The 282237-nt window shown below is 42.8% G+C and overlaps 15 protein-coding genes and 1 long non-coding RNA gene across 18 annotated transcripts; 6 read left to right on the top strand and 10 right to left on the bottom strand.

The window, feature by feature from the left end:
• The first annotated feature begins 2998 nt into the window (after positions 1 to 2998).
• Positions 2999 to 21143, top strand: nckap5l (NCK-associated protein 5-like). 3 transcript variants are annotated; one of them, XM_070839645.1, is made up of 12 exons: positions 2999 to 3039; positions 9699 to 9839; positions 10847 to 10915; positions 11011 to 11049; positions 11159 to 11278; positions 12220 to 12312; positions 12591 to 15523; positions 16525 to 16654; positions 16888 to 16960; positions 17856 to 18134; positions 19208 to 19359; positions 19912 to 21143. In XM_070839645.1, the coding sequence occupies exons 2-12, from the start codon at positions 9699 to 9701 to the stop codon at positions 20170 to 20172; spliced, it is 4290 nt and encodes a 1429-aa protein (XP_070695746.1). In that variant the 5' UTR covers positions 2999 to 3039; the 3' UTR covers positions 20173 to 21143. The 3 variants fall into 3 exon arrangements, with proteins under 3 accessions (XP_070695746.1, XP_070695745.1, XP_070695744.1); XM_070839644.1 differs by lacking the exon at positions 2999 to 3039 and adding an exon at positions 8393 to 8533; XM_070839643.1 differs by lacking the exon at positions 2999 to 3039 and adding an exon at positions 8393 to 8529.
• A 136-nt stretch (positions 21144 to 21279) lies between these two features.
• tegt (testis enhanced gene transcript (BAX inhibitor 1)) lies at positions 21280 to 28258 on the bottom strand. Its single transcript, XM_070839649.1, has 10 exons — positions 28177 to 28258; positions 27138 to 27246; positions 26928 to 27036; positions 25791 to 25911; positions 25612 to 25660; positions 25336 to 25433; positions 24919 to 24998; positions 24716 to 24816; positions 24532 to 24607; positions 21280 to 22210 (listed from the first exon to the last, which is right to left on the bottom strand). Exons 2-10 carry the CDS (start codon positions 27191 to 27193, stop codon positions 22187 to 22189), a joined length of 714 nt encoding a protein of 237 aa, XP_070695750.1. The 5' UTR covers positions 27194 to 27246; positions 28177 to 28258; the 3' UTR covers positions 21280 to 22186.
• Positions 28259 to 29224: 966 nt separating this feature from the next.
• ctdsp2 (CTD (carboxy-terminal domain, RNA polymerase II, polypeptide A) small phosphatase 2) lies at positions 29225 to 38831 on the bottom strand. Its single transcript, XM_070839647.1, has 7 exons — positions 38164 to 38831; positions 35418 to 35581; positions 34058 to 34159; positions 33560 to 33616; positions 32839 to 32931; positions 31730 to 31915; positions 29225 to 31045 (listed from the first exon to the last, which is right to left on the bottom strand). Exons 1-7 carry the CDS (start codon positions 38222 to 38224, stop codon positions 30920 to 30922), a joined length of 789 nt encoding a protein of 262 aa, XP_070695748.1. The 5' UTR covers positions 38225 to 38831; the 3' UTR covers positions 29225 to 30919.
• A 2652-nt stretch (positions 38832 to 41483) lies between these two features.
• On the bottom strand, positions 41484 to 56094 carry LOC139209386 (natural resistance-associated macrophage protein 2-like). The gene is made up of 16 exons (XM_070839068.1): positions 56068 to 56094; positions 54276 to 54365; positions 53774 to 53916; positions 52832 to 52954; positions 49828 to 49947; positions 48236 to 48342; positions 48044 to 48114; positions 47874 to 47941; positions 46748 to 46903; positions 46504 to 46662; positions 46321 to 46407; positions 45365 to 45484; positions 44994 to 45143; positions 44102 to 44175; positions 43554 to 43707; positions 41484 to 42917 (listed from the first exon to the last, which is right to left on the bottom strand). The coding sequence occupies exons 1-16, from the start codon at positions 56087 to 56089 to the stop codon at positions 42810 to 42812; spliced, it is 1752 nt and encodes a 583-aa protein (XP_070695169.1). The 5' UTR covers positions 56090 to 56094; the 3' UTR covers positions 41484 to 42809.
• Positions 56095 to 61275: 5181 nt separating this feature from the next.
• Positions 61276 to 72462, bottom strand: marchf9 (membrane-associated ring finger (C3HC4) 9). The gene is made up of 4 exons (XM_070840229.1): positions 72130 to 72462; positions 63598 to 63753; positions 62119 to 62311; positions 61276 to 61607 (listed from the first exon to the last, which is right to left on the bottom strand). The coding sequence occupies exons 1-4, from the start codon at positions 72460 to 72462 to the stop codon at positions 61276 to 61278; spliced, it is 1014 nt and encodes a 337-aa protein (XP_070696330.1).
• Positions 72463 to 85414: 12952 nt separating this feature from the next.
• tspan31 (tetraspanin 31) lies at positions 85415 to 90316 on the bottom strand. Its single transcript, XM_070840153.1, has 6 exons — positions 90185 to 90316; positions 88090 to 88257; positions 87336 to 87416; positions 87047 to 87187; positions 86562 to 86672; positions 85415 to 86067 (listed from the first exon to the last, which is right to left on the bottom strand). Exons 1-6 carry the CDS (start codon positions 90245 to 90247, stop codon positions 85993 to 85995), a joined length of 639 nt encoding a protein of 212 aa, XP_070696254.1. The 5' UTR covers positions 90248 to 90316; the 3' UTR covers positions 85415 to 85992.
• A 2697-nt stretch (positions 90317 to 93013) lies between these two features.
• On the top strand, positions 93014 to 119769 carry agap2 (ArfGAP with GTPase domain, ankyrin repeat and PH domain 2). Its single transcript, XM_070839530.1, has 18 exons — positions 93014 to 93282; positions 104311 to 104369; positions 105726 to 105813; positions 106031 to 106116; positions 106225 to 106360; positions 107468 to 107602; positions 107706 to 107824; positions 109174 to 109326; positions 109638 to 109712; positions 110080 to 110184; positions 111823 to 112003; positions 113524 to 113649; positions 113748 to 113882; positions 114674 to 114825; positions 115846 to 115936; positions 116052 to 116274; positions 116752 to 117031; positions 118429 to 119769. The coding sequence occupies exons 1-18, from the start codon at positions 93120 to 93122 to the stop codon at positions 118633 to 118635; spliced, it is 2514 nt and encodes an 837-aa protein (XP_070695631.1). The 5' UTR covers positions 93014 to 93119; the 3' UTR covers positions 118636 to 119769.
• Positions 119770 to 122794: 3025 nt separating this feature from the next.
• On the top strand, positions 122795 to 127205 carry LOC139209710 (zinc finger and BTB domain-containing protein 39). The gene is made up of 3 exons (XM_070839529.1): positions 122795 to 124112; positions 124196 to 124555; positions 125201 to 127205. The coding sequence occupies exons 1-3, from the start codon at positions 122826 to 122828 to the stop codon at positions 126185 to 126187; spliced, it is 2634 nt and encodes an 877-aa protein (XP_070695630.1). The 5' UTR covers positions 122795 to 122825; the 3' UTR covers positions 126188 to 127205.
• A 493-nt stretch (positions 127206 to 127698) lies between these two features.
• Positions 127699 to 130148, bottom strand: gpr182 (G protein-coupled receptor 182). The gene is made up of 2 exons (XM_070839842.1): positions 130057 to 130148; positions 127699 to 129397 (listed from the first exon to the last, which is right to left on the bottom strand). Exon 2 carries the CDS (start codon positions 129392 to 129394, stop codon positions 128303 to 128305), a length of 1092 nt encoding a protein of 363 aa, XP_070695943.1. The 5' UTR covers positions 129395 to 129397; positions 130057 to 130148; the 3' UTR covers positions 127699 to 128302.
• A 3107-nt stretch (positions 130149 to 133255) lies between these two features.
• On the bottom strand, positions 133256 to 144323 carry pip4k2ca (phosphatidylinositol-5-phosphate 4-kinase, type II, gamma a). Its single transcript, XM_070839912.1, has 10 exons — positions 143861 to 144323; positions 142683 to 142780; positions 142331 to 142427; positions 142050 to 142199; positions 137760 to 137906; positions 137260 to 137298; positions 137058 to 137171; positions 136037 to 136301; positions 135397 to 135500; positions 133256 to 135212 (listed from the first exon to the last, which is right to left on the bottom strand). Exons 1-10 carry the CDS (start codon positions 144017 to 144019, stop codon positions 135132 to 135134), a joined length of 1254 nt encoding a protein of 417 aa, XP_070696013.1. The 5' UTR covers positions 144020 to 144323; the 3' UTR covers positions 133256 to 135131.
• Positions 144324 to 151152: 6829 nt separating this feature from the next.
• igfbp6b (insulin-like growth factor binding protein 6b) lies at positions 151153 to 153934 on the bottom strand. The gene is made up of 4 exons (XM_070839718.1): positions 153434 to 153934; positions 152508 to 152542; positions 151631 to 151750; positions 151153 to 151266 (listed from the first exon to the last, which is right to left on the bottom strand). Exons 1-4 carry the CDS (start codon positions 153768 to 153770, stop codon positions 151153 to 151155), a joined length of 606 nt encoding a protein of 201 aa, XP_070695819.1. The 5' UTR covers positions 153771 to 153934.
• Positions 153935 to 156485: 2551 nt separating this feature from the next.
• Positions 156486 to 199765, top strand: spryd3 (SPRY domain containing 3). The gene is made up of 11 exons (XM_070839853.1): positions 156486 to 156544; positions 157561 to 157688; positions 158793 to 158868; positions 162022 to 162146; positions 162909 to 163044; positions 163166 to 163354; positions 177789 to 177938; positions 188778 to 188835; positions 195355 to 195474; positions 196026 to 196165; positions 198842 to 199765. Exons 2-11 carry the CDS (start codon positions 157561 to 157563, stop codon positions 198974 to 198976), a joined length of 1257 nt encoding a protein of 418 aa, XP_070695954.1. The 5' UTR covers positions 156486 to 156544; the 3' UTR covers positions 198977 to 199765.
• Positions 199766 to 203489: 3724 nt separating this feature from the next.
• Positions 203490 to 222018, bottom strand: lima1a (LIM domain and actin binding 1a). Its single transcript, XM_070840197.1, has 11 exons — positions 221961 to 222018; positions 219915 to 220102; positions 218377 to 218422; positions 214281 to 214751; positions 209344 to 209410; positions 207932 to 208026; positions 206456 to 206521; positions 206219 to 206270; positions 205762 to 205826; positions 205529 to 205662; positions 203490 to 205204 (listed from the first exon to the last, which is right to left on the bottom strand). Exons 2-11 carry the CDS (start codon positions 220037 to 220039, stop codon positions 204121 to 204123), a joined length of 2205 nt encoding a protein of 734 aa, XP_070696298.1. The 5' UTR covers positions 220040 to 220102; positions 221961 to 222018; the 3' UTR covers positions 203490 to 204120.
• Positions 222019 to 256133: 34115 nt separating this feature from the next.
• Positions 256134 to 265272, top strand: LOC139209544 (monocarboxylate transporter 1-like). The gene is made up of 5 exons (XM_070839292.1): positions 256134 to 256423; positions 262487 to 262630; positions 262977 to 263792; positions 264524 to 264988; positions 265020 to 265272. The coding sequence occupies exons 1-4, from the start codon at positions 256207 to 256209 to the stop codon at positions 264811 to 264813; spliced, it is 1467 nt and encodes a 488-aa protein (XP_070695393.1). The 5' UTR covers positions 256134 to 256206; the 3' UTR covers positions 264814 to 264988; positions 265020 to 265272.
• Positions 265273 to 266356: 1084 nt separating this feature from the next.
• LOC139209669 (uncharacterized) lies at positions 266357 to 267984 on the top strand. Its single transcript, XR_011585224.1, has 2 exons — positions 266357 to 267514; positions 267588 to 267984. It is a non-coding gene; the product is annotated as an uncharacterized lncRNA (long non-coding RNA).
• A 690-nt stretch (positions 267985 to 268674) lies between these two features.
• Positions 268675 to 272652, bottom strand: LOC139209523 (vasopressin V2 receptor-like). Its single transcript, XM_070839270.1, has 6 exons — positions 272383 to 272652; positions 272045 to 272290; positions 271288 to 271434; positions 270851 to 271142; positions 270025 to 270243; positions 268675 to 269171 (listed from the first exon to the last, which is right to left on the bottom strand). The coding sequence occupies exons 1-6, from the start codon at positions 272650 to 272652 to the stop codon at positions 268987 to 268989; spliced, it is 1359 nt and encodes a 452-aa protein (XP_070695371.1). The 3' UTR covers positions 268675 to 268986.
• Positions 272653 to 282237: the final 9585 nt, after the last annotated feature.

The following is a 282237-nucleotide window of genomic DNA, read 5'->3' on the forward strand; positions in this document are numbered from 1 at the left end:
TTGAAACACAACCCCCCTCTCCACCACCTCTTTATGGCCTGAACCGGCAGCTGCAGGGTTAATGTTTAGCAGCAGCAGCAGCAGCAGCAGCAGCACAGGCAGAGAGGCAGGAGTTGGAGGAAGAGGAGGAGGGGAGAAGGAGAGCAGCAGAGAGGTGGGGGCTGGTCCACAGCTGTTGTAGTAGGCAGGGTCTATTGGGGTAGGAAGCCTGCTTCACTCGCCCTGGAACAATGGGAGACATGGCAGCCTCTGCAGACAGCACAGACACACACACACAATACACATGCCCAAGGACAGGCCTTTTCTAGCTGTAGCCTGGAGGAAACCGGCTTCCACGCCACGCTCACAGGGTGACGGCACTTTGAACAGGGAGGAAAATATTCTCCTCCGCAGCAGGAAAACAGAAATGTAAGGTTGTGGCCTCTCTGTCGCTCTATCTTTTTTTTTTTTTCCCCTTCTGGTGCCTTACATTTCATTCTGCTGTGAGGAGATCTCGGATGCGCTGACTGGATGACTGAAAAGGCAACGAGAGTGAGGTGAGCCGACCCAAAATGTGCTCTCAACGGGGAGAGTGGGACTGTAAATTTGTAAATACTTGTTTCATTTTTGCGGCTGACATGGCGTTTTCTGGGCTTCTCTGCCTGTTGTGACGCGGTTTCTGTGTCAAAATAAAGCAGGTGTGGAGCAGTTTGGTACTTGAATGTGAATGAAGTGACGTGACAGCAGGGAACACATGTTTTGTGAGGTTTTTTTTTTTTTTTTTTGGTGTTGCCTTCACATGAGTGGACTTGAGGAGACTCCTAGGGAAGCTCTGATTTGCTCTGTGTGTGTGTTTAGGTTAGCATTAATATCCGAGGACTAGCTCGCACTATAGGACAGCAGCAAAGCGGGTACTGTTAACACCGAGTGTCGTTGTGTTTATTTCGGCTGAACCAACGCAGAATCATATCGCATTGTTTTTGGCTGCGGCAAACAATGTGTCATAAATCTGCCAAATGTGTAGCGGTGGTGGATCGCGCACCTAAATGTTGTTTGTGGTTGAATGTGTGATTAAAAACCAAAACAAACACACAAAAAAAAAACTGAGTGTGTGTGTTATATCAGCGCTGGAGGGCCTGTGATACGTTTCCTCCCAGGGACGGCTGGGTGTGGAGGTTGCCTGGCACAGATTGAAGAAGGATCCCTGTGTTCAGTTTGATTGCTCTCAGACGTACATGGCGCACATCCAACCTTTCAGGCCCTTTTGGGAAGGGAGCTCCCCTCCTCCATCCCATCCCCCCACCTCCTCTCCGCTACCTCCACTCCTCATCCCAAATATTGCTACTTGTGTACGATTGGTCTCGGTTCATATAGCCAAACAGCAGACAGGAAATGGCACCGAGGGAGTCCGCCAGCCTGATTCTGTCTCACCCACATCTCCCCTCCTCTTTGATATTTATCTGCGTCTTTATTAGGGATGCAGACAGTCATGTGGTAATGGTGTGTCTGCAAAAACCCGACTTTGGCCTACATTTTTGGGGGGAAAGGATTCGGTCTTCTCCAATCTTGTTTAATTCCACCATGTGAGGATTTAGGTTTTTGTCACATTGTTTACATGTCCCGCCTACACACTTTGCCTACACAGCAAGAACTTCAATCTGCGCCTTTCCAGATTGGCAGATGGAAAGGGTGGTGTTTGACATATCCTGAGACGGCCTTGCCTATGCCAAATCCCCAAGAGTGCGACTGACATGATTTAAGAAGCTTTTGTGCATTTCTTCTCTCTGCTTCGGCTGAGTCGCCTTTGAAATTGTTTTTTTTTTTTTTTTTCTGCCTTGCCCTCATTCCATGAATCTCTTCTACTCACCCTCATCTGCAGCATCTCTGCAAACCTCTTTTGAAAACCTGAATTTCACTCAATATTTCATCATTTTCTCATTTCTCCAGTCGTCGAAAACATAAGTCTGTAAATAAATACTGGTCATGTGCAATCGCTGCGGTCCGCCACGCTTTTTTATTTTTGAGCTCTGTGATCTGCCGTCTTTGTGATCTTCCTCCATCGCACGGATCACAGATCACGGCCTGTTTCCTTTCCCAGGACCAGGTGTACCGAGGAGGACCAGATCATCTGCTCTAGCTCTATTAAAACCCAGTCTGAGCGGGCAGATGCTCAACACCTCTAATCCCATTTCAGTTTGACAAGATCTAAAAGGATCAGCCCCCGTTACCCTATAGACTGCTTCTGGAAATGAAGAGTTAATGCTGCAGCTCGGTGCCTAAACATATCTGAAGTGATCAGACGAAACGCTCTGGCTGCAGCAGACAGGGTGCCCTATTTAGGTTTTAAATGAAACATAATTAACAGGGAACTCTGTTAACAGGGAATCCCACATTAGACTGAAAACTTAAAAAAAAAAAAAATCATTGTGTGGCACTCAATGTTTTAAGTCTGTCCTGCGTTATCAGAAAGACATAAAAGGGGAGTTCGCTGCGTCTGCTGAATTATTCATCCATCTTTCTTTCATTACACTTTACAATGACTCAGAGATGAAAGGAAAGACGAGAGGAGGAGAGGCTGAAGAAGAGGGTGAGATAGAGGAGTGGGGGCTTGTGGTCTTGGCATGGCTGGCGTCTGCAGAGCGCTGGTATCTCCCGAGGGCAATGGAGCGTCTTCCTCTGCTCCCGGTTTCCTGTTCCCTCGCAGAAAGCTGCAGCGTTTGCCCGCCAAAGCCCCCGAACAGAGGTGACATTGGTCTCAAGCTGCCCCGACGCAACCCACTCCCAAACCTCCTGCCAGCCCGCTCCTCTAGATCTGGTTACACACCGATCCAGGCCAGATCCTGTGGTTTCTGTCTTATGATTCAAGACACAAATAGGATTGACAGAGATGTTGGCTGTTTTTTTTGCCAGAAAGCTTGATGGAGAAAGAGGTTTGTTTATTAAAATATGTGTCCTTGTGTTTTCCCTCCTTCAGCTCCTTGGTTTTGTCGTTGGGAGACAGAGGCGCCTGACAGGAGACCGACTCCTCTTCAAGGATCATAACGAGAGCTCAAACCACAGGTGAGAGTCCTCGTTATGTACTCGGTCGAGGTTTTCAGTTTACGACGGTGAATCAGAGAGGCAGCACATCCTCACATTTATCAAACCCAGAGAATGTTTGGCAATTTTGCTTTTAAATCGACTGAAACAAGCATTGATTGATTTAAAATGATTTTCTGTGCATCAGTAAATAGACTAATTGCTAATGATTTCAGCTGTGAATTGCCTGCCTTGCCCAACCAAAAGCACAAAAAACAAAAACAGTCAGAATAGCAGCAAAGTGTCACAACTACTCAACTTCAGAAAAAAATCACTGAAATTATTTATCAGATTTCACAACAGCTAATTACTTATGATCAATGGACATTTCGTTTCAGCTCTTCAAATCACTATTTTAGTTTTGACCAAACTATAAAATGTTAAAAACTAGAGCCCACAGTGACGCCTTCAATTTGCTTTTGTCCAACCAAAATCAAAACATATTTAACTTCATGTTTTATAAGTCAAAGAAGAAGAATCAGTCCTCACATTTAAGAAGGTGGAACCAAAGAATATTTGACAAATTAGAGAAGCAATTAGTTGATTATCAATAGTCACCAATTAGCTGTGGAGCACTCAGTTCATCAGCCGTATTTTACTCCCTTCACTGAGTTCACTGAGCTGCAGAAGACTTGAATGTTGACTTGCTTTTGATCACAGTTGGATTTCCTGTGTGTCTCTGCTTGTTGGCAGATACTTGACAATGACAAAAGCGCTCTCTGTCTCAGTGGTTTACACCCATGAAAAGTTAAACCAGCCTGTGCAGCAGTCGCTGCTGGGTAATTTGTTTAAAGGTTACCCTGACTATTTATTTACAGTAGATGACACGTTGGTTTGCTTCTGGTGTCCTGTTGCGCCTCATTTGTTTGCCGATGAATGCGCACCAGCGTCCACACAGCTCACGGTCTTCATGTACAGGTATCCATTTGAGTCATTGTGGAAAGAACCAAAGCAGCACATGCTCACTTGGCTCAGAGGCCAACATATGATCCTCTCTGTTTTGTTCAGTGATTGGAAATTTAATCTGTGAACGCTGAGCCTCGCTGCACTCTGTTTACACTTGGCAATGTGGGATTTAGTGGCTTTGAGAAGGCTGGATGTTCTAAAACAAAACGGCGAGCCCTGCGTGACGTCGACCTCCACTCTTATCTGTTTGCCCTTTTTGTCGTCTTCTCTCTTTGTCTTTTTTCCCTTTTTTATTATGAATTACAGCATCGTCTCTTCTGCTCTACAGTCCCAGGAAGAAGCTTTAAGTACAAATCTTCTGTAGAATAACATGTTTGTTACTGGGCAAGATGATAAATATTAAAATATTAGATTCTTCACACATCAGCCCTGTGAGTAGGGCTGTAAATACAGCAATGATTATTCTCCTTACTGATTAAACTTATGATCATTTTTTCTCGATTGATCGATTAGTTGTTGACTAATGATGTAAAAAATAGTGAAAACAAGTCCAAAGACATTCAGTTTACTATCATGTATCAATACTAATGCAGCTCTACCCACGTGGCCATCTTATTTGTTGCTACATTGTTTTCTTCCCTCTTCAGCTTCCAAATAATTTGTGTGTCTGCGCATCTACGATTTTTTAATGAAACACTTTTTAGATCTTTTGGTGTTTTAAAGTGACACTCTATAATGTTTGGGAACTCAAGAGGCAAAAATCAGTGCAGCAGAGACGCCCTAAATGCCGTAAATGACGGAATTTCGGTGCTTTTTCTTAGTTTGGTTTGGTAAATTGTTAAAATAATTACAATCAGTTATTCCAGAAAATAGCCACAGCCATATACTGTATATAATAGTTCATAATAAGCTCTACCAAACCACCTCCAACAGTAAAATCCTGCTTTTACATGAACGCATGAGTAATAGTAATCTAATTCTATAACAGTCAGCGCACTTTAAAGTACATTTTCAACGCAGACTTTTACTTGCACCACAGTATTTCTTCAGTGTGCTTTAGTACTCGAGTGAAGGATCTGAATGCCTCCTCCACCACTCAGCAGTGCGGCGTGCAGAGCAGCAACATTAGCTCTCTTTGCATTCCCCTCGTGGCTTCAGTCTGTCGGCTCTGACGGCACCAGCGGCTGTAAGTCTGCCAGCCGAGCCGTGTGGAAGGAGCTCCCTGGCACTGCAGCCCCCCTGGGACACACTGACCCCTCCTTTGCCCTGCCAATGAGCCTCTGTACGCACAGCTTCAGCCCAGTCACAGGCTCACAAACACCACCCTGATCACAATAGTGCACTTTACAAAGCATCTCTCTCTGTGTCTCTCTGTGTCTCTCTCTGTGTCTCTCTGTGTCTCTCTCTCTCTCTCTCTGTGTCTCTCTGTGTCTCTCTCTCTCTCTTAATTCAAACTTTAAGACAGGCAGGTTTATTTGTGGTTTATTTGTCTGAAACCTTTCCACAGCACTACAATCTGAAGCGCTGTATATCAGAGATAAAACGGCATTAAGAAAACACTACTCAATAGAAAACGTGTAGTCAGTGTTGCAAAGGTGCTTTCAGCTCCTCACATGTGAGGGTTTGATGCTTTTCTTTGTGAAACATGAGCATTAAAAATGTGGATGTCTTGTGATTTAGGGCTGCATGGTATTCAAAGACATAATCTTGGAATACATTTGCATTTTTCACATTTTTTTCCTGATAGTTTATAGAGAAGATGACTCATCGATGAATCGAGGAGATAATCTACAGAATAATCAATAACAAACCGTTAGTTGCTGCCCTGGATCAATCTGCACCCAGATTGGTTTTCTGGGAGTTTGTTCCACATTTGTGGAGTCTGAACACTAAACATCAGTTCTGTGTTTAGTTTAGACTCTGAGGGCAGCAAGGAGACTGTCCCCGACGGTCTGAGAGGGGCTGAGATCTCTGTGTGCAGCTTCTTCATTCTCCACTGGGATTGTTTGTTTTCTGTTTTATATCTTCGTTAGCTGGATGTCTTTGTCTTTCCTGATGTTGGACATCTAATGACGCCCCCCTCGGACGAAACTACCTACTACCTTCTGTGTCTGTTTTTTTAACCAACAGTGCTGTTTGACAGTCAGTTATCTGACACTCAGGAGGCTTAACGCTTTCTTCAGCTGATCGGCCGTCAGTAGGACTTTGATCCAGAGGTTGATTTAGACGTGAAGGCCTGCTGGGTTCTGGATAAACGGGACACGACTTGCTTTAAGAGAAGCTTCTTTCGAGTGGCGTTTCCACTGAGGCTTGTGACGTTAAACTGTGCACATCAAAAGAAACCACAGGAGCGGCGGCAGAACCACATTTTCATGTTATATTTAGCCTCACTTTTGTTGTCTTTATGTCCACACTGTAATTTCCATGTGAATGTTTGCAAAAACACTGAGGGATGGTGTGGATGTTTCTCAGCGCTGCTGCCCGGAGCTTTAATGTGCATTAGCCAAGAGAAAAGCTGGTATTTATAACCACTCTGTACCGTTCCTGTATCCAAGGTCAGATGGCTAAATATCTGCTTCCGTTCTTAGATGGGCTGCATTGATCAGCCTCCATTATATGTGTAGATTTGGCTTCAGTCAATCACAGCTCAATAAGCGCCCTACACTTTGCATGGGGCCGCTTCGGTTTGTCAGTCAGGGTTCACAGTCTGCAGGCCGGTGACGTTCAATAATCTTCCCGTAAACGCTTTCCAAGCAGCTCCCGTTACACAAGGCTCGACAGCTCTACTGATTTCCTTATGAAACTATTGGAAGCTATTGAACTTTTCTCATTAGTGATTTTTTTTTTACTTGGTGTTTGTGTTGTGTAGATATTAGTCTTTTGTTACCAGAGTCATTACGACAGCCTGAGCTTCTGTATCAACGTCGGCACGATGCACGAACGATTACGCTGATTATTTTCTTGATTTATCTTTAAAACATCCAAAAAATATGAAATTTTCAACTCCCCGAGGTGATGTCTTCAGACGTCTTGTTTTATCAGACCAACAATCTCCAGCACAAATTCATTCAGTTTCAGTTCACTACAGTGGAAGTATTGAGCTGTACTGAGCTGTCATTTAGCAGGAAGCAGGAGCCAGTGAAGGTTTGACACGTTTGCTTTAAAAATCACTTAAATGAGCTGAATAATTGCTCAATCATTTTTTGTTTTTATTCATGTAACAGAGATAATGTACATTAATCAACATTTCCACATCATCTAAATGTGCCGAAGGTGGCCAATGAGCTTATTCTTCCCATTCGACCTTCTCACTGATGACTATAGAACTGGTTTTCTACATTGGAAAAGACCAAGAACAATGTGTTTGTCAACACTTTTCCTGCTCTGTCTGTGGCTCTCAGCCCCAAGACCTTTCACTGCTGCTCAGGAAAGGAACCTTTAAAGCGAGAGGAATCAGTATTTATATACTAACAATGGATCACATGACCACTTGTGTGTGAAAGGGGTCACTTGTAGTGAAACATTTACAGGACAAATTTGCACGACTTGAGATAAATAATAATGCTGCCGGATGTGTGAATGTACAACAGTCAGTAAATCAGCAGTCAGGTTAAGAACAGGTCAGATACACTGACGTTTAAAAAGGCTCAATAGTTTCCTGCTGAACTCTTCTTTAGCAAACATTGCTTAACCAGGTAGTCTGAGGTGCATTTGTGGAGGACTATTTTTAGCTGTGGATTAATACACATTGGGTGCTCCAGCGAGTATTTAAAGCTGTTGGTCAGTGTATGTGGGATTGCGTCAAAGTAAACAGTGTGTGTGTTCATGGTGAGAAAGGAAGACGTCGACCAGTGCAGCTCTTTGGCTCATTGATGAGTTTTTCACGTTTCTATTTTTGTCTCTAGTGCACTGAGGAATTAAAGCCATCAGGCTTAGGACGGACAGATAATACTTGTCTGGAGGATCAGTTCATTGTTGGCTTTTGTCTTTTCGTGGGATTTGATGACAGTAAAGAAACAAAGGATATCAATAGGAATCAATGATCAAAGAATAAGTAAAAAGCATCTGATGCCAACTTGAGGCCCATTTCAGTCACTGACTCAGCCCTCTAAATATTTAAATTATTTTCAAACACACACACACACTGTGTTTTGCTTGTGTTTGTCACCTGTCCAAGTCAGGAAAGCTTTGCCAGTTCCTGATTGGCCTACTGCCACAGAATCAGACTCACCTCATCCGCTCTAATCACTCCTTAAGATGTGACGGTTGGATCTGGGTCCACGTCAACACACCTACCCCTACCTCATTCGCCACACACACTCGCACACTTCGACACACCTGGAGCCTTGCCTACTAGTCTGGTCCTCGGCCATATGTCCTGCAGTGAGGCGTGTTCATAGACTCGGTCAGCGTGGGTGCTGCGGTTTGATCTGTGGATTCATGGAAGCTGCGGTCCCAAAGCGGAGGAATATGGACACAAAGGCTTATCTTTCTACACAGTCCGTGTATCTTAAACAATGCAGGGTGGATGGATTAATGTGTTGGCTCAGTAATCCTCAATATACTGTAGGTACTGTGATATACTGTCAACAACAAGCTGTGCAGCGTACATGTCTTAGCTCCCTGGATGTGGTCTGTCCGTGTTCGTGCTGAGGACGTAACTCCAAAGTAGTGTTGAAAGAAACTGTTGTGGCTGTCAGACGAACTGAGTATAAACAGAGTGGATTGGTGGTAATAATGTTAGCGTCAGTGTGGGACAAGAGAACGGTGTCTGATGTGAAGCAGACCTCGGTTAACTTGCATCCACGGTGTTTGTTTTGGTTTGCTTGGAGAAGCAGACGGGACACATCAGATGCAGCCACGTCGGGCTGAAAAGATTAGTTGACTGACAGACCGTCAACAGTTTCTATCATCCACTTGTCATTTACGATCTAAATATTTCTTCCATTTAAATGGGAGGATTTGCTGTTTTTCTGTGTTTAGTATTACTGTAAAGTAAATATCTTAAGTTATGGGACAATTTAGTAGACAAGACATTTAAAGACCTTTACTCTGGACAATCACAGTTCTTCACATCTTTGTGAATCAGTACAATCCTGCTTTTACATTAATGCATGAGTAATAATAATCTAATGATTGAATATATAACAGTAGAACAGTCGTTGGGGGATTTTATTCTGAATTGAGTACTTTGCCTTTTAATATTTGAATTATGTTTTCCAGATTGTACTACATGCTTTTACTTCAATAATCATTTCACTTTTACTTGTACCAGAGTATTTTTAACTGTGTGGTATGAGTACTTTTACTGAATTACCTCCACCACTACACATCGGCACGTAGGAGCAACATAATGGCCCGTGACAGCCAACCTGTGTGGTATCCTACCAGTGTTAAAGCATTTCCAAATCTGTTTGTAATTGCTGTTTGACTCATATCTGATGCAGTGATGCACTGTGGTGATTTAAATCAAAAAGCAGTCTGCAGTATTACAGGAACAGTACACAGGAGCAATTGGAGCTTCAGCACAGGGCAACAATAATAATAATAATAATATAATAATAATAAACCTTTCAGGAAGAAATAAAGTGTGCTGAGACTTGTGAGAAATAGAGGACACCCTCATAACGCTGAGCACCTTCCAGAGCGGCCGAGGTTTATTGCCGTGTGTTGAACATTTTACTGCTGCAGAGATTGAGATGGTGATTGTTTCTGTGTGACCCTCCCTGCTGCAGATGAGAACAATGTCTGACGAGACAGAACAGAGAATGTGTGACGAGGACTTCGGTTCGGATGAGGAGGGCGAGGAGGGAGACGTGGAGTCTTTCCTGGAGGACAACAGCAGTGAGCTTGTGGACCGACTGAGAGAGCTGGAGGTGAGTGAACCAGCAGCAACACTGTACAAGCTCAGTTTGAATCAAATCGTTCATTCATAAGATCTTACATTCCTGCACGGGGGGGGGGGGATTATTAGTCCATATTATTCAATTAACTGCAGTTCACACTTTATTTAATCTTTGTTTAGTAGGATTTCTTTATGTTTTATTTCTCAAAACAGGTTGCAGTTCATGATGCTCGGTGTGATGTTTGGTGCAGTCCTGAATTATGAACACGTTGTCTCATGAAAAGCAACTGCAGTGTACACTCTTATGTGTAGATCTATGTGTGCACAGATTCTACATGCTATTAGCTATAAAACAGGCAGGTTTAAGAGAAAAGGAATGCTTGTTGACTTGTTTTGGGGATTTAAGTGAGATTGAAGAGTTTTGCAGGAAAAGTTCATTCAGTCACTGGTTTTTGAAAAGGGGCTTATTCGTGGAGTTTGATGAGCCGACCGATGGCACCCTCATGTCTGTAGGATCAGAATGAAGCTACAGGAAGCAGCTGCTTAGCTTAGCTTAGCTTAGCATAGAGACAAAGGCTACAAAATCCACCTCCCAGCACATCTAAAGCTCACAAATGAACACGCTGTGCCGTTTTTAGACTTCGGTTGTTGTGCGGCTTCAACAAACGAGACAGTTTGGTATTTTACGGGGGTTATGTGCCGAAATATTTCTTGACCAGAACCAGTAAGTTGCTGCAGTGTCTGCTGGTTGCCTGGCAACTGGTCTTAGCAAGAAAGGGAATAAAAGTTCTCCGTTAAGGGCTTCATTTCAGTAAAATGATGACTCCTCCGGTTGGATGATTGTGAAAACATTATAGTTGTGCTTTGGGAAAAGAACGTCTTTCATGGTTGATTTTTATTTGCTTTATTGCTTTCTTTGTAATGACTGTTCGTGTCTGACATGTTTTACCGATGCCGCTGTGTTTTTGGTGTCTTATAAGTCCGTGTGGGCTGGGCAATTATATGTTATGTTCATCGTTATTTATCCTTGTCTGACAGGCAGAGAACTCCGCTCTGATGTTGGCAAATGAGAGTCAGAGAGAAGCATATGAGAGATGCTTAGATGAGGTGAGTAAAAATAAAATTTAAAAGAATGATTAGAAAATCTGCTCAGCTAAGTCATTCTAGAAACACGTGTGTAAAATGTCCTCTTGTGGTTTTAGGTGGCCAATCATGTGGTCCAAGCTCTGCTCAATCAAAAGGTAACCCAGAGCTCCAGTTCTGCATCAGTGTTTGGGTTATTTGAACGAACTGCAGCATCACAGACTGAAGTCTCTCTGGTATCTTACTGCTTTGTGTGTCACTGAACAGGATCTGAGAGAGGAGTGCATCAAGCTGAAGATGTTGGTGTTTGACCTGGAGAGACAGAACAGAGCACTCTGTGAGCTTTTTCAACAGAAACTGCCCAACCACCCCACCGCTCACTACCAGGTAAATCATATGTCAGCGGTTGGGTTGCATTGTGGGTAATGAAGGCAGCAAAGTTTTGTTTATTTTCCACAAACGCAGTAAAAAAGAAATAAGATAGCCTAACATAACGCTGCGTATCATAACACAAAATCAGCGCCATGATAAGGAATATTATGTCTTGCTTTTAGCGCATACGTACACACAGACGGGTCTCCCAACATCCCTCCCACCTCACAAAGTAAAGATAAAGTGAAAGACAATATGTAGGATAAAATAAAAAAGGTGCCACAGAATAATTTGTGGGATAAAAAAAGCTACATCTGTGGTTCCGCTACATCGATTTTAATACTTTCTTAAACTCTCCAGTCCAGCAGTGTTGTTGGCGGGCAAACTGTACTAAAATTATCAACAGATCAAGAACTCGTAATACAGAATGTCGCTTTCAGAGTGTTTTAATATTATATATATTATAACACTTTAGTTTAATGTTGTAGCTCGTCGAGGTGGAGCTCATTCTAACTACTTCATTTATAACTTTTCATCATATTTTATATGCTGATCATATGTTTGATGTTCACAATCATAATCTTCAGAGTAAACGGTTACTACAGCTGTTAGGTAAAAGTAGTGGATTTAAAAAATCAGCTGAAATGGAGTCGAGTAAAAGTACAGAAGCATAAAATGGAACTACTCCAAGTTAAGTACTTAAGTACAGTACTTGAGTAAAATTAGACCGGGCACATCAGCTCTGATGTTCAAAACCAGATGGAGCTAATTTCTTTTGCACTTCAGCCTCAGTCTTTTAAACACCGGTGAGCCAGTAATGGGTCTCGGCCTTATCACTCCTGCTCTATATTGTTCCAGCAGATGCCAGAACAATGTAGCTCCTAGTTGTCTGTGTATACAATAGCCTGTAGTGTATACAGTGTCATCGTAATTGCCTCATGAATCTCCTGTTACAGGTCCAGGCGGGACCACTCCCAGACTACAATGCACAGCTGCACAATGACTCTGCCAAACAGGTGGAGCCTGCACAGACTGAAGCACAAGCCAAGGTGATTATTACAGGCCCACACAGCAAAGCTTTCACAAACATTAAGAGTGAAACAGTGGGATTACCAAGGGCTCACTCCCCCCCCACCTGCGCGTGACGTTAAAACGCGCTCTGGCATTTGCTCTGTTTTCAACTATTGTGCTTTAAAAAGCTAATCTGCCCTGCACTCATTTCCTGTACGCATGCACTCCAAAGGTCTTCATGAAGTAAATTGTTTGGCTCGGATTGTCGCGTCAGCAGTGAACTGTACGCTGATAGAGATCTCTTTTCTGTCCAAAGGGAAATGGCTACCGCACACAACATGCCTCCACAGGTCCTTGTGGCCCTGCCACCTCCATGGAGGCCCTGTCCCCCTTCTTCAAGAAGAAAGCACACATCCTGGAGGTCCTTCGCAAGATGGAGGAGACAGACCCTCTGAAGTTCCACCCGTCCACTGCGAGCTTGTCTTTCTGCGACTACAGCCAGGTGCTCATGTCCACAGAGGCTGTTTTGGCCACAGCGGACCCCCTTCCACTACAGTGCAAATCCCACCACTCTCACTGCCACTGCTCCTGCTCTGACACTGACACTCACCAGCATGTCAACGGCGACGGGGCAGTGAAGTGTGAGGGAGGGAACACCTGCTGTTTACACTGCAAGAGGAGCCCAGACAGTCCTCCAAAGCCATGCAACCACGTCTGTAGTCCTTCAAAAGCCAACTCCGCCACCCAGAGCCATGTAGTTCCTGCAGCTGCTATAAGCGAATGTCACAGTAAGAGCAGAACAGCGGAGTCTGTTCCCCCGTCTAAACAATGCACCAAGAATGAAGCCCACCAGCAACCAGCAGGCGCCACCGCCCACTCATCAGTCACAGAAACGGGCAATCAGAGCCTGGAGGTGATGGGAGCCGAGCTGGAGCAGGAGAACTCTGAGAGTTGTCTAAACGCTACTGCCTCTGCAGAGCTCACTGGTTTCCGTCCCACCTCCCACCTGCCCAGTTCTGTGAAGGATAGCGCACAGATCTCCCACTGTGACACGGGGACAAGTGATGGCGTTCACAATGGCTTAGCCTCCATCAGCAACGCCATGTCCAATGACCACTCAGCCCTCCCCGACAAAGATAGCACAGATCAGGAGGATTCGTCTGTGAGAGCCGGCGCCTCGGTCAGCCCCAGCCCATCCTGCCTCAGCGACGTCAAAGCCGCTGCCATCAACTCTCCGTCCAAACTGCTCAAGTTCTTGAAGATTCCCTCGATAGGGGAGAAGTCCCAGCCTTCGACCTCTGCTGTCCGTCTGAGCCCCCAGCTCACCCGCAGCTCCAGGATCCCCTGTCGCACCAACAACTATGAGGTGTACCATTCTCCTGTTCCCACGCGCAGAGCCACCACCACAGAGAGGTGCAGGCAGCCCCCTCCACCACCCTCCAGGTCTGAGTCCTACCCTGCCACGCACTCAGCGCCGACCTCCCCTCCACAGCCTGAAGACGTCTGCTCCCCGCCCACCAAGGAAATAAGCTACAGCAGCCTCTCTGCACCTAAAGCTAGTGCTGGCTCCAAAATGGGCGCGCCCTCCTTCACATCCTCCTCCTCCTCACCCAAGGTATCTCGGAGGGTCCCTCATTATGAAAATGTCTGTAATATATCTACCAACTCTAGAGAGGAGGAGCCAACCCAGGGCCTGGAGAAAAGAACCACACTTCCATCCCAAACAAAGTCAAACGGTGGTGAGAGGAAGCTCGTTAAGTCGCTACCAGAAAGTGTCCTCAACCCCCCTCCTCAGCGAAAGCAGTCGTCCTCATCCACGTCAGAGTCCACCTCAGATGACGATGAGGAGGATTCAGACAGCCCAGTGTGGGTTAACCATCACAGCCTGCCCAGCTCATCGGCCCTCGGCAAAGCTCAGGGCAGAATTAACTATTCACAGGTCAGAGAGAAACAGGAGGCAGATGTAAGGGAGATCACTGCGCAGGGCTCTGAGGCCGCCCAGCAGCCGCCTCCACCTCCAGTCCGCAGGAGCGATGCGTCCTCCATCCCCAAGAGGCCTGTGGCCACGTCAGTGAGATCCCAGGCCGATTCCAGCCACCACGCTTTCAAAGACAGGCTGGCGGCTCTGGGAAAGCTGAGGAGCTCTGAGGATTTGCAAGTCGGTCTCAGGCCGGTCGACACGGTGAATGAAGGCGTCTACGGGGAAGAAAGGAGTAAGACAGGAGAGAGGCCCATGGAGCTTCATAAAGAGGAGCAGAGACATTCAAAATACTCAGACTCTTTAGATGGTAAACCCAAAGGTAGTAGTGGTGGTTTGAAGTACCCGGGGTCATCTCAGCTGTATGAGGGGGCAGTAAAAGCTCAGCCTGCTGCTCCAACGGTAGTTAAACAAGAGCTGTGTGTGACCAAGGTCGAAGTGTCCAAGAGCAAAATAGGTCTGCCGTCGCCCAACACAGACGCCCCACAGGTACTACGCAACAACATTAAGTGTCCTGGCTCCCTGAATCTAGCCTATAACCTTAAGCAAGGTGTTGGTCCTCACAGTAGCAACAGCCCCAACAAAATCCCCCCAAAGTCACCCTCCAAACCTTGCCAGGGTCCGTCGGTCCACAGAGGGGGGAAGTCCACAGAGGCCCCACGTTACTCATCCAAATCAGAGGAGAGGACCAAGATCAGCGGGAAAGGGAAAAAGAACCCGATGTACGGGGACAGCCTGCCACCCCCTCCTCCAAGACCTCCGATGTCGGAGGGGGAGAAGCCGACGCAGCCGGTCCCAAGTCCGCAATCGGCCATCGAGAAGAAGGTGATGAAGGGCATCGAGGAGAACATGCTGAAGCTCCAGGAGCAGGACAGAGGAGGGCAGAGCAGCGAGGTCAAGCAGAAAGCCTCCAACGGCATCGCAAGCTGGTTCGGCCTGAAGAAGAGCAAGCTTCCTGCGCTGAGCCGCAAGGGGGACGCGACCAAAGCAAAGGACGAGAAGAAGGAGTGGAAGATCAACATCCCCTCAGTGGGCAGGGACTCTGTGAAAATGGCCACCAGGTGCAAAGAGGGAGTGGAAGGTCTGAACATCTCGACTCTGATGGAGAAGGCCGAGGGGCTGAGGAGGGCCCTGGAGGAGGAGAGAGCGTACGTGGAGAGGTCAGGCAGAGGTCACTCCTGTGAGGTGGTGATGGACCAGGCTCAGGGACAGCTGGCTGTCATGTACAGGGGAGCGCGCTCTGACAACTTCATGCAACAGCTGCTGAACAGGTGAGGACTCTGCAAGCACAAGTGGATCCTCAAGCTGCTATAATTACAAGTAGTGTGACAGTTTGAGAGAGAGACTTATCCAATCGCTGTGACCGAAACGAAAAGATCGATAGAGCTCGAGACAAAAATAACTGTTGGTAATTGATGAATTGTTTAAGTGACTTTAAAGCAAAAATGCCCAAAATGGTCTAAAACAAGTCATTTAACAAGTCGATATTATGTTGGGGTTGATATTTTTCTCTGTTTTCCAACATTTAATGGACAATAATGAATTATTATTGTCCTTTAATTAGGACAATAATAAGTAGATTAATCAATAATGAAAAGAATCCTTATGTGTGAGCCTATAATAATTAAAATACATAATAACATTTAGTATTTTCTAATGTTTTATTGCCTTCAGAGCAGATTTACAACATTTAGCTACCACAGGAAAGGAAAAAACAAATGCTCAAGACATTGATGAAATTATTATTTAAGTTTCAAACTCAGGAAAATGAATCAGCGTTATAACAGTCAACCTGAAACAAACAAGAAGTAGGGGGACAAACAAGAGTCAGCAGGCAACGATAAGCAGATTTTTAGCAGAGTATTAGTTCACTTTTCACTGTAGGAAAACATCCAACAAGTCCCTGTGATCAGTGAGAATATTTTAGTCGCCTGAATAAAATATACAGAAGGAAGAGAGAGATATCAGCAGAGTGTGCAGACAGTGTGGAGGGCAGATGGTGTTTTTTTTTTTTGAACAGCGACTGGACTGATTAGATTAAAAGAAACCAGGAGGCAGGAATACAACTTTAAGGATGTCAGCTGTAAAACCTTGAAGAAGAACAAACAGAACATGGCTCTGTTTTGATATATAAGGTAAAGAGACGAGAGTGGCACCCGTCTTTGAATAAGTGTTTTTACAGAAATGTTGCACTGTTCTCATGAATGAGACTCTAACACTAACTTTTTGTGGACATCTTACCTGAAGCTGAACGTGTGTTTGATTCACGCAGAGTGGACGGGAAGGACATGATCAGCGTGCCGCAGCGGCGGCTCTCATTCGACTGTAAGACCTCCAAGCCGGTGTTTAGTCAGCAGGGCGACGTCATCAGTCACACCACCAGTCGTGACGATATGGAGAAGGTACTTCAGTGATGTCACGGCTGACAACAGTTCTTACTTTTACAATAGTAATGAAACAGGGAGGAAAAACAAGACTCACTCTGATGTATTACATCAAGCTCTCAGGTCTGAATCAGTAAAAATTTGTTCTGCCTAAACTTGGCTTCTAATTTGTGGGACTTGTTTGTCGTACTGATGCACAGGGCTGAGTGTCAGCACAGTCACTCCTCCATCTTTGTCGTTCTTTCATGCAGGGATCAGACAGAATCGGCAAGATCACATCCGATGAAAACCTCGCAGAGTCAGTTCACTCCCAGCACTTTGCAGGTAAGAGAAGCCTGCCAGGAATTTGTCAGAGGAAAGAAATATCACGCTGCTTTTTAAGGTCGTAAGCGTTGAGGCCTTGTGGAAAATCAAACCTGACTTGTGAGGAATTATTCTGGAAACAGGAATTTCACAGATGGAGCGAGACGGCTGTCGAGAAATAAATCTATAAAAGTGACATTTTAACTGTGTTAACACCCTGAAACACTGAGGCCAAATGATCTGTGTTCAGTGTTCAGCATCCAACATGAAACTCACCAACATGTTAGTAACACTGCAGCAGTCAACGTGCTTTGTTTGGCTAACATGCAGCGGTGCAAAGTGAATTTTCTCCAGTATAATACTGAAGTTTAGCCTGTTCACCTGGAAGTAGAACATATTTAATATAATGGAAACATGTAACTTCATCTCTCTTTTCCATCCATGTTTCTGTGTCCAGTGGAAGCAGCAAGAGACAATAATCCAATCATTTGATATATATATTTAGTAATTTAAGTCTCTGAAACGTGCCTTTCTGAATACTAAAATTATCTGATAATTCTTAAGTGCTTTCAAAGGATTTTTACCTGTGAAGTATTATTACACTGCAGTGTCGCACCTTCTGCTCCAGTAAAGGATGTGAACACTACTGAGCATTGCAAATCTGCTGCAGTCCTCAAGGGTTTGACTGCAACACAAAAATAAATTGGCTCACACCTGCATTAGCATATCAAAGGTAAATAAATGAGGCCTCTGAGGACAGTCGAGTCAAAGGCGGCTGTGAAATATAGTAAATAGTAGGGGAATTCATTAGTCCTACTCTTAACTCCTTATCTCCTTATTTTCTTAATTTCACACATTATGTGAGCGTTTCATTCAGTCTTTCCTACTCAGTCCCTCTTCTCTCCTTCCTCTGCAGGTTCTGGGGCGTCCACGTACACCCTGGACAGCGGCATCGGTACGTTCCCCCTACCCGACTGCAGCAGCGGCGCAGCAGGACGGAGCCTGTCCAAGACGAGGGCCGGGGCCGAGCACCACTCCTCGGGCTCCCCGGGGAGGGCCGGGCGACGGGCCCGCACCCTGGACAGAGAGCTGACGTCGCAGGAGGAGTGCTACACGCCTCACAAACAGCTCATTCCTACCATTCAGTACGGCTCCGTGCTGGAGGGGAGAGGCTCGGCCGGCGTCATCCGCGAAGGTGCCAACTAACTGCAGCAAACTAACAACCGTTAGAGGTCACTTAGTTCTTCATAAAGCCTCCACGCTTAGTGCACTTCACATAGTAATTCAATGTAGACTTCCAACTCAAATTCAAGCACTTTTCAAGGTGGATTTTTAAGCTTTTCCAGCACCTTATAACTCTGATAACTTAGATATACCTAAATCAATGAGGCTCTTTGCAACTAACATTTCTTTATCTAAAGTGAACTCTTCAGTAAGTCAGTGATTTATACATGCAATTAGAATTTCTGGCAGACGACATTGAAATTCAAACATAAAAACATTTTTAAGGATTTCCAGCACCTGCACAAACCCTGAATCCTGTAAGGAAGTATGTGGGTCAGAGGGTATGAAGGACATCTGACTGGGTAATATTCTTATAATCGTTGTAGGTCTTTGTTTGGTCGGTCTTCAACGATAAAAGAAATGAGTGGGTTTATTATCTTTCACTCATGATTATCATAAAACCCAGTATTTCAGTTTGGGGTGTCTAGTTTTGTCTGCCACCATTGTTTTAATAAGACAAGTCCTGGCCAGGAAGCAAACCTCTACGCAGCAGCAGCAGCTACAGAGGTCCTATCTTCATAACCCCCTCCCCACACGTCCACATTTACAAGAAAACAAGGTCACAAAGAGGGACGTGTGCGGCTCCTCTCAGCTATCATCTTCTTCCAGTCAGCACTCGTCCCCAAAACAAACATATCTCCACAAACTGAGGCGCTCCAAGGTCTCGTAATCTTCGCGACGAGACAGTCGGGACCTCTTCTTGCGTCAAAGGTCGCTGTGCCCCCTTCGAGTTATTAAATGTAAACACACAGCACATATGCAGCAGCTCTCAATCTAGACATCTACAAATGTCAACCTAGCACGTCCTTTTTTCAGATTACACATTACAACATTTTTAACCTTCCTCACTTTGAAATGACAGATTTAAAGAAGTGTTTGTGCCTCCAGATGACGGATTCTGTTTGGTAAATAACCCAAATGAGAAAATCCCTGAGACCCTGAGATTTAAAACAAAAACACGTCTTTTTTTCACTCCACCTGCAGACAAAGAGGCTCATGGAGCAAACATGTTTTCCCCTCGCTCGAAGACTTGGACCTTCCCCAACCTGAAGACTCCAGCGGGACCTGCAGAGGTTTACCTGGCAGTGGAGGAGGAAGAGGAGGAGGCGGTATCCTTTGGATCACCATTCAGAGGGGTATGACGCCACTGCGGTCCAACCTGTTTCGAATAAAGCAGAGGTGTGCTGTGTGCTGTTTTTGATTTGCTTCAAGGCTTTTATAATGTACAGTGTACAGCACCCTCTATCTTTAGTCCTCCGATTCGTATGCAGGAAAACACCCCAAAAAAGGTCTTTGACAGGGAGAACTGAAGGAAGAGACAGAGGAGGGACAGACACACAGTGGATTTACAATCAGGATGACAACATCAGTGATTTTATGCTGTATAGTCATAGCTCACTCAAAACAGCTGGGCAGGAGTTAGTGAAAAGGAATTATCTGGGTCACTTCCAGACTGAAAATACTTTGCAGGCAGTAAAGCCGAGATACATTTTTAAATGCGCACTCACATCTTACATAATGTAAAAACACAGAAGCACATTCTCCCTTTACAAATTATTAATCAGCTGAATATTAGAGATTCACAGTCGGATGATTTCTGTAACCCACTTTAGTTTTTGCACCTGAAGGCGTTACATAAGACGACACACATGACCTAGAATGTTTCTCACCTCTCTGCCTCCTCTCAGAGCATGAAGGCCGGCGGTCCCTCCTCCAGCCGAGTGGTCGACCCAGGCAGCCTGCCCGTCCCCGCCCAGTCGGGGATGAGCCGCAGGGGAAAGACTCGCACTCCCAGCGTCCCCGAGATGAGCCGCGAGGCCGGACTGGAGCTGCTCAGGGAGCGGCCGGAGGAGGCCCTCTCCCCGAGCCGCCCTCAGGTCCTGGAGACCCCCGAGTCGCTCAGCGATTCTCTGTACGACAGTCTGTCATCCTGCGGAAGCCAAGGATGATCCAGCCAAGGACGGGGGAGGAGGATGCTCATCTAGTCCACACACAATAAGAGCCAGCACCGCTCTGAACACTCGGCCTGACTGCTGGCTGTACTGTGATGCTGCTGACCCGCCGCCACCTTTGAGGAAAAGAAACTGTGCCCCGTTGATGTCTGCGAGAACACTGTGGCGATGACGCCGTCTCATCAGCTGTTTCTCTCTTGCAACTGGAAAGATGGATCGATAGACTTCTCCTCAGGATTTTCAATAAACATGAAGCCAAAAGCCACCCAGATAATATAGGTTGTTCACTTTTTCACGATCAGACTTGACTGTGGACACTTCTCTTTCATTCATGTATACAGGACTACAAAACGCATGGCTAAGCTAATGATTAGCACAAAAGTTGTCACTCCTGGTAGTTGTTCAGCAAACTGTCTTTTGTTTTCCTCATCCTGCTAGATGGATCTTTGTTGTGTACATCAAGGAAGCAGCGAAGCGCTGATCAGTTCAATAGCTGACGTACTGTATCATTGACATTTCACCACATAATGTATTAAAAAACAAAACTTGGAGCTCCTAAAAAAATGAATGTTCATGTCTGTGATTCTTTATTGCTAAACTCATGCATCACAATTTTAAATGTATAAACAATTTTATTGACCATGTTGATATTGTTTTGCGACCGAGGAAGGTTGTCAGAATATGTCTGTTTTAAATCATAAACATTTAAAGGTAATATATACCAGCAATAATAACATAGATAAGAGAAATGGCTACACTATTCAATGAATATGTATTTCTATTATTTATTTATTTTAAATGTACATCTTTTTTTTTGTAATCTTTGTGAAAATTGCAGTCTCCTCGCTTAGTAGATTCTGTTCATATCTTGTATTTCATCATCTCTGTTGCTGTTCGTTCCCTAGCCAATAGAGGTCCTATGTACCTACTGCCGTTTTTCAACTTTCTAATTAAAATGTTTTGATTTAGTTGTGTGTGTGCAGTAGTCACTAAGTTTTACTACATTTACACAAAGAATCAGAACATTTCTTCACTGTTAAATGTAGCAGTGTGTGTGTGTGTGTGTGTGTGTATATATATGAAGTGAAGGAAGGCGAGATCACCTGGTCTCTCTACGTTCAACACATTTATTTGAGCAATTGTATCAAATTATTAGTTTCAATTTTACATCAATAAAATAAATTCTTCACAGTTTACACTTTCAAAAAAAATCAAAAGGGTTAACATCATATCATTTGGCAAACTAATTTCTAGATAACAGATATTTAGAGAAATTTACACAGGGAGAGGTCCGAATAACTCGCCTGTCTTTGCTTATCCAAGCTGAAAATATGGACAGATGGCACCGACTCTTCCACCTGCCAAAAGTCCAAAATCCTCACAACCAAGTGGCTCTGAGTCCGTCTAAATGTAGAGCATCGTCAGTCTGAAAGGCATCGCCGTTCTCCTTCAGATTGTTGGTCAGAAAACAAGTTTGTGGGAACAAAACAATCACAGGGCAGGGGGGGGGCAGTTTTCAAATCAGGGGACATCAGACCTGTGACACTCCACTAAAGAGAGCTGAGGAAAACTATAAATAAGCAAATCAACAACTGAAATTACATAACTTCAAAGAAAACAAAGATCAGTCTCAGAAGCTCAGGTGACCCACTGAAAAGGAGCCTATCATGTCATTAATTTATGGCACTAAATAACAGTAATATGAAAATCTTCAGCAAGAGCTGCTCAGCTTCTGGGAGCCTTCATAGGGCAACGCTCCCCTCTACAGGCCAAGCATGTTCACTGCAGCATTATTCTACTCCATTCACAGCCATGATGGGACTATAGCATTAGTTTACCATAAAACCTACATTCAACCCTTGTTTGTAAGTTTAAAAAATAAATCAAAGAAAGTTTCAATGATATAAGACCACATAGGAGTTAATTCAGTAAATGAAGACAGAAAGTGAAAAATACCAAGTGAATTGTGCCTCATTGACAGATTTTTAATTTCCAGCTCCTCGAACTTTCTTTACTTCTTTTCCTTCTTCTTGTCCTGAAAAGGGAACAAATAATCAGAATTATACACACAAGAACATTAGACAGATGTGGTTTAACATTTATGTGCTGATAGTTCTGAGATATCCTCCTTCATCCGTACAACACAATCAGTGGTTAGAGAAGGACTCAGATTATTCAGGCAAGTAAGAGTACTCGAGTATTATCATGATGTATCAAAGGTACGAGTACTAGCTCTGACCTATACATTATTCCTCATGAATTTATTTGATAGTTAATACTGAATAATCTGAGGGGTCCTGAGACTATTGATGGGAGAGGAAAGAGGAGAAAAACTAGAAGTTCTGCGCCACAAACAGTTTTTGGACAACAAAAGGAGTTAAAAGGGCAAATTTCTCTTCTCATTGTATGTTTCTAACAACATAACTACTCTGGATGACATTACTGTGGCCTCCAGCTCCACTGGGAGGAATCTGGGAGTTATCTTTGTTACCCACATAAAACCTATTTCCAGAATCGCCTTTTTCCGTCTACATAATATTGCTAAAATCAGGCCCATCTTGTCTATGAATGATGCAGAAAAATTAGTCCTCACTTCTAGGTTGGACTATTGCAACTCCTTATTATCAGGCTGCCCCAATAAGTCCTTAAAGACTCTCCAGCTGGTCCAGAACGCTGCTGCTCGTGTTCTGACAACAACTAAGAGAAGAGACCACATTTCTCCTGTACTGGCTTCTCTTCCAGTAAAATCCAGAATAGAGTTTAAAATCCTTCTCCTCACCTACAAGATTGTTAATGGTCAGGCTCCATCATATCTTAAAGAGCTCATAGTACCGTACTACCCCACTAGAGTACTGAGCTCCCAGAATACAGGCCTACTGGTGGTTCCTAAAGTAGTGACGGAGCCAGAGCCTTCAGCTATCAGGCTCCTCTCCTGTGGAACCTCCTTCCAGTCTGGGTTCGGGGGGGCAGACACCCTCTCTACATTTAAGAGTAGACTAAAAACCTTCCTTCTTGATAAAGCTTATAGTTTAGGGCTGGACCAGGCTTTGGACCAGCCCCTAGTTATGCTGCTACAGGCTTAGACTGCCGGGGGACTCCCATGATGCACTGGGCTCCTCTCTCCTCCTCTTCCTCTCCATCCCTACGCCTCATGTCTCTTTAATGTCTCTTACTAACTTGTAACAGTGGATCCTGGTCCTGGTTCTCCTGCTGTGGTTCATGAATCACTGCCGACACTTTTTACTGATATTAGTCCTGTTATTCATCATGTTTTTCAATGTTACCATATTGCTAATTTATTAGTCAGATTCCTATTGTCAGTACTATCGTTATAGTATGTTGGTTGCTGTTTGTCTCTCTCTCTCTCTATCAACACGGACCTTGACTTTTTTTTTTTTTTTTTATTACAGAGCTCCAATAAAAAATGTTCACAGATGTGGTGTCTCTAGAGTTATTCAAACGTCATTTGCTTTCTCAGTGTTTTGTGCGCCACAAACTAAATTCCCCTCCCCGTTGTTCTGGGGTGGTGGCAGTCTCAGACATCTCAAAACTTCAGCAAATAAAACCAAAAGTATCTGCATGACTGAATTCTACTAGAGCTACACCAGAAAACGTGGTCTTGTGATTTGGGTGAGACAACAGTTTGAGAGCAGCATTTAGTCTACAGTAACGCTTTAAAAACAAAAAGGTAAAATGCATTAAGAGGATGAGCTTTAGACTGCATGCATTAGGCTGAATTAAAAGTATAATTATGTACAATTTATCTGAACAGGTCTGTTTTGTAGAAACATTAAGAGCTGAGGCAGGCAATATCCTGTTATTTGTTAATAAATCCTATGAAAACTGAAATATGTCAGTCCGTCTCTCTGTACTTTATCTCTTCCCTACACCGTCTGTGGCTCGCAGCCTAGAACCCACTGGTTCCTGCTGAATACGGGAATTTTTAAAAGCAGGTCACAATAAAAACTGTTTCATTCTACTGAACAGGCTCACTCATTTCCTATAATAGCTGGACAGTGCAGTTTTTAGTAGAAGGTACTTCAACAGGAGTAAACAGTGCTTTTGGTGGGATCTATTTTCAGTCGTGGATGTGGTGCATTAGTGAGCACTTCTGGCAGCAGCGCCGTGTATGTGGGATGGACTAAAAATAAACGACACCGTTGATGTTCATCATAATGAAGGAACATGTCAGCCAGTGCTACCGTGCGGCTCACTGGTGGGTTTTAATAGAAGAGTAAGATGCATCAGGCAACATTCAGTGGGATCTTTTCATTATTGGTTTTGGTCTAAGAAACATATCGAATACGATCGAATGACCAGACTAATTCTTAAACGATGAGGCAATGCACTCCATACCTTATCGTTCATGGCAAGGATGACCATCAGTTTCCTGAAGATGGTGATGAAGTCAAGGAACAGGTCCACGCAGTGCCTTCAAAGTACAAATACATGAAGTTTGTTTCAGAATCGTTTCCTGTACTTTGGGGAAAACATTCAATACCTCTAGGAAAGAAAGCGGCTCAGGTGGCGTTTGCCTCACCAGACGTAGTCCTTGTCTCCGTTCTCTGCTTTCTCGATGATGAGCTGAGTGTCAAAGAGGACGAAGCCGCACATGATGAGCAGCCCGAGGTACATGTGTGCCTGTCAGAAAGGAAACGGATACACAGGAAAATGAATGCTTCACACAGCACATGGTGACAGATCTAATTTCTAGTGAGGAGCAGCACGGCTTAGTTCAGCTACCTTAAACAGCATCACAGATCCAAAGAACATGTTCATCACAGACATCAGGAACAGCAGGGAAAGGCCAGACATCAGTGTGCCTGAGAAAGACAATGACTTTAGTTTAGGGCCGTATGAGCTAATTAAACCATGCTTTATTAGGAGGAGGAGAAATTCTGCAAAATGTCAAATAAAGTGGTATCATTTAAAATAAAAGTAGTGCAGTAAACGGGTCCCTGTCAGTGTTTCACCATTATGTCTCATGAGTCTGGATTAATATTTCTGCTAAATCAAAGTGGTTGTTACATTTTACTGCTGTAGATGTTTACGGTTGGGCTAATTTTAACAAGCTTCATACACTGTTCCACAGCAATGCATCATGTTTGTGCTGTGTAAGAAAAAGTATACCGTGTCCCAACATCAACAAAGTGCCTTTACCTCCAAGGAACAGGTAGCTCCTGCGTTTGGCATAGAGAGCGCTGAGAGTGAAGCAGATGAAAATCATAGAGGTTCCCATGAAAGCCGTCACAATGATGCTGTGGAGACACGAACCAGAACAAGTTTTTAGCGAGTACAAACTTTCACTTTCACTGATTTTAACACAAAACACCGTTTAGTGTTAAAGTCAGTGTTTGGTGGTTATAATGTTTTCTTTGGCTAGCTGTTGTAGCTGCTGGTGTGCAGATGTTTAACGCTGAGTAACTTTTCACATACCTTGGATTGACAGCAATGACAAAGTCCAGTGTGGGGCCAAGGCCAACACCTGGAGAGGGAGAGAGGAAGGCAAACACTGCTCATTTAAGGCCATGTGAGAGTCTTAAAGCAAAGAGAGCTCTGTTCACGTGCAAAGCGACGGTTTTTCTTGTAACAGGCCCACAGCATCATCACTTTACCGGTGAGGAAGGCAAATCCCGCAAGGATAGCCAGTCTCTTCTTCTCCGTCTCAGAGTTGTGTGGCGTCATGGCGAGCCAAAACATCATCCCCAGGGAGCCGAGCACAGACAGCACGCCGCCCTGAGAACAAGGGCGCGAGTCAGAGACAGAACACTGCATCATCCAGATCCTATCCCAGTCTTGGGAGAATTATTTCAAGGGTCATAGTGATTTTTTTCTCCTTTCCTTTTATAAAAAAGTGTGCCATTTATTTCTCACAGCTGCAAGTTGAATATCTCACAAAGATCTCCATAAAATGTTCAGATAAGACAGCCTTCCAGACAATTAAAGTTCTGTCTTATCTTAACTTTATCTTATTTTATGGAGCTTCATATTCAAATTACACATCTGTACATTGACCTGAGCTGCTTGACACCCTTACACTTACACCCTGATACACTTACTGGCACTGGTGTAGCAAACCAAGGACTAAAGCACAGCAATTCTAGTGTTTTGTTGTTTCACATGTAAACACTGTCTTCGGTTTCCGATGCTCATTAGTCTTTTCTTTTTTTTTTTTTTTTTTTTTTTTTTTAAAAACACACACACTTAATGTCACTTCTACCCAAACTTTATCATTCTTTTTTGTATCCATAATATATTCAGTATCCTCTAAAACTGTAAATTGCAAAATAACAACATTGAACGCAGGTAGCAACAATGACCTCAAATATTAGACTGCAGAATGTCCTACATGTGTGTTGTGTCATGGCTACTTGGCTCAGTTTTCACTGTTATCACATGAAACATGGATAAAGGTGAATGAACGACAAAGTATGTGCCCAATGGCTGAGTGATTACAACGCTCACTGTTACTGACCAGGAAAATTTAAACCTCACAAAACACATTCACTTCAAGGTTTCCCACAGTGTTTCGTAGTGGAGGCATTAACTAGGAACACAAACTTCAGGGAAGAAGAGCAGCTACTGTGAACTCTGACATATTTATCCACAGTAAGTGGGTTCTTCGACTAAGTAACAGAACCTAACGCACTAAATTAGGATAATATAGTCTGTCCTTTTTTAAGGGGACCATTTGCATTAATAAAAAGGATCAATCTTAACAAGCAGACTCCGTTGTATCTTGTTAGTATTACCTGAAAGAGGCGTGTGACGACATGGACGTAGGAGCCAGCTGCAGCCACAAGCATACACACCGCCAGGCTGGAGTACACATTCTTCAAGTGCACCTGGGTGGAATGAGATCTACAAAAAAGATTGCAATGAACAGGGTTGGACAAAGGACACTCGGGCGATGGCGGATGAAATACATAAGTGACATAGCAAACTACTGCATGCTTACGTACATCTGGGAGAACTTGAAGAGAGCGTCAAAGTTGATGTTGCGGTCAAACACGTTCATGATGAGACCAGGGGTCGAGATCTCAAGAGTTTCTTGAACAGACAAGGCCTCCTCTGAACAGAAAAAACACATGATCACAATTTAACTCCTCTTTAACAGTCAGACTCAAAACTATTTCACAACTAATGAGCATTAGTGTAAAGCGACTTTGTACTTTTACTCAATTGCTCAACGCAGAGTATTTTTATTGTATGCAGCTTTATACTTCTACTCGACATTTCAGAGGCAATCTTTTATACTAATATTTACTATGTCTACTTTACTACTTTGAAGAAAAAGATTTTACATGATCAGTTGATAAAATGTTACAGATTAAACTACCCAACAGAAAATCATCATTGAACTAATAATCTAATAATATAACACTGACAGGGGAAGTTGTACATGATGAATACTTTCTACTTAATTCTTCTGTACTTTTACCTAAAGAATAATTTCTTATGGATGACTTTTGTTTGGAGTTTTTTATTGATGTCGCTGCCTTTATTAAAGATAAGTAAATAATCTTCCATGTCGCAGATCAAATGTGCGTACTTTAGATAGTTGGGGGTTTGCATCATTAAATTACACAACAGGTCAAGAGCTGGGTGTCATAACTAGCACACAATCATACTTAACGAGCTAACCAGCTCTTTGATAATATGCAATCAAGTCGGTTAACGTTACAGCAGCTTGCTGGCAATCAAATAAACAAAAGCAATTCATTTGTTTCATAAGTAAATGTGTTGTTAGAAATAGGGTAGGGCGGTCGAGCGACAGTCAGAGAGGCAAACACTGTGTTTGACGCATGACACTATCATATTAATAGCTAACGTTGCTAGCTAACCAGTCAGCGCTAAGGGAACTCGCAAACAGCTTCGCTAGCAGCTAGCTACCGTTTGCTCAACACAACTCGACGGCTTTGTCGTTCCTCAGCAGATAACGCTGCTAATGTTACAGCTAGCATGAGTAGGATACGCCGAGGACAACGCTAGGGTGCCTACCTCTTGGCTCTCCTGAGCTCAGGGCTTTCTGTTTGACTGCTTTCTTCTTCCTGCTTTACTTTTTTTTCAACAAAACAGTACGTGTCAGTCAGCTCACATGATGTCACCATGGAAACGCCCAGAAAATTAATAGTGCAGATTTCCGAGAGTAAAATGGACAATATGGTGATTTTAGACATCGTTAATGGACACAGACGAACAAGGCATGTTATTTATATTTAATGCACATCAAGCCAAATTTGTATTCTTATAAAAAGAGCGAATACCATGGGCTCGTTGTATTAAATGGCACTTCCTGGTGTCACAGAGTAATGTCCCCGGTACACCTAAAATGGCCGACTCAAATCACGATGCACCATTGTAAGCGGCTGTAAGCTAAACAGCGACTTTCCTGTTATTAAGTGACCTGAACCTTTAATGTCTGGCGACCACCATTAATTTAACAAACTGTATGAAACAAAGACTTTCCGAATCAATACATGTTTGTGGTTAAAGTACAATAAGTGCAGGGCTGATGCAAACTGTACGCAACATGTTGAACAACTGAAACAATACTACAGTAATAAATATTCATACGTTCACTTTCCTTGAAATATAAATAAATGTATGTTAAATTAATGTATAGAAATGTAATAGAAAAAATATTCTTGATTTCACGTAGTAAATGTACTTAATAAATAAGAAATTATTAACAACGAAATGTCTCAGTGAAATTAAGCTGAAAAGTCCGCGTCATATTTAACGCTTATTGTAATAATAATTAAATTATTAGCTGTTGTGTTGTTTACTCAGGTTTTCCATCAAAAATCTTTAATCTGGAAAGTAAATTTTAACTATAGTTGTCAAACCAGTGCCGTGAAATAGTTCCCTCTGAAATATAGTGGAGTAATTTAAGCAGCATGAAATAAAACTCAGGTACAATAACTGTCCAGAGGACTTTAGTAAATCAATATACCTGAATTCTACGACCTTGTGTCAAAAGATAAAATGTGTTAAATATTAAATATTTTGAGTGACATGAGAGAAACACACACACACACACAGACAGTACAATATAACCAATTTTTATTTTAAAATAAAAACTGGTAGCACCTTGTCTTTTAGAGTTTTGGTCAGATCTGGTAGACAAAATTAGTTTTTAATTTTTTTCTGATACACAAAGACAAATTGTGACTGTCTAAACAAATACTTTTGGTCATCACAACTGGTACAATTTCATTGTCATATTTTACTAGTTAACATGCAGGCAATAATTGCAGCAGACAATAAACATCATAGAAAAACCATATGAACCAGGAAGCACACCCCCACAAAATTTCTGTTGTGTGTTAAAAAAAAAACTGTAGTCTTGCATGATTGACTCTTGATTTTACATGTATTTATTTCTCAGATTTAAATGCTTACGGTTTTGGATTATCTATGAACTTTGACAGCAAAGTGTATGTTGTTTAGGCACAGATCAGACAGTTAAACACAAGGCCAGCCTCAAAGTAGGCAAATGGATTACAATACAAAATGTTAGGCATTAAGAAGTACTGGACAATACAGGTTTTTGGCCAATAAATACAGAAAAAACGCTCACACGTGCTAAAAAAAAAATCAAATTTGATATTTTTCAAGTGTTGCACTGCAAGTACCACAGCCACATGGCATTACACTTGCTCTTGACAGTGTTTTCTCACGCTCAGCATGACACATCAGACTGTGTAGGCCCACAAATCTCTTTTCAGGCAGAACACCATTCTCTGTCCGAATTTCAAAGGCACAGTTTTTACTTTCAGCACTGTCAATATAAAACAAGTGCAAGTTGTTTGTCATATAGCAATGAAAGAAAAGAACACAGTAACCAATGAACTATTATTAAACCTCGACTGAAAACTGTGGCATTTATGGTCGTCCTATGTGCCAACATATTCCAGTGTGTCTGCTTTCAACGGACCGTCAAAGACATAATTTCACCCTGTTTGCTTAACTTATAACCAGTACATCAAATATGTATCTGACCACTAATGCTGTATATTTGCTTGTTTTTAGAAGTTATGTCTATAGTACAAATAAGTAAAATACACATTTGTTTTGCTGCTCATTTACAGGTAAATAAGGCTACAGTAATGTTTACATCTGATGAAAGCAATTATTGACTGGCTACTTAGGAGGTACTGTCCATGTAATTCCAGAACTGGGTTGCATAGAAGAACCATGTTCACTGTTTAAAAATAGATTTCCTTATAAAAAAAAAAACGCCTATTAAAAGAAATCAATAAATGTATAAAATCTGGTGGAAATTTAAAAAAAGAGCTGATGTTTTTTTTTTTTGTTGTTCCATGAAGGCACAATAATAAAAAAAAAAAACACAATGTCCAAAAGTCAAGTCAGGGCAGGCAGGCTTCTGCTTTGGCAAAAGAACCACTTTAATATTCATACTAACTGAGTGATTGTGATGGGCTTTGGTTGTCGTTTCCGCTCATCTAGTGCCTTCAAATAGTGGTTGTCATTAATGTCAGCACTGAGGGTCAGAGGAAAGGCCTCAGATTGTAATCTATAGTTTGGGTTAAGCCAAACACATTGTGTTTCCCAGGCTTGGAATTTCCTCAAGCCTGTGATAATACACTTTCCTAAACAGAGGATTTTGTGCAGAGGTTAAGAGAGATCTCTAGTATAAATTCTCCGTGCATGGTTCTATTGTAGTAGAAGAGGTTTCAAGCTGGAGCTCAAACAGAAGCTGAGCAGGTCCACTGAGAGCTTAATGTCCACGAAGCTGGTCCAGCCGGGTGTAAACATTATCAGCTCGACTAAGTTCTTCGAACACAGGCAGAAGGTTGAGCAGCTCGGCATCGTCCTCGTCGTCAAACCATGACACCACAGGAACCTGACAAAAACAAACCGTCACTCACGAACCGCTGGCTTTTATAAACCTCACATTTAAAACATGTGAACTGCAGTTGGCTGTTGTGTACATGCAGTTCTGGACCACAGCAGCATTTGAATTTAAATGAATATAAATGTATGTTGTATGATTCAGGATTAGAACTGAAACAATTGGTCACCTGACAGAAAATTAATTACCAACGATTATGATGAATCCATAAAAAGTCATTTTTTATGCACAAATGCAGAAAACTATCCGGTTTCAGCTTCCCAAATGTAAGAATATGCGTTTTTTCTTTGTCATGTATGACAACAAACAGTATGTATTTGGGCTTTTGACTGTTGGTCGGACAAAACAAGACATTTGAGAGGCGTCACCTTGAACTCTGCAACATTATAATAGGAGTTTAGGCATTTTAAACACTTTGAACACTGAATATCTCTGTAAATACCAAATCTGCTCATTTTAGCAACTGACCAGCAACTTAAACTCTGTGAAGTCATTTATAAGAGCTAATCCCACACTGCCAGACCTCTTTTTCACAAATCTGAAGGAAATCTCATCAAAAAATCTGGGAAAATAAGATCTAGGCTTCAGTGCAAAAAACGTACCCTTTGTATATTTTTTGTCCTTCAAGCTTTTCAAAGACTACATTACAGCTGACAGAAGTAGATCAAAACTCACAGCATTATTAGGGTGGAAGATGTAGGAGGCAGGAGAGTTATCCAGGATGAGGGTTTTGTGGAGGTCTCGGCCCAGGCGGCTCAAATCTTTGACATAGCAGCCTTGGTGGAATACACACGATTCCCGGAATAAACGGGTCCGGAAAATGTCACACTGATCCAGCAGGTCTGTCACTGGGTCTGCATACTGATGGAGGCCGGGGATGTAGGTGGAGCGGGAGAGGGGAAAGCAGGGGAGTGGAAAGGTTGGACTAATGAGGCACTTTGAAGTAACATTCTAACGGCAACTAGCATCACACATCCAAAATCTACTTGTCTGGATTGGGCTGCACCCTGGACTGGCCTATTCCTAAACGGATTCCTACATTTGTGTAGTAAAGTCATTTCTGAGTTCTTAATTAGCGACTTGCTTGTCAAACTCGTGATTTACGAAACTGGGTTGCACCAATAAAACTTGAGGAAATCACGGTAGCGTCACAAGTTGTAACAAGTGCCCAGAAATAAAAGTCTCAGGGAGCCGCACTACGTCTAATTTCTATATGTGGGACAAATACGTGTTTCAGAGTTAGTAGCATTCATGCAGAATGAGTGGGAAATACACAAACTGAAGTATGTAGTGTTTTTGGTGGAAGTCATTTAAAATCTTCTCAGCTATTAATGAAAAACATTTATATCAAGCATCAACCTACATTATACAATATGACTTTTTTTAGTCTGCAATCTAAACGTGGTCAGATGTTAGTGAGCTAACGACAAGTTTTGTCAGTTTGTTCAAGTAGCTGTAAATATTCAGTAACAACTATCTAGCGTGTGAGGAGCAACCAATTTTAACTAGTAGTAAACTACTAGTACTACTAGTAAAGTGTTCTAAAGAGATGGTGCAACCAGCTCCAGATGAGCACAACAACAAACAAACGTGAGGAAGGGTGTCTGCTAAGCGTGTTAAGTAGGTGCTATCACAGTAAAAGTGGAACTAAAAGGCCTGAGAAAGCAGAAGCAGAACATCAGGTGGCTCAGATGTTACATCAAACATCAAACAAAAGATACTCGGCGCTGAATAAGATATGAAAATGTATTTCAGGATCTGTTTCAGAGACTGATGTAAAGTACCTTTGCGAGACTGGCAGTAAACAGCACACATTCAAACAACTCTCCCATTCTCTGCAGGAACTCATCCACATACGGCCTCTTCAGTACGTACACCTGTAAAAACAAACAGGCCCTCAGTGAGCAGCTCAACCTACAGCTACAACCACATTTGCATTTGTTCCATCAACTTATTATTTCCATCCGCTTGCTGCTAATGGCCAGTTCCTGAAACAAGTAATCAAGAATAGGCCGTGCCAGTGTGAACCAGCCTATCCTGGATTACTTGAACCAGGCAGAGGCCCACAGATAACTGCGTACCAGCACATGGGGTCCCAGGAATCACATTTCCAGTTAATTACATTTCCACATGTCCAGCAGTGAGAAGCTCTGCGCACAAGTTGAACAAATAGTCCGGCGCTCTTTGCAAGTTGAGCAGTTTTTCCAACATCTTCACAGAGGCAGTAATATGCACAGTATCACTTATTCACAAAAATTTTAGATGAACTGAGCAGGAATGACTCATTTTCTTGCTGATGCATCCACTTCCACTTGCGACTCCCTGTTCAACATCTGGTCAGTAGAGGGCTCCGTGCACCCGTCATAGCAAAAACCTGGCTGATCAGTTACAAGACCCATCCCATTTCAGCTCAGCAGCCGCTGCAAGCACATCAACATACATACATAAACACGGCCCCCTCCCCTCCACAGCAAACACACTCACACACGGCACACAGTAGTTTACCTGGTGTGTGGTCCCCTCTATCTCCACAGGCACGATGAAGTCTGCATTACTAATAGGCTGCAGGGAGAACACAGAGGAGGATGGTTGGCATGCTCATTCACATGAGCCGCACTGTGTACATTCACATGGCATTACATAACAACTGAACCCTTAGAACAAGACTCCACCCCGCTGCCATAAATCACAGCGCGTAGCCCACATGAGCGGATTATAATCCACTTGATGTTCCTTAAACACATGTGATGGTTTACGCGAACAAACTTTCATATGGATTCATAAATTAAAATTAATACAACAATCTCAGCAGAAGCAGAGCAACACGCCGCTGTGTAGAAACAGCACAGCAACAGTAAACATGTTAAAATAAGGAAAATAAGATGATTCTGTGAATAAGTGAATGAGAGCATTTGCACCATGTAAAACACTGTAACTGTAAAAGTGCTATAATTATCATTACACTTACATTATAATATTATTGTGTATTATTAGCGTTATTACCTTGAAGGAGCTGTGCACCAGGGTCTCATCCAGATCTATGACCACACATATCTTCCCTTGGTCCTGGGCACTCACCTCAGGCAGGAGGTTGGGTTCATATTGCTGAGGAGACACACAGAGGCTTGTTTGGATGGTACTGTCCCCCACATGCACACACCCACACCATTTGTCTTGTCCGCACTGTGTTTATAGCTGAGGAGCATGATGGGTCCTTATAGTACAGTGACTCATATGAAAATCAGACCTTGTGCTGTTTGATTTCACCTCTGGGAAATTAAGTCTCAGTTTTAGAGGAACATCTGTGTGTGTGTGTGTGTGTGTGTGTGTGTGTGGATGGCTGAAGGACTGAGCTTTGCCATTTACTGTGGCAGCTTCTATGTTGCAGATCTGTAGGATTTGCATATTTATTCATTCATTATACTTCCCAAAAGCATCTCTACAGGGACTCACCTGCAGGAAGAACACATATAATCTAATTTTCCAAGGTCCACTTTTCCACCTTTATTTATTTTGTTTCGTTTTCGGCTCTTTATGAGCACATTCAAACTGACATTAATTATTAATATATTACATAACGTAAATAGCTTATCCATTGAGCGAGGCAAATTAAGACTGAGAAACATAATATCCATGAGCAACAACAATCTTCCTTCATCAACTAAACAATAAACCCAATGCAACACAACCCCATCGACGCAAATGTTTAATTTGGTTTCATTTCGGTGGGAGCCCGCCAGACAATAACCAGGCCCTACAGATGCTGCTTCCTGTTTGCTCCTGATGCCGGACAACCCTCCTCCATGTGAACAAACATGGCATCTCATTAAAATGCCCCTTACATGGTAGTGAAGCTCTAATCAGGCTGACAGCGTTCACCAGCGTGGCCAGCCGTGTGCAGCAGGCGCCCAAGGCTTTATTTTTTCTCCACCTCAGCAATTACAGCGCACACAATACACCATTCTCTGCTCGCTCTCGCCGTCTGCCTAAAGGATTGATAGTCGCTCTGTCGTTCTTATCTCCCTTGGAGGATCGAGTGCGAACATCAAAGTGATTCCATATCCGCAGACAGTTGCGGTTAGCTTTCAAGATGTTCAGAGCAGGTGCAGTAGTGGTTTTAGTGCGCAGTTGTAAAAAGATAATACTTGAAGACAATATTAAGCACATTTTTACGGCAGCATGTTTAGTTTATTCCTACAGATGGCCGAACTATTCAAACACCTCATCTTTTATGGCATGCAGTGTGTGTGGGTGTGACAGGGAAGTCAAATCTTACATAAACAAAAATAAAGGCAGGACTGAACTCAGGTCCTCAAATTGTTTTCGGTGGTGTGAAATGTTGCTGGAATAAGAATAGTGTTACCTTGACAACCGTCCCATTTTCCTGTGACTCCAGCAAGGCCTGCTGGGAAGGTGGCGGTAGTGGTGATGGTGGTTTGGGGCCATCCTGAGCTTGGAGGCAACAGAAGAGTGCTTTGAAGATGTTACAACTCCGAGGCTGTTTCAGGGCAGACCGGCTCACCTGGCCTGCTTAGCACAGAGAAAGAGAGACTTTCATGAGCAAACTGAGTAAAACTGCATGTCGTCAACATGGAAATTCTAAGTGGGGCCTTGAATCACACACCACAGCTCACGTCAGGTACGCTTAATGTAATCTTCTTTATTCCTCGCACACAACAACTCTTTAGAGAAACAACACACACAAATGCAAACAGATGAAAAATGTCGTTAAAGCCCATCACATATTGTACAACAAAAATTATTCACGAGCTCCTTGTGACATATATAATGAGCTTCCCATTTCCTAAAGGCACCAAGCATCTGTCTACAGGGACGGCACGGCCCGTACATGAAATCTGTTTTTAATGCGCCTGCCTCTGCCGCTGCTGCTGGAAATGGCTGGTACATGTTATATAATCACAGAGGGCGGGAAAACCCACACTTTTCAGCAGTACCTTCAACAGAAAACACAGACAGAAAACATTCCAACCATTTTAAACTCCAAGACAGCCTGAAGCTAGCCAGAACAGACAGACAGGCAGACAGACGCACAGTCAGTCAGTCGGTCAGTGAGCTGGACAGGCAGTCACACCTCAGTGCCCTGTGCAGGTCTGTGATCAGTCACTGTAACGATGAGCGTCCCAGCCCCGATGAGAGACTTGCACCGCGGCGAGAGAAAAGGAGAAAAATATTCCTGCAAGTCCCCTCTCGTGTGTTTCGTGTGAGGACTTGCAAACAGATGCAGAATTTATAGGCTACCCATCAATAGGCTGCCATCACAGAACGTAAACACACTCGGGCCTCTCTTGAAAGAGAGTGCTGTTGGTAAACAGTCAAAAGTGTGCTCAGAGATTTCACACGTTTGCACATAACCCACGGCGTCCACGCTGACCCTCGGTGCTCTGAAGACACAATGCAGACACACAGATGACCGTGTTACACAACACATGTTTAAGAGACAAAAGGACCTCAGATGTCCTTCATTAGTCCGGCACACTTTTTTTTTTTTTCTTCCTGAAAATATCAACACAGCCCTTCTATACAATCCACATGATCTGTGGCCCACGAATGTGAATCCAGTCAGTGTAAGTCAGCCTATTGATTTCCCACAGGAAGGCAGTATTGGCCGTGCATGACATAACACATACATTATATATCCCCCCTGTTTGGCAGCAGATTACTCCTTGAGACGAATCCAGAGAGCAGTGTATCACTTTAGCCCAATAAAAACGCACACTGTAGACACTGTTAATTATTTTCTAATCCCAAAACATGACTTGAGGCAAAACGCACTGCAGCAGTACCTGCAATCATGTAATATGCACGGTATCAACAACCAAGTAGTGAGCCAGAATCGATGGGCAGAGCCTCTTTCAAGCCCAAGGAAAGCCTGCAAACAACGAAATCTTTGAAACGGCGCTACAATGGGCGTGTGCAGAGGGGTGTGTTTGTGCATTCCGCTGTCAACACCGCGGCACCTGGTATTTCTATACAGCCCCCTGCTAATCCACAGCCATTTCAGACCCCTCTCCACCCACCAGCCTGTAATATGTCATTTGTAATATGATTCATCACTCAGTTATGATTTATTACTGTTTGTCTAATGAAATGCAGCAGCCTGCACTGATCTGTGACCACCCCAACCCCCCCACACCCCCTCCTCCTCCTCCTCCTCCTCCTCCAAAATATGAACAAAACAAAACAGCATAGTTTATAAATGAGCAGAACCAGCTTGGTTTGCACTGTACTACAGTGGTGCCCGTGGCGACAGAGGGGCTCCTCATGCTCTACCTGGGAGTAGTAGGATATGGGATGGTGCCAAACAAGCTGGAACCTGATCGACATAAAAACAAGGCAGCTTGGGTTGGGAGAGCTGGCCATGATCACCAGCAGCACACCACACTGAGGGGAACTCACATAATCACAACAGCACATGTTTAGAAGCGACAGATCTGCTGCACAATAAGAGCACCCACTGCAAAAAAAAAAAAAAAAAAAAAAAAAAAAAGAGAGGGACAAAAACAGGATCAACAATAGCTAAGCTCTGGATGGCAAACACGGTGCGTAATGGAGACTGTGAACTTCTACCTGACCTTATATCCAGCACCATAAGACCAACTTAGCTGAGGTGAAGCAGTGATATAAAACGAGGCTGGGTGTTATTCAGTCTTATATTTTTATTCTAACAGTTATGACCTGCAGGTGATCACACAGGAGAAAAACAAGTCAGCTCACAGCTTCTGTGCGAAATTTCTTCAGTAACTACAAAAAAATGTGATTCTCCAGACTCCACCGTCTTGAAATTATAACAAGTGGATCTAAAAATGTGGTAAATGTGTGTGTATATGTGTGTGTGTGTGTGTGTGTGTGTGGGGGGGGGGGGGGGGGGGGGGGGGGGGGGGAGCAATGCGCCTCAAACCGCGCTCACACAGCGTCCGCAGCGCACAACTGTCAAATGGGCGCACCACAGGCTCTCTGAACACGGGTCAATAATCAGCAAATAATGGGAATAAAACCGCTCCGAGTGAAGCACACACACACACACAACGACACTTCACACACACACACACACACACTCACACACACATTTAAACGCGGGTCCGTCTCACCTGTTTTCGGTGACACTTGAACGTCTTCTTTCTGCACTTGGGTGATAACAGAACTTTCCATCTGACAATCACGGAGCCCTCAAAATCCTCAAATCCTGTCCCCGAGCACTGATGGGCATCCCTCATTGGCTTCTATTGACGAGTGGACTCAATTATTCACCGAGGTAACTTGTCATCCGCCTCAGTTACAATCCTCGATGAGAGCAGGGTTTATCTTGTTCCTGGCTTCCTTTATTCCCCCGCTTTCTTCTTCTTCTTCTTCTTCTTCTTCTTCTTCTTTCGGAGGTCCGCCTGGGGAGGGGGCAAGGCACTTGGATATGTTTTTTTTCTGGGGAGGGGGAGGCTATTTGAGACTCTGTCAGGCTCCGTCGTGTCGGGTTCACCGCTACTATTACTGGTAATCTGGCCGAGCAGCCCCCCTCTCCCGTCGCAGCGGAGTCTTCACTCTTGCAGCAACAACATGGAGAATCCGGGCGAGAGAAGGAAAACAACCGAGGAAATGGGGCAAGGGAGGCCGGTTTCAAGCCCCCCCTTACTACAGATAAACAACATCGCCCGAAAGGCCCCAAAGAGCGACGAAAACCCCCCAGAATCGATCGTCAGAGTCGCTTTCGATGCGATAAAACGCACCCCCGAGCTCACTTAGGTGTAAAATGTGAGTTTTGTTGTTATCCGAGGCTTTGTTTTTCTACGGCTGGGACTCCGCGGGCGCCTCGAAACCGTCGCTGCTCGCTGATTGGCCGGCCGGGCTGGAGGAGGGCGTGGCCAAGGCATTCCTCCCCGCGCCGCACGCTCCGCTCCGGAACACATTCCAGCGCTGCTCGTACAAACGGGATCACGTTGTTTGTAAATTATTAAAAAATAAACAAACACGCTCATTTCTGCGGCCTCATTAGCATATAAATGGAGGCACGCAGCGTGTGGCGTGTTCTTTATCTTGATTCGGACACTTGGACGTCGTTTTGTAGCTTAACACGTCTGTTTGTTGATATTATATTTTCTGTAAATAAATGTATTTGTTGTTTGTAGTCGGTATTTGTTTTTTTTGTGTGTGTGTGTGTGTGTGTGCGGCTGCCGTTCAGCTTTAATAAGTGTATCAATTGTGATTTTATTAATTGTAAGGCAAAACAATACAATTATCCTCAAAAATTACTGCCTGTGATGTTTCACACTCGGATTATTTTCCATTAATTGCCTCAGATTTGCATTTTCCTGCTACGGTTTGGTTAAAAAAGAAAAAAAAAAAATCTAGTAATATCCTAATGTCTAATCAGTAGAAAACCCAAAAGCATAATAACAGGCTCAGTAAAGCAGACACAACCAGTAAACACACTACTCTAAATGAAACTGTACATATAGTTATACTATACCTATGATGCATATCTAGCAGATGTTTCCAGGTTTTCCTCACAGTCTCCAGTGACCACCTCCACATCAGAGGAGCTGCGTGGCTCCAAGCAGAACTACATGCTGACTGTCCCTCGGTAGTTCTTTATGGGGGTAACAGAGGGCAGAGTGAAACCACTGACCCAGGCTCTCTCTCCTTTTGCTTCCCTTTACTGACAGAATAGTAAAATGAAACCTACTTGTTTTGCCTGGAAACTGCTGAGGTACTCGTCATAAACATTACACGATGGTTGCATCATGTAAAAGTATCATTACATCTAATCAGCTTCCTTAAGACTTAAATTAGTAACCATTTGGGTCTAGATCCACCTCGGTTAATCAGAAAAAAAAATACACAAACATCTGCTGTGTCTATTGTTTTGCAGTTAGACTGAGCTGCAGACAAATCCTGTGTAATTTCTCACTATACTGAGCTTAGTGATTTTGTGAGCAGCCAGACCTAAAACACATTTGTTTTACCTTATTCAAATAAATAGAAGTGGGTTTGACATCATGTTAGGTGATGTGGTCAACCAGTGGGTCCCCAGTTATTTATATTTACAGTGTGGAGACTCAGCAGCACCTCCTTATCCCCTGAAAGTTAAGGATATTAAAGCACTGAAAACACACACGTAGAGAGGTATACATCCATGAGACTGATTAGCTGAAGAAAACAGAGAGATAATAATAAAATAAACATGTTAATAAAGTACACAGTTGAAATAGTCAGTGCACTCATTCCAAACACGTGGGCCCATTACACCACAAGCTCAGCCAGTGCCCACTGTGGCCACAATGCAAGACATAAACAAGAATGGCCCCGCTGTTTGCATTCCTGGTGTCGGACATTTTAAGGCAGCACTGACAGATCTGTGTAAAAATATATACAAAATAACTGTGGACCGCACAGCTGGAAAATGTCATGTGGCTTACAGCTGATGCCACTGTTTACTAAATCAACTTGAAATTCATTATCTCTGCCTGCGTCTCGGGTGCGCCTTGCCCTCTTCTTCTGGTCATGTTGCATGTGCATTCCTCTGAGAAGACAGACAGGCAGGAAGAAAGAAAGAAAGAAAGAAAGAAAGAAAGAAAAAGAAAGAGCAAAGGGGCCAACTGGTGTTGAGGCCCTGAGTCGAGTCTTAAGGGCACTGCTGCATTTGCACCCCTGGAAAATCTGTTAAAGCTACACCCGTCTCTCATCAGTCAAAGGAACTAATGCAAAGGCACATTAAAAAACAAAATAAAAAAAAAAAAGGTGGAAGGAGAGATAAATAAAAGGAGCAGCACATTTCAAACCTGAGATCTGAAATTCGTGTGTGTGAGTGAAAAGAAAGGAAAACAAGATGTAACGCGGACAAATGAATAATATGGACATGCGATGGCTGTAATTCTAAGTTGTGGTTTATTGCGTTTGTTCAAAATTCAATAACACGTTTAATGATTTTTTATAATAACAGCTCATTAAATCAGAAAGTTGCAGTAATAAAAACAACACTGTGATTTCTGCTACAACAAATGTATCAAGGCCATCTTCTGCAAAAAAAAATCAGCATCTTACATCTGTTCAACTGTTACATGTCACCCACTGACACATTATGACAAACACTTTGGAAAGTCATACTCAACACAAAACTCTTCATCAAGTTGACACACACACACACACACACACACACACACACACACACGGTCCATCCATCAGGCGTTGTGGTTCTATTTCTACATTTCACACCTGGGAGTCCACAGCGTCTACTCACAGCCTCATGCACTCTGCCATGCATTAGCTACATCCAATCATGCAGATGACAAACTAGCTGTTGAAATGTACTTGCAGCATCTGAGGCTGTAGGGCTGGGACTGTAGGGTCTACAATCATGTGATTTGCTGGAAGAGCCCCCCCCAACCCCCGCCCGCCTCGTCTCTCCTCCCCTCCCCTCCCACCTCGCGGGCCTGCCCCTGAGTGGCCTCTGCTAGGCTATGTTTCCAGGAAAGGGGCCTACTGGACAGGCTGTGAGGCCTAGGCAGGGAGACATTGGCTCATTGAGAAAAACAAAAACAGAGAGGGGCGGTGGGAAGACTCTCCCCTCTTACATAACTCTCCCTCCATGACAGGGGAAAAAAAAAGTTCCCCGCCACAATGCAAAGAAAAACCTGTCCATCCGCCTCTCCTTGGCTCACAGAGGCTGAGGCACTTCAGGACTGGTATTCGGGCTACACTGAAACCAGCAGTGCTTGCTTGCAGTTACACAATAGTTCAGCTCTTCAGGCACACCACCACCACAGGCATGTCAAACACCAGCCTCGGCTGAACGTACACGCTGAAATGTTACAGTCAAACCCTCCTTTTATTTGCTTTGTTAGATCAAATAATGCCGTTTCTGCGCAGCCAGTACAGCACTTAAAACATGATGTAACACACCATGTCATCTAATGTGTTGTGTTATGTTGTTCAGCTCTGCTGGTGAGATGTTTACTGTATCTGAGGAGTCTCCTTTGTGGCCTGTACTGCCCCCCGGAGGACAAAACAGAAACTGCATGAAGACAGCAGGATGTCGGCGAAAACACTGAATTCATTTCCTCAAAAAAAAAAAAAAAAAAGTCCTCAGAGCGTTTTAAATAGGCTTCATTTTGGTTTATCTCACACAGTTTCTCTTGCAGCCTATCCGGACATGTTACAGACGTACAGACAGAGCTGTAGGAGGCTGTTGGCTCTTTGTCTTGTTTCAGTCAGAGTTTCATCAGACCTGTCACAGCAGCAGCTAGGACGCTCATCTGCTCATAATGGGCTTGTTGTGATTTCAGCAAAAAAACTAAAATTAAATCATTTTTAATTGGCTATCTGCGTCCAGGTTGCATTTTTTATTGATTACATTCTCAGGAATTCATTTGGAATAATGGTGGACAGTACTGAAAAAATGTGACATGATAATAAATAACTCCCCCAACTGGTTTTCCATCATACTTTCATTACATCATGGAGGTAATCGGGGTGTGACTAAAGATACCGACATTAACAACAGTTTCTTCATTATTAAATAATATGTATAGCACCATTCATACACAATGTAATCTGAAAGTTTCTGAACTTGTAATATAAATAAATCTGCACTTAAAGGGATAGTTCGGATTAGTATGTAATACACTGACAATGGATAAGTACCTCATGCAACTCTACTTCAGATAATCTAAACTATCCCTTTCAGAAGAGTAAATGTGCTGGAAGCAAAGTGTCAGCTTTCTCGTAGCAGCACCTTCAACATGACTCAGGAGTCGAACTCTGGCTGCTGCTCGATGAGGATGGTTGCGTCGTTCCCTCCCCTGTTGGACGGATCCAGGCAGGACACTCCCAGAGCTATCAGACACAACCACACCTGCAGACACACACGTTAAAACAAAGAGTTAGTTGTTGGCTGTATCAGACGAGGATCACATCGGACGGCCGTGTGCTGCTGCTGATGTGATGATGATGATGCTTCCATTTTCTTTATAACCGTTACGTTATATACAAAAGAAATAGTCCCTCATCCCTCCCACTCCAACTATACATTTAAAAAACTCAATTGATGGTTTGTTCTATAAAATATCAGAAAGCCACCAAATATTGATGTTTAGAAAGCTGGTGGCTGTATTTCTATATTTTTGGTGTTTTTGCTCAAAAAAAATGGCACAAATGATTCGTCAGTTAGCAAAATTATAGCTGATTAATCTTCTGTTTATTGATTAATCGACTAAAATCAATCAACTAATCATTTCAGCTCTGCTTTAGATAAAGTAAATGTTCATATTTCTGTAAAATTCGCTAATCTTCCACACCCAGTAAATGTGATCTTTCAACGTGAAGAAGAAGGGGGTGTGGATTTTTCTAATTCGTAAGGACGAGACGACGGGCTGACCGTGAAGTTCTGATTGTTAACTGTCGGGGTAGCTGAAGATTAAGCTGCTGCAGCAAGTTTAATGTTCACAGTGGAGCAAAGTTCAACCGTCTTTCACAAGCTAATGTCACCTACCAAGTATCCCACAAATGTGAGGTATGCCACGGAGAGGAAGGCCGCCAGCACATACAGCCACACGCTGTTGAGCGCGGTCACATACACCACGACAAAGTACATGTTGATGGCGCACACGAGCAAGATCACCACTCCTCCCCCGATCTTAAACACCCTGCAGGGGAAAAGAGGAGAAGTATGACGTAACTTTCATGTCTCTATTGTGCAATCAAACGCAACAGGTTTGGGAACAAACCTTTCCACACTGCAATCAAAAAAGGTTTAAATTGCAAGTGAAATAAATCTGTCATTAAAAACGTATTAATGCAAAAGTTGTGCTTGTTGTTGAGCTGAGAACCAACGCGATCTGAGTGACAGCTCGGTCGTACAACTTTCAGAAAAGGTTTTGCTTTTGTCCTCAAATCCATTTTTGTTTGCAGTGAAGTTGTGTTCTCCAACCTATTCTGGGTGACGGCTTAATGAAGACACAAAAGTAACCCCCTGCTAAGTTTGTCTAAAGGAGAAACAACAACATTTGTCTTTGTGTCTGAATATCTGGATAAACTTACAGTCCATTGGCAAACTCATTCATGAGAGATGGCAAACTGGTGAAAGTGAGGATGGGAATGAGGGCAAATGGCAACTGTGAGAGCAGACAAAGAAAAATTATGTTATACTACAATGAAATGTAACTCTAAGCATGTTGCTTTGTTAAACTACGAAATATAAAAAGGTAAACCAGGTGAGAAGAAGAATACAAACACCACAGAGGGTGTTTCGTATACGTTACCACATATCCAGGCCTAAATAAAGAATCTTACACGCTCAATCAGAGGCCTGTATTAGCCTCAGGGACAGGCTTTATTTCTGACTGACTTTATTGATCCCGGTGGGAAATTCAGAAGCTGCCCCGAAGTATAGAAAACAATTAAAACCGGCCCAGACATTAAGTCGTATTAATGTGTTTACATTGCATCACTTACACATTATGAATTAACTATTATTAAATTATACTATCAACTTAAACATTTAATTCTGAAAAGGAGAGAACTATTGTAATAATTGTTGTATATTTCGACTATATTCATTTCTTAGTTTTCTAGGTAGGTTACAAGTTATAGGAGATAACTGAAAAGCACTTAAGGTATAAAGTGCTATGAAACAAAGGTGATCTTTATCTGTGGATCTATTTCTATTTCTCTCTTCTATATATCCTTATTCTACTGTTCTTAGTACATCTGTTTTTTTTTCTGTTTTCACTTCATTGTGAAGCACTTTGATCTACACCCCCCTGCACGAAAGCTTCCACTTAAATAAAGTTCACTATCATTTTTACTATTAATATTATACATTTTATCCAGAAGATGATTTGCAAGAGAGAAACAACAGGTAAAAGGAGAAGAGACGTTGGAGAATCCTTGGATGAGTCTACCAGCAGGCCGATTTTCAGCCCTGTCTGACCTGCATGCTCTGCAGCACGTTCAGGAAGTCGTTCATGCCCGTCAGGTGCTGCGGCTTCTGGAAGATGGCCACCAGCAGGGTGGGAGTGATGGCGAGGGAGCGGGTCAACACCACCCGAGCAAAACGCGACCAGCGCAGGTTCAAGAAACCCTGACGGTGGAAGAAGACATCAGTGTGTGACATTTACGTTTACGAGAAAGCTAAATATAATATACCTAAAGCCTGATTCCATACTAAACCTAAAGCAGAACATCAGTAACACAACTGGCTGATGCTTGATTGTGATCAAGGACATTTCCAGTCTTTCTACTGTGTGTGTGTCTGTGTGTGTGTGTGTGTGTGTGTGTGTGTGTCCTCTCTCCACCACTGACCTCCATGACAAACTGGCCGGAGTACGTTCCAGTCATGGTGGAGCTCTGACCAGCTGCAAGGATCCCCACAGCCCAGATGTAGAGCGCTGCCGGGCCAAAGAAACAGCCCAGCACCACTCCCTACACCAGACACACAAACAGAGACGACCGTCAACAACATTTCACCATCCCTACATCCACCAAGAAAAAAAACAGTCAGTGAGAATTACACTTTCCTCTGCAGTTCAACCTCAACTCTGCGGAGCATTTTAGCATCTTTCAGCTAATTGTTCTGGTCAGTACCCGACCTGCTCAGCACCAAACGGCAGGCAGAGTAGCTGGTGAACACAGTGAAGCATTTAGCAGCTAAAGAGCCACACATTTACCTCAGGTACAGGGAGAGTAAATATATCAATATATCATTCATCCACATTTCGTCTATATCCTTAAGCCATTCCCAGCAGACATTTGGGGGACAGGTGGTGTCACCCTGGACTGACAGACAACCATTCACACTCACATTCACACCTACAGGCAATTTAGTCACCCATTAACCTGCATGTCTTTGGACTGTGGGAGGAAGCTGGCGAGAACCCACACGAGCACGGGGAGAACATGCGGACATGCGGAGGCAACAGTGCTAACCACTGCATCCCCATGCCTCCCCCATTAATACAAAATATTTCATATCTTTTACAGTCCAAAACCCAAAGATAAGCTGTCTGTATTTCTAAAGCTTAGATAACAACTTCAGATTTGAAGCCTGCTTTTCAGACTGGGGTGCTTGAGGAGTGAAAAGTGTAGAATCCACAGTTTCTGGAACTTAACACATACAAGAGCATAAAAGTCAAACTATCTCCATCTCTGTGGAGCTCAATCAATCAACTTCTACCTCAAGCGGCTACGGTTAACATGCCGCGCTGAACTTCCCCCTCCATAACATCAGTAACACTGGCAGAGTGACAGCTTAAACGTACCCCTTTGTAGATGTCCACCTCTAGAGTTTCATTGTTCAGAGGGAACAGATGTGAATGAGGACTTCCTGTTTGGTTGCAGACTTTGTGCTGGAATAAAAAAAAATACACACACGTCTGTAGCAAAGCGGCCAAAGAAAACACACCTTAACGCTTTACAGTAAGAAGAGCGGCAGAGATACTCACCACCTCCTCGTTTGTGCGCCCGTAGAAAGCCTCGGCGAAAACGGCCACCACAAACACATTGATGAGGAAAGAGACAAACAGCGCGATGCACGACTCGATGAAGAAATATTTGTTGGCTTCTTTTACGTCTTTCTTGTTTGACCGATCCACTTCTCGAGACTGAAAGAACATTTGGACACTTGATGACTTTTTTTCCCTCCAGCTGATTCAACACAACATACAATATCTGTGTATGTCATCGCACCTTGACGAGAGCAGAGTGGAGGTACATGTTGTGGGGCATGATGACGGCTCCTACGATGCCGACAGCCTGACCCAGCTGAACAGGCCCGCAGCCCTCGCAGTACGGCATGAACATCCCCTTCAGCAGCTGGCCCTGGTCTGGACTCACTGTCACATACTGGCAGAGAGGAAGCAGTGCACATAACAAGGAGTCAATGAGGAGTCAGGCCAGGTTCAGATGGAACCACTGGCACTGTGTTTCATCAGATGTCTCATTGTTAAAAGCCCATTTTCTGAATGAGTTCTACAAACAAACAGGATTGTTTCATTAAGCCAGCTTAACATGATATTAAATAGTGCTGAAAAATCTAATCGAACCCCCTGCTGGGTAATTTATCTTAAAGCAAGAAAATCTGACAATTAGCATTTACAAGAAGAGTTATCTCAGCTGTCAGTGTTTGTGCTTTGAGCAGAGAAATTTCAAGGTCTTTGCTTCTTTAATTATATTTAAAGAGAGAATAAATGGCGAAAATGTTTCTGAATATGAGGTTCTAGACACGGCTTAATGTTGCTGACGAGTTTTTCTTAACAGGGCATTTAAAAGTGCACGTATTCGAAAGGGACAGAAATCAGATTTCCTCATTCATTTATTTTTTTGACATTTCTGCTTGAGAAGTAAAGGTGAAAACAATTATCTAATTTTCATAGTCACCGATTCAGTTTCTGTTGACGAACAAATCATTTCAGCTCTAATGGTAATTATTACTCCTGCTGGACTTCACACACATGGCTGTAGATTTTTGGTCACCTGACTTGTGTATAGACATTGTATATATCCCTTTAACCTCCTCACCAAGAAAAAAGCAATGAAAAAAAATATTATTATTATTATTCTTTATATATTTTATTTCCTTGGGGGCACTAATAACAAAAAACAATGTTTTTTTATGAACAGACCCCACATTTCTTTAAATAAGGGGTCTTGTGATGGTTGGTGGTTTATTTCAAATATATTTTAATTGTTAATCTATCACATATGGTTGTTAAGTTGTCAAATATAGAGGACTACTGAAGTATGTGATCAGCCACTTTGACTCATTCAGTACTGGTGACCTGTTACAATGAATACAATGATGCAGTGTATCTACCTCATATCCAAAGGTGATGGCCATGATGGTGATGAGCAGGCCGAAGAAGGCCTCCAGCTTCCTCAGGCCTGCACAGAAAGAGATTAAAGAGTTTTATTAATTGTTGTTGTAAGCAGTTCATTTTAATCTGAAAAAGCAAATGAAAAATATGTGAGGTGACCACAACCTACCATACTTGTCTAAGAAGAGGAAGACAAACGTATCAACGATGGTGATGAGGACACCACCCCACAATGGGATCCTATGGGTGACACACACACACACACACACACACACACACATAGAGGAACGTAATCACTCATTAAACTGTGACTCGGTGTCAGCAGCAGTGGTGGGGTGACTGTCGTGCTTGTTGAAACCACCTGCCGTAGGAGAGAAGGCTGAGGGCGATGGCACAGCCGATGACCTCCTGCATGTCTGAGCCGATGATGGCGAGCTCCACCATCAACCACAGGATGATACGAGGCACCTGCACAGACGACACAGTTCAGCCCAAGTGATATTAGGTCCGGTGTTAATTAGTGTCCAAGCAAACAACAAATTACATCTGAGTGAGAAAATATTTGATTATGTTTTCGAAAACCTTCAGACAGAAGCAGCGAGAACAGACGAACTCTGTAAGTCAACTAATGATTTGTCTAATAGATCTGGCTGCTCAGTGGTGCTGCGGGTCTGCTTAGGTGGAAACTTAAATATCTGTAATCTGGAAGCAAAGACAGACCATATGGATTTTATCTCATGAGTAAATGCAGAAATTACACAGAATCTAAAATCGCTGTGGTTTGAAACAGCTGCTGGTCCAGAGGGTCATTTCAAATGGTGCAATTTAACAGTAATGACTGATTTAATCAATTCGCCGGCAAATAAATTAATTCATTCAATTCAGTCATTGCTAGTTATTAAGAAAAATGATAAGGCTGTCTGACACATGTCCTGTAGGCTGACAGCACGCTTACACTCACAGACAGACTCGTGGAAACTATTGTTAATTTTTACTGATTGTTGCTTGTCATCACTTTAACTCACGTGTATTATCAATGTGTCCGTTTTAACTTTAACTTTACTTATGTGTGATGTTTTATCTTTTCACTACACGTTAAATGTGTAACTGCAACTTCTATGATAGCTCACGTGTTGTGCGGCACATTTCTCTATCCACCTGGAATAAAATGTGCTCTATAAATAAGGTTCTGCTTGCCCGCTTACTTTAAATAACTTAAATAATACTCATTGCAGTACGAGAGTCCACACGTGCATTGCATTACTCCCTAGAATGAGTTTCTTAGCCATTTTCATTGAAATGCTCCTGGCTTTGCATCGTTTTTGACCAATCAGGAACTCGCCCCACCACTTTGAAATAGTTTATGTGCATAAACACTGACTGGACTGGTCCGTCAGTCCCAAAGACAAACACTTGAATTCTTCAGCTTTGCTTCTGGGTCCTTTAACAATAGTCTCCTACAAGCTGAACAGATGCAAACTTAACAAACTGCTCTACTCAAGTAGCTCCCTGCATATTTTTCTCACACGAACCAGAGCCTCTTAAAATGTGTCCAGCAGAAACACAGACAAGGGAACAAAAGAGCCGGTCACATGACACATCTCTATCCATGCGGTGGAACAGTTGCTTCTCTTTTGTAAGTACTAGAGAAGCTGGATTTAGAAACGTATTCACACGTATAATTAATCAAACCACTCTGAATTATATGTAAATTTAAACAGACACATTTTCCTCACAGTTTTTGCTAATTATCCTTGGCTCATAATTTCTTATCATATAATCTCAGGATTACAGCTAAATGCTAGTAATGCAATGAGGCTGTTACAGTCGCAGCAGGACTACTTCTGCTTACAGCCTCTCAGATCACTTCTGCATTGCCACCCCAGAGGCACAATGTGTCTGGGAAATAGTGGAAACTGTAGATTTTTCATGCTGAGATTACTGATTTCTCACAGTGCGGTACTGGCGGTGGCAGACTTCAGCCAGGTGCATCCCGGTGACCACGCCCAGCCGAGCCGCCAGCCGCTGCAGCAGCAGGCCGATGATGGTGGCGCCCAGCAGCACCCAGAGGAGCTGACGGGGAAGAACAAAGGAATCACCTGTTAATCAGCCATCTTTGGGGCTCAAATAAAGGCCAACACCAGTTCTAGTTTCTGAAATGACATTCACAATCCTTTGTAAACCTGTAAAAAAAAAAAAAAACTGTCTGAGATGAGAACTTCATGTATGTGAAAATGTCTAAAAGACAAATTTGAGAATATGTAAATGCATTTTTTTTTTTTTAATCAGCGGAGAGATTACTCTGATTCTCAGGGAAAAAAAATGCTTTTGTGAACATATGAGCGCAGATTCAAACCAGAGAACTGCATGTGATTTTGAGTCAGTACTCTGCTCTGGGAGTACATCCAGGATAAGTTGGTTAAATTTGTAAATGCATCTTTTTCTCTTTGTTTCAGACTTTCAGCCCTCCGTCCAGACCAAAACAGTTTCCTGGCTGAATAAATCTGTGCTGTGTCATGCAAAACCCGTGTGAGTGATGTGCTCGGTGAGAGTCAGGGTCTGTGTGCCTGTGGGACCTTCTGTCACCTCAGAAATTCTCTGTGTTCATTTTAAATGTCACTATATAACGAATACACAGAAGGGTGTCACAACGCCTCCCTGTGTTTAGTCATTTCGGCTCATTAGCCTCTGTTCCTGTTTCTTACTGTACCTGTCTGTTCCTGGCTGTGTTTCCCCTCTCTGATCGATTTCCAGTTGCTAAACTCCGCCTTGGACTTTTTACCATGTAAACCACTGATTTTAACTGCTCTGAGATCTGCTTTTGAGGCCACATCTCTGTGTGTAGAAAGAGCTGCTTTCATTACAGGCGGGGTAGGTGACTTATTTCAGAGGCATTTTTTTTCTTCGTTATATTCGGTAAAATTCTCATAACAATAAATCAGCCTCTGGGCTCAGTGACCAGCTGCTATGAGCTGAAAGTAAAGTTATGACAGATGACGGATATTTTGTTTGTGTTTATATGATTGCGGCGTTTAACAAAGGTGCTTAATTATTAAACTGAAAAGCTGAGAGAGGCTGTCAGTCAGCGGTCGTGTGCAGTCGTCCTCCAGCAGTAGTGTTAGTCAGGCAGTGTGTTCATGTGTTTTGTGGCAGTGGCTTTGGAGGGATTCCTGAAGGGAGGGGGTGGGATATTTTCAGTTGGATCCTTTCAAAATCAAGCTACTCTCGCTAGTTTCTCCCATGTTTCAGACCCTGCCATTAACCTGGATTTCGGTAGGTTTTGCCAAACAATGTCGTGGTTGGAAAAATAATGATTTTATCAGCGTGGCAGCTTGGGAGTGACTGCAGATTAACCCGGAGTGTTTATGAAACGCAATTTTCAAGCTTATTCAGTTGTCTGACAACAGAAACAGAGAATATGTAAACAAGAACAGCTATATTGTGAATTCGGCTGCATTATGACACAGCGTTAGCGATCACAGAGAGCAAGGAAAGACTGAGCGGAGGTTTAACAGGCCCAAACTGAAATAATAACTGGGCCAGCCAAGTTGTCTGTTCCACTCCTCACCAGATGTTGGCTGTGACACAGTTTTGTTATTTGCCAGCTGAAAAGAGGGCGATGAAGAGGAGACGTCGATATTTTCATTCTGTTCAGGTCTCTACACAAACTACATGGACACACTAATGTGGACACAAATCATCTTCACAGAAAACTGTAATTCAGAGGGTTAAATGAATCTGTGTAACCTCATTCTTGACACAATGTGTGCAAAAAAAATGTCTTTACACAGTTTTCTTCTGCAGCTACAAATCTTTCTCCAAATTCACCAACTTGACTCTCTCACAAAGCTCTTTGACAGGTTTACAATGAGTCACTTATGATTGAAGGCATAGCATTTATTCATTTATTTTCATCTCTTTCACAAACTCCAAATCTTTTAAGCTCTGTATTCATGCCATACCATCTGCATCTACTTCCCTTTTTGCAACACACTGCATGTTTTTTTTTTTGTGGAAAATCTAAAAATGACTCGACATGAAGTGTGGTTGTATTCTCATATCATGCTGCCAGGGAGGTTATGCTTTCACCCACATGAGCCTTTGTTTGTCTGTTGAGCTGGATGATACATCTAAACACTATTTATATACCCTGGTAGAAAACTGGATTTTATTTGGTCTGCCACTATTTTTTTTTAAACTTGTCGGTTTTAACTGAGTGAAATCAACCAAAAATATTTCTGGTTGATCATCATATCCACATTACTATGAATTCTCTCACAAGTTTTCTTCATAGCAAATTTGTTTTAAATTTACCAAAATTCAAGGCTTTTAGAAGCACAAGTTTTTTGGTCAGTGTTATTGAGTCTCGTCACTCTGGATGGCAGCAGGATGCGAACCTCAAAAACCTGAAAAGAATAAAAAAAACAGTGGACTGACAGTCAGGCTCAACTTTATTTGAAGCCCTGATTAATTCAAGAATGTGTTTCCAGTTTTTTGGAGGCCAACGTTCACCTTTTGTTAAACTTTGACCAGCAGCATAATGAAACTGTAACGTCCAGACAGCCTGAGAGAGTGCAGCTCTGACCCGTCCTTCATGCAGTTTATATGACTGCTTGGTGCCAAAATACACACAGAGTAAGATGGAAGCTGCACAGCTGGATGCAGATAGTGAGGAGATGTCAAGTGAGGGTTGTCTTTTTTAAACTACTCTCCTACCAGTTTTAGGCAAAAATATCAACCATTTGCTGGTTCCAGCTTCTTAGTTTTTAACTTTCTTTGTCTCGTGCACTCGTAAACTGAATCCCTTGGTTTAGGACTTGTTTGTCAGACTAAACAAGCCATTTGAAAACCTCACCCCAGGCTTTAGGACATGATGATGCACATTTCTTACTAATTACTGTGATTTTGTAGATCAAATAATGAGAAAGAAATTGGTAATGAAAATAATATTACTTACCTTGAAGCCGGCTTTAGCACCAGACTGCAGGTCAGACTCGATGTTACCTGGGTCCAGATAGGCTATGCTCATCAGGAACCCCGGCCCGGTGAAGGCCAACAGCTTACGGAGACTAAAGACCCTCTACAGGAGAGAGAAATACAAGCTGTGATGCTAATAATGTCTCCTTGCGCTGTACATGCTGATGGTCAGCGCTTCAACAGAAAACAAACAGCAGCCGATGAAATTAGCATCACTTTCAAATGGGCGATACACATACTGATATACTGTATATCATAATGTAATGCATCTCCTGTTTCTGTTAATGAATAAATAAGAATATGATAGGAATGTCTGTTGTTGGCTAATCCAGAAAAGTAAAGGATAGTAATAATAGTTTAACATTTGGAAAAATGCTTATTCGCTTTCATCCCAGCAGTTAAATCAAAGAATCTCATTTCATGTGCTGTAAATATAAGTCTACAGCAAACAGCCTATTAGCTTAGCTTAGCATAAAGACTGGAAACAGGGGCAAACAGCTAGCCTGGCTCTGTCCAAAGGTAACAAGATTTACCTGCCAGCACCTCAGAATATCACTAAAGTACCAGGTATAACTCGTTTATTTAATCTGTACAAAAACACAAAAGAAAAACCCAAATGTAAAAAAACATCTGGCTCTGCCGTAAAACAGTATAACACATACCACCCAGTTAAACCACTACTTATTATTATTTTCCACACTTTGATTTTAGTACGGTTAAAAAAAAAACCTTTGGATAGAGCCAGGCTACAAGCTTCCCCATGTCTCCAGTCTTAATGCCTCACTGCAGCTTTATATTTAGCTAACAAACATGAGAGTGGTGTCGATCTTCTCATCTAACTCCCAGGAAAAATACAAATAAGCATATTTTCATGCTTTCATGCAACATATATATTGGCCCTACTCGTGGACTCATGGATTACCTGACTGTCCTCCTCAGGAACAGGGACCTTCTGGTCAAAGTAAGTACCAGAAACTGGTTCATCATTCTGTTTCTGCAGGAAAACAGAGGGGGCGGACATCGTGTGCGTGGTCTGGATCACCGCTCTCTCTTCCACCACATCACCTGCTCACATGCGACACAAACATGGTCACTGGAAGCGACGAAAGCTAAACCACACACAAGAAAATAAAAGCTCCACAATAAAAGACACACATTTCCTGACAGATTTGCATCTGATGACACCATCTGCATTGGAAAGAGGAAGTTACTGTTCATAACCACGACAAAGACACTATAGTAAAACACTTGTTTTTACACACTTAGATGAAAATGTGCGTCCTAGGTGCAAGAAAACCTCCAGTCTGAGATGTCTAAATGCTTTTCCAATACAGATGGATCAGTAAACACAATAAATGCCAACAGTCTGGTTTGAAAAGGCCTCGTTCATTTCATTTCATTGTCTACAAACCAAACGTCCTCACCTTGTCCTCCATTCTGTTCTGGCTCCGGATCTGTGGGAAAGCTGGGAGGCAGAGAGGAGATGTGGATGTTCTCAGGGGGGGGGTCCCTGACTGGAAGCAAACAGGTAATTATACTGTGATTACAGTCGCTAACATGATCACAGTGCACACAAAACAAAATCCACCACGCGGAGAAAACCATGAGAAAGTAGAGCACAGATAATCTCCAGGCTAGCTCTGTGTGGACACATGTGGTGCTGCTTCATTTTTCATTATTTCCACAGACACAAACTAGACTAGTCAGGAACAAACCACAAGAAATAATAATAAAATGCCACTACTACTACCACTACTACTACTACTAGTACTACTACTACTACTACTACTAGTACTACTACTACTACTACTACTGCTAATAATAATAATAATAAGTAATCCTGTTCTTGTCTGATAAATGTTTCATCTCTGCAATGTTTGGTGTTCTTGTTGAAGCACATGTGCGACACGTAGTCAGTACATTCATTTACTCAAGCGCTGTACTTGAGTAAAATTTCAAGGTACTTGTACTTGACTCTTTGAATGTTCTACTACTTTATACTTTGACTACATTTTGGGGGCAAAGATTGTAGTTTTCACATCACAACGTTTCAATGACAGCTGTAGTTACTCTGAAGACTCAGGTTATCAAATTAACAATTGAATATAGATTATAATCTACAGTTAATCAGGAGCTAATCCCAGCCGCCACTGGGCGAGAGGCAGGGTACACCCTTTGGCTATTAAAAGTACATTTCAATGCTAATACTTTTTAAGTTTTGAATAGAGCACATTTACTTGTGACAGAGTATCTCAATCCAATGCAACACTTCTTCTACCTTTACAAAGATAATGTTCAGTTTGGATTTAAACTAAATTATTGTCGTACCTGAAGTACCCGTCTCATTATGCTGATTCTTCAATAAATGTACAAATAATCAAATCATTACCAGCTAATGTGGAATGAATGTGGAGCTTTTGGGGTCAATTGCTAATCCAGCTTTGTCTGAGGAAAAACACATTTCACAGGCAAAACAGTGCGTTCGTGTGTGTTTTCACATCAGATCATATCAGCGGAGTGAAGTGGTTCAATACTTCCCTCACACTAATACATCACATTTGTACTTAAGCACAGTATCTGAGTAAATGTACTAGATTACAGTCCACCACTGGTTTTACAGGGAGATTGTGTTATTGTACCACCGGAGATGATAGATGCCTCCAAGCATGATAAGGTCACGGTGAACTTTGCTACACTATAAATCCCTGTTAAAGCACTCACTATTTATTAATTAAATACACGTTAACTATGAAACATCAATAAACTTAATCTACTGAAAGTGAAAGTAGGCCTACAGATTATACAGAGTGGCTAATTTCAGTAGAATTTCTATAGATTATCATTTTATTGACTTCTAACTGTGGATGCATTCACGTGTTCATCACTGTGAAGTTTGGACTGAACTACTTTATATGGTGTTTGGTAGCTTGTTAATGGATCAAGGAAGTTTTAGCTTCATCTATAATGATACATTTATTATATTTTGTATTATTAATCTGATCTGATTCTGCTGAGTAGTGGAATAAACGTATCAAGCAGCAAAGAAATTGAAAAAATCGAGTAAAAGTACCTCAAAACTGCACATTCATGCGCTTCATTAACTCTCCACCAGTGATGATGATGTGATAAAACATCTGAGGGAGGTTGCGGTGACGTTTGATAATAAAAAATGTGAAGGTATGCGGTTAAATGTCTTCAACGTGTCAGTGGACTCACCTGACTGCAGGAAGGAAAACATCTTCTTCTTCTTCTGTGGTGGTAAAAAGCGTCTCTTTCACAGCATCAGAAGAACCTGAGAGCTACATGCCGGCTGCTTTGGCTCTGCTTGGGTTTTTTTTCTCTCTTCTCGCTTCCCTGTTTGTGTCTCTGAGGAGGAGCAGGAACATCCGGCAGCCTGGACATCGTCCCTCCGAGTCCAGGTGTTGACTCACCGGCCAGGTGAGGAGCAGGGAGGAGGGAGGAGGGAGGAGGGGGGGGTCCGGTCCGGTCCGAGGACAAAGTCACAGACACCTGCAATGTTTAACAAGTGAACCCAGCGTGACTCCGGCTCCGGTCACGTGACCCGCTTTCCACAGCGACACGGTGATCCTGGAGCCGGCGGAAGTCAGGCAGGCATAGACTATCAAAATAAAACACTGCAGGGTTTTTTTTTTTTTTGGTTTTTTTTTATAAAACTACATTTACTTGTCAAATTCTGTGCTCTGTGTAAATATAAAGGTTTTGGTTGTGTTTCTGAGACTATTAAACAGGGTTTGTTTCTGGCCACAGGCTTGAAGATAAACCATATCTTTATATTTATAGATGGACATCAGAATGTGGGGCTTTGACTGGTTATTTGTTGCTCTCAGCTCAGGCTAATACATACAATCAGACAGACGGCTGACACAAGGACAGCAAAGCTGAGCAAAGATAGTTACACATATTTTATTATTAAGCCCTACATACAACTAGGTGAAAAAATTATAGTCTTTTTAAACATATCTGTAAAAAGCAACAGTAAAATATACAATGTCTCTATACAAATCAAACTGTTATGTAAATAGATCTTTTTAATAGCTGAATAGATTCTTGATCAGTTTACAGTTTGTGTCTGGATGGAGGACTTGTGGGTGTATAGATCTGATTTTTATGAGTGAAAATGTTCAGAATTTATATTTTACAATAATGGTTCCAGTTCATTGCCATCTGATCCATTATCCTCCATCAATCCTATCATTTGTTTGTATAATGACACAAGCTTGGTAGCTGTTTTAGAGGCCTGCGATCTCTCTGTAAACTAGGCACCAGGTGAACATATTTTCATGTTCTACACAAGATTAGCTACTTAGATCACTATTTCAGTGATTCACAACCTTTTTTTTTCTTGTGACCTCCCACATAACAAGCTGCATATCTGTGAGCTGTGAGCAGTTCAGTCAATTAGTCATTTTCCCTTCTCCGACTGACTTCATGTGGACAACTTTTAAGGGTCTGAAGAAGAAAAACTCTGCAGCATTTCACAAGATAAAAAAAAACTTGGTGAAATCATTTTGATGATCCTCAGTTTAGTCATTGTTCAAGCAAAGATTTGGCCTCTGTCAGCATCTCAAATGTGAGAAGTTGCTGTCTTTGGTGCTGTCTGTGATATATGACTGTAAATAAAGTTTATTAAGTAAAGCCTCCACCTCGACCAGCTACAACAGTGAAATGCGGCTCACACACTGATGCTGTTAAACTGATTAGTTTAAACAATGGAATGCCATTTAAAATAATATATCAGTCACAGAGGATGTTTTACTGCAGTATGAGCATGTTTACTTCAGTACATTTTAATGAGAATACCTTCGTACTCTTTAAGTATGAGCTTGAATGCAGGATTTATAAATGTATTTTTACAATATTACATTTTTACATTTGATTTGTGAACTGCTGTATTGGTACTTTTATTTAGTAAAAGCAAAAAAATATGGGTGGGGATGCTAGCTAAGCTCTAAATACTGTTTTTTAGTATTGTGTCTGTGGATTCAGACATGTCAGTGGAGTCTGGTTCTTTGTTACCGTGCTGACAGTGAGAGGTGACCATACCAAATGACTCACTGTCATCGAAAGCTAAGAGCACCAAGAAAGTTTGCAAGGCTGCGTTCAAGCACCTGCAGAAGAAGTTCTGCACTCTGCTGGACTCTGCAACATTATTACAGGATCCAGTTGTGCATCATCCAATCTTTACAGGTGCACATTAAAACACATCTGCTTGCACAGAAGGCTGCCACCTGCTGCTGTTGGTGGAAAGATGTGCTCCAGGTCACAGCTGTGATTGCAGGTTTGCTCACCACCGTCATTTTAATTGCACTCAGCCCATAAATCAGCCCATCGGCGGCTGCAGGTGGAGGGGGTTTGTATATCCGTTGTCAGATGGTCTATAGGGCCGCACAGTGACTCTGTGATTAACACTGTGGACTCACTGCAGCGTGGTCAGAGTCACACCGACCACGATCATGCTGCTGTGTGGAGTTATTACCCCGTGGCTGCTTACTCCATTATCTGTATGTCTGTTGTCTGAGGAACTTCTTATTAAATTAGAGTTATAAGGCATCAGCTGACCTCAGCATAGACACACACACTGTGTTTTACTCCTACAACAGTAAAATGCTGCTTACCCACTGATGCACCAGGACTAACAATCGAATGTCATATATGATAATACTTCAGCCATGTAGTCACTTTTACTTTGATACTTTGTTGTATTTTTACACTGTTGTACTGGTAATTTTGGTAAAAGTAAAAAAACCTGAGTACATCTTCCACCACTGTCTTCTCTAATGTTTCTAGAAAATGTTAATATATATCTATGTTCATATAAAATCAGATATTTATTTGAAGTTTTTTTTGACACAGAAACTGAATCCATAATAACCACTGGACAGCTACTCTCTACTTGAGGGGCGATTATCAGTTTGGTTCCTTCTGTCTGGGCCAAAAGGATACGTGCAAAAATATGTACAAAATATAGAGATTAAAAAAACTTACCAGGTAGTTTATGTTGCTACCTCAAAAATGTCCAGCTCCATCCTGCTGCAGGTATTTTTACTCCCTCTAGTAGCAGGAAGAGGAGTTTTGTTTTAACGTCCCTCAGAGTCAGAGTCAGTCAGAGTGGGTGACGGGAGCGTGAGCAGCCACTGGGTGGCGACAAACACTGACTGGTTTTCACCAGGAGGCTCTTCAGTGATGCATCACTGTCAGGCTTGGAAAGGGACACCACCACTGACCACATGCAGGACTTCACCAGTGGCCCACCAGTGAAAGATTCTCTGACTTCTCCCAACGTGGATTTTCACAGCAGACATTTTGTCACTTTGTCATAGTGGTAAAAAACACAATAGCATTACCAATGGCTCATTCTAATCAAGTAAATCACGACACATGCACAATATCAGCAACCTGAGACCGGAGCAGCTAAATGGAATCCAGCCATTATTTATTTTCATTATGTTCACCTGTGATTTTCTTACTGTGACATGTGAAAAGCCATGCTCTCTGTGGACGGTCCAGTCTCAGCTGTGTTCACGTGGCGCCCGGCTAAAGACAGTGAGCTGCTCCCATTGGACTGCCTCGTACAAATAAAGGTTGATTGAATGAATGAATAACTGTAGTATTGTTTTTGGAGATCTTTTGTGTGTCGATAGAGCTTGTGTGGTATGACTATAATCAAAGGTTCACTATAACACTATTGATCTATGCTGGTAATAATAATTCTGTTATATTCTTACAGCAAGTCGTACCAAATCAGTGGCAATGATACAAGTACATTTAAAGTGATCTTATTGTAATTAATGGATTTAATGGATCAGCCTACTCTAACATTCCCACTTTATATTCAGTACATTATATTTTTTCAGTAGATTTCCGTTTTTGGGATGTCAGCATCCCCCCCACAGGAATCTCAAAACTATTCTGTCCAAACTACGAGGGCTGCAACAAATAATTATTTTCAATATTATTTAATCTGCTGAATATTTTCCCAATTAATTAATTAGCCTAGTTGTTTTGTCTACAAAATATCTAAATATTCAGTTTACATTGAGAAAAGCAGCAATGTGGATAAGCTGCAGCCAGAGAATGATTGGAGTGGGGGTTTTTTTTGCCTAAAAAGGAGTTGAGTGATTCACTGATTATCAAAACAGTTGCAGATTAATTGATCAATTGACTAATTGATCATTGCAGCTCTACTCTGGTCAGATTCGGGTTCTGCTTGCTAGTGATTTTAATGTTACTGGTCAAAGGAAGAGTTTCAGTCAGTTTAAACAAGTTAATGAATGAAAAACACTGCGATGTCCATTTATTTTCCCTAAAACAACGTTACGTCAGTCCATTTACAGCGGAGAACAACGCCACGCTCGATAAGGCCATGCATGCTTTAGGTGGCTACAGGTGGGGTAAAGAAGAGACTGAGTGAGACTGAGTAGGAAGAGATCATCTGATCCCCATTTTTAATCCAATAGTTGACTTATTATCAAATCTGAATCAGCACACAGCAGCAACAATCTGTATTTTAGCTGAAATAGCTGTAACACACTGCCATTTGTCATCCTGACAAAAAGTTGGTGCAATGAAATCAGATGTTTTTAAAGTGTTTATTTTGGCAAGCACCATTCGAAATAGAGCAAATTTGTCATGTGCTTATGTTATGTGATGAAGAATAAAATTATATACCCATGCAAAATTCCCTGTGAAATGTACATACGTATCTTTATTGCAGAAAGTTTAAGTGTCACTGAAATCTTATTGTTTTCTTTTTTTCTCTTTTCTTTTTTTTTTTTCCCAACTGTAATGACTTATTGTTCAGTTGTCACCTCTGTGTTTCCCTCGCGTTTAGTTGTTTCAGTTTTCGGTCTATTTACCAGCATCGGTTAGCTTGTAGAAATTTTAAGATCATTATACATAGTTGTCTGGAAATGCTTGGCATGTATGGAGTTACATGATTTCCTCTAAAATCATACATCCGTACAAAATCAAAGTGAGTAAAAAAAAAACCCAAAAAAGAATAGATACAAATCAAACCAAGAGGAGCAAATCAAAGAAAAATGTCTCTGTGCATCCTGATTTTGAACTGGAAAAAACATCTCACCGTCTTGGATTAGGTTATAAAGCCTGTTTACACTTTTTTCCTCCTCAAATTTCATGTTTGATGTCTTTTAATACTTTTTCGTCCTTATTTTTATCAGTTCTTTAATTATTGAAAAGGAGCATCTGGCTTCCTTTTGTTGTACGAAACAAGAGGAGAAATCCTCAAGCGTGTGCTGCCCGTCAGGCATCACTCAGCTCCTCGCAGGGCTCCTGTTGCCTACATGAGTCTTTAGTGTTTAATATCAGGTCCATCAGTCCGTCCTCTCATTTACATCTGCGCACAAAGACCAGGTCTGTCCCATCACACATACCCGGTCCGACTCATACAGTGGTGACCCTCATCACCACCTCCCGGTTGGCGGCGGCGCTGATCCGCGGGTCGTTGGGCCGTAGTTGGCTCAGGATGTGCAAGATGGTGTATCCACAGTGGTGGTTCAGAATAGTTCTTAACCTCCTGCTCTGTCGGCCACCGCTGCTGCTGGCCAGACCGTGAGGGTTACCACGAGAGCCGCGAGCCCCCGTCTTGCTGTTCGAACTCACAGGGTCGCCCAAGTCCTTTGATTTCTCATAGTTCAGTACTTTCCACTGCTGATTGACAGCCTGCCATCGTTTGAAGATTCGATACACTGACGATCCCTCGTGGATGATCAGGCCTGAGCACAAAGGAGGAGAGGAAGAAGAAGAGTAGGGTGAAGGACAGTGCATGAAAGCCCACAAATTCCCACTGCTTTACATCAAATGCTAAGCTAAAAGGCCCGGGGAGCTGCACTCAGAATCATAGGTAGTAACTTTCCACCTCGTCTGTGGATGAGAATAGACAGTTGGCAATAATCACAGTGCAGATATCTGATGCCATCTGTTCTCAGTGTTGTGTTACACGGCCAACTCATCATTACACAAGAACCGTCAACCAGGTTGCACCTAGAAAACAGAATCTGTTGTTCTCTGCGACACCATAAAATTTGCCTTGCTTTTTCGTGTAGTTATCATCTCATACCTATGCACCATCTGCTTATTTAGATCCTGTTTTCTTTGTCACTCTTCTTGTTGCATGATGCACCACCTAAGCCTTCTACTACACCCATCTTTTCATAGGATATTCTTATACAGTTCATATAAAACACACGTCATTTTATGTTTGCACATTTCGGTGTCCATCTTTACCTATGCAGACGATATCCATGAAGCCGTACATGCCGTAGCAGATTTGGAAGAGCAGGTCCTGACGTTGCCACTTGGCCGAGGGGCTGAGGGAGGACCAGATGAGCCAGGAGATGCTGGCGATGAGGAAAAGGGAGCCAAGAATAATGGCAGCTATCTGCACCTTCTCAATCACTGTCAGAGAGATGGCCTGCCACTGGAAGGGAGAAACATGTCTAAATCAGTGGTGGAAGAACAAATCAGATCCTTTTGCTTAAGTAGAAGTACTAAGACAGCGTGTGGCATGTAAGCATAATCCATTACGAGTAAAAGTAGTGCATTCAATATCCCATTTAAAGTCCAGGTTCATTTTGTTAGCTGTTGAGGTCCCAAAATACAAGATGATACAGTTTGACACAGGCGCCTGGAAAACTGTATAAATCTTTGATGCTAATCCCTCAAGATATTTCAGAGCAGTTTGTGGTTGTAAAAAATATTGTTTCACTATTTAAGCACACAAATAGAACAGAGAAATGTAAGAAATAAAACTATAATACAGTCTATTGCGTTATTGTATATTGTATTTTTGTATTAAAGTGATTTTATCCCAACTCGTTTGTGTTGATTTTATCGAAAGTTCACGCACAACATAAAAAAATCACTGAAAATATCAACTGATTGGGGCTGGTGGAGCTGGTTTTAGCTACTTTACAAACAGTTATACTTAAAGAAGGAGGATACTTAATTCTAGTTATGTACAAGTACCTCAAAATTGTACATGTACAAGTAAATGTACAATTGATTCTAACACATTATATATAACCAGCTGGAGAAATCTACATTCATGAGTACATGACGTATACACACATTCACAATTATGTCAGACACATACATACATACACACACACACACACACTTCCATGACAATTTGTCAATAGGTTTTAGAGACATTGGCTGCCTCTGAAAAAGGAGGGCAGAAGGACAGTGACGCAGAGGGAAAATGTGTCAGCACAATATGGCAAACCGTCCTCACAAAACAGCGACAGCCCAAGATTTGTTCTAGCAAACAGCAGAGTTTGTATGTTGAAATGTAAATGTTACTATGTAACGTCCCTGATTCACGTATGAATCTTTAAAAAATGGAACCTCACAGAGCCTGACGGTGTCTGTGTTTACCTGCATATCACATTCTATCTGCATCTTGTTTACATGATGTTTATCCAGTACCCTGAATCCCAGTCAAAAAGAGTGTTGGATGGGTTTTGTAAGGGAACTGATGAGGAGTACTTTTCATGCGGCTGAGCCACTCCAGACTGAGTCTGATTCATCTGGACAGACACAGTATCAGTGCTGGAGTGGCTGTTCAGTTCAAATTCCACAAGAGTAAAAATCCTACAGCGTGAAGCCTTGTTCTCACCAACTTTTGTTTTTCTTTTTGTCAAAATCTGTTACCCCTGGTTAGACTAGTAGGTGTGTCTGTGCTGCACTCTCCCTTCCCTTTACCTGCAGAGGGTTCTTGGTGCTGATGGCCAGGACCTGGTACTTGAAGTAGCAGAGCTCGCAGCTCCAGGACCCTCTCTCGCTGATCCAGCGGATGAGGCAGGGCTGATGGGTGCAGCGCACAGAGCCGTCACAGCGGCAGGGGCTCAACAGCTCGCCCTGCAGGACGAAACAAAGGAAAACACAACGTGATGAGTTCAGTGGGAAACAAATGTTATTGACAACACTTCTCGGATCCAATTTTATTTAGAGACCACAGGTCAGAATGTAAACACTGAGTTTATTCTCAATGCTGATACACGATCAAGAGATTGTGTTTGTCCTAAGGGACTGTATGAAAATTATCGGAGAGGGGAGGAGGGAAGAATCTTATATTTCACTTTTTAAAAATCCCCAGCATTATCCTTATTTTTAGACCAACACATAACAACATTAAACTGTGACACCTTTTTCAAAGGAACAGATCAACATTTTGGGAACACTTATGAGGAGATCAATACCACTGTCTTATTGTGTCATTACATAAAGCAGCCAGTTAGCTTAGCTTATCACAAAGACTGAAAACAGGGGCAATCAGCTAGCCTGAATCCATGCAACAGTCACAAATCAACAGCTCACTAATTAACATGTTATATCTTGCAAAGAATCGGACAAACACATTTGTCTGGACTGGATTAAACAAATGAGACATACAGTGTTAATTAGTGAGCATTTTGTAACTATTAGACAGAGCTGTGCTAGCTGCATGCTAAGCTAAGCTTACCGGCTAATGACTGTAGTTTCACATTAGCTCTCTTATTCACCAGAAAGATAAGTGTATTTCAGCCAAAAGGCTGAACTATTCATTTAACCATTAATAACCGTTGTACCCTAATTCAAACATTCAATATCTTAATCCAACAATACTTTTCACTATGTGTGCTACCAATAAACACATTAAAGGTGTGACTAATAAAATATTTTACTAAATATTCCAGTGACTCTAGGACTGAACCAAAAGCTAAACGATAACAGTGAGCTCTTGTTTTTTTATACAAGTACATTTGGTTTTACATGCAAGGTGAAGGTGGTACATATAATCTAAGCTCAAAGTGTCTTGGTCACAGTCACAGACAGTTAAGCCTGTGAACCGAAAACGCAGAACAAACTCATATCAGTAACGACAGTCATCATCGTGCTTCATCTCTCTACACTGATTAGCAGATCAACCAGTGATGTGGTGCTGAAGTTGTGTCATAGGATTATTTTATATTACACATTTAATTTTTACTGCACTTCTGCAAGAGACCGGTCACTAATACGGTCCACATGTATATGTTTCTTAAACAACCCTTTTTGGTCCTATTAGCTACTAGTATTGGTTTGTTGCACTGAAACAGACACATGAGTGTCTTTCTCTGCTCATGAATGGTGGTGCACATTCTTGTAACCATGTTGTTCTCTTGAAATGTAATAAATCTCACAAGGGATGGCTGAAAATAAAATATAAGAATATAAAAGATGAGCTCTTGACCTCTTCTCCCAAAAAAGTCAGATTCCTACTAAAATAAAAATTGCAAAAAGTTGCCCCCGCCCCCTCTTAATCATTTCCAGACCGTCTCTGAGAGCCAGGCAAGTGTGGCTTTTGGACCAAGTCCACTGTCTGTTCTGTGCCACACCAGCACCTGAAGTCTGTTGGCATATTCGCCACATTAAGTATGACCACACTCGGGCTGTCATCGCCGTTTAGCGTCAAACATCCATTTTGTCAGAGGGCTTAAAATTTGATGGCATGTGATGGCATCAGATGTCTGCGTAGTCCTCATTTTTAATAAAGCACAAAAAAATCCTGCACATCTAACCCCGTGCGTCACAGCTGAACGAAAGCTTTTAAAGCAACAGTGTTGGGGCCGAATATCAGTGTGAATCATTAGTAAATCAATGAATGGGCACAGCTGGAAGTGGGCCCAGTTGGCGATGGGGCATGTTAGCGCTCTGCGGGTAATGATGAGGCTTTAAGGGCAGGCAGGTGAAGGAGAGATGAGCTGCTGAAGCCTGACGAGTAAACTCAGCCAACCTCATAACAGACTTCCATCTCTCCGCTAACCCAAACGCTTCTGGAAGACAACACACATAACACTGAATATTCAGTAATATGACTTTGGAAAGCATAAACTGTTTGTAAACCTCACTTGAACATAAAATATGCACAAACTTTCCTGATAGAAAAATTCTAATTTATAGTAGCAGTTGAGTATTTATTTGTGTTTGGGGAGAGTTAGAAGAGAAGGTCAATGCCACTTTCAAGTCTGTCCATTAAATATGAAGCCAGCTAGTGAAGCTCAGCGTAAAGACCGAATGCAGGGGCCATTTTGGTTACACGGCCGTCGCCATCTTGGTTTTTTGGAGCCACAAGTGATGTTGATTCCACAAAGACCGCCGCTAATTGGTGCCGCTTCTTCTATTTTACTCTATATGGGACCAAAATGTACAAAATAAGCGTCATGAGGTAATAAATTATCATGTGAGAAGTAGGCCCAGTTTCTCATAGACTTCCATACATTCAAACTTCTGTCTAAATCCGACAGAGTCGCTCCCTGCTGGCCAGTAGAAAGAATACAAGTTTAAGGCACTTCATTATTGGCTTCTCTTTGCAGACCCGGAAGCTACGTCCACGTCTTTTATCCAGTCTGTGGTTTTGGACGTAGCCAGGCTAGCTGTTTCTTTTTGTTCCCAGTCCAGTTATATGCTAAACTGAGCTACGTTAACCTGCTCCTGACTGTATCTTTTATTTGACCATCAGCTGCTTTTAATCATTTAGATGTTTGGACTGTTGGTTGGTCAAAACAAGCACTGTGAAGGTGTCACGTTGGGCGCTGGGTCAGTGTGGCAGCAGTCAGATACAAAGTAGTTCAAAATGAGCTCCACCTCAACAACTATAGCAGCAAAATCCTGCTTTTAGATTAATGCATGAGGAATAATCTAATGATGTAATATAGATAGTAGTATAACGATCAGAGGGGACATTTTCTGCATTTTACTTCCACATTTAATACTTTAAGTGCATTTTCCTGATTATACTTACATATTTCAATGCAGAACTTTTACTTGTAGTGAAGTATTCAGTATTTAGTGTAGTAGTTTGTATCTAGTGTGGTATTGGTATTTTACTTGAGTGAAATCCGCTGTAACTGTTAGTGAAAAAGGTAATCACATCACTAATAACGTGGTACTAAGCACTATTGCCCATCACTGTTCTAGCAGTTGTAATTATAATAGAATTCATTACCAAGCAACATCATAAAATGTTTCTCTGATTTTTCATTTTGTTTCGAAAACAGCTTTACTGTTTAACTTTTGTTGTAATGAACACTATATAGAGTGGGACCAGGCTCAGTTGATAGTCTCATGAAGTGGCTCTACGCAGAACTTTACCTGCTTAATCAACACTGGTTTTATGTACCAGAGAACTGCTTTGACCCGAATTAAGCTTCATAGTGTTTTTGCTGTCCATCTGCACTCTGTCGTTCCCCCATCTGGTTTGTTTGACCTTCCCACTTATAATAAAACACTTCAAGTGTCCCACCGCATAAAAGATTGGATTTGGCAGACGAGCCACATGCCACTCATAAACTTTAAAATTACTTGCCTGCTGACATTATAAAGATAACACAGAGAAGGTCAGAGGTATATAGGAAACTAAATAAAAACCATATGAGAGCAAATATTTTGAAAATGTCATGCTGTCGTTTAGATGTGTATGTCTGTCTGTGTGTGTGTGTGTGTGTATGTGTGTGTGTGTGTGTGTGTGTGAGGAAGCATTTCCAGGCTTGGATCTGAATGTTAATGTCATGATCAACTAGAAAAAAATACAAACAAAGACCTTTAAAAGCTGTTATTATGATTTTAAACCATTGCCACAAACAGGAGCTGTTTGAGCAGAAAATATGATACGTGTGGTGACCAATGATTTAGTTGAAATTTATGTCTCATCCTCATCTGGAGCTGCTCCATTAACGATGAATAAGAGGCTATATTGTAGAATCTCCAGGGCCCCAAAAGGGATTTTCTCTCCATGTGCGTCCAATTATCACAATTAAGTAATGAAGTATAATTTACTAAATGTAAAAACATATGTTATTTACATTCACAGTTCTTCAAAGTTTCTTCTAAATCGATTCCAAAATAAGGCTTAAGACTCAAACTCTGAGGGAATGCTGTTTGATGTTCAATATTGATCATCCAGCTGAAGATCACAGAACGAACTTGAGTAAATTTAGTTTTATGTAAACCAAATTAAAGGTTTACTTATTTGCTTTAGGGGAAAACTTTGAATCTCCAAAACTACCTTCTGGAAATCAACCTTGTGTTGAGCTTGATGCAAATTAAAGAATAGGTCGATATTCTCAATGGAAAGAGATCAATAAAGTAAAAACATCAGAGTTTGATGCTTAGTACACATAGCAATAATAAATTAATCAGGGTTTTTCTTTCTTTTTCAGTAATATTTTTAATTTAGATTATTAATATCTTCATTACAAGATCCCAGGGGGCAAATTAAAAGCTATAAAAGATGTGTGTGAGATGCTTCTTTTCCATTGGCAGGTTCTCCCATTTGAGAGTCAATCCCTTTACCTGAAGGCATCACACGGAGTAGAAAACAGAGCGAGTCACAAAAGGTCACACCTGAACGAGCAGGACTGACTTGTTTGTCCAAGTAAAAACTAGAATATGTAGAGTTGTAAACATTGAACTTGGCTGTAAAGCAACATCACGCTTGAAATTAACCTGCCTCCATTTTTCTATATCTTTGTTACTGTCAGCAAACGACAAAGACCAAACCAACCGTGTGGTTCTTACTGAGGATGTAAATCTTTTTTTTTTTAAAGGCTAAGCAAACATTACTCAAACAGGACTAAACAGTGGATATTTTGGGAACTATTTTCAGCTACGGATTAATACACATTTGGTGCTCTAGTGAGTGTTGATGGCAGCAGGACAGTGTATGTGGGACTGAGGCAAAATAAACTACAGTGTCCATGTTCATTGGAATGAAGGACCACATGCTCCAGCCCAGTGGTGTCTCTTAGAAACTGTCCTCCCAAAAAAAGCACATGGCCAAAAAAACATGCTTTTGTGTCAAAGACCTCTAATGGTTTCTTTTAACTTTGACAACACATTTCTGAAACTGTTTTTCTAACTCTGACCAAGTAGTTTTTGTGCCAAAACATAACTAAACCTCAACCACAGCGTTGGAAGATCATGAAACAGATTTTTATATGAGGAAGCGTCTCTGTGTGTCGCTCTTGAGAGCTCAAACAATCGACATATTTGTCGTTGAATTTAGAGGACTTAAAGGGAAACTTCAGCTGGCTTTGTATCACGACAATGTGGGTAGCATATGCAAATGAACAATGTTTAACTTTCCTCCCTGTTGACTGTGTATAAAGACATGACAGCTCGCCAAAACATCTGGATCGCCCCCTGCTGGCTGGCTGCAGTATAGGTCATAAATCCTGCTCCCTCCATGTTAATGGATGAGATATGGGGCAAAACCAAAGTTCACGTCAAAAAAATGTTTCCCAAACATGGTGACTGTCATTTTAGGTAGTCTTTATCACACAGGTCCATTGTTCCAGTGTTAACTTTCCTGGTAGGTTTGGTTTTAATAAGTTATTTGATGCTGTAAGAAGGAGGTGTAGTGTCATGATTGACATCTGCTTTAAGTGAAATAGTTGCGGAGGCAGCAGTGAGCTTCTTTTCAGGGACTGTAGGTGAAATATGAATGTTGAGAGGAGCTGTTAAGTTCACTTTACTTTCAAAACCCCTGATTGTTTGTTTCAAATCAACAAAATGAGCTGTTCTGTGACTGAGACCACGATTTTGTGACCCCAGCCCCCCAGACTCTGGCTTCAAATGGTGTCACCAGCGCAACAAGGCAACTCCAATGTCCGACTTGACTTCATTTTTATAAAGTGAGAGGATGCGTCCTCCATCTTTATATACAGTCTATGAACTCCCCGCTCATTTGCCAGCTAAAGTCATCCAGACCATTGAGCTGCTGTTTCAATTACAACTGCCCGCCTGCATGGACTGCTTTAAAATCAAAATGTCCTGTCTGCAACGCTGTCTGGTCGAGCCTATCCAATAAGAGGCAACAAGCCCTGTGCATTCTGGTTTATGTAGGCTTTTCTACATTTTGAACTGAAGGGAATACCACAGTCCTTTTCCTTGTTTTTTTCTGGTCATGTAGCACCAATTTCAGCAATATTTGTGTCTTTCTACTGCGCAGACAGCCCAGTATTATGAAAAGGCCAGTAAAATATATCCCTTTAACAACAGGCTTGCAAAGCATGGACACAGACACACACACACACACACACACTCTTCCTGCTCGGATGATCTGGCTTTGTCCCTTAAGGCCATTTCACCGAGCATGAAGGTGTTAATTTGGCGTGTCACTTCTATGACTAAGAAAATGGTCTTCCTCCCCAGCTGTAACCTTTACGCAAAAACTTCAGCGTGGAAGTGCCCTCTGAGCTCCAGACTGTGTGTCACTGTGGAAACACGCTGTTGGGCACCACAAGTGAAAAGGGCAGGCAGGGGTGATCACCGCCACCACCTCCTCCACCACTCCTCACTCTAACGCGCCTGCATCACCACGCAAAGACAGCACGGCCGGCCACTCCAGCAGGCTCTGTGAATGCAGACAGTGTTAAGTGGAATCGGTGGCACAGCTACTGTACCATGGCGCACGCTGACGCCTTTGACAGACAGTTAATAAGGATTCATACTCGAAGCGGCCCACAGAGCAAGGTGATTATGTCTGTAGGTAATTGGCCCGCTGACGGCGACATGATCCCGGCCCCTGTTGTGACCTGCCTGAATAATGAAATAACAATAAAATGGCAAACGCGTGCTCCCCCCACCCCGCGCCCAAGGAGGTGTAGGGCACATCCCCCTCTCACAGACTACAAAACCAAGTGCTGTGGAGGCAAAAAAGCTAATATGAGAGTGAGGAGCTGATGTAGTAGTGTATAGTCTCAGGGTTTTCCCTCGGTGCTTTGTTTGCTTGCTCTTTGTCTGTAGCTGAAAGAGGCAGCTCAGAGCCATGTTGCACGATGAGTCACCTTGCCGGAGAGCCCAAAGCCCAAAACATCAACCTTTTATTAAAGCAAGATGTTTGAGTGGGCAAGACGGCAACCTGGGGTTGATCCCTGTCTATAACATCAAATGACTTTGTATCCAAAACAAGCCTGAATTGATTTGTACTCTGTCCTGTGGCTCTCCGGTTTACTATGTCTCACAATAGAAACTCTGAGGCAGATGTCATAAATTAGCACATGGACTGTAATAACACTATACGCCTATCTTAGAGAAGTGACTAAATGGTAATATCCATCTGTGCTCCTACAGGATTTACAGTGTTTCTAATTATCTCAGGCTTCAGGACTACCTGCTGAGCCAGGCGGCACAGGTTTCTGCACATCTGGTGAGATCGACGTTTGGCCACAGACCAAAGAGATGCACTACTTATTGTTTTGTTTAGGCGCCGGAGAAATCAAGCACGGGAGAGAGAGAGAGCGGAAAAAGAGTAGAAACAGAACCCCCCCCCCCCCCCCCCAAAAAAAGGGATGACAAATTAATTTAACTTGTCATTTATCGTCACAGTCAACACCACTGTCTGGCCAGGAAACAGTGATCATCACAAGATCGATAGTTGATCATCCTGTTCTGTGACACATGCAGACGGGGGACAGTTGATTTACATTTACAAAATGATTGTGACTCATGCATATTCAGTCCCTCTCACTCTATTTGTCATCCTGCAGACCTAATTGGCTAACTTTCTTTGTTGCTATGCTGGCCGGATTTCAGATGTGTGGGAACTGCTGCCTCTCCGCCACCGATTAGCTTAGCTATGAAAATAGTGTTATTTAGATAACCAGATCACTGAGCAATCATCTTTTCAGAACAAAAGGCACACTGTTTGCCTCTAAATCGAGGCTGTGGGGAAGGCAGGCGCCCCGTATACTGTACAGATTGTGGAGCCCAATGAGGCGAATTTGTGATTTAAGATTTTGGGCCACATGAATAAAACTGATTGAGCTATTTTTACAGGATTCTACCTGAGCTTAATGCCAGATTGTTTTCTTTTTTTTCAAAGGAGGCAGCTGAGAGGAGGGCGGGTGAGAGAAGGAGAGAGAGAGAGAGAGAGAGAGAGAGATGTAGGACAGGATGGTTGTAGTAGCTCCACTGAATCAGAGACCCTTTGTGATTTGCTGTATAACAAAAAAAAAAATCAAAATGGCAGATTACAGCACAGACCCTAGTGTGACTGGGTTTTTTTTTTTGGTTTTTTTTGTTTAAATGACAACTTCCCTAAAATCCTGCTGACCTGGATCATTTCATGCATGCAGAAATGGCTCTCCACAGCACCACAAAGGCTCTGTGCAGCACATTCAAAGCACAGAAATGTGAAACAAACATCCTGCCATCCACATCCACGGGACGTGGCACCAGCATTAGGAACCATTCTCACTGCTGCATGTCTACCTGCTCCGGGCCTTGGAAACAGATCCGGCACTGGGGGGTCCGCAGGCTGCTGGCGGTGCTGGCCAGAGACACGGCGTCCAGGCCCACTTGCAGCTTGGGCTCCTTGTCCTCAAACGCCAGGCTCCGGGGCCGCGGGTCGCTGCCGTAGTACTCCTCCTCGTCATCCCGGGAATGGCAGTCGACGAAAGGCGGCCAACCGCAGCCGCCCATCCCCAGACCTCGCATGGTGGTGGACCGTCTCTCTGTGTCTGAGCCGGACTGTCTCGAATCGGATCGCATAAACACCAGGACTTTCAGTTCATTAAAAAACATGCGGATCCGATACTTGAACATGTTTGGCTACATACAGAATCCGCCAGGCTGAAATAAATAAATGAAGTGTTTTTGTCTTTCCTCCTCTCCCTCTAGTATTATTATTATTATTATTATTATTATTATTATTACCACTCATACACTGGATGGGTTCATTTTACTATAGTGTTTTCAGGAATGCCACAGCCAGCCTATTAATTGGAAATCCAGAGGAATAAAGGCTCTCGCCCCACTGATGGCATGTGTGTCTAAGCCAATGCGGATGAAAGATTTTCCCTTTCAGCTGGCCAACACACTCTTTCAATATTCATTACTCAAACAACTCGGCAAACGCGGTCTAGATGCATCCTCCACCGCACCCCAGAAAAACATCACAACTTGTACGGTTTCTGGATTTCCACGGTCCATTTTCCTCTCCGCTGCTCTCAAAGACACCTCTTTTTTTTTTTCCTCTTCAGATGCACTGGGCTTGCAGCAAAAAAAAAAATAGCCTACATGTTTTGCTACCCAAAGCAGAAGACTGCGAGAGAGTGGACGAGTGGAAGGGAGAGCAACACAGAGCCAGGAAACAGGAGATGGGATGTAAAATACAACGACATGCCATCCACACAGTCACATCTGGGGCTCTTGTCAAGAATCATAATCCAAAAAGAAAAAAAAAAAGAACAAAGGTGCGGACGATGAAATGGAAGTTTGATTCGGATGTGATTAATATAAGTCTATTTTTTTTTTCTTATTGTCCCTCATGGAGCATCCCGAGCGTCAGATCATGGTCCATTTTCTCTCTCTCTCTCTCTCTCTCTCTCTCTCTCTCTCTCCCTCCTCTCTCTCTATTTCATCTCCTTTTTGTAAAGCCTCTGGTTGATCCACGAACAATCCGAGTGATTCACCCCGACAATCCACGTCGAGATCAAACACGCAATCCTTTTCATTTGCATTTTCAGAAGCCTAACTGGAAACACGGCGGCGCAAAAACACCCGAAAGCCCCGTGTTTCCCGTCTTCGTTCGATGTCCATCAGCATTTCATCGCGAGCCAAAATACGGTGCGCTGAAATGTCAAAGAGAGGCGGAATAATAAAGGCACCCTGCGATTTTTCTAATTAGAGAGAGAAACGGGGAAGACGCGCGGAGATGTCTTCGCATCCGAGAGCAATTACACGGCAGTAATGACATTGATTATTGGATCAGATAGATGGTGGTGATGATACTGCTGGCGCTGATTTTCCTCCTCGAAATGGTCGGCTTGGAGATTGAACCGACGCAGCAGCTACTTCCGGAATAGGGAGAAGGTAAAAAAAAAAAAAAATCTGCCGTAAACAAGTCGCTGTTTTTCTCTCCCATCCGTGTCCGGTGGCGGGTGCGCCTCTCCCCGTGCTCCCAGCAGCTGGTCAGGGAAGGAGCTCGGGCTGCTTTATTATTGACCAGCCGCCGCTGTCCAGGGTGCTGATCTCCCCTCTGCTGACGTGTCGGCTGCGGCCACGTGCACCGGGAGCGCGCGAAGTACGAACCGGACCTGAGCCTCCCTGTTGATGTTAGTGTGTGTGTGTGTGTGTGTGTGTGTGTGTGTGTTCTTGTATTACTTACTTGGTGGGGCCCGTGGACTTGGAGCAACCTCACGGGGACATTTTGCTGCACTCCACCAGGAGAACAATGTTTTTCTAAACTATTCTGCTGTCGTCTGGCGGTGGTTAAAGTTGAGGTCAGGGATGGATTAGGATTCTTTAGTTACAGTATACACAGTGTGTTAATGGGAAGTCCCTACTAGGATAAAGATATATACAGTACCAGTCAAACGTTTTGACACATTCAATGGTTTTTCTTCATTCTTATTATTTTCTACATTGTAGATTCATATTTAAGACATCAAAACAATGCAGGAACACACATGGAATTATTTAGTAAACAAGAAACGTGTTAAACAAAGCAGAATATGCACACTCATTGCATTCTCTCCATCAGCTCCATGAGTTATTCACCTGGGATGGTTTTCCAACCGTCTTGAAGGAGATCCCAGAGGTGCTGAGCACTTGTTGTTCTGCTTTTCCTTCACTCTGCAGCCCGACGCATCCCAAACCATCTCAACTGGGTTTAGGTCGGGTCACGTGGCGCAGCGCTCCATCACTCTCCTTCTTGGACAAACAGTCCTTACACAGCCTGGATGTCTGTTGAGACACTAATGGTGGTCCCACTAAGCACAAACCAGCTGGGGTGGCATGTTGCTGCAGGATGCTGTGGTAGTCCTGCTGGTTAAGTGTGCCTTGAATTTTGAATCAATCCCCAACAGTGTCACCAGTAATGATGAAATAATGATAATGGTGATGCTGAGATGTGTCTGCTACTTGAACTCTGTGAAGCATTTCTGTGGGCTCATTCCGTGGGTGCTGTTAATTTGCGGTTTCTGAGGCTGGTAACTCTAATGAACGTACCCCCTGCAGCAGAGGTAAATCTTGGTCTTCCTTTCCTGAGGCGGTCTTTATGAGAGCCAGTTTCATCATAGCGTTTCATGGTTTTCACAACTGTACTTGAGGATACATTCAAAATATAAGTCCATTCAAATAACTGCCCCTCCAGCAGATTCCTGAGTGGTCTCAGTCTCGTCAAGCAAAGTGAGATGAGTTTTTTTGCGCTGTGCAGTTACACATAAAGTTAATGCAAAGATGCTAGTAAATGCAAGGAGACACGACGTTGCGCCAGGATTACATACAAAGTCAATGCAAAGACGCAAACAGTCACGAATGCGTATAGGTGTCTGTGTGAGTTGAAAATGTTTCAACTACAAACTTATGATTCAGCGTCTTTACTGCATGGAGGCAGAACAAAAAAGGTGGGGGCTTGGAGAGAAGTGAGCAAAACCACAGGGCAACGTGGTGAGTCCTGAAAATATGCATCTGTTACCTGATTCCTGCTAACAGTTTAACTCAACTACGAGTCCGTTTAGCACTAGCAGTAAGCTCCTCCACTCCCATTGGTTGTTGGGGGCTTTGGGTTTGGTCTGAACACACCTTTAAGCGTGTTGTTTGATCAAACATTTCCTGATTTAGGGCCCTCAGCATCGTACGTCCCTGTGCATCCCTGTAGTGAAGTTAATCTGGTGTGTATGAGCATGTGTGTTAATCAAACTGTCTCTTACACTTTCCCAAAGGATGATCAGCAACCAGGGTCTTGTTCAGGGGCACTTTAATGTGACAGCTGGTTACAAGGTTTTCTACATTGACTTTATTCAGGTATCTTCATCATTGAAGTCCATATCAGAGCATGTCCTCAGTTCCATGTAACACACATTTTACAGATCACTGGTATCCAGTGGTGGACGATAGCTAAGTGCATTTACTGAAATACTCCACCTGATCACATTTCTGAGGTACTTGTACTTTACTTGAGTCGTCACATTTTAAGCAAAGTTCTATTTATACACTCTCCCACATTTCAAAGAGAAATATTGCACTTTTTACTTCATTCCATTAATTTAACAGCTGCTGTGCAGAATAAAACATGAGCAGTTTATTAAATATGGGGCATTAATATAGATTAAATTACCCAATTGCATAAGAAATAAAGCTCAACCTCGACCAACTACAACAGTAAAATACTATTTATACAGTATCATAATGATTCAAGAATATAAAAAGTAATAATAAACGCTCTACTTTCAGTTCCATTACATTTTTGTGCACATTACTTATGCACTTTCCTTGTGTGGCAAGATTTGAATTGTGTACAGTTACACTGCAGCATTGCCACATGAAAGATACTGAAGCCACTATGCTAAGAGTGATACTGTTCCTGTAATTCTGACAGCAGTACAATCTCTATCTACAGTGGACGACACTCTCTCTGAAAGTTCAGCATGTGCTCCACAAGTGTCCCCGTGTCAGGTTTTGAGGCTGTAAACGAAGCTGCAGTCAGCAGAGGAGGAAACTGTCTCTGTGCCGTTTATCAGGGCGGCGAGACAAGGTAATTAGGGAAACATCAGAGGCACAGGTCCAGAGGTCGCTTTAATCTGCAGTTTACAGAGAATAAGCAGCCTTATTGCCTCTTTCTCTCGCTCTCTTTCTCTTTTCTCACACTCTGCATTCTCCTCCATAGCAACACTTCCCACAAAATCCCCTGTCACATTAATCTTGATTGATTTTTCACACTCTGCTTGTTACAGATATGGATATATTTTAAGCATAACACTTGATTTGAGATGCAAGACCATACCTCGGCTGTCATGCCATCCTTCCCTCATATATCTATATATAAGTAAATGTACACATACATATGCTATACTGTACTGTAAGCATGGGCATGGGCTAATGATTTTTTTTTTTATAGACTTTTGACCATCCTAACATACATTAGTACACAGGAATAGGAATAAACTCCTCTACAAGTGTGTGTAATGTATGATTATATGATGGTACATTGTGTGGGAGGGTTATTTTATGATGATCCTCTGTGGAGGGGAGAGCTGGTGGTAATGCTAATGAGGTGATCATTTATAAAAAGAAAATAAAAAAAAGTGTGTATGTAATGGTGGCGGCATCCAAAGGACTGAACATCCTGTTTTCCTCCAGATTTATAAGATGAAAATTTCACGTTGGCTCACCGGGAAGTCATATTCATGTTTAATGTTCTGTAAACCTGAATTCCTCACCTCTTTCTGTCCCTTTTCCTTCCTTCATTTCTTCTAACAGATTTCAAAGCATTTTCTTCATTTTCCTCATCAGCTATGACTCTTGTTCTCTTTTCGCCTGACATACCCCCACAACACTATCAGATGAGCTGAAATAACCCGTATAGACACCACCCGCCGTGTTTTAAATATGTTCTCCTGAATGGATTTAGAAGCTGGATGTTATCGGTGTTGACATTATTAATCAAATAGAAATGGAGATTGTTACAATATGTTTTCAGACAAATTAATTTTCAATGTTTGAGGTGCTTTGAGTGGCAGGTGCTGGACATGTCAAACATTTATGTTACTTTTACTTATTCTAATCTATTCACAACTATTTATTTATTTAATCTAACTATTTCAATGTTTAATAGCTCAATTTGTTGTGTTACAAGTAACAGTATAACAACAGTATATGCTGTGTACTCATACTCATTGCTGCGATTATAATATCATCATTATGCTATTATCATATTATTATATGATGAAGATAAACTTAACACAAATTTGTCACCATATTCATATGTTCATTTTCCTCCTCAAATATGTGGATATATTTTCTGATCAAATTATATTTTACAAATGGGCCACTCTCCACCTCCACAGACGCACTCCTACTTCATTAATCACTAAAGTGGTCACTATGTATGCAAACATACATAATAATTTATGTATGATTATGTCAGATTCCACACTTCAGAATAAAAGCCTATATAGACAGCCAAAGTCCCAGTTTTGAAACCATGGTAGTAACTAAAAATGCAGCTATGGAACAAAGCATTTCTCAACAGTATGTTGTGTGCCTCACTTCATGTATTTAGATAACAACAGTATTTTTTGAAAAACAATTGTTTTTTTTTAGTTGCTTTTAACGAACACCATTTCCCATAAGCCCTAGATCAGGGGTGTCCAAACTTTTATCACTGAGGGACACATACAGAAAAACATCCAAAGTGCTGGGCCACTCACTAGAAGTGAGCTATATTGCTAACTTTAATCCACTAGAGGTGATGTATATCTCCTCACCTCTAGTGGATTAAAGTTGGCAAAATCAATCAAATGCAGGTAAATTCTGCTTGATAACTGAATATGATTCAAGAAAAAAAACAGCCTTTCCATTAGTGGGCTTTCATTTATTAGTAGTGGTACAAACTGGTCTTTGCCTTGTAGGCTCTTGTTCAGTGTGTAGAGCCGAGCCAGGCCAGGCCAGCCAGGCCAGCCAGGCCAGCCAGCCAGCCCCGCCCCCCACCAGCATCAGAGAGGGAAGCTTGAAATAGTCTGTTAGAGTTCTGGCGCTCGAATTAACAGCCTTACCTCCACTTTCTTGCCCCTCGGCGGACACCGTAGATTCCTTTGCGCTCACCTGTCCCAGCTGGAGCTCCATCCGTCGTACCTCCACACAGCTCGTCCCATTTAACTCCGATCATGCCAACTGCATCTGGCACAGCTTCAAAAACATCCTCACCCGTTGGTGCTCTTTAGACTGCTAACATCAAGCAGCTCCTCCTTAATGCAAAAGTGATCTTCATTAGTTATTAGCTGTGCTCTCATCGCACACCGCGTCTGAAACTTTCTACACTCACTTGCTTCCTTAATTCCGCCATTTTGGGTCACCTGTAGCACATTTCTTCTTCTATTACTCATTTTATAGAGAAGCTGCCTCGTTCAAGACAGTTACTCCACCTAGTGGTGAGACTAAGAAGTACAACACAGTCCAGCGCAGGTTCCACGTGTGGGCCGTATTACAATACAGTTTTACAATTTCCCGCGGGCCAATGAAAATTGGACCACGGGCCGCAGTTGGCCCGCAGGCCGTAGTTTGGACACCCCTGCCCTAGATGTTTGTGGGCTAATCAGAGGGGTCGTGGTTATCGTGGACATGTCTGTAACAACAGCAGGACTTGAAATATAGAAAGTCAACCTTGAAAGCAAGTTTTATTTTTCCCAAAAGACTAATCAAAGAAATGCTGAATGAGAGATTGTATTGAGTTACTGAAGCAAGTGGAGCACTAGTGAGGAAGAGACGTCATAATTTCAGCTCTCTACACAAACTGAGGGAGTCAGATTTCAGTGTAAGTGGTCATGTGGATGTCTCCTTATTAATGCACAACCTCCTCACATCTCAGCATTAAAATACACCACGATGTCAACCATGAAGTGAAAAGAAAAAGTCCGTAAATTTAAATCTGACTCCCAACACCAGATACTTTGGTGATTTTAAAGGATAGATTCACAATTTTTTCATGTCTGTGTTCAAACAATAGTCAAATTGTTTTTGCTTGCTGTAATAATCCTTAGTGGCCTGTAAGAGATCCTCTGCTAATGTGTCTCCATTATAAGTGAGGAGGGGCAAAATTCACTGTCCTCGTTAGTTCAGACGAATATGAGGCTTCAGCACTCTGATTTAGACACATCAAGTTAGTATTTTCTCTCTTTTTGGTAGAAGATTTGCTCTGTTATCCCTCCACTGCTGTCCAACACGGAGACACTGTTCAGAGGAAGCACAAAAAGGGAAGCATCCACTAAAAAGGCTTACTTTACTAATAACTAATACATGTCAGGGGCACAAAATATAAATGAAATACCAAAACAATACAACATAAATGGGCTAGCACATTTTCATTATAATCAAAGCATGACAAATTACTTTCTTGTATGTTTCTTTGATTATATACATCCCTTCCTTATCATGACTTTTTATGATGAGAGATTCAAAAGAGTGCCTTTTTAAAGCAGGAGTAAACCGTTTATTTTTAGCATCATTGGGCAAAAATTGCTCAGTAACCATTCAGCATATTGTACTTCAAGCGGTCTGAGAGAAAACTCCTCTCTGCTCTGTTTTCAGGCTTTAGAAATAAATCTGGCCTGTGACTGGACACTTTGGCCAATCACAGTTCATCTCAGAGAGAGGGCCTTCCTATTGGCCGCTTTATGAACACAGTCCCCCTCAAGATGAAAGCCTTTCAGATTCAATGGTGGAAAATCCTGCTGAAAAAGTTGTCAGTTCAGCACTGGCAAAAACTGGCCACACTGTAAAGCAACCTTAACAAAGGAAGACGCACCTATCAAGGAGAGAGATTCTAAAAGAGAGGCTGACAGTAAACGCAGTAAAACACGAGTTAACACTGGCGAAGTGCGGCAGAGAACGTTGCTGACTTCATTTTCCTGTAACGTTAGCATGCAGATGTGTTGCAGTGGTTTGTATTATAAGAGCTCTTATAATACATCCATGAGTTGTGAGCGTAGATTTACCATGAAAGTAGGCGATGAGTGGCTGAATGTTGTTAATAGTTTAACTGTCTACTAACCCAAACGTTAGCCAAAGTAATTCAAGTTCATGTTTATGTAACATTATGTGGCCATGTTGAAGGCTGCTAATAGTTTAGCCTTCTAGCTTCCAGGAAGTGGGCTAAGCTTTGTAGCCAATTTTACATCGTGGCCAAACCGTGTCATTACAACAATGGCGTCTGACACGTGATGCAATTGGGCCCAAAAAGACTCTTTCCCATAGACTTACATTAAATCAGCAGACACAACCCCTGTAATATGACTCGTTTTATCATCAGAATTTGATCCATACGGTCCGATAACATTTGGGAAGTCAAGAAGAGCCACACAATTAAATCATTTTATTCCCATTCATTAGAGTAGAGGGCTAACAGGAAGTTAGTTGGCTCAGACCCAAGACGCTAGTTTGCATCCTCCACAGGCCCAACGATGCTGAAGATGTGCAGAAGAAGGGACTTTTTTGACTTCATGGGCCACTGAGCAACTTTCATAGGAATGAAAGGAGCCCCCTCCCCAACACTGTATCAACACTGTTCTCTTTATACATCCATGATTGTAGCTCATGTCTATGTGGCCAGCTGTCATTCGAGCCTTGTGTCACAGTCCATACGTTTGCAAAGAAACCAGGGAGGTAATTCTCATAGATTTGCTGCTATACAGTAAAACGGTGCTGGCATCACAATCATGATCAGGATTTGAAGCATTTCCCTGTGCACATGAAGCACGCTCATATGCTGTGTTCATGTGGTGGGAGGAGACGGGAAAACCTGCAGGGGGAGAGCTGTATTTTTATTTTTTTAAGTCTGGCGTTTCTTTTGCCTTTTCAGACAGCATAAGCTTTAAAGTGAGGTACCACTCTAAGACTTGAATGCTCTGAATAATTTCCTACATCACCTGTACTGTCCTTCTATCTGAAGACTAACAACATGCATCCCTGCTCTCTTTCATTATTGATAGGCTATATTGACCTGTTTGTCTCCCCTCACTGATGAGAACGATTTGCCTTCCTGTTTGTCCTCACAGAGCTGTGAGAAGAATCTAGATCCATATACAGACCCATTAAATCCACACGGATTTATCCTCAGCAATCCTGCTGCCATGTCAGAGTAAACTCCCACCGTTCATGTAGGATGCAGCTGGATGTAAATGTAAAGAACATACGGTATCTCTTGTTTTCTTATGGGAACCAGTGCTTTGCTTTGATTTTACACACAAAACATGATCATCTTATTAACTCTGATCCACTATTATAAATCAAAGGTCCTCAATAGCTATAATTGTCTTTCAGATTAAGATTTTATAATATGAGAAGGCATATAAACCTAAGATTATAAAATTCAATGCATTATTAAGGCGTATAACAGTGTATCAGAACAATGTGACCTTGTGAAAAGAGTCGCTTGTAGTAATGAACATACAGAAAATTATGATCCGAATCTGCAGCTCCTCTTGGCTTCATGGAGCTTTATAGTGAGTTTCAGCCCATTGTTTAGCTGAATACAACTTTACTGCTTCTGTTCACTCTCACCGCTCTGATAGTGTCGTTTTCAGCTGCAGCAGACGGCTGGTTTCAGAGAAAGACCTTTAAACACCCATTGTACACAACCTGGTCAGCAGTGACACACTTAGAGACTAGCTGGTGAACATAGTGGAAGATTTAACAGCAAAGGAGCCAGATACAGTATTTCTCTCAGGAGACCAAAACCAGAGCTAAGAGAGAGTGAATATTGGACTCACAGTCGCTAAATGAGTGATAATGTTGCTCTAAAACGGCTGCATGTGGAAAAAAGCAACTGTTTGCCAACAAGTTCATCATTGTCATCTTCAAAGGTGATACCAGGCCTATGTCAATGTTATTTCAGGTTAAAAGATTAAACCAGTGGTCTCTAACTTTTTTGACTTTTGACCTCTTGTATAAACACAAGTGTCTATTCGGGGCCTCTCTTACTGTTTCAGGTGTTTACAAATGGTTAATATTAGTTGATATGTAGTTTATAATATACATATACATATAGTATAGAATAGGAGATAATTATTAATATTATATTCATATCTAATTAAAACAATAGACTCTGTAAAAGAAGTGGACGTAACTTCCTGGTCTGAAAAGTGAAGCCAATGTGGAAGTGCCTTAAACCTGCATTCTTTCTGAGTGAGGCCAGTCGGTGCCATCACAGTGGATACGTCACAGTCACAGTCTATTATTAAAAGCCTCAGATTAAAGAGGAGTTTTTTAATAATGTATTCAAATTTGTGTTGACCCTTTGAAAGGGGCCCCGCCCCTAGGTTGGGAACCACTGGACTAAACTACCTGCTTGAATAGTATTAATTATCTAATAATGTAATAATATTCAGTGTTAAGTGTTAATATTAAGTGTCTGTGATTAAGTGAATATGCACTTTAAGCTTATTTGTGAAACTTGTTCATTCATATTTGTTTTTAGGCATGAAGCTATTTTAAGATATTCTGAGCCAAATTAGAAATTAAAAAAAAGGTTTGAGACACAAAATGATGTGATGACACCAATACAGAAAATAACAGGATATGGCAACCTGTCTATCTGATACACTCTGTATATATTCTTTTACTTTTCTATGTCCAATGTTTCAATTTAAGTAGCTTTTGAATGCCGTATTTTTCCACTCATTTGGTAGTTTTGATAATGTAAAATATCTATGAGTGGAAATAGGAGGATGCGATCATAGGAAACAATTGATTGGTCCCTGCTGATCTGAATGCTGCCTTATCCTGCCCCATGCTGAAAAGCTATATATAATTAGTTCTGCCTATAGGACAAGTCCTTGTAAAACCCATTCATCATGGCGCTGTGAAATAATGGACCAAATGGTTTAAGATCCTGCCTTCGTGCACTTGCAGAGTCCATGCTATATCTGTAAGAGGACAGATGGCCAGCCCTGTTGGTGCGATTCTCCACAGCTTCTCAGAGCTAATACACCCGGCATATGGACATGCATCACAGGGTGGGGACTGGCATCGGGCCCTCAGGAGAGCACGCTGACAGGATAAGGGATACAATACGTGGTGCAGTATCCAAAATTCTGGTCCTCAGCCACTGGAAACACTCAAGACCTAAAACCCTTACCAGGCACATTTCACTTACATAAATGTTCCCGTGTCTCAGGAAAATGAACCTGCAGGTGCTCTCTGGCAGGGTGTACCGACGCCAGAGATTAGGTCACGCCTTTCTTGGCGGGGGGGTCACCAGTGATGGAGACAGTCTGCCATGGGCCATTAGGATGGGGGCAGAGGAGCAGTTTATCCTCATTTAGGGCAACCTTGGTTGAAAGGTATCAGGATCATTTCCTCGTGTGTTGTGTGTTGTGTCTCTATTCCCCCATCAGAGTGTACTTGAGCTCTCCTTCTGCTCTCCCCCTGCTGCCCCCCCAACCCACCCCCACATCACTGGACCCATCCCAGCTGAAGGGATTAATGGCCTTCTGAAGGAATATCACATGGAATCAGAACCTACTGTTTGAGCAAATTAATTTTACAGCTGCCACGTTGATGCCATCCACCTTCAGCTTGGATGTAATCAATCTGTATGATGATAGGCAACAGAAAAAGCACCCACTGTAAATACATTCCTTGCTTGTCTTGAGGTATTTATCCCTGTCAGAGCAGAGCAGGGCTGAAATACCAGTCACTGTGAGCAGAAGCAAAAATGGCAGCTGCACAGACTCTGTACTGCCATCATGTGGTGAAAGGTGTCTCTAACACAACTGTACAAGACGGTTTGTAGCCGAGCTTCAAGTGTACCTTAAAGAGACCAATAACATCCTTACACATACACAATGACTCGAGGGAAACGGTTTCCAATTTGAGGTTTTATTATTTGGAAAATTAAGTCTCAAAAATTCAAGACACATTTGAATAACAAGTGCACACAAATTCAAAGTGAGGTGTAATATATGGCATATTAATGCTTAAGATCTGTCAAATTGTTTTACACCAGCGAAAACTCCAAAACAGCAGCAGGAAATCCATATCAGCCATGTTGACAGGTTCAAGTAAGACACGTAATTACAGTTTGTGTTAGTCCTTTAAGTTAAAAGCAATTCAAAAGAGAAAACACTGAAAATCTTAAAAGAGACTTGATGAGCGTTGATTCATCAACAGGAAATGTCAAACATTGAGCCCCGCATCAAAATCATATCATCAAAACTATAACATAACTTTAGCCTAATGTGCATCATCAAACTTTCCTTAAATAGATCCTGAAAATATTTAACAAGTTTATACAAATCATTTAACACTGACAAATGAAAAGAGTTGATGGCAACAGAGAACAACAAAATAATTCCACAAAATATTTTTCTAAAAGCAGAAAAAGAATTGCAACAAAGGGCACATTTTCACAATTAACACTATAAAACCAAACTGGGTTTGTGATAAAACAGTTTAGGCCAAATTCACCCAATTCTCTTCAAATCAAACAGCAATCACTTGTTTTATTTTTTTTTTACATTTTTGTGATTTCTTCCAGTTACACAGGAGGTAATGATACGTACCTGAATCCACTTCTCTACTACCAGAATCTACACTAGGCGACATCACTGTGCGACACAAAGGAAAGTATTAAATACAGGAAGGGTGGATTATTGTGGCCTTCAGAGACCTCAAATATGCAGGCAAACCTCCCGACTAGAGGGGTAACTACATGGCAAACCCAGCGAGAAAGACTTCTAAAAGACTATGTACAATATGAAGGCTGCAGTCCATTGGCACCCTAATATCTCCGACTGATAAAAGTTAGTTGGCTCAGTTACAGTTCATAAATACGCGAACCCGAAAGACTAGCATTTACATAACCTAAGATCTATTCTTGCTTCCTAATCCTGTCAATTCCCGGCATTTGTGGCATCTAAAAAAAGAAAAAAAAAGAAAAAAGAAACACATTTACATACTATCCAAAAACTACTTTACACCACGTCCAGTATTTGCTTTCTCTTGCCCTCAGTTGGCTTTGAGAAGCTCATTGCTCTGGACATGTTTGGGTACACAGTTCTACACATCACCGATAGCACTGACCAGAGGAGTATATTTGTCATTAAGTGGTGGCACTACATTAGAGACAATAGGAACATTTCAAGGTGCATACAAGTTATTTGTTGGACATCGCACAGTCATTTGGTTGGCGTGTGGAATGAAATCGACAAAGAGGCTCGTTTGTCTGTGCAGGCGTAGGACACATGCAGAGATGTCTCATCGCTCATCGTTACATAGCTGGGAACTAGCAGGCCGCAATCGGGAAATCTGGTACTCAAATCAAGGCTGGGTCGCGATACCAACAAGTCACGCTTCTTGGTATTACAAGGGATCCTTTCATACATAAGTATCCAGGTCTTCCATCTTGAGCTCTGGCAAAATTTGTGGACAGGTGACAGGTTGTTGTAGTTTCTCAGTCTCAGGTGAAGGTGTGCGTTTTATTTGTCGGGTGCTGGATGTGCTCGTCCATTCGGTGTTGTTGTGGTTGGTGTGGCTCTGTATTATATGCCTGAGTGTCTGCCTCTAGATGTGCATGATTCTATGTGTACCAGTGTGTCTGAAACAGCATCTACGTCACTGTGTACGTGGGACAGACTATAGGAAAGCACTTGGGTTTGCTCGTGGATCCTTCTGGTTCCTGTAGCGAACAGCCAGCCACACTCCCAGGATCTGTTAAAGGAAAAAAAAAAAGAAAAAAAGAAAGAGTGTTAGGGTTAGGCAAGTGTGGCAAGATATGTGGTGCTATGAACATGCTAAAACTAGTCAGTCAAACTAGCTTCGCCCTATTTTCTCTGCACTCATCATCATTTCACTCAGACACTAATATGACAATTAGTTTGCACAGTTTATGGAGTGCTGTCTAACTGTTCCTCTTCAGTGGAGAACTTTCTCCTACAGATTGGATGATGCACCAGAGTTAATAAGCTGTGTCCTGATCTCTGTTCCCTGAGTGGTCAGCGCTGTTGACACTTTGCTGGAAATGTTTTCCCCCGGGAAGTGGGCTTAGGGATGTGTACATATCTATTCGGCTATCAGTCCAGGTAATGTGCAACATTACCCCGAACTCAGTGTCTTTCTCCTGTCTGTCGGAGACTTACTACACTGACAGAACGATCCAAGGAGCGGATGGTTAGCAGATGTGGGTCTGGGGACTGAACACCAACCTCTGTGAAGCTGAAGAAGAGTCCGACGCCCCCGAGGATCTTCAGAGCCTCTGTTGCATGATTCAGCATCATAACCCCACAGCTGTAGCAGACTCCACTCTTTTTGCATAACTGGAGCGAAAGACACAAAAAAGGCTTTTAGTCTTAAGCAGTATGAGTCAACGGTTTGTCAGCTAAACCAGTATTAGCTACCAAAATCTATTCTGAGAAATACAGATACTGACCTACTTTTAACTTATTCTGGTTTAGGGAGAAGCTTATGTAATTTTTTTTCAGTGGGACATGAAACTGCTATATTTACCTATGATGCAAGAGAACATTTTATATAGAGAAGCCCATATGTAATCTGAAGGAAACAAAGTACAGGCTTGTTATGGAGCAACTCAAGTGTGCGCCGCTGTTGTTCAAGCAGGATTCCATTTAAGAAACAATATTTTTCTTTTCTGGTGGATGTAATGATGACAGATTTGACATCTAAGACTTACAGCAGGACAATTTTGCCAGTCCTCTTCAAACTTTTTCCGGCTGTCAGTGACATTGAGCAGCCCACAGCAGTTCAGTTGGCTCTCCAGGTCTGTCTTGGTCTTGTTTTCCAACATTCCCCAGGTAGAGTTGAGAAGTGCCTCCTGGAAAAGAGAATCAAGCTAATTTCTTGTAAAAAGTCACAAACATTAATACAGTTTATTCCTGCGGGCATAAATATGTTATTGTTAAAATTCAAATGGATGCAGCGTTACAAGATATACCAAAACTGTTAAAACAGAGATTACTAACCTGCTGCCCGCGGTTCATTGCCAAGCAGGAGCAGGAAACTCCAAATTGGAAGAGGAAAACAATGAAGAGAATGACCATGTACTGGAAGCAAGAGGTCAAAGAAACAACAGTGCAAAAACCTGGCAAAGACAGCTAATTTGAAACATCCACCGACACCAACAGAACCACATTTTCAAATCACTGTAGCCATCAGTTTTTCCCCTACATGCATTCAACAGTGGAGCAACGCAGCTGCAAAAGACAATAAACTCTATCACTCTCACACAAACAATGGGATTCACATTCTCCAGCTCGTACAGGTCAGCCCTGTGCAGTTCAATATGAGCCTTTCATCTATTTACTATTTAGTGATAACTATTCAAGAATTCATTGATTTTATCTTAAATTTGATAGTTTGATTGTGTGGGGGGATACTATGTCAATAGTACTTATTCATCATTGACTTGGTTATTTATCTATAAAAACTTCAAAGTTGTGTTTTAGGCAGCTGAATTTTTTTTAACCAAATTCTCAGTTGAGGAGAGACGACCCCGACCCCTGTGGTGATTTCACAGAAGGCCTGTTAATAACATGCACCAGACATCCCAAATACCGAATCTCAAAAGTTGGCAGCCCTGGGTTTTAAGTGTGTACTGTGAATTCAGCAGCACAGAAGGAAAAAATCCACAGGAAACACTGAGCCATTGTGGCACACTTCACTGCTACTGACCCAATAACCACCTGTGAACATCACACCAACGGGGGAAAAGGATACGAAGAAAAGCATGACTTGGTGGTGGTGCATTGCTCCGATGAGGCCTACGATGGCGATGAGCAGCAGGAAGACGCCCACCGCGATGACCCCTCCGATGATGTGGATGCTCGACACCAAGCCGAACCCCTTCCCCCATGCTGCTACTCCAATCAGCAGCAGCCCGACCAGCTGAAGGGAGCACAGAGTTAACCAGAGTCAGCTGAGGCAGTGTGCATCTGATGGAGGAGAGCTCATCACGTGGGCACAGCACCGAGCTTTGATTACCACAAAACAACAGTTAACAGTAAACAGTTAAGTGCTTATGAATGCACAACATAGGCGGAGCACAGAAACGGTCACAGAGAGAGAAACACGGCGACAAAAAATGTGGGCTTAATGTTGACAATTCCTCACATGACCTCGACCCTACAAGACTGCTGGCCTCATACTCGTGACAGTTGCAGTGACTCAGCTGTCAACATGATAGGCAGCATGTGTAAAAAGTTTTGTGACTGGGTGGGTCGTGCCTCAAGTGTTTCTCTCTGCAGTGTGGTGACAGCGAGCTCTCAGGCTTACTGTCCCAGTGGGGCTACTAGCGTGTCACAATAGCAGAAAAACTATGCAATGCCAGGTCGACTCCCATGTCTTTCACAGCGTGGATACCTGGCAGCCTTAAACAGAATGACGACAGCAGGCAAGAGTGTGGAAGATAAACACAATCAAGATGTTTTGACTAAATCTTTGATACATGAGTCATGTGTAACCTAAACTGTGGGAACATTATGGCTTCTAAAATGCAAATGTGATGCTCAAGCAGCAATATCAATTTTACTAAAGGGTATAAACTTAGAAAAGTATATTAAAAACTGTATTTCTTAGGGCTGCAAGTAGCACTTATTCCATGATTGATTTATCTCAATGACTGAATTAATAATTAATAAATTAAATTTTAATTGTCAATTAAGTGGAGAATGTCCAACTCAATTTCCCATAGCCCCAGATGACTTCTTCAGATTAAGTCTTTAGCCTGACTAACAGTCCAAAAACAACAGACTTTCAGTTTATTATAACAAAGAGACTCTGGGGGCCTGGAACTATCAAATGTTAGTTATTTATGTCGAAAAAACAACAGTTATGACAGTAATTTTTTCAGCTCAACACACTACATGACAGATATAAAGACGTAATAAGGCACATTTATCAAGTATGAATGCAGTGCTGTCCATTGGCATGCATCAATCCACTATGCTGAACACATGGCAGAGAGGCAAACACAACTACCAGTTAACAACAGGGTGAGACTGGAACACTAGAGACCCCTGTAAGATATGATGTAATGCAATAACCCTGCAATAATAATAATAATAATGACAACTTACTTGAAAGTATGTGTTTTCTGTTTGGCTCTGGTACCTTTTGAGGCTGTACTCGGCAAAATTAAGATAAAATAATCCAATACAACACCACAAAACACTGCCTTTAAATCCACCATGAAGTCTAATCTATCCTCCCAGTGTTAACGGTTGGCAAAGTAATACTTATGGCAGGACTGTTGCTTTCATAGGATTTACATAGAGTTTCTGTATTACTTCTTATCGCAGTTAAACCAATATGAGGCCAACGTGTTGACTATCATAACTCCCATGACAGACAGAGACAGACACATGGACCGATTAAATCTTGTTGTGACAACTCCGGGTGACTGATAGGAGAGAGGATGTGGAAGATTAACCATTAGAGCACGTCAATTGCACATCTCAGGTCAGCTGGCCTCCCAGCTAACACTAGCTTCCATACACATAATGGCGATAGCTAATAGGCTAGCTAATGTGAGCTAAGAATACTACTTTCTACATTTCTGCCTAGTTAGCTAATGTAAACTACAAATGTTGGACTCTTTAATGTGTTAAGAACAAAATAGAGACCATACCCATCTGCGAAGTGAAAACAGAGGCGTGTAAAGCAAAAGGCGAAATCATCAGTAATTGTTCTGCGCTGTAGCTAACTCGGTAGCTGGCGTTAGCTTCGTTACCATTACGCCTCATTCTGAGGCTAGCTAGCCTAAGCTAACGGAGCTAGCTGCTACTTAGCGTGATGATCTGTTTTGTACACTCACCATGTAAACCACATTCAGGGAGCAAAGCGCATTTTTGGAACAGGTGAATCCGCCACAGACCATATTCGAAAACCCTATATCGACCGCGTCAGGCTAAAGAAGAAGACTTAAGGAAAGCTCGGTGCAGTCTGGCTCTCCGAAGCGCTAAAGTCTGCGCACAAATGTTTTCGGTCGGCGGAGAGGGCGGATCTGATGACGTCAGCCCCACACGGTGACGTCAAGGTGTTGGCCTACGTCACGGTGCAGGGGTTCAACACGGCCATGGACACACGGGCCAGAGTCAGAGCTGCTGCTTCAGTGCTTCAGTACATTGATTATCAGAAGCATTCAAATCCAAAATCAACAATTGTGGAGATACGTGGTTCTCACTGGAGAGGAGGAATATGAAAAACTGTACTTTGAAAAGTAACTAAAGCTGTCAGACTAACGTAGAATAAAGTATAAAGTACAATGTTTGCCTCTGAAACGAAGGCAAAGTGGAGCAGAAGTATGAAACTGCATAAAATGGAGATACTCAAGTGCACTGAAGTACTTAATCTGCCAATTAATTTATTGTCAAAGGTTAACAATTCCCTGCAGACACATTTTAAGACATGTGAAAGTACTCTGGTTGGAATAACTGATCATGTATGTCTGATATGGTTTCTACACCAAAAAGCTTAACTCTTAATAGGCACCTTCTCCTTCTCCCTCCAGAATCTATGAATATGCAAATTTTTCAAACATTTGACTACCAGACACGAGGTGTCTAACTGAAGTCATTCTCAGTTTGTGCACTACAGGCATCAAGTTTCCACATCACACTTGTGAAGGTTTCACTCATGTACACGTGCTAAACTCAGATTTACTCAATGATGATCCTCTGTCACACACCAAACTACTTTATATCTCAAATCAGTTCTTTCGGTTTGCCCTTAATAATCTTCTACACGGAAAATTAGATTCTGAACTCATTTTGAAAAAGACATTCATACCATTTGTCATCATACAACTGTCTGTTAAGAAAATGGATGTCAGTAATCTTAGTTCTTTATTAGCAAAAATTCCAAATACAGTGCAGTAAAGTAAAGAGACCCAACTTTACCATGTTCATGTTTTACCTCCTACCTGGACACACTGAAACAGTGAGAAAACTAGACCCTCATGTAGTCAAATATATCTATAATTCAATATCTATTATATTATATTTATTTCCTTATTCTACTATACATTTTCTCAGTAAGATGTTTTAAAAATCCACCATAATAGACCTAATAAAAGTAACATATAGGCTAGACATTAAACATTATATAAAGCAGTGGGATGGAGGACTCCCAGTGTGTGTGAGCACGGTGGGTGTTGTCAGTGAGCTCTCTCTGCGGTGATGACAGGACTCTTGTCTGGATTACACAATAGGCTTGATGATGCATCAGGGAGGCATCTGTGATCCAGCATGACAAAGGAAAACAGAGAAATGTTCACTTCAGTTTCACATTAGCAGAAATTTATTCATGAGCGTGACTGTTAACCAACTGTTAATCACTACTGAGTGCAAAACAGTATCGCTCAGTTTCTATACTGTGACACATTTACTTGTTATACAAAGCCACTGGATATCATGGATATTATCAACACTACTAAACGTTGGGTTTAGAGAACCAACAGTAACAACATAGCCAGTGATGGAAAGTAACTATTTTAAGGAAAGCTTGATGCAGTCTGGCTCTCTATTATACTTTTTATTCCATTACATTTATATGAAAACTTCACTGAATGATTTAGTGAGTGATGATTATTTCAAAATGAAACATTGATATCATGTTAATAACACACTTATGATTGAAATCTGATAAACTAAACATGCTTGTCTTCCTTCATAATAATTTGCCACAGACAGAGAATGTGAAAAATGCAAAGAGGAAAGAGGCCTTTAAGGACACGATCAGTGGATATGAAATGATATGAAATCACAGTATACCAGAGCAGTAAGTTGTGGAAGCATTCACAGTCCCTCTGTCCACAAGTGATTCAGTTTCAGTTGACATTGTACTGATGGCAGATGTTCGACCTTTGGGGCCTTTTCACCATCCATTAAGTGTGATTACTGTTATGGCAACAGACTCACTCTCCACTTTCCTACATTGCATTATGAGCGTAGTTCATTTGCCAAAAAAGGACCAAATGCACAATACACAAAGCTAAAGATGAATTTGACTGATTCAAAATCAAACTTTCTATAGATATTGTGATAATATTGTTATTGTAAATTCTTGTGGCCGCGATAATTGAATAGTAAAAATCAGACATTGTAACAGACACCCTATCTGATACCCTCTGCAGGGCCTTCTGATCGGTCAAAACATCATCTAACATGACTACTGGGCCTCCACAGGAATGCTCAACATACTTCTGGCACATTTCACTGTGCGTAGGCCCATTGATGACTGTAAGTATGGGACACTCATTCTTCACAGCTAAAAACAAAGTATGTTGTCTAATTAAGAGCCATCATGAGACCAAAACACACTGAAAGTGACTGTAGTGATTACATTATATGGGTTATGGATTATTGTAACTTTATATTATTGTATCGTAGCAGTAGAGCACGTTATGTAAGATAATTGGTAGCCTTTTCAATAGTGTGACCACCACAGCAGTCAGAGCTGCTGTCGAGTGAAGAATATTGTTTGAAATAAGGAAGTGAATGCAGTTCAGTTCAAACCTGCAGAGGAAACTGAGAGACACATTGTCGTGAGCTGACTTTTGTGGTCTACAGAGAGAGAGAGAGGAAGAGCAAGAGAAAGCGAGAAACACCCTGAGCCACTGCTGCCGCCGTTTCTTTCACTGCTGCTTCTATGACTTAAGTTTGTGCTCATCTTGTCGAACAAACAGCCAGGAGTTCAAATGGGCTGAAGCGAGCACTTTGCTTCAGTTTACAACAGATTCATGAGTCAGGATGAGCAGCAACAGTAAATCAGCAAACTCCACTGCAATAAAAGCAGAGATCAAGAGACATGAATCTCTCCAGAGTGCAATCAGCAGACTTTCCAAGCAGTTTGAAAGAGTCGCGGATCAACAGCTGCGCTCAGGCCTTAAAGTTTACCTCCACAGTATTCAAGGTAAGCTCGTGCTTCTGTTTGACTTTTGTTTTTTCTATTCAGCAACATATTACTTGTGTGCTTACTTGGTGGAGCAGGTTATCAGGACTTGGGGCATGGTCTGACTTTCAGGATGCTCACTTTAATGCAGTTCTTGATATGATAAACAGGAAAAAGCTTATGCAAACCATAAATGCAGACCTTTGTTCACAGTGAAGTTAATCAGCAGTTATGGCGTGTGGGGGGAACATGACAGCGTAGGTGATTGATATCTTCCTCTTCGCTTTCCGTCAGTCGGTGTGTGTTTTCGGGGGAAGTAGCTCCTCTGACGATGTTCATTTTCTTTCGAATTTCACTCTGAGGGCAAAAAATTCACCTCCTGGTGTCTGAAACGTGGAGGCATTTATTCATCAGTCAGCCTCTGGACACGGGCAACCAATGGCGACATCGCTCAGCAGCCATCGCCATGGCAGCAGGATGAAACCTGCTGTGCGGCCTACTTCCTGTCTGCCAATCTGCAACTGCCCTCAAAGCCACTTCCTCTCAGACAAATACTCTAGGGCCTTTACATGTTAGGCTGATCAGTTTTACATCATTTCCTCACACCGTTTCTTCCCACCGTTTCTTGTCAATGTGACTCAACGCGTCCCTGCCAAACTCACCGTGTTTTCTGTCAAAAACCTGCAACCTGTTTGTGTAGATTAGAAGCAGCAGCATCCGGATCCTTTACTTGAGAAAAGTAACAAAATTGAATACCACATTGTAAAAGTTCTGCTTTCATAATTACAGAAGACGAAAGTATTAGCATCAAATGTAGCTGCTTAAAGTATCAAAAGTGCTCACTGTGCAAAATGGCTCTGTTCTCGTTAAATTATTGAGCCTCTAAGGTTCCAAAAAGTCTTTTTTTATCTCATGCACATGAGATAGTAATTTGTCCACCTGTGATGGAACACAAATAAGGACATTTTAGTCAAGTACTGTACTTTAGTGTTATTTTGAGGTCCTTGTACTTGACTTGAGTACATATCTTTGGTTCTACTTTATACTTACATTTCAGGGGGGGTATAGGAATACTGTACTTTTTACTCAGCTACATTTACTGTATATGTGAGCTTTAGTAACAAGTTATTATACAGATTATGTTAAAAACAATGACATTAGATGCTACAACACTCCCTTAAAGATTGCTCTTCTGGCTCTTTGGCCTTCTTAGAATAAAGCCGGAGTCCAGTTAGGGCTCCTCATCATGTTTCAGGTGTGATGAGTTGTTAGTTCCACCGGAGAGACGTTTCCTCTCCAAATGTCTCAGACGGCTTCATTTAATTAAATAATTCTATACTGATAGCATTTTTCTCTGACACATTGATGCACCAGTATTAATCTAATAATGTCATATTGAAAGGGGATATTTTACTGCAGAACAAGTACTTCTACTTTTGATACTTTAAACTATATTTTGCTGATAGTACTATGGAAATTGAATGCAAGGCTTTTGGTACTGTTTCTAAAGGAAATGATCTGAGGATCTGAGATGTTTTTCTGTGCAGCAAAACAAAACGCATCCTTATCTTCTCTTAAGGTCATGATGATCTCAAGTGCATTTACTGGTACTGTAAGTACTAGGTAGATACTGTGCTTTACTGAAGGTACTGGATGCTGCTTTTTACTTTTACTCCACTGTGTTGCAGTGGGAAGTATTGTACTTTGCTATCATACTATGTCTGTTTGACAGCTTGAATTATGAGTTACTTTGTGAGTTAAGATGTTAACTCACAAAACAAAACCATCTAAAAATGAGCTACATTGTTATAGATCAGCTATCAAACAATAAAAAGGAGCGATGCACTGATCTCATTGGGATAGATGATACAAAATAAAAAATCTTAATCTTAATTGCATCGGCATCCAGCTGTGACTGACTGAATGTGGATAAATCACTTCTACATGATACCAAATCCCCTTTGTAAGCTACCAGGGCCAATATCTGCCCACCTGATTGGTTTGGTGCATCACGTGGTTAAAATGTGGTAATGAGTAATACTAATCCATTAATAATTATAACGCAGCACTCTGATGGGGTCATTCCGTCTTCAAGGAGTGTAAGCGGCCTATTTTGCTGTTAATATGTTTTCACTTCTGCTTAAGTAAAATTGTAAATATAAGTGGTACTGCTTCTTTAACTTTTACGTGAAAGATCTCAACACTTCGTCCACCATCCCTCAGGTCTAACCAGACACATGACTGAACACCTGTGCCGACATGTGAGGATTTTATCTGTAATAATACATCATATTTAGTAAGTTGAGCATATGTTTTGTAAGCACAGTAAAATGAATGGCAGAATTGTAAAAAGTGCAATAGTTGCCTCTGAAATGTAGTGGAGTAGAGGTACATTGCACCATCAATTGGAGATCCTCTTGTAAAGTGCCTCAGAACTGTACTGTGTGTGACCTGGTTGTAAAATCGGACTTCTTCAGAAGGAACCAGACTTGGGGCTCAAAATCGTACTTAACTAAATGTACTTTGAGGTCAGATTGGGTGGAATAACCTCATGAAATAACCATCTTATCTTTTGATTTCATCCGTCTATTCACCAGCTCGTTACACTCATTCCACTGTTTGCAGTGAAATGAAGGTCAGTCAGCTCCCTGATGGATTCTGGTGAGCTTTGAGGTCTTTTTAGGATCTGGCAGGTTTTGAATCGTTCTGAGAGACATCCCCTAAGTGTAGAAACATTCAGATGATTTTTTTTTTTTCTTCCTTTTTTGTATAATTAGGCTGCTGGAGTGTCTACGCTGCTGTAGTGAGGATCAAAGCCAGTGCATCCTCCATAGGGGCCTGGATCTGTGAGCGTAGAGTTCACTGGTGCTAAAAAGAGAGCCACCTCTTTTTTGGGCTTAATAAGCGAGTGGGATGTGGTCGACTGATGCTGCGTGCCAAAGAAAGGCTGGGAGAAAAAAAAAAAGAAAAAGATGGATTGGTAGAAAAGGGTGAGAGGTGCCCCTGGGAGCTAAATGAAGACATTTAAATGTGAATGTGACTGGTATAGTGTTCACTGCAGCATGGCAGCAGAGTGAGGGATTGAGGGGGAAAAGATAGAGAGGACAGCTCACAGTCAAGCAGAAATGAAAAACCACCCAGCATGACCACTGCCCTTGGCCACTGTCCATCTGACAGCACCCGCCCATGGGTGTCAATATGTGTGTGTGTGTGTTGGGGGGGCGCTTTGTCTGTATGCATGCATGCGAGTCTGTACACATGGAGAGAAAGCGTGTGTTTCTAAAAAGTGTCTACCTGAAGACAACCTGATTTTCTACGTTTTATGCAGGTGTCGATTTCAAAATGAGTAGATTTCACCACACAGCTCTACAAACTGCAGCGACCTGACGCGCACTTTAACTCACACAGGCATGTCATGTCCTCACACTTGTTAAAAACTGAATTTCACACATGAAAAACGTCACTCCCCTGAAAGTGTGTTTGGATTTAAAAAAAAAAAAAAAGCAGCAGCTCAGCTCGCTTTCCCTATCCGAGGTCCTTTTATTCATGACTCTTCTTCTGTGCTGGAGGCTGCGGTCGCCGTTCTTCTCAGGTTGTGCGATTTCCCCTTGAGCCAAAGGCGGTTGTCAGAGGTCTTTTGTATTCAGTGAGAGTAGTTATTGCCCTCTCACTGACTGTGGAAGGGAGGGGGAGCGGGCTGAGCAGGTGGACAGTCAGATCGTGCATTATGAGATGATGGTGGGAGGCTAAGAGTGGTGCACTGTGGGGAAAGGCATCCTCTGATTTCACATCAAGGACTTTTTTTTCCTGTGTAATCAGAGACTAATTAACATGAAATTACACCCGGTAATAATTCAAGTGATGGGTGTGTTATCAGTTCTGCTGCAGTGTTGTTGTTATTGCATACAGTATTATTGCAGCAGTTCCTGTTCCACTTGTGTTTTTGGGGTAAAAAAAAAATCAATCAGTCAATTCTCAAGAAAAAATGCTGAACATTTTATTTGTTCCAGCTTTTAAACCTGAGTAATTGATGCTTTTCTTTGTCTAACATGATAATTAACTGCACTGTTTGACTGTTGGTGGACGACTCGGCCTCTAGGAAATTGTGCTGTTTGATGTTTTGTCAGTCAACTAACCAATTTGGCTGATTCATTGATAATGAAAACAGCTGTACAGTATCTTGCACAGTTCCTGCAAACAGGTTTTAATAATAAAAAATGAATTACTGCATCTTCATCACTGCATATTTAGAAGCACATTAAGCAAACATCAAGCACACCTTAGAAAGCTGCACTGTGTTTAAATGGGTTTGTTTGATTTAAAGGGATATAACAGTGTACACTACATGTCTAATTTTTTGCATTCTGTGGTCTAGCTATTGATGTCCAATATGCTGTCATCCTCTCACGCTATTTATTGCTTGGCTCATGCTGTGAGCACAGAGCTTACCCACTTCTGCTAATGAGCACAAGCCGTAGTAGGCAATAGGCTACAGATCAATACACTCACAGGAAATCTCTTTCACTCACATGTACGACGCACAGACACATATAATGAAAGCCTCACACGTAGAAACACCATTTTAACACTGAGATCCCGGGAGCGACTGCGATACAGAATGTACCAAAGGAGGAGGAGGAGGTGGAGGAGGAGGAGGAGAAGGAGGAGGAGGAAGGACGTGGAGTAGATGATTGTGCCACCACAGCCAGGAAGATTGTAACACCTTAGCAACAAACAAGCCAAGCCTCCTCCTGAGGAGGAGCCACACTGAGCCACACACACACACAAAAATACACACACACATGCAAAAATACACACACACTTGTGCACACAATACAAATAGACAGCTGAAGACAGATGGATGATCTCGATGAAACTATTCTGGCAGCTGTATAAATGAGACAGGCAACAGACACCCCGTCTGAGTGTCTTTTTCCCTCCATCCATCTCTTTTTTCATTCCTGACTAACCCTGCCCGCTTGCCTCTCCCTTCTTTCCTCTCCCTGTCGATGATCTTTTCTCCTGCGGTCTCCCCTCATTTAGCAGGTCCAGCTTGTGTGCACACTGCTGCTTTACCACCAGCCGTTACCCACTGCCTCCCCCTCCTCCCCGGCACGCAGGAAGAAAGATGGAGGGGAGGGGATGGGGATGGGGATGGGAGGGATGAGCAATAAAGAGCAGGGACCCTGCACAGTCTGAGAGGAGCAGCAGGAGAAACAGGGAGAGAGAGAGAGAGAGAGAGAAAAAATAAAGGGAAAGAAGAGAAGCTGGATCCCTCTGCATTATATGGATTTCTTATTGGAACAAGGAGGGGCATGTAGAGGGAGAGACATTGGAGATTCCTATCAGTGTGTTTGTGAGAGCAGGAGAGAGAAACGCACAGTGTGAGAGAGAAGAGCTGTGCATGTGTGAGGGTGTGTGCATGTGTGTGTGTGTGTGTGTGTGTGATGTGCTTTGGACTCGCTGAACCTGTGCGACGGCGTCTCTATCGGAAGGCTTCAGAGGCAGTCGGGGAGCCGTTTGAGCGGTGACTCGCCTCAGCGCCTCCTCTGTGCCGGTGCTGTGTTGTCATGCTCAACGCCTGATGCGCTCAGAGGACACAGGCTGCCCAGGAGACAGGGAGAGGGGCGTGATGGCCGGACGCGCCCTGACTCGGTCATGCATCTCCAGATATCCGCCAAGGCTTCTGTTGGCTTCTCCTCTTGATCCCCTTCAGCGCTCATCAATGTCCTTCCTGTGCGTCTCTGCGAGGCTGCCTGCCTTCCTGCCGCCGCGCTCTCTGAATGGATGCTGCTGTCAACACACATGTGTGGCTTGCAATGAGAGCCCATGATCTGGACTGGACTGCATACAGCTCTGGGTGTCCTGTGCCATGCTGCTTTAGGGTGACACTAATGTATTTTTAAAGACTTTACCTTTTCACCTTCCAGCTGCTGTTCATCACATTCTTGATGACGTATGATGCGGGGCAGTTGTTATACAGAATTGAATCAAGATTTTTGCTCTGAGTGAAGAAGATTGGACTGAGCAACATATAAGATGGGAGTGCTGAATGAAAAAATAAGGTCAAGTAAATAATTACCATCAGGAACGAGGCATCAGGCACCATAATGAAGATTTATTTGCCTCAGTAGCTGCATACATTTGCAGTGGAAAGATTTTAATTGGGTGTTTTCTAGGAACAATAGAGCTGATTGGACTGCACTGACAGTTTGCTGAAGGTTGTCAGGAAGAGTGGATTTCTTCTCTGTATCCCAGAGAAATGAAAATTGCGGCCACAGAATAAATCCGTGACTAAAATTAAAATCCGAAACAAAGAAAAAGGGATTTGGGGGATGGATGAATCCAACAGCTCCTCTGCCGTTGTATCTTCCAAGGAGAAACTTAATCTCACTCTGTGTAAGTTTTTTGTCACGGTCGTCCTCTCAGATTCTTTCACATCCCAACACGCTGGCAAACTGTCAGTCGTTCTTGTCGCTCTGTCTGGTTTCATTCATCTACTGTGTGTCTACTGAAGCCTGACCACATGAGCGGAGGCGGCGCCCTGCAGCAACGCACCACCTACCTCATCTCCCTTACCCTGGTCAAGGTAGAGGCTGTGGAGGAGAATGGAGGGGAGGCCAAGAGCAGCGTCCAGGGGAAGGAGGTGGAGGCCGGGCAAGGAGGAAGGGCAGAGGAGGAGGCCAAGTTGGGAGTGGAGGCTAAAGGTGAAGCTCCTACACAGGCTGAGAATGGAGCTGGAGTGGTTTTAGGACAGCCTCAAAGGGCTGAGGATGCTGCTATTGTGAAAGGGGGGAAGTCAGTTGATGGAGAGAGAAAAGCTCTCAGCCCTCTGAAGGATAAACTGCCCTCCACTGTCGATGTCCTGAGTAAAGAGAGCGAAAAACCACCATGCAACCTCTCAATCCCCTTACCTGCTGAGAGAGTGACAGTTCAGAAGTCTGCAGAGACTGACGTAACAGGAGTCGAGAAGACGGTTTCCACCCCAGAGGCAAAGCAATGCAGGTCACCGTCACTGACCACAACTCCACCAACAGAGGTGGCCGAGCCCAGCCGCACCCCGACCAGGACCAGCCTCCCAATCCGCCCGGTGGGACAGCGGCCTGTGAGTCTGCTGAAGTCTCACAGCAGCGTGGCCACACGTGGCCGCGAGTCCAGGGAGGGTAGAGAACGCAGCCCTACCTCAGCACAGAGCCTGGACCGCAAGGACTGCCGCATGCCGACACGCTCACCAGGCCCCTGCCGGGCCTCATGGGCCGAGGCCAGTAGGCCCGATGGATGGAGAGACCTGCGGGATGACGCTCAAGCTGGAATACCCCTAGAGATTGGAGGTGGCATGGCTGCGGTGATGAGAGACATCCCCAGGAAGGAAAGACTAAAGACAGGTTCCGCCTCCCTCCCTGCGCCTGCCACCCAGGCCCCCAAACCGGGACGTAAAGGTAAAAGCCGCACCCTGGATAACAGTGACCTGAACAGCCTCTCTGAGGACTTGGGGCTGGCCAGGGAGGCCCAGCAAGCACAGCAGGGCCAGCGAGGCTCCGCTAAGGACAGGAAGATGCTCAAGTTCATCAGTGGCATTTTCACAAAGAGCAGTTCGGGGGCAGCGGGGTCATCCTCCACAGCGCCTCCTGTTTATATACAGAGAGACTCCAGTGAGGAGGAAGGTAGGAGGTCACACACGAGCACACAACATCACCGTCACCTCTTCAGCTTTAAATGCATCCTTCATGTAGACTTCATTCATGCCAAAATTAGAGACATTATTAGAGACACCTCAGTCTTCAGCTTCCTGCCAAACAGTTATCAGAGTGAAGCCCCTTCATCTGTGCACAGGCATCCATTTAAAGAGTGAGTGTGGGTGGACATGGGTGGGGTTGATCTTTTCAAAGAGCCCCACACAGAATGCATTTACAGGCCATTCCAAGAGAAATTTTCCCGAAGCCATGTGCGACTACAAATTGATGACAGATGAAGGTCTTTGATCTGTGAAGTGACAATAGAATCATCTTGGACAGTCTTAATCTAATTCCCCTCAGAGAGCGGGCAGATTTCACACTGCTGGAGGGGTAATCTCTGCACTCGCACCCCCCACACATACACACTTAAGCAGCATTCCCAGCATGGGTTTAAATCTCATAATGAAGCCGAAGGGGAGAGGAGCTGGGGGCATGATCACAGATGGATCTCACTGTTCCAGGTTGATTTTCGCCTCGGCTTTATCTCCATGAAGCTGAGACGGTCGGAGAGAGGGAAAGATATGAGGCGATATTTGTTCACCCACGTCAAAAAGGGAAGTGTGGATCCACAGCCAATGGAGAACATTTCTAATCCTGTCTTTGATATTCCACCCACTACATGCTCTGCCACTATATGGGGCTTTTATTTCCCCTTCGCTCTGACTCGTCTTTATCTCTGTCAGGCATTAAATTTAAAATCCAGCATGTCAAAAGAATTCATGTCACATGTTAAGATTTAGAATCATTGGTTGTGAGTTGCCATCGCTGCTTTTTGCTCTTCTCCGTGTGTCTCCAGCGTACAACAGTGCATGTCTTTCACAAACATGTTTGCTCAAAGAAAGAGCGAGTGTCAGCCTGTGAGAGTGAGCGAGTGTGCGTGTGCGTGTGTGTGTGTGTGCGTGTGTTTTATGCATTCATTCACTCATTGTGTATTCACACTGTTACACATCCACACTGTGGATTCACTCAAGTAGTGAGACTGGCCCTGCCAAACACACACACACACAAGCGAAACATGTACGTACACACATACAGATACTCAGGGCAGGAGGAAGTGTTGCCATGGCAACCGGCAGGACTGCTGCTTCTGCTGCTGCTACAGAGGCAGAGTCTGATGAAACAGAGGGGTGGAGGAGGAGGATTCGTTGTGTGTGTGTGTGTGTGTGTCTGCGCATGTATGTGTGCATGTGCTTGTGTGTGACCGTGTGTTGACACATGCAGAGAGGATTATGACAAAAATCCAAGAAACATAAAGAAGTTAGAAAACTGGCAGTTTTGGATGTGAGCTACAGGCGACGTATGCGGGTTGTTGTGGATCACACACGACTGGTTTGGCACAGGAAGTGTGAATAATTGGCTAGAAATCTGTGTGTCAAAGCAGCAGAGGGATCACACTGTCTGATCACTTTTGGCAACAGCAGCAGGCCATAAAGAGAGCTTTGAGGCAGAAAGACAGACAAAGATAGACAAAGTCTGTCTGTGTGTGTGTGTGTGTATGTTTCTGCAGGAGTTGCCCTCTTTCCCAGGGAGCTGCCTGCAGCAGCAAATCGTACGTGAGCCCTTTTACCTCATCTGAAGCACATCATCATTGGCTGTATCCGTGCTGTGTTGGCCTGGTCGCTCCATCGATGGAGAACCAGGCTCCAGTTTAATTATCATCTGTTTCTGAAGGACACATCACACATACACACCCAGGATAGCGGACACTGTATCTGTCAGACTACTCTTCCAAAACCTCCTACTCTCTTCTGTTGTCTTTCTCTGGTTTTCTTTCTTTGTATTTTCTGATTATTCTGTCTGAATCAGTTTTTAGCCATGCTAGCAGTATGATCCCCAGAGGATGAATCCTTTTGACTTTGGTGATCCACCGGCTTTTCCTCTACCACCACCAAAAGGTCAAAATATTCACTTATACAGAGAATTTCTCAACATCCACGTGGTGAATTGGCATTAGCCTTTCTATGGCATTCATGGTTCCCAGATGATGGCTTTGGTTACGCTTAACATTTCCTTTAGCACCATCATCTGGTCAACATTAGAATTCAGTTCATCACTAAATTCCTGCAAAACATAGGAATTGCAAACTGAATAGCAAATGTTAGCATGCTAACATGTTAGACTAAAATAGCAAACTAGGTGTAAACAGTGTGCAATATTTTTATCCTAGGATGGTGAAGGTACGTCTCGCCTCCACTCTGCCTCTGATTGGCCTTACTCTGGCCTTCAGGGCGTTAACAATGTCACTGTGTCCATGTTAACATGCTGATATTAGCATTTAGCTCAAAACCCAATGCGGTCTATTATTTTGTACGCATTTATGTATTAGTTTAGCTGGGTGGAGCTAATAAGCTGCTAACTGAGTGTATGTATTTTCTGTCTCTGAATGTCTTTCAGTCTCTCCTCTGGCTTTCTTTCTCTCTATTCTTGTCCCTCTGAAGCTGCAGCTGGGTGTGAGCGTCACATCACATTGGGGGCATGCCACCTCTTGTGCCCAGTAGGGACATTGGCACAGCTGTGTGCAACCCAACCCCTCTAGACTACTCTACTGTACCGCATGTGACAGAAAAAATATTCACCATGTTGCACCCAGCACCTCAAGCCTCAGTTCATTTTGAAGCTGAAATGATTAGCTAACTAGTCAATTGGCAGAAAACTAACAGCAGTATCAGTCATTTTACAAGCAAAAATGAAAAACGTTCTTTGGTTCCAGCTTCTGCAATGTGAGCATCTGTGTTTTTGTCTCTTTTTATATCATTGAAAAGTGAATATCTTTTGATTTTGGAGTGTTAGTCAGACAAAACAAGACATTAATGAAGTAACATTGATCTCTATTAAAGTGTAATGGGCATTTCTTACTATTTTTGACATTTAATGACCAAAAGGTTAATCAGTTAATTAAAAAAAGGGACTTTGCTCTCTAGTTCATTTAGTTCAGCGGGGAGACGCCATTCAAATCCCAAGAGGAGTCTCTGAATCTTTGAATGGCAGCTGAACTTAACCGTCCAGCACATGCTGCAGTAACTCACCATACAGCTGCCCGGTCATTTCCGACACAAGGGGAGCAAAGTGGATAACAAGTGTTGCGGCTGCACCTCCTTGGATCCCGTTGTGACCCAAAGGTTATATTCATTAAGACGACCTGCTAGGCCACACATGTATACGCTTGGCGACCAGTCACGCAGCAGCTGTGTGATTGATTGCTCTCCCACAGGCCGTTATGAGGGCTGCCCTTTTTTACTGTACATGATGAAAATGATGAATCTCTCTCCATGTCTCTGTCTCACTAACTGTTTGTCTGTCTGTCTCTCTCTAGTAAATATTGCCAACAGCCAGGAGTGGACGCTGAGCAGGACCATCCCAGAGCTGAGACTGGTAAGGCTAAAGGGTACCACGCAGAGCCAGTACACACCTGTGTCAGAAGCAGAAGAATTTATTCTATTTATGCATTAGAAATGTAGCTTTAAGAAAAGTCTATACAGGGTGCAAACTTAGATAACCAGCAGTTGTCTAATTTTATGTTACAGTTTTCCAAAAGGTAATTCATAGTATGAATTTTAGGTCAGACTATTCCATCATGCTCAAAATATGAATTTAGGGTGTGAAATTTAGATTATTTGAAGTGGGGGAAAGTAACTAAGCACATTTAATGAAGTAATCAGTTTATGTTACGTGTTATACTTGAGTACTACTGTTTTCTGCCAATTCACACTTCAGCCACACCACATTGCAGAGTGAAATATCCTATTTTTTTATCCCACTGCATTCATTTAACACCCACGACTGAATTCACCACATAACATTAGCGACAGCAGCTATGTGGGTAGTCGACTCGTCCAATGGTAAGTTAGCTAACAGCTATTTCATTAGGATCAATAAACGTAATGTGAATAAAACTTCAATACATTACTTCAATACATTACTTCAACCGTGAACATGATTTCAGTTACATCAGATAGATTTTCACTGGCAAAACCTCCCATGATGCAGTGCTACTTCACAGCGTCATCAAACATCATCATATATCTCTAGCCCTTAGCACCAGAAATTACATGTTGTGCATTAAAGTATGACCTCGTAAATAAACTCATGTGAAAATAATAAATGGATTCACACGTTAAGACAATATAGATTATTATGGTTGGGGCGCCTCTGTGGCTCAGCGTGAGCATGTACCAGTAAGGCTTAGGTCTTAGGGCAGCGGCCAGGGTTTGATTCCAGCCTGTGACCCTGTGCTGCATGGCAAGGCCCAAAAAAAGATCAATATGGCGGTTTATGGTACCTAATCAAGTGGCCACCAATGTCTAATAACACAAGATTTGGTTTGGTGGCCATTCTCCATTAAACTGTAGGTACTAATTACTTTTCAATATTTTGCCTATAATATTTGTTTAATGTATATTTTTACTTATTTAGGATTTTTAATGAAGAGTTTTTACTTGTTATGAGGTATTTTTATAATGTGAAATTTCTGAACCTGAATATTTCCTCTGCCACTAACTGTGTGTCCATATATTAATGAAATAAAAAGATTAAGCAATACAAGGGCAGAAATTCTAGATCAGCTATCAGACAGACTAAACTGACTAAAAGGAACAAAATTGGATGGAGGAACTAAAAGCTTGTGTTGAACGTGTTTTAATTCCATCTAGGAGTTATATTTGATACATTATACTGTGATCGTATGTGCACACTCACCATGGTGTTGTATTTCCTTCCTTTTTTTCTCAGGGTGTTCTGGGAAGTCTAAAAAGCGGCAAGTCAGCGCTGGTGAACAAATACATCACAGGCAGTTATGCTGCACTTGAGAAGCCAGATGGTAAGAAACAATAAGCAAAGAACATCTCCTACATGGTGCACCCTTTAAAATATTTTAGATTTATAAACAACAGTTCATATAGAAATAAATGTTTTTGCCTCTGTGCTGTCAAGTCTATATATTGAATTATTTTGAGATGTGTGAACATATTTTGTGCTGCCTGGCGTGTGATGTGGCTTCTGGATAACTTATCTGTCATTGTCCTTGTTCTTTTCAGGTGGCAGGTATAAAAAAGAAGTGCTGGTGGATGGACAAAGTCATTTATTACTGATCCGGGAGGAAGCTGGACCACCAGATGCACAGGTGCTTGTTTGTGTGTGTGTGAGAGAGAGAGAGAGGGAGGGACAGAAGTTAGTATGCAAAACTGAAATACCTGCAGGCTTCATCATCCATCATCTTCTTCCCCTTCAGTTCAGCAGCTGGGTAGACGCAGTGATCCTGATCTTCAGTCTGGAGAACGAGGCCAGCTTCCAGGAGCTCTACCAGCTCTACAGCCAGCTGAGTTCCTACCGCACAGACATCCCGGTCATAGTGGTTGGCACCCAAGGTCAGTACACCAATCCCTGCCATGCACATTTACATATTCTGGGATCTGAGCTGGTTAACAGTCCGTGATGTTACGTTCAGGAACGAGTCGTTTGAGCTCATGGTTAAAACTTCAGACATGGTCTAAAAACATTGATTTTTTTTTTTTTAAATGTATTAACTATGTTGGCTTAACTTGATATTAATCAAACTTATGTATTAACGTAATGTTAAAAGATTTCACTGAATTCCGTTAAAGGTACCACGTTTGATCACAAGGAGAGTTTTCAGGGCCATGATGAGAAGTTAAACGCACAGATGCAGAGTATATTCTTAAACTGAGGAATACGTGGGATGGACTGATTGTCTTGAAGAAGTTGCTACACACCCAAAATGTCATTTATCATTCACACCACAAAGAGATCTTTGTGTGAAGCAAACCCATCTTGCATCACTTTAGGCCCCTTTAATATCAACACCAGATAGAAGCATGAAGTTAAAACATAAACACTGCATACATTACTCATCAGAGATACTAACGGTACATGTCTGGTTGTAGAAAGTCTACAAATTGCTGTGTGAGAGTATTTTGGTCTAACTACTAACAGCTAGTCGCCCTGTGGAGCAGAGTTTTGGATAAGCCAGTCCCTGTTTTATATTTCGGATGCAGATACGTGATACACGTTCCTGCCAATAATTTTACAACATCCGCTGATTGACAGGTGAAAGATAATGGGCTAAGAAAAGCAGAAATGCATGCATGCAAAATGTAGAGAATAAGGACACTGAAAGCTGGCAGACATGGATGTAAACAATACATGTTTCAAACTTAAAAAAAAAAGCTTGTGTTACAGCAAATGTTATTTAAGGAGGATGGAAAGGCATTCAGCATGTTTGTCGGTTTCCATATGCCAGCTTGGCACAGGTGTTGGAGGTATTAAGGCTTTGAGGCTCCACTAAACAATTAATCAAAAAAAAAAAAAAAGCAGCAGATTAATCAATAAGGACAATAACCAGCCCACAATAAAAGTCCTAACAGCCAATAACAAGTCTGCATTAAGTGGAGCTGGGTACTGTTCGGTCATGATTTACAGTTTTCTCTTCAGTGATCCTGTTTTGTTTTCTTCAGATAAAATCAGTAGCACCAACCCCCGTGTGATTGAGGATCAGAGAGCCAGGCAGCTGTGCATCGATGTGCGTCACTCGCTGTTTTACGAGACCTGTGCAACCTACGGCTTCAACGTTGACCGAGTGTTTGCAGAGGGTGAGTGCACTGAGGTTTTTATCTGTGCTTTGTCAGGATTTCCTAAACTGCTGCTGATAGTTGGGAGTGTGAAACATTTCAACGGCCGCTGTGCGTTTTCCAGCTGCCCAGAAGATTGTAGCTCAGAAGAAACAGGCGGCTCTGCAGGCCTGCAAGTCTCTCCCAAACTCTCCCAGCCACTCTGGAGGCTCCACACCTGGATCAGCATCGTTCCCTGGACAGGTACCAAATCCCATCAGCTGTAGTCTGTCAGCTTGTGTGTCCGTGTCCCACTATACAAAGTACTGCATGATTTCCAGTAAAAACAATAGGAAAACGAAACAGAACAGAAAAAAAAGCAAATGTTCTTTATCATTGAGATACATTGATCAGATCCACTTCTCTTAAAACCTGTCCAGCTTAAACACGGAGTCATAAAATATTGATTGATCAGCTGAGCAGCACATTAAGATCTTCACTTCTTACACCAGTAAATAATACACAACATAGTTCTCTGTGCCATGGTCATATTTTACCCTAAATGTTTTGCTTTATGCCCGCTGTTGCTAAATCTCAGTATGCACACACACTCATTAGGCCCATTGTTGAAAGTAAGGTAAGGTGAACATTTCTTTTTATCGCAATAAATAATCAGTTTATCCAACATATCAGCCCGTCTTCTTCTTTATCAAGTAGCTGATCCCATAACTGAGCTGCACATAACTCTCAGTGACGTCTCAATGGTTCCCATCCCATATCGCTCACTGAACACTGCTTTTGTGGAAACTCACACACACCAATTTGTTGATATATGTGTCACTTTAGACCCTGAGAGAAAACTAATGTTGTGTTTCTTAAGATTGAGCTTGTGGTTTTTAAATCGTTATTCATCAAGGGCAGTCGCTCTCCAGTTTAACAAATGCATTGAAATGAGAGCGCTGACATGCATTCAGGTGTGCAGGTTGTTTAGTGGTTGTTGTTTCTCTGTTTGCTCCAGTCTAGACAGATAGTATTACATAAGAGCTAATAAAAATAGGACTCCAATGGAAGTGTTGCCATGCTGGTGTTTTTTTTGGGATTAAACTACTTTCATACTTTGACTGAACCTGTTTTTTTCTTTCTAGTATTTATGAATAAAAGGCACAAATTTACCTCATGGAAAAGCTATTCAGGGGAAAAGAATACAGATTTAATAAAACATGACAAAAGTAGGGATTGCATATTGAAAGTGAGACTGTGGAGCTCTTTCTGGGCAGATCTGGTTGTTAAGCCTTCATCAGAGGAAGAGTTACATGCATTATAAAGTTAAAATCATCTATCAAACTGAAATCTAATTTTCAACGCCATGTCCAAGACCGTTCATCACTCCCTCTACATCCATTTCAGCTCCTCGAGTATCACACCCCCCTCGTTCACGATGATCGACAACTGAAAAATTCATACTGTCAATCATCACCCACTTTTGTAAATCTATTTCACCAGTTTTTCATCTTCCAGCTCATTCTCACTCTCTCCATCTCTTCCCACGTGCCTCCATTCCCATCTCCCCCTGCCTCCTGACCTCCTGACCCCGCCGACGCTGCTCCTCTCAGGCCATTAATGGCCCGAGTAGTGGCTACGCCTGCTCCCTCCCCTCCACCCCTGTGATCAGTCACAGGGATCTGCGGGCTGCTCAGGGAGAGGGGGGAGGCAGCGTCAACTCACGCTCGCTGAAGAACATCCCCAGGCGACCCTCCCTCTTCAAGGTCAGTTGTTGCCAACTGTCTCACACCTTTCAGCTTCCTGTCATCTCTCACCGTCATTTCACTCCATTCAGCTCCATCTCTGAGTCTGAAATCTGCTCTTTTTAAGAGAAGATAAGGTAAGATAAGGTATGATAAACCTTTATTGATCCTCGGTGGGAGATCAACAAAGGTTTGGTTGTTGCAGCAGTACAAGAAGAGAAATAAGTCAAGATAAGGAGAATGTAAAAGAATAAATAGGCAGAGATATATATAAGAAATATACAAAATATAAAAATACTGAATCGCCTTTGCTGCTGTGGGGTTTCTTTCAGAACCGGGACTCAGATAAGAAGGCCGGTGATGGTAAAGGAGACCTGAGCAGCGCACGGGGTGTTCCCATCAAACAGGTTTGGTTAACATTACAAGCAGTACAAGAAATAAACTGAATTTTCAATGGAGTGGATATTTGCATGCTTCAGTTTGCTCGCAGTGTAATCATTTTGTACCAATTCCCTCTTCAGCAACAAAGTGGGAACAAAAATGCACTCGTCTATTTATTTCATCTTACATAAGCGGCACAAAAAAAAATCTGTTGTTTCATCCCTTTTCAACCTTTCTCAAGGGCGATCTATTAATACTGTGCAAGTGCTTTCAGCTATTGTTGTAGCACTCTTAACACTTTGAAGACACTGTGTCTGTTGTGTTGGCTCTAAATTTAGGCAGATTCAGAGTGTCGTTCGTTGCAAGTGCAGTGACCTTGGTTGTGTTTGACAGAGCATCCTGTGGAAGAGAAGTGGGAGCTCTCTGAATAAGGAGTGGAAGAAGAAATACGTCACCCTGTCCAACAATGGCACGCTGTCCTACCACTCCAGCTCCAGTGTAAGAGAACACCACGGGACAGATCGATGCAGCAGTAAAACACAGTGAAGATTCAGCAAACGGCCAAGAGAGTTTGCACTGTGGAGAGAATCTCTGCAGCTTTTCTAGTTTCAGCTTCAGTGGTTTTCAGAAGTCCTGTAATTACTTTGAAAATTCTTGCCAACTCTTGATTTTTCATTTTTGTGGTTTCATATTAATATAGTCATTGAATTTTCTGCACCACTGAATATGAACAGAAGCTAAAAAAAAGAACAATCAAAGCAGCTTTTTGGACTTTAAAGTGAGCCTTTAACAATAGCTGACCACTAAACCCCTCCCCTTAACAATTATTGACCAATCATAGCTCGGCAACTGTAACTAGGCGCTCCACATGTTCTCCACATGTTTAGGTGCTTGGATCATGATTTCTCTCTTCTTCTTTTTTTTAACCAACCGTCTCCTAAACCAAAATCACATGAGTAAAAAATCACATGGTTTTTTTAATCTGCTCTGACGCTAGTTACACATGTTAGTATGTCCAGCCAACGAGCCCACTACCTACAGTAGCAATCCAGTGTTGCTTCCACGACCAGGAGCTTTTCATACTCAGTTATTTTGTGGGCTTTTAGCTGTTTTCCCTCTGTGTGTGGGCTCTGTTCCACTGTATTGGATTCAGGGAAGTTTACACTCCAGCGACACCAGCTAAACTTGTTAAGGCCTTTTTGCCCTGCTGTGCCTCATCTGCCCTGACTAGAATAACAGACGGAGCATTATCCAGAAAAGGGAAGCATCTTCAAAAGCGGCTGCTGCTGCTACAGTCCAAGGCTGCCATTACGCTACGTCATAACATCAGAGCAACCATCTCTCTCTCAGTTTAGAAGGTGGATCGCAAACTACGTTAAGACTTCCTGTACAGTGTGTAACATGACATGGTACGACCAGCCTGCAAATCAAATCAGAAACTACCCATTTTCCATAGTAGAAGCTGTGCAAGCCAGCTTTAGTTGGCTCTTTATGACTCGCCAGCCCTGTGTTGTACAGCTCCATGTATCAGGACACCAGCATTATCAGCTCGGATGTATTACCAGCTCCTCCATCGCTCTTCATTTTGAACCCTAAAGCAACCATAAACCATAAAATCATCTTGCAAAATTTCCCCATTCAAGATTTCCCTTAAGTAAAAGTACAAAAATATTAACAGAAAAATATGTTTAAAGTATTGAAGCAAAAGCACTTAGTGGGCAAATTGGTCTCTTTCTCATAGTTATATTATCATACATGTAATATTGTGTGTTGTATTTATTTTACTACTGATGTTTTATTGCATAAGCAGCATTTTAATGTTACAGCTGGTGGACACTTAACTACTTTATATTCTGTTTAATCAACAGAACAATGTTGTTTTTTAGAAGAATAACTCCAGCTGTCAGATAAAAGTAGAGTAAAAATCACAATATTTCTCTCTAAAAAGTAGCGTACACGTACTTTCCACCTGTCCATCTAAAGCTTGCTATCATAAGCAACTGGTCATGTGAGGCTGTATGAATCCAACTTTATATTTCGTAAGATGAAGTCTTATTTGAACACTTTCATAGTTTTGTTCATGTGCATTAGTGCAGAAACACTCTCATGATAGATGTGATACTTTGTCGCTTTCAGGACTACACACAGAATATCCACAGAAAGGAAATTGACCTGCTGCGTGTGACGGTTAAAGTCCCTGGGAAACGTCCCCCTCGAGCCATCGCTCCCGCGGGCCCCTCACCCGTCCCCCCTGCCTCTGTACCTGGAGTCAACGGGCTGAGTAAAGAGCCGGCAGCCGCTGATAGCACCAGTACAGGTACTTCTTCTTATTTACATGTAACCAGAGGACTGTCTCTGAGGGCATTATTCTAAACTCGACCCATGAAAAGAGCGAAACCAAACATGTAATAGTCTGTAAGATACTTTCTAGACCAGGGGTCACCAACCTTTTAGAAACTGAGAGCTACTTCATGGGTACTGAGTCATATGAAGGCCTACCAGTTTGTCACACTCCTCTGAAATAACAAGTTTAGTTATATATAATTATTAATGATACTCATCTTTGTGAAGACACTGATCACGTCAGAGATTTCTCACAATAATTATCAACAATGACTTAACAAGGTGGGAAACCGATAATATCAATATTACACATTTAATTTCTATTAATCTCAGCAACTGTTTAAATTTTCAGATGATCACTTCTACAACATGTCACAGAACAAATGTCCCATTTTCACTTCCCACTGACAAAGAGCCTTTAAACACATCACCATGATAACTTCTCCGTCTGAAAATGCCTCCTTCTTCTTCTTTATCAGAAAATGTGTAGCTCTAAACGAGGCTTCCGGCCTCCTGAGAACAGACTGCTGCTTACCCAAAGCTGCCGTTAGCTCACGGGCTGTTTCCGCCCGTCGCGCGCTTCCCGGTGGGTAGTTAGCATGCTAGTTAGCATGCTAGCTTTGTGACCCGTAGTGAAGCGTCTCTCCACATTGTGCCGCTTTGTCGTCGCCCCGCAAATGAGACACACGCAGTTTTCTTTCACAGTAGTAAAAAAGAACTCTTCCTCCCATTCACTGTGAAAATGCTGAGTTTTCTTTCTTTTTTCTACCATGTTTTTTGGGTTAGAAACCGCATTCTGCTCTTCGCTGCGCCCGCTAGCTTACTCTCCACGAGCGCCAAAGTTTTGTCATGCGCACAACACTGACCTTTGAACTTTGACCTTTGAACTCGAAGAGGTCAGAGGTCACCTAAAACTATCTAAACTAATTCTTTTATTTTTAAGATATTGTCATTTTCAAATCTATATAAATGCAAGTGTGATTAAAAAAAAGAATAGCAATAGAAAAAGTGAAAAGAGTAAAGAGTGTTTCCATTTTATACTGGTATTGCAGGTTTTGCTCCATCACATTTATTTTCCTGATATAATTACTGATTTTTCTTACAATTATCTCATAAAATATGATGCATTGTTATAAATCAAACTACCCAAGTGTGTGAAGCAGTTGATATTAGCTCATCCAGCTACCATATTTAAGTACCGCATGTTGATACATTAACAATACTGTTGTAATAATATGATAATAAAAATAACAGGGAATATTTATAATGAGAGTTTTCACCTTGACAATAAGTAAAATGTATTGTTAATATTTCTGTTCTTTTCCATTTTTACATAAAATGGTAATCTCAGTATTTGTTCCACCACTGAGTATGATTCGGTAATCTAGCAGTTTAAATTTTAATGAATAAAATAACAAATTATTTCAGTCTTCCAGGTAACATATAGATATGATACATGGCGTATGAATGTTTCACTTCCTCTCTCGCTGTCAGTTCCTCAGCTGTGTCCAGCCACCCTCTCTGTGGTCGATGACCGGTCTGGTGGTCTGTCCCCTCAAGGAGGAGAGAGAGGACTTCAGCGCTGCCCCTCCTCACTGTCCACCAAAGCACAAAGTGTCGGTACGTAGAGATGAAACAGCCCGTGGCTGTAGCTCTACTAAGACTGCATACAATAATGTCATACGCATATGATTCATTATTTTTGCATCAAATGTCAGATGCTCTTGAAGGAGCAGCCAGTCTTTTCCCTGGAAAAGACTCCGGCCAATCATCTCCCATGAGCGACAGGAAGAAGAACAGGAGGAAGAAGAGCATGAATCAGAAAGGAGATGCAGCCGTTGGGCAGGCTGAAGGTAACCTAACACAGATATTTGTCTCAGGTTTTACCAGGAACTATTATTTGTATGAAATACAACCATTGCCGCTAGTAGTGTGATAGACAAAAAAGACTGTATGAATATGCAAATATACAGATAAGAGGCAGCAACGGCTAGCAGATGGATGATTAGAAAACAAATGCATGAATAAAACTTTAGTATATTTCTGAGGCTTTTAGAAACAGGACAGCGTCATGTTTACATATTTACATATTCCTACGCAGTTTTTCTTTTCCTTATAACTTTATCTTCTGCCTCTGTCTCTTCTGCGAGGACACAGATTAACAACGATGTTTGTCTTTCTCTGTTTCTTTACAGACTTTTCTTAACACTTGTATTTGTCTTTCTCTGTTTCTCTTTTTTTCCTTCCCCTGTGCTTATCTCTTGCTCTGCAGCCAAACGCAAAATGTGGAAATTAAAGAGCTTTGGTAGCTTGAGAAACATTAATAAGACAGGTAACAAAGTGAGGGTGATGGTGCCGAACCAGCTTGTGCTCCGATTTAATTCTTCCCTCTGTGTGTCTTCCTGCTCAGTTTGCCCGACACCCCAAGCTTGAGCTGCTCATTTGACTTGTTTTCATTGTAACAACCCAGAGATTTTTCTGTTCCTAACTTCCATCAAATTGCTGTTTTGTGCTGTGTTATATTTGTGCTTTCTTTTGACTGCAGAGTCATCATGTCCATTACATTAATTCACGGTATATCACTTGTCTATGTCCACACATGCGAATCTTACCAGAGTTCGTCCTGCTTCCCTTTTACTTGCAGAGGAGGAGAATGCAGACTTTATCATAGTGTCGTTCACCGGGCAGACGTGGCACTTTGAGGCTCAGAGCCTGGAAGACAGAGACTCATGGGTGTCTGCTATAGAGAGCCAGATCCTGGCCAGCCTGCAGTCCTGTGAGAGCGGCAGAAACAAGGTACGCACATTCTAAGAAGCCATGAAAAACATAGGCCTGTTTTCTCAGTCAGCTTCTTACTATGACTGACAGGATCCCACATCTGTTTTTGTTTTTGCCATTTCTTTTCTCGATGTCACGAATGCCTCTGTCCCAGTTCTTGTTTAGTTGCATTTGAATCAAAATCTGATGACAGCTGTGTGGTTGTTGCCTGCTCTGTCAGTCATGTCTGAAAAAACACACAGTCCCGATGAACCAGATTAGCTGACTTTTTGAGAGGTGAGGCCAGGCCACAGCAACGTGTCATTAAGTAAATCTACTGGAGAAAAACTTTTGACTCCAATGTCATAACACTGTTATCCAAAGTGACGAATTAGCACGATGACTTAACACTGAATGAAAATATGAGAGGACAAAGCAGAGCAGCTAAGAAAAGCTTTTGTGACTAAGTGCTGTAAATCCAACATGTCCCAGCTGGTTAGCATGTTACCTACCAGCCCTGCAAGTATTCATGGAGACACGTGGAATCTCGCTGTGTCTCTGCAGGGTACACACATCCAACAAAAGAAAAACTAAACGAAAAGGGTTTCAGAACAGAGCAAATGTTAAGACACACACACACACACACACACATTCATCTCAGGTGTTTGGCTGGACCAATCAGAACAGAGCGTGCCTCTGTGAGGAGGGCAGAAACAACAGGAAACATCAAAATCTCCTTCTAGTGCATCCAGTGATTCTTTTTTTTTTTAACTTTGATCATCCTGAATATTTAATCTTATCATTCAATGTAAAGTTTTCATGGTCTTAAAGATACTAATTGTATTATTTAGCTTTAAATGACATAAGGTATCTTCAGAGGCAACTTTTTTGCCTCCTTTCTAATGCTAAACCTAAATACCATGCGTCTGCACAGTCAATACACACGATGAAATGTTACATGTGCCAATGGACACATGTGATATGATGTAACTGTTCTATATCCTATGATTAAAGGAATATAATTGATTATGGTTTTGTGTGTGTGTGTGTGTTGTGCAGGCTCGGCGGAGCAGCCAGAGTGAGGCCGTAGCACTGCAGGCCATCCGCAACGCCAAAGGCAACAGTCTGTGTGTGGACTGCGAAGCACCAAGTGAGTTTTTAAATGTTGGCGTCTCTCCCTCCAGCTGCAGATGGAGGATGTTCTGCGGTCGTTCATTTGCAGGCGTAACCTTTCCGTAACCTCTCTCTCCTCTCTCGCCCTGCAGACCCGACCTGGGCCAGCCTCAACCTGGGTGCACTGATTTGCATCGAGTGCTCAGGGATCCATCGAAACCTGGGGACTCACCTGTCGCGCGTCCGCTCGCTGGACCTGGACGACTGGCCCGGGGAGCTCACACAAGTCCTGGCTGCCATCGGGAACCACATGGCCAACAGCATCTGGGAGAGCTGCACCCAGGGCAGAACCAAACCCACACCTAATGCAACCCGGTGGGTACAGCCTCATTTATCTCACAGCTTTTTAGAGTGATGGATGTTTTTGCTTTTTCACACAGCAACATGTTTTATTTCATGTCTGAACAGTATTGAAATCATCAAACCTTCACGTGTTTATTAATGTGTTGTAACTCACTCACTCTTTTACCAACATCTAATGGGTTCTAAGTAAGGAAGTTTTTATGAATGAATAAATATTTAAATACATTGGTAAATATTAAATATGCTTTATTGAATGTCCATATGAAATATTAAATGTTATATTGGCAGTCGTCCACATGTCCTTAGATCTGCTCATAACTACACTATGAATAATTAATGTTTATATAATGCTTATGAGTCCTAAGTAAAGTGTTACCACGGTGCATTCAAGTCATGATGCAAGAAACAATCTAATGAGATAAAGAATTATCAGCCCATGTGTCCTCCGTACCCTGACTGGACCTCCCCTGTGTGTGTCTGTTTGTCAAGTGAGGAGAGGGAGTCGTGGATCCGTGCTAAGTATGAACAGCGGGCGTTTGTGCCGCCGCTTCCGCCGCCGTCGAGCACCCAGCTTCCAGAGGACAGCATGCCGGTGTGGCTGCTGTCTGCGGTGACTGAGAGAGATCTGCCCAGAGTCCTGCTCCTTCTGGCCCACAGCACCAAGGAACAGATCAACGCTCAACCGGCCGGGTCGACCGCACTGCCCCGCACGGCGCTGCACACGGCCTGTCAGCTGGGAGATGTAGTCATGACCCAGCTGCTCGTCTGGGTGGGTCTGATTTTTACTGTCCCTCCATGATAGATTCATCATATGCTGTTAGCTGCTCATAGAAGACAAGGAAAAGGAAAAGCACACAGGGTTCCCAGCACTACAGCAGGATGTAGACAGGGGTGGAATGTAACTAAGTATAAGCACTTTACTTTTGAGGTACTTTTACTCCACATCTACATTTGTCTGACAGCTTTAGTTACTTTACAAATTATGGTTTTTATGCCCCTTACTGTTCAGTGAAAGAGTGATGATCACCAAGATTGGTGATGTTGAATTACATTTTTTTCTGGTAAACTGGAGGATTCTCCTCATTCTCAAGATAAAATATTTAAAACAACCCTCTCGGAGGCTTTTCAACTCATGAAAAGCCGACGTTTTACAGATGCATATTTCTCACGGGACAGCGACATCACAAATACAGACCATGATGCATTGCTGTAGATTAAACTATCCTGCACTATATCAAGTAGTTAAAATTAACACAACCTTAATCATCTGTAAAATGACACAGACACATTAATGCAGCAGTGATATTAACATCAGACGTGACAGGAAAACACTGGCAGGGACTATTTTACAAGAGAATGAGCAGTTTTACTTTTAATACTTTCATACTAATAAATAATGATAATATAATAATAAGTCATAACTAATCAATAACTATTAAACACTCTGCACATCCTCACTGTGGGGTTTCAGTCTCCTTCTCCCACTTCTTCTGCTGAAGAGATATGTAGATCAGGCAAATTGGACTGATGATGTGATAAAAAAAAAAAAGAGGAAGCAGCAGCACATAGCCGTGTTGTAATTCTGTCTGTATGCTGTTGCATGTCTCTGATGTTTGAGCTGGATGTCTCTTAGTTTAGTTTCTGGAACCTTTTGGCAGTTTCAGATTCCCAAAGACTTCACAAGACTCCAACCATGACTCCAGTTCTTTGGTAATTTGATTAAACACAACATAAAGATTTAGCAGTGTGCACTGTTTGAGCAAAATATAAGCTGAAATAGTCTTAAAGTCTTAAAATAGGGCCCCTTCACTCTAGAAGACACAGGATTAGCTCACGGTGCAGGACTCGCCTAAGCTCATATTGGGCTTTAGTGCTGCAAAGTTTGCAGTTAATCAAATTTCCAAAATCAGCTGACACACAGTGAAGCCGGGACTGTTGAGGTCACCTGCTGTGCACGTTAGTCATCCAGCCCTCATGCAGACAAAGATGCTACTTTGTCTCACGGTTGCTGCCAAACGTAACATGTAATTTGATTGAGTAAGAAACGCCCCCCAGTCTGATGTTTTTCCGCCGCAAAGAGCTGCATATCTCTGCATTGTTCTACCTTAAATCAATAACCTATAAATAAACTAATGCCGAGCACATATCATCTCTCTGCCCCCACAGTACGGGATCGATGTGAAAGCGAAAGATAACCAAGGCCAGACAGCCATGAAGATGGCCAGGAAAACAGGGAGCAAAGGCTGCATTGATATTTTGCTCCAGCACGGCTGTCCCAGCGAGACGCCCCCCCCCACTGCCACGCCCGTCCTCTCCCGCCGGTCCAGCACTGCCAGCCTGGGTCGAACCAGCTCCAGGAAGCGGGTGTCGTAGCCTGAACTGAGGACGCTGAGTGCACACGGGAGCTGCTGACGACTGAAGGATGCTTCCTGTTCAGAAACCTTTTAAATCATGGATACAGCTGACTTTGGAGGGGGGGTGTACTATAAGAACAATGACAGGACTATATCATGAGGATGTTTCTGAAGACTGAACAACATATCAAACAACTTAAAAGCAATATTCATTCGGTTTGTTGATGACAGACATATTGCTGATGTACTGTGTTGTTGTTGACCTCCTTTTAAAATGACTCATGTAGAACTTTGTAGCCGTCTTCTCTAATTTCAGAGCAGAAACTCGAACTGCCTCCGTTTCACTTCCTCCAGAAGAAGTGCAATAATCCAGCTATGATGATGAAAAGCAACAAGTTGTAGAGCGAGCTGTGTCGGCTGACTGGACGCTCGCTGCTGTGAGAGAGTCAGTTCATCAAGAGGGTGCTGCTTTTATTCAAATTTGCTGTGACTGGACCAAAATAGCTATTGTTTTCTTTGGCTTTACAAATAAAACCTGAAGTAAGTCATGTTGTTAGTTATGTGTGCCTGTGGCAGCAGTATAACAGTCAGTTTGGCCGCTATAAACTGTTCTCAGCGATGAATCAGCTGAGATAATTCTGCTTAGTCTAGAAAAATGAATGGATTGGAATATGAAATATGTCAGTGTTACTCTCACAGGTCAAAGATATTGCGTTTTATTATACTGTAAATGTAACTATACTACATACTTAATGTTAAACTGTAACGAAGACACAACTGAAAAATCAAAGACTCAATTTTGTAAATGATTTCTACTGGTAGTTTTGAAAATATGTCAAGTTTGGTTTTTCATTGTCTCTTATAATTTCTTACTCTCCTACATGTCATAGAAGCATAAACCAGTAAAACAGATGCTTTTACATGCGTAAACATGTGGCTATTGTTAAAAGTTTTATTTGGGATGGCCCGACGACTGCATAAAGTCTATGACATTATTCATATCGCTGTTGTGTAGGTCGATCCCATGAGTTTACAGTGAGGAAGGAGGCGCCGCAGGTGTCACTGTTACCCCCCCGACACCTTGTGGGTCGTGTGAATCCCTCATGAGCTAAAAGAGATGGTTACCGGAATAAAATAAACTTTTTTTAATTAGCGTTGTTATGATCATTTGTTGTGTTTTATTTTTGTCTTTGTGTCTGGACTGAAATATCTCAACGCCTACTGACTTTTATGCAGCACCATCATCAGAGTTTTACTCAGCCGACACTTTGGTTTAACCAGCGTCAGCTGTACTTTGTGTTTGGTGCTAACAGGCCTTTCCACAGAAGACATTTTGACTTGTCAAAGGAGGAAAAGCACATGTGTAAATGACAAAATGAACGATGGCTGCGTTCCTTTGAATGTCCATGAGAGCATGCACGACACCAGAGCCCTGGAGCTGGCTCACCTAAATGGAATTCAGCCGTCATTTATGTACTAATGTCAGTGCTTTTTTCCTGCATTAACAAGTCAAAGTGGCTGTTAATTAACAAATGTTAACAAAGATGGTGACAATGCAAAATGTTATACCTGCTAAACAACATGTTAGCTTTGTCATTGTGAGCATGTTAGCATGTTGATGTTAGCATTTAGATTAAAGAGAGCTGCTCACATGGTCGAGACTCCTGTTTTACAGTGACAACTGTTGAAACAATTACAGGAGAACAACGAGTGACCCTGCAAGGGAGCAAAAAATAAAATAATAATAATAATAATGAAATGAAATAAAAGCATTTACAGGTGTTCCACTATGTGTTTCAGCAGCTTTTGTGTCGTATATTCAGCTACAGTACATATACATGAAGATGTATTTAATGATGCAAAATAATCAGCTCAGATTTGTGAATTTTGGATTTTGCTCACACATTTTAATTTGTGAATATAAAAGTTGGTCAAAATAAATGAAGTCAGGTAAAACTAAGAGCAAAACTTTCCATTTACACGACCAATGTGGAAAGTTATCATATCAAAAGACATCACACTAAAAGCTATGTGCCTAACTGTTATAATATGATAATAGAATTATGAAACCTGAACCACATTAATGGATAACTTCCAAAGACTGTGCAAAAGTCATTTTTAAAATATATGAAACCTTTATTCTGTTAGTGATTTCACAGCTTTATCTCCATTCAGACCACATCAGATCATTTTCTCCTACTCTGTAACTCTACTTCACCACATTTCAAGGGGAAATACGACACTTTTACTCTGCTACATTTACTTTTTACATTGAAAACCAAAACATGTTTGTCATGTAACCTTTTTATATATAATCATTTTCTAGTTGGAGTCAAGTTTAAGATGTCTGTAACTTCCCCTCCAAACTTCCAGGTGAACTTAATGTGACCTTCTCTAAACCTTTGAATGCACATGTCCAACTGTTCAGTGTCTCAGTACTTTTTGCACAAGTTGCTGTTCTCTAACAAGAAGCTTAACAGCAACATTCACAACAGGTTTGATCCATGAATCCACCAATACATTTCCTGCTTCAGTTAGAATTGGTATTTAAACAGTCCTCCTCATCCTGCTGTTCACATTCTGACATCATGAGACCAAGACGACACCTAACAGTTGATCAGCAGCACCTCAACACTGGAGGCTTCAAACAGGAAGTCCTCAGACGGAGGTGTTCACTGAGCTTAGAGGGTCACAGAGTGTCATCAGGAGGTTGGAACAGTGATACAGAGACTGGAAGAGTCACAGAAAGGAGAGGAGTGGACGTCCTTTGGCCACATCCCAATTTATTGAGACACTGAACATTTTTTGTTGAGGTATACCTACCACTGTTGTTTAAGATGAAGAAATGACCATTGCATGCTTCTACTTAAATGCCCTACTTTCATGATATAATATCACTGTAGCATTAACTTTTTACATTTTCCATAAATTTCACCTGAAAGTCGAATATCCCTAACTTTTTGTGAGTAGTGTAAATATTCACATGTCTGTGGCGGCTGTCGCCTCTTGCTTGTAATGACCTGTTCGGCCTGCAGGAGGCGACCGCAGCACACTTTTGTTGACATACGTCACTAAAATGCGACGGACGATTAAAAAAAAAAAAAAAAAGGGTTGTAATTATAACATTTATTAATCCGTGGACCGGAGTCTCTGTGAAAACAGCATTAAAGGGAGCAGTGTCCGTCACCTACGAACACATTTCAATGGGTGAGTCACAGTAAAGACACAAACGAGTGGAGTTCATTAACAAGAAGGTGATTTTTGAGCGAAAAGATGAGCAGAAATGTGTCTGGTTTGTCTGCTGGTGCTCAGAGTTGATGTGTGTCTGGACTGTCTGGGAAAACTGGCGGAGATCGGTTTGCTCCTTGTTGGACTGATGCGGTTAAAATGTGAATACAGAGTGTAAAACAGGCAGCAAGAGCAACAAAAAAAATAATGTAAGTCAACAGGGGGCTGGAAAAAATGTATTTCCTCTTGTTTGCACTGGTGGGATGGAGGTGACGCAGCTCGGAGCTCAGTTTATTTCTTTACATTATTGACCACAAAACCATTTATTTTCACTAACAAAACTCTTAAATGTGTGTATGTGAATCTGTGTTTTCTGATTATGTCAACTTCGCTGTTTACCTGTCAGTCGTTGATAATTACAAGTAACCTGATGATTGAAGACAGCTGCCAAAAAGGTAAAAGCCCATCAGCTGTCAGTCAGTGCAGCCCAGAGGTGATTCAAGTGGTTCAGCACTTTTCAAGTCAACATGAAAACATTTAGACAAGATATAAAAGATAGACGTGTTGGTAGGATGTTAAAAAGAGTCAAATATAACTGAAGATACATAAAAAAAAAAAAAAAGAATGAAGAGAAGAAAAAAGTTATGGTGCGGTGTAATAAATGGCAGAGCCCAACAGAAAAGCTTTGACATAAAAGAAAGTTGTCTGGGAGTTTGTTCCAGTCACGTGTTGCATAGAAAATCTGTGTTTTGACTCTGGGAAAGTTTCACCGTCAAAGACCATCAAGTTAATGTTCGTTGCTGCCTGAGTGAGAGTTCATTAAAATAACATCGTTTGGCCTCGGCTGCACTTTGAAGTCTTAGAAAGAGGTCGTCTTGGCTGTTAGAGTACAGACCGAACGCACCCCTCGTCTGTTCTGCTCTAATGTCTTCTTTGTCCCTGCAGTTGGACTGTAGTGCACCAGGAGCTGCAGCAGCAGGGATGAGGATCCGGCTGCAGGGTCCCGGCCACGCTGCCAGCCTTCTCGCTGAGTTAAACCGCTGCCGTCAATCACGTCGATACTGTGATGTGTTCCTACAAGTTGGCAACCGCACATTCGCAGCGCACCGTGCAGTGCTGGCCTGCGCCGGCACGTACTTCCGCAACCTCTTCTCTCGTGCCCCAGCCTCGTCCACCGCTGCCTTCTCTTTGGAGTTTATCTCCCCGGCCAACTTTGAGAAGGTGCTGACATTCGTCTACACGGGGGAGATCTTGACCGATCTCATCGATGTTGGGGTACTGTACGAGCTGGCTGAGAGGCTGGGCGTTAGTGAACTGGTGAGGGCCTGTCACGCTACCTTCCCTGACCTGCAGGCTTCTGTGTCTGCAAACTGTAAAGCAGGCGGTTCTGGAGACCTCACCCTGGACTCCAGCATGGTTGTCGCTGCTACGCCCACAGTGGCAGCTTCTGTATCTGCACCGTCTTTGTGTTCCTCTGCCGCCTCCTGCTCGTCTCTGTCCTCATCAGCCGGCCCGTCTGCTGCCCCGACCCCTGCTGCCGAGCCATCGCCTCTCTTCCAAGCCAGGACGGCGAGGCCCAGCCGCGAAACTCACACTGGGGCTCTGGGGTCTCTGGACCTGAAGGCGGAGGACGTCCAGTCTGATATCTGCTATGGGCAGATGGCAGCAGATCATCAACTACCAGGAGGACACAGTCTTTTAACCAGCAGCCACTCCAGTCAGAGCGATGGCGTGCTGCCTCCGGGGCCTGTGCTCCAGCTGAAGACTGAGCAGGGGCTGGAAGAAGAGGAGGCAGAAGGCAGCTGTGAGGATGGAGACAGAGACAGGGGAATGGCTCCTGAGAGCGCAGGAAGCTCTCTGCCTCAGAGCAGCGATGCTGCTCCTTCTGACTCCTGCTCCTTCCTAGACTCCTCGGCTCAGCTCGGAGCTGAGGCCTGCGACCCGACGTCATCCTCAGGAGAGCCTCTAGGCAGCCTGCCGGTGGGATCAGTGGAGGGCGGCATGGTGGAGGACGGCATGGTGGATGTCCAGAGGGACGGCAGGCTGATGTTTGGGGAGGTGGAGGAGGGAGAGAATGAGGACGAGAGGGAGGCTCTGCAAGGGAACGGAGAAATGGAGGGAACAGAGGAGGAGCAGTGGAGACAGCTGGCAGGTGAGATCATCGAGCTGAGCGACGATGAGAACTTCATGGAGGAGGGCGACGAGGAGGACGATGAAGACGACCTTGTGTGCGTGGAGAACGGGGAAGGAGGGAACTCAAGCAGCCAGGTAATGTTTGCAGTAGTCGGCACTGAAATACTGAATGTAAATGTGAGTCCATACAACAGAAATAATGTTGTTCACCCCTCCAGGTGACTGGGAACATGCTGTCATGTAAAGCCTGCTCAGTGCCTCTCCCAGCAGACCCTGCTGCTATCAGAAGACACGCAGAGACCCACCTGACGGAGCTGGGGCTCTGCAGAGTGTGTGGGGCCTCGTACCCGGACCGCCCCGCAGGTGTCGCCCACTCCCTCTCCCACGTCGGGGTGCAGCTCTTCACCTGCGACATGTGTCACTTGCAGTTCTGCAGCCAAAACAAACTGCTGCGGCACCACCGCCAGACGGCCTCCACCTACACAATACCACAGGGGGCTCTGACCATCAGCGGCCAAGGCCTGAGCTCCGAGCTGCAGTGTGCGGCGTGCACCAAAACCCTCAGCAAGGACTTTCAGGTCAGTCAGACTTCAACAACTTTTTTGGAGAAAGGTGTGCCAGTTTATAGGCACAAAAAACAAAGTGACAAAAAGATCAATTTTATACATTAGTTTCTGGCGTGTCTGTGTCTTCTTCTTCTTCCTCTTCTTATCATTATTATTATTATTATTAGAAGTGCTTTTCAGAAGAGTTTATATTGAAAAAAATCTTGATTAAACAATTCAGCACGATCGAATTAGATCGAATCAGGCCAAGTACAAAGAGTGAAATACAAAAAAATAGCAAGCATAACAATCCTTGTTAGAAAATTAAAATGTCTAATCTAAATACCAAACGTTTCTTTGTCTCAGCCTGTCAGTTGTGAGGATGTGTCTTTTTTTTTTTTTTATCGTTTTTGGAGTGTTTGTTAGTTTGGTTCTTTAATTTGGCAGGGAGGTTAGATTAGACTCATTAATCCTCATTAAAGAGCTTTGGGATGATTCATCTGAACACTAAGAGCAAATTAAGTGGAAAAGTATTTGTAGCACCAGAAAACTGATTTCTAAAAGAGAGAGTAACGTGGACAGAAGTGAAAATATGGAATTACTCTCAAAGTAACTGCTGCACCTGCTGCTCTCATCAGATTCTCACATGTATTTTCATGTTTCTTACCTCTTTCACAGACTGTCAAAGACCACCTGCTGAGCCATGTGTGTCCACAGAGCCTGAGCTGTGGAGTGTGCCACCTCCCACAGCTCTCCTTGTGCTCCCTGCTGTGGCACGCCCTCGCCCACCTCTCCCTGCCCGTCTTCACCTGCCCGCACTGCGCCCGCTGCTTCGTAGAGCGCTCCCTGCTGGACAGACACATGGCTGCACACGCTGAGGAGGCCACCGCTAAGGAGAGGGAGCGTTCGGCGCTGAGGGCTTTCAGGTTCGGGGCAGACGCAGTCGGGGGATGCGGGGCTGCAGGAGGAGTGGAGGAGCTGCACTGCTTCCTGTGCCCACAGACTTTCCGCTCCTCCTCTGCCTTTCAGTACCACCTCAGCCTGCACACCACCGAGTCCCTGGGGAGTTGCGGAGGCCTCGGGGGCCAGGGCTGGCTGGGCAAACGTAAAGCCGACCTTTCTGTGGACGGCCCTCCGTCTTCGTGCTCCTCCTCCTCTCCCCGGGAGGGAGGAGGCTTTGTTAAAATGAGCAGCCTGGGTTTGGGGCTGGGGATGGGCTTCAGCATCCCTGATAAGTTTCTTCCAGGGACATTACACAGCATGTCCTCCGGGGTCCTGACCAACGGGTGTTCCGGGCAGGACGGGGGAGCCGCAGCAGCAGGCGTCCGTGGGAAATGGTACCGGTGTCGCTACTGCGGTAAACGTTTCGCCCACTCGGGGGAGTTCACCTATCACCTCCGCATCCACACCGGGGAGAAGCCGTACCAGTGCAAAGTCTGCCTGCGCTTCTTCAGAGGCCGCTCCACCATGATCTGCCACCTGAAGACGCACGCCGGTGCTCTCATGTACCGCTGCACCGTCTGTGGCCTTTACTTCTCCACGCTGAAGCTGGTGTCGTCACACATGGAGCTCCACAAGGACCACCTGCCCCCGGACTTCAACATCGAGCAGACCTTCATGTACAATGATCACTCTAAAGAGCCGCTGCCCACTGTGGACACCTGACCGGCCCTGTGTGTCGGCCTCGTGTCTCTCCCCCGTCTCCCTCTCCCTGACTTCCTCTGTGTCTGGTTGTCGTGGACCACATACTGTACTGCATATAATAGACTAGGGCTCAAACTATTTTTTTTTTGATGAATCGTTTACTCTGTAAAATGTCCAGAAAAATATAAAAAGAGCCCATCACAGTTGCCCTGCTTTAAAGGCGATATCTGTCCCAAAACCCAAAGATATTCAGTTATTAGCAACAGAAAACTGAGAAAAGCATGACATTTTTTGCTTGACCTAAACGCAAATATCGATCATCAGAATTGTTGCAGATTACTTTTCTGCCAGTCTACTAATGGATTAATCACGTGGGCTCTGTAATAGACTTTTAGAATGTATTGGACATATTATCTGTCAGATGCTGTTCACTGAGTCGGCCTGTGTAGGTCGAGTCTCTCTGAACTAAGATCAAAAGAAGCCACTTGGTGGCAGTGTATCCTGCTCTGTGTCGGTGAAAAAACAGGAAACTGGTTGGATTGTTGACTGTCATGCAGCTCTCTGCTTGTACCATCTACTCCCATCAAGTCTGCAGCTTTGTAGCTCAAATATCAGGATAGGTTTTTAGGTCAGCGATAGATAATTACACTGTTATCAAAGTAGCACCTCATTGTAGCATAGAAATTATTTTCCTATATTTGCAGTGGCTATTTTCACACATTAAGATTTCTTTTAAGATGTCTAAGGTGTCTTTTAAAGTTTCTTTCCTCGCTCCACAGATCCAACATGACCAGCCACATTAAGGCGTCCGTTTTATTTAATGTCGCTGAAACACAAAGACGTGTTTTTAATGTTGAAGGAGCACCTTTAGGAGTGCTTTCAGAGGTCGCCATTTAGTCACATGCTGCATTCACTTGTTTAGAGCATGTGAAGCATGTCGCTTTGTACAAACATGATATTTAAGTGCCCATCACATTTCTGTGTAATATGTGTCTTACCTCATATTTATGATGACAGCGCAACTATTTATTATTTTTATGCCTTTATACGTTTCATTATCTGTTTCTAAAGCTATCTATGAATGTTTTTTTAAATATTGTTTTTGAAAAGAATAAAGTAAATGCCAATAGGAAGACTGTTATCACCCCGAAATGAATTTTTTTTATCTCTTTTGAATGACCCTTTAAAGTTTCCTGCACAGCAAAATCCATCCATCATCAGAATTTCAGTGATGAACTCGCAGAATTCTGCGTCGTACTTTGAGCCTCCTGCTTCCGGGGGCTCGCGACCTTTGCCCTTTTCAAAGCCCGGTCTCTTCCTGCTATTGTGCCATCCGTGGACTGACACCCCGCATTTTCCTTTTTCTGCCTTCTTATCGCTAAAGCTGTTGACACATTCCAGACAGAGACACAAATGGAAGTAAATGTAATAAAAAGATCGACAGTAAGTGCGAGGAGAGAGATAGCGGTGTGCAAAAACAGCAAAGTGTCTCAGTAGAATAAACTTTTGCAAACATTCATGTCCCCTGTGACAGTAAGTACAGCGTACAAACTGTTTCTGTTTTATTGCATTTTAATAGGTGACCATGTTACAGCACATGCAGACTACAGCAGCATCCAGAAACAGATAAATAAGCATTTAGTAATGTGACGTATGATTTCTGTTAAATTTGTTATGAAATACAACACTATTCAGTTAAATTTTCACATGTGCAAGATGGTTACGTGGGTTGATCTGATCTGGACACACAGCACATTTGTTTACACACACATTCCTGATGCGGCACTATTCCTCCCCTGTGCCATGAGACTTTAGAGGCTGCCATGAGTTCCGGTGGGAGCTGAGCAGCTTTGAGGAAAAACATCAAGCGTTTCCTGCCTTTATCTGTTTAATTCTGCGATCAGATACATGAAAAAAAACCAAAAAAACAAAACAGGAAATGGACAATTTGAGGACGGCGTTGATGAGCCCATCCGTTATGTAACACGACGGCACAATGACCAGAGTGAGATGATTATGTTGTGCAATGCCTCTGGTATACTCTGAAGCACCAAGACTGGTTTCAGTTCTGTCAAATTTTCACTTAGAAAACGTTTTGCTCCTGAGGCTCACTCTTTTCGTAGCTAAAGTTCGTTCTTATGAGCCAACATCAGACTGGCTGGTGCTGGCGTTGCTTAACTTGCGTTGCTTCCCCGGGTCTCCCCCGCCTCCGTTGGGAGCGCTCGGCTGGGTGTCCACTCCCACCTGGTCCCCAGTTCCCTCTCTGGGTATGTAGTCCAGCACAGTGTTGATCAGGTTGTTGCGGAAGCCCTTGCTGAGGAAGTTGTAGAGGATGGGGTTGGCGACGCAGTGGAAAAGAGACAGGCTCTGCACTACGCTGAATGAGTAGTAGAGGACTTCTACTGTGTTGCAGCTGAAGACGAAGGGGTCGAGGTCATCGATGATCATCAGGAACATGACCAGGTGGTAGGGCAGCCAGCAAACGATGAACACCAGGGAGTACACGTGCACCAGCCACACGTCCCGCCGGCCCTGCACATCCGGTGCCGTTTGAACTGCGCGAGCGATCAGCACGTTGCAGGTGATGATGACAGCGGCGGGGCCCAGGAACTGGAGGAGCAGGCAAAGGAAGGCCACGGAGACAAACCACTCAATGAAGTTGTACTCAGGCATCATGTAACATCCCGGCTCGTCCCACTCCAGTAGATCCACGTGGACGTTCTCCAGCAGAGCCAGGAACAAGGAGAGCAACCACAGGCCTCCACAGACCACCCAGCGGCGCCGGCCCGCCACAGGGAAGAAGGCCGGAAACGAGGGTCTGGTCAGGGACAGATAGCGCTCCAGGGTCATGAAGGCCAGGAAGAAGGAGCTGCTGTAGAAGTTGACCACATAGATGAGGTTGGTAACCTTGCAGAGGAAGCGGCCCCACAGCCAAACCTTGTCCATGGTCACCTCCATCATGAAGAAAGGCAGGATCACAATCACCATCAGGTCCGACAGGCTCACGTTGATGATGCAGAAGAGAACCCCGCTGGCCGAGTGGCGTCGACGCCAGTTGACCCAGATGACCAGCAAATTCTCCAGCAGGCCCACCATGAAGACGAAAAGGTAGATCAGGAAGAGGGCGATGCGCTTATAGTCCGAATCCAGCTCGATGGTGCACTCGAAGACAAACCAGGGTGTTCCATTTAAGAAGTCTAATGAGTGGTTGTGCTCGTGAGTGCTCATGGTCTGGAGTGAAAAGCAGAGGAAAACTTTTTCATATCTGGACCTAGTTCAGAATTGCTTTGGGGTTAATCTGATTATGTTTTCAGACGTTACATAACGGAGGCACTGGAGGAGGAGGAGGAGGGTGGCAGAGGTGCCGGGCTGAATTGTTACTTAAAGTGTTTTCAGATACTAAAACCGCAACAAGTTATTAGGCCATCTGAAAACCTACGACATGCAGCTCAGAAACTATGAATGTCACACTTTGAGGTGCTGTGAGTTATATTTGCTGATTCTTAGCACATTTCTTCATTTAAAAAGTACTCCACCGATTTAGCATTGCACTCCTCACGCAATATTATCAATCATGAATCAATCTTTTTTCCTAAGTATCAAGATATCGACACATAGAACATCTTTTTCTATTCCTCACATTTTTTTCCTCATTTAAAATCTGGCATCTACATTACCCACAATGCAGCTCCACTGCTGAGTTTGGGCGGAGATTTAGGTGCGTTATGACATCACTTGAGGCAATTTTTTGGACTTCACACAGCTCACTCTGGAGCCACAAAAGGCTTTATAGCCAAGACCTGTAAACACACTCTGATGTGTGAAATCAGTGGAGTTCCTCCTGTATATACACATTTAAGGTGGAAACAGGAAATCGGACATAACCATACCTTGTCGTGATGATGAGTGTGGTGGAGAGATGAAGACAGCGAGTCCCTCCTGAGGCCTTGTTGTCTTTTGGAGAGCTTTCTGTCCTTCCAGCTCTGATGTTGAGGGCTATCTGAGCAATACCGCAGCCAGGAGTCTCTACCCTCCCATTTCTCACACACACACACACACACACACACACACACACACAGATGTGACAGGACATCCTCACTGAGTAGTAGGGAGTGGTGTAGAGTTGCCACACATTGAAAGGGAATGTAAGTTAATTTCAGTTGGACAAACAAAATATGTTTGGACAGAAAGAAGAAACTTGGTTGGCCGCTGTTTGCATCCAAAATACTATGATTTCATATCTGATGACTCTACATTGAAACCTCTCTCCGTTTAACAAACTCAGGCCTTTTTTTTAAACTTTATTTTTTCTAATAACATTTTAAATTTAACAGAGAAACTAGCATGTAGAGCAGCAGAGATTCACAGCTGGACTTTTCCATATAAATGAAGTATATATATATTATATATGAATAAATAAATCTGTTCTTCGCCAAACAAGTTCCCAGAATGCTGATTAAGCCTGTCACCACCTGGAAAATCTCTCTGTAGTTTGCAGTGTACCAGAGTTTTTAAATCTGGGGTCTGTGGTGAGATTTCAGTACCAGCACACAGGTAGAGATGTGTTTTATGTCAGTAACCGGTCTGTCAGAGCTGAAGCAGTATGGTGGAAAACTATAGGAAGCACCAACAAAGGTTTCTGATGCTGCAGGTATAAAGGAAACTTCAGAGAAGACGACAAAGAGCTGCTATAAGCATGCGTCGACAATAATGTTCGCGTTCGTTTCACGATTGCTAATTCTATCTGGATCACCAGTCATTATAATTCAGGGGCATGAACGTGTTTAATCAAAATTATTGTGCCAATAGATGTTAAGATGTTTCAATGGATAAGTGAAAACTTTGACCTGCTGGTGGCGCTTAAGGAAAAGTGAAGGGATCGCCATCATTAGGATTCATCCTCTGGGGACCATGAACCAGTCTAGTGGTGGATTTCTCTGAAGCAACGAGTTGATAACTTTTCCGTTTTTTCCCGCAGTCATAAAAACCACCAGGACACCCAGAGAGAAATGAAACCTTTAAAGGCCATTAAACACCCCACTTCCCCCTGAAGGACGGACTATATGGATGATACCTCAACATGTGGCCATGGCTCATCTGTACATGTCACCCAGCATGTGTAGGACTACTGGGTCCCAGTTGATGTGGATTTCTGCAAATAAACAAATGTGATTTTCCCAACAAATATCAGGTCATGAGGGGTCCATTTTATAATCCGTTTTAGTTTGCATTAACAAAGTGATTGCAAGTTTCCTCAGTGAATGAATTACCTTTCATGATCCCGTGTGTAGACACTGTATGTAGATACTGTGCATGGCTGGAAGAAATGGTGCAGAAACAGTAAAAACAGATACCACATAGCAGAGAACAATGCCAGGAAGCCCCCCCCCCCTGCACGGTGGGTGACAGTCAGACTATAGGGGAGAGGGGGAAGCCGGGTGCACATCCACCTCTCTGAGGAAGGGGGCTCTTTAACGTAGGCACACACACACATCCTCATTATCACATTATTTCAACATTGGGCAGGTGATGACAGAGCAGATGTGGTTCCACTGGTCTGCCTTGTTTCACTGAGACATTAGCAGTTTTCGGTTGAACATGAGGAACAGTGGACAGTTTCTTTACGGTGTTCCACAGAAAGTGCACCAGGACAAGTGTGACCCCGTCATCTCCTCAGATGAAACGAAGCCACTGAGCAAACCGGAGTAGCTCCTGGAGAGTTGGCCCAAATGTGTCCTCACTTGAGGGACTGATGAGGTCACGACTGAGGTCAGCGTCACACGGAGAGGACGCAGGAATGTTTGTGTTGGCTGTGATTCACACTGATAAATGGGATCTGGATCCCTGGACACGGTGTTCCTATTGCCCCTCCGGATCGTCAGCAGTTTGTAGCTTAATGACCCTTTCAACGACTCCCTCCTTCTGTCTCGCTGCTCATCCTGCCTGAATCCTATTGTCCAAGTCTGCTAAGTTTTCTGGTCAAGCGGTCAGCAAATTCTGTCTCTTCTGATGAAACAGGAAGGAACCAGTCAGCAAAAACACATCTTCTGGAAACAGTGAGACAAAAAGCAGTCCCTGACCCTCATCATGTTATCCAAGGCTATGTTAAAACATGACAAACACCTTTAGTTTACCTGATATTCTGACCTGCCAATTACTACTTATCTACCAGCAAACTACCCCTGACGATACCATTTACTGTAGGTACAATGAGGCTAAGAGTCTACGCCATGGCTGTGCTTTGACAGGAATGACAACATGCTGATGTTTAGCAGGTATAATTTAGGTTCAGCATGCGAACACCTGCCAGTTAGCAGCAAACACTAATAACGACTGAGGTTGATGGGAATGTCGTTCGTCTTGCAGGTATTTGGTAATAAACCAAATTATTGGACAAATGCAAATTTTGCAAAACCAGAATTCTTCTTAATGTCCAGCAGGGGGCGACTCTACTGGCCTCAAAAACACTTACTGTACCGAAGTCTAGAAGAAAATGAGCCTACCTCTCACTTGATTTATTACCTCAGCAGACACTTTATTAATAAGTTTATGATCTCCGTCGCTAGTTTCAAGTCTACTACAATACAACATGATGTTCAATGAGTAAATTACTGTCCTGTTTAACGTAGGCGATAAAGCGGGGTATGCTTTAGGGCGGGACTACCTTGTGACTGACCAGCCAGACACAGGTCATGCCTTAGCCGTGCCAATCAGAGACGGGAAAAAAAAAAAAAAAAAAAAAACTTCTGGCTCCAAAATCAAGATGGCGATTTTGAAAATACTCAACTTGAGTTTCAAAATGGCAGTCCAAAAACCATTGGTGACACTATGGTGGCTACACCCACTTCTTAACAAAAATGTATTGACTTTACACTTATGGTTAAAACAAAGCTCGCTAACGCTTTAGCTGATGTTAGCTGCATCTGCTGAGCAAAACAACCCAAATCAAAACTTCTATGAGACCTTATTCCAGGAAACGGCATCGTTTCATTCGTTCATTGTCGTTGCTTTAAATATGTGTCATCATGCACAAACTCACATACAAACATGTTTCAAATAATAATAAGAGTCAAACACTTTTCAGAAATTCTTTGTAAAATATATTTTTGGTCCAAAAGCTGATTAGCAAAAATACAATATGTGCAATCATCGAGTAGATGAGGCATCATACAGACTGCACTGTATCTACTGTTGGAATGCTGTATCATATCACTGTGTTAAGGCTAACTGCATAAGCTACAGAAATGTAGTGTTATTGTCAACAATGTTTTACAAAGTACCCTGGTTATCACTAAATCTGAAATGTCATTACAATACACAGACAATAGTTCCTAGTGCTATTGCTATATTTTTCTAAATCTTATCCTATCACAATGATTCACATTTGCCATTTTAAAGCACAAAACACTACACCATGTTCAAAAAGGAGTCTGTTCAGAATAATAATGATGATGGATGCCCTCATTTTGGGGATGTTTTGATGTCAAATTGCCCCTCGATATGCATTTCATTAAAAAAGCCGGACTGATCCTAAAATCTGGACGAGCCACTTCATTAACGCAGGCCCAGCTGTGTGGGTAAAGGAAATTCAAGGTCAGCCGCCCCACAGTGTCTTTAACTAAGAGACACAAGGCTGCCAAAATGTTTACAGGCTAAATAACATGACATGCTCTCTATTTAAATACCACATATTTATACCTTTTAAATTGACAAGGCTGCTCTGTACAGTTTCTTTAATATTTAGTAGTGACTTTGGTGGACAAAAAGTATTCGAGTCATTCAAATTCAAATTCATTCAACTGCTTTGTCACAACACAGTTGATTTAATTTTATGCAAAGTGCAAATCCTTCTAGGATAAAGCTTTGATCCCACATATTTGGCACTCTAAACATTCAAATGGCCTGCTTTAATTGATAAATAGTATTATCCCAAGTGTAGAGTCCAGGCTACTTTTATTCTTAATATCCATCTCCACTAAAAGATTATCCTATACATTTCTGGAACGAAGCTTATTCGCTGTCTCACCCAGAGTTAGATGAGAAGATCGATACCAATACAAAGCTCCGGCCAGCAGCCGGTTAGATTAGATACGTTTAATATAAAGACTGGAGAAAAGAGAAAACAGCAAACTTAACAAAATCCGCCTCCAGGCACCTTTAAAGCTCACTGACTAACATATCTTAACATGTCCATCAGGCCGCTCTCTGCCTCAAACTAAAGTTCTGTTTACTTTTAGCGTTACACTGAAACTCTTGAGGTCTAACGAATGCTGAATACGTTTTCTTTTTAATGAAACTTTTGCCAAGCTGATTTTGAATCCAGCATTGTTTACGTCCATGTTTACGAGCAAGCGGTCTTCTCCGCCTTCGTTGGAGTATTGTCGCACATGCTGGCCTGTTCGCACCACCTGCTGATCAGACAGTGTGAAACCATTGGCAGGACTGTGTATCCATATGCACCCTCATGTCTGACACTCATAAGAGGAAAAAAAAAAAAGCACTACTATAACAACACTCATATGACAGTGGTATGAATCTTTTCATCTAACTTTTGGAGGGAAAGCACATAAGCACACCTTTCAAAATTTCAAACTCCACTTTTAAGATTAGTCCATGCCTGGGGAACCAGACAAAAGAAGCGACTGGAAAAAAAAAAAAAGTTTGATCTTGCACTAAAGTGGTCTAACACTTTGAACACTGATCAACAGCAATTTGTTTTCATGTACCCTACTGCTCAAGAGTTATTTCGTTAAAGAGTGCTTATTATCTATAAGAAATGCTTCTTAAATCTTAAAAATAAATATATGCATCAGCAGTAGTACATTATATTGCTACACCGTAAGTAGTCTCGCTTCAGACCGCCATATTTAAATGATGATCTGTGTGCATACTATTTTTGGTCAATGGTACCATGTACTTTTAGCTCCCACGTGGGTCGACTTGTGGCAGTGTTCTTAGCCGAGTGTTACGCAAAAATGTTTGAGATGAAGTCGCGAAATCGTTTGGCGTACTGCTCGGGGTGGACGGTGGAGATTTCAGCACCGGCCTGCAATAAAACAGAGAGGAGACGGAGACAGAGAGCAGAAAGAGGTCATTAGCATCGTCTGTATGTATGGTGCGTTTCATGACGTGAAACCAGAGCGAACATCAAACGTTTGCCGTCCGCGCAGGTACGACTGAATGTTTTGAACAGCCCTCCGCCTCTTTCCTTCCTCTCTTGTGCTACTCACCCCGTGTTTGACAGTTTTTGCTGCATGAGCGGCTTTCTTCTTGGTGTCATACTGGGTAAGTACGTCAATCAGGCCCATGAAGTAGACCTCCCTCTGAGGGGCTCCTGAGATGAAAGGCAGAGAACAATCAGGGTTGTGTTCTTGGGCCTGTATTGACTGTATTGTGCTGGCGGTGACAGGCCTCATATAACATCATCAAGATAAAAGCTTCCTGTTCAGAAATTAATATCAAAACCTCCAAGAAGTCTTATTTTCCAGATGCCTTAGATGATGATAGGGGGGGTGAAATTATAACACACAGACATGTATAGAGACCAACAGATCTGGTCTCTGAACAGGCTGCAACTAACGACTGATTTCACAATCGATTAATCTGCCAATCATCATCTTGATTAATTGATTATTTTTTAAGTCTAGAAATTCTGGGAAACGTCTTCAAACAATCTGTTGACGTTCAACAAAACAAAACACAAATTATATTGAATTTACATGGATATAAAACGGCAGCAAATTCTCAACATTTCTGCCTCAAAAGTAAATCAACCGATTATTCAATTATGAAAAGCAGCAGATCTATTTCCTATCGATAGACTGATCGATTAGTCCTTTCAAATCTCAGTTCTTGTGGCCTGAAACAAACCTGTGCAGCTCCCGACCGCGTACACGTCCACGTAGGGGTCGAACTCCCCGGGCCCCAGAGGTTTGCAGGCGGACATGTAACCAGCGATTCCCTCTGGAGACGTGCCGTAAGAGCCCACCGTAGCACCCGGGGCCAGGCCGTTCTCTGCCTCTGGCTCTTCCTCGTTGGAAACCTCTTCACCCTCCTCCTCCTCCCGCTCAGCTCGACCAACGTCGTGGATACCGAGCAGCAGGCTGTAGTCCATGATCTTCAGCTTCACCAGAAACTGGGGAACATGGGAGATTTTAACATGGATTTCCAGTAAAAGGAAGACAAAGGTTAAATAGTGCTGTTAAATCAACTAGAACTGAAGCAATTAGTGGATTAGAGAAGTAATTGTCAATAATTTTGATAATGAAGTATTTTCAAAAGGAATTTACTTACACAAAAACATACAAATTTTACTGCTTTCAGCTTCTCAAGTGTGATGATTTGATACTTTTTTTGTTTCTATGACAAGTAAACTGAAAATCTTTGAGCTTTGGAAAGAAAACACATAAGCATGCTTTCCAAAATTTCAAACTCTTCTTTAAAGTTTAGTTCAGGAAATAATGTGTGTGTGAAGCCCAAAAACTACGTTACAGATAGAAAAACATTCAACATTTTCATTAGCCTTTAAACTACAGATTTTCTTTTTGAACAATCCAAATGTTTGGTCAGCAAAACATCACAAAAATGCACTTCACAAGCTCCCCACGCTCCAACAGTCTCCAACAGTGCAAAACCCAAAGACATTCAGATTACCATCTTGGAAAACAAAGCAATACATTTTGTTTGAGCAACTGAATAATCTACAAACACTTGGTGCTGTAATGCCTAGATGTACGTCCTTCACTACTAAATTAATTTTATTTCCATCGCCTGCTGCCAAGCGGCCGCGCAGCAGTGGAGCCTCCCTGACGTGCTGCTGCTGCCGCTGTGTGGTGGAGGCGCGCAACAACAGTGAGGTGTCACGTGTAAAGAAATAGAACAGGCCACCCACTTCCACGTCTCTGTTGAGTTTCTCCATGAACTTCTCCTTCTGCTCCTCGGTGACGTACACCTTCTGCATGTTGTTCCTGAAGTCCATGTCCTTGAAGGTGGGAAGCTCTTTTCCCTTTGGACATAAAACACATATGGGATGAGGAGGAGACAGCTGGCCACAGAATGATGGAAAATGGATAGAGGGCTAGACGGTTCTTTACCCTTTCTTTGTCACTGGCTTCACGAGCCACCAGAGAGCCCTGCAAGAAAAAACTCATCAGAAATATTGTGACTAACATCTATTTTGCCTGAAAGCAGTGAGTCTGATCACACTCTCTCTCCATTGTCCCTCTGTTTTTCATTATATATCATACTACTTTCTATTCAATACTATATTGCTATATATTTGTATATTAACGCAGACAAACATATATAATATGTTTAAGTATCACATAATAATCATAATATGTATTATCTACTCATCACACCACTATGTTAATGTTCACATAGTCATTATTAGTTTTACATTAGCTGTTTACGTGCACTGTCCTTTTAACATTTGAATTTCCCCTCCGAGGATCAATAAAGACTTTTTATCTAAAGACAGAGTATCCCGTACACGTCAGCCACCACTCATGTCTGTAGGACTTCCACATTGCAGTAATGGGAAGCGAGAGGTGTTTTTAATGGTCAGACTGTTTGGCGTGCAGTTCCTCCTCACCTTCAGGTCGTACTTCCTGTGTACAACCAGTCTGTGGCTGAACATGTTCCTCATGACGATCAGGTAGGTCTCCTCGTTGTCCACGCTCACCCGGTACATACCCAGGAACTGTGGCAGCAGGGTGCTACCGTGACACTTCACTATGTGCTGCACAGAGGAAACAACAGTGAATGTGATAATATTGTCATGTAAAGGCTCGCTGCTGAAACATACAAGGAGTAAACACAGTGAAACACATGATTCACAGATCAAAGACTGCTACACGGGCTTACATTTGGCCATATTCAAAGGTCACTTTGAATATACACCAATTACTGAGTCTATCCAGGTTAGGCTCTTAGGCGTGCTCAGCATTCGCAGCTGTTAAAATAGACACTCGCTTCAGACTGACCTCATTCAGGGTCCCCTGAAACACACTGGGTAGGATGTTAAAAGAGATCCCTCTGCATGTCTGATCACCGGTTTGGTTTTGTGCATTGTGTTCTTTTTTACATTTCCAACCCCTGTGCACCTGGCACAGAGGAAAACAAACTCTCCCAGCACCACAGCGAGCCGGGTTCAATCCCCAACAACAGGATTAGCCAGAAGCCCCGGTGAAAACAATTGAAAGTGTTGGACAGCTGATCAGGGATCATGTTTTTGTCACAGAACCAACAGCAACTCATACTTGGACAGGGCACTTGAATTTGTTTGTGTGTTCGACCCTGACAGGCGAGAGGAAGCACTTGGTGACTACAGAGGTATCAAAGGAGAGACACGGCGGTGTACACCCTCCCCGACAAGGACTGCAGAGAGGACTTGGGGTCCTGCACTAACTTACTGTCCACCTGTGTTCAGCACAAACAAACCTGAGACACTTAAGTATGGGTGAAATTTTGTATGACCTTGTCATTTGCACGTGCTACGATCATTTCAACTGTTGATGCCGAAGAAATTGCAGTTTCCCAGGCACTAAGGTGACCTCTTCAGAATGTTTTCCCTGAATACTGGTCCCAGGTATCCAGTTCACCATCACATAAAAACAGAGACAACCAAGAACCTGCAACCAGGAAAAATTTCCCATTTTGGGCTTGAAATGCAAGCATTTGGCCTTTTGGGCTGAATCATTAATCACCATATTGTTGCTGCTCTACACTGAAACAGCATGAACCAACATGTCACAGTTGGCCCGCAATCTATCATGAGAACAATCTGTGACCAAATGTGAACAATGTAGCCTGATATGACAATATGTAGTGTAGTGTACCATGGCATTTGTCTAAAAGGTAAGTGTTTGGCTAAATAATTCATAACAAGGCAACTGTCCCTTTAAGGCTTTTTGCAATGGGCAATGTTGCAGTATAATGAGCAGGACAGCTTCATGGCAAATATCAGATATACAGGAATCATTACCCTGACATGATCTGACATCTTCCCATCTGTTTGTTTCATCTATATGTGTTTTTTCAACTGACAGACAGACTGACAGATCCTGAGAGGATCTACTCACAGTCATCAGTCCTGATACATACACTCGGAAACCTGCTATTACTCTCAAATTGACTGTATGTATCAGGACTGATGACTGTGAGTAGATCCTCTCAGGATCTGTCAGTCTGTCTGTCAGTTCCTTTAAGATCAGATCCTTTAATACATGAATTAATATGATGACAGTAACTAAACATCTCTAATCAATGTTGTTCAAGATCTGGTGTCTGTGGTCGTCACAGGACTCAGAGAAAGTGCGGCCAAAATGTTTATTCCGGCTCGGCGACAGACTGCCGTGCGTTACCGGCAGGAAGATCACACCCACTGAGTCGAAGAACGAGAGAGAGCTGCTGCTGATCACCATTGACTGTGGTTTAGTGAGCTAACAGCACCAAGTTCAGCCTCTGAGCCCAGGGAGCAGCCGCTATGAGGTGAAGGTAACGTTTCCGCTACGTTTCTGACGGCTGTTTCGCTCGTGCTGCGATTGTGGCTTTTAACAGAGCTGTTTATTTGTCAGACTGAAAAACTAAGAGAGGCTGTCAGTGGTTGTGTACACAACGAACGAGGAACCCGACAGTGGCAGCGGCCGGTCTTCTCATCACTGTCCTGGTCCTGCAGTAGTAGCGTTGGTCAGGCAGCACGTTCATGTGCTTCGTAGGAAAGCCTGAAGGGAGGGGGTGGGATGTTTTTGGTTGGATATTTTCAAAATCGCTACTCTTGCTAGTTTCTCCAACATTGCAGAAGCTGCCGTTGAGACAAAAAGGCCAAGTTTCCATCTATAATCCATGTATGTGGGTCTAACTAATTCATGCGGTCAAAAAAAAAAAAAAAAAACTGATTTGGCCTTTAGAGGCTGTCATATAATCATTATTACATAAGTGCAAAAACACTACAGAAAATATTTGGATCCAAGAACTCAAGACCAAATCCCTCCATCTGCCAGAAAATACAAAACCTGATCCTCAACATTCAGAAAACTCCTCCAAATAACAGCTAAAAGCCAAAAGTACAACGATGATAAACCTCCTACAAAGCTGTCATGCCTGGTCCAACATCTCAATATTCAGTTCCCTTGCAGTGATGATTTAGCATTTCACTTGGTTAATACAAAACAGTTGTTCAGTATGCCAAACATGTCCCCCCCAGAACTAAATGTTGACAGGAAAAATTAGACAATAAACTACAGCGCTGCAAGCTGTCATGATGAATGAAGAAAACTGTGCGGAGCTCTGATAACAATGAGTTCATTCAGGGCCAAGTGAATTAAAAAACACTCAGAAACAGAGCTGCCATTTTCCTCATCTCCCTCCCAGTTCTATGTAGGCTGTGTAACCACAGGCTACACATTCCAATAAGAGCTCAAAGCAGCCAAAAGTTTGCTCAGTGGTATGTTTAGCCTGAAGTGAGACCCAGTTTTGAAGTATCCACGCGACTCTGAACACTGGTTTTACTTCACATCTGCTGCCCAGTCTGGTATCAAGCAGAAACAAAACAAAATGGAGGTGATAGCGTGTCACCTCACTCTTATCTCTCATCTCTCCTAGAAATGCACTCGACTATTTACATGACCATAGGTGTGTTGATATGAGCATTTGAATACATTCAATAAACCAACAATCTTACAAAAGAGAATTTGTCCTGTCCCCTACGCCCTGTAACCTAACCTTGTTTATACGTTCTCATTCAGTTCAGCGTTCCCCACAGGGAGGTCAGCAGTCAGGTTCAGTTTATGAGGCAACTTAAAGCCAAATGAGGGGCCTTGCTCAAGGACAGCTCAGCGGGACAGATGTTTGGCGTCCTCAGGTTGAATACATAGCGGTCCTCCTACTCACTGCACCACTTTGCTGCTCGCGGCTAGACATTAAATCTAAAAATAGTCATATTTGGGTCGACTTCCCTCACCTACGAGGCAGAAAAATACAACAAAAAAAAAAAAAAAAAAATTCCCCAGGAAGTGCTCATTTTAGGAACTCTGGCAAACGCTCTCAGGGTGTTTTTTTTTTTTTTTTTAGCTTCAAAAGGTCCAAACAAAGGTTAAAGAGAAAATCTTTTAAGTAGGACACACAGCATCAGAGATGTGAAGCTTTCCACACAGTTCAGTAAAGCAGACAGGATCAGTGATCCTGGCTGTGTGTGTGGGATGTCAGCGAGCCTGGACACCCTGAATGAATGAATGAATAAGAGAATGACTGAATGACGTGACGCTCGTGGGGAAGTTCATACACACACAGAGTATCCTTGCAGGATCGATCAGCAACTGTGACAACATCCTGCAGGTGTTTCACACAACTTGGTCCACGTTACAATCAGCAATTAACTATATTAACACATAATCTGACAGCACATAAACACACTGACGACAAAATTCATATCCAGGTCACGAGTGAGCTTAGGATGTTACAGGACAAGCCTGGTGACATTCTTCATTTTCCTTCTTGTCAACAATCCCATGAAGGGCCAGAGCGATGATTTATTCCTACTAAGACATAATATCTACAGCCTGATATATTCCTTATTCCTCTATGCTACTGAGCTCCCGTCGTCCCAAAACAATCTCATTGGGCCGCATGTTCCTTCATTACCAAGAACACTGATGCTGTAAAACCTCTAGCAACAGATGTGGATTAATTGTTCACCATTTATTCCTGTTTGAGTAATGTTATGCGCATGTTGTAATCATTTTCCTGGTGCTGACACTTTTATACTTTTTTGTAAAAAAAAAAAAGAAAAAGAAAAAAAAGATGAGCAAGGGGCTGAGGGCATCAGACATTTAGAAAAATACAGAATATCTCCAGACTTCTCCTTTAAGCATCCAGACCGTACCTGGTGATACTCAGACAGGATGCTGTGCATGTCTGCAACATCCTCGCTAGATATCTGCTTGATGACCAGCGTACGGTCGTAGGAGTTGAGGAGCAGGCCCTCTCCCTGGTCATCCACACTCCTCATTGGGGGGCTGCGGGTTAACGAAACCTGGAGTGCAGGAAGCCAAAAGCACACAGGTAAGTGTACGGATCACGATCTGCGTCAACAACAGTGAGCCAACAAAGGGACATCAGATGCTAAAGGACGTCTGCATGGTGATCCGTCAGTACATCAGGTACCTGATAGTCCAGATCCTCAATACCAAACCGTTCCCGTAGATTTCGGAACACCTGAGGACAGTACTCTTTGAACTTGAAATGTCCTGGAAGATTTTCTCTGTAAAAGGAGAGGAGGTGGGAAAGTGAGAAGGAGCTGGCTGAATACACACATCAACAAATGTTTCATGTACTCTTGAAGAACCACAACATCTCTAAAGCAGTCTGCAGTCCAGCACACACTTCAGGACCAACTGCCCCTGGTTTTATCCATCAGGAACAAGTTTCCAGGACAGTGTCTGGTACATTTTTATATCTCTGACTTATTAACATTTCAACCAGTCCTGGATCACAATATAATGCTTGTGTGTCTTACTTGTTGAAGAGGTGGTTGTTGACTTTGATCTTGGTGTTGGCTTTAAAGTCATCAGGCAGCAGCATGACAGGAACAGGCACCTGGTTGAGATCGTTGATCTGAAACACAGAGGATAACCACTGAAACAAGATCACCCAACAGCCCACTGTGGTGTCTGACATACAGCTGCAGCACACATTCATTTACATCAACAGCTCATCCGTAGTAAAGCTGAAACGATGAGTAGGTTAATCAATTTGACAATCAGAAAAACAATTATCTGCAACTTTTCTGATAAACTATTAATCACAAACATCTATTTTCTGGTTCCTGCTTCTCCAATGTCTCAGATTTCTGCTTTCTCTGTTTTAAGTCATCATGAACTGGATATCTTTGGGGTTTGGACTGTGGACCAAACAAACCGAGCAATAACTAAATGGCACAGTGGTCCCTGGGAACTTGTGACAGACGCCTCTAGCTGACAATTAAAACAGTCTTTAATTCTTGCCTTATTCTGCCATGTCCTTGACTCATTTATTGGGAACTAAAACATGAAAAATCAGTTAAATATTTCCATCACCTACTGTCCAGGGTCATGTCTGGTGTTGTCTAACAGACGGTCCTAAAACTGGAAGATATTCAATTTAATGACTTTTCAAAATTCAAAATTGCTGCAGACTAATTTTCTGTGGATCGACTGCAGATCAAGTCTGAAATTAACCACTTTTGAATTTGTTTACTTGAATGCATGACCTGTAATTCTGCTGTACTGACTAAGGCTTCTTGCAAGAGGACACTGTGGATCAAAACCCTGATACACCTGGAGAGTGTAATGTTGGATTCAGGGTTACACTGGACTCTTCCTCCCTTCAGACTCCATGAAATGATAAGAGATGTCTGCAGTTTTAGTAAAACAACAATTACTGCGTTTAACTTTTAACAAGTCCTGTGAGCACATAGGTAAATATTTAGCTAGCTGTGTAACAGAGACAGGTGGCCTGGTGTGTGTCAGTGTGTGTCTGCAGCTCTCCACCTGTCGATATTTGGTGAAAGCATCAGTGTTTGTCCTGTTTTGCTACAGTTCTCAGAATCTGACTGATTTCACTGCAACAGCCTCCAGCTAACTGAGCTAGCTACATTTACACGGCACAGACACACTGGGGTTAACAATAGCATTCAGTGCGTCGTTAGCTCCTCACCGAGTGATTGACGCCCCACATGAAGACGCTCAGGACCGGGTCGCTAGCTCGGAACACCTTCACCTTCTGCTGCACGAAATGTTTCTTTTTCGTTTTAGTCTTGGGCGCCAGGATCACCATGGGGCTGGATGTGGCCCCCGAGTTACCGAGGGCAGCCATGACCGCGGACGGGCTCTCCTCGTCCCCGCTGAGAGAGCTGATGCAGGCGGTGACACTTCTTCCTGATGGCCACCGCTACTAAGCTAAACTAAGCTAACGTGTCTCTCGCGCTTCTCCACGGGGCTCTCACACTACGACACGGCGGCGACGACAGCCAAAGGTCACCCGTCGGGCTCCGGTGGTTTTACACCGACGCTAATTTTCCACACCAAAATTTAACGTTTAAACCCGCGAGATGAATCATTGCTTAATTCAGTCCACGCGTGACTACATATTTCTAAATCATCGCTGACAGTCCACCACCGCCCCCTCGAGCCCACCCGTGTTATTATCGACCACGTGGTGAGTATATGATTGACAGGTGGCGGGGACCAATAGAATCGGTTCTTTTGAGTCAGGTGACCCCGCGGATGGGCGGGAACATCTCAGTTACATGGTGCTATCAGGTAAAGGTCGGCGGTCGGAATTATTAGCTCTCTTCCTCTGTGACCCCAGCCCTCCATATTTTACTCGGTGTTTCGGGTACAAACATTGTCACAAATCTTTGGCGGTAAACCAGCTGTTAATATTTTTTAAATATTATTCAGTAGCGAGTTACGTCTCCAGTGGAAATTTTGTGAATGAACTGTGGTGGTTATATTTTCCGAGCGACGTAAACGTTCACTTAACACACATCTACAAAGTAGAAGAAAATAATCTGTTATAAATGAAACCATAAAACCAATTATGAGGAACTTCTTCTTTGCTTGAGTATTATAATTTTCGACTACTTCAGCCCCTCTAGATTTAAAGGGACACATTGTTGGCCACTACATTTATCTGACAGCTGTAATCACTGATTACTTTGCAGATGAACATTAATATTTAACCAGTGCCTCCTGCCAGGCAGCGTCCTGTTTAGGTTACTTATCATGTTTCATTTCTCCCCTTAAACTTATTTGGTGGTGTCATCTATTTCTCATGTCAGATGGCCAAAGAGGTTAAATTATTCAACATTTCTCTTTAAAAAAAAAAAGGTTAAAGAAAATCAGTTCCAGAAACTAAGCAATTGAGACGTCCAGAGTTTTAGTCGATCTTATAGGTAAAGCTCAAATCTCACTTTTAACATTGTGCAACTGAACCATATCTTGCATTAAATCTGTTTAAGATCAATGTCTTTCAAAATCCAGACCTCCAGTTTTGCAACACAGCCTTTCTGTTTTTATAAATGTATCGTCTCCAAGCTCCAAGCTGAGGAAACCCTGATGACATCACTATGACACCATCAGGGTTACTTCCTCCTCTAAAGTTCAGATCAGTTCAGATCATTTGAAGGGGGGTTGTATGAGTGTTTGTATTGTTTGGAGGGACAGGCAGGAGTCCTGGCACAGACTAAGCAAGCTAAGCAGTGTGCTACTGTGGTCAGGGACGGCAGAAAAACCATATTTTTGCCATCTAAGAAAGGCCCACCTAAAGAAATCACCATCATTTCAAGTGTGCACTATATTTTGATTGTTTTTACTGCTGTACGTAGTCGTCAGAGAACCCTTTCTGAGAGGGAACTGAAGCTATTTCCTTTTTCTCTTCCCAAACCCACCTGCTTCCATTGACAAAAACAGAACTTTTACCTCTCAGAGGACAGGAGTTTGCCACACTTCTGCTTTCTCAATCACTGAATTACCAGTTCAGCTCCAAAATAACCATTTAAAATACCACACAAAGTCTCACACGACTCCCATGCTCTGCCAGGTAAAATTACTGCTTTTCCCAGCTGGGGGTTTGCTAACCGTAGTCTACTATAAGTGATGCTCTGACTAGGGATAAGTGCCTTAGACAACCCTGCTTCAAATAATCTGAACTGCCCCTTTAAAGCCTCAGAAGACATTACACAGCATTTCACAGACATTTCAGTGATCCAATTTAGAGTTGATCTAAGAAATATTGCTCACTGCAGCTATAATGATGTTCAGTAACTGTTGACCAATTAGCCTGTTGTTAGCAACTCTACTTACACACTAAGGAATCAAGGTACAGGAATGGACCTAAAAGCACACAAATGCTTTGCTGCTCTAGATACCTCTCTCCCCATATCTAGTAGGGTACTAGCACTTGTCTGTAAAAAAAAGAAAGTCCTGATACAAAATGTGCCCATTGGAAATATACAGAACGGGTATCTAATGAGGTACAGCTTTGTACTTTCAGAGACAAAAACATTTACAATTCCATTCGTTATCTCTACCGCTTATCCACAGAGGACTGGAGCCAGTCCCAGTGGACACTGGGCGAGAGGTGGGGAACACCCTGACTGGTCAGCAGTTAATCACAGGGCCGACACATAGAGACAGACAACATTCACAAATGACTTTTACACCTGCATGTCTTTGGACTGTGAGAGGGACCCACAGCACTACGAGAAGAAACCACACGAGCACAGAGAAAGCCAGACTCCCCACTGAAAGGCTCTGTGCCAGCGGGTTTGAACCTGGAAACTTCTGTCTATGAGGCCACAGCAGACAAAATCAATATTTTACATAAAATCCAGCACATGACAAAAAGTGGTGCTGGGCAACCATTTACTAATCAAAGAGTGTAACAAAACTCCAAATCACATTTTTCTGTCATTTATAAAGCACATTTATTTCAAACCCAATTCTCTCTTTAAATCACGATTTAGTGGTCACTGATTTGCTGCATCATTTGTTAAAAGCACTAGTTTGCTGTCAGCAATGAATTTGTCCCTTTACAATTAAACAGGGTGTGCTGGGGTGCACCTGTCACCACATCCAGCAGTGAGGTCACAGAGTGCTGACGTACACCTTTACATCACTGCAGCTAGGTGAGATGTTAAACCACTAGAGGTCAGCAAAAACATGATTGTCAAGGGGGTTTTACTCCTTTTCTATTTCTGTGTTTTAGTTTTCTGTTTGAATCTATGGACACGTTGTTTTATCACACTTTCCAAATGGAACCCTGTTGTAATTATATTCTTTTAGACGTTCCCATTTTGCCAATATGCTCTTTTTCCATAAAAGCCCACTACATCATTTGTTTCTTTTAGTGTATAGCATCAGCCTGCCCATAATACCCTTTGCCTTTGGCTTAAACTGAAACACTTGCAGGGCAGCATGGTGGTGCGGTGGTTAGCACTGCTGCCCCACAGCAAGAGGGTTAGAATCTGCTGGCCAGCAGGTTTGCAGTTTGAACTTGGAGATGCATTTTCTCGTCATGCTTGCTTTTCTCTGGCTTCTCCTCCCCCAGCCCAAAGACATGCAGGTTAATTGGTGGCTCTAAATTGCCCGTAGGTTTGAATGTGAGTGTGAATGGTTGTCTGTCTCTGTGTGACAGTCCCATGATGACCAGTCCAGGGTGTCCCTCACCTCTCACCCAATGTCAGCTGAGAGTGGCTCCAGCCCCCCCCCGCAACCCTTAAAGATAAGCAGTATAGACAATGGATGGACGGATGGATGTAACACTTCATATTCATATTGATGTTCATTAATGTGTGTTGTCCCCATTATCCAAAGTAATGGGAACATCCCTCATGTAGACAAAATGAGAGCAGGATCTTTGGTCTCGACTCTCTCCAGCACTTGACCGTCTGTGTTACAGAAATATGTTAACAGTTTCTTTCAATCATCAGCTTTAACACCTGGACATTTTCTAAACTTTGACACAGAGAATTGAGTCATTGCAATCTATCTGCATCCAAGACACGTTTCATTTTGAAATAGAAAGGAGGTGGATATGTTGTGCTTGATAGACGTATCACTGGCTTCATCTCATGCTCAATGCACAGAAAAGAATCTCCAAGAATAGAAAACGCAAGCAGCCTAGATAGAGAAGTAGGACGTGTGGTGGTGTGATTCTACAAAGGATCATGCTTCCTCCTTTATTTTCTGCAAGGCCTTCATTTCATATTATGCATGGACAAATGGGATGTTCTACGCTGTTACCTTGGAAACAGGCATGTATCGGGTCCCTGTGTTGCGGAGCAGGAGAAAATGATCCTTTATGTGCCTAGTAATGGCAGAAAAGCAGCATGACTCTAATGTGCTGTAATGTGTAATTTCTGTTTCACTGCTGGCGACTGCAGAGGGGATTCTTACAGGCATGGCAAATGGATACGAGCATGACGCCTCAAATCAGGGCTTTTCGAACCAGTTAGACACAATAGCCTGTTCATATGCTGTTGATGATTCAGAGAAACCCTTGGTATGTTTTTTTTTTTTTTTTATTCAACGACAATACAGCACCCGAGGCTCCGGGGGCGACTGTGCAGAAGTCTCAGTAGACTTCAGAAGTCTTCATCCTCAAAAATCATCGAGCTCATCGTCCTCATCACTATTGCCACCATCCTGGCAAAGTGGTCGAGCTTCATCTCATAGAGATTTGCATTTTGTTCCACGTGACTCTCTTTCATTGAAGCTCTGTATTGTATCTGTATGTTTTTATTTTTCAAAACAAGACCTGCATCTCTCAGACCTGCTCAGAAAGTGTCTGATATCTGTTCTAATTTAACAACCACAGTTGTGTTGCTCACGGAGGATTATAGACCAAACAAACCACTCAGGCCTCCTTCAGGTCTGTCCCTCCTGCAGGGATCCACTGGGGGCAGTCTAATATTCACTCACTGAATACAAATCATCACTGCAGAACCAGTATTTCCTATTTCTAACGTCGATGTGTTAGTTTCAGACTAGTCTTATTGACTAGCCACACTAACATCATGGCTGGATGGGTGGCCATGACAGCCTGCTAGTCAGTGCACCGCACATCTCAGCAAATACGACTTGTCTTCAAGTTCCACCACAAGGTCCAGATGTCCTTGGTGCCAATGGGATGAGTCCTGAAGACTCTGGTGAACTGCTGACATTTTACCTGCTAAATGCCATCATGTTAGCAAGTCACTTTGAGCATGTTGCTATATTAGTGTAAGCATTCATCTGAAACCACCGCTGTGCCTCAGTGTGGTTTACTGTGCAGTCTGCAGTCTAATGTAGACTCTTCTTTTTATGGTTTTGGTAGCTTCTGCATTGTTTTACTCAGGCTGAGATCTTGTATGATTGTATTAGATTTTTTTTCATGATTTTACAATCTCACCTCTGTTGCGTGCAATGGTATTTAGATATTTTTTAGATCCTTTACTTAGGTAAAAGTAAAAATACAACAATGTAAGAATCTTAAAATCTTACTGAAGTAAAAGCATTATTGGCAAAACGTACCTATAGTGTCAAAAGTAAGTGCTCATGATGCAGTATGGCTGCTTTTGTAGATCATTCATATCGCATTCGTTTGTATTATTCCTGATACATTTACATCGAGCATTATCTTAATGTGGAAGTTGGTCGAGGTGAAGCTCATTCCAACTACTTTGTAAACTGTTGCTCAGTTTGATCTGTAATGATGTTTTATACTTTATGACACGAACACTCAGCAACGAGTCATTTTTGCTTCAGTAAATGTGGTGAAGTAAAAAGTGCAATATTTCCTCTGAAATGTAGTGCAATAGAAACACAGCAGCAGCATAAAATATTCCACTAAAGTACAAAATGTAAAACTGCACTGAAGCACAGTAATTAAATAAATGTACTAAACTGTAACTTTGCACCGCTGGATCTGTGGCATATTCAGGGATAACTATTGTAACACTCTTCCCCATCATCGTCATAATCCTTATTCTCCTCATCCCTTCCAGTTTCCTAAAAAGAAAACACCCAACAGCCGTTGTTATATTAATATATGTTTAATTCTTCTCCATTTTTATTATCATTATGCTTTATTTTCATATTTGCAAATCTTACAGGTCCTTTGTGCACGGACCTATCATCACGGCACACACATTGGCACAACAAGATTGTTCAGAAATAGATAAATTCTAATCACACTTTAATAGCACACAATTTCATGACTTTTGCAAGGACTTGGGAAAGACGTACTATAACAATAACAAATTTGATCTTTTTTTTTTTCCTCTATTGAAATCAGAATTTGCTGTATGATGTGCCGAAATAAAACATAATAGTAACATGGACATTCTCAATTCTCAAATTAACAAAGCATAAATAAGAAGGAACTTAAAAACATGAGATATAACCATAAGATGTGCAGCAGTTGAATAGAGCTCTGATGAATGTGATGAGTTTTGCCATGACGGTGCCTTTAAAGCACAACACTTCCCCTAACATGAAATAAAATAATCTCTGTCTTTAAATAAGAAACTGCTGACAATATAAAAATACATGGCATTGTACTGTAGTTCATTAAATAAACCAACAATTCATATATAAAATATTATATTGACGTGTATAAAAATATGCCTTACAACTTTTTGAAAAGGGTAACAGCCGTAAGCTTTTTGTCTGCCACTTCAGAACACACAGTCGACCACAAAATTCCAACATATGTACAAACAATCAACTAATAAGCAGTCAGAACGCCATTTTGACAAATAAAATGAACAGAAGCATCCAGGATCATATTCGTATGACTATTTTTTCTGACTCGACATTTATAAGATACTGTAAGATTCAAGCAGTACTTGATGGAAATACAGACTCAAAAATAAATTAATAGAAAAGAAATATTCTGTCGATTAGGTATGTTGATATCAGTGTATCTTTGGAGAGAGGGAGAGAGGACGGTGAGGAAGACACATTTTTCAAACATTTGTGTCACATCACCTGCGTAACAGTATTTCAGCCCACTGAGATCAGAACAAACACAGGCAGTGTCAGCTATCCTAAAGTAAAAAGGAAAATCAAAATCTACCAGAAAGCCAGGACAAGAGCCAGGGAATACAGAGATCATTCAGAGTAATGCCGCTTGGATCACTGAGGCAGTTCACGGAGCATTAATGTGAGCATGCAGCATGTCACCAGGCGACGCAAAGGACGTTGCTGCAACTGTTGAACATTCAGGCAGATGTTATTGTTGCTGCTGCTGGACTGTGAGAGTGTGTGTGTCTTGCTTCTAGAGAGGACATGAACGTTAACTGGTGTGTATTTTCCATAGGAAGTTGTTTATCCCTGCTACCTCCTGTCCGGGCAGTGTCTAGCACATGCTAAAGCCACCCTCTCTCCCTGTGCTCCTGCTCCACCTCCTCCTCCTCTTTCTCCTCTTCTTCCAGGCTCAGAGGAATAGGACAGACTCATCCCTCACTCCCCATCGCATGGTAAAGTACCATCTTCGCTGGCACGTGAGGGCACGGGCGTGCCGAGCTCGTCCACGCACCAGCAGTGGCCACGCTGCATGCCCTTGGAGGAGCGGCACTGAGTGAGATTAAAAGACAGAGAAGAGGGAGATTTGGAGAGGGAAGGAGGGCGGAGATTGAGCGGGAGAGTGGGAAAGGTGGTGAGGGAGGAAGAGAGAGAAAATGATATGTCATCATAGCGCAGTACTGATTCTCTGAGCTCACAGCTGAGAGGCTCAGAGAGAGAAGTGTCAGTTATTCTCAGCCCTTGTGGTCACAGACAAATCTCTGGATGCACCAGACAAAAAGCTGCAGTGGAGTGCAGCTCTCAGACTCAGAGAGACATCCAGTGACACCGAAAAGACACATTTTCACATCATGTAACAGCCAATAAAGTTGCTGTAATATGTTTCGTGGTGTTTCAGGCGACTGCAACACTCTACCTGCTTTTTCCTGTAGAAGCCACGAGTGTCACAGTTGGGTATATAGATGTCACGGTCAGACTGGAAGATTGTCAGCTCGAGACCCCTCAGGACACTATTGAGCAGCTTGCGGCAGGGTGCCTGAAAACAGCAACATCAAACATCACCAGGAGCAAAGATAGAGAACCTGTCTTCATCTACAGAGTGGCAGTGGCAAGCTGCTATCTCCCCTCAGGTGAACGTGTTGGCAGAAATCCTCTTTGATCACAACATATGTCGATGTGAATCACAAAGGATTTGCTACAGTGATGCAGCATCAGAGCCAGAAGCAGAGGATATGTATATTTATATATATCAGATGTCACATATTGTATAACATTATATAACCATATTGTTACACAATGCTTTGGCTTTTCAGGTCACTGAGTGGTTTGAAGTGACTGTGCGTTTTTTTGTGTCACTTTGTGAAATTAAACTGTCATCTTGATCAATTATGTGACCATTGTTGTTCCCCTGATGACATACATATTAGTTCAAATGCTGCCGGCTCGCAAAGTGAGAAATCTGTGGCGACAGCGGCCGGCTTGAAACTTTCCTGATTCACATCATGCTCAATTAGTTCTGCCGCATAGCAGCACACACATCATGCACCATAATGCATGGCTTCAGGGCACCGTGTGTACATGCCACTGCAACACCCAAAACAGCAGAGGATCTATGGTAATAACTCTCTATAACACAATGAAGCTCGATACATGACTCTCTCCATCACATATGATGCACATTAATGCAATCTTTGTTATATAAAATGCTTTGGACCTCTCAGAATTTTAATCATTTAGGTGATGATCCATTAGCTTCACTCATTAAAGACTGTAAATGAAGAGCATGAACTTACTCTTTCAATGTCACCACTGTGTGAGGGATGGGGACCTGAGAGGAAATGACACACCGGCATGAGAAAGTGACATGAAACCATCGTAGCCATTAACATCAAACCACAATGTCACGTTTTACAATGTATGCTGCGTGTATAATATTTCGACTTTGTCTTTCTATCTTTGCATCTTTTTGCACAAGACATTTACTGAGCAGTGACTCGGATGAGATCTATCTGGGGTGGTCATTCAATGAGAGACCTAATTTCCACCAGTACATTTCCTTTTCAGATATTTAATCGCAGTGTCTCAGTTTGAACAGTAGATGGAGATCACAGCAATAAAAAGCAGCTTGATCAGGATGTAGGTGACACTGTGACAATTTCACATTCATTCTAAATTTTCTATAGAGAGGCTGACCTGTGGTACAGATCATTGCCGTGCATCCTGTCATTGAAATGGATGAAATATATAAAACTGTATGAATCGGACAAAGGCAGAGATGTGCCTCTTCACTTGTGCACTGTTGCAGCACTCCAAGATTAAATAAAAGGTCCTTGTGTTTTGTGATTTGCAATTAACTGGTTTCTGATTAACAATGATCGTCCTTTACAATAGGACTGTAATGGCAAATGACATTTTTATCACAGTGACTCCAGAGGCACTGCTGAGCTGTGTTGAATGCAAGAGGTTTGCAAATTCATCTGTGGTGCACAAAATGCATCCAGGCTTAAATGTCACACGCTAATTGGCCTTTCTATTTGTTGGCGAGTGACACAGCATCACATGCAATTCGCAGCAATACAGGAGACACACTGTAAAGACAATTATGTGCGGTGGACATGTCTATCCTACCTGCAGTGTCCATGCATGTGTATCTGTAGGCACATGCATGTACGTGTGCATACGTGATTTCATGCACGTGTGTGTATATACAGTTTCTTACCTGTGGGGTGGGGCCTCTCAGTGGGACTAGTCCTGCTGTGCTTGGCGCAAATGCCCCTTCCCTGCAACAGAGCCTGGAGGGGGCTGTGCTCTCTTGGTGGGGGAACACAGCGGAGCCCCTTGGCACAGCTCAGGGTGTACACACCACAGGGCTCTCCCTGGGCCAACACTGATGTGCTGCCGGCAACATTATGGTCCCTGGGGGGCCGACCTGCCCCCAGTGGATCCCTGCAGGAGGGACAGACCTTGAAGGGGCCCAAGCGGTTTGCCCCGGTCCATGATCCGCAGTGAGCAATCAGCAACAAAACAATGGTTGTTAAGTTAGAAAGGATAGGCATTTTCTGTCCAGGTCTCAGGTTCTCCACTCTGTCACTCTCTGTCAGTTAAATGTGTCTGATGCTATTTCTGTAGGTATATTTCTCCCTCTCTCTCCCTTTCTCTCCCCTTTCCTCAGTCCTCTTCCCGTTTCTATACAGTGGTTTTCCTCCTTGGTGCTTTGCCGGTTGAGTCCCCTGCAGTGCCAGAGGAGACAAATGGAGATCGAGAGAGACACAGCAAAGCACCAGCTTTTAAAGATCTGAAAGGCGGTGATAGAGAGTGAGTGAGTGAGAGAGAGTGAGAGAGAGAGAGAGAGAGAGGGAGAGAGAGGGAGAGAGAGAGAGCACAGTTATGACACCTTCAGGGGCTGGGACTTAGAGAGAGGGGGAGAGAGAGAGAGAGAGAGAGAGAGAGAGAGGGAGGGAGGTGGCAGGGAGGGATAGAGCAAGTGGGGGGTGGATTATGTTCCTTTCAGAAATTATCAAAATCTCCCCACCCTTTCCTGTTATATACTAACATACATCTAGCCCTTTTTCTTACACTAATGCTCAGCATCATATGAAGAGCAGTGGTCATATTCAGCTTTTTGTACTTTCTTTCCAATGTCGGAGACCTTTCTGGAAGAATATTTGCCATGGTAACAAATACAAATGTATGTGTGCCTCCATCAGCCACTGCGATGCCATTTGCTACAATAAATGCACAGATATGTGACTTCTGCGGCTAGGATTCGGTCTGAGGTTATGACAGGCGATATTTCCTGTACAAACATGTAATGCAGCTGAGTTCTTCTACACCTGAGATACTCTTACAGAGAGAGAATGTTGAGTTAATGAGTTAAATGCAAAATGGTAGTATATTACCAAACAGAAGTGTGATATACTGATGTGAAATTGCTTTATTTAACTCAAGCTGCTGCCGCTGAGTCAGGTACAAAATGCATCGCTTCAACAAAAAGGCTAATCCAGCCTTTAATAAGATACAAACCTCTAGATTACATTTCAGCAGCTATTAGATATTAACTGACTTCATGGACCACATCACATTTTGAAGTGTGAGGGCAGTGAAGGCTATTGCTCACCAGTTGTTTGAATTGGAAGAGTAATCATCTGGATAATTAGGAGGGGGTGGGGGGGTGCAGGAATGCACATCGACCAGCCGGAGCCAAACTGCTAATGCAATCCATCGCTCCACTCAGTCAGTTAGGATTTTCCATCTTCAGATCACTACTGAGTCCTTCAGCTTCTTGCTCAACACACAACACTCTGTCCCGCCATTCCTGGCATGATAAAACTGTCTGCAAGGTTCTGCGAGGTATTATGATGAGGTTATTACTGGTTATTTGGTGTATATAAATGAAGTCATTGTACCAAAATATACAAGGCAAATATACAAGGCATGATTCTTTTTTTTTTTTTTACAATATTTCAGCAGCCTGCAAAGTGTTGTTCAACGTCCAATTCTGAGTCGTTTTTACAGTCTGTACTTTTAGAGAGCTGCTTTTACTTTACTAAGTGTAATATATTATAACCACGGTAAGATCTGAGATATCAAGAACGCTATTTGAGTATTTTAGTTATTTTTCTACTTGTGCCACTCAGTAACAAGACCACACAGCACATTACAGAGAAATTGAAAGCAAATCCAAGCAACTGCACATGAAGATGATGGGTAGAGTTGGCGGTAGGTAGTGTTGAGGAATTCCTGTCTTATCTGGAGTCCCATTGTCTCCTTCGTTATCTGGCATTGCCTTGCTGCCATGGATGCCTCTGTGGACAGATGCAACATGAACATGATACCAACAAACGAATGAGAATTTCACAGAGCATGAACAGAAGTTGGTAGCACTGTATCTCGTAAACCTTTAAAATAAATATGTGCGCATGCAAAATGGGCAGTGTGCAGTATGCCTGGCACTGGGTCTCTTGCTCCTGCAGTAGTGGTGCAGAGCACACAGACATACCCACTGGCCTGTACTTGCTGGAATCCAGGGCTACATTAGGCCAAAATGTACTTTGCCATCAGCAGCCTGTTGTTCTGATTAATCTTGGCACGGAGAACAGAAATCACCTGCCGTCTTGTGTTCCCATCAGCTCGCGAGCTAAAGCACTAGTCTGTTTCCACATATCGGGAGAATGTTCCAAGACACACGCCAGACTAACGGGGGTTCTCTTTTCCACACTGTGCTGGGTTATTCATTTTTCCTCCTCCTGCCACACAATTTCCTCCTCACTTTCTTCCTCTCCAGCTCAGGTCTATCCCAGCTGGCTCAGACAGTCTCTCTGCTGCTACTTCTGCAAACAATCCACACAAACCCTGTGGTGGGACACTTAGCGTCCCCTGACCACCTCCCTACTTCAAGATTATGTAGTAATATTTCAGTTCAGGGGCATGAAACACACTGACAACAGAGGGGGGAGGGTGCTATACTATGATACTCACCAGACTCGTGAAACAAATTGGTCCATGACGTGAGTCGTAGGTTTATATCACGATGAGATCAAGCTGATATTTTCATCATTTTCAATGTGTGTAAATTTGGCATTTTTGGCCCAGAATGGGACACAAGCACATATACATCCACACACATATTCTCGGTCACACAATTCGAAAGATGTGATTGGCTGAATGCTTGTCACCATTTCTCAAACGCCGACGCGATTGGCTATTTCGGTAACGAGGGTGTGACGTCACTGGGAAGCGCCGAACTCTAGTTTCCAAAGTTTTTATGTGGTGCTACGGATAGCTGATGGACAACAGTCCGTTTCTGTCCTATTATCCGGCTCGATAACAGGTAAGCGATTGACTAATCGATAACGACACCTACAATAAATCACTGCTCTGCGCTCTGCTACTAGGAGCAGCCTCTCGTCATCCTATTGCTAAAGCGTCGAACCTCAAGCAAAGAAGCTATCACATTAGCCGCGAATGATGCTAACCCGCGTCTAGCTTTGCGACTAAATTGACTCTTCGTCACGAACTGACGAATGGCTAATCAGCATTTCGAAATGTTATGTAATCAGCACGGAGCTACATAACATATTCAATTAAAATGACAACCGGTAACTATCTGAATATTTCAGGTAGCTTATCTTAAATTAGCTTTGTTAGCTGGTTGTTTATGAGCTGCTAGCTTGCGAACCTTGGCAGCGAGATGTAAACATTGGCACGCCCACTTCTGGTTGCGGCAGTCACACATTTTCCTTTATTATATATGTATATACATATTAATGTGTATCGTATTCCATGCAGTCTATTTATTCCTTCAAACCACTGGAGAAAATGAATGAGGTTTTTAAGAGGAAAAATGAGACACAAGGTGGAAGTTTGACGTGTTTGCTTTATCCTCACATCATCTAATGTCACTGAAGAACATCCCTGCCAAAAAACAACCCATTACTGTCAATCTTTATTTTGAATTGGATCAATTCAGTTATATACTTGTGTTAGAAGGTCTAACAGACCTCACATAGACATAGCTAGGCATCTGATCTTATCTGATCTTACAAGTAAAAGGGTTCTCATGTTTGTTCTAGACCCACTAGTGGTGGAGCTGACTGTAGTGCCTCTAAGAGCGGTGTCTTATGTAATCTAATATGATGTGACAAGATACACAACATCCCTTACGCTGAGAGTGTGTAAGAGTATCCACTTATCAGAAACTTGCATGCAATTATTGTATAGTAGAACCAGGAACACATGCTTGAGAGGAGCAGGGTAGTTGGTACGTAGCAATCCTCCTGCTGGGCCTTTTTTCCTTTAAGGCAACAAATAGCCATTTTTCCCCACTGTCCTATTTTCTTCATTTAGATGGATGACATCAATGTACTACACCACAGATGCCTCCTCAATTTGAGGCGGCGAATCAGAGATATTGGAGATGGGCGCCCAGCACAGGAACGTTATATGAGGTTGCAGAAGGATGGAGACACACTCAGGTCAGCCTCAGGTCTTGTACTTGCATCTGTGCGTCATGTTTTTATACTGGCACAACATCTGTGTGCTAAAGTGGGTTTCTTACAGATTTTAAAATACTTTCTCTGTTATGTAGCAAGATACTGGGTGGAAAATTTAGTTATTTTATTATCATTCTTATGAGCCTCATGTCTGTCTTGATTTAAGAAGGAAAAGGGTTGAGAAGCTAGTGTTGTAAAAGTGAAAGTTTAGCATGTTGCTAACACGCAGACTTGCCACTTGCTATGAGTGCAGGGATGCAGAAGGGCCCTGTCTTTTCCAAATTCAAAATCTGCATCTGACCCACTGATTTGATTGGATCAGTGCATTTCTTGTGATGAGGCTTTTGCCTTTGAGAAGAACGGACTAGTTTGTACCCTTTGATTACGTTCTGTCTCTTCTGATTTCTCAAAACTTTAATATTCATATTTGCAGTGAAAAATGGAAGACAGACCGCTTGAGGATCATCATTTGTGTGCTAATAAAACCAAACAGGCGTACTGCCTAGCTCAGATCCACTGATTTAAAACAAATAATTTTCAACGGAGGCTTGTTGTAATTGAGCATAATGCGAAGGGCACAGTATGCTCCCAGACATCTTCGCCATCCCTACAGGAAGAAAATGTTTTTGGAATTAACTTAGTTTGAATAAAGTTTTTTGTTTGACTGTAAACCCTAGAAGCTCATACAGATTCTATCATGTAATTTTGTTCTACAGGAATAAGCTGAACAAACAAATCCTTTTTCTAAAGCTGTCGGCATTTGATTCAGTTAATATTGTGTAAAACATTCATCAAACTATGTTGCTAATACAAAGCCTCTGAAGCTCCAGTGGTTCTCAGGAAAATCTATTTGTCCTTGCACATCTTTATTTTTCCTTCCCTTCACCCAACATCCCTTTCCTTGTCATACAAAGCTGGTGGGCAACATATCTTATAAAACAGAAAGAACCAATAGTGTGTGCATGTGATTGTCTGGACAGTCTTTAGATCAAATGCTTTTTTCTGTGTGTGTGTTTCTGATTGTACATACACCAGTGTGACCTATTAGAAGTCACCTATTGTTAACCTGTAATTTCTTCTCTTTAGTTACCAAGGGAACTCTGAAGAGGTGGGTTGCTATGTGGCTGGCCATCCTTTATCAAAGGGAAATTGCTACTTTGAGGTAAGGCTCATTGATGGTGATGCTGTAAGTCAGTAGCTGATATTGTTATTATATAACAGTTCTGATTGAGTTGCGAGTCCTCACCGTTGGCTCTCTAAGACTGGGTCACATCAACAAAGATGAATCTAAGCTAAGATTAGTTCTAATCAGAGTTTAGCAAAATGTAATTTATTTAGAATAATTTAGTTTAATCTAGGTTTAAAGTTAAAGATGAGCGGTCTAAATTTAATCTTCCTTATTTTTAATATAGTTTCAAAGTTTGGTGCAGCATGATTTAAAGTTGAACCATGATTTATTGGGGTTTAAAAATGAATCAGTTTTGTTTTGCGCATCATTAGTTGAGTGCTATTTCTGTGTTGTCTCACACTTTTTGTTCATCTACTGTTTTGGATATATGGTAATCATTAGAAAGTAGGTCGACTGTCAGTCCTTTGCACAATCATTCATTTTGAAATGTTTGGGTGGGTGCGGGGTGTTATTCACAGTACGGTATGATAGGCTTACCACATACCATCGTCCCTGTGTGTGCCCAAGATTGCTTTACCATCCAGCCAGCAATTTTATCCCCTGGAATCCCATTGCTGACAATTTTCTTAACTTCATATTAAATTTTGTGTGCCCCCCTACAGTCGCAGTTCAGCAGTGCAAAACCACTACCTCAAAAATGTCCGAGCAGCTTTGGAATGAGGGATAGGGTGTGGGTTAGGTGGTATCTTTGAGCACAAAGATTAGTCTTTCAGGAGGCAGACTGACAGCAAGAGAAACTATGGGACATTTATTTAGAAAAGCTGATGTATCAGGCCGTTCTTACAGTTCTAATACATGCAGAATAGTAAGAGTATCCTGGTGATTTAACACAGGAAAGTTGCAAGAGTTCAGTCATAAATTAAGTGCAGAGGGCTGCAGTGTGTTATTTATGAGCCAGCTTGTATGTGGATGGTGCACGTCAGAGCAGGCCTTGTGACGTGTGGTTAAGAGACAGCAGGTGAGGCAGGCATACTTCCTCGTCTGGCTTTATGGAATTTAGAAAGAGACATCAGGCTGTGCATTATCCTGTGAACCTACGTCATTCTGCTGAGCTGCAAATAGAGCCAGACAGGACCATGCAGCATCAGAGTCCTGTAGCTAGAGCGAACTCTCTTGTAAATGACTTACTTCTTCCACGGCTCTTTGTAGATTTTTTTTTTTTTTTTTTTTACATTTTGAGACGAGAAGCACCATTTGGGACATGTGATGAAACATTTCGGATCTGCTTCAAAACATTTTAAACAGGCTGTCAATGTGCTTTGGCTGCGAGGTGTCCCGGATTTGTGCCAGATGTGACATTTCTTTTAAATGTGATTGTTAGACTTTCATCTGACCTCCAGATTTGTCTCTGTCCTCTTTAGCAAGAAAGCCCTAAAGATAACAATGTTTATATATTTAAATTAGAATCACATTTGGAAGCTTTTAGATCTCTCTGACATTTAAACAAGTGGCTTTTGGCGTGGTCATTAAGCACAGTTTTATGCTGCATTATTCTCCACTCTGACGCACATGCTGTCAGTTTCTCAGATATCTCCAAAATTTGGGAGCATGCATTCTGATAAAGGTCAGGCCTCTGTCGACGTATGCGTCACTACTGTCCTCATGTTTCTCCTCCTTCTGCCTTCACAAGGAATCCATTACACTTGTGCCACAACTGCTGCGCTTTCTCCAACCTTTTTCATCTGTCTTCTTCAAGCCCAGCTGAACATCTGCAGCATTCCACTTGTTTTAATAGACAAATTCATATCAGCATAACTTAACGGCTCATCAGTGAGCACATTCCTGCCTTCCCCTGATAGAGGTCCTCTCACATGTTTTTGTAACTTTCATTTATATCATACAGACACAAACGGTATCTAAACAGTAAGTGTGGATGTGGCAACCAACCAAAGCTAAGAATTAAGTTCTTAAACAAAGCGGTGGTATACAGTGTTATCCTTGAAGTACCAAAATGGAGAGGGATCAGACCTGGAAATTTTAGTCAGGAAACTGAGCTTCCACGTGTGCCGACAGCCGTCATGGAGGAGCAGTGATATCTGGGCTGAAGAGGCAGGTAGAGAGTGAGGGAGGCAGTTAAATGGGGAAGGGGGACAAAGACGCCCAAAGAATGATAGAGATGGAGAAAATTTAGGGGGTGAAAAATGTCTTGGAGTGGTCACCGACAAAGAAGGACAGCAAATGCAGACACCAGATGGGGCTCCTGTATTTGCCTGCATTACCTTTCACCTAATTCTTCTTGGCATTGTGTGTCATTTTGCTGTGATGGGGAAAGCTAGCAGACTAGCCATACTATGTCTGTGGGGAGGAGGAGATTATGAAGGTATTCCCCCGCTGCCATCGGGGGGCTGGATGAAGGATGTGTTGGTATTGATGCTACAGTTACTGGTAACGGGTATTGTCACGATAATCTTCAAACTTTCCTGAAATACTACGAATAGTTTGTGCTAAACGAGTCCACACCATGATTGCCTTGGCTTGGATTAAACCTCACACACTGTAACAAAAGCATGTTGGTTGTTTCAAGCTGAAGACCGTTGAGTGGAAATGACTTTAAATTCAGCACAGTGTCTATGTCTCTGAGATTGTATGAAGCGGATCACAATTATTTCCAAAGAGCAAAAAATCCTGCTCACTGTCCATGTCATTTTATTTATGACGTCTAAGTCCTGTAATGTAAAAACCACTGCATGTGAGTATGCAGGATTTTTGCCTTTTTTTGGGGGGGGGGGGGGCTATGATCCCACCTGTCTATAAGACTCCCTGGAGAGCAAGAACATTGTGGTAACTATTTGCTGCTGGGTGTTAATAGTTAAAAGGCAGACTGTTAGAGTGAAATAGTGCAGTTGTGTTGTATGGTCATGGTGCCCTCAAACGGTGTAAATCACAGTACAGACAACTCTTGCCAGACAGACTGAGGGCTAAGAAAGACCGAGATTTACAAAAGGAATTCTGCTCCTGAGATGAGTTTGAAGGTTAAGTTTCTCACAATAGGAGACTTGTGTTTTGATTTGGTTCTCTGTTTTTAAAAACCATTTATTACCATTTTATTACTGACATATACCCTGTGTGTGTGTGTGTGTGTGTGTGTGTGTGTGTGTGTGTGTGTGTGTGTGTGTGTGTGTGTAGGTGACAATAGTGGACACAGGGGTGAGGGGGACCATTGCTGTGGGCCTGGTGCCTAAATTCTACAGGCTGGACCACCAGCCTGGCTGGCTGCCATACTCTGTAGCTTACCACGCTGACAACGGCAAGTAAGTCAAACCACAGTCATCTATACTCCACAGTACAGCGTCGGTTTCTTGCATGGTTTGAGAAAATGGGTTGTGGCCCGTTAATGCTGCATCCACACATAAATGCAATGGTAATTCCCTGCATCATTGTCCTCTCAATCTCTTGGTTTTTTTTCTTTGTATTCTTCACTGGTCTAAAACTTGCTGGTCACAAAAAGTTTCTGGCATAATGGCTTTGTAGTTTGACTGATTATTGTTTATAGGACTTCAACTAACGGTTTTCATTATAGATTCATTTGTTGAATTTTTTTTCTTTTTGTGATTAATCATTTATTCTACTCATTTATAGTAGTATATCACCCTTTCTCAGAACTTAAAGTGACCTCTTCAAATCACTTGTTTTATCTGACCAATAGTCCGAAACCAAAAGAAAGCAGCAAATCCTCATAACTAAAGAGATGGAACCAGTAAGTGTCTTGCATTTTTGCTTGATAAATGTGTGTTACTCTACTGATACCAAAAAATACAAGCAGGAAACTGAGCAAAGACTGTTGTTGCTGTTTTCTGCTGTTATCTCTGTAGCCACAGTGGGTATATTTCTGACAGGGTTTGCATTATCTACTGTGTAGCCTACACATGGAGGCTGTGTTGCTACACCATAATCTCCTGAACACAAGAGTAAATTCAGATTTAGGGTCACTTCAATTTGTTTTTTGAGTTATTTTTTTTTAGCAGTAATTACCTAACATCTATGTTATGAAGATTTTTATCTCTTCTTCCGAGGTTATACAATGGCAACCCTGTAGGACAGCAGTTTGGGCCAAAGTGTGTGCGAGGTGACCGCATTGGCTGTGGAATACACTCTGAAAACATTGAAGCAGGTTTCACAACAGTCTTTTTCACCAAAAATGGCAAAGAGGTAGGTGTTTTTATTCCTTATGGCATTCTCCAAAGCTTTATTTCAAGTATGCATTCTCTGTGTCCCTAGTGCTGTCTCAGTTTCTTCACCCATTGTTTCCTTACATCCCTTCCCTCTGCAGGTTGGCTCAGTGGAGGTTCCTGTGTCGGCAGAGGGCCTGTTCCCTGCCGTAGGGATGCACTCCATGGGGGAGGAGGTGAAGGTTGACCTGCAAGCAGAGTGGTTCCTGGAGGAAGACGATAGCATGATGATGGTGGACAGCCACGAAGATGACTGGGGCCGGCTTTACGACGTGAGGGTGAGCGGCACGGTAAGAAGCAGAAGAACTCCCTATCGTTTTACTTCTCACAGTCAAAGCAATACTCCAACGTTTTGGGAATGTTTGAGTTATGCAGTTCAGAACAGAGATAACTGATTAGTGCAAGGCTAGGTCATGTGAACACAAGGTCTGCAAGAATGTCATGAGTATATGACCACTGGTTAGGAGCTGTATGACTGAACTATGACCAGGATGTATAGTGAGTATTACAGGTAAACAGGTAGGAGTTTAGTGTTGGACGGGGCTCTGCAGGTCAGCTGAAGTATACTGTGAGGCCATGAATAATGTATTTATTATAACTAAAGGTAAGGTGTGTTGAGGTGACTCAGAGTCGACTCGCTAAATTGGGATTCAGGTGCAGCTCTAGAATCTGTTCAGTTTTTAAAATTGACCTGTTTAGACTATAAAATGTGAAAAAAAAGCAAATGTACTGACACCTTTAGTGAGTTACTTGCCAAAATTTTTATCAGTAGCCAAACAAACTACAAACCATCCAGTCATGTGAGACAGAAAGATTTGACTTGTTTTGAGGCCATACCACGTTAAGATCAAACCCATGTATACTCTAATCATTTAGTCGACGGAAACAATTCTACAGTCTGTTAATCAGTTAGCAGGGTTAAACAGGTGCTGGAAGTCCTTGAACGTGCTTGATTTTTAATGTGGTGTTTTCAAGGTCTGAAAAGTGGGTGCTTGAAACGGCTTGATAAAGAGCTTCTTTTTTAGATAAAGAAATAAAGTAAATCAGAGAGAGCCTAATTGATTTGATTATGTTTAATTTACCACAGCTGTAAGATGCATCTTGAAAATGCTTGTAAAATACTTAATTCTGACTTGTGAAAAGGTGCAGGAACCCTGGCTCAAGCACTATTTTCAAACAGTTGAAAACATAACTGTGTAGCACACTAGTGTTCAAGTGGTTGAAATAAATGCCAAGTGGTTGTTTAAGTTCCTTGTGTTGTGAACACAGAGACGATGTATGTGAAAACAAACGCATCACATATTTTATGTGTTTTTCTAGCATGTCTTTTGAATGGGACAGATTATAGTGCGGTGTTCCTGCTGCTTGTTCTCCTGCGTGGCTGTTGCCAGTTCCTCGTGTTTGTTTTGTACTCCTACAAGATCCCTCAACTGCCTGTTCTTTAGCAAATCCCTTTTTGTTGACAACTGTACTTAAAGTAATGCTCTCTAAAATTCAGGGAAAGCTCTAGACACAATCACTTGAATTTGAATTTTTTTTTTGTCTGAGTTGTTGAATGATCTCGCCGTGAATGGATTTCCGTCACCTTTCGGAGCGTTTTTGCAGATTGCCTCATCAACTCAGGGTTTTTCCTCCACCCTGTGTAGAAAACAGGTTCAGTAACACGATAAACAGCAGACAGCAGTGAAGATGTTGAGTTTGTTTTATTCTCTCTTTGCTACATCAGAGTCTGTAATTATATGCAACATTTTGGAAAAGCTTTGGCACACAAACTGCTTGTTTATCTACAGATACATTTAAAAAACAAAACAGATAAATTGGGATGGGATCTTCAGAACTGTCTGTTTCCAGGCTCACGCCTAGCGGAGATAAATATGTATACTACAGGAATTATAATTTGACTAATTGAGCAAGTGTTTTTTTCGAGTTTATCTCTATTCAGATTGAGGGTCACTGGACTGAGGGTGTCATCTGCTGTATAAATTATGAAGCATTTTTAGGCAGGTTTGTTATTTTTGGCCATATAAATCAAGTGTAATTGTGAGTTTACAGTGGCACAAATTGGGTTACCCAGGCCAATGTGTGTGGAAGAATAGTCTCCTCCAACTTACACTCCTCCTGAATGAATGATGTGTGAATGGGTGAAAGCGCTTTGAGTAGTTGAAATGACTAGAAAGGCGCTATACAAATACAGATTTACCAAAACCATTTACCATTTATCAACGAGGGTGAGCTGAACTTTAAATCGGTAAGATTCCTGCAGCAGAGGCACCTTTGGTACATTTATGGACATTTGACGCCGTGTTCATCAGGTTTAATGTAAAGCCACTGGTTCCAGGAGTGTGTATCGTTTGTTAGATGACTCTAACTGTTATCTAAACCGTTAACCACCTCTGACGGCACACCCTGATGCACAGACATAATCCACCTGAAATTCACTAAATACCTTTGCTCATATGACACACAATTTAGTTCTTACATACACAGTACATCTTCTAGTTAAAAGTACACGATATTGAACTACTACTAAAAGGCTACTTTATAAACAATACAATTCCAAAAGTAGCGTGGGTCCAGGGATGGCACTGTCAGTCAGTCCACCACTTTGGTCTACACTGAAACATCTCAGTAAACATGGGATGCATTACTACGACACTTTGTATACATTCGATGAAACTAGTGGCACACAATGATTAATACTGACTGATATTTGGCCTTGCTGGATTAATACTGAGTGATATTTGGCTGGTGGCTTCGTCAGAGTTCTGCTTCAGGCCCATTTCCTCGGGAACAGACTAAACTATGATTCAGGTGTTAGCCACTCGAATGGAATTCATTGTTGGCAACAGCTGTGTTATCATCGGTATCACAATGCTGTATTCCCGCCACTTTACAGTAGTGAACTGTAACACCTTTGTTCTGTGTTAAGGTGTGAGCTCTCAACCCCAACCCCCCCCGCTTCAAAAAGTAACCACAAGACTACAGACAGGCCATTGACAAAGAGGAGATGGAGGCCGGGCTGTGTGTGGGTCCCGTATGTGGTTACGTGATAAACGATAAATGCAATGTTGTCCGCAGTGGTACACAGTCATCTGCCACCCACCCACACACACGTACAGTACAGAGGCCATCATCTTTCCTGAAAGCAGACAGAGGTCATGAAAGCAGAGAGTTGTGGGTGCGAGGGATGATTCAACCAGCAGTCTTGCTCTCTGTCTTTCTGTCTGTCTGTTTCCCCCCTCTGTTTTTCTGGACCAAGGAGTGGTAATGGCATGAAACGTGTTAGTGGAGCCAAGTGCCTGGCAGACCACCAGGTTGTAAAAATTCAATAAGTGGAGTAACGGGACTCGAAGGAATCTTTTACTCTTTCTCATGTGGTTTGGAGGTTTTCACAGCTGGGGTGCCCGGCTGCATGGTCCGCTCAGCGGTTCAGCAGTGATTTCTCTCTGTTTTTAGTTTCTTTTCTTGCCCTTTCTTTTTAGTTTTCTCTCATGATTAAGCTACCATTAGCCTTTAGATCCACGGTGCGGTCATCATCGTGGGGTCTGAAGCGGGTGAAAGTACTCCAACTGATAAGGCTGTCAAGTTTTGACAAGCACATGGATTTAGTGTAGAGACTGAAGACAGGGAAGGGTGTGGGACAAAGTGCTAACAGTAGCTGCTTCCTGGAATAACAGAGAAAGTTTGGTTTGTGGAGCAACGAGAGAAAGAAAAGCAAAGTGTGGCAGAGGAAATGAAAAGATAGGAAGAGAAGTTAGGGGAAAGAAGAGTTTTGTTTTGCAGGGAAGTAGCAGGATTAGTATGCGGTAAGATTGTGCTTAAAGGGCAGAACATTATGTCAGCCACGAGGTGGTCTCACTTAATCTTTTCTACGGGTCTGACTTCTAATTAATTTCATTGTGTGGTTTTAACCAAAGTGGATCAGTTTGCCTCAACTCTTCCAAGTGTCTACGCTGGATCTTTGAACACAGACTTGTCCTCTTCTTCTCTCTTCTTTTCTTCTGACCTCCTCTCTTCTCCTGCCTTGTTGTTTCCTACATGGCTCCTCTCCTCTGTCCTTGACTCCTCTCCCCTTCATCATTGTCACTTCTTCTGCATCATTGTTTCCTATCCCCCCTCCTCTCCTCTCTTCTCTCCTATGTCCTTGTTTCTTCTCCTCTCCTACATTGTTTCCTACCTCTTTCTCTCCTCACCTCTACCCTTGTATTCTCTCCTCTTTTCCTTCTCTCTTTTTCTTTATCTTGATTATTAACCTCTCCTCTCCTCTCCTCTCCTCTCCTCTCCTCTCCTCTCCTCTCCTCTCCTCTCCTCTCCTCTCCTCTCCTCTCCTCTCCTCTCCTCTCCTATTGTTTTCTCCACCCATAGCTGTGAAGTATATTTTAAGGGGCATGGAAATATTTTTCCTCTTCCTCACATGTGTGCGGCTACACAACAGATATTTCCAGTCTTGGTGGTTTTCCGATGACTTGCGGATCTATCGTTTGGTTGCCATAGATGAATTACACCTCTCTGGCTCCTCGGCAGTTTGTTTCACCCAACAGCACCTCATGAGCGTTTGGTGAAAACAGTGAAGTAGCTTTTACACGTTGCTATTTGATATGTGTTTATAATAACCGTTCCGGATGATAGCTCTCCGTACTGATTGTTAAAAGGGGGGAAGCATAGTGACGGAAAAGATTACTGCAAGATAGCCTAAATGACTGACTGGTATGCTTTTGATGAGGTAGTACTGAGAAGTGCAAAGCCGCAGAATGCACAGAGTAAAATAGGGATGGCAGTGACTTGTCTGCAGCTAAGTTTGGATATGTGGGTATCTCGTCCTATGTTTCTGCCCACTATCATCATACCTACTGAGGCCCCCCTGCGCTATTCAATTTACTCATCTGTTAGTCTGTTTTATAACTCTCGTTCTTTTTCTTGCCATCAAATACTGCATTTGCATCGTTCATCTTGGCTGTTCTTGAAAAGGCTCTGATGGAGTTAGTATAAAAGGAAACTTTGAAGATCCTGTTCAGGGAGCTTACCGTTTTCACTCTTCATTTTATTTTGATCATCCTTTATTTTGCCTTTTGTTCCTTTCACTCATCTGAAGGCCATTTGTTCAGAGTAATGAATACTCCGCTCTCATGGTTCTACTTGACTGGAAAACTTAAGTAAATGGAGTGAATTTAATGAAATGGCTGTGCCCTTGTCGGCTCTGTTTTGCCCAAGAAAAGTTTCGCTGGCAGCTTGATTTGTGATGAAAGCAGGATTGTCATTATGCAAAACGATAAATGTGAATGCCTACCAAACTAGCAGATAACCATAGCTTATTAACTCTAAATAGCAACACCACATGAAATAACAGGTTACCTCTATACGCACAGTGTACATGTAGCCTTTACTCTGTATCTATAGGCTCTATTTAGTAACCAAATACCTTATTGAATGACATATTGACTGAACTAGAATGAACTGCCAGTGCAGCTGTCATTTTGACATACACAAACTAATAGCACTGCATACACCTGACAGAGCCTCAAAAACATGACCCACACACTCTTTTTCTTTTATGGTAAATGCACATTACAATGGTTCAACCACCTGTAGGTCAACTTGACCTCCTCCTAACAGTTAATCTGACAGAGATGACACAATGAAAGTGAAACTTAAAAATGTATTATAATCGTATGATAATCACTAACAATAGTATGCTTGGAGATGTTTAAAACTGCCAGTCGTTCGAATAGAAAGCCGTATGTTGGTGAGTCAGAGAACAGAACATTAAGTGCAGTCGAGTGTGAAGACTTTGTGACAGCACACTTTCTGTGTTTCTGTGATGTGGCGCTCAGTATACCTGGAAATGACATGAGACCAGAAGAATCTGTTATCATTATCAATGGGTGTGTTAAGGGCTGAATAGAGTCATAACCAGTCACATCACCCCCCCCCCCCCCCACCCCCCCCCCACCCCCCCTTTTTTTTTTTTCTTTTTAAAACCAGTGCCACAATGCTTCCAGCAGTCCAGAGGAGAAGGCTTTGTTCTTCTCCGGGAAGCACATTAAGTTCAGCAGATGTCTCTATTTAAGCTGAATTTCTGGATATATTGAAATAACAGCCATGCATTTATTTTGTTCTCCCCGTCTATAATGATGCACAGATTTATGTTTAACAAAGGCATCAACTTAATAAGCGCTTGTTCAATGTGCTGCTATGCCCGTGATGTAGTACAATAAATCAAAAGGGTTTTTGTGTTTTGTTTTTTAATCTTAGTAGGTGATTATCAAGGCTGCATTAGAGTAGATATGACTACATGTACATGTACTAATATATGCAGTATATCAACACTGTCAAAACTGGAGATGGAAAAACTCAAGTTTAAACTTAACATAGCTGCATAAACTATCTGTTCAATGAACTGCTGTACTTCGCAGTCACCCCATAAGAGCCAGGCTATACAGATGTTAGCTTCCGCTGGCTGTGTTGGTGTGACGGCTCAGCCTCGGACAAATGACTCACATCTCATAAGACACTTCAGTTCTTTCTGTTGTTTTCCTCCACTTTCTCCCCTTCTCCTGCTTCTCTCCTTACATTTCTGAACTGTAGTCATAAAGTCTTAGCCTCAGTTTTTGCCATCCAGGACCAGTTTATGTCCACTCTTGTCTTTCCATTCACTTCATACGCAGTCAAGCCACTTCTAAAATTTGCCTTTTGTTTGGTCTCAACACTCAACTGTGGAATTTTTAAGCATTATCTCTGAAATATATTCAGCGCTTTCATTACATATAGCCCTGCGTGTGGCCATTTCTGGTACAAACAATCCTACTTTCACACCCACTTCACTCCATGATTTGCCAGCTGTGCACAGTTGGGAAAGTAAGTTGGGTTGAACTTTTCTCTCCAACTCTCTTTAACAGGATGAATCCTGAAAAATGTAGTTAACAAGAGAATTAACCACCACTCCCCTTTTAAACATGTTATAAAATGCTTTACAACAACCACAGCTAGAGCTTTAAACAGCCCACTGTAGTGCAGCAGACCTCACCTGACCTCGCCCCAACCCCTCAATCAATAAAGGTCAATGCAGCAGCGAGTTCCAGTTAATTTAGTTAGTAACGTACTTGATCACATGAAATTAACAAACTAAAAACAACAGTTTGGATCCTGAGCTCCTTTGACAAATACAGCCATTGCTTGATTGATCTGTTCGCTTCAGATCTTAAAGCTTTTGTTTAACACCAATAAATGTAATGTTGCTCCAAATGTGATCTGATCTCTATAGGATTACTTCATCGCACATACATTTATTTTCTCTACCCTTTGACATGACTGTCAGCTGCAGGTGTCTTAAGCAAACACAACATGTTTGATAATGATGATTTTTTTTTTAATTTTCTTATTGCTTGCCACCATGCTCCTGCTCTGCTGTTTTTCTTGAGAGCAGACATTTGGCTGGCTTTCCACTGCGTACGTGCGGCTCAGTGCGAACACGAGCCTCCAATCCTCCGCCTCCTGTTGTCACAGCAGTCGCCGTGCCCACCAACTTAATCCCCTCAGCTGCGGATGAGCGGGCCGACAAGTAAGTGGACAGCACCTGAGTCTGCAGTTATTAGTTTTCCCAAGTGTACCGGCACTCCTTCACAGCTCATATCTCACGTTCTCTCCCTCTCCCTCTCTCTGCCACTCCCCTCCATGTGGAGATTAAAACTCTTCAAGATGTGTATCTTACCCTCTCACACTTTTTTTGTGCTTCAGAAGTTTTTTTTTAACTCCAGTGTCCTCTCCAGATCATCCCCTCTTCGGCAGCAGCTAAACGTTATTGTGAGTTTGAACCACACCAGTCATTGTCAAGTCATAATCATTATTGCTCCGTTCTTCGTTGTACCTTTTCCAATTGCCAGAGCCAGCTGTAGTACCAACGCCCTTTTAAGGTTGCCTGCTTCCTTCCTTCCTTCCTCTGGGAACAATAGTCATGAATCCCAACATGACACTGCTCTTCGATGAAAGTTCACTACTTTCCCATCAAGTTGTTGTGGCCGCAACCTCCCAGGCCCAGCAGTGGCACCGTCACGGTTACTCCAGTTCTCTGAACTGAGCAGCGTGAGAAAAGAGGAAACTACGAATAACTTGCTCCGAGGAAAGTTGATGGACTGTGTGGAAGCTGGCTGGCTGGACGTGGCAGAGTGGACCTGCGTCACCCAAAATGACCAGAGTAATGCTGGAATTATGGCCCAAAGGGCTAACGGGAGCCCCACTGTTATAGTTGAATGCCAGATTTCACACGCTATCACCACAGCAGCACCACATGCACGTGTTGCACAGGATAAGGCTGTATCGTGCTTTAATTATATTCCCCACAGTAACTGTGATTATATTCTTTCATTTACTTTGTGATACAGAATGACAATGGGCTACACACACCCCTAGTTATTTTTGGTTACTTAAACATTACCCTTGTCTCACGACTGAATATGAGACCACTGTGCCATCGTTCATTCATACAGATCGGCAGTCATGGTGAAGAGAAGCTTTGCAGTGTAGATGTGTGTTCCTGAAAAGGACAAGAAATTTGAGAGTGAAGACCCCGTTCAACAGAAAGAAAGAATCTCAGTCATTTCCAGTGGCATCAGAAAGTTGTATGAGGAAATAAAAGCAGCCCAAGCTGACAATTACAGTTCTTGCAGGCTCCACGTGCGTTTCCATTGCTGCCAAAGTCTTGACAGAGGCACACGTCAGCCACAGTGTAGCCTATTGCGTAACCTCAAAGCCTGCACACAGCGTAGGTACGGCTGTCTGCATGCGTGCCCTAATTGTTGGTTGTTGTCAGAAGACGACTCCAACTTAATTTATGTATTTTTCTCTGCGGGCTTAGTTCTCAAACTCTGAGACTCCCCTCTGCTTCACAAACTGACCTCACAAACTCTCTATTTGAGGTTCCCTGATATTCTTGCAGGGCAATAAAGTGCTGCAAGATGGTTTGTGTGCGAATCCCTCTCCAAACCCACAGCACCAAGCATCTCATTTGCTTTCAATTTTGTCACATACAACCGATTGTAAGCTGTGTTTCCCTGGATATATGTAGAGATTAGCTGTGTGTATGTGTGTGCCTGTCTGTCTGTCTGTCTTCGGAGGGGGGGACACAAGGCTTTTGCTAGAAGCAGTTATGTTAATCTTGCCTTGTCAGGGAGAGAGCAGAAGAATTATGTCGAGGTCACTCAGGGCCATAATTGGGGAATTTTAGAGAAGCAAAAGAAGTTTGATGTAGTTTGTGGCTGTGTTCGTAAGCCTGCTACTAATTTGTATCTTTAAAAATAGTTTGGTTGTCGTATATAATGCTGTGTCATGCTGAAATTGTTATGTGACATCTGCTTTTACATTTACGCTCAGCAGTGGCTCAGTGTTTCAGGCTCAGTGTCTCCTCACAGAAGGAAGGTTTTAGGTTTGGGCCTTTCTGTGTGGTGTTTCCATGTCCCTTTTTTCTTAATGTGTTTTAGCGAAGAAAATCAAAACCCTTATCGGAGTATGTGATTTTATTTTCTCCAGTAGGGTTTGTCATGTATTCATGATAATGTGGATTTTCTGGATGTTCTTTGTCCAATGGTTTGATGTCGCATTTTTAAGTGTAATTTCTCTGTTTTGCAGAGATTTGGAATATCGTGTTGATGATTTCACTCACCGCCAGATTTAAGCCTTTAAGAAATAATTTTAAATGATTTTTAGGGGTGATTTCTTGCTTTATTTGGGAGAGAGAGGGACTGGGATTTACTAAAAGGGCTGGGCCGGATTGAAACCCAGGCCGCTGCGGTATGGACTCAGCCTTGTGGTACGGGCTCTACCAGGTGAGCTACTGGGGCGCCCTTTTAACATATAATTTCTGAAGGGCCACTCCGACATGGACAGTGAACACCCACGTTGTTGTTTTTACAGCATTTGGTGTCTGCATAGGTAGCCGTGTTCAGAATAGTACACTCCGCATGGGCATCAATTTTGGGTTGTTTCATTTCGTCCGACCATGCGTAGATGAAGAAATGTACATCAACCTCGCCGCTATGTGGAAATGGAAATTAGAATTTGCGCTTGACTCATTTTGCACCCGGAGTCATGCATGCAACCTTCCTGTGAAATTATAACGTTTTACGACTGTCTAAATAAATCAGCACTAGTGGCAGTACGTGTTGGTATTGGAGCCGCAAGTTAATTTGGGCATCGTCTTCCCAGCTCTGGTAATGGTGATAATAAATGGAATGTATTAAAAGGTGATGAAAAGCTTCACTTGGCCAGTGAGTGATGAGGTGCTGGTGAACGGCAACAATGTGGGTCCTTGGTTCTCACAAGTTTCAATTGAAATCCCTGAGGGACGATTGATTGATTTAACCTGCACAGTGATTATGTATATCTGTTGTTTTGAGGCGTAACCGTGTGAATGAACTTGTAGGGTTTCTGCAGTGCTCACGTTATTGCCGGTGCGTCATACCACATGTGATCAGAATTTGAAACACAGTGTTGCTGCAGGTGGGGATGTTGCCGTAAGGCATGCTGCATGCACCCAGGCCAATATCATCATGTCTTGTAAAAATAAATACTTGTTCACCTAACTCTACCTCACTTACTGTGACAGTGCTATGGTAATTACAGGTTGTGTTTTGATGTTGCTTGTTGTTTTGGTGCTAAGTGCCTCTTTTGAACTTCCTAACCCCGTTGAACAAGGTCAGTCTCACAGCAAGCAGTTGGGATATCACACGACCCATTCATTACATGCTCGAAGAGTTAACTCTATAACTATAATGAGTGATTTGTTTTAAAATTACACATATTTGTTCACATATAAAAATGTACTGCAAATTCGGGTGTTTGCAGGATGCAACATGTAGGCAAATTATGCCGCCTTGAAATATCTGAACTTTTAATGAGTAAGTGGTAGTGAGTTGTAGGTTGGTTTTTTTTTGCTGAGGGTAATTTATTACTTTAAAGAACAATGTAGTGTGTGTCATAGTGATATAAATGAGTCAGAACATGGTTTAGGTAGACAAACCAGGTAGAAATGTTGACACTGTACGGCCTTAGTGGATGCATTCAATTCAGATGTCTCTGGACAGGGACATGGCCAGCTCATATATATTTTTTAAATTGAAGTGCCGCATTTGGCAGAGATCATTCACAATTTTATGTCCATATTTTAGTTTTAAGCATATGAATTGTAAGGAAGAAATGAGATTGAAGAAGAAATGTACACGTCCAGTAGATGAAAGAAAAAAAACAAGGACCACAAGTTAGTAGACGGTAAGAAAACAATTAGAAATACACAAAGAAGCACAAAATGCAATGAAAAGAAAAAATGTATAAATGCAGTAAAGACAAAAGCAAGTAGCAGAGTGATGTGGACTTAACAACTTCTTAATCAGATCAGAGTTCAGTTGACGAGTTATTGAGTCACATATTGAAGAAGAGGTCTCTTAATTTTAGTTTTACTTTTCTTTAAGTTCCCACATTAGGTGTGACGGGGAACTGGCACGACCACTCTCTGGGCGTTACATCTGTTTCCCAGGCAGCAGCTCAACAAAACATGGCCTTGCACACCACCATCACCATTCTCAGAATTACAGGAGTGAGTGAGAAAGGAGGAGAGAGATTGTCAGCTATCTCAGTGAGGCATGCTTTGCTCAAGGCTACGTCTCTCTTTTTGTACCCTCTCGTCTCTCTCTCTTCCTTCCATTACTCAGCAGCAAGAAAAAGGTGTGACTGAGTGCTCATCACACCGAAACTCTTTTCCTCCTCCTTCCCAAAAAAACAGCAGTTGTCCAGGCATGAAAGTGCAGCAGGTTGAAGACACAAGAGTACACACGAAAGGGCAGTCTGTAACAAAGAGGTGGAGGCTAATGCTGTTATTGTGAACAATTAATCAGCAAATATAAAGAAACTAAAGAAATACGGTTTTGGCTCTAGGAATATGAAGAGATTAGTGTAAAAATGCATAGCAACAGTGCTTTGGAACAGGACACCACAGAGAAGTTGGCATGACTTTCATGTAGGTGAATACTCTGCAGCATTTACAGTATGTTGCTCTTTTTTTTTTTTTTTTTTACAAGCTATTAGTCTTTTGGAAGTTAAACAGTACAGAAAAACAATCTGACATCAAGTTCAAATATTTATAGATTTACATAATTGCTTTAGTGTAACAAAGCCCAGGTCTATCTGCTGTTGATATTGTCAATATTTCTGCAGTCTTTATACAATCAGACTGACAACTTGTGATGACGGAATTATGTAACCGTAGACACATGCTTTAGTTTAATAAACCTGTAAAGCTGAAGGGATACTTGCTTTGAACTACACGTTCACGTGTTGCACGTAGGCTACCTTGTGTATGCTGCATCCGTTTGGAGCGTTGGTTGTGCACATCTTTAGAAAGGAACGGTCTGTACGGTCTGTATGGTCGCATGACGCAACGCGCAAATAAAGGGGCAGTGAAGGGGCAGCATGACAACAATGACAGCAACCACAATGATGGAAACACGCTAAAGGACCAAGTCAAGAAAATTACCAGTGGGTACAGTGAAAGGTTTTTCTTTAAGGTACCATGTGGAGTTTTTGACCACCAGGAGTGCTATGGAGCAATGTATTTCGATTGGGTCTCTGTTTTGTTTTGTAAAGTTGGTGAGGGTAATGCATCAAGAAATGTTGGAATGTGCCAGAAAACACACCTGGGCTGTAAAAATACAAGGATTGGCTCTAAGCTTCTGTGGTAACAAAGCTTCTCTCTCTTCTTAAGAAAGAGTAGTGCACAAAATAGTCCTTTTCTCCAGTTATAATGACAAATGTTGTTTGTGGTAGACCCTAGCTGTCACTCATTAATATTAATTCTGTGTGTAACTCGATAGCGGCCCAGATACGACTCGTCAGCTGTCTGGTTAAAGTGTTCTCTGAACGCTGGTGTGTGTACTTGTCCAAGGATATTTATGAGGTAAAAGAAGCATCACTCTGTAACACTGTACATTCAGGAGTATTTTTGTAGTTCATCTCCAGCAGAATCATTTGTCTTCTCTCTGGAGGATCACTTCACTACAATTTCAGGTCATATTAATATTTTTGGCGTATCCACTTGAAGCAGAACCTTCAGTGTTTGGATGAAGTAGCTCCTGAAAAATGAGACATGTCAGATTTAGTAGGTACAACTGTTATTGTCAGTGTGTCAAATTCATATATCATCAACATTTAGCTTAACATAAGAATCGAATTGGACTTGGTTCTGGCAGATGCCCAACATTAAAGGACTTTGATCTGAGCGGGGGTCTAAAAAACTTTATTAGGGTCTCCCTAAATTGACTGAAGTCAAATGAAAAACGCACTTAATGGTGTTGTTTTTGGGACATTTTCTCGTGCCTTTATTAATAGTTCACAGCAGAGCTAGAACAGGAAAAGAGAGGAGAGAGATGAGGAATGACATGCAACAAAGATGCAATCTGGTGATGTTGAGTTTTCAAGGCACCTCTATAATAAACCTTCTAATGGTAATCAGTACAATACAGTAACAGCTCCCAGTTCAGGATTAAAATTTGTTGTGCTTTCAGTAATGACTGGAGATGAAACAATAGAACATGTCGTAAATACACTATAAAGCAAAACATTTTGCTCATCAAAATTGCCCAATATGGACATAACTAATGCTTGTTGAACAGTGCATTAGTGTTTGGTGCCGGTGATGCAGTTTGCTGCATATATCAACAACCTCTTCTGTTTCTGATCATTTTAAATCAACCAAAGTTGGCACTGAGCTGGATCTTTTATAAGATATATCTGCACATGAACTATGCAAATGTCAGCATAGTCTTTTATCAAGCTTAGAGACTGAAATGAAACTTTTTGACTGAGATATTTTCAGTTTGATGTATCGCTTAGCAACGGAATAACAAAAAGGGAAAATGGAAATAACTTAATTGAGACACTTGACTTTTTTCATGACGTAGATGTTGAATAGCTGTTCCCACCAGGTGTGTCCTTCAAGTGGCTGGCTAGTGAAACACACACACACACACAAAAGCTTAATACAGAAGTCATTTTATCCACCCCCACCATGTCTTTCATCCTAGCCTTTCAAACTGGGGGCGTATTCTTCATTGTGCAAATGCTCACACATTCACACATGTGCACTCTCATGTGCATGGAAACATTGCTCTGCCTAAAGGCTTTGTGGTTGCCTAGCTGCCCACCTACTCACCTGTACCCACCCATCATCACCTGTTTAAGTGCTTAAGACCAAAATAGACCTGAAAGTAATTGCATTATCAGCAGGAGCTGTACATGAAATCTCAAGTGGCTGTTGATACTTGTAGAAAAGTCACCATGGGCGGTTCACTGACGGTTTGACTGGGCTCGGAAGTGTAAGTCTGCCACGGTGCCCACTCACTTAGGACACACTTGCAAAAGCTTGTTGCGTGCTGAGCCAATCCTGACGTTGGAAAAGTGTGTGGGGGGATGTTTGAGGCGCTCCTTCAGCACGGACCCTGTTGTAATACGAAACCTTGACCAACAACATGTTAATATCTTGGATGGCGATTTACATCCTTATTTGTTTAGAGGTGAATGAGCCTTATGATTGGAGCTTGTTGGCCAATAAGTCAGGTGGTAATGGGATTCTGTATCATAACTTGTTTATGTGTAATTGGTCCCCTTTTTTTATAGTGTCAACTTTTTTTGACATATTAACCCTAATCCTGTTTTCTCTCCCCCTCTGTTTATCTTCCTCAGCTCTTGGAATATGTTGGCAAAGGAAAGAGCATCATGGACGTGGGTTTGGCCCAGGCCCGACAGCCACTAACCACCCGCTGCCATTACTATGAATTGGAGATTGTTGATGCTGGGGAGAAGTGCTACATTGCCCTGGGCCTGGCAAGGAGGGTGAGCTTTCTAAGAAAAGAGCAACTTTTGACAACTTCACACACTCACACACACACACACACACACACACACACACACACACACACACACACACACACACACACACACACGCACACACACACACACCTACACTCAACAGAGAAGCATGTTTTTTGCATTTGGCCCTTTCCACCATTTTTCCACACTGTTATATATAGGGCAGTATAGCTCAATGAACTCAAGGGATGCGGACTGGAGAAATAAGCCTGGCTTTGGTCGACTCTTCCATTTCCCTTCTTGTGCTCTCCCCCTCTGGTCCTAATACTTCAACAAGTCGTGGAGCTCAGAACAAGCTAATGATGGAAAACTTTGACAAAACCCTGATTTGGGAATAAGGCGGGTTATTAGCATGTGCTAATGGTTCCTCGGGCCCTGTCTTGGGAATGTTGTAAACTTGTCCAAATGGAAGAACAGTAGCATTGTCATTTTAAAAATAGGATCCCCCCACATCCATGGAAATCTCAGTGTATAAGGAAAAGATGATGAGTAGCTTAGCTAAACAAACACAAACTTCCCTAATAGCAGCAAAGATAGTGGTACTGTCATAAGCTTTATTTTGTTTCCCAGTATCCAGCAGCTTAGCCATTCTCCTCTGATCTAATGGACTACTTTGGGTAGATAAACCCCCCCAAGAGGAAAATACAATTAGAGAAATTTTAACACCTCTCATTTGAGCCCTTATTTCTTTTTCCAAAGAATGCACATGCGGTTCCCATTTCAGGATTAGCACTGCAGCTCTGCGAGTGACTGTTACCATGTTGCATTGCTTTGAAGAATAAAACAGACAAACCTGTGGAAGTTTAGACTCAAAGTGAGACTGATACGCATTAAGAGATGCTCACATTTCGAGAGAGTGAATAGTACAAGAGCTAATATATGGATACGTTACATCTTTGCAGCCAGATCTTTGTACTTTTCAGCACACAGCTGCAGTTCCCCTTGGCCTGTTTGGAATCCTCCTTACTAAGCTTATAAAGGTCAGGATTAAACTTGTATGAAATGCGTCCTTTCTGATAGATGGGTTCTCTCACAAAACCTATTTGCATTACATTTTTACCTAATGTTTTTCCTCTGACTCAGGAACTATTTCTTCGACAGTATGGGTTCGTGATTTGTGAGTTCTTTACACCCTGTAAGTTTAGCCTCGAAAGTGTTATGAATGTGAAATATTAGTGACTGCCAAAGCCAAGGCCTGTGGAGAGCTGCCAGCACTGTCTCTCCCAGGGTCAGACCTCTGCTTCTTTTAATAACAAAAATAAAAGATGAAACTTGTTCAACATCTTTCAAGGTCTCGGAGGCATTTTATATAAAACAGAAATAGAGGGATGCACTGGTCACAGAATGACATTAAGACAAAGAGAGCTGTAGATGCATACAGAGAGGGGAGGGATAGCAGGAGAAATATACTTGCACTGTATGTGTTTCAAGTTCCCATCCAAGCTATGTAATTTGCAGTGAACATAATTTTTGTGAACAGACTCCTCAGGAAATTTGTAATTTTTAATGTCTACCATTTGACACTGAAACAATGAGACAGTAATGCCATTACCATCTTCATAGATAAGTTGATTGCTAAACCAGCCTGTCAAAGGCCCATATTTCACCCTTAAATTCACACTTTTTATCTAATGGAAAATAGAATATAATGTTGCTGCTTATGTGCATATTTTTCAGTTTTTCAAAAGAAGACAAAACAGGACGTGTTTGTGCAAACAGCTTCTAGGCTTCAGTCCTTTGGGTGGGCATTTTCCCTCGGCAGCGGTTGACTGACATTTGAGAGTCAGTGCTGCTAGAACACACGCAATCAATACCTGTGATGCACTACTGACAAGAGCACGTCACTCAAGAGTGCGTGCTACAAATGTTGATCCAAAATGATGATGTAATATTAGTTATGTACCATTAGTAATGAAAAACGCCCGTCCCTTTACAACATTCAACACTTGGGAGAAGCATTGTGCTGTTGTGTTAGTGCTCACACGAAAAGTGGAGGCTAGCAAGCAAGGACAATGTTGTTGATAATGATTAGCCTAGCTTGCGAAGGTTTGCTGATTCCTACTAGACGTTTTTTCTTTTATTCATGTTATTTCAATGCATGCTGAGTTATTGGCAGCTTCTGCACACTCAGTGTTCTGTTTGTCCTGCATTATATAAAGGAGGAGGTCTGGCTAGGATTGAATGTCTGTCGTCCATGGGTCATATGGTAGTGGATGAAATGGACAGACTGTTCAAACTGGTAACAGGTCGTCCTGTAACATCAGGACTGCCATATGTTACTCGCTGCTTCAAATTTGGACACAGGCTGCACTAATTGTGCTGAGTTGTTGAGTAACAAGGGAAGTTCTCAAATCACAGATGGGAAAATTCATGCCCACTGGAGAACACTAATGTTGGGATTGCTGTCTCTGCAGAAAAACAAATTTTTGGTAATTACAATTTTGAAGTGCACAATTCAAAACAAACACTAAGGATATTTATACGGATTTATTAGGAAAAAACTCAGTTTGACTTTTAAAGCCTTTAATCACATTATAATCAGAATCCACATCTGTTATATTTTCTGAATTGTTTGTGAGTTTAGAGGCAAAACTGCTTGTACGCACACATGCGCTCATTTAAACATATACAGACGGCGCTCCCATGGGTGAGGAAGAAGTTGAGTGGTGATAACTCCAGACCCATTACCTCCTCAGAGTTCCCCTCTCCTTTCTTTTTGCTCCACTACTTTTCTCTCTGCATCTGGGTTTCATTATAAAGACATTAAGCTTAAGTCCAGGAGAGGTGATAAAGCAGCAAATTGAAGGGCTTGGGTAATGACTGTTTACTCAACAAGCAGTCGCAAGTTTGCATGCTGGCCTCTTTCTCGTAGAATCCCAGGTTAACACAGCGAGCCTGAATATAAACACGAGTCCATTCATTAATGTCCCACAGACTGCCAGATTCTGCCTGTCTGTCTCCCTCTCTGTCTCTCTCTGCCTGTCTGTTTGTTGTGGTTGCTGGTTCAACTTTGTACTCAATTTTCTTAACTGTACACATCTTTGTCTCCGTATGCCAAGTGATGTAGACTATGTTAATATTGGTTGGTCCACCACAGAAGAAGAGAATATCCTAACAAATAGTGAATGGATTTCTGTTCAATGCTGTACAGACATTCATGGTCCCCAGAGGTTGAGGTCTATTGATTTAGGAGATCCACTGACTTTTCCTCTAGTGCCATCATGAGGTTGGAGTTTGGTGTCTTGAGTGAAATATCTACATTTGGAATGCAATGAAATTTGTAATAATTTTGGGGACCCCTGACTCTTAATGCCTCCTACTACTACTAATTTAATGCCTACTGTTTTCGGGTTGTCTGTGATTCCAACATCCCATGAACACCTTGAGGGATTTTTTTTCCAAATTTGGCACAAACATCCAGTTAGACTCGAGAATGAACTGATTAACTTCGGTGGTCAAAGGTCAAGGTCACTGTGACCTCACAAAACTAATTTTTGGCCACAACTCAAAGAAGCCATATTCTAGTTATGACAGTATTTCACACAATTGTCTAATAGGATGCAATGATGAAGTGATGACATTTTAGGTCAAAGGTCAGCTTCACTGTCACACCATGATGCTCTGCCAAGACTCGAGAGATTGTGACCATATTTCACATGTGGATTGATGCTGAATTGGTGACACTAATCTTGGGACATGGATGTAAGCTGCAACATGACTGACCATAAACCATAAAGTGGTAATTTTTTTTTTCTAGCGCTTATTTGTTCAGTTGTTTGATTTATGGCCACATACCCGCAAAACCATAGACTGTATGTAAAGATGGTGGGTCCCCTAAAGTAAATTGTCACTAGCCCAGGAGGGCAGTGCCTGTATGTAGGATATTTTGACTTCATTTAAGTACAGTGGGAGGAAGTGGAGATGCGTCGTCCATATATATAATCTATGTATCTAATTCTTAATTGCATGATGAAACATTGTCCTATTTTGCTGTACTTCATTTTTATTTTGGTCAAAATCCCAATGCAGAGATTGTGAATAAAGGGAGACTAGAGGTTCAACATGTTACAATCAAATTAGCTGGTTTAAAAAAAAGGTGAAAGAACATTTTTGAATCCCCCAAGCCCCTGTTGCCAGTTTCCTGTCCAACAGGGAAGTGGGAGGAATTTGCGCTATGTGATAAGTTTGAATGCTTTGTATGTAAGGTAAGGTTGTTTTGTGTGTTTGTAATCTAAGATCTGTTTCGACCCCACTGCAATTCCTAGACCTGTCATGACCTCTCGCTTTCTCCTCATTCCTCTGAAGATAAGCGTCTCCATGAATGTACAGCATGCATATGCTTGGTAGCACGGTTGTTTTTCATCCGGTACACACACCGGTTGCTAGGCTGTGGGACAAAGAGAGATCTAAGCTTAGTTATGGAGTGGAAGGGTGTAGAGGGTAGATGGGAGTGTGGGGGGGCTGAGGCGGTAGCAAGGTAGAGTGTCGGGAGGTAGAAAAATCAAGGGAAGCTATTCAGAATATGAAAAACACAGGAAAAAAAGCAGGAAAACCCTCATGTCCTGAAAAACAAACAAACCCCTAAAATCCTACTAAAAAAAAAGCATAACACTGAGGGAGGATAGAGAAGTGAAGGAGCAGGTTGCGGAGAGTATTGGAAGATGGATGGATAGGTGTGATGAGGACTGAAGGGACAGATGTGATTCAGGAGCCATCAAGTGTCTGAATGAAACTGATGGTTTTCTCAGTCTGCACCGACTCATGCTCTGTTCACATGCATTAATACAGTCATAAAGCCACATACACAAACAAGAAAAAAAAAAAAAAACAAGAAATAAAACTGCTCAGGAGACTGAAATGGCAGCGTTTCCTCTGACCTGGTATGCCCTGGGACCGGGTCCTGGGAACAGCTCCCATTTCCTCTTCCTTCTGTGATGCAGCAGTCCTACTAACCGCTTTTCAGTGCTGCCTCTGTCACCCTGTTTATTTTTACAAGGTCAATTTAGGATAAAACAGTCAGTCTGTGCCAAGGCCTCTGACCTGGAAGTTGCAGGACACACAGCAGCACTTGCACAACAACTCGGTGTGTCAACTCTGTACGAGGTGCTCCTTGATATAATTTCAGTTTGGAGCTGCAGCGAATCAGTCAACTGACAGAAAATTAATCAAACAACTGTTATGAGAATCAAATAATACAATTTTTAATGCCAAATAATGCCAAAACAAAAATTTGATTGAGAATTTGATGATTTTTTTTGTCATAACTGACATTAAACTGAATATCTTTGGGTTTCTGGCTTTTTGGCGGGCAGTCCAATCCACCATTACACGTTTATTGTTGGTTTCTGTTTATTAATTAGCTGTCCGACCCACTACTTCACTGTTTTCACTGTCTGTGATCTTAAAGTATAATTTTTTGGCTGCACCAGGCATCTGTTTTGAGTGAAAAACCCTTTAAACTGACTCTGTGCCTCTCAGCACTAAAAGGTAGACAACCTTACTGATTAGGACACCAACATACGTAAGAAAAGTTATTGGGGGTGCAAATGTCAATAAGATTCAATGGAATTCTCCTCCCAGCTCTTAATATTGATAGGACTAACAAGCACTTCCTTGCAATGTGCAGTCTGTCCTCTTGAAGCAGTCTCAGTGCTCCTGATTGACCAGCCCTGCAAGCTCATCCCCAGTAGTTCCTAGATCATGGGGCAGTACAAGCTCTGAAGCAGGGTGTTTGTGGGAGGGGGCAGGAAGCTAAGCTGTGGATCCGAGTGAGTGACTACCCTTAAAGGTTCTCGGAAAGGTATATGAAATGAAATTTGGCAGATCCCAAATGGAAAATGTGTTGTCCGGGACACATTGGGCAAAAATGTTATCGCAGAACACTGTTAAGCTCAACACTAATGTGAGTGCTCTATCCTGTTATCTTTTCCTCCAGTCAGTCAATAACAGAACAGACTTAGTAATTTATCAGTTTTATGTGTTTGTGTCAAGAGCGCACAAGTGATGAACGTGCCCAAACTCATACGCACAGATAGGCTGTTGTTCTCCCCACTCCAGTCAGATCAACAGCTAATGTCAGATGGTTGTTGTTATCGTGTGGGGAGCCAGAGGTTTTAGCCTGATGACACGAGGTTATACAAACAGACCTGCATTAGGTTACTACACAGTCTCTACCCAGCCCCTATACGTGAGATTGTGTGGGCACGTACGAACAGAAACGCACTACTACCCCCTCGCCCCCCACCCTACACACTCTGCCTTCAACACACACACATACACTTGCACCCGTTGTAATTCATGGCTTAAGTTATATTTTTAGACAGCTCTGTGATATGCCAGTGTGATAGCCGCTGCAGATGATGGCTATCTGCTTCCACATGGTTCCCCTCTCGGCCCGCACCTTTCCGCTCTTACACTTTCAGACTTGTTTACTCTGCCACCGTGTGGAAATGCAGGCTGCTCTGATGACACCGGTGTTGCAGCTGCGGATCTGATATTGCAGACCTTTGCTTCACCATGCTGTGGACACAACGGCAGTGTTTATTGTTCTTAGAAGCAGCTTGCATGTCTCTGATGGCTTCTGCAAGCCGATGAGGGGAAGTGACCATGTTTGAAAGTTTATGGTAGGTGGGAGTGGACCAGCAGGTTAACATGGTGTTCTCTCTTTTAAAATGCATTCCATCACATGTTGATAGAGAAGGAGTGTAGTTGGGATTTAGTGGCGCCACCACTGATTGAAAATACAAAAATCAGAGCATCAACTGTTGTAATTTCCAAACCACAATAGGTTGGAATGTTTTGCTATCGGAGGGAAAGCTCTTCCAAGTTCGACAAAACAATGTGATCTGTGCTTTACAGAATTTATGGATAGAAACTGTTTGTAACTGGGTGAAAAAACCTTAATATCATGCTGAGAAGAATCTGAAGATTAAAATCTTATTCATACACTGTCAAATAGTTTTTTCAGGCACTAATCCTGTATAAAAGAATGCTAAACTAAAGGTTATGTGATGTTTCTGATGGTATTTCTGTGCTACAGTACATGTGCTTCTGTTAAATTTCACATGTAATTTTAAAGTATCATGGTCATTTGAAGAAAAAAGACGTTGTTAAGCCCTGCCCCTTAGTTTGTGTTGCTACACCTGTCAAGCTTTCCCTCATGACATAATTATGTAAATAATGCCAGATCTACGACTCATTTTTGAAACAACGGAGCCCCAATTTCAGAGTGAGACAACAGTGGTTTCTCATTTCTGGTGGCCACTGACGATAAAGTCGGCATCCTTACCTGCACCTGAATTTTGATTCCCAGCGGGGAAATTGACTTGACAGCAGATGGACAGATATAAGTATAGTTAAATAGAAATGTAAAAAATGTGTATAGAAATTAGAAGAGGGACTAAAATAGAAACTAGAGAGGCCAATTAAAGTTAAAATTACAAGGCATCAATGATGTAGCTGTGATCAACAGCAGCAAAGTCAGCAAGATATAGAATATGTATTCAACAGTAAAGGAGAAAAGCCTCCTGGGATGAAGACTGACTGATGTATTGAGCGAATGTAATAAGTAACATCAGTTGAAGTTGCTGGAGTGAAAACTTCCCCAAACTTAAAAACTTTTTATGCCACACCACCGGCAGCACAGAAGGCCAGAGGCCTTATTCTTTCGGGTTGTCCATCTGTCCATCCGTCCCATTCTTTCATTAATTTCATCCTTCCATTCATGGTTCTGGACAGACACGGATATGAACTGCAACTTGACTGGACAAACGCAAGGTGGTCATTCTAGTTGGTTGTAAACCAGAGTATTGGACAGATTGAAGTTTTGACCTGATAATGGCGGCATAGGACAGTGGCAATCTGTCCATCAGTTGTCTGTGTCTGAAACACTACTATGCCAGAGGAAAAGTTAGTGGATCACCAAAGTCAGTAGGCTTCATCCTCCGTGAACCATGAATGTCTGCACAAAATTATATAGCAATTCATCCAATAGTTGTTGAAGTATTTCCGTCTGGACCAAAGCGGTTGACTGACTGACATTGTCATCCCACTGCTCACTGCTAAAGTCAAGATACTGTGATACTGAGGTAATGCTGATATTGTAAAGCCTCATTCTCAGTATAGAGCAGGGAGCGCTGCTTCAGGTTTTCCCACTATCCCACTACATTTATTTGACGAATAGAGCACACTGAGTAGATGGACACAACAATTACCAAGAAGACAGCTATGAAAACAGGCATTTAACTGTTGATCCGTTTATCAGACACAAGTCTGCGGTTTACATTAAAGCACTATAAATCCACCAGTTATTTATTTAGCCATTCCTAATGTTGTCTTATTTCAGCATGTTCCTCAAAATCTCTGATTAGATCAGTGTCTGTGCATCATCAATCAGGGGGCAAACACCCATACGTCCACCTCAGGGAGATGCAACCCACATGCCAGTCAGCCGGAGGAATCCTCCGACTTGTGGTTGAGACGAGGGGGAAGAGGAGCAGACTTGGCGGATCAAGAGGTTTCAGGCTTGGAGCAGTAGCTGCATTCCTCCATGTCTCTCTGTCTTCCTCTGCTGATGTCTCACTCTGTCCTCCTCCTCCTCCCTCTCTCGCTGTCTCTCACTTTCCCCCCATCCATCTCCATTTCCTGTTCCTCAGGCCCCAATGGGGTTGTCAGACAGGATCGTTTATGTTTCCCTGATGTCCTGTCCTCAAATGCTGCACTCTGTCTGCCTGACCCGACGGAGCTGTCTGTCTGTCCCTATTACTCTTTTCTCTGCTCCACACAGGTGCTAAAAGTAAACTTTTAATCTGCCTTATTATGTTTTTGAGGAATGTATTGCCTCATCAGTCTCTGCATCAGTGGCAGTTCTTTTGTTTCAATTAATGAACATTTCGCTTTACCGTGACTTGCCAATGGCTGATTTTTTTTTTCTTTTTTCCCTCTTGGTCATATTTTGGATTTTTTTGACATGATGAAAATGGAAGGTTGCCTTTTTTTGTCTCTGAATACTAGCTGAAAAGAAAAGCAGTTGGGAGAATTTACCTGGGAGAGTATCTGAAGGAGAAAGCATTTACATGTAGCCTACTGGGGGATGAAAGAGGAGCATAATGTCATTGCCCTCCTCCTCCTCCTCCTTCCTCTCTCAGTGTGTTTATACAGTAATGGAGGTGCAGCCTAGAAGACAGATAAAAAAATCTCTGGTAATTATCTCTGAGTCATACTCTGATCTTATCTGAAAGTTGGCCCTTTGGTTATTTCTGTTGGCATAGTTATTTCTGAAACCTGCGAAAAGGCATGTGTAATGTACATGCAGACAGATGAAGAGAGAGAGCCAAAAACATCCTCAGCTCTTGGAAAAGCAGCTGACACTGACAGAGATGGTTTTCAAAACCAACAACAAGAGCAAGAAGTGTAAGGCATAGATGTAACGGTGTGTTTATCAGCTCTAACATACGCTGCAAATGTTAGCATGCCCACTTAACTAGCCTGTTACTTTAGTAGTAACCTAGCGTCACTTCCAAAGCTGAGGAGCATATCATTAGCTAACGTCACTGTTTTGTGGGGGTACAGGTGATGCTCAGGGCTGAGACTGTACACTCAGCCAAATTTGGTACCTGATAGCATTAGCATTACATTTCCATACATACTACAAACTTGAAAAAAGCATAAATCTAAACTCTGTGTTGTTTGTCCAGATTTGTGTTTGCATAGTTGCATTCAAACAGAGTTATGAGTTATGAAATTGCATTTTAATGAATCATTTCCTGTACTAGGGCTATCTAGCTCTTCCTTGAAGTACAAGAACAGCGTTGCTCTATCTTCTACACTGATCATCAGCTGGTGAGGATGCGGACGTTTTGCCTGCATTATATCATCAACGAGAGCCATTACGTTCTGTCTCTGGTCAACGAGAACGAATCTCTGTCGGTTACATTTTTGTATAGACGTTCGTGGTCGCCAAGCGATGCAGCCAACTGACTTTGGTGACACTTCCTCTACAGCCATGGCGACGTTGACGTTTTTGACTTTTTAGTGATAACTATTTGAGGGGTTGCTGTGAAATTTGGTACGGCCACTCATCTTCCCCTCCGGATGAACGGAAAGCGCTTTGGTGATCCCTTTTAATTCACTATCATTACTAATACCGTACTTATATTATTACTCATAATATACCTCATTCCTCTGTGCACAAATCTCCCAAACTATTTCAAACACATCAAAGAGCCACACTATTGCACGCAGGGACATGTTCCTTTATTACCACATGAGCACTGTAGTTTATGTTGTGCCACCTGTTAACATTACCATGTTAACTGTAATAATAGTGTGGTAACATGGTAAATCTCACTCACAACAGGGCCATTATACCACCAAAGTAAAAGTAGCTTTCTCAGCAGTATGGGTCTGATAAGCATGCATTTCAAAGATGGTTTATGTTTCTGATTCTGTGAATGTGGCTTTATTTCAGAATGTTTTGGCATACTTCACTGTTGGTTTAGACATTTGATACACTCCCAAAACTGTCATTATAGCACTGAAGTGGTTTTTGCGTAGAATCAGCCCAGTGTGAATTGTTCATTGTGGTTCATTTTATATGGAACCCTTTTTGTAAATGGCTTTTGATTTAAAGAGGTGTCTGTGGTCTTGATTAGTCCTCTTTGGTAGTCAGTGAAAGTACCTGGTGTAGTTTTTATTTGAACAAAACCTGCAGGGTCTTGGCTCTCCATAGGTACATAGCTTAAAATCACATTCATGACCGTGAAAACGTGTATTTATGACCTGTGGAACTTCTTGTGTGTGCAGGACTACCCCAGGAACAGGCACCCAGGATGGAGCCGAGGGTCAGTGGCGTACCATGCTGGTGAGATTTCAAGCCCCTTTTTCCTCTTTCTCTTTCTCTTCCAGTCTCAGAAAAGTGGTTGTGTGCAATTTCCTTTTCATGAGTGTGGAATTCCCCCCGTAGCCTTCTTTTAATGAAATAAATAAACCTCATAAACTTCCTCTTAAGTATCTATCTGCTGCCTTCAGATGCAAACATCACAGGGTCCCGTCTCAGCTGGATGTTAAGGTGCCTAGCACAAACCGAGATCAAGGAGGAGGATCGCAGGCAGATATAAAGGACAGAGAGCAGATAAAACAGACGGCATCGGAAAGCAAAGAAGAATCGTATCTCTCTACATATCAGTGTCTTCCTGTGGGCGTTTGGTCATCTCTCAATATCTCTCTAAGCAATGAAAAAAAACACAAAAAGTTTAGTTATCTTTATCTTCCAACACTTCCACGCACACGCATACACGTTCAGTCTTGGTTGTTTGTGACGACAGGCCTGTGAACATTATCTGCACGGGCATCTGCACAAAACCCTCACAGCTCCCATTCCAGGCCTCAGCACCCCTTGCTATCAGCGCTAAGAGATTAGCTATCAAACGCTGCTGCCATGATATGAGGATAGCAGCAGCTAGGTAGGTGGTTGTTATTACATCGCACAAGCTACATTAGGTAGTCGGCTCTTTATCTAACAATCCACTGTCGCAGACAAGATCTTGTTAGTCCTTATCAGAGTGAAACTGTTAGGAGCTAGCTGGCTTTTATCACCATTATTTTGGTCTGAAGCGTCCCATTGTTGATGTTACTCATGGGGAATTTCAGCTGCTCTCACTCCGAATGATTCACACAGCAGAAATGTCACTTTCTGTCATACGTTTTTCCACCAGGAAACATGTATTATTTTATTTTTAGAAGAAGGTTTATATACTCTCTCCCAGTTGACCTCCAAATCAGCTATCAAAACACATTTTCTTGTTCACTCCGCACATTCCATTCATGTCTCGAGCTGATGTTTATAGTCCGTAAATCCCCATATCCCTTTGCAGATTCCATTTATACTTAGGATACATTAATAATAATAATAGTTGATGCTGTGTGTCCTGCCGGGGTCTGTGGATGATGCCTCATTGCTGAGTGACGGACGAGGCCAGTCATTCACAGGGGCTCGCCTTGCCAGTCCCAGAGGCCTAGCGCTGTGGTCTGCCTGGTTTGGCTGCCATGCGTTGGACACCACAGAAATGTGCACGCCCCAGCACAGCTCCCATTAATCTTATTTGTTAGAGACTAAAATGATGTATGTGGCTTTCCACGCTGTGCGTATGAGGTTTGCCTTCCCGTGCTTGGGTTAAGGTGCAGGCTCTGATCCAGCTACTTAAAATCAACAGCCAGGGCCTCTTCTTCATATCTCCCCTCGCTCCTCCACGCAAACAGCTTAGGAACCTCCAGAATTGCATGCAGACACTCTTTGGCAAAGGGACAAACACTTAATGTATACACAGCATTATATACCCCAGGTCATATAACCACAGCAGAAATTGCTTAAAGAAGGAATGACTACCTTTGTTTCTTTGGTTTTCCTGCTTGGTGCAAGCCAAGAAATGCTGTGAAGAGGTGTTTCTGTGACACGTGGTACCTCTGTTTATTAACTTTTATGATTCGTCGTATTTAACCTCAGTATCTAAAGGGGCATACGTCTGCCAAAATATTCTTGGCAGGCCTTAGCTTTGTATCGACTGTTGAAAGTCGTTGTTATATTTTTATCGTACCTCATGCTGTTCCTTTATGCACCGTGAGTGTGACTGTAATGTTTTTATCATTAGCATTCGGGAAAAGAGTTTTTTTATATTATTCAGCCTGGAGGCAAATAAATAACTTGCATAATGATTCAATGCAAAGTTCTTCCTTTTCTTGATTATACTTTGCATCTTTAGTTCGATTACTGAGCCCGACGTCTGTCACCCTGATTTATGGTGCGTTGTATTGGGCACGCGACCAGTGTTGACCTGGATCACATATGATGTGTGTTATTGACTTTTAAGGTTGTGATTTTACTCCAGATACATTCCAGTTATATACACAAATGCCTGCCAACCATATCGCTGCTCCTTTGTATAGCTTGTATAGTTTGAGAGTTCCTTGGCCTGCGCTGGTGTTACCACGAGTGTTTGTGTTGGGAACTGGCCCAGTGCGGACCTCCATCCTGCGTGTTGGCTCGGGTCGGCTCCACAAGTTAATGGGCCGTGGGGCACTGTGGGCCCCTGTGGGCCCTATCAGGAGCAACCAGCCATCCAACCAGTGAGTGCTCCTCAGCAAGCCTCATTAACCCTGTCACCCCCTCGGAACCCCCCATCGGTGACTCGCACGTGCTATGACTCAACACCCGCAGCTGAAGGTTGTGTCCTACCAACACCACCACCATCCATCCCTCACCACCAACCAACCTAAGATAATAGGGCTCAGTCTAACTTCTGTGCTCTGTATCAGTGACAGGGTCTAATCTGATTCCAGCTCAGGTTCTGCAAAAACAAATATTAAATACCAACATGTTGTGTGGGGGGATTATATTACCTGCTTACCTAATGGGACAAAAATGGATTTGGATGACATCATCTCTATAACACTGTCAGTACAAAGGGAGTTATTTATGTATTTATTTTAAATTATTTGATAAGTGAATTATTTGAAAATAGTGAAAAATGCATTTTCCTAAAGCACAGGTTGATGTATTCACATTGTTTTGTCCAAAACCTAAAGATATTCCATTAACTAACACAGAAAACAGCAACTCTTGATATTGAACCAGGCATTACTAGCATGGAACATGACTTAAATGATCAATCCATTATAAAAATTGTTTTTGGTTTTAAAATTTTCTGCTGATTGACTAATAGTTTGAACTCTAACTGGTCGTGATGTACAAACGTGTGTTTAACCTGCATTGCCTTTATACATGGGTGTTTGGTGGTCGACCTGCCACATTCGGTCCACAAACCAGCTGAGGCTGCAACTAACGATTGTTTTTTCCTTTAGTGATGATTCATCTGCCAATTGATTAGTAATAGTAAATAAGATCATCACAGCTTTAAAACCCCAAAGTGTATGTAGTTTATTTTTCATCAAACTGTCCAAACCCTGTCCAATTCAGTTTATTATCACTTCAGGAAAAAAAGGGGAGCTGGTTCGGAAAAAGCAACTTTAAAAACGTAAAAAATGATTTGATTACTTGACTTATGGTTTCCGCTGTAAAACCAACACAGTGTTGTACGTCACATGAGCCTCGCGCTAACACAGAAGACATTAACCTTACCAATACCATGTAGCTGCAGAGGCTGTACTGCAGAACCGCGCTGCTTCATTCTGGAGTCGGTCCGCCCCAGAGATGATTTAAATCTATACTTTATTAGCAGGGGCCTCACTGGCAAATGGGCCCAGGAGGTATATTGTATATTACAGTATATATCAACAGCTCAACGCTTTGTTTGTGATAAACTCACATGGCAGCTGCAAATGGAATTCATAGTAAAATCTTGGGAACATGCACAAACTCATATGTATGTGAATTAATGGAGGATATAAATATTTTAATTTTCATGTTTTAGGAGTCTGTGAAGTCATTGTTCCGTGGGTGGGGAAGCCCAGTCTTTTCCACACTAACTCTCGTGTTACTCTCTCGGTTCCAGCTGGTGCCGGTCCCGTCCTCGGTCAGGTTCTGTGAACCACAGAGTCTGCTCTCTCTGTTGTGGGCCCGCCTCCAAACCCTAAGCTCAGCTCCAGTTTTCAGCTCCTTGTGGCTGCTAGTATCACCATGTCACCGGCACCTGGTGGTGGTCACAGTAGTAGACTCTTGCATTAACACCATCACCAGAATTCTGCTCCATGCACTCACCAGCCTCAGAGCCAAACCTTGGCCAACACCTCTGTGCTAATTTTAAACTCCAGTCTCCAACAAAAGTTTCAACATTTTCCGCCGCAGCCTAGCTCCAAATTGAGCTCTCGATTTCCAGCCTTCTAAGCACCAAAGCACACTTGAAAAAGTGGCAGAACATATTCTTGTATTCTCAAAAACAAAGGCGGCCTTTTACTATAACATCCAGGCTGGTAAATGAATGTTTCTCATTGTGTGCTTCTTCCAGATAAATGATTAAACTTTAAAAATTCAGCTTACGTATTATGGGGGGCAGGTGGTGTTGAAAACAAGTTGTGTTATGGGAAATGTAGGACACAGTGTCAATGGAGCTTCATCTGTACAAGTGAGAGTCAGAATATCAGCCTCTGTATTCCTTTTTTTCAATATGTCTCGTGTGCACCCCCCAACTTTTTAGAAGTGCAACGCTAAGTTGTTTGAGGATTCTTTTAATCTAACATCTGGAAATAGTGAAAAATCCCCATCAAATGTTTCGACAGCTCTTGTTGTCATGTGTACACGTTGCTTGATCAACTTTCCAAACTCAAACATTCAATTTACAGTGAATTAGAGAACTGATAAAAGCAGCAAATACTTTGGAGAATGTTGTATTTTCACTTCATGAATGACTTTAAATGAATGACTTTAAATTGATTATTAAAATTGTTCCTCTCCTTGATGTACTGATCGTCTCAGCCCTAATCCCCTATTAAGAAACAAACACTAGACTGTAATCACAGTTTGTGTGTGTCTCTTAGGTAAAAGGGTTTGCATTAGTAGTTTGGTAGTTATCCCTTGTTAGTCATTACTTATCCCAATGATTTAGTCGTAATTTGTGCAGGTACTCACTGAATCCGTGAATATAATCTAAATAAAAACTGCAAACGGACTGGGCAAGAATTTTGACGATTGCTCCAGTCACTGTAGCGACCGCTCGTCCAGCCTTCAGCGCTCCGCCAGGCTTTTCCCACCTTTCTTATCCCAGTGAACTAGCTCCATCCTCAAGATCCCCAAACCTGGACCTGCACACCCCAGCTCACCTCCAGCACCAGCCCGTGTCACTCTCCAAAGCCCTGCTCTGCTATTTTTAGTCGCGTTGCGCCTGTGCCGTCGTGGCTCCACTGTTTGCCTAGTGTGTGGTGTTGTGACAAGGGCCCGCATGGGAGCCGTAATGATACAGTGTCTCCGTCTCCCTCCCGGTGCTCAGATAGAGATTGTTTAAACAGTATCCTGAGCCGGGGACGGGTCCCATGACAACTCCATAAATATTTACCAGCAGCAGCCACGCCGCTTCGCTTGAGGAGAGCTCGTCTGCAGGATACCTCTGCAATGTTTTTCTTTTGCCTTTTTTTCCCCTCATTGTTGTCTCTCGCAACTGTAGTATGTGTTGTTTTGATGATTTCCTTTGGATGTTTTTGATGTATTTCTTTTTTTTTTGAGAGAGAGAGAGAGAAGTGTTTTTACTAGCGCTGCTTTCACCTTCACACATCATCATCTGACTGGAATGTCGGGATGTCCTGAATGTTAGCACTACAGTGCATTGTACGTACACATGCTACGCTGTGGTAACAACATTAAAGGATGCGGTGTAGTCCACATCTTGTCAGTCAAGTTCAGCAGCGACACTCATAACAGAGGGACAAAAATGACCTCACACATCTACCTGAATTCAGTGCTTTTTTAGACTCTTCAAGACCTGCTCTTCAAAAAGGGCCATTAGAACGTATTAACGAGTTTGAAATCGGATTTACTCTCAAGTATTTTGTCTTGCCTGCTGTAGACAGTAATGTTAGTTATTAAATGTTTTTGCATCTGACTGCAGACTGCCAGGAGATGTTAAAAAACGGTAAACTCAGTCAGTTTCAGTCAGAGACATCAGAGCTGTAGCTTGCTGTCAGCAGTGCTAGCTACAGCAGGAAGCTTATCATATAATAGGTAAAGTGTTGATATTAGCACAAACCTAGAGTCGTGTGTAATTGGTTAATACATCCATCCACACTCATCTGGTCCAGTTCACATTAATTTAATTAGAAACTAAAGTTCAAAACTGCAGGGAAGTAGGGCTCTGACAGTATGGATTTTTTTCTTACTGCAACGTATCCCTGCAGTTGGTTGGTTTACCGTCATTGCACCCATGAAAATTGACGCTGGTGCTGAGAAAAAAAACTCTATATTGACATGGGCTCTTGTGCTAATAAAAACATGTACAAACAATATAGAATGAACTGTGACCAAAGCTGTTCATTGCCCTAAAAACTAAACAAAAGGTCAAGAATGGCTGCAGCTTGTAAATGAACAGCTACTAAAGTACTAAAACACTCTCAAAGAAATAAATTATTATTCTTCAAACAGCAAATGATATGCTTTAAGTAAAATTACTATCATAATACTTTGGCTTTAGTCTGATTTGGCAACTGCAACATAAAAAGGGAACATATATATTATTTTAGGTAATCTTGTCTGTACTGCTTGTACTTCATGATACGTACTTGTGAGTGAAACAGTCATTGAACTCTATGTGGTATTAAAAAGGTCTTATTGGTCTGAAATTGAACCCAATGAACCTGCAGAAATGCTGCTCACAGGTTAACAGACACAAATGCATCCCTTAGTAATAATAACTACAGTTTTGCTCCTCCTGTCTGACAGATGATGGTAAGATCTTTCATGGCAGCGGGGTTGGAGACGCTTTTGGTCCCCGTTGCTTCAAAGGTGACATCATGGGCTGCGGCATCATGTTCCCACGGGACTACATCCTAGACGGAGAAGGTGAGGGCAGATTCAGGTGCTGCAATTACACCGTCACTCACTAAAGTGTGTCCGTGGGAGGTTTCGCTCTTAAACTTGCTTATTGTGGTTTTAGCACAAGTCGACTGCGGCAACACTCGGCCTTAAGTTCATTGTGTTGCATGTGGGAAAGAAACTGGATGCAAACCAAGATCCCCCGCACGGGAACTCCATTAGAGAAAGGGGAAGGGAGAGCCTATATTTGGCTTTCCTGCCAAATATAGGCTTTCCTGCTCTCAGGTGGTTTCACTACATCCACTCAAATTACCCAACCTGTGGCAACAATTCAGAAGTACTGTAGCGCTAAGATTTACAGATGGCACAAGACAGCAGCTAGTGTCATCTATCCTTGTAATCAGGGTCCAAAAAAAGAAAGCAAACCCGAGTTTGGAGCGTTAATTAACATGCTTTGCTGTTTTACTCCTTTGTGCTGTGTTTCCTGGCCTGGAAGTTCATCGGTGAGAAAAACCCGCGCTGCTCTGCTTCACATGAAAGGTTTTACTCAAACACACAGCGCTCTGTTTTGTCCACAGGTGACGTGGACGACTGGGATGGGCTGGAAGTCCATCCGGGTCACGCAGGCGTCCAGAACGTTCTGTACCTCAACGACGAGGAGGAGGAGGATGAAGATGGGGAAGAAGTAGATCAGGGGCAGGAGGGGAGGAAGGTCACGGTGAGGAACACTCATAAACACACTTACACAGTTGTTAACTATGCATGTTACAGATTCATCAGTGTTTACACAGAGCCACTTTTTTTAGCCACTAGGGGGCAGAATAACTAACTGTAAACACAGTATTGACTGTAAAATTAGCATACATTAGTATGAAAATATCAATTATAGATAGATATAGATTACATGTAACTAATTAAACTGTCAACTGTGACCTATTTGATGGGTAACAGTGGTGAGCTGCCAGTAAATGTGCTGACAGATTAGATCACCAGCACTGTGCCAGTGTACAGTGCTGGTGAATCACTACCTTCCTCTGCTGCCTGCTACTGCTGGGAACAGGGTTAATGAGAGCAATGAGAATGAACCAAACACTGAGACGCTCTGTTGAGCCGAGGGAAACCCAGGTGCTGGGTAATTTGTCTGTTGTTTTATCCCGAAGAGCAACTCCTTTCACATTACAACTAGGCATTTGAGTCATTTCTAATATAAGGTTGTTGATTAGTGCAACACGTTGCAGATACAATAAGTGTTGAATGAGCTTAGTCGGTTAAAATTGTTTTCTGTTCTGCGGCACATCTCAGATCACAATGAGGGGCAGCAAAAACCACATAAATACCCTTTGTAAATAAAATCAAAGCTGACCGATGCGGGGAAATCAAACAAAAAAACACAAAGGTCAACAGGGCGTGGATGAATATAGTAAGTTAAGTTAAGCATCTGTATTTTGAGAGGACATTGTGTCTTTTTTGAAGAGTAAAATAGAAGTTTGTATACAATAAGGGTCTTACTGAAAAGAAAATATTTTGGAGAACCTGTGAGGAGGCTCTGGTGGCATCTGAGGCATCCCTGCTTTTTTTTCTCCTTCTGGGTCTGAAATTAAAGTTGATAATGTTTTTAATAGAAGGTGTAATTTAACTTCTTGTTGTAGTCACATCAGCCTCTTGTTGTTATTCAGAGTTGGAGATATCAGGAATTATATTTCCAACCCTGGCAGAAATAAGAGACGTCAACAAACCGGTGGCACAATGGCTGCAAAGCCACCGTCACTGCCAGACGCACCTAAATAAAACCCTAAATATCCAACTATACACTGTTGGTTTGTATTTGGCTTTACAGGTTTGAAGGTTAAGCACTCTAACAGGAGGAAAAAGTGCATTAGTTGGGGACTATTTCCAGCAGCGGATTAATCCACATTTGGCGCTCTAGTATTTCCAGCAGCAGGACGGTGTTTGTGGGACTAAATGAGAATAAACTACAGTGTGCATGTTGATAGTAATGAAGAAGCATGTCACCCAGTGTACTGGTGTCTATACTGGCTACAAATACATAATGCTGCAACCCATGAATATTCGCTCTTTCTGCTTGAAAAATGAATTGAATGATTGATAGAGTCAATGAGTCATTTTGACTCATTGATTAATTGACTAACATTGCAGCTCTGTTTCACAGTGCAGCATTAAGCCTTGCAGCCGTACATGGATTCGCCCTTTATATCTCCATTCTGTGTGCAGAGTGTCTAAAGCCCAAACAGCCATAGTACAAGATTATTGATCAAAGTGCTGAATAGTAAGTCTCTGGATCTTGTTTTTGGAAACGTCACAGCAGGATTACAGCAGCTATTTCATATTCCTTAGAAGAGCAGGGAGCTCAGCGTATTGCATCACAGTGATTTCTATCATACTCTGGTGTGTGTGTGTGTGTGTGTGTGTGACCTTTTATTTTTCAGTCCACACACTCGTCCGTCTAACCACGCCTCGCTGCAGCGTTAAAGCCACGTTACACTCATTGAACCACTGCGTGTTCCAGCTGTCGTTAGCTTGTGATCGTTATAATTACTGCGGTTTTCACTTTGTCTTGACTCGTAGCCGCTTGGGCTAACTTGCCCACACGGTTGTGCTCGTAGAGGCCGGGGGGGTCACTGATGTGTGTGAGTGCACGCAGTGCTGAAACCCAAGTGGGTGAGAATAGAAGAGGCCGAGTCGTAATCCAGAGATTTGTCAATATTTATTCAGCAGGACACATTACCCTGCATGCACTGGTCCTTGACGTTACAGAGGTCTCTGTGGGCACGGCTACACATGTGTGGGGGTGTCGAAGGGGGGGTTGTTGGTGTTCCAACTAATGAAGCTTATTGCAGTCTCACTCGCCCTTCATCTGTAATTGAATAGCGGTTAAGCCTTTCTTTTTTCGAGTGGGTGGTACAGTAAATGTTTGATATGTGACTCAGCCTGATTTATCGAAGACACACACTCCACAGTACTTCACTTGTTGTTTTAGTGTGTCGGTATTTGCTCTCAGACTTGGAAAGAAGCCCTCGGTATTAGCATTGAAAAGCTTGTTGATGTTCTTTTGAGAACAGCTGGATAATGTTTGATCACTCGCTGATTTAGTAGAGACATGTACTGTAAACATTGACTTTTTCCCCCCTATGAAGACAGACATTACTCTGTCACCTGTTTGTTTAACGATATTTCCTAACTGCACATAATTCCTGTGTACAACTGGCACACTGAGACGCTCTCAAATGTAGTTTGCATTAGTATCAGAATGTCATTATGAAAAGACTTTTCTTACATGACTAATTGTTCCAGTGCCCCGTCGGTGGATTTGCCATCAGAGAAAGGCTAGTGCGTGTGTGTTATAACTCACTGTCGCCCCCCTGTGGTCCTGCAGGTGTTCTTCACGAGGAACGGGAAGCTGATGGGCCGGAGGGAGATGGCCGTTCCCCCCGGGGGCCTCTACCCCACCGTGGGGATGCTGAGCAGCGGAGAGAAGGTCAAGGTGGATCTGCATCCCCTCAGTGGATGAGCTGAAAGTGTGGACTGGACTTGTGACGCCCTGCAAACAGCTGGCTGCACTGTAGAGCTCACCCCACGGTAGCCTAGCATGCTGCTAACACTCGGCAGAACACACTCAGTTCAGCTGCACACATGCACGTTCCTGTTGTCTTCCTCGACACTGCCTCGGCTTTAATTTATAAGACTTGCAAATTTCACAGTCATCGCAGAAACACAACCAGATGGTCGTCCTGGTTGTGAAGCAGCGGAGAGAGGGTCCTGCACGGGTGGCTGCGTAGGTTACAGCATGCAAAGGGCAGGAGTGGACAGCTGCACCTCAAAGCTAAAAACTCCTGGAAGATACGTAACTGTTAATTCTATGCAATCTCTACTGCTATCATCCTCACGTCTCTGCATGCAGTGTGTCTCTGAAACACTGAGCTGTTAAATCCTTCTCATGAGGTCTGGCACACTTAGTTTATTTCATTTGTCACGACCCCAAGCAAAGCAGAGCGAGGCCAACAGTTGTGCAGAGTCAGAGCTTGTTGGTGGTTTATGTTTCAGGGAATACACCCTCTCTCTCTCTCTCTCTCTCTCTGTCTCTCTCTCTCTCTCTCTCTCTCTCTCTCTCTCTCCCTCCCCCTCCCTCTCCCTGCCCTCTCTCTGGGTGAGGCTGCCCCCCTGTGAGCGATCAGGGACCTGCTGTCGCACCGCCTCGCTCGCTGCTCTCCCAGAGCTGGCTGGAAGTGAACAGTGGATCTGTTTCAACATCTCAGAAAGGCATCTACGCTCTCTACGCTCACATTATGGCAGAGAATTATTACAGGTTAGGTAATCACAACCTCACGTAAGATGCTGTTACTGAGCAGCGTCACATCAGATTTCTGAGCGTTTCCTGTTTGAGCCAGACCACAAACAGCCACGTCAGGTATATATTCCACAAAGGATCTGCAAAATATACATTTAACTTTACCTTCTATGTCAGAAGTTCAGGGAATGTGTTTTGTTTTTGCACTTTGACAACCGGAGATGGACTCATGAAAGGGAGGCTGGGGAGACATTTAGGGCAGACATACATACAGTGGGCGGGCGAAATGTAAAAAACACCTTCCAGTATAATGCAGCCTGGTGCAACACCACAATCTACAGCCATAAATGTAACCACAGAGTTAGATAAACACCTCTGAGAGTACAGTGTAGCGTTGCAGTCCTCACACAGAAGTATCAGTTGCAGGTCTATTGTGTTGCATCATACTATAATGTGTTTTAATATTTTCTTCTCCTGTAGTCCAGGCTTCCCCCACTGCGCATGTTTGCCCTGAATATGGAGGATTATTTCCCACCTTAAGTTTCTTTTCCCCCTTCTTCACAGACTTAGAATGATGTGGTCGTGCAGGTAGTGTAAGAGATACTAAAGAGCCGAGCGAAGGAGGAAAACAAAAAAAATCTGCCCAAATGAATTTCTCGCTTTCGTAGTCAGAAGATAATTTCCTCTGCCTGATGCCATATGTGACGTTTAGTTAACTGCTGGATGTTTCTTTAAAAATGAAGACAATGATGTTTGGTCGCTGCTTGTGGTTTATGCTAAAAAAAACAAAACAAAACAAAAAACCCAAAAAACTTCAATCATGTGTTTGTGTGTGTGCACAGCGGCACCGTGGGCCTGTATCACAAAGCCAGGTCAGTGTATTAGCCATCTGTCTTTGGGCTCGACTCTGTTTGCTGGTTTCACAAAGGTAGATCACTTTTAACCGTGTTAGATTGCCACGGTAACGAAAACAGCCCCACCGCTGGCCAATCAGATCACAGGAAAAACTGAGTCATTCCTGCAGGGTGTGGACACGGACAGAAGCACTGGGTTTAGCACTATTAGAGAACAGCAGAGCCATGTTTTTATAGATCCGCATAGATGATGATTATTTCTTCCTGCAATTAATCGTTCAGTTTATAAATTGTCAGAAAATTGTGAAAAATAGCTGCTAAAAGTTCCTAAAAGCAGTTTATGTCTCTTCGTCTTGGTTTGTCTAATTAGCAGCCTAAAACACAGAAATTAGCAATTTGCTATCACAGTAGATTAACTAAAATGGCAAATTTTCACAGCTGAAAAACTGGAAGTGACTGAAACGATAAATCTCTCATCAGAATAGTCGACATTTCTTCCATTCGCTCTACCTTGGCCACTAACCACTGGGTCGGCCGTTTGATGCCCAGCTCCTCCTGCTCACATGGTATAATGGGCTTGAACTGAAGTCCAATGGCTCCCAGTGATTTAAGTGCATCACCCATCCATAATAGTTTATTATGGCACCAAAATGTCACTGTAAAATTAAAGTAAATCAACAACAATTTTGATCATCTTTTAACCATTTCAGTCGTTTTTCAAACCATTACTAGTTTTTCCACCTGTGAGGATTAAGTTGAGTGAACCCAAACAGACGAGGCTGAACTTGCTTTGTGATACAGAGCTCCAACAGTCTGTGCAGGTGAAGGAGAAATCCTGTGGGTCAGGTCGTGTCAGCGGGAGCTGGTTTCCACACACACCGTCCTGAACGACGATTTAGTCTTTCATCGGTTAGATTAAAGGGAATGATGATATCCACGTCGTTATACTGTATCGGCTAAATCGGTTAATCAACTTCTTCATCTGAGTTCCTCCGCATCCTCCCACATCTGTATTTGCCCATCATGACATCTGCACCGCTGTAACGCGAACTGTAACGTACATTCCTCCAGACCTGCCTGTAAAGTGCAGACAGCAGGCTTCTGTCGGGCTTCGGTATGAAGACAAACCGCATCGTTCTCACACTAGGATACCGCAAACAGCGTGATGTAGGATTACCACACAGGGTCAACTGTTAAATCACAGATGTGCTGGAGATCATTTGTTTTTAGCTGCTGTTGTGCGTTTGATGACCTCGGCGGGTCTACAGGACATTTCAAAATATGTAAATCAGTCTTGTGTTTCTTCTCCTGCAGGGCTGGACAGAGACTTAAGTTCAGGTTGTGAGTGACAGCCTGGGCTGTGAAACTTATGCTAGACAGTGCAAAGATATTAAAGAGACACTGATGTGGACGATTCGGCCACGTCTAAGTTCAGGGTATTCAAGTCACTTATGTCAAAGTTTACTCAGATTCTCAGTTTACAGAAAGTTTCACGGTTCAACCAAATTAGAGCTAAACTTGGTTTTGGTTTTTTTTTTTTGTAGCGTCTCCGATTTCACTCCTGTGATAACTCCTCGCCTTGTTGACTTGCACTATAATGGCCTTGTACAGTACACGTATGTTCATCAATAAAGGTTTCAGTAATGTAACAAAGACATGGGTTTGTTTTGAAATGCACTTTTTAAAAGGGATTTTGCTCGAGTAACTGACTTTGGTCACTTTCTTATAAGTCCCCCTCTATAAAGGCCATTTATTATATTAAGATGCTTCATTTACAGGTTGTGAAAAATTGTTTGGTGCAGTTAGAGATGTTGGTCTCACGTGAATAAATTCTTATTAATATTAATACTTCCATAATAAATCCACTTTGGTCCATTAGAGGATCTTCCTGATGAATTAAAGAGCTAAAAAGACAAATGTTGCCCTTATTAATGGGTTATAACTAATTTATAAAGCATTAGTAAATAGTTATTAACAGTAATACATGCACTAATGATAACTTCTTAACATTGGATAATGTATTACAAAGCAGCACCCTGACTTTGTAGCCACACTTCTGTGGGCTGACTGAAATATCTCAATAACCTTTTGAAGGATTGTCATGAAATTTTGTGCAGCCGTTAATGACAACGTGTCCTAATGACTTTGGTCCGCAGAGGTGTAAATCCCTTGTGGATCAGTTCAATTTAAAGATTCTTAGTCATGTCAGGATGTCCAATAGTAAGAGTGTACGACCCTCCACGCTGATTCAGTCTGCGCTGCAGTCGTTTGTAATGAGTTGCGTTTACATGGACCCCAATATTCCACTATTAATCAGACCACCTCAGTGGGATCTTTTTATTTCAGAAGGTCCATGTAACCGCTGCTATTCATGGCTCAGTGCAGTCTGTCAGTTTGATGCTAAACTTTTGTTTGGACGTGTACTGAACCCTCCTGCTGATCCCCACACTTTTCTTCTAGCGCCACCATGAGGTTCATGTGTGCGTTTGGAGTAAAGCCTCCACGCTAATGTTGGACAGATTGAAAAGAATTTAGGTTCAGGCACTCATGTCCCACTCAGGATGAACTCTAACTGCTCCCCTGACTTTCCATGTAGCACCATCATCTGGTCAAAGTTTTAATTTTAATACTTTATTTAACTGCACATGTAAAACATTCCCATCAGCCTCAGCTGTGCTTTGTTTGGTGCCAACTAAGTAAATGTTAACATACCAGCACGTAAATGACCAATATAATCATAGAAACTGCCTTTGTGACACAGAGGCAGCATCAGGAGAGCCTCAGAGAGAAGTTAGACCCTCCTTGTTAGAGCATGTCCTTAACTGATCGGTACATGAACATATTGGCATGTTTGACGTAGAATGAGCCACTCAGACAAAACGTGTGTGTATAACAATTTATTTAAACTGTAGCAGTCTAAGATATTTGGTCCCCTGGTTTAAAAACAACTTTACAACATTATTCAGATCCAGTTATAATTCTTGACATTTTTTTTTTCCACGTACATACAGAATGGCAACTGAAAAGAAAAGTGACAGTGGTCAAAAAAAATAAAATAACCAAACCTATCATCTCATAAGATGGTAACAGATCAAAGTGCTGGGCTACAACAAAGTTAGCACGTCCTCTTTTAGCTTTCCTATTGAACGTGACTCCATTAAGAGGCCCCTCAGTGACGGTAGAAAATTACAAAAGTCATGTACACAAAAATAAAACTGATTCTCTACAGTATGTGTCATAACCTTTGGACATTCCTGCTCTAAAAATAGTCATTGCATGGGGGCAGCATTTTAAATATCGGACATTTAAAAATGAAAGACGTCAGAGCGACACATTCTCTAACAGTCCTGTAAAATCTATCTTGTAGGAATGGTTTCAAGAAGAGGCACAAGTAAAGGAGAGTTCACACTAGACACTGCAGCAACTCTTTAAAGGAGAGAGAAGAAAACGTCTAAAAAAAGAAGTCTGAGTGTCCGTGGCTGTCATCGTGTTGGCCAAGAGCAAATCCATCGTTTATACATCCTCCTCCTCTTCCTCCTCCTCCTCCTCGTAGTATCGGTTTCGTTTGATCATTTCCTCCACCGTCAGCGCCTCCTGCTGCTCCACCTCCTCCTTATCATCCACCTCCTCGCTGTCCCAGAAGCCCACATCCTGAGACGACCGGCTGGCCTCCACCTCGCCTTCAGGGGATGAGATGTCTGTAGGCGTCTCCTGTTTCAGAGGCAGCATCTCTTCCTCCAACACACCTCCATCCTCTTCCTCCTCCATCTTCTCCTCCTCTTCCTCGTGCCCAGGTTGCTCGTCCTGCGTGTCCTCTTCCTCTTTTGTGAGATGATGGTCTGGCATGTTTTCGCTCTTCATGTCCCCGTCCTGTTCCTCCTCCCCTGAGCTGGTGTGAACGTCCACACAGCTGTCTTCGGTGGGCGTCTGGCTGTCTGACGACTGGCCGCCGTGCTGCAGCTCCATGCTGGACGGTTCGGGACTCAGCTGCCCGTCGTCCTCGGGGGGAGGTGGTGGACTCTGCTTTCTGGCCTCGGGAGCGGGGGTGCTGCCGGCCTGTCCTGCCAGTGTGAAGGGCATGCTGCGCTCCTTCAGGGAGGAGCTGCGGCGCAGGCACGGCGTCCCTCTGGCCTCTTCAGAGGGTGAAGAGGGGGAGTCCTCCTCTGGGGGCCACTTTGCTCTGATGGGCTTGCTGGCGGAGCCCCCCTCCGCGGCTTCTCCGTGGCTGGTTGAATCCTCCAGCTCTGATCGTGGCGGCCAGGAGATTTTCAGCCTGCGGGTCTCAGAGGGTCTGTCGGTCTTGTCTGATGACCCCTGACCCAGAGCCTCCATGGTGGCCATCAGCACGTTGACTTTGGCCAGCGGGGAGTCCTCCACACTGGGGCTGTCCAGGTCTGAGGCCGGGCCAGGGCTCTGGACCTTCGGCTTGGTCTGAGTGCTGGACTGTGGCGAGGCGTCACCACCGTCTTTGCTCTCCCACAGCTCTTTGTGGGGCCGGTGGCCGAAGCCCTCGTCGTAGTTGCCCTTGGCCTTGAAGAGCTGGCAGAAGTGCGGCTTGCAGTAGACGTTGTTGTGCAGGGACGCGTAGTTTGCCAAACTGGCCAGGAGGGGAATAAAAAGGAGACGCAATTAGAAAAGTCTCTCATGAGTCATGTGATTATCAGTTCTCTATAAAATACTGGGACTACTGAGACTAAAGTGATATATATTATATAATAAGAGTTTTTTAGGTTCTTGTTGAGACAAATGGTGTCAGTGCCCCGATAGAAGAGTTGATTTTGACGTGTGTGAAGTGTTTTGGTTGCATTAGAACCTTTTGGGAGAGAATGTGTTCGGCCTCATGTCAGTAAAGAGTTGTGTGGGACCAAGAGGCCTCGGTGGCTGCATATCATCAGTGAATACCCTGTGAAGTCGTCCTCACCTGAGCTTGGTGTTGCAGTGTGAGCAGCGGAAGCATGAGCTGTGGTACACGTGCTGGTTGGCCACCAGCCTCTCCAGAGGATAAACAGTCTTCTGACAAGACACACAGGTCTCCCTCACCGGCAGGCGGAAGCTCTGCACAGAAGTGAATTCATTAGCTCGCACTGAAAATAACACCATGTGTTTCTCTGTGTGGGAGCGTGTGACACGAAGGGGTTTCCTGTGAGGACTCACTCTGGAGGTCTTGGGCTGAGAAGAGTCTCTCTGATTGGAGGATGCAGGGGTGCCAGGGGCAGAGCCTGTGGGATCACAAACAGACCAGTGTCAGAAAAAGGTAGGGACATGTCCTGAACACTAGATGGAGCCAATTTCATGTTTAATACAATCATTTTTTCCACATTCTCGGGGATTCCTGCTCTTTGTCAGCGCAAACATGAGCCAAAAAACCTTCATGTACTGCCTGTAGTAATAAATTAACCAAAAATAAATGTAGTTTTCTGAATAACTAAGATAACTCTTCCAGACTGGAGCTGCCATATATTTGATTTAGAATAATCTGAATCTACTTCAGCTGCTTAAATTATGTTTTTTCCATCGTCTCCCACACATCCACTGCAGCGGTGGTCTGATAGCCAAGTTCTCATTAGGAGGAGAGAATTCCTGTCATCTAAAGTCATGGAAAATAAATTACCATTGCTCTCCGAGGTAAAACCTTTCCTGCTGTTTGGCTCAGACTCTGGACTCTGTAACAAGAAAAGAGGATGTGAAGAAAATGTGCAATCCGGTTCATTGACAGAACTTTTCTACGTTACAGACTGTTACACATTTCCACATGGCAAGTTTTACAAAAGTATCAAACTGGCGTGTAATCATTGGATGAGTGAAAGGAGACCGGAGGCAGCAGTGTTGTTAAAGTCGGACCCCTCACCATGTCCAGAGTGCACGGAGGAACATTTTCCTTCTGCTTCCCACAGAAACCGTCCAGCTGATCGCTCTGAGAAACAAGACGGTAAGAACAGGAAACACTTAATCCACAGCACTCCCTTAAACATGACAAAACTTCCATCCTTGATTATTTGACTGTCTGAGCTGCCGGTTTATTTCTGTACACCGCTGAGATGCATCTTGGCCGCCTCCAGTCCACAGTTAGTTTGGGTGATTGGATTTGACTACAGAACAAAGAAGTCACCTTGAAGCTTTAATGCCAGACAGAGTGTGTGTAATGTGGTCTACAGTGCTGAACCTCGGGAACTGTAGGATTTCAGGTGCAAAGAAGAACATTTTGAGTATTTTTCAGTTAAATGGATAAGTGGTATTCTAAAACCTGGCCCATAATTTTACATATTTTGGGTTTGAAATGACTCGTAGCAAAAGCTTTTGAGATCAGTCCAGTAGATCGCCTCCACCGGCAGCCAAGAAGCTGCGAACCTTTGAGCTGTGTCGCTCTATTCAAAGCATCGACTCCGACTCTGATACATTTACTGTGCAAAAGAAGTTGCTGCCTCACTTAGTTTGTTTGTGGTTTAAAAGTGTTAGCTCAGGTTCAACGCAATATTTGTGTAACACACAAAAAAATGATTCAAAGGCAGCAGTTGACCACTAACTCCTGTGTTCTGAGCACTAAAATTACTGTTTTTGTCAATGGAGTCTGGTGGCTTTGGATAGCTCCATGTAACAGCTGTTTCTGGTCTGTCTCTGAAGGGATCCTTTCTATAATAACACTTAACAATTTAACACTCAAATAACAATTTAAGCCTGTCAATGGCAAAAAGAAGTACTGTTAGTGGACATATTGATCGGTGCAACTGCCCTGAAGGACAACATTGCAGCGATTACAGCTCTGTTCTTGGCTGCCGGCGAAGGCATTCTGTTGGACCAACGCCAAAGGTTTTTCCACCTACAAGTCATTTCCCACCCAAAATCTGGAGATCCTATAATGGAACCCGATAGTGCTGTTTGTTAAACCTCATCCCTCTTTCTAATTCAACAGCCCCGGTTTGTAACGCAGGCTTGCTGTGAAGAATTGGACGTCTTGGGGTGTCTGGGGAGTCTTCTCTCTGCTAATGGCTCTAAACAAGAGTAAAATAACCAAAAAAAACACTAAAGAACCAGAAGTTTAGCTGACACACATTAATGGAGCAATAATTACAATCCAATAAAAATAATATACGTTATTCTGACATGGTCCATTCTGCACAATTAAAAGTTTTACTTTTGGTAATTTAAGAAAGGTTTGACGCTAATGTTTTTGTACTTAGTTACTTATTTTGTAACTGAGTATTTCTATTTACTTTACTGCTTTTACTTGATCTGAGTAGTTGTTAGGCAACATGTGTGCAGACAAACTGGAGCACCACTGGAATGCACTTAGTTGTTCTGGAGGATGAGCGGCAGGAGTACTCACACTGACTGGGCCGGGGGAGACTTCTTGTTTGGAGATGGCAGCTTGGTAGAGGGCCATCCTGTCCCGCAGAGGAGTGGACTCTGCAAGACTTCCATCTGGTAAAGAGGACGTGAAGAGAGATCACAAGGCTGTAACGTTAAAACCTCCATCATAGATCATCATATAGCTCGTTAAGGAAACTCACTGAAGGTTTTAGCACAGCAGCTGTGATGTGCTTCTAAACTGGATTAACTATTTTGTTCTTCCACACACACGTTAGCTCACTGTGGCTAGTTTTTTTTTTCTTTTTGATTTACAGCATCTACATTTTTTCACAGCCCATTCCTGATGAGGATTTTTTTTTTTTTTCCACCCATCCCAGTTCAGGCTGAGTGCAGAATGTGCTGGTTAGTCATGCAGGCTGTGGACGGGAACACGAGGTCAGGAGTCGTGTGCGGTGCGGAGGGGAAACAGAGGTTTGCCTCTTCCTGTCTGCTGATCACAGCGGTTCTACAGACGTCTGTGTCGTCACTTCTGAACGTTTCACTTCTGGGAAGGATGTAATCCATCCAGAGAATGGCAGGACGGCACGCAGTGTTTTGGAGGACATTGTTTGGAACTGAGATGTTCCAGAGAACAATGCTGGACGTGCAGATAAAGGGAACAAAGGCTTTGGAAATGTGAGACTTCAGAGACGTTTTTTGCCTTTGACATTAAATGTATGCACAGTGTATTTGTCTTAACATTTGCTTTTAAATGCGGCCATAATCAATATTTTATGTTAACAATGAATCACAAGACTACTTCCATGTGAACGGGGTCTCTAAAGGCTTCATCACTGTGTGTCTCAGCTCATTTATTTAGATTTTACGGCCCACAACTTTGTTTTGGTTCACTCTCATTTTCAGAATAACTAAATAAATATTTAGCTTTAAAAACCCGCTGCTCAGCACCACACAGCAGAACAGACAGAAACACTTAGGGACTACATGGTGGAGCACTCAGCAGATAGAGTCAGATGTTTCCCTCCGTTGTGGTAGAGACCAAAAACAGAGCTAAGTGAATAATGACTTACATTCATCACCACGTCGACAAAAAGCCTTTTGAACTCTGCATTAGATTTAAAAATAATAATAATAAAATTTCTTCTGGTCATAATACCTTTAACTTGAAAACACTGGATATATTTTATTTTTTTAAATTTCTTTCACATCAAAAGATGCAGAAATGTGGAGCCTCCTGGTGCCACAGGGGGTTAATAATAAGAAACCTTTTGATAATAAACCTTATTTATATTGGACTTTTCTGTGTCCATTACAACGTGTCCTTGGGACATTTGTTGCATATTGTTCCCATTCTCTCCCATCATTTTCTTTCTAATAACAAAAGGCATACAATAACAAAGACGTAGCTGAAAAAATAGAAATGCATACCTCCTAGTAGCTGGTCCATGTTGGCGGTGTTATCGCTGTTTCCTCTACTCGTTTGCTCTCTGGACACCTGTAAAGAAAAAATGAAATTAATTAAAACACACATGGCACTAAAACAGCCTCAACGAGCACTGCATGACTAATGCAAACCCACTAGAGCACTAATACACCACCAGCTGACGCTCACATGTTTGGGCCAGTAGAGCAAACAGACTGGAAGCAGCACCGTCTATCAGGAAGATCAGAGTGTAGAGGGACAGGGGAAGTGCACAGACAAGAGAGAATCACTGAGGTAAAGCGTGGGGTGTGTGTGTGTGTGTGTGTGTTCAAACCACGTTAATCCCCTTATGAGCTCAGAGAGACGGAGCCTCAGACAGACACCCCGTCTGTCTGCAGCCACCAGCCAAAACTAAACTGATCATGTCTCTGTTGTGGTTTACACTGAAGTTCTGACCCTCCATTAATCAACCCTGAAAATATGGTCACTCGACCAGGATCTCGTCTTAAAACTCATGACATGGGTCAGAGATGTGTGGAGAAAGAGGCAGAAGCCGGTAATTAAATTTCTGAGTTCAAGGCTCAGAGCTCGTTAAAATATCTTGTGTTGATCTGGTGAAGTCACGTTAGCCAACGGGTGTCATCTCTCCTGCAGCAGTCAAACCACTCCCACTGGCAGGCAACCCAAGGGCACACATCGTTCTCCTCCAGTCAGCTCATGTGCAGATTATACAATAGGTCAGACCTCACCGGTGACGCTCCTACACATTTAGCCTTCAGCCTCAGTGACTAGCCGGCCGAGGACCAATACATGTTCTATACATTTACCACAAACACCACTTTGGTGTGTGCAACAGATTCAGGGCCAGTTTGTTTTCAGGCTCATACACCTGATGAAGCTTCGCCCGCTGAGTGCTGACTCAGGCTCAGGGTGTCTGCAGGCTGCAGCAAGTGAAGATTTCACATGAGAAAACAAAGCAGAGACGAATATTGAAAAGGGTTAGGTCTGGTTCAGACTTCTGACTGAAGTTCAAAAGGTAAATTTGATATTTTTAAACCTGGACCCCAAGTTATTCAAAGTGTCTGACAACATTATGACAGAGATAGAGCGGTCCTTTTTGTTTTAAAGGATATCTGAATGCTTAGTTGCCAGACTCCAAACCTTCTAGGAGCTACAATTAGAACAGAGCCAATCACTTAAACCTGCAAGAACTGATAGTCGGCCAACAGGCGGCGCCACAACAAGCTGTGAAAACAACACCAACATCTTTTAAATTGATATGTGAACGTCTTGGCAGACAGAGAGCTGCATTAGTATTCACCTGCAGCCATGGTTGTGTCCAGTATTTGAGTATCTGAGAACAAATGTCCGTCTCTTTAGCTGCTAAATGCTCCGCTACTGTTCATTAGCTAGGTGCTACATTTTTATGCTGTGCTGAGCAAGTTGTGCACATTGTCCCGTATTAACTCTCTTACAGACAAGTAGTTTGTTAATATAAGGAAACTGGTTGTAGCAGCTTGAAGCTCTGAGTGCAGGCTTTTATCAGGCGAGTATGGTGAGCCAGACTATCACAGATGATGTCATCTGAGGGCCACAACTGAGAAGCTGAGTCAGGAGTGAGGACATCATAAATAATACACATGTATGGCAACACACACGGAGTCATAACTGTATGCAGGAACACAAATGAGCACTGGGAGTGTGAGAGGGAGTGTGAGAGAACAGAGTCAAATCAAAACAAAAGAAACCGGCATCATCGTAATAAAAGATCCATCCCCAGGGGTGGATTATCCTCCAGAGACAGGAGGTGTAGCTTTGAAGGAGGGGGGTGTCTGAGACCGGTCTGTGCATGCGTGTCTGAACATGAGAAGGTGGGGGGGGGGGTCAGCAGGATGTAAACAAGCAGCCGGGCCATACGAGGTCTCAGCAGGCTGGATCAGGGTTCTAGACAAAAGAAGCTGCCGCTAATCCCGATACTGTTAAAGCGCTCATTCAGACCCACTTGCTGTTGCCCTCATGACTCCACCCTGTCCCTGAACCCACCTCACACAGAGTTTACCAGAGACAATACCCTGTTCTTACATTAAGCCAGACAAAGACAAAGACAGGGGAGGAGGGTACCTACAATGTGAGCTAATAGCCTTCAAACGAGGTAATATGCCCAGCACAAGCCACCCAATAATACTGTTGGTGGTGAGCAGACACAGATGAAAGGAGCCACTGACAAAGTTAGCCCGTGAAGTGGCCTTTGAGAAGCTGTTTTCATTCCAGATACTTTGCACCCATGTCGTCTAAAAGGCCTCTTTCAGCTGCACCGACAACATCCTAACCTTAACGGCACAGTCAACAGAAACAGACAGATAAGTCAAAGTAAGCAGTGTGTCTCAGGGAAATGAAGCCGGGCTCTGTTCAGAGGCTAAACAAAGAAACGTCTGAATGAAACACCATAGCTACCTCTCGTGAAGGCGACCGGAGGAAAGGCCACAAGCGGTAAAGAGTCAGCGGTGCAGTGGAGCCCGTTCAGAGGGAGTTTGGATGTGTGACTGAGTCCAGCAGAGAGCAGAGCAGCCTGAGCAGAGCAGCCCAGTGTGGCATATGACAGGGGAGATGTGGGGTAGGGCCTCTGGAGATGGTTAAAGGGGAGGAGGAGGGGGACGCAGACTGGGTGGGAATAGGGAAGGCGACAGAGAGCAGGTGTTCCAAAGAGGGGGGGGGGTACAAAGGGGGGTGTGGCCGGATGAGGGTGGAAATGATGACAGGAGGGGAGGCAAAGTGTGCCGTGGTGTTACAGATGGATTAGGGGGGTGTGCGCACTGTTTTTTCTCTTCCTACCGTGTCACGGTCCCCCAGCCTCAGAATAAAGCGGGGGTGTACGGGGTGGAGTCATGTGGGACAGGAGGGTGGTGGAGCAGCAGCTGGTGCAGGGGGTGACAGTGGGAGTAAAGGAGGGAGGGGATAGGTGGGGCTGAGCGAGTGTGTGGGAGGGAGGGGTTGTTTACTGGGCGAGGGGCAATTAATTTCAGAGTGCTTCATGACTGCATGCTACGCCCGGCCAGAGGAGGGGAGTGAGGGAGGGGGTTATCTAGATAAGGGGGGGGGGTGTTGATATAACAACAAGACTCGGAGGCTACAGCAGCTCTGTGAGCCTGCATGTTACATTAGCATTTAGCTCTAAGTAGTCCAATACTTGGGACGTTTTCTGTGTCAGTTCCACAGATGATGAACCTCATGGTGGCGCTAGAGGGAAAGTCAGGGATCAATCATAAAGATTTACTCTCTGGGGACCATGAATGTCTGTAGAAAAGTCTTTGCCTGTATATAAAAACAGACATTTCAATGTTAGAACCGTGCTGCTAGCATGGCTGAAAAAAAAAAAAGACAGAGCGGAGGTCGAGGTTTTTGAGGAGGGGGGGGGTTGAGAGAGGAAACAGAAGAGATGGACCCAAGGCCTGAGGAGCGGAGAAGTGGACAACAGGGATGATTGATGTGGTGGGGAGGGGCGGGGGGCCTCTGATGGCCTTAGGGGAGACGGTCTGAAGAGGCGCAGGGTGCAGATCAGCTGTCTACAGTCATGAGCCTGCACCATTACATCATCTGCCCTGTGAAGGGGAGCCCAACAAAGAGAAGCGGAGGGCCCGGCCTCATCTACACAGTGGACGCTATTGTAAGTCCCTCAATTCTGGGTCTACAGAACTGTATAGATCTTGTATTACTGCTGCTGAAGATTTCCCCAAACAATTCCGTCTTTGGTAAGACAACTATGCAGCGTGCAATAAAAGACTCTCCAGCTCCCTGTAACGCTGCTTGATCTCACTCTCTGAAAGCCCACGTTGGAGGTCAGTGTTGAGTTGAAAGCCGTGGAAAAACAGAGCTTTTGTTACAACGCCACATTTTTTTTAAAAATAATTTCTTTTGCCGAGAACCACTCCTTTGTTGGTATTGGATGCCATGATATCAACAAAACATCTCAGGTTTAAAGGGTCTTCTGTATTTCTCTTATTCTCAACAAGTCCCACGAAAAGATCCAAATCAATAACGAGGGAATCCTATTAACTTAAGTATAGTCTGTAACCAAAGACTTCTAATGAGGTTGCTTGTATCTGGAGCTCACAGCATCCAGCCAGGACGATTCTCAAAGAAATAGGGAGGGAAATTCAAGTTAAGTTTACATTACTGTTCAGTCCACTATGCACTCTCCTTTAACATCTGGCTCTTTGGCTGCTCATCCATCATGAACAGTATAGTGCAGAGGGCAAATACAAAGTACAAAATACATCCAACATAAATAAACTGAGGTCCAGCTGACTCTGGGTCAGTGGTGATTTGTAAGTTGAAGCCTCATAATGGCTTGAAATGTTCTCTTCCTGTCATAAATGGGCGCTCTGTTTTGAGGAAACAAGGCACGGCTGTTGTTAGCATGTCACACCTCGAGTGGGAGCACTTTACATTTCACACGCCTCGAGCAAACGCGTCACAGGACATGAAATGCTTTGGCTTTTATACTCCACAAAAAACAATTAGCTTCCTTGGGGCACATTAAGCGGAGCTCCGGTCACTGATGCTTGTCGAGAAGATGTGCGAGTCAGCAGTGTGTGTGTGTGTGTGTGTGTGTGTGATGAGATGAGGGATGGTGAAGCGAAGCTGCACCATGTGACTCCAGCATGACAGCACTGGAGGGATCTGACCTCTTTGAGAACAAGCAGACTTTTTTACTTCAACTAAAACTAAATCACAATCCTGTTTCTGTTTGAGATGAAATTTAAGAAAGTTTTAGACTCTTCAAACTGTGAATTTACACCTTTGCACTTGTAAAACATTGAAGGTGGAGCAGAAGTTGGAGAAGAAGAAAAAGAAAAATCCTGTTCACACATGACAGTAAGATATGAGGACAAGTTCCAAAAGCTGGTCGCCATCACTAAAAAAAAAAAAAAAAAAGACTTGCCTTATCGGTCAGGTTCTCTCCCTTCTCGAACATCATCTTGAGGCTGTTCAGAGGAACACTGGGCTTCTCTGAATCAGGCACTTCAGCTGCTGCCTTCTGCCCCTCTGAAGCTCTGCTGGGACTCGCCTCCATGTCTGTCAGATCCTCGGGCTGAGCTGCCTGCAGCTGGTTGGAGCTGGTCTCACTGGCCCTGAAGTGATCCCGTGTCTCTGGCTCTGTGTCCTGGTCTTGTGGGAGTGTGGTGGCAACGAGGGTGTTGGACTGGGTCTCTATCTGTGATGTGGGAGTGGGTCTGGGGCCTGTTGATTGACTGATGTGGGTCTGAGGGGACGCAGGGCCGCAGGGTGAGGCTTGAGGTTGGGCTCTGTGGCCGGAGGGCTGCTGCTGCTGCTGCTGCTGCTGCTGTTCCCAGCGTTTCTTCAAAACACTCAGATTCCCACTGCGCAGCGTGGACGGTAGAGGTTCTGCAACCTGAGGAGACAATTCACAAACTCATGTGTCCTCATTAAAAAAAAAAAAAAAAAAAAAAAAAAAAAAAATCACACATTCAACTAAAATACCTTCAAATGCAACTGGACCCAGGTCTGAGGACTACTATGCAAACTGCAAAGTCTATAGTGCAAATGTACAACATGTTATGGCTGTTAGTATCAATTATTTTCACCATGAAGCTGAAAATTTACATCTTGATTAAGGGAGTCATTGTACAATGTCAGAAAATACTGGGAATGTGTAAATAATAATTTCAGACAATTCAGGAACTCTTCCCTTTTTTTACATTGACTAAAAGAATCTGGAAAAGCAGTTGGACCCAGGTCACATGTCAGACTGGAACTAACTATTAGAAATTGTTACAGCCCTAGAGCCTTGGTCGTCTCTCTTGCTTTTCTGTTGCAGGTCCCTGGCTGGGCGGAGCATACGATCACCTAACCAGGCACACCTGGCCAGTGTACCAGGTTATATAGGCCGGCCTGCGGAACCAGAGCCCTCTCTCTTTACATCCAGCCACCCATGCTCTTTGTTGTTATAATAAAATGGTCTTTATTTACAGTAAAGCCTCTCGTGCACCTCTTCCTTTGTTGAGGCCTGGGAGCCAGCCGTGACAAAATGAATCTACTTGTTGTTTTCTAAATTAATCAAAACATCAGAAACAGTAAAAAAAAAATCCATCACAATATCCCAGAAACACATATTTTGACCACAAAGTCCAAAGATAGTCAGTTAACATTAACATTTTTTGGCATTTTAGTTTGAAAAATGACTAAATAGCTGCCAATTCACCTTCTTGTCATCTTAAACAGAACAAACTATGAATCAACTAATAATTTCAGCTCTAACGCAACACAAAGAGGCCTGTAACGGACTTTGGGTCCCGTGTCATTTATTTAGGACTAAATAAAACATTTCAGCATAAATGACAATGAATCTATTGTTTGTCTGTAAAACGTCAGAGAAAAGTAAACTCAAGGTGAGCTTGTCAACTTGTTCTGTCTGACCAAAAGTCCGAACCCAAGATTTATTCAGTCAACTTTCACATCAGTTATAGTAAAAAAAGCAGTTGCTGATTAGTTTTTTGTTGACTGACTAATGACTAAACAGCAGTAGTCTGATGTGTACCATGCAAACGACAGTTCTTCATGCAGATTTTAAGTAAATGAGCACATTAGACAGACTTTGCTTCAATACTAGTGAATCCAGAGGAGTGAGAAGGCAGGGAAGATAAGCTGCCAGCCACACAAAGAGTCGTACATCAGCACTGGATATGGTGACTCACTATTTCTAAGGATTTGATAGAGAAGACTGAGGGATGATAGCTGCTCTCTGAATCTGTTCTTAGTTAGTGTTAGTCAATGAATTTCATCAACACTGGACTGACGCCACCTGATCCACCAACTGCTGAATGAAACTAAAAACACTAAATATAACCACGTCCACACACACACACACACGCAAGTGAAACTACATGTTCATGCAAGCCGACACTTTGAGCTCTGCGAGAAGGAGAGAAGACGGTAAAGTGAGGAAACAGAAAGAGCTGCACAAAAAGACAAAGAGCCGTGAGCTGCTCAGCGTGCTCGGCTGTTAACCTGGAACTGCTGGATACAGAACAGAGAGCGACAGAGCTGGAAGAAAAAACCCACCAAAGTTAGAGAGTAAAAACCTGAGAGAGGCTGAAGACCCGGCTGTCCAGTTGGCGTTGTGTGTTTAAGTGTGTGTGTGTGTGTGTGTGTGTCTCTGCTGGCCTGGCTGGAAATGCTACAAGCTGTCCCAGATGTGAGAAGTGGTCAGAGCAGCATGAAGTAACCAGCCCACCCCCTACAACACAGAGGGGAGGAAGGAGGGAAGGAAGCAGAGAGGGAGCGAAGGGGTGAGGGGCAGGGAGGCAGGGAATGGGGGAGGGAGGGAGGGAGAGAAAATCAGAAACAGAGACTGAGGGAGGGAAAATAAGTCCAGGAAATGAGAAAAAGGTAAAGGGAGAGTGTGCTGGAAACAGAAGGCAAAAAGCTCCACACAAAGACTGAACCTGGATAAATAATGATCTTCTGATGAGCCTTTGTGACCGTTATCTCTATCTGATGTTTATTTTAGGGATTGGATTTAACAGGAAGACCTCTGGCTCTCCCTCCTGCCTCCATTCCCTCTTCACTTTTTCTACTGAAATGGAGGCTAGAAAAAATTAACCGGCTGAAAAAGATAATTAAAGAAATGTTATTAAAAATGACGTAGCCAGCTGATAAGCCTCAGAGTCCGCAGGAGGCCCGGGAGCTCTGTGGGGCTGCACCCCAGCAACTATAATGTTAACCATGTTCTTAATATTAGTTTAGCAAGTTAGCATGCTAACAATTGCTACTAAAAGACAAAATACAACCAGGGCTGATGGGAACGTGGTTCGTTTTGCAGGTTAGAAACCGAAGCAGATCTTGACCTGATGATGGCGTGAGGAGAAAAGTTGGGGCATCACCGAAATCAATACTGTTCATTCTCAGGGGGACATGAATGACTGATCCAGACTGAAATATCTCAACAACTATTTGATGGTACAAAGTAGTTAGTGGACTGAATGAGTGGACGTCTACGTGAAGGAACTAAATCATAAAGAAACTTTTTGCAGGAAAATGGAAATCTCCCAGAAAAAGTCCTGAAAACATAAATAGAACTACAAAATCAGACTCTGAGGACGGTACACTGAACACACCACAAGGCTAAAAAGCTTTTATCACCTATTGATTTCCTCTGATTAAATTTACACCAATAACCAAGGAGGAGATGAAGAAAGCTGCAACATCAGACAGACGTAGAAGAGAGGAGCAACACACCTACCTGACCCTACACCAACCCCCATCCACCCCCCCAGGTGCTCTCTCCCCACAGCAACACTGTCTTCTAGGCACTAACGAGCCCTCCCACACAGATCAGGTGGGACGGAGGCGTCTTGTTACCACTGCTGCATGACAGCAGATGCTGATACGTGTGTGTGTGTGTGTGTGTGTGTGTGTGTGTGGAGATGCTGCTCACTGTTGAGCCACAGATGCCTCACCTTGAGATTAATGTCTCCAAATAAAAGCTTGTCTAACCTTAAACTGCAGCATGTGTGTGCCAGTACAAGAGCAGCAACATGAGATGAGAGCAGATTCACTCAAACACTGTTCTTAAAAGTACAATTCTGAAGTTCTTAACTTGAGTATTTCCGTCTCATGTTACTTTATACTTCTGTCACACAGGAAAAAAAAAAATCTCTTTATTACATTATCATCATTGTTATTAGGTCTTTGAGTTCATATACCAGTGGGGGTGGCCAACTGGTGTGCAGGGTCTTTAAACTACCCAACAATTTATAAAGTAATTCACATTAAGTGCATTAAAAATGCTGCTTGCATTTTACCCTAAACCTTTCTATATGATGAGCACTTTTACTTTTGATATCTTACTTTAAGGACACTTGGCTGATAATCCTGTACTGACTATTACAGTGTATCACTGTGTTGATGAGGATCTGAATACTTCTAATAATAATACTTCTTCCACTACTGTGAAGAAGTGATTCTGTGTTCACATCCCGCACACACACACACTTAATACTGAAAAAGGTACCTACCGCTTTCTTCCTCTCTGCATTTCCTTCCTCTGCTGCCATCTGGTACCTGAGGAGGAGGAAGACAAGTTGGGGAACCGACAGTGAGTTGGGCAATATTTCTAGTTATACTGCCATTGTCACACACTGCTGGTCCTGTCTTATCCTGCTGCACACACCTAGGGAATTAATATGAAATGTTCCTACTCCGCTCCAAAAACATGAGATGACTTCATGCATTACAGTAAATCTGGATGGAAAATCTCCAGCCCACGTGGGGTCACACAGAGGAAGTGGATCCACTCATCTATCCACCTCTGCTTTTAAACTGAAGACAATCTAGGCTCTATTGTCTCACATACCCTCGACTCATCTGAAGCTGAGGTCAGTCTGTAAAGAGTCTTTTATATACGATTTAATGGTATACTTTTATTTCATGATGTCACTTTGGAGCTCCATGCCTGCGGAGATGTTTCTGTGGTTTTTAAATGGGGTAACAAAAGACCTGAGAGATTCAAGCTGGTAAATTGCAGTCGCTCATACCAGCAGGGGTCTCTCTGTTCCTAACTTTGTGCACCACCTCTGGGTGTCCCAGATGAGGAATATGAGACACTAGATGGACAAGCACACCAATATCATATGTAACAGTTTAGAAACAATAGGTAATGGATCACTTTCACTGTCTGATTTAGCTTTAAAATTAGATTAAAAGAAGATTATTGATCAAAAACAATATATGCTGTTAGTAAGAACAAAATACCTGCACATTAACAGGACAAGTACAAAAGGCTGTTCAGATGCAAAAAGAATTACTTAATGTCCTACGATCCAATTTTTTTAATTCTGCATATGGAACAAATGGATTACTTTGCCTGTAATTGTTGCCTTAAGCTGGTGCTATTTTTTTGTCCGTGTGCAGGCGATATTTCTATAACCATTATAGAAAAGCCTGGATTCAAGATTGTAAACCCTTTCTCAAATGTTTGACAAAACATGTCAACATCCCCCATGTGAAAGGTTATCATACATGCTGGGAAACAAACTGGACCATTTCTTATACACAGTGAGGGAAACAGAAAATACGGTCAACGTCTGGTCCTTCCCAACAAACAGCGCAGTACTAACACCTAGTGGTCAGACGGAGGGAGTGAAGAGGAAACATTATCCATGTAACCACCCTCTCTGTTCACGAATTAGTAACTCAACGTTGTCCCGGTACAGGGGGGGACAACCCTGGATGGGGGTGCACTTCCGTAACAACTTGAGTTTTACTCAGTAAAGTCTGTGAACCAGAAAATGACACAAGCACAACTGGAGTAAGAACTAGTTGGGGCTGATGCTCAGATGATTGTTTTTCAACAGAAAAGAGGAAACTGAAAACAGCTGAGTGGTGACAAAGTGAGGAGGACCCTTGGCCTCCTTTCTGATCATAAGCACAGGAGACGACAGGATGAGACCACAGATTAAAAAAAGACTTATCTGCTGAGTGGCTGCTGGTAAATTATTAAACTCACGGTGGAGGCCAGAGGCAGAGAGGCAGACTGAGCCAAGGTGAGACTTACTTGGAGAAGCGCTCTGCGATAGCGTTGTTTTTGCCCCGGGCTGAGACGATGGATAGCTCCTTGGCGGTGACCCTCAGGGACTGGGACGCCCACTGCCTGCGACTGAACGGAGCGACGGAGGCCATCTTTGTTGCACGTCTGAGCGATCAATTTGTCTTGTCAGCTTGCCAGGAGCGCACGTCGTAACTCTGAGAGAGGAGAGGGCACAAACAGGAGCAGCCTGTTGAGCCCGATGAAAACGAAACCAAGGCAAACAAGCACATGGACTGGTGGTAAACCGTCTTCACTCCCTTCTCCTCGCTCTAAAACTGGAGTTTAAACAGAAGAAACACCTTTCCTGTAAATGTATATCTGTTTGACACCCTTCTAACACTGCTAAATAAACACCACACTGACCTCCTGTCTTCACACATGTACACTGTTACACACACGCTTTAAGCCTGATGTGCCAGTGAGGCTTTTATTACCAGTACAGAACCTCACCAAGAAATCAATACATTTTCCCAGACTACTACATTTGACTGTGTCAGCACTGCAGCATAGACTGGCCCCAGCGTCTGAGTCAGAAAGTCAATAGAGCGCATCACACAGCCACTGACCATCTGTTCCCTGTGTGACTTTGCTCTAACTGAGCCTCCAGGGCGACTACCAGCAGACAAGACAACTGATCCGCCTGCATCACACACACACAAAAAAAAGCCTTCTTGTATGCTACACACACTTTCACAAAACACACACGTCTCTACCTGCTCGCCTCTTCTGCAACTTCACAGCCTGGAGGCCGAGGGCAAGCCGACACACGCTGCGGCACCGTCAGCTTCCAATAAGTAACTGTCATCTGTGAGTTATACACGCTCCGGATGAACCCAACAATGAGGTCGGTGAGCGGGTCGGTGACGGCAGAGCCTCCGGGGTCGCGACTCATAGGCTCGACGTCACTCAGCAGGTGGACTATTGTGGGATGTTGCCTAGTTTGGACTGGCTCGTTAATTTCAACAATGTCTCCTTTGTGTTATGGATTCCCAGCAATATCATTTGGGACTGTTAAAATGACATCCCACATTATTATCATTATAAGTGACTACCTGGTACTGACCTACATTAACCTAAGGATTATTCATTATCAATTCATCTACTAATTCAGCTACTCATTTAGCCTTTGGTCTGTAAAACATAAAGAAGTGAAACTTCCAAACTTCTTCAAGTACAAAATGATCATCATACGTCTCATTTTGTCTGAACATCAGGCCAAAATATAAGATATTATACAGACGGTGGCATCTGCAAATTCAAATTATGGCATTTTTCTGGGATGTTCCCTCAGTAGGAGTGGCTCCTCCTCCATTTCTACAACAATTTGGGAACTGTTGCTCTCCCATTGAGATCAGTCTCTTATCTGATGACTGCGGCTGAAACTAGCGATCGGATGAAATGTTGCAGAAAACAGAAAATTTCAACATTTCCCAATGTGAATTCTTCAAATGTTGTCATAATTAAAAACACCAAAGTATTTTCAGTTCACATTGACAGAAAACAGAGAAAAAGCAGCAATCCTCACATTTGAGAGGCTGGAAACAGAGAATGTGTTGCTTGGTAATGACTTGATAACCATTAATTCATTTGTTTTCTGTCCATCGGCTAATCGATCACTTGACTCATCGTTTCTAGCTAAATGTGCGTGCTCAGGGTTACAGTTGTCTCCCACCTGCTCAAATACAAATGAGGGTTGATAGGGACTCTGTCCAGGCTACCATTCAGTCACAGAGGGTTAGATTACAAACAAAGCAGGATGTAAAGCTGATGCCTACCATGCAAAGCTGAGTTTAAAGTCCTGTAGCAAAATATCGCCAACCTACTCTGAGGAAAAGAAAGCGATCAGAGGCTTTAGACGCCTGATTTCTAATTTAAAAGGTGAAAATAATACATGGATGCTTGATTTCAAACTTCAAAGAAACATGTAAAGAAGCTCAAGTTTTAAAACAGCTGAATCTGCCATTTTTTCACATCACCAGGTCGAAAAGGAGAATTTAAAACAACGCCGCCTACCTGTGGTTATCTTAGCGGTTTCACTCCCTGGTGCTTGTGCGTGATCAGATGTCCACCGCTTGTGTATTTCCTTGTCTTTTCACTCCTGAGCTGCTTGCACCAGTGCTTTTGAGCAGAGGGGGAAGTAGGAGGAGTCTCACCACTCCCATTTAACTCCTGTCAGCCAATAATGAGGCGGCATTCACCTCCACCTGGCAGGTACGAGCTCTCCCTCCCTGTCCAATCAGCAGCACTGGGTGAGTACAGAGCAGCCTGAAGCTATGTGAGGACAACATGGCAGACAAGTAGCGATGAGGGGGGTTGAGAGAGGAGGATAGGGGGAGGGGGGAATCCCACACTGGATTCCTGGAAGCTGAGCGGACTGCAGACTAGTGACTGCCTACTTTCTCACAAGGTCAAGACTTTAGAGGATGTGACTAATTCACAATCCTGGCTGACGCCACTGAAATAAAGAGGGGAGTTAGAGAATATCAGACGCTGCTTTAAAAATAAAAGTTTTGTTTATAAAACACACAAAGAGAAATAACCATCTAACCTGTGTAAAATGTGTATCGGATAACTTTTTAAATTTTAATCTTGGGCAAACAGCCTATGATGGCTGTAGTGGTGTAATTCGACATGTAAAAGATGCTTTTTGTTTAAGTAGAAACAGCCGTTATGTCGCTCTCTTCAAAGCCACCAGACTCCATTGAGAAATATTGTAATTTTACCTCGCAAAACACAGGAGCTGCTGATTTACCCCCGCCTCAATCGGCTAGTTTGAAGTCACACAATAACACAACTAAGAGATAAAGGCGGTGGTTGAGCTCCCATCTTCTACAAGGTAAAATTACATTCTTTTGTCAGTAGAGTCTGGTGGTGCTACAACAACTGTTTCTGGTTAAACAAAATGGATCTTACAGGTCTATCTCTGCAGGAATCCTTTCCATAATGTCATCAGACAATCTGAGCCAGTCAGTGGCACAAACAAGCACTTTTAGAGGACGTGCTTTGACACGTGCAGTTACCCCTTCGGATTTTCATAACAGCCTTTCCAGCCCGTTCACATCTGCCAGCTGAGACGATCTACTGGACCAATTCTGAAACCTTTTGCAACTACCAGTCGTTTTGAACCCAAAATATGTCAAATAAATAAATACTCACATGCCGATGAAACAGGGTTTTTCCTCGCTGCAATCAAAGATCCATTCCCTTCAGTGTAAGAGATGGGGGACAAAATCTGCAGTCTTTGTTCTGTGAAAAGATATATTCCAAAATCTATCAGAAGCCAATTAGAAACTTCAGCAGTTGGACAAATCACGTGAGTATCAACACAAGTTAAGGTCTTTTTTATTGCGCTGCAGCTCAGCACTGAACCACACCAGGAAAGGATCCTCTAACATATATATCTGTTTCGTATTTTTTATTTTTTCTTCCTATGTTAATTGTGACTGGACCTAAACACCTGGGTGAACTCCTTGTATATAAGATAGATTCATCCTCAAGAGTTGTCTAATGCATGCTGGGTAAACAGGTGCTTAGGAAAACACAAACATGTAACAGACTGTTCTTATATTTTGTTGTTAGTAAGTAATTTACTTGATATTCCCTCAAATTATCTATTTGTTTCATTCATTTTAAGGACGTGTTTATCTTTGTTATCTTTAGGTTTCATGAAGTGACTGTAATCTTATTATTGTATGTGAAGTAACTGCATTGGACTGGAAAAAAAACTAAACTAACCTAAAAATATCCAATTCATTATCGTAAGAATATGGAAGCTTATCAAATATTTTGAATTTTTGCTTGAGAATTGAGATTGAGATTGTTTTAATCTAATGCTAATCTGTTCAGCTGTTGCCATTTTATCATCTTAAAGTAAATTCTTCTCCTTCTCCTCTCCCCTTTGACCTCACACACGGTGTGTGAGGCGGTGCATCGAGGCCCTCGGGGGATACTGAGACTTCAGCTCTGTAGTGGCCCAGCAGACTTTCAGCTCCATCAGCGTGACGTTAGCAGAGATTCAGTCTAATCCCAAGCACATGATGGCTGTGTTTGGAGAGGACCTAGCCTTATCTCACTTTAAAAAAAAAGAAAATTCCCAGAAACTGGATTTGAGATTTCTGAGAATTTCAAGGAAAAGACCGAAGATAGTTTCACTTTCACTGCAGTGTTGTGGCTGTAGGTGAAGTTTTCTTTCCCTTTCTTTCTCAAACATCTGCAGGACGTGAAGACAGTGTATCATACGGAGAAGTCCTTCACACATCCAGTCTCACTTTCACAACCTTGTGTCTTTTAGAGCTGCAACAACTAGTCAGTGATCCTTCCAATACACTGATATTCGTTTGAGAAAAACTCCAATCAGACTCTGGTTCCAGCTTCTTTAATGTGAAGATTTGATGCTCGTCTTTCTATGATTTTTTTTTATTTATTTGGGATTGTTTTTCAGACAAAATAAGACTTGTGAAGGCATCTCGGCCAGTAGGAAAGTGCAGCAGACATTTTTCACTTTTTTCTTACGTAAAATAATCTGCAGATTAAATCAATAACAGAAATAATCGTCAGTTGCAGCCTGTCTGTCTTTCTGACCGTGTGGGAGGAAGTATTCAGGCCTTTTACGTAAGTAAAAATAACAATACCAAGGAGTAGAAATACTCTGTTACAAATAAAAGTACTCTTTATGCAGAATGGCCCATTTCAGAATAATAGACATTAGATTGCTGGATTATAGTTATTGATGCATTAATCCCACAGTAACTAGATTACGGGTATAAAGCCTGCCATTGGACGACTATTCCAGTTCTCCTCTATCTGTGTGCTGCTGTTTTCACTGTCGCTAAACGAAACAACAACTTTTAGTGATAAAAAAAAAAGACCAGCAGAACTTGATAACATTATTAAAGCGACATCACAACAGCTGATGGATGTCAGAAAACAGATCAGCAGTCAGTTAAATAATGTTCTACAAGAGCTCCATACAACTACAGCTACTGAATCAGCTATTAAGTCCGGTGAGCTCCTCCAAGGCACCAGTCATCAAGTTATGGTTATCTTTCTTATCAGTAAAAGTCGCATCACATCATCCACATACTGTGCGCCTTGTACTGTCGTGTACTTGTACTGTTATGTGCCGTTTTCTTTTGTGAGGATTTAGCCATTTTAATGTCAGGGCTCAACTCCCAATGAGCAGACATTCCACCAAAACAAGTTTGCAAGGTGTCCGTCACTGCATCCTGGGATCAGTGCCACTTAAGACCACTGTGACTGGTTCAAAGAAATACAAACAAGCCAGTGTTTTCCTCCTCTAACAGAAAGATAATGGGTTCAGCGAGACCTTTCTCCAGGAAGGAAGTGTGGCGATAGCTCTGGCTTCACAAGACTATTTATGCATTAATGTGTACATCAATAATGCAGCTGGTAAAGGTGGGGCCGCTTTTAACTACTTTATGTACGCCAGGAGGCTTAATCATTAAAAATGTATCATAATTTGAGTAGTTTTTTGTATTAAAACAACATATAACTACAAATAATCTGACTCTGCAAAATAACTAGTAACTAAAGACGTCACCATAAATGTTGTGGAGCGAAAAGAACAATATTCGACTCCAAATTGTGGTGGAGTATTAGTAATCTATTAGTCACATTCCTATTGTCAGTGCTATAGCTGCTGTTAGTTTATTGGTTGCTCTTTGTGTTTTTTCTCTCTCTCTGTCCAACCTCCACCCAACACGGACCCTGACAGAAAGCCGCCCACATCTGAGCCTCGGTCTGTTCGAGGTTTCTTCCCATTAAAGGGAAGTTTTTCCTGCCATTGTTGCCTAATATAATATCTGATGCTGCTCATGTGGGGATTCTTGAAGCCTTAATTTTGAATTCCTGAATCGTTAGGTCTCTCTCTTAATTAAAGAGTTTGGTCTAGACCTGCTCTTTATGGAAACGTCTTGAGAGAACGCTGTTATGAACAGGCGCTCTATAAATAAAGATTGATTGATCAATTGAAAAAGCAAATTACTCAAGTAAAGTACAGAAAAAGTACCCTACTGGAGCAAATATACATTCCAGCTATAATCAAACAGTGCACGTGTGTGTCTGTACCCAGAGAGGCACAATATGCCTACATGAAGCCCATTACCTTCATGTGCATGTGTATGCTATTCAGCTGTTAAAAGGATAGACGATGAGCTAACCATACTAGCAGACAGATGTCACGGTGCAAGCAGGGACACACTCATCAGGCTCCATCTCAAATATGAAGTCATCATCATAGATCAGCATCTGTGTTGTGACTCACACCATCATTAGGAAAGCGAAAGGATGAGTGCTCAGTCACCCAGTCATCTTCTCAAGCACAGAAACCTGTTTCAGTGTTGAGATGATCTGCTGCCGGAAAAGATACTGACGTCTTCCCACACAAACATACAACTGTTTGTTTTAATCTACAGTAGTAATTTGTTCAGTGCTGCTCCTCTGGGCTGTTTGTTCTGACGGTTATCATCATCAAACTCACCCTGTTGTTTATCAGTGAAGTCGACTGTTTGATTCAGCGCATTCTTGGTTCAAATTCAACACAAAGACGATCACATGCTCAGACTTTAGTTTAAACAAGCTCAGGAGCAGCTTCCTCCCACATTCATGGAAGGGACTTTTGTAATACTTAGTCCATGTTGCAATATCTACAGCCTGGACTTAAAAGGGAAATCCTGATTTTACACATCGAGATCAGTTTATTGGTCTCAGAAAAGGAAATACCAATAAACCACTACCATCCCGGCAAATGAAGTTCTCATGTGAAGTCCTCCTCTTGCCCTCTAGATACTATCGTGACAACATTTTTAAGATAGATATTCCCCGCTGTTAATTTATTGATCATTAACGTCTCCCTGACTTGTGGCACTTTTCCAAATTGTTTCAAATGCTTAATTATTCAAAGACTAATGAAAAACACAAATCTGGATCCGCTATTATTGTCTAATTACAGCTGTCTCTAAATTCTCATTTTTAGCAAAGGTGCTGGAGACAGTCATTTTAAATCAATGAATTACTTTTATGAATTGAACATTTTTAATAACTCTGGTTTTAGAGCTCATCACAGCACAGACACAGCCCTTGTGAAGACTTTTAACAGCGGATAGAGGTGACAGCAGACACCACTGATTATGCCGCCCTCCTGCATGGTCTCAAAGCCTGAGCTGTCCTCCAGGTAGCAGCTCTACACCTGCTACGATCTTAACTCACAAGTAGAACTTCTTCAGTTCATTTTAACTGTGGTGTTCCTCAAGGCTCCACTCTTGGGTCACAGTTGTTTTCACTAAACATGCTTCCCCTAAGTTACGTAATTCATAACCACAGGGTTTAACGCCACTGTTGTGTGGCTTTTGACTAAAGGCGACACATCATCAGCATATTTTAAGTCCCTTCTTAAAACTTTGAATAAATAAATATCTTGTTTATAATACTTAGATTTTGAATTCAGGACTTGTACTACTGAGTATTTTTCTTCTTAAGTCAAGGATCTGAGTTCTGCTCCCCAAGATTAAAAAGAAATCCAGGATAAACCATATCCACCTGAGTAAATACTTTCTTCAGGCTTCAGGTGTTCATCCAAAGCAGCAGACTGCAGACAGGTGACAGCTCCAGCTCAGATCACCACTGACTCACGCTCCTGTCTGGACAGGAAAGTGCTGAAATGTGTTGAGTCTTGTTAACTCGCGTTTCCTTTTCACACACTTATTGCTTCACTTCTGTCTCTCACTTGTACTTCATGATGACTCATACTCACCTGAGCTGCGACAGGTAGTTCGTCAGGGTCTCGCTCACTTCAGCCTGACCCACCGGCACCATTAACAGCTAACCTAATATAGCAACGGCAGCACAAGGCACGTTATTAGTAACCATTAGCAGCGGAGGTGGCGCGGTAAAGCGGTGTCTGGTATCCTTCCGCCAGGTGAGGCGCTTTACAGCTGTTTTAAAAAGCACTTTCGCCAATCCCATAAAATCAGATTAGATCAATTTTACGCAGGGAACGCTGGGAAAGTTGAGAAACACAGCAGCAGAGGAAGATTAAGGATAGATGCATAGATGCAAATAGACATCATTCATGACAATAAATGTAATATTCAGATATATACAGTCCTGTATAAAGGTATTAGGCAGGTGTGAAGAAATGCTGTAAAGTAAGAATGCTTTCAAAAATATCATAAATGTCATAAAATGTAAGTTTACAAAATGCATAGTGAATGAGTGTAAATCAATATTTGGTGTGACTACCCTTTGCCTTCAAAACAGCATGGATTCTTCCAGGTACACTTGCTGAAACTCAGGGATCTTGTAGGATCATAGTCTGGTGTATGATTAACCAGTTATACCAGGGGTGTCCAAACTACGGCCCGCTGGCCAACTGCGGCCCGTGGTCCAATTTTCATTGGCCCGCAGGAAATTGTAAAACTGTATTGGAACACGGCCCACACATGGAACCTGTGCTGGACTGTGTTGTACTTCTTAGTCTCACCACTAGGTGGAGTAACTGTCTTGAACGAGGCAGCTTCTCTATAAAATGAGTAATAGAAGAAGAAATGTGCTACAGGTGACCCAAAATGGCAGAATTAAGGAAACATAAGAGAGAAAGTGAGTGTAGAAAGTTTCAGACGCAGTGTGCGATGAGAGCACAGCTGATAACTAATGAAGATCACTTCTGTATTACGGAGGAGCTGCTTGATGTTAGCAGTCTAAAGAGCACCACGACAGGTGAGGATGTTTTTGGAGCTGTGCCAGATGCAGTTGGCATGATGGGATTTAAATGGGACGAGCTGTGTGGAGGTATGATGGATGGAGCTCCAGCTGGGACAGGTGAGCGCAAAGGAATCTACGGTGTCCGCCGTGGAGGTAAGGCTGTTAATTCGAGCACCAGAGCTCTAGCACAGACTATTTCAAGCTTCCCTCTCTGATGCTGGTGGGGGGCACTGGCTAAGTCGTGGCTCTGTGCTGCAGCGGTTTTATTCCCTGAGATCAGAAATGGACCAGTGTTGAAGAGAGAAGGACTCTTCATGAGCTCAGTGAACTCCTCTGGTTGGCATGTTTAGTGGATCTCACTGATCACCTGAACAAGAGCCTACAAGGCAAAGACCAGCTTGTACCACAACTAATAAATGAAAGCCCACTAATGGAAAGGCTGTTTTTTTTCTTGAATCATATTCAGTTATCAAGCAGAATTTACCTACATTTGATTGATTTTGCCAACTTTAATCCACTAGAGGTGAGGAGATACACCTCTAGTGGATTAAAGTTAAAGTGAGTGGCCCAGCCCTTTGTATGTTTTTCTGTATGTGTCCCTCAGTGAAAAAAGTTTGGACACCCCTGAGTTATACCAAACAGGTGCTAATGATCATCAGTTTCATATGTAGGTTGAAACACAGTCATGAAGTGAAACAGAAACAGCTGTAGGAGGCTTAAAACTGGGTGAGGAACAACCAAACTCTGCTACCAAGGTGAGGCTGTGTTTCACGTCACAGGTCATCATGTTCACACTGAGCACAGCAACAAGACACAAGGTGGTTATACTGCATCAGTAAAGTCTCTCCCAGGCAAAGATTGCAGAGCAGACTGAGGTTTCAGGATGTGCTGTTCAAGCTCTTCTGAAGAAGAACAAAGAAACGAGCAACGTTGAAGACAGCAGACACAGTGGTCGGCCAAGGAATGAAACACATGTTATTCTTACTTCCCTTTGAAATCAGAACATGTTCAGCAGTGTCACAATCCGAAAAAATACTTGACTACAAGTAAAAGTACATACGTATTATCAGAAAAGGGCCCAGAACGAGTTACAGTATATTATTGCAGGCCTATATTATGATATTTGATGTTGATACTGATGCAGCCAATAAGCAAATGGTGCTTTAATAAGCCACCTTTTCTAGTCAAACTAGTCTCACTTTATATCCAGAAAGAGAATAGAATTGAATTAAATTGAATCAAAACACTTGGGAGTTGGGAGCCGCAGGTTTAATCTTTAACAATATATTGTATCATGTGCACGTGCCAAATTTATTTAAACTCTCAAAATAAATAAGTAATTATAAAATCAAAGTATTTCTTTGGATCAGCATGAATTATACTGTATTTCACCAGCAGATGGCGCTGTGGCAATAACATTAAAGTTTATGGGGAACTGATCATGCAATGTTCCTATTGTGCCACTAGATGGCAGACAGTATCTATCTATCTATCTATCTATCTATCTATCTATCTATCTATCTATCTATCTATCTATCTATCTATCTATCTATCTATCTATTTATGTGTTGCTCCACAGACCTGGCAGCCTACCTACCTACTTACATGAGCAGTCCTGCAGCTCCACTCTTCAATACTATATTTAGTCTATACTATACTATAATACTATATTTAGTCACTTGGGTAAAGACTACACAGAAGCAGACATGGGATCAAGTACGCCATCCTTTCATAAACCCACAGAAAACTGAAGTTTATGATTGATCACTTTGCCATTTTAAAGGGGCATTCCAATATTGTTACAGTTTACTCTTCAGCCTGTTAAAATACACCGTGTAATGTCGTCTGCTGCAGTTTATAATCCTCATGGTGTCATTGAGGTTCTCTTGGCTTGAGTCTTCCACTCCATTACAAACTGGAGGAATAGGGTTCGCATTATAGAAATTGTATGGATGAGCATTTTTTTGGAGTGTGACACGTACTACAGACTGATTTAATCGAACTCTTCCGCAAAATATATGGAGGTGTAAATACAGTGAAATAAAAGAAAAACACACTCTACATAAAGAGACAGAGAAAAGAGAGTGGGTCAGAGGGATGTCACTGCAATGCATACACCTAAATAAAACAATATGTAGTGGCTGCATTCCATTTAGCTTGGACTCAGGATCCTGGTATTGTTCATGCTGGATCACTGTTACCAGCTGTGACCCCAGTGGTGGAATATAAAGGTACAATTACACAACTACTGTACTTCAGTACAAATGTGAGGTACTTGTACTTTAGTTGCGTATTTCCATTTTAAGCAAATGTGTGCTTCTCCTCCACTACATGAGGCAAATATCGTACAGTTTGGGAGCCGCTGGTTTGATGTAAAGGCTCCAGTGTGTGTTCCCCTGCACACATGTATGAAATTCCTGTGCTGCAAAGACATCTGAAGCTTGTTTAACACATGACTCTTGGCCTCCTCCCCTTCCATCACATATGGCTGACCGTCCTCTACGAGGCAGGGGGCCTCTTCTTACCCCTTAAATGTCCTACTCTAAAAAAAACACGAGGACATACATACAGATGGAGGAAGATCACGAAGGAGCAATTAGACCCTGATGGATAAATCAGCCAAATGTTAGCTCATCACAGATATGTGCTTATGTTGGCTGATGTCTTCATCAGAGAGTGATGATACATTTATTTTTAACTATAAAATAACCCACTCTTGTGCACAGGCTGGTCACAGGTCTGTCACTAACAAACTCACGACTGGTTGTTTACATTGTGGATTTACATTTAAAAAACGAATATCTACATTTATATTGTTGATATCATGTCAGCCTCAAATATCCGTTACTGATGGAGCACCATTAAAGGTTCTGTAGATGTATTACATTACATTCCCAAACAAAACATACACACTACTCACAGAAAGTTAGAGATGTTTGACTTTCAGGTGAAATTTATGGAAAATGTAAAAAGTGAATGCTACAGTGAAATTATATCATGAAAGTAGGGCATTTAAGTAGAAGCATGCAATGGTAGTTTTATTCATCTTAAACAATTTATTGAAAGAAAATCTACCAACAGTGGTAGGTATACCACAACAAAACATTTCAGTGCCTCAATAAATTGGGATGTGGCCAAAGGACGTCCACTCCTCTCCTTTCTGTGACTCTTCCAGTCTCTGTATCACTGTTCCAACCTCCTGATGACACTCTGTGACCCTCTAAGCTCAGTGAACACCTCCGTCTGAGGACTTCCTGTTTGAAGCCTCCAGTGTTGAGGTGCTGCTGATCAACTGTTAGGTGTCGTCTTGGTCTCATGATGTCAGAATGTGAACAGCATGATGAGGAGGACTGTTTAAATACCAATTCTAACTGAAGCAGGAAATGTATTGGTGGATTCATGGATCAAACCTGTGGTGAATGTTGCTGTTAAGCTTCTTGTTAGAGAACAGCAGCTGGTGCAGAAAGTACTGAGACACTGAACAGTTGGACATGTGCATTCAAAGGTTTAGAGAAGGTCACATTAAGTTCACCTGGAAAGGTTAGAATGCATTTTAGGTTCATCCTGAAATTTCACCTGAAAGCTGAATATCCCTAACTTTTTGTCAGTAGTGTATATCCTGATCTGTTGTGACTGAAATACTCTACTACATAATAACAGATATGTTGTCTTTCTTTTGCAAACTGAAACTACATTCACAAAACTAGCAAATGCTGCAAAGCCTTCCAAAAATAACATGATTGTGTTCTTATGAGCGAGTGAGTGAGATTTTACATAACTGACCCACGTCTGACTGTATATGTGTGTACTGTGATATATCACATCGTGCAGTGCGAATGTGCTCACGTGAGTGCGTGAACACAACCGTGTCAAATGTGGAAATGCATATGAAGGCTGGTATGTGGGTGTGTGTTACATTTTCCAGTGCATGCACAGTGGAGGACCTTAACATCAAAGAGTAAAAGGTCGTGTCCGCATAAAGACATGGAGGACAAGCCAACCGTCTCACATGTAAACACGCATGTTGTCATGTGGGAAAAGCCTGTAAAAAAACAAAGACAAAATAAAACAAAGACGGAGCAGGGTCGCTTTTTCGAGGTGTATCTTTCTTTCTTCGTCTTCATCAGAATGAGCGTGTGAATGCAGGACATGATCAGTCAGCAGCAGCAGTCCGTCGACAATTACACAGAGAGGGATATTATAGCAGGGCTGCGGTGCACAAACCCCTCATTACAAAGATGAACGCACATTTGAGAGTTCAGTGGTGCAAAAACCATAAGCATTGCTCCACAGTGAATGTGTGGCATCCAGTGAGAGGTCTGAATGCTTGACCCCCGACAGCAGGGGGGTCTGGTGGCTCTGTTATGCTGTGGGGGACCATACAGGGCAGGGTCACTGCAAATGAATACAAAGTTGTTCACCTTTATGCTACAATGACACATTTCTGGTAGGAGTTTCTTCCAGGAGGACAATGCTCCCATCCATAGGGGACAAGGGGGTCATTGTGTGGTTTGATTGGTATGAAAATGATGTGAATCATGTGCTACGGCCCTCGCAATCTACAGATCTCAACCTAATTGACCACCTACGGGAGACCACACCGCCATCATCAGTGCACTGCATGAGGGAATACCTTTTGTAAGAATGGCCTCCATTAGAGCTCAGAGAAAGTGGGAAGTGAAACGGTTCTTGTGGAGCAGGGTAGCTCAACACCTTCCTGAGGCACTTCATGTTCCTTTAGTTTGTCTCACATCTCTAGAAAGGATGCCACAGTTCCAACTCTGCTGTGATTGGAGGAAAATAATGGGTGGAATTTGCACATGGCTTCAATTTGGAGTTCAGGATTTTTTTTTTTTTTTTTTTAAAGAAACATGCTTAACAAACGTCACCAAAGTTGGCAGTAAAAAATGGAAAGACAGTCTGTACCATGGTTTGATCTAGAGTAGACTGACACTGAATAACTGTGGCCTGATGTGCACATAATGTCCTTGACTGAGTCTGTTTAATCTGGTTTGGATTACGTTTTATTTGTTTTTCTCTCAGTTGTTGTGTTGCACAGGCGGAGAAACAACACATGCAATGCTTGCCATGTGATTGTGTTCATCTTCATTGTGCTTGTGAAAGGTTTGCCCTGATTTTCCATCACCTCAAAAGCACATTTTACCGCTACTGACACTCACAATCCCACACTTAAAATAAAACACTCTATTACAATTAAGAGTGTTACACTGAAAATCTTACAAAAGTATTATCAGGAAAAAGTACTTAAGCAAGTGTCATAATTTAAAGCACTTAGTGCAGGAAAATGGGGTGTAGATAGTATATCTAATCATCTACTGTGTGTGTGTGTGTGTGTGTGTGTGAGTGACACACCTTCAAAGGGCTTTTCTTTTTTTTTGTCCGACCAACAGTCTAAACCAACTGCTAAACAATTTATGACTGTAATTTAAGACACACGAAAGTACCAAACTGTCACATTTGAGAAGCTGAAAGCAGGGAAGAGAAATTACTTCAACAGTCAATCAGTTATCAAAACAGTCAGTGATTAAAGGCAGGGTCTGTAACACTGGAGAAACCAGCAAGAGCAGCTTGATTTATCCAACTGAAAAAATCCCACAGCGTCCGCACTTAAACAACCCAATTTAAATTAATAACGCGATGCTAAAGAGATCGCTGATCTCCAATTTGTTCCCCCGCCAGGTTCTGAAAACGATCCTGATAGAAGGGTTTTATGACTCCAAGCTACATGCTAACGCTATACGCTCGTGTGTTAGCTGCCAGTGTGTGAAATGAGTCACCTGGGATTCTTCATCCTGTGTTAGCTTGGCCTCTTTACAGAATAAAGGTAGCTAATAGTTGCATAAAAATTCATAGCCTGGTAAAGAATAGGCTGTAGTTGGGTCTGGATTCTTTGTTACTGGTTGGAGCTCAGGCTACGCTGACCAGGCTAACATTTGTTAACCTTAACTTATAGGCTATAACGTAATGTTGGCTAGGTCAGCTGTCAGAGACACTAGTAGTAGAGCGGGACTGAAAAGTAAAATACTCCTCTGGTGATTTGCTAACCAGGAGACTCAGTAAGGTAAAACAGGTGTCTGGGTAGGACACCTCAGGACCTTACTGCACCAGCCTGGTGCCGGAGACCGAAGGGACGTGACTGAAGGTGGATCAGATTAATCTTTTCCGTGTATCTTGTGCTTTCTAGGCCAAGCAGAATGGAAGTATATTTCCCTGACATGATGTTAGCCTGTAGTCACTGATCACGGGGCTCAGAGGCTGTGCTTTGTGGTTAGCTCCACGGGTGCATGGTGAGTTCACTGAACAGGAGTATGTTGTGGTGCAGAAATTAGTTGCAGCCCTCTCTCGTTCCTCAGCTCAGTGACTCAGGTACTGCGGTGACTGAGTCACTGGCTCCAGCTTCTCTGCTGATCTTGTATGACTAGCTTCCCAGCTTTAGCAATAAGTCTGCCTAGCTTTGTAGAAGACTGCACTCATGCACAATGAGTAGGTAGGCATGTAAGTAGGTACACAGGCACATCAGCCGTCCTATCATTTCATTTGGGCTGGATGTAATGATTAGCTGGGGTCATTACAGGCCTCCAACACACACCAGAGTTTTGTGTTTTTTTGTCAAACCATTTCATTTATTGATTGCTATCAGGCAGTTATGAGAAATTCAACCAATATATGAAAAAGTGCTTCTAAAATAAGTTGCAGATCCTGACATCATATACTGATTTTTTTTTTTTTTTTAAAGTTCTTCATTTGTTTTGTATGTCAGTCTTGATTTGTAAAGTAACCCTAATGCTGTCAAATAATTGTATTGTAATACAGTGGAGTAAAAGTGCCATGAAATGGAAAGTAAAGAACAGATCCCTCAAATTTGTACTTAGGTACAGTACTTGTGTAAATACTTAAAGTAAATGTACTTAGTTTACATTCCTCCACTGGTTTTTCACAGTGAGACCATCTGACTGTGACCTTCAGCAGAAAACATGTGGTTGGCCTGAGTTCAGGATCAAACACTTTATTGTCCTATTAATCACTGAGCAGCACATCCAAGGCGCTCTATTCATGTGCCACCATTCCAGAGAAATGTCATTTCACTCATGTGTCAAACACCAACTGAGCTTGGAGTTGAGGCCCAGCAGACCTTCTCTAACTCACCCAACCCACGTCTTTTTTGTTTTTTATTACCATGCAGCATTCCTTCCCACGCTTCCTTTTTCTTTTTATCTCCTGTGCAAATTCCTTTACACCTCTCTGCCAATTAAATAAGGGTCAGATGCTTCATCAAATCACACCAAATGTCCTCAAACTGTTCTTTATCATGACACTTTTATTACAGGATGAAGAAGTCTAATGGAATGAATGTGCGATGAGCAGGCTGCAGTTCCTACTTTTTTCATGAGTGGGCAGATAGGAATAGGAATCCAGTGGTAAATGTGTTTTTGTGCAACGATAATTTATTGCCTTGTTTGCTTCATTTATGACATTCTCAGTTGATTCATGCTTGAATGAACAGCGTCCAGTAGGAACTTTGGGAGCTTTGCGACTAAAAGTTTTGAGATCCCTCTGAACCACACTTTTTCTCTCTCTAGCTCTTCTCTAACATGTTTGTCTTACGCAGTGGTGGAAGATAACAAGTTACTATATGCTGCACTTCATTTGTTTGACAGCTTTATCTCCTGTAAATGTCATATCAGACAACTGTATCTTCAGAAACATTTGCTAGCAGTAGATAGTTCCAGTATATCACCAAAGAATGCACCGACTTCAAATGCGATAAAGTGAGTGTACCACAGGACTGGATTACAAAATAATCTTACAGTGTTACATGCCGATGGATCCGATCATTAAGGCCAAACACTCTATAATGAGATCTTCTATGTTAAGTCATAAAAATGGACATTTCTCAAAAACAGATGTCTTTTGTCAATAATATAAAACAAACTAGAATGATTTTCTTGTAGGAAAAGACAAAAAGAAATCACTTTAATCATCATCTACCAAAACTCATAACCTCTGTTACGTAAAGTGTATGAAATACAATGTGTATTCTTATTCTTGCACCTCTTTATCCAGATGGGCTTAGGTTTATATACTTTCTGTGAAGTCTGTGAAGAAGTACTCATCACCATCTACTGAAGTAAAAGTAGCAATATTACACTGTTAAAATACTTAACCCTTTAACGCCAAGTGTATCATATTTGATACATGAGTTTTTGAGACCTCTACATCATCAGTGTGATATTTTTTGTATCTTATCTGTGTTTTATATGTTTTTGTTTGTTTAAGATGAACAAACTGTGAGCAATAAATTGCACAAAAATGCCAGATGTAGCAAAAACGAACAAATTAAGACTTTAAACTTAATTTTTTATTTTGTTGTAATTTGTCAGAAGGTTCAATAAACACTCCAGTTTCAAAGAAATTTGAATTTTCTGGCAATTTTTTCATGGTTCAGGCATTAAAGGGTTAAGCAAAAGTATTATCAAGAAGACTTTGTCACCAGATATGAAAAGATGAGCAGAAGGCTACTTTAATGGAGTACAGTACAGCCAATTTTAACCGTGTCATATTCTGTTGGGTGGTCAGTATTTCTTTCTGAAATGTCCTTAAGTAAAAATATTAAGTAGCTCTGAGTGGAAATACTCAAGTACCTCAAAATTATACTTGAGTAGCCTATAAAGTCCTTCTGAGTAAATATACTTAGTTACTTTTCACCAGTGCTTTTAGATTGTTTAATCCATAACAATCATAGGCAGATTATGAGATAATGGTCCCCTGGGCACAGACGCATAAGCCCCCCGACCATTTACCTCAAGGCTCCTTAGACAAAGCTCCTAATGCTGTTGTTTTTCACTTGTATTCTGGATTTCTCCCCACAGAGATGAAAGGCCTGTATTGCATGGAGGACTCAGCCCTTTAAAGTCTGATAAATAGGATAAATGTTGCCTTCAAATGGGGTCGTTTTCACCAGATTTCTAAAAACTCTGAGTTACGACGGAGGAGGCCATAGAAGTTATTTGGTGGATGGTATGTGAATGTATTGTAATTTTAGCGGTATAGAGTTTTTCTTAGTGATTTTATGTCTGTGAAAAATGTTGATGTTCCCCACAGCCTCACATTTACTGCATTATCTTAATGTTACCCACTCGCTTGGTGTCTTCAGTAGCTTCTAGACACCAACAGGGAGGAGTCTGTTGGCGTCCATGCTGCCTTGCACTTCCCATACCGTAACCTGGCGCTTTATTTGAAGCAAATAACTCACTTGAAATGTATCATGAAGGTTTCTATCGCGTGACATCTTCTAAGTGAAGGTTTTGTCTATTTCTCCTGTTTTCCAGCAGGACTTTGGGGGCTCTGCTACATGAAAGACTAAGCCATTTGACTATGCAACAAAAAACGCACGGTTAATAACAACAACTTAATGCAGAGGGTCTGGCTTAGGGGCCCCCTGAGCCCTGGGGCCCCTGGACGCGGGCCCAGTTGGTAATCCATGAAAACATTGCATCATATTTTCATCATGTGTTTTACATGTAAACATCTTATTTTGTAAAAGAATTGAAATCAAGGTCAGGATCTCAATAACTGCATTTTGGAGGCCCCATCTAGCCACTGAGGATGAAATCGTTTTTTCAAATCGAAGACTTAGGATTTAATATTTTTTATTATTTTATTGTATTCTTTTATTTTACTTCCTTCCATTTTTTAAATGCATTTTGATATTTTAACTGTTATTCAAATTGCCTGCTGTTTTCTTTTAATTTGTAAAGCACTTTGAGTTATACTGTGCATGAAAGGTGTAATACATTGATTAACCAATCAATCACCAGCAGAAGCACTTTATGGCTGAATGAAAGCTGCAGGAAGCATTTGGTGATCGTATGACCCGTGAGAAATGCAGGCATCGACTCCAGGCAGATAAAGCTCTGGTCTATATTCTGAGAAGCTGCTTTATGTCCAAGAGACTTAAGAAGAGATATTAAATGGCGAGTGATTTATGTGTGTGCAGCTAGGAGGTGTACTATTAAAGAATGAACAAAATGTGGAGCAAAAGTAAGTGGGACAAAGGTAAGAGGGTCTTTGAGAATGGAGGACAAAGTTGAGGGAAGCCAAAGAGTTCAACAGCGCAGACAAACAGATCGATACTGGGAGTTCAACCATTTTCCAGCAGTGACCTAAAAACCACAAAGGTCCCTGATCTTTCACGCTGTGGACGTCACAGCCTGTTGCATGACGACTCTATTTGAACAGACACAGACACAACAAACAGTACACCTGCTTCTGTGCCCATCTTTGTTTACTTTTTACATGTAGATTAAATAACGAAATAAAAACAAGACCAAGTTTGGCCAATTTTAAAGGAATAGTTCAGGGTTTTTTTCTCTAGTCATTCAGCCCCTGCAGCCACAGCACACGAGTATCGCTGATTTATCTTTTATTTTTATTTGCAGGGACGGTAATGTTGGTCTCTTCATCACTTTGGTCCTGATTGAAATATAGCAGCAACTATTGGATAGATTCACATTTGCATTCCCCAGACAATTAAGCCAAAATGAATTTTTTTTTTTTTTTTAAATGTGTCATGAACTACAGGATGAATTGTCATGACATTTGGTGGAGATATTGATGAGGCACAGAGGATGGCTTCCACTGACTTTAATGATCCCTTAATTTTGTTAGATCAAAATTTCAAATTGTCTTATACTTTAATTAATGAAGCAAAGCAAATATTAGCATGCTAACATGCCAAACTAAGCATCAACATGTTAGCACTGTCATTGTGAGCAAGTTAGCATGCTGATGTTAGCATTTAGCTCAAAGCACCCATGTGCCTAAGCAGCAGGACTATAGACTCTTAGTCAACCAAAGTACAATCCTCATACTGTGCAGCATCCTTCACTTAAAGCTACAGTGGTTTGTCACAACGAATCTGTGAGGCTATTTCTAGAATTTATATATTTTTATTGCTGTGATAACCTTGAATGGACACACTGCCAAATAAGAGAGAGAGAGAGAGAGAGAGAGAGCAAGCGCCTGTGCATGAGTGTGAAATCTGGCATCAGATCGACTTAAGTACAAATACACCTCACCTGTAACAGTCATGGACCAGGTGGACACATGCAATGAGAGAGAATGAAAGAGGGGGAGGAGAAGGGACAGAAAACACAAGAGATAAAGACAGACACACGTATCAGAGTGGGATCTTATCTGAGTGTGTGTGCTACTTTAATGGGAGCATGTGTGCTGTGACAGACCGAACTGGACTCTGCACTGTTTTATGGTCTCAAAGTTTGTGTGGCCACGATAAAAAGACCAACAATGGAAACGTGGTTCTCAGGGTGCCAATATGACATCAGGTCATCTCCTGTGAGACGCTTATGAAAGCAGAAAAAAACTGGAAAACTCTGTTTTGGCTCACAGCACACAGCCCTGCCACCCCAAAATCTCCTGCTGAACCTCCCTCAAAACAAAATCTGTTCCTCGTTCTGTCCTGCAGCTCCCATCCCCCTCCCCCTGACTTTTTTTCCCCTCTTTAATGCCTTCCCTCATGTCTTTGTTTTTTTCCTCCCCCTTTGGGATGAGGCAACATCGCCCTGGTTATTTATTGTATTGTCTCAGAGAGCCCTGTGAATAGACAGAGACTCCCGTTAGCAAACAGTGCTGGACGTCCTGCTTGTTGCAGGATACAGGTCAGATAAATATTGAGGAGAAATCGGCTGCTTGATTGGAGAGAGTCCAACACAAGTGCCTCTCACAGCTAAACTGTTGATATCTGAGCAGTTTGGCCCTGACATGGGATGTAAGGACAGTTAAAAGTCCTGACTGACACACAAAGTGTCCTCATCCAAACTCCACCCTGCCCCTGTCGAACCCTCTCTTCTTCATCCCCCTCATTAGCACACACAGGCTGAATATTCCAATTAGCGACTGTCGCGTCGCTGTGCCAAAAGCATCCTCACATGCTGTCAGCTGGAAACATTTGACAGAAGATGGTGGCGGCTGCAGTATTTAACAAAAGCACATCAAACAGGTGGAGCCGTTCCAGACGCCCGGATCACTGCCCGAGTATTTTTTGTGTCTTTTTCTTTGAGAGCACTGGAGGTCTTGGAGGGCGGGAAGTCTTGCAGGAATCAGGTCCAATTACATTTACTGGTACAGGGTCAGGAGCATGTGATTCGCTGGAGGATGAGGAATGTTAATAGAATGAACTGAGCTTCAGCGTGAGAAGAGCTCGTTGTTTCATGTTCACCTTACAGAAAAACATCTTTTACAGGTGAAAATGAGGGAGCGCTTCACAGTTGCTGTCAGATCAGAAACACACAGACACAGTTTATACAACACGCTTATCTTTAGTGCTCCTGGTGATTACACTGAGAGATATTTGTGTTAAAAGCAGGGGCTGGATGTAAAAGACTTCCTTATCTTCTTACAGTTGCAGGAGCAAGTAATGTTTTCAAACCTCATTTGATTTGATGACCATGTCTTTCTGCAACACACCCAGTCTTTGCCTTAATTAGTTTCTCGTCGTCTCAATCTGTGCAATGATCACATCCTGCTTGTGCGGCTGACGGAGGAGGGACAGCCGGATTTCAACAGGTTAAGTGTTAACCTCGCACGTGGGTGTGGACACACTAAACAACATATTTGTATAGCATTATGCAATTAAAATAAGTTAGCCCTGATAAGAAACACTGCCTGCTGAAGCTTGTGTGCGAAGTGCACACTTCCCGAGGCCTTTAAATGCTTCTCTTCTTATTGATCCAGATCTGATAGAGCGGTGATAGAGCCCTGTAGACTTTGGAATGACTGCACAAAGACAAGGCAGAGGTTCACAGTTATATTAAACCTGGCCACTACTTTTACATATTCTGGCTTTGAGATGACTGGTAGGTATGAAAAGTATCAGTCCAGACCATGGCTGCTTGTTTTTGCCACTGACAGGCTCAGATTTTTATTCTAAGTATCAGACAACATTGCAGAGAAACACCTGTACGATCCTTTTTGTTAAACCAGAAACAGCCGATATATCATTCTCTGCAAAGTCACCAGACTCCATTAACAAAAACAGCAATTCCTGTCATGGTTTCAGTTGGTCCATCAGATTACGCTACAGCCATTACAGCCTGTTAGGAGCTCGGTCACGGCTGCCTGCTGAGACAACCTACTGGACCAACTCCAAACCACTTCTGTACCTGCCAGTCATTTCAAACCCAATGTGGAAATACAGCCCAGGTTTGAAAACACCTAAGTTGTCCTTTAATGGCATAACGTGTAAAACTATTGTTTCAACAAAGGCTGCAGCGCTCATGTGCACGGTGTTATTTATGAGATTTAAGACATGAGTCAAAAGAGTTTGCATATGCTGTCCTCTCTTCTGTGAGGCTACTCTCTCAGAATTACTATTATTATTATTATTGCATAATTACCAGAAAGTCTGTCAAACATTTCATGGTTTCAGCTTCTAAGATGTGAGGATTTGCTGTTGGAATGCAGTAGACTGAACCACTTTGAAGTTTGAACTGGACTAAACAAGAGATTTGAAGGACTCATTAGTCAAAACCCAATATAATCTAGTTAAAAATTAACTTCTCCTGAGCCACACACACAAAGAAAGAGTATTAATAATCTAGTACACCATCAGGGGGACATTTCTTTTTGATTACATCTCCCTGATGATCATTTGTACTCTCACTGTAGGACTGACGCAGTATTTCTACTGTGTTTTACTGATATTTCTACTTCCATCACAGCACACATATAGACTCAGGCGGCGCGTGCGCTCTGACCTCCACCTCCACGCGCTACCCCGCTACACGCACGTGCGCTGTGTCAGATTCCTCTACTGCCGCTCGGGCTCTCGTACGCATGCGCAGTGGGCTGCGGTGTCATCACATCCCAGAAGTTGTCCGCTGTGAGGCAGACCCGACGGTACCCGGACCTCCGCCGGACCAGCCTGCAGCCGTCGTCAAGAGCGAGGACATCCCGGGAGAAGCGAGCCTCCGCCGGACAGCAGCGACCCGCCGAACCCGCGGTGAGTGAGCGAGTGTGCGGACTGTGGACCGGGCCAGCGCGGGGTGTCGAGACAAAGAGGCTGCCGATGGGTGAAACGGCTCCTGCTCTCCGTCCACATCTCACTGGAGCCGAGTGACCGGCTGAGTTGTAAATTAGCTAGCTCCGCTCCTCCATCGGCCTCACGTGAGCGCCACTTAGTCCTCTCTCCGCTTCCGCTGTGCTCGGTATTATTTACCCCCCCACCCATCCTCTCCGTTCATTTCGACTGGGCGCACATGATTTAAATAGATGGTTTCTTGGTGCAGGTTTTGAATCGCCGTAGTTTTCATCCAGCGTGGCCGTGATGCTGGCGCTATTTTTACACCAGCATGTGAAGTCAGTGAGGCTGCTGCTGTGCTGCTTGACAGCCCGTCGGTCGGGGTCACTCAGTGGGGTCGGAACAGAGCCAAGCACCCCCCCACCCACCACCCTCTCTCTCTCTCTCTCTCTCTCTCTCTCTCTCTCTCTCCCTCTCCCTCTCTCTCTCTCTCTCTCTCCCCGGCCATCTTACAGACACCACCAGGAGAGGAGGTGATCTTCAACCTCCGCTTTGATTTCCACTCTCTGATGTGTTATCTATTCTGTGCAGAGGCTGAATGAGGCTCACATGCCGGCTGATTGAAGAGTCAGAGCTCAGTGGAGAGATCACACGGCAGCCACACCAGCTGCCCCCCCACCCACCCCCACCACCTCCCATGCAGCCCCCATTGTCCCAAAACAGCCAGAGCTGCTTGTTGTCTATTAATACATGTGTAGCCAGGGGATATTCTCTAATTTTGGTAGAAAGTGAGTGACTGTTATGTAATTTTCCATCTGAGGTGGCAGGGTGACCTGCAGGGTGAATCGTCCACCCTGCTGAAGTTTCCTTTGGTGAGTGCCCCGGCTCCAGGGGCTCTTTGGGGGGCTAACAGTTGAATGTTTCCCTCTGGGTGTCAGTAAAACATCATGTGTAGACGGCAGAGCAGTCAGCTATTAGAACTTTTGTTTCTCATGTGTTGTAGAGTTTCAGACTTGAGTGTGCGGATCTGTGTGTGCTTGCTGTAACCACACACTTCTGCCCCCGGGAATTGGCTCATCAGGTCATTGTTGTTGCTCCAGAAGACACCAATCCAGTTGTGTTTATTGCATGTGAGTTAATATTCAGGACATGTTCGGGCACTCACGCTTTGGCAGTAGTTAGAAAATGTACTCTGATGTACCTTGTTGTGCAATCTTGATTGCTGCACCTAATCTTAATTGTAATGACTTGTCATCAAGAAAAATTTACCTGCACCAATGCTGACTTGTAGCTTTCCTAGTCTACTACTGTTTGGGTGATTGCTGGCAGGTAGTGTAAATGTGGCACAGCCAGAGAAGCAGTCACATAAGTTAAGATTTACGTTGTAAGGATAGTAGTCTGACAATGTAAAATAAGTAAAAAGGTCGGTTGTAGATTTTTGAGTAAGTGGAAGAGATGTGGCGTAAAGTAAAGGCCAGCTGATAGTGAAGAATGTTGGTTGAACTTGAGACTCAGAGGAAGGGACATCAGATGTCAGGGGTGTGTGTTGCTGTTCTTTTTCACTGTACATGTGTGTGTGACAGGAAGCATGGTAATGATTACAAGGGAAAAGCCACAAGTAGAACCAGGTGCCCAAAGTTGTTTGTCTCTGCTCATTCGTTCTATGATCATGATGTTTGATTATTCAAATAGTCATTCAATTATTTAAAAGATGGAATCGTTCATGTGACTCTCATCTTGTTCTGGCAACCTGAATCCCAGTTTTCCTCCAGTCGACCTTCCCAAAACCAGACGTTCGCTACGAGCAGCCTCAGGAACAAGCTGGGTTAGATTAGCTCTTCCCCCGGTTCTCTGCCCTCTCCTCCTGGGAGATCACCCCTCCCGCTGTGGCACCGAGCTAATATTCATACGGCTAATATTATTCCTGCTTGAAATGTTTCTAATTCATTCATTCACAAAGTTATCCAGCCACATGTCACAAGTTTACAGTTCACAGATTCTGTTTGTTTTGGGGGAGAGTAAAGAGCCCTCAAGCTACAGTTTTTACCCTGCAGAGTGGAAGCATAGTAGACTTAAACCACCTGTTGTGGGGAGGGGTCGGTTTACATCCTTGTTGCAATCTGTGAAATTAAGTGGAATAATGTGTTGAATACAAGAAGAGAAGACAAAAATCAATTAGATCTGTGTATTTTAGCGTCCTCGAGCAGGTTCCTTCATGCGTGGTTACATGTGTGTGTGTGTGTGTGTCCAGGCCAGGCACAGCTGCACATATCTGAGCGAGCGAGGATGTATGGCTGTACGTGCGGTAGCCGGAGTGTTCTCAGGATTACACAAGTGTGTGAGCGAAGGATATATGGGAGGACACTGACATTAGTTCATGCCTGTGAGGTTTAAGTGGCTGTTAGTGCTAAGCTGGCAAGTATTACACAACCAGTTAGCTGTGGGGAACAAGTGTACAGTATACAATGCTTGGTGGTAATAGGATTTTGGAAATCGTATAAGTGGTCTTCTTTGAGGTGTCGACCCAAACAGGAGCAGAGTGTGTGAGGGACAACACGTTTGTAGCTGCGTCCAGTAACGCAATAATTTTATGAAAACACCTGAAAACGTGGGAATTCGAAAATGTAATAAAACCCAGTAATGCAATAATGACTAGTACTAGGAAATACATACATTTTCAGCTGTGTAATAATGTAATACTGTGTTTACTACCAGTCCAGAATAAGACTGTTACATACTTTGGGCTTGATATGAAAGAGTGACTGTAGAGTTAAAGTTGGTTACAGAAAGTGTTGAATTTACATTTCCAAACATGAAATCCATATCACATTAGTGTTTCTCAGTAGGCTAACAGTACTATAACATTTTCTATACTTACACACTTTTAAAAAAAGCAGACAAAAAGCAGGTGTGTGGACGCCAGGAAGAGTTGCTGCTACCCTAGTGACACCTAGAGGGAATAAAAGATCACTTTTATGATATTGCATTGTTATTGCATCATCCCTTTTTGAAAAAAAAAAACTTGCATCATTTCTCATGAATTTCTGTATCTGTGTGTTCAGGATTTTTAGTCATGATGACTCTGTAAAATCACATCCAGTCATTCATGGAAGGAATGAAAAGTAACCCTTCCTTCCCTTCCCTTCCCACTTTTTTTCTCAGAGTTGCTTCAGTATCCTGTCTTTCATGTGCACTGCGTGGAGCGTTTGGGAGGTCCAGCAGGCCAGACAGACGGAAACAAAGCATCTTTAATCACTGCTGAACCCTCAAAAGGTTGGCTCAGTCACTTATCCCACTGACAGCATAAACTACAGAATAAAGCTCGGCCACTTTCTTTGATTTTGGGGGGAAAATGGTAACTTTATATCAGCTGAAACTATTTGTTGTTTAGGAGATTTCAGGTAACGCCGGCCCCTCAGCACACTTTGGTAAAGGGAGCGTTTGTTACTGCAGAATGAATGGCCTCATTGATAACTCCTTCAGGAGTTGTCCTGCTTTACTGGTGCCCACACACACACACACACACACACACACACACACACACACACATACACACACACCTAACTGGGCTCTAGCACAGAGCGGTGGGACCTCGAGGGAGATGGCAGCATAAATCCATTCCCACTGGTGAAGCCTGCTTGCCATTAGGTCCAAGCCCCAAACTGTGTGTCACAGTTCATCCCTCCGCTGTATTTTTATTTTTCCATTTTAACAACTGGTCCAACTGATGTCTGTGTCCGACACACAAAACTCCTGAAAAGTTTCTAATGTGTCCTGTGTTGTCTAGAGCTGCTAAACTGGATATTTTCGAAGCACAGCAATGGACTGATTGTTACTGATAACAGTGGCAGACTTATAAATCAAAATGCACGGCAGTTTTTGAAGCGACGGTTCCTTGATGTCAGACGTCAGGCTCGTCATTTCTAGCAGGCTGAAATGTCACCAGCAGATCCAGTAGTAGCTAGCTAGTTAATTAAGCTAACATTAGTTTCATAAGTTGGTTAAAACAAGGGATCCTTAATATGCACTTGAAGGCTACACGATATCGTGCTGAAAGACTGAAACTGAAGCTTCATGTCCCAGTTAAAATAACAGCATCCACACCCATTGATGATCCATGTAGTGTCCTGGTCCTAATGATACCAGATCATGGTATGATCTGACTGTTATTTCAGTGTAAAATAATCATGTTTGGCAGCCTAGACAATCAAGACAGAGGTCAGTAGATTCACTACAGCTGCTTTTTGAATTTTCAAACATTTAAAAGGTTTTTCTTAAAGTGACAAAGGACAGAGTAGGACGTAATGCAGGGTGAGGTTAGTAGAGTAAGTTAGTTGTTTTTGAGAAGCTATAATTGGACAGTCACAGTTTGGGGAACGGTTTGCCAGAGTCTGTACAAAATAAAGATTCTCATCTTTGGATTGACGGTTGTCTTTTTTTACATTCCATGGAAGCAGACGTTCGTCCTGTCCCGCGAAGGCTGCTAAACTTGGAGTCACTACGCAATGCTTAAAGATATATCAGGTTATGGCCTACTGTACAGCCCTCTCCCCTCCCAAGCCCATCCCTACCCCATGAGTAATTGATAGGCCTGGTTTATGTTTGCCAGTTTTGGACTTGGATGACCTCTCTGTTCCCAAGTTCATGGGCAACCCGTGGTCCTGAGTCAGTCCCTGACAAGGTTGCAGGTTGGTCAAATGGACGTAATGTTGGGAAATGAGGAAATAATAATAAGGAAATGAATGTTGACAGTTGAGCTGCTTATCCAGTTAAGGAGTAACGTAACAATGATTCCACTTTTTTTTTAATAAGTCCCAGTCTGTAGTGTTCATTACAGTTTTCAGTACATTTCAAGAGGTTTGCCTTTTCCAATCATCTCACACACACACACACACAAAGTGTAGTGACATAAAAATCACTACACCCTCCCTTATGAGTTCTGGATGTGTGCCAGATGTAATACTAAGGTATTAACATGCCCCCTGATTAAAAACAACACGGTGAATATAGAGGGACATGAGAGCGACAGTCTGACTTCTGAGGGGTGAGAGTCGGCTAATTGCAGGGGCTGGTGGTGGTGGTGTTGGTGGTTTCTGTCTGGGTTTTAAGACATTTTTTGAATTTGAGAAGAGGGCGTGTCCAAGCTAAACGGGGCTATGAAATTGCTCTTTAAGTTGAACAAAGTGTTGATGTATCCTGGTGATGGTTATTTGGTCTAGATAGGAAGTGGTTGTGTGAAATTCATTTGAAGTGTCATGACAGAAGCTTTCTGCATCAAAAAACTTTAGTTTTGTAACACTTTTTTAAAACAAGGTTACAATATGCAATCCAGGAAACCACAAATAAAGGAAACGGAGAGATCAAACAACAGAAAAACACTAACAAACCGGGTGAATTGTCAAATGACAAATGAGTAGGGAGAGAAAATCCAGTAACAAATCAAATATTCATGAATGCTTTCTCGTGAAAGAGAGTTTTTAAAGATGACTTCTTACGCTCACACTAAGGATGTGGCCTGTCTGATTTCTGAGTGTTTGACAGCCGGGACAGTGAATAATACAGGGCTTCATTTCAGCTTCATAACTTGAGTTATGGCAGAACCTTCCTGTCTCGTCCTGGTGTCTCCTGGCACACCGTCTGGTGTACTGGCACATGTAAATGCCATATGGGTCTGTTAAAGGATTGTATGAAAAGCAAAGAGAAACGCCTGCATGGGTGTGTTTGTGTGCTCGTCCTATTTCCTGGTTGGACCTAAAAAGGGGTCACATCAATGTGCGTGATCAGACCACTGAAACCCCCACTGACGTTGCTTCTCTAGTTGTAGTAAGCACAGTGTTTGATAAGATAAGAGAGGAACTTAAATATTTTGGTGTTTGCTGTTGTCAGCAGGGCTGCAATGAAATGTTATTTTCATGATTGATTTATCTGCAGATTATTTTCTCAGATTTTTTTTTTAAATCAACAAGATTTATAATTTACCATCACATAAGAGAAAGCCAGTCCCCACAATGTAGAGGCTGTAACTAGGGAATGCTGGGTATTTTTGCTTGAAAAAACTTATGTCGACTAATTAATTTAATCAGCTAATCGTTTAAGCTCTAGCTGTCAGTATTTACTGGTAGGTGGACCATGGAGGCTACTCTGGGCAGCACTGAGAATCAACTGAAGTCTTTTAAGTACCACTTCCAGAAGTATATTTTGTGTTTTAGTGAATGCAGTCTGTGCCTGGGTCCTGAGTGGCTCATATCAGAAGTAAAGAAGGACTGGCTTTAGCATTACTCCTGTAGTCATCACATTCCTCCTCAGTGCAGGAAGGCCATGCTGCAGCAGAGGTCAGGACCGGCTGGTTCAGTCAGCTGATGTGCAGGTCACCACTGTAGTTTTGATCAGTAGCACATTAGCTCATTTGTTTTTTCCTTCTTTAAAGGGAAGCAGGTTGTATCGGTACAATGTGGGTATTACTGTATATGCAAATGAACCATGTTTAACTTTCCTCCATGTTGCCTGCACCTACAGCTCCCACAGACTCTTTTTTTTTGCACGCCCAGTGTAAGAAATAGATTTTAATAGTTTAATGCTGGAATCAGACATTTGGGGCTACTTTCATGAGCCAGAATACAGTTCAGAGGAATTACGGCGTATGGAGGAGGAAGAGTCTGCCACAGCCGAGAGTCAGGCACCGCCAGCTGGTAAGGGCAGTGGTGCAGTGCATTCTGGTTTTTGCAGGTTTTTTACCTTTTGAGCAAAAGAGCTGCTCCTGCAGCAACAGTTTGTGCACCTTTCAACTGCACAGAGAACCTTGTTTTATGAAAAGTCGTAGCTTCAGTGGAACAGATCAAAGGTTTAGTGACAGCCAGATTGAGACATGAGTGTGTGCTTGCACAAGTGAGACTATGCGTGGCTGTGTGAGGTCACTGGAGAAAGGGCTAAGTGGCAAAGAAGTCCGTGAGCAACATGAGAGGGCCAGCAAGGCTTTGCCACTCTTTCTGCCTGGCCCCTGGATGACCTACCCTTGCACGTAACTTGGGCTACTCTCTTTCTAATGCCATGATAAATTAAAGGGAGAGGACATATTTGATCACCATGCCATTTGGTTGGACTGAAACGCCACCCTCCAGAATTTGAAGGGTGGTCAGTTGCTTGTCTGGAGAAGAAGGGTAAACAAAGAATGATGACATGAAATTATTTGCTCTGTTGGATAAAAGCATGGATAAGCATCTGGACTTGGTTCAGTGTTGAGTGACTGTAAATCCCCTGGCGTAGTAACCCCTAACAGTGACATTATCAACTGTATAAATACAGATAAACATGAAACCATGCCCACACAGATAGTCTGAGCTGATTTCTGCAGTGGTGCTTGAAGAGTCTGAGCTCTCATTTGCTACACAGGATCCAACCAGACACACACTGAACTGAGCAACTCAAAGTGATTTCCTCACTGTTAGGGTTTATGTCAAAGTGTGTGCTGTGTGTTAGCCAGCCACCTACTATTACTAATATGTGGTAAGTCACACCAACCGAACAGACAAATAAGGAGGAAGTGGAGCTGTCAGTATGCTTGTGCACGTTAATGGGTATGCCGACTGTGTCTGACGTCATTGGTTTGACTGTTTGTTGGTTTTAAGGGCTGCACACGGTTGCATTTGTTGACTATAGTCAGAGGTCTGTGACCTAGATTACTGGGTACACAAAATATAAGATAGAGAAACCATCTCCGCAATAGAATCCCAGCTCCATTTTAGAATTGGGAGGGTAATCGTCACATCCAAAAGTGATCTCAAAAGTGTTGCACATCATTAAAAGTTAGTTAGTAACAGTAATTATGATAAACTATATTTATATTGTGCTTATACCGAGAGCAACAGCTGGTCTGCAGATCTGAGGTCACGTTCATGGGTGTGACTGGTGAGAAGGTCAATAATGTACGAAGGTGATCTAAAAACAAGCAATACAATTTTGAAGTTCATTCTGAACACCATAGGTGACCAGTGCACTGAGGCGACGATAGGGGAAATGTGCTCTTATTTTTGAGTTCTTGTTAGTCTTTTGGACGAGTTGGAGGCGTTTATTGATTTCTGGGCCAATAATGAATTATAGTGATCTAGATGGTTGGAAACAAAAGTATGAAACTTTGTGCATCGCTGACTTAAAAATGTGATTTAATGTCTGCAATACTCCTGATCTCACTCAAAGATTGTTCCCAGATTTCCACTTTGTTGTCGTATGGTTTTTGCTAGTCTGGTTGTCCAACACTTTGGGTCAACTGCTGCTTTTAAATGTGCGCTTTAAATGAAGTTGAAGTCTACGCTAGTGCTAGAACAGCTTCAGGATATCATCACCCACACCTGGCCAGTATTGTTATAGCTGTAAAGGATTTTAATCCTGCTAAGCTGAAGCTGGTCCTGCCCAAATTCTACAGAAATGTAAACCTTTCCTCAAGGGAGAGGAGCAACCTATATAGGGTCCACACCAACATCCCAGATGCCTACAAAGCTGCCCCACTGCTGCACCTTGGACCATGTGCCCCTGTTTCTCACCCCAGTACCCTAATCTGTAGACAGAAACCATCTGTTAAAACAGTTCAGGCATGGACTGAGGAGGCCCTCACAGCACTGCTGGACGACTTAAACAGATTCCGAACTGGAGGGACACACACCAGCCGTCCTCTCCCACATAAACTTTTGTACTGAACCTGCTCAGGACATGGGATTCAGGATTTAACTCTGGAGACACTTAAGCTCACAAAGAAGCATGAGGGAGGCTGAGGAAGGGCATCAGAAGTGCCAAGTGCAGGTATAAACAACACAGAGAGGAGCACTTCAATAACAACCACTCCCGGTGTATGAGGAAGGGGATAAGGACAATCATTGGCTACAAGGATAGTTACACAGTCACAAGCTCCAGCAGTGACAACTCTCTTCCAGACACATTGAATCAGTTCTTTGCTCGTTTCGACCGCCCGAATGGGGAAGGACCAGACCGCAAAACAGCTGGACCAGATGGAACCTCTGGACGAGTACCGAAGGCCTGTGCAGACCACCTCGCAGATGTGTTCACTAACATCTTCAACCTTTCACTCGAGCAGGTTGTAGTTCTCACCTGCCTTAAGTCCGCTACAACTGACTCACTGCCAGTGAACAGTGAACTGCCTGACTAAGTACCGTCCAGATACTCTAACCCCCATCATCAAGTGTTTCAAGATACTGTTTGTCGACTTAGAGCTTGACACTTAATACAATTATCCCTCACAAACTGGTCCAAAGACTGAGTGACATGGACACTGGATTATCAGACCCCAAAATGTCAGGATTTAAGGTCACACCTCCTCAACTCTGATCCTGAACACAGGAGTAACGCAGTGGTGTGTTCTCAGCCCTCCTTGACCACCCCCATTTACACACAACTGTTACCCCATTCACACCCGACCAACACTGTCAAATTTGCAGACGACACCACCATAGTAGGACTGATAACAAACAGGGAGAAGGTTCACCATCTGCTGGGTGGTGCTGGGTGGACCTCAACACAACAAAACCCAAGGAGATCATAATAGACTTCAGATGATCAAGGCCTATTTAGCAAACACAGGAAGAGGAAAAGAGGGTGGAGAACTTCAAATTTCTGGGAATCTATATGACAGCAGACCTCATGTGGTCTGTAAACATCTCTCACCAGGTGAAGAAGCTCCACCAAAGACTGTATACTATATCCTATACACTATATAATACTTCCTTAGGAAGTTAAAACAGTTCCACCTTCCACAGCAGCTGCTGGTGAAATGTTACTGTGCCAACATCAGCTGAGCCTCCTCAGCTACTGCTGCACTGTGTGGTACGACAACTGCAGTGAGGGAGACCAGTGGGATCTACAACTGGTATTGTAGGCAGCTCAGCGAGTCATTGGGGCCACCCGACCACCTCTGAAGCCGACTACAAAAGACATCCTGCTGTATTATGCAAGACCCATCCCACCCTAGGCATTGTCTGTTTCTCTGCTCCCCTCTGGATGAAGATACAGGACAATAAAAAGCAGAACAAACAGGCTGACAAACTGCAGCCTCCCAACAGCAGCAACATCTGTTTACCCCCCCACTGCCAAAGTCTGTGGTAATGCAACCCATCTGCCAAGCCCATAAGACGAAATGTGTCACACATTGGCTCTCTGAGTGCAGACCAACAGGGCCGTGTTCAGGCTCTAACTTCACCTATTAGTCTTCCCCATGAACTTGAAGTGGAGCCCAAGCATTTATGTGGTAACTTTCACACACTTACCACACATGAGCGAGACCCCAACCTTACCTAAACCAACACGCCAAACTAACATGTAGGTTGATTGGTATGTTTGGGAACACACTTTGTGAGGAGAGGCTCACCACACAAGCAGGGGAGAGCAAAGAGTGCTGCTGGTCATACACCAGGCTGTTAGTTTGATAATCACTGGCTGGACTCAATACGGCCCACACTGAGTTGCTCTTAGGAGTGTAGTTGGTTTAAATATATTGTCAGTAAGTGTGTGTGTGACTTCTTACTCTCTGTGTGCTGCTCTAAAAAATCCTGATGCTGAGTCCACCACATATCACACAGCTCGGATAACTGATTTACCCTCTACTCTGTCATTGGGTCATGGCCAAGCAGCACACAGTCAGATCTTGTGTGCTGTCGTAGTCAGCGTTCAGTTTTACCTACTACAGCAGTTGTTGCCAGAGCCATGGGACTGTTGGTGTGCAGCCTGGAAAAGTTCAAATCTGTTTACAGAGCTGATCTTTCTCAGTGACTTCAACTCTTTCATATTAAACAGTCTGTTCATCAGTGTTAATAGCAAATAATTCATTTTGTGCAGATAAAAGTCGGGTTGATCATCATACTGTTCTGGCATGAAGTGAAACTGCCTGAAATGTAGGAAATAACTCAAAGCTCAGCATTAACATTAGAATTATTCTGCCCATTTTAGTGCGTCAGATTGGTCTCACTGAGGACAAAAGCTAAATTATTCACTATGTATCATCATGTTCACTATTTCCTCAAATGGTGTGCGTGTCAGTTCTTTGTGGTGAAGACGCACTAAAACAAAATGGGGAGGAGAAAGAAGTGAAAGCTGCCTGGACTCACTGTGATCACAGAGCTGAGTTAGCCAGTTACTGCAGCTGGCTGACAGTGTAATGATTGCTGGAGCATGGTTGTTTACAGCATGATTTGGGCTAAATGTTATGTAGGACAGTTTGGCACCTGGCTGTTCATTAGTCATTGCAAGGCCAGCTGAATCCGCTCTGTGTTTTAGGACATACAGGCATTCACTCACCTGGTAGCTTTCTTCAAATATAGCATCCCTGTAGAGATGCAGTGTCATAAGTGTCTGTATGGATCTGTATCCTAGAGTCCATTTATGGTAAATGGTCCAAACAGTAGCAGGGTTGATATCAGAGCCGACCATAAATAGCTTGGTTATGTGTGGCCTAAATAGAAAAGAGGGCATTTATTTTGAAGGGTGCATTCATTGAAGAAGCCCTTGGATTTTCCAGCTGTTTTAGCAGCTGTCACTGAAATATTTATCAAAGTGATCAGACATATAACAGTCTAGTCACCAGCTGCTTGGAAGAACAGGCTATGATAGGAGGTGGTTGTTATTGTTATATGCAGTTTTTACTCACATGCAGAGCGTACAAAGTCAGTGTCCAGGTAGCCTAAGTGTGAATTACTTTTAGAGTGGTAATCTTCGCTAAATTCTTTTATCACAGTGAAGGTACTGGTTTATCAGGTCGCTTTGAATACAAGTCACCAGCGAGAGGTATTTTATTACATGGCACAGTTACAGGGAAGCTTTTAAGAAGAGAAATAGTTAGAGCCTGAGTAAACCTCTCCTGTGAGTAGAGGTTAAGCTTTAGAAGACTCATTTCTCTAACAAACATTTTCCAAGTCGAGCTGCTTTTCCTTGTTTCATGCGATATTAAACTGAATATCTTTCCATGAACCGCTGGTAGGATAAAACAAGACATTTGACAAAGTTGTGATGGACATTTGCTACTATTGTTTGACATTTTATAGACCTGACAAACCATCAAGAAAATATAAGATGTTAGAATTTCACTTAACTCCTTCAGAGGCTGACGGTGATTCATCGATCATATCATACATTTTGTGGGGTTAGTCAGAGCAGTAATGTCGGGGGAAGATGATGCAGAAAAGTGGAGGCAAACAGTCCAATCATTCACAGTCAGGTGGTCGACATGGTTCGGCACACTGGCTCGCTGTCACACTGCGATGGCTTACTAACTTTTTCTGTTTTGAGAAGTCAAAATAACTGCTGCTGTGGAAAATGCTTTAATCATACTGGAATTACAGAACTGCAACCAAGACCATAATTTGATTATGTAAACACAATGTTAAAATGTTTTACTTGATACAGACGAACATTTCAAATAGTTCATTAACTGGCTCTAGATCTATGGACTTCTCCAGCTGCTGTTAAGGAGCTTTGTGAGTAGTCTTCCTGCAGCCATTACACAAGTCTGGGCTGCAGTTTGGTACGGTGACAAAGGCACATGCTCACCCTGTCTTCACAGGAAGTTTATTATGCTCCACCGCCTCCAAGTTCTGATGGTCTAATCTTTGTGTATTGGTCTGTAAGATAAACTGCTGGTATGTTGGCATGCAGCCTGGCACAGCTGCTCTTTCTCGCAATAACAGGAGGCTGTGTTGCGATTTGGTTTTATTTGTTTTTTTTATGACTCTGTGCCAACAACAGCTGTGGAAGGAGGCAATATGTTGTTGGGTGTCCAACCGTCTATCCATCCCATTCTCTTGAATGCGATAGTACAGGAAGACTTGGAGGGAATGTCTTCACATTTGGCACAAACGTCCACTTGGACTCGACGATGAACTGATTAGAATTCATTCATATGCTGCTTATGACAACGCTTTAACGTGTGAAGCATCCACATTTTAGAATTTCTAGCTTCTTTGCAGCAGCATCCATATTTGAAGCAGCGTCTCCAACTTTGTGTTCTACCAGAATTAGCTAATGTGAACACATGTGAATAGAATAGAATAGAATAGAATAGAATAGCCTTTATTGTCATTGCAGTACAATGAAATCAGGATACATACAAGGAATTCCACGTGCACACTAATAGATGTACAGCAGAACAAGAACAACAAAGCTTAAAGTCAAGTCAGATCGGTTGGCTGTGTGTAGTTCTGTGTGTGTCTTCTCCACCACTGCACTCCTGTCCTCCCTCTCTCCTTCCTCATCCATCTTTTCCCACATATTTGATTTTGCAGCCAAAAGAAAATTAGATAAAATGTAGTAGGAAAGGATGAAGCATGATGATATTTACTCTGCTCTGCTTCCCCCCACAGGTTTCGAGTCCTGATCCCAGTGCACCTGCTCTGGCTTTTGCTCCTCTGAGCCCAGCTGTCCTCAGGAGTGGCATTTGACTTCGCTCCTTCTCCTTCTCCTTCCCCTTCCTTCACGTGAGCAGACATGCCTCCAGCGCTGGGTGGGCCTGTGGGGTACACCCCTCCTGAGGGGGGCTGGGGCTGGGCGGTGGTGGCGGGGGCCTTCATCTCCATCGGCTTCTCCTACGCCTTCCCCAAGTCCATCACCGTGTTCTTCAAGGAGATAGAGACCATCTTCAGTGCCACGCCCAGTCAGGTGTCCTGGATCTCCTCCATCATGCTGGCTGTCATGTATGCTGGAGGTGAGTGGTGTGTGTGTGTGTGTGTGTGTGTACTTGAAAGTGTTTTTTGTTTTGTAATACAGAAAACACTTTCCCACATCTGTTTTGTTCTCTGGTTTGTTCAGAGATTCATGCAGCCTATGTTGACTTGATTCTTGATGTGTGTGACTTGGTGTGTGTGTGTGTGTGATAAGCTGTGTTCAGCAGTCTTCTTCACCTTAACGCCAAAATCTGAGACGCTGAGTATTGTCTTAAGTCCAACATCTCCAGCAGGACTCTGCAGAACGACCTAACCCGGCTCTGTCTCGCTGTCGTGGAGGTGGGGTTGATATTTACAGTTGTGTTTCCAGTGGTATCATCAGCCTTTTTCGAGGCCCTGCCTTCTTATCGCTCACGCTTCACTGAAGCAAAACAAAAACAAACACCAGCCTCTTTTCTTCTCCGTGTTATCTCTCTCTCCACTTGCACTATCAGTCCGTCATCTCTCCATTTCAGTGACGGCTTATTGCTGAAGGGAGAGCAGGAGACGGTGTGAGAAATGGATACTGCAGCTCCTCTGGTGTGAGGACTCGCTGTTCTGAATAACTTTTTGGTCTTTTGCTCAGACTAATCAAGACCTTTTGAAGATGTCACCTGGAAAACTTGGATGATATTATTCACTGTTGTGCAAATGATCTGCTGATTCATCAGTAATCCAAATGATTGTTAGTAGCAGCTCTAATGCTCACAAAACAGTTGCTAATTCATGGTAAACACAGGGTACAGCTGATGGGAATGTCATTAGTGTTTGGTATTAGAGATATTTCACTAAAAAACACAACTATGGACGTCCTGGTGGTGCTACAGGAGAAATCAGAGGATCATCAAAGTCAGTGGGATGCATTTAATGTCTGTACAATACGATATTTTAAAGAGGGCCAAACTGCTGTCCCTCGAGCCTTTGGTCCTTACAGAGGATCTAACGTTCAGAGAGGAGGTCTGCAGTGCTGCTGGGACTAAATAACCAGTTGTGTCTTTTAACATCATTTGAAAACACTCAGTTCTTGCACTCAGCGAAGCTGCTATTTGTGCTGCTGCAGCAACAGACTTTCCATGCACATGTTAAGGCAGGATTTAAGAAACTCTGATCCAGTTTCAGGTTAGGTCAGCTTTCAAATCAGGTTTCTCTCTTCCCGTCTCACGACACAAAGCAAGTTCTTTCCTCATTCGAACACACTGTCTCTCTTTGTCCCCCCCCTCTTTATTCAACCAGCGCACAGTACACGCAATACCCACCACCTTGCTTTCTCTCTCTGTTTGTCTGTCAGGTCAAATCTCCATATCTAAAAATGGTATCTGTTCCTTCGACTTACTCATTCATCCTCTTCAGTGCTGCGTGCCAGCCTGCAGCCTTATTGAGCAGGATTAGACGTTTAGGAGAGGAAACTGCTGAGTGAGGAACAGAGGGGAGGAGCAGAATTGCATAATAAGAGCCAGATGTTGCAGTAGATTCTTTCTTTTCCTATTTTATTTTTTTTTCTGCTTTCTTGTTTCACAATTCTGCCAGATCACCAGTTAATGATGTCATGCTTTGTACTGTAGTACGACTGAAGCTATAAGACGCTACATGAATGACCACAACCATGTAATTGACTGGCTACGCATGAGGCAACGCACGTACACACACTGACTCCACACTAAGGGGAAAAAAAAAAATCCCACACATATTAATTTATTGTGGTTGGATGACGTCAGTGGGTTGTGACTAACAGTGCGAACCAGCCCAGACTGCACAGGATGCTCTGCACAAAGGTTAAGGTAAATGTTAAGCAAGAGCGTGTTCTCTCTCTCTTTTCCCCTCTCATCTGTTTATTAGCTACATGGCTACATTAAACAAATTGCAACAGGGGTCATTTTCAGCTGCCAACATTGTCAACAACCTAACAAATAGCACTGTAAGCAGGATAAGTATAGAAGGGGACGAAAAGAGCAGAAAACAACAAGAAGAAATCTTTTCTCTGGATATGACTGACCAGCTGATGTATAGAGATATCACAAGGGAAGTTATGGCAGTAAATATAAATAATATTAGAAAGCAAAGGGCTCATATCATCAAAAAGCTTCTCATTGCACACCGATGATCTCCAGTGCGATGTAGTTAAAAATACGTTTGACCTACCAGGCATGAGAGGAGTGAGACGCCCCTATTTAAAACGCCTACTCTACTTGTTTAGCATTGCACTCCTATAACATTGTCAGATATGCAGTAGTAGTTCCCAGCAAACCCAAATCCCTGTAAACACGCGTTGACGTTTATTTATGACCAAGTGCTCAGCAAGAAAGATGAGAAAAGCCGCTCATTTGTAAGTAGAAAGATGTTGGGAAAAGGAAGAGGGGCTGATATCTGAGAGGGTTTTTTAAAGAAATCCAATGGACTTAACCAAAACTTATGTTAAAGATTGTTAAAGTTAAAGATTTGAAGACAGATTAACACTGTTAATGTGGCCATTAAGCTGATAGGGGGGATTTCACATCAAGAGGGAAAAAAACCACAAACTTGTGACTCTGTTCTTACGGTTTCCTGTTTGTGTGTTTCAGTGGTGGACTATAACCGAGTACATTTACTTAAGCATTTCACATTTGTTTGGAGTGACATTAAGATCGTTTAATGTGAGGTTTTACTGCATCAACTTAAATTTAATCAGCGGTGTCCTCTGTGGCGTTTAACCCAACAGCAGCAGACAGCTTTCATGTTCGCTAATCATTCCACGTCTGTGATTTGTTGTGAATGGGAGTTCAGGTTTAGAGGTAAAGACGTTTCACAGAAGACCGACACTGACTCATTCCAGGAAGGAATGAGAAGTGCCATTAATACACCTTCTCTTCTTCCTTCCCAGCTCACTCCAGATGAGATGTCTTTCTCTTTGAAAGCTTCAAAACGGTCGGTGTCTGACCAAAGCCTGACCAGCATTGTCTATGTCAGTGCTCTTTCTGACGTCTGTCAGTATCTGTGCTCCTAATCTGCCTCGTCCTCAAAATGCTGAATGAACCATAAACACAAGCATGTTCCTCATGTTTTCAGTTCACTTTAGTCTACACTGGTCACAGCCTCACTGAGCAGGAGCGCTGATGTCTGACTTCTGATGATCTCAGGGATTTCTTGTTTTCTTTTTTTTTTTTTTTTGTGGAAAGGAAATGAGGTTTGAAGAAAGACAGATCTGTTGTGTGTGAGGATTTTGCATGAATGCACACGAGAGTTCCCCAAACTGTTCCGTTAAAGGGTCGGTCCAGACGGAGAGATGTTCGTCTGTGCGATATGCGACTGGTGGAGAAATGTGATGCATTCGACTGTTGGAGAAAATCCAATCAGCTGTTCCTGGTCGGACTGACTCATCACCAGCTGCTGCTTAAATGAATGAATGAATTAAACGAAGACTCGTATTGGGTGATAGTTATGTAGAAGTCGGCTCAGTAAGAAAAAAAAAAAAAAAAAAGGGTCTCTGCTAAACTTCCCTGTCACAGCTGGACTCACACTCTTTTTTTCTTTTTTTGGCGTTTTTCTCACTTGTGGATGCTGTGTCAGTGCCAAGCCGAGGACACGTCCTCTCTGCTCCCCTCTCAGTGTTGTTCTTTCTTTCACGCAGAGAGAGAGCAAATGATGGAGGGAGGGGGAGAACGAATTGTTTACATAATATCTCAGAGAAGACTACTCACTGCCCTCTTTGTGCTTTGCCAAACAGCAACAAAGACTGTCACAGCTGATTTATTTATGTGCGTGTGGAGTGGACGCAGATCCATTCCTGTCCTTGTATAGGTCCGCTTTTGTTTCTCGCAGAGCTCCACCGAGCTCAGAAGAAGTGCTGCAGTCTGGTATGTGCACTGTGTCTTCTGGTGTAGTTCTTTTATCCACTGTTTGACTGGAACATGGAGACCCAAACCTGCCACTGCAACTCACCACGGCAGGCTTCGTGCCAGGCAGTCAGATCCTCAGTGACAGACACAACACAGAAACTAGGTGTCAGAGAGAGAGGTATTCAGTCGGTGCATGAGTTAACGCACGAGCGTCCAGAGCGCCCCCGGCCATTGTGGTCAGCTGCCAAGTTTCAAGGGCAAAGCCACCATGGTCTGTGTGAAGGGCCCTGGCTGGTTGTGAGGAAATGGACGCCACGCTGAGCGCGCCCTGGTAGAGATCCGAGAATGAGTATATCCTCAGAGATACTGAAATCCTCAGACATCCTCAGAGATCAGTCACATTTTCTAACTTTGTTATTATTCTGTGCCTCTCTAATTCCTCCTCCCAGCTTCTGTCACTCAAAATTAGGGCTGCAAGAGTTTTGTGTTCCTTTTTCTTAATCAGCTGATTTGAAATAATTATGCTACACATGAGATAATCCCACTAGAAAGTCTAGGAGGCCCAAAGTGACCTGGAGAGTGAGTTGTTTTGCTCAGATTTGTGCGGATTACACAAATGAATGAAACAACACTATTACATAATATTAGTGCCGCAGTTTGATTTGTAGTGTGTAATCCAGATACTCTGGACGTGTTCAAAATAGAGCAAAGCTACGTGTAACATTAACTGCATCTTACTAACTGAGATCTTTAGCATTCGGACTGAAGTAGAAAAGAAAGTCGAGCAAAGAAGCTGCTCAAAAGACTTGTTTGGCTTTCTCAGAAATTTACAGATGGGAGAATGATACCGCTCTCGTGTCTCTCTGGTGAATATGAGGCTGTACATAGAGTGTTAGCTTAGCCTAGCTTAGCATAAAGAGTGAAGGCCAGGGGGAACTGCTAGCCTGCCTCTGCCCAAAAGCTGTGAAAACACACCGAAAACTGCTGTGTTGTTTGTTTAATCCGTACAAAAATGTTGATTTGTGATATCATCTGCGTTTTGTGTTGATTATACACTACAGTCTTGTGCATGACCCCACATTTTCTCATTTTAGAGGCTCGAACCACAGATTGTTTGGCATTTCTCCGATATAACCGAATAATCAATTATCACAGTAGTTCTTTTTCTGTCAGCCGGCTCGTCTGCTAATCAACCGATTGTCTCAGCTCAACACGTGATAATCAGCAGTTAGTCCAGAGGAATGGTCATCTCACTCCTGTCGTTCACTTTCTGCCTGCTCATGCAGAAAGGCTGCACACACACACACACACACAGTGACTGTATAGATGCTGCGAGCCTTTACTTTGTATTCACATCCAGCAGAGGCAGCGTCAGCCTCCGTCCATGTGAAGGCCCATTCATGGCGAGGCTGGCACACAGGCTAAGGCTTCCTCTAGTTCTTCTCCTCCTCTTTGCTCTTCTTCAACTCTTGTCCTCACTTCCCTCCTCTCCTTACTCTCCTTTTCTCCTTTTCTCCTTACCCCCCCCCCCCCCCCGTGCTCTTTACATTTTATGTCCTGGTGTACATTACTCCCACTCTGACGTGTGTAATGCCATTCCTTGCACTGCCTGGCTCCCTCCCATCTCACCCTTTCCCTCTCTCCCCCCCTCGTTCCTCTATGTAACATCCATGCAACAGGCACCGTTACACAGTCAGTCTTTGTCACTATCTTATTTTTGCCACCATAGCGCCACCTGTTGGTGAACACATAAAATGGTGACCTGATGTAATTACATGGCACATGACTGTCTGAATATAGAATACACACGCACAGGGCTGCATAACTAACTGTTTTCTTTATCAATTAATCAAGTTATCATATTTTGATTGATTTATTGTTTGGTTAGTGAGCGTCTTCAAATGTCTTGTCTTGTCCAGCCCAAGCTCACATGAACTGACTTTCTGAATTGATGTCATCTTTTGATTATCTTTACGATTGATTCAATCATTTAGTTCTTAACAACAGACAATTATGGAATATGCATATCACAACTCCTCAGGGCTGAAAGTGTTCAAATACTACAGGGTCTGTATAGAAAAGCCTCAAATCATCACATTTGAGAAGTTGTAACCGGCAGAAAACGACTGAATAGTGACTGAACAGTGAATTTCCTGTCGTTCAGCTAAAGATCCAGTACCGTACAGCCGTGGTCTAATTTACTGTCCCTAATTTATCAGTTTTCCCTCTCATCCGTCTCTTCTTCCCCTCCAGGTCCAATTAGCAGTATCCTCGTGAACAAATTTGGCAGTCGACCAATCATCATACTCGGCGGCTGTCTGGCAGGCTCGGGGCTCGTCGCCGCCTCCTTCTGTAACACTGTGGAGCAGCTCTATTTCTTCATAGGAGTGGTGGGAGGTCAGTATTTAGCTATTTATCTATTAATACCCATCAAAATGAAAATGGGTCACACAACTCTTCTCCAGCACACCATGATTTATTTACCAAATATTTTCTGCCATGCTGCCTTCATCACAGTGACGTTTTCATTCAGTCCACTTGGTCAATAATCTGACCTTATATTTAAGGGAAGAGAATGGATGGTTTCCATTAAATGTGCTGCAGATGTATAGATTTTTCTACGTCGTACTGTACTTTTATGTTCTGCTGGTTCTTGCTTTAGTTGTGTTTGTCCTTGTTTTGTTAATCTTCTCCTCGTGTAACCGTCCTTCTCTGTTTCACCGTCCACCCTTTCTCTGTCCAGGTTTGGGACTGGCATTCAACTTGAACCCAGCCCTCACAATGATCGGTAAATACTTCTACCATCGCCGGCCCATCGCCAACGGGATCGCTATGGCAGGCAGCCCCGTGTTTCTGTCCACCCTGGCTCCTCTCAACTCCTGGCTGTACGACGAGTTTGGGTGGAGAGGCAGCTTCCTCATCCTGGGAGGACTTCTGCTCAACTGCTGCGTGGCCGGATCGCTCATGCGCCCCATCGGACCCAAAACTCAGCCGCCCAAACCAGACACGGAGGGCGGCGAGGTCAAGGCGGTGGATTCAGTGCAGCCACAGCAGAAGAAGACGGTCCTGCAGACCATCAACTCCTTCATCGACCTGACGCTGTTCAAACACCGCGGCTTCCTGCTTTACCTGTCCGGCAACGTCGTCATGTTCTTCGGCCTCTTCGCCCCGCTCGTCTTCCTCTCCAATTACGCCAAGAGTAAGGACATCAGCAAAGAAAAAGCGGCCTTCCTGCTGTCAGTGCTGGCATTCGTTGACATGTTCGCCCGGCCCTCCATGGGCATGCTGGCCAACACCAAGTGGGTCCGACCCAGGGTGCAGTACTTCTTCGCCGCCGCCGTCCTCTACAACGGAGTGTGTCACGTGCTGGCGCCGATCTCGGTGGACTACACTGGGTTTGTGATCTACGCCGTCTTCTTTGGGTTTGCCTTTGGCTGGCTGAGTGCGGTGCTGTTCGAGACCCTGATGGACCTGGTGGGAGCCCAGAGGTTCTCCTCGGCCGTGGGCTTGGTCACTATAGTGGAGTGTGGGCCGGTGCTGCTGGGCCCGCCCCTAACAGGTAAGACCTCCAACATGCAGCACGGGAAAAGGAAGGCTTATGTTCTGGGAGAGGGGCGGAAAGTTGGACAGAATCAACCTTTCTATTTCTCTTCTCTTTTTTTCAACACCCACACTAAAGCGCCTGGATGACTGGTAGACTTGTAGAATGTGACGCTGTGTTGGACATATAATAATATATAATATAATCACGAGTGTGTGTGGAAATGATTAGTCAATCAATACCAAAAGTTAACTATTCTGGTTACTGAATAATTGTTTAAGTCATTTTTTTGCCAAACATCTGTTTCTTGACATTTGATCATAAACTGACCTCATTTCCTTCTTGCGGTACCGATGCTCAGACAAAAGAAGCCCTTAAACAGATGTCGCTTGAGCTCTGGGAAGCTGTGAGGGACATTTTTCATTGCTTTTTGACATTTCACCAAGAACATGGATGTCAGATTCGTCGCTATTGAAAAGGATTGTTAATTACAGTTACAACATCATGATGAATTATTGCATATAAATGATCTCTATTAGTTCTGTGTAGCGAGGAAAAGTTGAGCAGATTTTACATTTGATAAGAAGCGCACTGTTCCGTCTGTGTAAGGAGTTTGTATAAGGAATCGGCATCAGTAGAGAAAAGCGTGAAAAAGGTGTATCTCTATTTCAAGTCCATGTGTCCATGTGATGAAAACAGTGATCCAGACTACATCTCTTTCTCTTTCTCTCTCTTTTGTGCACCTCCAGGTAGTTTCTATAACTACTACAATCACTACGACTACACCTACATCTCCTCTGGCATCATCCTCATGGTCGCAAGTGTGGTCCTCTTCGTGGGAATGGGCATCAACTACCACCTGCTGGCGCGAGAGAAGAAAGAGGAGGAGAGAAGGGAGAGGGAGGAGCCCAAAGAGGAGCGCACGGCCATGCTGGCACCGCCCTCTCCGTCAAAGTCAGCCGAGGAGGCGGAGGAGAACAACGCGCCGGCCGCGGTCACGCTGGATGACGTCGCCAAGATGGACGAGGACACGGTGTAGACAATTTCAAACCGACTGGAGAAGGACGCACACACTGCATCACACACTTGACAGAAACACACACGAGAGCTGCAGTTACTCACACACACCGTCTTCATAGAGAGATGATGCCCTTGAACACAACCCCCGAAGCCATAGGAATTACTACGATCCGTTAAAAGCGAGACCCGCTGCTGTGACGTCAGCCGCCCGTCAGGCTCGTCGAGCAGCCGTCCACCGCGTTGAGACCTCTGGTTTTGGTATTTGACGTGCCTTTGGTAACCTCAAGACCTCCAGGAGCACACACACACACCGCTCATACAAACACCAGATAGACGCACAACAGACAGAATGACTGTAAGATAGAAATCCAATAAACTAATGAGGACTTTACTCTCAGGGTCTTCAGCTGCCATAAAGGTTCAGAACCTCACAGAAAGACTTGCACTCGGCCTCAACTCGGTGTCAAACGGTACATTTGTTTGTGACAGTACATTCTCCCTCATCGGCTACATACTGTACACACACATCGCTTCACTCCTCAAGGGCTGGAAATGAATTAAAACGGACATGGATGGTCACATGTTAGTTTAGAGTGTGGAGTCAGTAACATTTCCAGGTTTTTATGCATTAGAGAGAAAAAATGAAGAAGAACTTCTTAACATTTAACATTTTTAACCCTTAGTGAAGGACACGAGGCACGAAAATTGAGCAGTGCTTAAAATTACAAAGATGTAGGTAAAGTAAGGAAAACTAATGTAGGAATTCTTATAAGAGGAGCAGGTGTTGGTGGGACTATAAGGTCACAACGCCAGCAGTGCAGAAGGCGCTGTTCATGGCGTACTTGTACATAAACATGTGTGCACTTAGTGTGTGTTTACTTTGTATCGTACACCCTCCATCCCGAGCGGCTCATCATCCATCGCTGCATCGATAAGGACGAGGCACATTCGAACAAAAGCGCTCACAGCTTTGCTCCTCCGCCTCACAGGTCTGTCACACCACGCGCTGGGGTGGTGGGGGGGGGGGTAAGAGGCTGTGATTGTACCAGATCGATGGGTTTACTGGGTGCGTATGTGCATGTGGTGCCAAAATAGGAAGAAATCTCACTCTGAATCACACACTGTCCTAATTTTTCATGATTTTGGATGATAGGATTCGCAGTACCCTAGCGGTGTTTTTCTAATTGTGAGTAACACAGTGTAGTTTACAGCTATATCATCAAACGTTTGTCATTTTTAAGAGAAGATCTATTTTAGCTCACTGTATAATGACAATCTGACAATAATCTTTTTAATGTGTTTTGATGTATGTTGATGAAAGGAAGGTATGTATGTGTGTGTGTGTGTGTGTGAATGTGAGAGAGAGAGTGCAAGAGTGTGTGCGTGTGTGTTTGTCATTTCACTTGTTTCAAATTCAGCCGCTGCAGTATCAACACGTCTTGCAGTGTTTGTGTGCAAACTGTACAGAATGTGTCATATCAGATCCACAATGTTTTTTGTTCACAGACACTCACTGATGCATTAACTGCTGCCGTTTGTCGGAGAGGCTTTTGTTTGAGGACAGTTTGTGTGTCCAGCCTCAATAAGCTTTCCTTATTTCCTCCTTTGGGAAAATAAATGGAGGTTTTAAACAGTTCACTATTTGGTAAACATATTTTGATAAGTTTTATTTCTGTAAGTGTTGTTTGGTGGAAAAATTTTAAAGCTATTTTCTGCAACAACGAAAATAAGTAATTATTTTGAAGGATTTTTTACTAGAGACTTTGCATTTAAAGATTTAGAGTGTGATCATTTGTTGAAGTGGAAATAATGTAGACCCTGAGCTTTAAGAAAATACTTTAAAGGATGGTGATATATGATATTTTTCTTCTTGTCAGCAAATCAAATCATCATGAAAAGACCAAAACCAACTATGTAGTGATCCCACAAACATGCAGACAAAGCCCCACATATCATTTGGACTCTCTTCATAAAATGGTGGACAGTAAATATAGCAGTCAATAAGTATTGATTCCAACACAGCCAACTGAAAACACCTCAATAATCCAACCATTGCTCTGTGTGACATGTTCCTACATTACCATTAACACACACACCATCCTGTTACTGCAGGTACTTGCTAGTGTGTATTCATCCGCAGCAGAAAATAGTCCCCCGCAAATGCACTATTTCCTGCTGTTTGAGTAACGTTTGCTAAAAACTACAGTGCCCAGCTGTTTTAGGAAATAACGAAGCCTTTTTTAAATGAAGACATATATTTGTGACCTGTTAAAAAAGATTTACACAAGAAATATTGATTTGTTGACGATAATAGAAATATCGAGTGTGACCAACCTTATTCTTTTTAATCTGAAGAAAATGAAAGTGGTACGATTACATTTTCTTCAGTCTATGATTTCCCTCTTCACAGAGAGTCTCTGTGCAGACCCCCTCCTCTGAGCCACATCTTCTATTTAAGTGGGAATCTAAATGAATGTGTTGAAAAGGGCGTGCCTGTACACTGTATGCAACCTTTTCTGTTTTGTTTAAATTAGGTTTTTGGTAATTATACTGTGACCAAATGTAAGTGTTAGTTTTTAAACCAATTAATTTCAAAGTGAAAGTTGTTGACTAAAAGTAAATGTTATTTGATTCTGACAGAAGTCTTGTATTTGTAAGGTATTACTGGTTCCAATGAGAGAATAGTTTAGTCTACAGACATTAATATGAAGGATGAACAGGTCCGGGGGGGGACGTGTGTCCCCCTGTGTCCCCACCCTCCTGCTCTAAACCCTGATTTTCCCTCAATTACAGCACACTCATGACAGTGTGGACATAAAATCTATTTTTCAACAGGCGACGTTGACTCACTCTGATTCAAAATGGACTAAAACCTTCAGTTATTTTACCTTTTGAGTATTTGAAAAGGAAAAGTGACCCTTTGGACGACTTCAACTGAACCATTTCGTTGAAACTCTGAACGTTAGTGCTGTCCAGTGCAGGTTTTTTTGAAAACGGCGCTGTCCACCCACAGCACCTTTTTGTGCTCAAAAAAATAATAGGAAAAAAACTAAATGAACAAATCATTGTATTACGTTTCTGGAAAACAAAGTGACTTTTTTATTATAGTCGCAGTCGATGTTTTTATGTTTATATGTGTGAAGTGTTTCTATGACTGGTGAGAGGATGAATAAATGGTTTTTAAAACAAATCTAACTGCATTTGTTCCGTTCAGTCAAAGGAAAGTGATCTGTGATTCAGCAGCCAGATGCATAAAGATCACACAGACACATGCATTTACAATAATTACACTTTTATAAAATGTATCACAGCAGTTTGCATCTAAACTACCTGATGTTCTTACGGGAAATAGTTGGACATTGTGAGGAAATGTGCTTCCTTGAAACTACTGCGCTAACAGTCGGTTAGCTTAGCTTAACATAGAGGCTGGAGACGGCCGCCTCGGCAAGTTGTTACTATCCAAAGGATACCAGATCTGTCTGTCAGCACCTTTTAAGATCACTTAATTGACACCTTGTATAAAGTTTGTTTAATATGTGCAAAAAATGAAGTAAAAAAATGACGATTCGCTGTTTTACTGCAGGTCGTGCATCTGACTTCCTTGGCTTGGAGTCACTGCTCTCATCCAAGAAATAGTCGGGTTCATAACTCAATAACCTGCCGTTGTTGCTTTTTTTTGTACTGATGAATATAACGTGCTAATTGGAGATCTGCAGTTGTGCTGGTAGAGAGATCTGGTTTATTTGATCCCTACAAAAGGAGAGGTTTTCCTCCTAGAAGTCCTAGAAATAATCCGGTACACAATTTAAAGTAACAATTTGCTATTTGCCAAGATCAGTGAGCTCCATCTGTCTTCTAGCACATCTAAAGCTCACTGACTGACACAATACATCTTAATGAATTCTTACAAAACCTTGTTAGCTGTTTCCCCCATTTCCAGTCTTTATGCTAAGCTAAGCTAAGACTGTCTCCTGGCTGTATGTTAGCTTCATATCCTGTTAATCTTATAGTGTTATACCCTTATATCCTAATTCACAGACAGAGATTCAAGTGGTATTGATTTTCCCATCTAGTCTTTCCAAAATGTCAAAACTCTTCTTGTAACATCAATCAACCTACTGCTCATCTTACTCTAGTTGTGTAATTACATGACGGGGGTTTTGGACAAGGCTGTGTTTGTTGTGTACATGGTTCAGTAGTTGGAGGTGTGTGTGGTGGTGGAGTCGTTGGGTATGGAGCTTCGACGCTGTGTGTGCGTGCAACAGAGCAGCAGCAGGCGGAGCTCCGGGGACACGCTGCTGGAGAAGGCAGAGTAGATCCAGGGGTTGGTGCACGAGTTCAGACTGGCCAGCAGCATCAGCAGGGTGAACACAGCACCTGTGCACACACACACACACACACACACACACACAGGAAGAGGTTTGCACATGACTGACGAAATGGCTAGTTAGTAAAAAAAAATGTATTAAACTAATTAAATTAAATGAAAATAAATTAAAAGTACTCAATCCAAAGCCCATGTAAGTGTATATAATATATCTTTAGATTATTATTAGTATTTTTTTGTCTTGTAAGCCCAGTTGGTTGAGGCAAAGCTCATTTTATGTGAAATAATTTTATGTTGGGTTGTAACTGATAATTTTTATTATGTATTATGGCTATTTATTATCAACCCACTTATTCTATTTTATAATCACAATTAAGCAGAGCTCAAAGTCACACTTTCAAACGGTTTTGTCCGCCCAACAGTCCAAACCTCAAAATGACTCAGAACTGTCACTGAAGGAAATGACTCAAACGATGACTCGGTTAACGAAACAGTTGCTGATCAGTTTTCTGATTACTGACGAATCAGTTATTTGATAGTAGAACGGTTTCCTGTGTAAATGTCTTAAGTTCCAGTAAATGATAAACAGATATAAAGTTCCTAGCATGAATTTTTGCTGCATGACATTTTTGTTTTTGCCTTTTGTGTAAATAATCTGTATCAAAAAGTCAGCAGAATTCATATGACAGTACTAGCAGGCATGTTTTTTGGTAGTGAAGGTGTTGAATGAGGACAAATGCTTGTAGACACATGTTGCATTGATTCAGTGATCTGATGACGAGCATTAAAAGCAGTGGTACAATACTGCAGCATGTCTGATAGGTAGAAATGGGCCGGTATATAAATACTTGACATGGGATTTTGAAAACCAATACAGACAGATGGTGGAAAACGTTTGTGCACCGTTCTGAGGTGGGTTGGGGTCCCAGGCGGCCCACAGCTGGACACTGAAGAACGGGGCCCAGCAGAGGGAGTAGACGAGCACTATGACCAGGGTCATCCTCAGGGTCTTTGACATGGCCGCTGACACCTCTCCACTGTGGGCAGGGGGGGCTTTAGGTGGGGGGGAGCAGACGGCAGAGGGCGCTGCGGGGTCAGGCAGCACATCAGGCTGCAGCTCAGCTGATAGGAACACAGAGTCAGCGTCAACTTGCAGACTTGAGACTTGCACGAGATACATATTCAGTAACGGTTAATATTATGATGTGTATAATATGCCTCAGGAATTGCTTAATTTAAAGCAGGCATATGTACATTTGTAGATAGATAGATAGAAATACTTTATTGATCCCCGGGGGGGAAATTCTGGAGGAAGATGCACGCCCTAGTTTTTGTCATGGAAAGTGTTGAATTAATCTTCTCAATTCAAAAATATCAGTTTTTTTAGCCTGATGATTCCAAAGTACGTTAACCACAGTCCTGCTTTTAGTTACACACACATGATGATGTTTGGGTGTCAGTTTTAATGAAAGATAGCATCTCCCACAGCCAAACTGCCAACATGGCCACAAATTCCTCTTTATTTCTGAAAAATGTTTGACTCTGAAGGAAGTCTTTAAGATTATCATGAAGTAAACAACAGAAATGGGGAAAACACAATAGAATAACCACAATCTAAAGTGAATGCAGTCTACATCATTGTGTGTGTGTGTGTGTGTGTGTGTGTGTGTGTGTGTGTGTGTGTGTGTGTGTGTGTGTGTGTGTGTGTGTGTGTGTGTGTGTGTCTTACCTGGGTGAACAGTGGTGTAGGTGTGAATATCACAGTGTGAGGGGAAGCTGTTGGACCTGACTGGACCCATGGGCATGTTCTGATAGGTGGATCCAGGGTCAAAGCTGGTGTGACTCCCAGGGTTGTTAAACATGAGTGGTGACACATAAAGGGGGAGACTGGACCTCCCTCTGCTGCCCCCTCCTCCCCCTCCTCTCTGGCTGGCCCTTCTGGAGGGAGGGAGGGAGGCGGGGGACAGGCGGCGCTCTGACTTCATGTACAGATTGTTGTGGATCTCCTTGAAGATTCTCACCTGGGGGAGGAGGTACAGGAGACATTCAGTGACGCTGTGGTGCATTAAAGTCTTGGTGGACCATCAGCTGGACCTCCAGTTGTCAGAATCATTGTGTTGTGCCTCCACTGTAAAAAATGTTCTGTCCTGGTCCGTCCCTCTCTACCTGGCAGACTGTGATGATGAGGACGGGGAGGATGAAGACAGCCAGGGTCATCCAGGTCACGTAGGCTTTGAGGCCCCAGGACTCAGCAAAGCTGCCCCAACACTCATAGACACCTGGAGCCACTTCTGACCGGGAGAAGATGAAAACCTGGAGGGGCACAGAGGCGTGTGGGCTGCCGTTTGTTAACACTTCCATCACTTCATTCTGTTTTTAAGTCTGCACAGCAACAGATGTGCAGGTAACAAAAATACATTTTCTATAAGTCTTTAAGAATCTGTTGTTACAAATGCAAACACATAAAACATTCAAAGTCCACAGTCTCCCTGTGTCACCCTCCCTGTGTCACCCTCCCCGTGTCACCCCCCGTTTCACCCTCCCTGTGTCACCCTCCCTGTGCCACCTTCCTTGTGCCACCCTCCCCGTTTCACCCTCCCCGTGTCACCCCCCGTTTCACCCTCCCTGTGTCACCCTCCCTGTGCCACCTTCCTTGTGTCACCCCCCGTTTCACCCTCCCCATGTCACCTTCCTTGTATCACCCTCCCCATGTCACCTTCCTTGTATCACCCTCCCTGTGTCACCTTCCTTGTGTCACCCCCCGTTTCACCCTCCCCATGTCACCTTCCTTGTATCACCCTCCCTATGTCACCATACCAGTGTCACCCTGTATCATTTTACTGGTGTCACCCTACCTGTCTCACCCTCCATGTCACCCTCTCCGTGTCACCTTCCTTGTGTCACCCTCCCCTAGTCACCCTACCTGTGGCAGGCTGAGCAGCAGCGACAGCCCCCAGGCCAGCAGTATGAAGCTGTTCCAGCGTTGGGTGGCCCCGCTGCGGTGCGCCTGCAGGGGGCAGCAGATGGCGTAGTGTCGGTCCACCGTCATGGCCACAATCATGTAGGAGGAGGCGAACATCCCGAGCACCTGCAGGTATTTCACCAGGCGACACAAGAAGTCTGGACCAGGAAAACGGCCTTTGGCATCCCACACCAGCTGGGGCAACACCTCAGAGGAAGAGGAGGGGGCGTGAGATGCAGGGAGAGAGAGAGTGTGTGTGTCTCTTTGTGTGTGTGTGTGTGTGTGTGTTTGTGTTTTACCTGGAATAGTGCCACCACCAGGTCGGCCAGACAGAGGTTAAGCATGAACTGGTGCAGAGGGTTATGGTGTCGTCTCCGCCTTAGCAGCACCACCAGCACCAGCCCGTTGCCGAGCAGCGCCATCACCAAGATGACCGCCAGCACCACCACCTCGGCCACAGCCAGGAGGGCGTCACGCTCCCACTCTGTCACATTTGTGCCTGCTGGGGTCACAGAGACCACTGACCAGTCGATGGATGGGTATGAGTCTGTTGCCATGGAGACTGACATGTTGGCTGGGGTGGGAGAGGAAGAGGATGGGAGGAGGGGAGGAGAGGAAGAGGACTGTTTACACTAACACATTTGCTAATGAGCACTAAGCACAAAGTACAGCAAAGGCTCATGGGAGTGTAAGTGTTTGACAAATTAAACCCAATGATGGCGCTAGATGAGATATAACAATTCATCCTGAGGGAATGTGACTTTCTACCACGTTTCATGGAAATCCATCCAATAGACACACTTCACCAACATAATCATTATTTCTGCAGTCATTTCTACACATGAAAAACAAATGAAGAAAAGCTGTTGACCCTGATACATCCAGTTCAGTAACCAATCAATGAGATTTAAATAGACAAACTTAAGATAAAAAAGACGTTTCTCTGAAGATCCTGCTGGTTAGTGTTGAATACTCAGGAGAGGTCGATGAATGAGCATTTAGGATCTTATTTTTGATGTCAATAATCACCGGAACCTTGATTTTGCTGTATGGGGGACTTTTCAGTTACCAGATGAACCGTTTTGTTTCACCAAATGACACCCTTGCAAGAATTGCTCCATGTTTTATGCCCAAAAGTCAAAAACACATTTCTTTCTACTGGCAAAATGTACATGCATGTTTTGGTCTTTTTACTATATAATATTGCATGATCTGACCTCTTTTAGCTTCAAACAATTAATCTAAATGAAACCTTCTAAGATGTTTGCTGGGGAAATGTTTCTTAGGTGGAGCTGCTAACAACTCATCACACCTAAAAATGTGACAAAAGGCTTAAACTCTGCTTTTTTGTGAGGGACACAAGCCATAAAGGTTGGGAACCACTGGTTTGGATTTGAATTTGATATGGACAACATATGTTTTCCATAAAATCTTCATTATCAAAGTAACCAGTGCAGCTAAAGCTGTCAAATAAATGTAGTGGAGCAGAAAGTACAGTATTTCCATCTAAACTTGCGTGATAGCTCACCCAATTAGTCACTGCCAATTAGCAATTCCCATCTTTTCCCTATAGTCCTCGGCCATATTGAAATGATGACAGAAATGATCACAGGATGCATTGTGTCCCAGTCATTATGAAACAGACACGAGCATTAGTTCATTCATTAGTTGTGTAGATAACGACCATCGACGGGTCACTCTGGATGTGTCTGTTGGGACCACGGCTGTTTTCCTGTAAACATCCCACAAAAAACACACGGCTGAAGTTAATAGGTGTGTATGTGGAGGGTCAAGCTTCTGTGAGCATGTTTAATTATAAAACAGACAGAGACGTGAAACATATTTACAGCAGTGGCTTACACACATTTACAGGTCAACACACACAGAGACGATCAGAATCGCAGAGGCATGCAGAGAGGGGCCCTCATGTGGGACTGTTTACTGAGTGCAAATGGGCATAGGGCCACAGTGCTTTGACCAATCTCCAGCGATCAGCGTTACCCACTAACTGACAGTTGGGGAGAACTAAAGCAGCAGCACTCACAACAGTTGTGTGAAATTGTTGTGAAAAGTGCGAGGACAGAATGGAAAGTAGCTAAGTTCATTATATCAAGTGCTGTGGTACTTTACTTTAAATGAGTATTTCCATTTAATGCTACTTCAGATTTCTATTCCACCACATTCCAGAGCGAGATATTGTTCTCTACTCAACTCAATTATAATATAGCTCCTTTCATACAGACACGCAGCCTGAAGTGCAGCACGGAGCAAGATTAAAACAGCACAGGTTGACTCTCGCAGAGACCAGGGCCACAGTGGCGTGCAGTAGAACGCATTAACGAGTGAGGTAAATGGTTGAAATGATAAAAGTAATGGATAAATAGTTGAAATCGTTAGTGAATAAATGGTTGAAACGTCCTGCTTCAGCTCCAGGTGATAGTTATATGAATGCAGAGTTGACCAAACCAACCTAAACCTTGACAGTTCAATTGTAGAAAGAAATTAATGTAACAATATTCACTGTTATATAATTACATTTTTCGATTTCAAATCAATTCATATAAGCAAATATGCAAGATGGCAGGCAGAGTCAGATGTTAGCAGCAGCCAACCAGTAAAATACGTCTGCCAACCAGTAAAATATGAAAGTGGTTGGCAGACATTTTCAAAAGTTTATTTCCTACCCTGATGACAGATAGTGTCGATGAGGAGGGTGCCTGAGCTCATCTAACAGGGCTGTGGGGGGCACATCAGACCAAAAAGGTTGGGAACAGACAGTAATTCATAGTCAATAGTATCATTGCCTGGACTACAGGAGAACTAGGACTGAAAGCCTGAAAGCATCACTGTTGATTATCTTGTACCGTTCACCACTTAAACCAGTGCAGTCTCTGTGCTGTGGTGGGCTCTGGAACCTGACTGAAAAGTATTGAAAATGATGCTATTTTGCAATGGAAATATTTACCTGTTCAAACACAACTGTTCCTAAAATCCTACCTAAGAACCCTTTCTTAGGTTTTTTATAAGGGTTGGCAGTTAGTAAAAAATAGGGAATCTGAATTACTTTTGTGGTCTACCCAATAATTCCCCTAAAAGGCAGTTACAGTTTAAAACAGACACATCTGATTGATATTCATTCTATTTACATTAAGGTGTAATGCCTTTTCTTTGCAGTGCCACTGGTTCAGCATTAGTCTTGGTTATGGGCACTGACTCACTAAATTTAATGCAGCAATGCAATGTAATGATAGAGTGACATCTCCAATATATGCAATTTTCTGACTACGAGGTTTAAAGTATGGACATTATTGTGGGTTGGTCCATGGACTTGTGTAAAATCAAGATCTTCTGATAAATGAATGGAATCAGTGGTTCTTTTGTCATTTATGTTACACATGAGTTAAAATCACCAGCAATAAGATTTTTATAGTTATTTGTATGAAGAATAGATGAAAGCTCTCTACAAATTTGGGACAGTGATTTGCTACAGATGAGTATTAAAACCAGGCACGAGAGGAGAAAAAGTAAGAAGCCAGTGTAGTGACATATGTGAGAGCGGGTGATGTGAAACCGATATGAGGTCTTAGTGAGTAATCTTGCAGTCTTGCAGAGTTTTGGACTAAGTGTAACTGGGTAATAGCGTCTTGGCTTACGCAGGAATAAAAAGCATTACAGTAATCTAGGCGGAAGGACACAAAGGCATGGATAACCATTTCCAACTGTTGCACAAATAACAGTGGGCATATTTTTGCAATGTTCCTCAGGTGGAAGTAACAGGACTGAATAACTGACTTCACGTGTTTATCAAATTTCAGCTGGTAATCAAAAATGACGCCCAGACTTTTGGCAAAAGATTTTCTATTTAGAGCATATGGGCCGAGGTGTTGGAGAACACCAAGCACTTCAGTTTTACTGTGAGTTACTTGAAATATATGGAGATATCCACTTTGCAATCTTGGCCAGACATTTGTGCAGTTTAAGAGATCATCGAGCCTAACAGGTATGCACAGTTGTGTGTCATCTGCGTAGCAATGATAAAACACATGGCCAGACTGACAGATTAGGTGTCCTAAGGGGAGCATAGACAATGGAGATAGAAAGAAGTGATTCCTGAGGCACCCCACAAGTGAGAGGAGCACATGTGCATACTTTGTCATCAACTGATAGTAAAAAACATCTAATTTGATAAATAAAAGGAAAGCCAGTTAAATGCTACACCAGATATCCCAACAGTTAGGCGGAGAAAGTGCAAACAAATCCAAGAGAACTAAAAATTTGACCATGGTCTGACTGCATGAGAATGTCCATTTTCTTTAACCAGTTCCAGAAGTTTCGCCAACTTCTTATGTGCTACATTTTGGTCTGCAAAGGAGCTAGCTGCGCCACCTTCTCAACTCCAGCAGCTGACAGCAGCCTTCTCCAAGTGGCAGCTCCCACCACCAGCCCCGGCTCCTATTCCTTCTAGCCAGATCCTGGAGCCTGAAAAACCCCAAGTGCTATGCTGGAGATGTGGAGGGCTGCAATCCCTTCATAACAAACTGCTCCATTCTCCTTGCCCTGTAGCCCCAGACTTTTGCATCAGAGGAAACCAGAGTGGCGTTCACCATTAACCACTAAACTGGCCGAGCTCACCTGTGGGGACTGCTGGGTCTGAGCCAGGGGAGCCAGACCGTCTCCAACTACGCTATTGACTTCCACACCAAGGCACACCAAAGCCACTGGAAGGAGCCAGCACAATGACGCCTCTCTGCTGGGTCTGAGGGACGAGTTGTTTTCCTATGATCTACCCTCATGCTTAGATGGGTTGATCAAACTAGCATCCAGGATACACTGACTCATCCAAGTACAGCGCCGGGAGAGGCGGCAGGGGCAGACAGACCAATGATCTGTGACTCAACCACTCACCCCCTCGACTAGAACGCCACAGCTGGCCGACCCCCGTGGGAGCCTGAGCCCATGCAAGTAGGCCGCACCAGTCTTACCCTGGAGGAGCAGGGAATGTCACAGCCAGGGGAACCTCTGCCACTACTGTGGTCAACGTACCCTGTGCCACTTCCAATTGCTCCCAGCAGACGACTCGCACACCCTGGCCACCTTCATAGACTCTGGTTCTGATGTCAGCCTCATCGAGCACCTGGCTTGGCAGTTTGGTATTGACCAGATTCACCAGCCTGAGGGAGTTCCTGCCAGTGGTACCTATCTGCAAGCTCCTGATGGTAACCACCACAAGACTATCCAGTTCCACATCCTACAGTCTCTTCTGCTTCATCCTGGGTTATCCCTGGCTCTGCTGCCACAACCCTCCCATTGACCGGGCAATGGGGTCCATCCTAGGCTGGGAGTCGTCCTGCCGCCAAGTCTGCCTTGGACAAGCTGCTGCTCCCCAGTCGTCTCCTGACTTCAGTTGCCTGCCTGACCTCACAGGGGTGCCAGCTGAGTGCCATGATGCCATGACAGAGAAGTCTTCAGCTCACTTGTACTCACTGTCCACCCCCAAGAGGGGTCACGGACACCTACATCAAGGAGTCTTTGGCAGCAGTCCCTCATCCTCCAGTCTGATTCCCTCAGTGGCCCGTGGAGCTGCACGCTTCAGTAGACTGAGGGTTGGACTGAGACCATGTTGAAAGATTCAGAAACGTTGCCTGACAAGAGGGACTGGTTAGCAATATTGAGCAGAGATGGTCCAGAGATGCTAATGGCTTCCTTAAATAATCTTGGAGGTACAATGTCACAGGGACAGGTGAAAGAATGAATGGGAAACAGTTATATGGATGACTACCATTTGAAAACGGTGGCTATTAGTAGATATCTTAAACAGCTAAAAACACCAAAAGAGACATGTCTACACTCAAAAGCCTTAGAAGCAATAATAGCTAACCCCCCTCCTTTTTTCCTTGTCTACCAGAATATAAGTCCTAGTCTGAGGTCGTGTCACTGAGGATGGCAGGTCCACCAGAGTTCAGCCGGTGTTTTAATGCACTACATTTATCTGACGTTACTTACTACTACTTAAGATTAAAGCTTATAAAATTCAATGACCTCACACAACCAATAAATTAATAAATAAATCAGTGTCGTGGAGCTCGTCATGTTTCAGATGTCCATGAGTTGCTGGGCAGTTCCACAAAGAAACATTTCCTCCCCAATCATCTCATGGTTTCATATGAATAACTGTTTGAAGATTAAAGAGCTCAAATGAGCCAATATTGTCTCAAACAAAAGCAAAGATTATAGAGTTGAATGTGAATTTGTATAGCAGAAATTAGTTTTTTGTCCTCTATATATCATGTGAGGAAGTATGAGTAAAAGTACTTAAACCACAATGTAAAAATACTCTGTTAAAAGTAAAAGTCCTGTTACTTAGGTCAAAGTATGTAAGTACAATCAGAACAATGTACTTAAGGTATTTAAAGTAAACACACTCAAAGCAGAAAAAAGTCCCATGTGACTGCTTTACTATTATATATTCATTCATTAGATTATTCCTCATGCATTCATGTAAAAGTTCATTTTGAACTATTTTGTGTTGGACTGCAGCTGATGGTTGTTTTTTATTATGGGTCAATCTGCTGATTATTTTCTCCATTGATTAATTGATTGTTTGGTTTGTAAAAATTCTAAAAATAGTGAAAGATGCCGTCACAATGACAAAGAGCCCAAAGTGATGTGCTCACAGTGCTTGTTCTGTCCGACCGACCATCCAGACCTCAACATTATCAATGATGACATTAAAATGATTCAAAGTATTTGTGAAGCTGGAACTATGAAATGTTTTTGCATTAAAAATGAATTAAACGATAATCAGAATAGTTGTCAGTTAATTTTCAACATTCAAATTAATAATTGATTAATTGACTAATTGTTTCAGCTGTGCTTGTATCTACTGTTGGGTAGTTTAATCTATAACGAAATGTCATATTTCATAAGATCTGTCTGTTTGATTTGATTTAAGAAAGTACCCTGTAACTGTTATGTTATGTTATGTTCTTGTTAATATGTCCTTCAGTAAATGTTAGTTAGTTACATTCCACCACAGCCCTTTGAAGGGGCTCTGGGAACTGATGTATAGTGATAAAAGTAGCTACAGCAGTAAAATGGAGTAACCAGTAATAATAATCATAATTAATGGTACGTATCTTAATATATCAGCTGCAGAGGATGTTTTACTTTCACTTCTTTAAGTTGCATTTTATCATTGTTGTATGGGCACTTTGGTTTCTTCTTCTTTTGTCAACAGGAAAATCAATAACAAAAGCACGCTGCTGACGGTATCATCCATCTATATTAACACAAAACAGACTTCCCGGTGCACTCAGCAGTCCTTAGATTCATTCGTCCTGTCATGGAAAAAAAGAGCTTTTGACTATAATTCTACCTCGAAACACAAGACTGAACACATTTACACAGTAAGCTTTGATTTTCTCTGCCAAAAGAAATCTGTAAAACTTTATTAAACCCTGTTTTGTTAAGAAGAAGAAAGCCTTACAAAGTGACAACCTGTAAAGGTGGAATTGCATGTTTGTTTTTTTTTTTTACTTCCCCTGAAAATAGTCACACAGTCTGCTGGAATAAAACCCTTTCAGTGGTACCTCGAGGATGTAAATATTTCAGTATGTAGGTGGGGAACTTATTGCTTTCATAGCTGTCCATGCAGCCGAGGGATACACTTTGCTCAATACAGAATCTACTTCAGACGGCCGACGGCCGGTTGAGTCTCTGTTTGAAGTTTGTTGACATCGTCTGGCTTTGTTAATCCAATTAGAAGATTGGACGCCTGTCGTTCACCTTTCAGAGTGCTGTTTTGGTCTGGATTAGTCCTCTCAGAAATGACCCTGCCTCAACTTTAACAGATCAATCCTCAGTCTAAACAATCCCAAACACCCACCTGTAACCTCTCCAGCCTCAATACAAGCAGCAGCCACTTCTACACACTGATTATCTCCTTTCAGTACAAAACAGGGAGAAGAAAATCAGGAGCAAAGTACAAGCAAACGTAGCCGACTTGCTCACCTCGCCCTCGTCCTCAGCGTCCCGTGAAGCATCTGTAGGAGCCGGGACAACCTGATCTGCTGTTGCACACACTAGCCGCATCCATGCTGTGTCTGGGTGTGTGTGTGTGTGTGTGTGTGTGTGAGAGAGTTTTCCCCTGGCTTATTACTCTGAGGGTGACCTCTGCCAGCTCACTCTGCTGACTCCTGTCTCCCCATCTCCTCCCTTCTCCTTCAACTCTCCTCCCCCTCCTCTTTCACACATCCCTCCCTTTTCTTGCCTCTCTTGGCTTTATTCAAAGCGGGTGAAAAAGAAAAAGGGGCTACTCGAGTGGAAAGTGTGCGTGTTGATCAAAGGAAGTGATGCCCGGGCTGCGTCAGTGAATTAATGTAATTTCCTGCTGATTGTTTAGATATTAGCCGTGTTGCTGTTGGCCCCACTTTGATCCAAATTCACAAGTGCACAGGAGGGCCATACACCGACAGATCAAATGAGATTTCTGTTATTAGCCTCCCAGAATGATCACAGACCTTTCATACACACACATTAAACTGATATGTGTGCGTGTGATTTTGCGTCAGCGGGTGATGGAGAGGGGTGGGAACTGATAGGGAGGAGAGACCGTGTCAGATGTTGTGACAGATGGGATGTAGAGAAGGCAGCAAGCAACAAGCCTTTTCTTTCTCACCCCTGCTCCCTGTTTTTGTCCTTCCCCCTCTGTCTCTCTCCGTCTCCTGCATTCCACCTCTCTGTCCGTCTTTCTTTTCTCTCCGATGGTGCAGTAATCTGTTTGCTTCCCCTCAATTGCTCCCTCATTTGGAGAAGCCTCTAATTATCGGGGGGCCCGCTGTGTGACCTTAAACATACACACAATTACATGAACACACACACACACACACACACACATGAGGCTGGCTGCTGCTCAAGCTAGGTTTTTTTCTTTTGTCATATTTTGATGTTATCAGGAGATGCATGTGTTGTAGTTTCCGATTGTCAGTCCAAAACCAACATGTGTTTTCGTCCATCTTTTCGTACTTTCTGGCTTCCTCAGTATGTCTGTGCTGCATTGTTCCTACTGAACACTGGCCTTGCATGTATAATTTTATGTCTTTTAAAAAGGCTCAGTAATAGCCTAAAGCACCTGGCCACGGTGGTTCTCAGCAAACGATACTCAAACTGGAGGAAATAGTTCATTTGGAGGGGACTATTTTCAGCTGAGGATGACATTCGGTGCTTTAGTGAATGTTTGTGACAGCAGGACGGTTTATGTGGGATGAGGTTCCTTGTTGGTTTTAGTCTTTTCATGAGATTTGCTGACAACACTGCAGCACCAGACTCCATTAACAACAAGAGTAATTTTACCTCACAGAACACAGGAATTACTGATCCAGCTGCTTCACTCGGTTAGTTTGTTGTCATTTGTCAGTAGACCAGCAACTCATGTGTTCTGCCAGGTTTAATCACTATTTTTTGTCAATGGAGTCTTGTGGCTTTGAAGAGAACGATATATCGGCTTTTTCTGGTTAACCAAACTGATCTTGCAGGTCAGTCTCTGTAGGGATCCTTTCCGTAATGCTGTCAGACACATAGAATTACAATCTGAGCCTGTCAGTGGCAAAAACAAGCTCTTTAAGTGGACTTTTAGTTTACTTTGATTAGGTGTACTTGCCCCAAACGTCACAGCCATTGTTGCCCATTTGCGGCTGCTGGTTCAGGTTACTGACCCAAAATAACCAAAATATGTCAAATCAGGCCAAAGTTTAAAAGTATCAAAGTTATCATTCAAGCAAATGTAAAATATTATCTGTGAAATGAGTATTTAGAGAAAAAGATTCTGTTGAATGTCTTTAATCACTGATGTACAGAACTGTGGAAATGTTTTAGGCAGCTTTTATTTTTTTAAATAGTTTTTTATAGTTTATTTTTATTGATTTACAAAATGCAAAATACAAGATTTTTCTCCTGTTTGCTCACTTTGCATTTTGTAAACGGATGAAAATAAACTATTAAATTATACATTTTTGAAAGCATTCTTACTGTACAGCATTTCTTCACCTCAGACTTCTACACATTACTGTATGTGGTGGCCCACAGGGCTCAGAGCAGTGACAATGAAATCCCTCATTCCCCATCTCACTCCCTATATCTCTCTACTGTCTGCTGTT

This window comes from Pempheris klunzingeri, chromosome 11 (assembly GCF_042242105.1).
Source record: "Pempheris klunzingeri isolate RE-2024b chromosome 11, fPemKlu1.hap1, whole genome shotgun sequence".
Lineage (NCBI taxonomy): Eukaryota > Metazoa > Chordata > Actinopteri > Acropomatiformes > Pempheridae > Pempheris > Pempheris klunzingeri.

Coding starts and splice junctions, on each gene's coding strand:
- nckap5l (XM_070839643.1), top strand. CDS start 8,404: ATGGAAGCTGCGGTCCCAAAGCGGAGGAATATGGACACAAAGGCTTAT. Junction 10,916..11,010: donor ATGAGAGATGCTTAGATGAG/GTGAGTAAAAAT, acceptor TTGTGGTTTTAG/GTGGCCAATCATGTGGTCCA. Junction 12,313..12,590: donor AGACTGAAGCACAAGCCAAG/GTGATTATTACA, acceptor TTCTGTCCAAAG/GGAAATGGCTACCGCACACA.
- tegt (XM_070839649.1), bottom strand. CDS start 27,193: ATGAACGTGTTTGACCGCAACATCAACTTTGACGCTCTCTTCAAGTTC. Junction 25,661..25,790: donor GGGATTTGCCTTCCTCACCG/GTAAAGTGATGA, acceptor CTCCCTCTCCAG/GTGTTGGCCTTGGCCCCACA. Junction 24,608..24,715: donor GGAGACAAGGACTACGTCTG/GTGAGGCAAACG, acceptor TGTACTTTGAAG/GCACTGCGTGGACCTGTTCC.
- ctdsp2 (XM_070839647.1), bottom strand. CDS start 38,224: ATGGAAAGTTCTGTTATCACCCAAGTGCAGAAAGAAGACGTTCAAGTG. Junction 35,582..38,163: donor TCAAGTGTCACCGAAAACAG/GTGAGACGGACC, acceptor TGTGCTAAGCAG/GCCAGGTGAGCCGGTCTGCC. Junction 31,046..31,729: donor TCTTCCACCCTAATAATGCT/GTGAGTTTTGAT, acceptor TGTTTTTGTCAG/GTTCCTGTGGTGTCATGGTT.
- LOC139209386 (XM_070839068.1), bottom strand. CDS start 56,089: ATGTTTTCCTTCCTGCAGTCAG. Junction 49,948..52,831: donor GTGCTAAAGCCGGCTTCAAG/GTAAGTAATATT, acceptor CTTCCCCGTCAG/CTCCTCTGGGTGCTGCTGGG. Junction 46,904..47,873: donor CCATCACCTTTGGATATGAG/GTAGATACACTG, acceptor CCTCTCTGCCAG/TATGTGACAGTGAGTCCAGA.
- marchf9 (XM_070840229.1), bottom strand. CDS start 72,462: ATGTTCAAGTATCGGATCCGCATGTTTTTTAATGAACTGAAAGTCCTG. Junction 62,312..63,597: donor GCACCAAGAACCCTCTGCAG/GTAAAGGGAAGG, acceptor TCTCCCTTCCAG/TGGCAGGCCATCTCTCTGAC. Junction 61,608..62,118: donor CATGGATATCGTCTGCATAG/GTAAAGATGGAC, acceptor CTTTGTGCTCAG/GCCTGATCATCCACGAGGGA.
- tspan31 (XM_070840153.1), bottom strand. CDS start 90,247: ATGGTCTGTGGCGGATTCACCTGTTCCAAAAATGCGCTTTGCTCCCTG. Junction 87,417..88,089: donor ACCAAGTCATGCTTTTCTTC/GTATCCTTTTCC, acceptor TCTTGCTTCCAG/TACATGGTCATTCTCTTCAT. Junction 87,188..87,335: donor CAATGAACCGCGGGCAGCAG/GTTAGTAATCTC, acceptor TCTCTTTTCCAG/GAGGCACTTCTCAACTCTAC.
- agap2 (XM_070839530.1), top strand. CDS start 93,120: ATGAGCAGCAACAGTAAATCAGCAAACTCCACTGCAATAAAAGCAGAG. Junction 105,814..106,030: donor TGCACTTGAGAAGCCAGATG/GTAAGAAACAAT, acceptor TGTTCTTTTCAG/GTGGCAGGTATAAAAAAGAA. Junction 117,032..118,428: donor TGACCCAGCTGCTCGTCTGG/GTGGGTCTGATT, acceptor CTGCCCCCACAG/TACGGGATCGATGTGAAAGC.
- LOC139209710 (XM_070839529.1), top strand. CDS start 122,826: ATGAGGATCCGGCTGCAGGGTCCCGGCCACGCTGCCAGCCTTCTCGCT. Junction 124,113..124,195: donor GAGGGAACTCAAGCAGCCAG/GTAATGTTTGCA, acceptor TCACCCCTCCAG/GTGACTGGGAACATGCTGTC. Junction 124,556..125,200: donor CCCTCAGCAAGGACTTTCAG/GTCAGTCAGACT, acceptor CCTCTTTCACAG/ACTGTCAAAGACCACCTGCT.
- gpr182 (XM_070839842.1), bottom strand. CDS start 129,394: ATGAGCACTCACGAGCACAACCACTCATTAGACTTCTTAAATGGAACA.
- pip4k2ca (XM_070839912.1), bottom strand. CDS start 144,019: ATGGCTGCCCTCGGTAACTCGGGGGCCACATCCAGCCCCATGGTGATC. Junction 137,299..137,759: donor ACAGGAAGTACGACCTGAAG/GTGAGGAGGAAC, acceptor TTTTTCTTGCAG/GGCTCTCTGGTGGCTCGTGA. Junction 135,213..135,396: donor CAAAAACTGTCAAACACGGG/GTGAGTAGCACA, acceptor GTTTTATTGCAG/GCCGGTGCTGAAATCTCCAC.
- igfbp6b (XM_070839718.1), bottom strand. CDS start 153,770: ATGCCTATCCTTTCTAACTTAACAACCATTGTTTTGTTGCTGATTGCT. Junction 152,543..153,433: donor TGAGAGGCCCCACCCCACAG/GTAAGAAACTGT, acceptor ATTTCCTCTCAG/GTCCCCATCCCTCACACAGT. Junction 151,751..152,507: donor ACAGTGGTGACATTGAAAGA/GTAAGTTCATGC, acceptor TGCTGTTTTCAG/GCACCCTGCCGCAAGCTGCT.
- spryd3 (XM_070839853.1), top strand. CDS start 157,561: ATGGATGACATCAATGTACTACACCACAGATGCCTCCTCAATTTGAGG. Junction 158,869..162,021: donor AGGGAAATTGCTACTTTGAG/GTAAGGCTCATT, acceptor GTGTGTGTGTAG/GTGACAATAGTGGACACAGG. Junction 162,147..162,908: donor TACCACGCTGACAACGGCAA/GTAAGTCAAACC, acceptor TCTTCTTCCGAG/GTTATACAATGGCAACCCTG.
- lima1a (XM_070840197.1), bottom strand. CDS start 220,039: ATGGCCTCCGTCGCTCCGTTCAGTCGCAGGCAGTGGGCGTCCCAGTCC. Junction 218,423..219,914: donor ATCGCAGAGCGCTTCTCCAA/GTAAGTCTCACC, acceptor CCTCCTCCTCAG/GTACCAGATGGCAGCAGAGG. Junction 205,205..205,528: donor CACTGCAACACCAAGCTCAG/GTGAGGACGACT, acceptor CCTCCTGGCCAG/TTTGGCAAACTACGCGTCCC.
- LOC139209544 (XM_070839292.1), top strand. CDS start 256,207: ATGCCTCCAGCGCTGGGTGGGCCTGTGGGGTACACCCCTCCTGAGGGG. Junction 256,424..262,486: donor GGCTGTCATGTATGCTGGAG/GTGAGTGGTGTG, acceptor CTTCCCCTCCAG/GTCCAATTAGCAGTATCCTC. Junction 262,631..262,976: donor CTTCATAGGAGTGGTGGGAG/GTCAGTATTTAG, acceptor TTCTCTGTCCAG/GTTTGGGACTGGCATTCAAC.
- LOC139209523 (XM_070839270.1), bottom strand. CDS start 272,652: ATGTCAGTCTCCATGGCAACAGACTCATACCCATCCATCGACTGGTCA. Junction 271,435..272,044: donor TGCTGCTCAGCCTGCCACAG/GTAGGGTGACTA, acceptor GTGCCCCTCCAG/GTTTTCATCTTCTCCCGGTC. Junction 271,143..271,287: donor TCATCATCACAGTCTGCCAG/GTAGAGAGGGAC, acceptor CTCCTCCCCCAG/GTGAGAATCTTCAAGGAGAT.